The sequence below is a fragment of the Capricornis sumatraensis genome, chromosome 21, assembly GCF_032405125.1.
Source record: "Capricornis sumatraensis isolate serow.1 chromosome 21, serow.2, whole genome shotgun sequence".
NCBI classification, from domain to species: Eukaryota; Metazoa; Chordata; class Mammalia; order Artiodactyla; family Bovidae; genus Capricornis; species Capricornis sumatraensis.
This window is the reverse complement of record NC_091089.1, coordinates 24,616,654-24,890,623: the sequence shown is the minus strand read 5'-3', so window position 1 is coordinate 24,890,623 and position 273,970 is coordinate 24,616,654. Positions and strand designations below refer to the sequence as shown.

General features: G+C 42.5%; 1 protein-coding gene across 3 annotated transcripts; it reads left to right on the top strand.

Moving 5' to 3' along the window:
* Positions 1-67,893: 67,893 nt before the first annotated feature.
* MAPRE2 (microtubule associated protein RP/EB family member 2) lies at positions 67,894-256,405 on the top strand. 3 transcript variants are annotated; one of them, XM_068993538.1, is made up of 8 exons: positions 67,894-67,914; positions 100,702-100,763; positions 174,527-174,654; positions 208,888-209,033; positions 211,743-211,956; positions 237,252-237,391; positions 245,406-245,564; positions 253,506-256,405. In XM_068993538.1, the coding sequence occupies exons 3-8, from the start codon at positions 174,534-174,536 to the stop codon at positions 253,578-253,580; spliced, it is 855 nt and encodes a 284-aa protein (XP_068849639.1). In that variant the 5' UTR covers positions 67,894-67,914; positions 100,702-100,763; positions 174,527-174,533; the 3' UTR covers positions 253,581-256,405. The 3 variants fall into 3 exon arrangements, with proteins under 3 accessions (XP_068849639.1, XP_068849638.1, XP_068849640.1); XM_068993537.1 differs by lacking the exons at positions 67,894-67,914; positions 100,702-100,763 and adding an exon at positions 140,200-140,389; XM_068993539.1 differs by lacking the exons at positions 67,894-67,914; positions 100,702-100,763; positions 174,527-174,654 and adding an exon at positions 140,200-140,389.
* Positions 256,406-273,970: the final 17,565 nt, after the last annotated feature.

The following is a 273,970-nucleotide window of genomic DNA, read 5'->3' as shown; positions in this document are numbered from 1 at the left end:
AATCAGTTGTGGTTGGTCAGGACGGAAGTCGGGGTAAATGTGGTTGGTCAGAGGGAGATGTGCTGGAGATTGTGAAAAATGGATTCTCGAGAGATCTACTATAAGACAGGGAAGGTTCATCTGTAAGTAGCAATGTGAACTGAACTCCATAAGAGTGTGGCCTTTGTTGTGATATACTATGTATTTTCTTATATGCATGAGCCAGACTGTTGCCTCATCATTTAGCACTGATGTCTGCTTTTATTTGGATCATCTTTGTCCACCCTTGTTAGTTCCTGGCTGTTAACTGTAGGTAGGCGTTGTAGATCCCGCAGCCTTTGGTTGCTGCAGTCACCTTGGTTCGATTCCGCACAAACAACTCCATGTCCTCAGAAGAAAGGGCATTTTTACCTTTGAACCAAAAAGAGGGGAAAAAAGAAAATCAGAGGTATCATATCCTGAGGCTAATTAACTCTAAGACATTTTTAATTATGACTACTGTAATTTGACGCCATTTGAAGTAACCAATTCAGAGACACTAACGATTTCACAACATTCATGGGTATGTAACAAAACTACTATTGTATGGGTTTTTTGTATTGCTGTTAAGTATTGTTTTGTGTGTCTGTGTGTGTGTTGGAACCTCCTGGGGACATGTTATATTTTGAAGTGATTAAACTATTTAATTGTGTGTCTATATTTTGGAATGGAATTATTTCTTCATTAAAAAATGTTTTTAAAAACACTATATCTTGTGTATTTTGTTCTTTGAATGTTTCCTAAAACAACATGAGATTAGTCTAAGCAAGATAAGTCAGTGTTTGGAGCGTGAAGCTTGGACTGCTGATTGAGGATCAAGCAATTGAGGTCAAATATTTCACCTTCTCCTGCCTTTGAGGATGCAATTTTTTTAAAAATTAGATACTATTCTGCTGCTCATTGAAAGCCCTGTTATGATTAAGATCAAAAATCCATACTCCCTCTCCTTTTTTCTCTTCCTCTTCTTTCTTTTCTTCCCCAAATTCCAAATGTTGGAAAAAAATAACTAACATTTGTGTAATCCTTTACAACTTTCAAAAGCCCTGTTTCATTTACATTTGATCCTCACATCATCCATTTGAGGAGTACTTCGTCATCCAGATGTGTAACTTACAGTGCTTCCTTTGTTCTGAAAAAATCTGCAGACCAGGCTGAGATGAGAAGTAGACTAGGAGTGCCATCAAACAAGAAACAGAGGGAAAAACACAAGAAATTTCCCACTTCTGAGAAGATGGTGCGCTTTTCGGAGGAGCTTCAGGAACTAGGCTTCTCCCTCTGTCCAGAGCTGTGGAGACTTCGCCTCACTCCCAGTAGATCTTGCATCAGACAAGACCAAGATTCATCCAAGGAGTTGTGCTCTCAATTCCTTGCCGTTGGTTTAATTTCTACTGCTGTCTTCTGGTTGCCCTAGCAACACAAATTAAACTTTCCAAATTATGTGTTCTAAATATTATCTGAACAAGTAAAGAAAAACTGGGAGGCACTGGAAAGATGAAAAAGAGAATTTTCAGGATCAATTTTTTTTTCTAAGATGTCAGATCCTGACGCAAGACTGTGATGTACACCAAGAATCACCATCACCCAAAACATTCCCCTAAGATTTCATTGGCATAGTCAGGAGCAGTGGGGCAGGTCTGGTTGTCAAACACTGGAGAAGCTTGGGGCAAGAACTTTTTTCCTGGTTCATAGCCAACTTGGGAACAATGATCCTCTGAAATATAAAATCCTTTATAGTCTTTTTTTAAAATGCTGCTTTGAGGGGAGGTTAGTATGAGAAAAGAGTAATATTTCCCCCTATTGCAAAGAGATCCAAGATGCTTCTTTGATGAAGAAGGGCTCAAATATTTTAGCAGGATAATAGAAAGAGTATAATTTTAGCAAAATACCTAAACCAAGGCTAAGATACAATACTGAAAAATCTACATAAAATGCAACTTAACTTCCTAGTTCTCAATGTTCAGTACAAATAACCCTACTTGTTCAACAGCAAAGGCATTTTTCAAGCCATTGTGAGGGTCTCTGTACTATGAACATTAGCAGTATAAAGGACAGTCTTCATTTTTTTTTTTTTTTTCTAAAAAACCACAAAGTCAGGAGGTGGAGAAGAGGGAAAGCTTGTACACTGTTGGTGGGAATGTAAATTGGTACAGCGCTATGGGAAACAAGATGGAGTTTCCTTAAAAAACTAAAAATAGAGCTACCATATGACTCACCAATTCCACTCCTGGGCATATTTTTTTTTAATTAATTCAAAAAGATGCATACAGCCCAATGTTCACAGCAGTATTATTTATAACTGCCAAGATATGGAAGCAACCAGAGTGTCTATCAACAGATGAACTGATAAAGAAGATGTGTGAATGGATAAGGAAGTTGTGCTACATATACACGATAGAATATTACTCATTACTCAGCCATTAAAAATAACGCATTCTGAGTCAGTTCTAATGAGGTGCATGAAACTGGAGCCTAGTATACAGAGTGAAGTGAGTCAAAAAGAGAAACACCAATACAGTATATTAACACAGTATATACACAGAACTTCGACAGACGGTAAAAATGATCCTATATACAAGGCAGCAAAAGAGACACAGATGCAAAGAACAGATTCTCGGACTATGTGGGAGAAGGCGAGGTGGGATGATTTAAGAGAACAGCGTTGAAACATGTATATTACCAGACGTAAAACAGATGACCAGTGCAAGTTCGATGCATTAAGGAGGGCACGCAAAGCTGGTGCTCTGGGGCAACCCAGGGGTGATGGGAATGGGGAGGGAGGTGGGAGGGGGGTTTAGGATGGGGGCACACATGTGCACCCATGGCTGATTCTTGTCAATGTATGGCAAAAGCCACCACAGATTGTAAAGTAATTATCCTCCAGTTAAAATAAATTAATTTTTTAAAAAAAGATTTGGTGTGTGCATATACAATGGAATACTACTAAGCCATAAAAAGAATCAAATTTTGCCATTTGCAGCAACATAGATGGAGGGCATTATACTAAGAGAGATAAGTCAAAGACAAATACTCTGCGATATTGCTTACATGTAGAATCTAAAAAGCACAACACACTAGTCTATATAACAAAAAAGAAGCAGCTCACATATATAGAGAACAAACCAGTGGTTACCAGTGGGGAGGAGGGGTTGCAATATGGAGGGGGTGGGGAATGACAGGTACAACCTAGTAGGAGTAAAAGAGGCTACAAGATTGTACTATACAACACAGGGAATATAGCCGATGCTTTGTTATAACTGTAAATGGAGTATAACCTTTAAAAAAATTTAAGCATGCAGTTGTTTTCCATATTACTACTTAGCATAAAGCTAAGTTGCAATCTGTGATGGTGAGAAGTGTAAAACTAACAGAATTTATTCCAACTCTATACCCTCTTCCTAGCCTGGCCTGATGAAAGGATTAAGCTATGTATTGAGTTGGCCGAACAAAAATTTATTATGGAAGAACCGGAACAAACTTTTTGGCCAGTGCCACTTAACTGCTTGTCTGTTCATCTTTCCCAACTCTACACTGGTGGTGAGCAAAGTCTGCACTAGTATGGACCATCACTGAACCCAATGCTGAGCCCTAAGTACAATAGTTGGGCAATAAATACAGAAGGTATTTTAAAATAAGGAAGGCACACCATTCCTCAGGTTACTCTCCTAATTATCCGTAGTCACAGCCAGGACTTTTAATAGATGCGTTGGAAGAGATGAAAATTGATCCGGAATAGACTCTGGTAAAGCACCGGAAGTAGGAGACTGGGGGGGGTCGGGCTTGTGCTCCAAAGCCAGGTGTTTGTGACGCTGGGTTCTGAGACGTGGAGACACTGATTTGTATGCCGACCTCCCACTTTCAAAAAGAACTGATAACAGAGCCAGGACTCCTCTCAGAAAGTGAGTCAGCAGTTTGCCTGAGACTGACCCAGTTTTGCACTGAAAGCCTAGAGTCCTGAGAAACACTTCAGTCCCGGTCAAATGAAGGAACCGGTCTCCCAAGAAAGCAAGTAAAGAGACCACTCATGCATCAGGCTGCAACAAGCCCCCATGAATTCTGCATCATAAAGCAAGTAAGATATTCTCCTACTGTGGGACATTTAGAGAACAAAAAAGGCTTATCTACTATGAATGTACCTTCCTACCATGAATGTACCTTCCTAATCAAAAGTGAAGGTCGCTCAGTCCTGTCCAACACTTTGGGACCCCATGGACTGTGATCTCGCCAGGCCAGAATACTGGAGTGGGTAGCCTTTCCCTTCTCCAGGGGATCTTCCCAACCCAGGGATCAGAACCAGGTCTCCCATATTGCAGGCAGATTCTTTACCAGATGAGCCACAAGGGAAGCCCAAGAACACTGGAGTGGGTAGCCTATCCCTTCTCCAGGGTATCTTCTCAACCCAGGAATCTAACTGGGGTCTCCTACATTGCAGGTGGATTCTTTACCAACTGAGCCATCAGGGAAGCCCCATTCTAATCAAAAGTTTCATGTTTAGGAGGAACCTTCTGATGCCCCACCAGGATAATATTAGCTTCAGAATTCACTACAGTGAGAACACCCATGGGTTTGTTCACCTCGGGGATTTCTGAAATGAAATGACCTATAGATAAGACTTGTTCAAACATCCAGATTGCTAAGCAGAGTCTGCAAAAATCAAGTTGAATTTGAGCATAACTAACCGTGAACTTCTTTTTTTCCTTTTAAGACAGTGATTTGACTCTTTGTTGTTGTTGTTGTGAAGTTGCTAAGTTGTCCAGCTCTTAGCGACCCCATGGGTTTTGACCAGGCCTTTAACTTGACCTCCCGTTTCTTTGAAGAGAGGATATTTTTCAGTTCATCTAAAAGCAGAATCAAATTCTTTAGACATGAGTTCAGAGAGGGGCCTAAGGCAGTCCTGTTTTCACCATTTCTTTGTTCTATCCCTTCTCTCCACTGAGATGTGAGTGTTGGAACAGACTCTGGAAATAAGCATATAAGGTTGGACTGTACAGAGGAAACCTACAATCTGCCTCTTAGAGATTTTTCTATTTATTGAATCAGGTACAAGCTGTAAAAGCTTTTGTTCGCAACTTAAAAAGCACTACATCATACATATAACTGAATCACTTTGCTGTACTCCAGAAGCTAACACAACATTGTAAGTCGACTATATTTCAATTTAAATAATAATAAATAATAAAAGTAACACCTCAATATTTCTAGAATAGCTACGAACATGGAGCAGGAATTATATATCATTACTCATGTTGCCTGCCTGCTAAGTCACTTCAGTCATGGCTGACTCTTTGCAACCCCATGGACTACAGCCCACCAGGCTCCTCTGTCCATGGGATTCTCCAGGCAAGAATACTGGAATGGGTTGCCATGCCCTCCTCCAGAGGATCTTCCCAACCCAGGGATCGAACCTGAGTGTCCTATGTCTCCTTCATTGGCAAGCAGGTTCTTTATCACTAGCACCACCTAGGAAGCTCTGTGTATCATTATAGAATGGTCCTAGCCTACAATTTCTGGAAGAAATTAGTTTTAACATATACTCTTTTTAACTCTCTAAATATATGACGTTTTGAAATATAAAATAAGCAACTTCTGATGACCCAGAAAAACTTGAGAACACACCACAAATTACAAGAAAAACCCCACGACTTCCTGTGTGAGGTGCTTCAGCAGTTACCTCAAATTCACCTCTGATTGAACTTTCATCCTCACTAGTAGTCGATTACTCATTCAGTTCAATAGCAACTGCCAATAAAGAAGTTTTTGGCTGTAGACTTACATAAGTGTAAATCAGTCTTACATCAGTTTTACTCAGCTTTATGTACAAATAGTAAGTATTCCTTGAATGCAAAAAAAATATTAAAAATCTTGATACTTTGTATCAGTGGAGATAGTCTTCTGATACATATATAGACACATTCCCATTCATTATAGCAACCAAAGTGAGAAAGTGTTAGTCCCTCGGTTGTGTCTGACTCTCTGCGACCCCATGGACTGTAGCCCACCAACCTCCTCTGTCCATGGAATTCTCCAGGCAAGAATACTGAAGTGGGTGGTCATTCCTTTTTCCAGGGGATCTTCCCCGCAAGGGATCAAACCCAGGTCTCCTGCATTCCAGGCAGATTCTTTACGGCCTGAGCCACAAGGGAAGCCCCAACGGCCACTGTATAGCAACCAAAGGCCACTGTAATCACAGAACTTACAAGGAACCCACAGTTTTCTTTTTTTGTAAATCAACAGACCTGACCCTTTTGGAGCTTTATGTTTTAATTTCACTCTTTTTGATTGAAAGAGAGCATTTACAATATAAAGAAGAGGGCCTGAAGTTTATATTTCGATGTGGTACTAGCGATTAGAAAATATTACTAAGATCTATAAATCTCCCACAGATTGACATGGGAGCTGTTACATTGGGAAAGGGGGAGAAATATATGACAAGTCCTCCCTTGACTGTAATTGGATGGGAAAGCTTGCATTAAAATATGAGAAATTCTGGGAAAGAGGGAAAAAAAATGCTGGAATAATCATGTTTATTCTCTTTAAAAAACGTACATCCTTTGTGAATTATTTGTAACCACAACCTAAATCCTTGTATTTCCCACAAATCAGCATTTACTGAACAAATTTAAGAGGATAAATGATTACCATTCCCCCTCTAGGAACACCTGCTTCCAAAGGAATTTTGGCAGAGCTTACAAGTGATGTCAGACTGCCAGGCACGAAGATCAAAGTCTGGTTCGTTCTTGCCCTGGTATTCCTACCTCCAGGAGAGCCTGGTCTAAATCCACGAAAGCCAGAGTTTGAAACGGATTACTGTATCTTCTCACTGGAAAACAGACAAAGGTTGGAAGCCGGAAGTGCTCAGAACTCGCCTTTCATTGAGTCTCTTAAATATTTATAGTCAACATCCCACAAAATATCTGTCTGTAAAGATGTTTGGGAAAAGAAAAGAAAATTCCAAAGAGAAACATTTCCAGTCATGCTCTTTACCATCAACAAATATTTACTGAATAACTCCTTGAGGTGTGAGAAGCCACCAGTCTCTTCATCACCCAAAACACATCTATGTTATTCACACAGTAGTTACACTTCAGACACCTCGTTGGCTAACTGAGATTTCATAGGATCCTATTGTTAGTTACTCTGTTCAGCACCCGTCACTGAGTCTTCAGAAATTTGGTGAAAAAAGGATTTTGAGTGAGCTACCTAGGCATTTGCTGCTGCTGCTGCTGCTGCTGTTGCTGCTGCTGCTAAGTCTTTACTTCATGGCAAATAGAAGGGGAAAAAGGTGGAAGCAGTGACAGATTTCCTCTTCTTGGGCTCTAAAAATCACTGCAGATGTTGACTGCAACCTTGAAATCAGAAGAAATCTGATTAAGGAAAATCAACCCTGAATACTCATTGGAAGGACTGATACTGAAGCTGAAACTCCAGTATTTTGGTCATCTGATGTGAACAGCCAGCTCATTGGAAAAGTCCCTGACACTGGGAAAGATTGAGGGCAGAAAGAGAAGAGGGCGTCAGAGGATGAGATGGCTTGATGGCATTACTGATGCAGAGGACATGAACTTGGGCTAACTCCGGGAGATGGTGAGGGACAGGGAGGCCTGGTGTGCTGCAGTCCATGGGGTCGCAGAGAGTCAGACACAATTGGGCAACTCAACAACAACAACCTGGGCTAGGAATTCCAACAACCACTTTTGAATGAGATGAGTCATTACCATGCACATTTTTTAATTAGAACAAAAAGAGATCACATTTGGGTTTGGTTGTCACCTACAAAACAGTGGCTTAAGGAAATGTAGCTCCTTTGAAGTTAGGGTTTGATGGATAAGAGAGACTTTTACTCTACGTTAATTCAAAACAGAATTAAGCAAAGGGCTTGACTGAAGTCCAGTGAAAATCAGTCTTAATAGCCAAAAGCAAAGAGAGAGGAGGGGAAGCATAGAGAGGAATGTAGCCTGTGTCTATTACTGGAACCCACAGGAAGAAGTGATGACACTCCCCAGCATTTGTTCTTTTCCCAGGTCAGAACTGGGTTGAGCTGAACAACCAGCACCTTCGTTAGAGATTTTTCTCAGGATAACATGTAGTCATTTTATTGTATTCCAACTGTTGAATCATTATCTTCTGGCTGGCTGTCAACTTTACATGATGTCGGATGATCCACTGAAAAATAATAAAGTGTCTCTGGGAATCAAGAGACCAGGGTATCCGTCCGGGGTATTTAACTATAGGCAGCTCACGTACCATCTCATTCTGAAACAAATTCTCATTAAGAGTACATATGCCTATTTTCATATCTATATAGATTTACTGTGTGATCAAACAGAGTAATATTATGAAATATAAATATAACCATGCAGTAATTTATAGTAATATGAATAAAAAGTATTATTTAAAAATGTAGTCTACCCTGATAGCTCAGTTGGTAAAGAATTCACCTGCAACGCAGGAGACTCCAGTTCGATTCCTGGGTCAGCAAGATCTGCTGGGGAAGGGAGAGGCTACCCACTTCAGTATTCCTGGGCTTTCCTTGTGGCTCAGCTGGGAAAGAATCCAACTGCAATGTGGGAGACCTGGGTTTGACCCCTGGGTTGGAAAGATCCCCTAGAGAAGGGAAAGGCTATCCACTCCAGTATTCTGGCCTGGAGAATTCCACGGACTGTATAGTCCATGGGGTCACAAAGAGTTGGACATGACTGACTAGAAGGTATTTCTATCACACACCAGTCCCGGCAGTTTATCTGAATTTTTTTTTACATTCAGAGAACTTAACTGTGATCAATTCCCTTCACCTATTCCAAAAAGTCAAGAGCACTGATTCATTTCAACAGACGACAATATTTTTCAACTGATAACCATAGAAAAATGAGGTCTGCTCTACACACACCAATTAACATGTAGTGACCCTTGCCTACGGTCGAGTTACCAGCCCCACCCCGGACTCTCCCTTCCAGTTCTCATTCAGTCAAGCAGTTAGGCTAAAGGTTACAGAATTGTAGCAGTTTCTTCTAACGTTCAAGATTAGGTTAGCTTGGTTTCCCATAAACCAGGGGCCGCATGTCACTGTGAACCAAGAAGCTGAAGTAAACTGCACAATGATTACACTCTCCGATCTCCTGCGATTTGACAGGAACTGCCCAACTAGAAACCTGGAGAAGGGAAAGCCTACCACTCCAGTATTCTTGCCTGGAGAATCGCCATGGACAGCGGAGCTTGGCAGACTTCAGTCCATGGCGTTGCAAAGAGTCAGACACGACTGAGCGACTAAGCACAGCACAGCCCATCTAGAACCACAAAAAAGAAAGCACACAGGAAAATCTGACCCAATGGTAAAGGAATGTTGTCCCCCTCCTCCAAGTAAACACAAATGTGTATCTTGTTGTGAAAGAATTGCCCAGGATGGTGAACAGGTAAAGAGCCTGCTGACCTGTCACTCACCAGTCCCAAAGTTTCAACAGGAACTCAAATGACACAAGAGTAGAAATGATAGAGGGTTTTTCATTTTTGGTTTTTTCAGAGTGAGGTTTTGAAAGCTGGCACCCATTCTGTGGCTATGAGCCTTCCTTTAAACATAAACAGCGACAAGAGCTGAGAATGGCTGCCATACTTGAATGCCAAATAAACACAGAATGACAAGCACAGATTTTTGGCTTTCTACTAAAGCTTGGTTTTTCAACAACCCTTTTTGTTGCCTCTAAAGACAATGGTCTCAGTGTTTCTGAGCCAGATGCTGGGACACTGAGCAGAGCCTTCTCTGCCGCACCCCTACCCAGTTTGCTCCGCGGGCGGGGCCAGTGTCCCCTTTGGGTTTGAGAGCAGGCCATCTTCCCCCTCCTGGGCCACTGCTGCAGAAGGATTTGTTTATTGAAACTAAAGAGGAGTGGTATATGAAACTTGGAATTTGCAGACCAAGCCCCAGGGTAGTTTGATGAGGGAGGTGCTCGGTGGTTTCTACTTGTTTGGGAAACAGTAGCTTAATCGTGAGCTCTTTAAGGGACTCAGCTGGAGAGAGTGGATGATTTATCCACTTCATTAATTCATTGTGTCAGTAGGTTTAACTGTTTTTAAATCAGTGTTTATCATGTTGGCTGTATGTCACTTAATGGTAGCAATAGTTGACTTAAGTAGATGGACTCAGTGGGCCTTTTACTCTTTCCCATCCAGCAGTTAAAACAGCCCTCCACTTCTCTTTCATGACTGAGTAAATGTCTCAGGTATTTACACAGGTATGTGTCTCAGTGCAGTCATGTCAGTCACCCAAATAAGAAGCTGTCAGGTCAGGTATGTCACCTGCTCCCCAAGCATTGCCTATTTGAAGCTCCACATCAAGGTTTCAAAGTTGTGTAGTAGAAGCACATAAATACTGAAGGTACTTATTTCTTACTCTTTCCTTGTAATATCACAAAGGATTCTCTTTGCTAATTTTTAACCTCAAGGGGGAGAATTGGATTCAAAATTTTACACTAATATTTTAGTTATTGTTATCTCTATAACATAATCTTTCATTCTAATTATTTGCTTAGATAAGCTTAGCAAGTTATTAAGAGAAATGAGTTCAGTATAAACACAGTGGCATTTATTATAAAATTTCTATTGCCTCCAAATTTGTAACAATAATAAAATAATAGACGCACAATATAAAACAAGCTTATAGTTACTGAAGTGGGAAGTGGGGACACAGGGATAAGTTATGAGTTTGGGATTAACAGATATACACTAATATATATTAAATGAATAAACAGCAAAGACCTAATATATGGCACAGAGAACTATATTCAATACCTTTAATAACCTATAATGGAAGAGAATCTGAAAAAGAATAAACATATTCTTTAGATATACATGTATATACACATGGAGAAGGCAATGGCATCCCACTCCAGTACTCTTGCCTGGAAAACCCCATGGGTGGAGGAGCCTGGTGGGCTGCAGGCCATGGGGTCGCGAAGAGTCAGACACGACTGAGCGACTTCACTTTCACTTTTCACTTTCATGCACTGGAGAAGGAAATGGCAACCCACTCCAGTACTCTTGCCTGGAAAATCCCATGGATGGAGGAGCCTGGTAGGCTGCAGTCCATGGGGTCTCGAAGAGTCGGACACGACTGAGCGACTTCACTTTCACTTTTCACTTTCATCCATTGGAGAAGGAAATGGCAACCCACTCCAGTGTTCTTGCCTGGAGAATCCCAGGGACGGCGGAGCCTGGTGAGCTGCCGTTATGGGGTCGCACAGAGCCGGACAAGACTGAAGCAACTTAGCAGCAGTACGTACAAATATATATGTATACAATACACCTGAAACTAACAGAACATTGTAAGTCAACTATACTTCAATTAAAAATAAATAAATTAATTAAATAAATTTTAAAATAGAATAAAATAATGGACTTAATACCTACTTAATCTGGCACTTCACATTTTGTCTGTATGAACAAAGTAATATTTACAATACATGACAATTCCTCCTATTTCTATAGTTCTTTGCAGTTCACAGTATACCATAATATACATTAGGCTTAATCATCAAAATCTTCCTTATGGGGATTACTATAATCTCCATTTTACAAATAAGGATACTGAGTCTTAGAAGAATGAAGTGATTTACTACAGCCATGCTAATAATGTGGAGAAACTAATTCAAGCCCAAGTCACCTAATTATGTTCAAGCCAAGTCACCTTACTTTATCTAATGTTCATGGAGGTAGAGCACACTATGTGAATAACAGGAAAAAAGAGATAAAACAGTCTTTACAAACCACTTGGTAGAGCTGAACATAGTATTATCTTACCAAAGCTCAGAAAGAGCACATTTATTCTTCAAGTTCAAACAACTATTTTGTGCCAAACTATAACTCCTTCTCCTTGACATTATGTGAGCTGAGTCATTGTGAGAATTATCTAAAGAGGTCATTCTCAGTGTACACTCTATTTATGTATTCATTCATTCATTTATTCAACTTACTTGCTTTTTTACTTCTCTGTTCACTTATTTGTAATAGGAGTAATTTTTTCTCTCTCTTATTTGCACTGTCAACCTTGGCAAACTTGATAAAACAGGACAACGCTTAAAGTATACAAAACAATAATGCAGCCACTTCTCAAATGTGTTGTGAAGGATAACTAACAAAAATTAACATGACACTTAGCACCCATGATGCAATTTTACTGTCAGCCATAGCTTGTTTCTTTTCTGTTGTTGTTGGTCAGTTGCTAAGTCATGTCTGATTCTTGGCAACCTCATGGACTGTAGCATGCCAGGCTTCCCTGTCCTTCATCTCCTGGAGTTTGCTCAAACTCATGTCCATTGAGTCAATGACACCATCCAATCATCACATCCTCTGTTGTTCCATTCTCATGATCTCAGTCTTTCCCAGAATCAGGATCTTTTCCAACGAGTTGGCTCTTAGCATCAGGTGGCCAAAATATTGGAGCTTCAGCTTCAGTATCAGTCCTTCTAATGAATATTCAGGGTTGATGTCTTTTAGGATTGACTGGCTCGATTTCCTTGCTGTTCAAGGGATTCTCCACAGTCTTCTCCAACATGACAGTTCAAAAGTATCAGTTCTTCGGCACTCAGCCTTCTTTATGGTCCAACTCTCACATTCATACATGACTACTGGAAAAACCATAGCTTTTACTATATGGCCCTTTATCAGCAAAGTGATGTCTCTGCTTTTTAATACATGTCTAGGTTTGTCATAGCTTTTCTTCCAAGGAGAAAGCATTTTTTAAATTTCATGGCTGCAGTCACCATCTTTTCTTTTAATATTTATTTATTCATTTATGGGGCTTCATAGCTGAACAGACTTTCTCTAGTTGTGGTGTTCAGGCTTCTCATTGTGGTAACTTCTCGTGTTGCAAAGAACAGGCTCTAGGGTGAATGGGCTTCAGTTGTTGTGGCTCATGGGAGTAGTTGCTGCAAGGCATGTAGAATCTTCCCAGACAAGGGATCAAACCAGTGTTTCCAGCATTGGCAGTCAGATTCTTAACCTCTGGACCATCAGGAAAGTCCCATAGCTTGTTTCAATGGAATATATTGATATTTGTCCTTCTTATATTAATCTAAACTCAAAAATATTTCACTAGTTCTAAAGAGGCTAAATGCACTTTAAAGAAGGCATTCTTTATAATTCTACCACTTCTTTCAGCATTTGTGGTAGAATCATAATAATTCATTTCACAAATGCAAAGAATGCTATGCATCAAAATTACATTGAAATATTTAAAAAAAAAAAAAAACAACATCTTGCCTAATTAAAACTCAGCTCACTAGATCCTTAAATGAAGGGTTTCATTAGGGAGGTCACTTACTGTTAGAAATTCTTCATATCCATATATTAAGCTCATGAAGATAAAGAGAGAAATTAAAAGCTGCTGTTATTAAAATATGTGCATCCTCTGCCTACACATTCTATACTTTCTGTGTGCAAACCAAAACTAAACTCTGGATCTGATGGAATTAAAGGAAAGCTCTAGTTTCTACATGCATCTAATGAACTGTGGACCAGAGCTTCACTGAAAACCAAATTGCTCTTCTTTGTATAGTTTACAAATACCCTGTTAATTATTTCTGAGACAGTATTTTCTGAACAAAAGAAAGCCCAAGTCCCAAACCATAGCCATGAGCTAGGATTCCTCAATTTTCATTATCTTCAAAGGTCTGAGCAGGAAAAAATGATTACTTGTAGATAAAACTCTAGTTTTCAAAACAAAATGTCAGGAGAGGATGAGAAAACAAAATCTGAATATTTGCTATACTTGTCATCATTGGTAATACAAGTTTAATATGTATTTAGGCCTAGAAAACTTTAATAAGTAAACAAAATTTTCCTTCTGCATGGCCTATAATTAACAGGGTAGGGTAACAACTCAGAACTCCAGTCCTGACATCAACAGTCTAAAGAAGGAAAAAACTGATGAAATCTAAATTTTCTTTTGATTAGAATTCTTTGTTTCCTAAACACTTTCTTTTAGACTCAGCCTATATGACTTTTGCACTTACTGAAGAGAATATAACAGTGCAAACAGAGAATAGAGGATATTTTGAGGAGAAGAGCATTCATTTAGGAATGCAAGAAATATCACTGATGTATCATTTTGAGGTGAAAAAATACCCTCAAAAGTCAACATGTATTTCTTCCAAAATTGTTCCCACAGATCTAATGTGTAAATTCAGTTTGTGTTGTTTGTATGAACAGTGTTCATGCAAAAAGGGAAAATCAGAGCCCTATACAACTAACCTCTTTTTTGTCCCCACACTAACCTAATTTCTGATTAAATTCAACTTGATTTTAAATAGTTTCAAAAATCAAGGGAGAGGAATGTTGGTGATGAACACAAACTTCCCAAGTTCCTGCTGGGCACTTGTATTTGATTCTGTGCTTCCAGCAGTTTCCCATAATCTTTCTTCTTTCTCTTCTTAGAAATTCTCTTTTGAAATCCCTACAGGTTCCATCCTCTTCACACCCCCTTTGTCTATGAACCCAACCCATGGGTACCATCCTTACCATCATCCTTGAAGTGAGCCTTTGCTTTTGCCCTGGGTTGCTCTGTCAGGTACTATTGAATATTTTTTTAGCGAAAAACCTGGGAGAAACAGATAGAGAGTTGGACTTTTTTTTTTTTCCTTTAGTTGAATAAGACAAAATGTTTCTCTCTGGTAGTCATAGAAGAGAGTTAAAATGATTAAGACTATGATCTTTTAATTACATTTCCTTCCCTAAATACCACCCCCAGCAAAGCAATCTCAAATTTTAATCTCAAAATCTCTTGTCTTCCCTAACCTTGGGTTTTGTAGTCTTCTTCCTAGGGGGTAGGTACTTGTCTCATTGCAGAAAGAATTCAGAGACAAGATGAGGAGGTCAAGAAAGTAAAGCCAGGATTCATTTAATCAGTAAGACACTCTCAAGGGAGTTTCCCCAGTGGATCAGACAGTAGAGAATCTGCCTGCAATGCAGGAGACTGGGGTTTGAGCTCTGGGTCGGGAAGATCCTTTGGAGAAGGGAATGGCAACCCATTCTAATATTCTTGCTTGGAGAATTCCATGGACAGAGGAACCCAGCGTGCTATGGTCCACGGGGTCGCAAAGAGTCAGACATGACTGAGCAACTAGCACTCTCACACTCTCAAGGGAAGAGCTGGTGTCTCGGGTGAGTAGCTGCACTGATTTCTTTGGCAAGCCAGTTATGTGGGGTGCAGAAAGGAAGGGGCAGAAAATTCACTGGAAAGGGAAGGTTTAGGGGTCATATTCCCTGATTTTCATATCAGCTCCAACTTCCATAGGCTTTCGTCGTTATTTAGTCTTTATTGGCAGTTCATGGCACAGCTGTATGATGGGAACTTATCTGCTAGGCTAATTTTACTGTGATATGAGCATAATGAGCAAAAGGTTACATTCAGATGCCGGAGATTCCTGCCTTTCTCTTCCTTTCTTTGTCTGTCCCCAGGACACTTATCATCCCAAAATGTGTGATTTCCTGTCTGTCTTAAGGTTCCTGATTTTCTTTTGTCTGCTCAAGGACCCCTGCTGCTTACAAGCTGCATGGTCTCCCATGCCCACCTTTCTCTGCTCATATCTAGCTGTTTTTGTGTATGTGTGTGCTCAGCCATGTTTGACTTTATGCAACCTCATGGACTGTAGCCCATCCAGGCTCCCAAATCCATAGGATTTCCCAGGCAAGAACACTGGAGTCTGTTGTCATTTCCTCCTCTAGGAGATCCTCCTATCCCAGGGATCTAACCCACATCTGCTATCTCTTGCATTGGCAGGCGGCTATTTACCACCAAGCCACCAGGAAAGCCCCTTATCTAGCTACCTGCCTTCTTTAACCATCTCTCTGTTGCAGAGAGATTCCTCCACCTGTTTCCTAGGGCTTCCTCCCCTGCAGAAAGCATTCCTTTGATCAAAATTTGGGTTCAGCTACCAGCTGGATCCACATCCCCAAATCCCTGGTGTTTTGCTTTACAGCTTCCTAAGCTGGTCCCACTGCCTAGAGTAGAAAGAAAGGATGTTAGAGCAAATTCTGGCCCTGTTTGTGGCAAGGAGAGTGTTTTCTGGCATCTCACACTGGAATCCTGAAAGTGTCCCCCATCCACACACACAATAAACTAAGACTAGAAATGAACTGTTTTGTTTTTTTTTTTTTAAGAAATTTTGTTCCCTAAAATAGACACAGTTAAATTCGGGAATCAATCAATGGCTTAGACAATAGTTTACTTTTTTTTTTTTCCAGCTATGCCAGGTCTTAGTTGGGGTACATGGGATCTTCGATCTTCATCGCAGCATGCAGAATCTATAGTTGCAGCAGGTGGAACCTAGTTCCCTGACCAGGGATTGCACTCAGGCCCCCTGCACAGGGAGCACAAAGTCTTAGCCACTGGACCACCAGGGATGTCCAATGGTCTAAATCTTGATCTCACTCTTTTTTCTGTATCTTCCTCTGAGCATTTGCTTTGTACTGTTAACTCCAATGCCCAGCTTTGATCTTAGCTTCATTCTAAGCTTTCTTGGATTCTCTGAGTTGACTTGTCCTTTCAGTCCTAACAAACTCTCCTGCGCTGCATGCTTTCATTTCTAACCTCACAGACATGGACACATGTCAGGATCCAATACAATCTGCCTCGGCCTCCCTCCATCCCCTGGGAGCTGTCATAATATTGCCCATCACTCAGAATCTTTCTGGACACAAGAAGACCTCACCTCATATAACAAAGAGAAGGTGAGTTTTGCACTTAAAAGAACCTATAACCACAGAGGAGTCAGTAGTACAGGAGGAACGGCAAGCATGTCCCTGGATGGGATTTATAAACTTTAAAAAATATTCACAACCTAAAAGTTGAGAGTAATGTTTTATTCGTTGGGAATTTTTAGCACTTATGTCTGGGAGGCAGCATCTCAAATAACCCTGAGAAAACTGCTTTGAGGATACAAGGGGGCAGCCAGGTTATATAGAAGTTTTGCAACAAAGGGCAAGTAGTCAGAATCTCAGGCAATTATTGTAAATTAAAGAAAACCAGATATTCCAAGTTAAAGAATTTAGTGCTTTTCTCTGTATAGGAAGACGCAAGAGTCTGGGCTCACTGAAATCATTCCTTTGATATGCACCTCCACTATCTGGGGCCAGAACCCTGTGTTTTCACATCCTGAATTTCCTCAGGACTCACCATAGAGAGTGGCTGCAGTCTGATGGCTGCTAGGTGGCAGGTATTTTTTCTTTCCTGAGTTCCCTCTGAGTTCACCAGCTCACCATCTGTGGTGGCTGCAACTGCTGTTGACTGTGACATTCTTTGTTTACTAATATGGCAGGAAATATTCCATTTCTCAGACTGAGCAAGAGCATTTCTGAAAGTTGCCCCAGGCACTGCATTGCCTCACCCTGTGCACCCACCCATTCTCTGTGCTACTAAGAACACTCCAAGTTACCACATTTACCCTGCAAAACTGCTGAGAGGTTTTTTCCAAGTTAAAAGGAAAAATTCCAACTTCATTTCCTGGGACTGGATTCAAGATAGGCATGGTTTTGTGCTGTGCACCAGAGAGCTGCAAACTGCCGATACAGACAGAGAACAGTCAACAGGAAAAGTATTTTAAAAAATGACAAGCCTCTTGTGGAAGTTTTGGCATCGTTTCCTCCAATGACTGATAATATTTAGAAGAAAATACTAGAAATAGTACTAACTGAAAGCCCGATAACAATAAATTCTTGATTATTATCCATGAATGGAATCATCAGCCCCTGGATAACGACATCTCATACTTTTGTGAGAACAGGAATTTTTTACACTGCTAATCACACTTTAGTCTAGAATGATTCTAGCCTTACAGTGCAGCTCTCGTCTTAGAGAAAAACACATGAATGTATTGTTATGGAAGGAGAACTTCGACCTGGAGAGGGTATTTAGGCATTCTCCCAGACAAGCTGTTGATTTCCACACAAAAATTGGCAAAAGAGAGACCCATCTGGGACGAAATGTTATCCACATTGTTGGTGTCTCACTGTTAGAAGCGTATTTTAGTTTTCTACCACAAAAAAATATATGATATTATGCAGCTAATAGAAACTATTTCTCGCTAAATCACAGATATGTAAGGAACACAGGGTGGATATATTAGCTTTACCTATTTCAGAAATCTAAAATATTATTTTTTAAATGAGCATATGGTGCAAATATCTGCTTAGCAGCTATTCATCCTCCATGGTGCCTTTGCAATGGAGACCTTCAGAAAACATAACAAGGAGTTAAGAGGTCTGGATTCTAGGGATTTCCCTGGTGGTCCAGTGGCTAAGACCCCAAATTCCCAGTGCAGAGGGCCCGGGTTCAATCCTTGAATGGGAAACTAGATGCCACATGCCACATGCCACATGCCACAAGTGAGTTTGCAAGCTGCAACTAAAAACCTCAAATGCCACAGTGAAGATCGAAGATCCCAAGTGATGCAAATAAGACCCAGCATAGCTAAATAAACAAATAAATAATAAGTTTTTAAAATAAATAAAGCGAGAAATCAGGGTTCTAGTCATCACTCTACCATTAACTTATTATGGGATATTGTGCAAGACAGTTACTATTCCCCAATATATTAGTATGATGACACTAGCTGTGTAACAAACACCAAAATGTCATTGCTGATAACAGATTGTCTCTTGCCTCAAGGATAGTTCTGTGCAGATATTCCTAGTCAGCAGGCAACTTTCCTTCCCATGATGATTCAGGGATCCAGAGTCTTCTTATTTTTTTGCTGTCCTCACTCATGAGGACAGCAAGAGCCTCTGCTTCATGCTAGTCAAAAGGGAATAAGGATATGGAGAAGTCTCACCCTCTTTGTAATAGTCTGGCTTACCAGTGATACATCTCACCTCCCTCAGTTTCCAACAATAAGAACTCATTATTTGCCCACATCTGTCTGCAAGGACAGGAGCTAGACTGAGAAATATGGTGCAGCCAGGGAGAGCATGAATTTCACATCCATAGCTATAAACATTTCTGCTACACCAAACCTCTATTTATTCATCTGTGAAATGATAATAATAATAACTGAGCTTCTACCCTCACAGGAATACGGTAAAGAATACAGTAACAAATGTTAACATGCTTTGAAAATGGCTCAAGAGAAGGAGAACCCCACAAGATATTTTCCCTCCTTTCTACCAACTTACTTGTGCTTCCTATATTGGAATCCATGTTCAATGAATAGAGTTGTAAGAGCACACATCTCTGTCTCTCTGTGTCCACCGTTCTCACCCTCTAGCAGCTTTTGACAAAGCCTTACCCCTGAGCCCATGAAATGATCTTTTTTCTTGGCTTCCACATCGTGGCATTCTCTGGAATTCCCACTTTCTCACTGCCCCTTCTCAGTTCACTTTGCTGAGTTTTCAACCTCTACCCAAACGTTTTTTACTGCAGCACCTTAGGACTCTGTCCTAAACCTTATCTCTCATCATACTCACTCTCTAGACAATTTTATCCTTTCCTGTGGCTGTAGGCTGAGGATCCTAAAACCATATCTGGAGTCCAAGCTGCTCTTCTGAGCTTTATACTCCCACATACCACAAACCTCCTCGACAGTTCCATCTGAAAACTCCATACATAGCTCAGACTTCACATGGTCAAAACAGAACTCCTGATTTTCCCTCCCTACACCTGTTCCTTTGTGAATCTTCCTTTATATAACTTTGTCATCTAAGCAAATGGTATCACTTGCTCAAATTCAGAACTTTAGAATAATTGCTACTCCTTCCTTCCCCTCACTTCATATTGATAAATACTACTGACTTTACCACAGGCTCCCCAGAAAAAGTCTTCTTTCTGTCCACTTCTATCTACTTGCTGTTTCTCTAATGTCAACCACTATCTATCTCACCTGGATTGCTATAGAAATTTCTTAACTACGTTAGCTAATTTCACACTTGTCCCTTACAACCCATTTTCCCTGGAAAGGCAAGACTCATCTTTTTAAGATGTACTATACTTGATCATGGATAGAGGAACCTGCTGCTAAGTCACTTAAGTCATGTCCGACTCTGTGCAACCCCATAGACGGCAGCCCACCAGGCTCCCCTCTCCCTGGGATTCTCCAGGCAAGAACACTGGAGTGGGTTGCCATTTCCTTCTCTAATGCATGAAAGTGAACAGTGAGAGTGAAGTCACTCAGTCATATCTGACTCTTAGCGACCCCATGGACTGCAGCCCACCAGGCTTCTCCATCCATGGGATTTTCCAGGCAAAAGTGCTGGAGTGGGGTGCCTTCTCCAGTAGAGGAGCCTAGTAGGTTGCAATCCATGGGGTTGCAAACAGTTGGACATGACTGAGCAACTAAGTACACCTCAGCAATCAAACGTCTGAAGCCCTCACTTTTTACATACAACTTACATATACAGGGAAAAAAACATACTGCTTGGACTATGACACAATCGGTTTTTATTATACCTGTTGTAAATATAGCTTTATATCAGAGATGTTAACATTTGAAAAAATAATAATAGCAACTGGCTGATTTTTTAATCTACTCACTTACCCTCCACCCTCTGATAAAACATAAAACATAAAACCAACAAAGGAAGCCAATAAAATTATAAATAATTCACTACTTTAATAATACCATGTGGCAGAGAATATCATGGTACTAAAGTTATCTGGTAAGAAATAAACCAAATTTCACCTGAACTCTGTGTACCCAGGGTGCAGGGAATGGGGGAGGGGAGCTTAGTAGACTCCATGAAGACACTGAAGGGGTGCACTAGACTTATAGTATAGATGAAATTATCCCCAGGAAAAGAAAATTCAACAGTAAACACTGACCACAGGTTAGAACTTGGTAGTTTATAGCACCAGCTGCAGGGCTTATAGGTGGCTGGACTAGAAGCAGAAGTCTCTGAGAAATGTTGCTCATGGTAAGAAGGTGATATCCTTGCATATCCTTCTATCTATTTGCAATATTCTTCTATCTACTTGTGATATCCTTCCAAGGATTATATCCTTGGAAATGTAGCAGTGAAGGAAAAGAAGGAAGTGAAAAAGGAAGACTAAATACTTTATATTAAATCAAATAAAATAACCAAGGAAACAACAGAGAAACAATACACAACCATGCTCTTGCCTTTCTGACACTATCAACAGCACTCTAAGAGCAACACTCTTGTAAGAAGAACACTTATTATAACACTTCTTATAAGAAGAGGAGGGTAGAACTATCAGAATAGAGAATTATCAAGCTAGGAGCATGGACCACAAAATGCACAGAAATAGAAAAAGCAGACCACATCCAGGCAAAACTATTATAAAATTTCAGAAAATGTGAACTGAGTCATTTCAGTTGATAAAAATTCCCCCCCAAAATCAACCATAATGCCAAAGAAATTTTAAACAACACTCCAAACTGAGTTAAATATTTTCACATAAACATTTATAACTGTGAAAAAAATATCTTGAATCAGAAATACAAAAACTAAGAACAGAAATGGAAGGAGTGAGGGAATAGTGAATGAGTTGATTGAACTCAAGGGGAAAAAAAAGAAGAAAAAAGATGAAAATCATATCAGAAATGAATATTAAATCACTAGGTACTTAAGAGAAGATTCAAATGCAAATTTAAGAAAAGAAAGAAAACCATCAAGAGGAAAAACTGAGATTAAGAAAGAAGTAAAAATAAGATCTACACGAGATAAACACAAAGACATTGACAGTATAACACACCTTTGTTAAAAGAAAAATACAGAGAGAAAACATTGAAAGCAGAAGAGAAAAATGACTTGTCACATCCAAGGGACCCCAATAAGATTAACAGAAAACTTCTCATTAGAAAAGTAGAAACCAGAAGCAGTAGGATAATCAAAATACTGAAAGAAACTGTCAGTCAAGAGTCTTATATCTAGCAAAACTATCTTTCAAAAATAAAGGTGAAATAAGGATGATCCCAGATAAGCAGAAACTGAGAATTCATTTATCTTTACAAAAGAAATAGAAATAGAATGGCATCAAACATCTCAAAAACAAAATAAGACAATATACCAGCATTTTCAGAATGAAATGATGCCATTTGCAGCAACGTGGATGGACCTAGAGATTATACTGAGCAAAGTAATTCAAAAAGAAAAAGACAAATACCACATGATATAATTTATATGTGGAATCTAAAATATGACACAAGGGAACATATCTACAAAAAAGAAACAGACTCACAGACATAAAGACCAGATCTGTGGTTACCAAGGGGTGAGGACAGAGGGATGGATTGGGAGTTTGGGGTTAACAGATGCAAGCTATTACACATAGAGAATGGATAAACAATACGGTCCTACTGTAATAAACCATAATGGGGAGAAATACAAAAAAGAATGTGGAATTGAATCATTCTGCTGTACAGCAGAAATTAACACAATATTTTAAAATGACTATACTCCAATAAAATAACTTTTTTTAAAAAAAAGAGAGAGAGACATGAAAACTAGATGCAATATCTGATCTCTACTGTGTCCTGGGGAAGAAATCTATAAAGGACATTATTAGGTCAATTGAAAAAGTTGAAATACAGAGGTTAGATGAAGCTTATATTGATATCAAATGTACCTAAGTTGCCAACTGTACCATGTTTTTTATAAGAGAATATTTTTAAGAAATACACATGAATGTTTTTAGAGGTAAAGCACCCCAATATGTGCAACTTGCTCTAAAACAGCTCAGAAATATTATATATACCATATGTTATATATGTAGATATATGTGTGTGTTGTCTAAGTGGCTGAGGGGGAGGAGAGACAGACCCATATAGGAGGCCAAAAAAAAAAAAAAAAAAATGCATACCATACCAAATGTTAACATAGTTGAATCCGCAAACTGGACCCATGGGTCTCCTATGTACTTACTCTTTTTTTCTCTTTATTTTCACAGTTTTATACAGCATAAAAAAATAAAATAATTGATACAGTTTGTGCTATTTTTATTCTTGCAACGTTTTTATAAATTGAAATTATTTCTAATCTAAAAGTGACTTACATACGAAGAAATAGCTTAGAAATTCTGAAATAAGATAAATTATACCACTTCCATTTCAAAACCATGAACAGCTTTCCCAATGCTCTGAGAACGCAAGTCAAGCTGTTCTCCCTAACACCTGGGCGACGCATCCTTAGCTACCGCCCCCGCCCAGTCCTGGTTTCTCCCACTGCCACCCCGGCGTCGGCCACTCTCATCTTCTCTCTTCTCAGGATTCAAGGCTTTTCATGTTTAGAGGTCCGCTGTTTATACTAACCCAGAATGCCCTTCCCCTCGGGTAAACCTCCCCCCGCCATCAGTCCACTGGGTTCAGAGGGATGACTCCAGGCGGGCTGTTAGCGGCCGAGGAGGCGCCTGAGAATGACGTCACACACGGAAAGCAAAGGTGCCAGGTGCAAGCAGGACCAAATCTTGAAGGCATCATTTAAGGCTTTGACTCCAGAGTGCCCTGAAATGAGATCTACTCCTGGACTTCCTGCTCATAGCCAAAAACTCCCTTCTGCTTGCACTAGGTTATGTTTGAGTTCTTGTATGTACTGTTCCCTTCGCCTAGAATGTGTTTCCCCTTTCTCTGCATAAGACTGGCTCCTGTCCCCCTTTTAAATCTCAGTTTAGATGCCACCTCCTCCGAGATTCCATTCCTGAACATCCTACTTGAAGGTAATCACATTCAGATGTGTTTTTTCCATTTCTTAGCCCTCTAGGTTTTTTGTTTCCTCATCACAGGTAACACAACGTGCACCATTTATTTGTATGTTTGCTTCCTTTCAAATGGTTTCTCCCATTTGAAGTGAACTCCGGGAGTTGGTGATGGACAGGGAGGCCTGGCGTGCTGCAATTCATGGGGTCACAAAGAGTCGGACACAACTGAGCAACTGAACTGAACTGAACTGAACTGAGGAGATAAGGTCGTCTCAGGCTGCATTGCACCCATGGGGCCTGGGATGTCATCTGATCATAATAGCCACCCACTGTTTATTAAATAAATGAATGTCTTTTTTTCCCTAGTTACACCGAGTCTTGAATACTGAAATATCTATATTGATTGCTAATGCTAAGTCACTTCAGTCATGTCCGACTCTGTGCGACCCCATAGACGGCAACCCTCCAGGCTCCCCTGTCACTGGAGAGGAAAAACCATGAGCTTACACATGATTTTTAGGCCTAGAAACTATTTTACTAGATTAAAAACTCCTTGAGGGGTGTTTTATTGCATTTTCTGCTCACCCCAAATATCTCACATAGGCCCTTACCTGTAGCTTGTGTACAAGTATGTGATCTTTTTTGCTCCCAATTATAATGCCGATTAAGTCAGCAAAGAAGCCAGCAGTGCTGAACTCCTCCTTTCAACAAGTTACTGTGAGACTCCAATGGGGCCGGGCAGACATCAGGGAGGAAAATTTTCTGGGGAAGTGGATGAGAGCACTGTAAATATTTACTGAATGAATCATATGTTTCTGTAGATAAACAAATTCCCAAAAGGAAGATACAGAGAGAGACAAAGACAGAAAGAGAGAGAGAAATCTGAAACTCAGTCATTAGGCCAGATGAATAGAGCTTATCGACAACCACACCATAAGCTCTGATGTCAGTTCTGTTTCTGACACTTGAAGTTTTGAGGTCCCATCAGTAAACTTTAAATAATCTATGAGAGCGTTTCTTGGCCCCCATCTCCACTTCCTCCTACTCTCCTCCAGATCCTAATGAGGCTGGTCGTGAAGCTGGATCAGTGGGAGGAGGATCAAGTACTGTTAAGCTGGGACCATGAGATCTAAGTCAGAACATAAAATGTGAGTCATCTGTGTCTTGGCCGAGTTATGTAATCTACCAAGAGTCTGTTTCCTCTCATCTGTAAAATAAGAATTAATAATAAGAACACCCACTCAATGTACCTCAGTAACTGTTTCTATACATTGAATAAGTACTTTACACTAGTAAAATTGCTTTGTAGATTATATAAATATTATCAAAATTCAGTTACAAAACATAATCTACTATTTTTATGAGTATTGGTACAAATCAGTTGGTACTCAGAGTTTCAGAGTTTCCTAAATACTTACATTTACCACAAAGATGAAATCTCTATAATGATATAGTTCTTTATGGACTCCTAAGAGCTGTTGAAAAAATATACCTATGACCCACCCACTTGTAGTGAAACACTCTCAGAAGTGAGTTCCAGATATTCCCTAAATCTAAAGAAAACCTTTAGCCACATTTGTTTCTTTGGGTAGTAATAATAAGATATATGGAATCTAGAAAAAATGGTATTGATGAACCTATTTGCAGGACAGGAATAGAAGGACATAGAGAATGGACTTGTGGGCACAGAGGGTGGGGACCAATTGAGAGAGTTGCATTGACATCTATACACTACCATGTGTGAAACAGATAACTAGTGAGGACCTGCTGTATAGCATGGGGAGCTCAGCCTGGTGCTCTGTGATGACCTAGAGGGTGCAATGGTGTTGGTGGGAGGGAGGCTCACACGGGAAGGGATATATGTATACACATTGCTGATTCTCATTGTTAGACAGCAGAAACTAACACAACATTGTAAAACAATTATATTCCAATAAAAAAAAAAAACACTGTATAATAACAATGTAAACTAGTAATCCTAGTGAAGCACCAAGGAGTACTTTTGTTCTGCTGCTAGGTATTAAGTTTCTACATCCTTGCTTTCAAGTTACTTAAGAGATCCAACATCTCCTTCTAATGAAAAATTAGGTCCTTAGACCCTTGCTGAGAGCCATAGGTCATTTTATATCCATGTTCCAAGGGTCTGAAATAGCCCTTTCTAAGCATAAAAGAGAATTCTTCTTAAAAATAAATCTTTCAAAATGCTCATGTCATTCCCCTTTGGGTCACATCTCAGTAGCCAGGCCAAGGAAGACATATGATTAAAGTTGCATTGAAGGCAAAGCCCAGAATTATTTTAATAAAATTTTAGGGTTATCCTAAAGCTGTAAGGTCCGTCTCATCAAGGCTATGGTTTTTCCAGCGGTCATGTATAGATGTGAGAGTTGGACTGTGAAGAAAGGTGAGCGCCAAAGAATTGATGCTTTTGAACTGTGGTGTTGGAGAAGACTCTCGAGAGTTCCTTGGACTGCAAGGAGATCCAACCAGTCCATTCTGAAGGAGATCAGCCCTGGGATTTCTTTGGAAGGAATGATGCTAAAGCTGAAGCTCCAGTACTTTGGCCACCTCATGCGAAGAGTTGACTCATTGGAAAAGACTTTGATGCTGGGAGGGAGTGGGGGCAGGAGGAGAAGGGGAGGACCGAGGATGAGATGACTGGATGGCATCACGGACTCGATGGACGTGAGTCTGAGTGAACTCCGGGAGTTGGTGATGGACAGGGAGGCCTGGCATGCTGCAATTCATGGGGTCGCAAAGAGTCAGACATGACTGAGCGACTGAACTGAACTGAACTGAAAGCTGTAAAAAAAGTTTTATGTTTTAACTGTAAAACAAATTCTCTAGTCTCTTAATTAGCTATTTTCTCTTGATCATAAGAAACAAAAGCCTCATAAAATTCCATTCTGTTATTCATTCATTTGTTCATTTATTTATTCAACCATTCATCATACATTTATTGATGTCACAGACAATGTTTAAGCTTTAGGAACACAAAACTGAACAAGAAACTTCCTTTGCAAAGGATGTTTTGACCCAGACACAACAACAAATAATCGTAATATAATGTTATCAGAGCTTTAATAAAGATATATGTAAAGAAGTAAGGAAGCTCAGAAGAAAGAGTGACAATTTTTTTCTGCAGAAGCTGGGAGAGAGTTCACAAAGTGGTAAAATGAGATTGGTATTCACAGCAATTAGGGATAGGGAGAAAATCATTCATTATAAATTAAATAACTAAATAATGTAATATATAGAAAGGATTTAGAGCACAGATTGGTACAGAGTGCCTTTGAGATATTAGCTGATGTTAGTATTACCTTCACCATCATCATTATCTAGAGAATAAGGGTTGTCAGCTCCAGTTTCTCTTGCATGCATGCTCAGTTGCCTCAGTCATGTCTGGCCTTCCAGGCTCCTCTGTCCATGGGATTCTCCAGGCAAGAATACTGGGTGGGTTGCCATGCCATCCTCCAGAGGATCCTCCCAACCCAGGGATCAAACCCAGTTCTGCCACGTCTCCTGCCTTGCAGGCAGATTCTTTACCAACTGAGCCACATGGGAAGCCCCCAGTTTGTTTTATGTGTGATTATCTGTGCTGACATCACTGTCATCATCAATAGGTTCAAGTTCCAAAGGTTCTATTTAATAAAAATCTAGCAACACCAAAATAGAGCATGAATAATAATCACCTAGCCTACTCCAGTCTCACATGAAGTAGCTTTCTTTATACAGCTAAAAGCACTGGGTCATAAATACAAACTTTGTAATAAAGGAAGGGAAGAGATAGAAGAGATTGCGGTCAAAGCTCTGTATTTAATTTACAAACAATTGGCATTGAAGAAGAGAAGGTATGGGTTAGGGGACTCACATTCCTTTAGAACAAAGGCAATGGGCTTAAGAGTTTCATCCCAGGACATTGACTAGCACCAGCAATGGAATATGAGATATTGGCTATTGATTAGTCAGTATAGAGTAAGCTCTGCTGAAAAACCAACAAGGATGATCTCTCAGTGGGTTAACACCCAGCAAGTCTGCCATGAGTCTAGAGGCTCTTCAGGACAGCTCCCTTCAAGTGGTGCTTTGGGGACCAGTCTAATTCCCCCTTATAGCTCTGCCATCTGGAACACATAGCTCCCAGGTCACCATGATAAGAAACAAAGAACCAGACATTCACACCCCTGTTAATAAATGCTTTGACCTAGAAGTGACTCCCATCAATTCTGCTTCTACTCACAACTCATTCACCATAACTAGTCACATGACTGTATTTAACAATCTGCTGCTGCTGCTGCTGCTGCTAAGTTGCTTCAGTCGTGTCCGACTCTTAGTGACCCCATGGACTGCAGCCTACCAGGCTCCTCCATCCATGGGATTTTCCAGGCAAGAGTACTGGAGTGGGTTGCCATTGCCTTCTCCGTTAAAAATCTGAGTGTTAGAGAATTTGCAGAAGTACATGGGTATTTGGAGAGTGATGTTTCTGTACAGTTGATCACAATGGCTCAGATATCAGTTCAGTTCAGTTCATTTCAGTTGCTCAGTCATGTCCCCATGAACCGCAGCACGCCCTGCCTCCTTGTCCATCACCAACTCCTGGAGTTCACCCAAACCAATGTCCACTGAGTCGGTGATGCCATCCAGCTATCTCATCCTCTGTCTTCCCCTTCTCCTCCTGCCCTCAATCTTTCCCAGCATCAGGGTCTTTTCCAATGAGTCAGCTCTTCATATCAGGTGGCCAAAGTACTGGAGTTTCAGTTTCAACATGAGTCCTTCCAATGAACACCCAGGACTGATCTCCTTTAGGATGGAGTGGTTGGATCTTCTTCCAGTCCAAGGGACTCTCAAGAGTCTTCTCCAGCACCATAGTTCAAAAGCATCAATTCTTCGGTGCTCAGCTTTCTTTATAGTCCAACTCTCATATCCATACATGACCACTGGAAAAACCACAGCCTTGACTAGATGGACCTTTGTTGACAAAGTAATGTCTCTGCTTTTTAATATGCTGTCTAGGTTGGTCATAACTTTCCTTCCAAGGAGTGAGCGTCTTTTAATTTCATGGCTGCAGTCACCATCTGCAGTGATTTTGAAGCCCCAAAATATAAAGTCAGCCACTGTTTCCCCATCTATTTCCTATGAAGTGATGGGACCAGATGCCATAATCTTAGGCTCAGCTATACTATAATGTAATTTTTATTTTTTGCAGAGGTAGTGATTGGGAAGAATGCTGTTGCTATTTTTCCCTGTGTGAATAGTTTTCCACTATTTAAATTCACTCTTCTCAGTAAACTGAAAAAAAAAAAAAAAGATTAAAAAAAAAATTGTGCTCCCTAAGACTTAGTATCACTGCTGACAATAGTAATAAGTATTGAATACATAGATAAATACATAAAAGACTCTTTAGATAAAGCCACTATAGATTATCCATGTTGTTGCCGGAACTGTATCCACAAGTAAGCTGCCAGAGCTTTATTCTGGTGATTAAGTTGATTTCATTATTAGAAACATAGAAAGTCATTTTATTGTTTGAGGAAATACCTGAGGGAACAGTTCAGTTCAGCCCCTCAGTCATGTCCAACTCTTTGTGACCCCATGGACTGCACCACACCAGGCTTCCCTGTCCATCACCAACTCCTGGAGCTTACTCAAACTCATGTCCATCAAGTTGGTGATGCCATCCAACCATCTCATCCTCTATCATCCCCTTCTCCTCCTACCTTCAATCTTTCCCAACATTGGGGTGTTATCAAAAGAGTCAGTTCTTCCCATCAGGTGGCCAAAGTATTGGAATTTCAGCTTCAGCATCAGTCCTTCCAATGAATATTCAGGGCTGATTTCCTTTAGGATGGACTGGTTGGATCTCCTTGCAGTCCAAGGGATTCTCAAGAGTCTTCTCCAACAACACAGTTCAAAAGCATCAATTCTTCGGCACTCAGCTTTCTTTATAGTCTAACTCTTACATCCATACATGACTACTGGAAAAACCATAGCTTTGACTAGATGGACTTTTGTTGACAAAGTAATGTCTCTGCTTTTTAATATGCTATGTAGGTTGGTCATAGCTTTTCCTCCAAGGAGCAAGCATCTTTTAATTTCATGGATGCAGTCACCATCTGCAGTGACTTTGGAGCCCCTCAAAATAAAGTCTGTCACTGTTTCCATTGTTTCCCCATCTATTTGCCATGAAGTAATGGGACCAGAAGCCATGACCTTAGTTTTCTGAATGTTGAGTTTTAAGCCAGCTTTTTCACTCTCCTCTTTCATTTTCATCAAGATGCTCTCCAGTTCCTCTTCACTTTCTTCCATAAGGGTGCTGTCATCTGCACATCTGAGGTTTGATATTTCTCCCAGCAATCTTGATTCCAGCTTGTGCTTCTTCCAGTCTGGCATTTCGAATGATGTACTCTGCATGTAAGTTAAATAAGCAGGGTGACAATATACAAGTACGTATATAAAGGAGCCTTGACGTACTCCTTTCCCAATTTGGAACCAGTCTGTTTTTCCATGTCCAGTTCTAACTGTTGCTTCTTGACCTGAAGGAACAGTAGACAAAGTGACTCAAGTCTTGCACTGTTTACAAAATAAGCCAGCACTACATGTGTCTACAGTACACATTTACCTAACCCATCCCTTGCCATTTTATCTACAGAAAGGCTTTTGTTTCTCTTTCTTAGTATCTCATTAAAGTCTTCCTGCTGCCCTCAAGATGTTTCATAAGGGGAAAAAAAGTGAAGCTTACATTATTTTTTCTATATATTACTCTGCTTGTGTAAAATTTTAATTCATATTAAAGGAAAATATTTAATTCAGCTGTTCTTAAGATAAAAACAGCATTCTTCCACTTCAATTATTTTCTTTGTCAAAATATTCTCTGTATATTTTGTTGTCATATAATTTCTTATCTCTCCACTGGAGAAAAACTTGAGAGCCACTCTTCTCCATGTCTTCACCTTCTCTGTGTTTCAGACCCTATAAATGATCTCACTGCATGTACTTGTGCCTTTACAACCTTTAAAGAGCACGTCACAGAAAAGCAACCTGGTTAATTTTAACAAAAACACATACAACCTGGCCAAGCACACCACCAGGCATATAATATTTATTCAAATATGTCCAAGTTCTAATTCTCCAAATGAGACGGGCTGGGACCTGGGACCCTTTGCTGCAGTGCCGCAATGCCTGCACCTGGAATGAACCCCTCCTCAAGCAACAAAATGTAAAGAAACTATATGGGACTACACATAACTGCACGCATGCACAGTTAGGGCAAAATTATGGACAAAAGATATGAACAGACCAACTGCCACTTTTGAGAAGCCTGGAGCAAAACCAGGGTGTTGAGAGGAGAAGCAGGGTACTGAACACACCCCCTGCACTCAACACCACCAGAGGGGTTGGCACACCCACCTAAGCCACCCCACCCGCCGACCCCTGGACACTTCCTACTCTCACCCCATTTAAGGAACACACTCACCCCACCTCAGGGACTGAGCAAGCAAGGGAATCTGTTGTTTGTTCCCACTCTCCCCCGCTGCAGCAGGGGCCCCAGTAAAGCATTGCCTGAATTTCTTGTCCAGCCTGTGGTCAATTTCTATTAATTGGAGAAGGCCAAGAACCCTGGTCAGTATCACAAGCCCTCCAGAAATGATACCCAGCCAGAGATTCTGAAAAATCATGATTGATGTAAATGAAGTGCATTCATTATTCTTATCCATAATTCATCAATTTTAATGCCCAGATGGGTCACCATCATCTCCATAAAAACGACAATTGATTTGAAGTCCTAATGGAAATACACATACGTATTGATTTCAAAATTCCATCAAAGCATTTCTCTTAGAAACATAATCAATACATGGTGAACAGCTCCCTTCAATAAAATCAGTATGTCACAATTAATTCAGGTCTTGAAATCCTCTTCCCAACAGTAATAGTGGAATCTTGATAATTCATAATTCTCCATAGCCAGTGTCCTCTAGACGAGTAGTCACCAAACATGCTATCAAATAGACTAGTGTACAGTGGTCAAGCTTGAGGCATGCTGTAGTGTGCTTGCTGAAAACAATAAAGTATCAACATTTTAAATTATTTTCTTTTTTAAAATGTGATACAGGGTGAACTCAAGCATATCCTACGTCTTTCTCATTCACTTACTTTGAATATATGAGAACTGTGTATAACCACAACTTACCCTGACTGGCAGTCCACAGTTTACCACAATGTCAGTAAGTGTTAATAGATGTAGCAGTTATACACTATGATGTGTGAAAAAATACTGAGAATTCCTTCAACATCTGGATATTTCCAAGATCTATCACATATGTGAACGTCAAGGATATTTCAACAGAGAAAAGGTTGGGAATGATTGCTCCGGGTGAGCCTTGGTGAACATTCCTGAAACTCATTTTCTTACTACATGTGGTCTAAAGCAAATATAATCTTTCTTTTGGCTGTGATTCTGTGGTATAAACTTTCCATATTCAGACACTCAATTCACATCTAAAATCAAGTTGATAACTCAGTAATGTTTCTCTCTCCTCTACTGAAACCATTTTTTAAATAATTTATTTCACTAAAGAATATCCCACTCTCCCCCTTGAAACTAAGTAACTCTGCTCGCTACCAACAACTCAAACGTTTGCATCCACTTTAAAGAGCAAACAGGAATTGTGCACAAGCTGATCATGTATCCTGTGACCCGTCCCTCACCTGCCTTTTAAAAATGCTTTGCTGAAACCCTTCGGGGAGCTTGAGGCTTTTCAGGGCATGAGCCACCTCATCTCCTTGCGTGGCCCTGCAATAAACCTTTCTCTGCTCCAAAGACAAACAAAACAAACAGAACAGAAAAAGAAACAGCATCTCAGTTCAGATATGCCAATTGAATGACTTTAAGAAATAGTATCCCAATGCTCATTTATCACTGTTACGTCATCCAACTGAAGCCACAGAGACACTGTGAAAATGACTGACATAAATAACACATTTTTTTATGATTATGACATTCTTATGCAGAAGTTCTAGGAATTCAATGAGTTTGTCTTTTTAAAAAATCTCACAAGGAGCGCATCCTTCAACCAACAATAAACTCTCAAAGACAGCTAATATTATGTAAGATCCCTTAGCAAGCTCCTGTAACTGACAAATGTAGTTTGGCCATATACTTAAAATACTGTTTTCTATTTGTTCATAGCAGCGTACTTCCAGTCCACAGTCCAAGAAAATGGATAATTTAATATGAAATATATGACCTGCAACTGATGTACATTTCTCTAAAGAGCTCCAAACTGCTTCCAAACAATGAGTCTGTGTATATTTAGGCAGTTTTAAGCTATCCTCAAGCAAAAAAGGCTCTAGTTGTAAACAAGTATTTTATAGACAGTGTTTAAATAAGTCAGTTGAAGAATAAAAAGAATTTCCATCACATCTGAAACTACTTATATCTCCTATTCAAGAAACAAAAGACACATAAACCAATGTAAAATTTATTTCAGTTGAAATAAAGAACATTTCCAAGGAGGAGTATTCATCCAGAGTGAATATTTATAGAAAAGTTCTATTCCTCAAAAAGTATATGTGTTTATAATGCCAAACTTGGCCAGAATACTTAAGTTGAAGGCTATTTTGTGAAAGTTTTCTAACAACTTTGCTTGGGACAAAAATATTGGCTTACAAAAAAATGCCCAAGGATTATGAAAAATCGCTTTAGAAAAGTTACTAAAGACGTTAAATGAAAACTTTACCCCAGATCCTTTTCCTCTGACAAATTATATTCTTAAATCATCTTTGTGAGTTTTCAACATGTTTTCACAGTAGAAAAATGTCTCTGTTTTCCTGCCCAAAACATCCATAAGTTATAACAGCTTATTTATATTTTCAGTTCAGTTCAGTTCAGTAGCTCAACCATTCAAAACTTAAATAGAATTTAATTGCAATCAAAAGGGAAACAGGTAATAATTTAGAAGAATGAATAACAAATGTAATTTATAGAAGTGTAGACATTAAAATTTTTATTACAACTATGATGATTGTGCCATAAGGCTTCACACAGCCTTGACTGTAAGAGCAACCATACCAAGCACTGGTCTTGAAAATGCAAGACAACATAGGATAGAATAGATATTTTGACATTAATTGGCAAGCAGTTTTATGTAGTCTTTCTCTCTGGGCCTTTGCACCACCTAGAATACCCCTCCCAGTCTGCTCTTTCCAGGAATATTGTGACAGTCAAGTTCTCTTATCCATGTAACCTCCGGAATTGGGTGTGAAACTCCTTATGTGAATCATTGCAGCCCTTATCACGATGAAATGTAATTTCCTCTTCGCTTGTCAGTATATCCCACTAGCTGAAAGGTTCTTGATGTCAATGACTGCATGTTATTGTGGTCAGTTATTATGTATTTAATGGTCCTGTCACCTAAAAAGTGCTCAATAAATAATTGTCAATTACTGCTAAATTGATGATTCGAAAAATACAATATAAGGCATGGTGCTTGAAAATCATATAAGCAATTTGTTTTAGTATCAGGAACCCACACTTTTTACCTGAAAATGATAGTTCTGCCACCACACATCCAATTTAGATGCTGGGCTAAGGGATTGGAGAAAACAATATTACTTTGAGGCTATTCTCCCTTAAACAAGCTGTATAATAGTTCCCATGAAATATTCTTTTAAACCTCATTTTTCTGTGTTGTCTTAGTTGAAAATGATCATAACCTAAAATTCTGGTGCCTGTTCTTCCACTGTAAATTTGTTGTTGTTTAGTTGTTAAGTCATATCCTACACTTTTGCAACCCCATGGACTGTAGCCTGCCAGGCTTCTTTGTCCGTGGGATTTCCCAGGCAAGAATACTGGAGTGGGTTGCCATTTCCTTCTCCAGGATGTCTTCCTGTCCAGGGATCAAACCCACATCTCCTGCTTTGGTAGGCAGATTCTTTACTGCTGAGCCACCAGGTAAGCTCTACTCTTAACATGTGATCTAACAATTGCACTCCTTGGTATTAACTCAGGGAGTTGATAACTTTTGTCCACACACAAACCTGCACACAGATGTTTACAGCAGCTTTATTCATAATTGCCAAAGCTTGGAAACAGCCAAGATGCCCTTCAGTAAGTAAACTGGTACATCCACACAATAGATATGATTCAGTGCTAAAAACAAATGAGCTATCAAGCCATGAAAAGACATAAAGGAAAAGTAAATGCATCTTACTAAGTGAAGGAAGCCAATTGGAAAAGGCTGCATACATATTACATGATGCCCACTATGTGACTGTAGTCCATGAAGTCGCAAAGAGTTGGACACAGCTGAGCAACTAACACTTTGACTCTCATTATATGACATTCTGGAAAAGGCAAACCTCTGGAGACAGTAAAAAGATCAGTGGTTTCGAAGGATTTTGTGAAGCAGGGAGGAGGAAGACGGATATATAGGTGAAGCACAGGGGATTTTTAGAGCAATGAAAATACTCTGTCTTTTGTGCAATACTCTGAATGATGCTATAATAAAGGATACTAGTCATTATATATTATCCACAGAATGTATAACACCAAGAGTGAAGCCTAATGTAAAGTAGGGATTTGGGGTGATTATGATGTGCAGATATAGGTTCATCAACTGTAACACAGTACAAACCTCTAACTGTCCCCGCCCTCTGGTGGGGGATGTTGATAGTAGGGGGAGGCTACACATGCATGGGGGCAGAGGAAATCCCTGTGTGTTCTTAATTTTCTTGTGAGCCTAAAACTGTTCTTAAAAATTGTTTTTATTTTTTCAAATGAGAGAGGGAACTCATAAGGGTTTTTATTTATAAGCATGAAGACAAAAGGTAGCTTAAAGTTCCTAAAGTCCAAACCCTTCATTCTAAAGCCAAGAAAGGGGAGATCCAGGAAGAGTAAGAGGCTTGTCCAAGGTGAGAAAAGATTCCAACATTAGAAAACTTTTCCGAGCAAAGTATTGCTCTTATTTTTCCAAAGGAAAAATTAAAGCATTATCTGTAAAATTATGTGTTCAGGGACAGGCAAAGAAGCCCAGTTTGACATCATTTTGCATAGATATATACAGATTAAGTAACTTTCTGAATATTTTGTAGCAAAAATAAATTTACCCAGAACTGTCTGGGTAACTGGAGACTTGTGATTTTTTTTTTTTCCTGAATCATCTAAATGATTGCCCTCTCTGTTTCACTTTAATACTTGGACACCACTACACAGTATGAATGAAAAATGCTACACCTTTTAGACAGACACCTCCATCTTTAGAACCTAGCTTCCTTGGTGGCTCAGATGGTAAAGAGTCTGCCTACAATGCGGGAGACCTGGGTTCGATCCCCGGGTCAGGAAGATCCCCTGGAGAAGGAAATAGCAACCCACTCCAATACTCTTGCCTGGAAAATCCCATGGACGGAAGAGCCTGGTAGGCTACAGTCCATGGGGTCGCACAGAGTTGAACATGACTGAGCGACTTCACTTCAATGTTCAATATGAAGTCTCCAGAATCTAATCAGGTGGTTGACTAGGGCCAAAAAGGAACATATTCAAATGCAGCAGACCCATCAGCAAACTAAACCCAGAAAACCTATAAAACTTGCGACTTGTCTCTGAAGGGCAGTTCTGACCTGCTGAGCTAATAGCTTGCAGTCAGCTCACTTGCCTGTTCTTATTATCTCAACACATCAGGAAATTTCCCAAAATTCCCATACAGGTCATTTATTCATTCTGTCACATTTACCAAGAAATAGCAAGCCTTTAAAGAGACCAAGAGAAAATCTCGTCCATTTCCCATCCATCATCTCCCCCAACATCCAGAATAGATTACACTCTCTTATTTTTCATGCCGTTTAATAACAGTCCTGGCACATTTTAAATAGTAAAGAGCAGCATTCAGCCATCTGCAGGATGGTGGGAATGCTTTGCCTCTGACCTCTTGGTCAGTCCATTTTAATAATAAAAGTCAAAGATGTTTAGTGTCTCTTAACCCAAAAGTAAATGCCTTGAGGGCTTTTATTCATTTTCATTTTAGTCCTCAAACATTTCAAGCCTGCAGGCCAGAATATCCCTACTACCAAGATTGAACATGTCAGCTTTTATCATATCCACTTCAACTGGTACTCTTATTTTCTCTTCTTCTGCAGAAGCAGACACCATTGTAAATTCTATACAGGACTTCCCTGGTGATCCAGTGGTTAAGAATCTGCCTTCCCAATGCAGGGTACATGGGTTTTATCCCTGGTCTGGGAAGATTCCACATGCTATAGGGCAACTAAGCCCAAAAGTCGCAACTACTGAAACCCACACACCCTGGAACCCATGCTCTGCAACAAGAGAAGCCACCACAATGAGAAGCTTGTGCACCACAACTAGAGACAGCCCCACATGCAGCAACAAATACCCAGAGCAGCCAAAACTAAATACATAATTTAAAAAAAACAATAACTAAAATCTATGCATATCATCCCCATGAATGAGGAGAAGGAGAGGAATTAGAGAGATGAAGCTGGAGAAGAAAAAAAAGGAGGACTAGGAAGAGATGGTAAGAAAAGAAGAAGAAGTGTTTTAATTGTTTCCAGATGTATAATATTACAATGAACATATATTAATTTTGCAACAGGAAAATAATTTTGAAAGGAGAAATTAAAACTACAATATTGTCTTCTTATTTTCAAGAAGTACAGATGAAAATATTCTGGAAAGATCATTTTCTACCACAGTTTGAAAAAGAATATGTGTGCTTTGTGACCTGGTTTCTTCTACCTGAGAGGGACATATACAGAGGCATGACTGCTCCTGCCATCCCTGAACACATGTCATTCCTCCAACGTGGTGGCTGGTAGACCAGCACTCCCTTCCATCCTCTCAATGACCAGGGGAGTGAATTCCTGGCTTCACTCTTATAGAGCACATCATCAACCAGTACTGCCTAGCTAAAATTTGTTACAGGCCACTGTTCCTTTGATTAGGAAAGTAAGAGGCCATTGGCAACAATGGTGAGGGCAGTTTTTATAAATTAGTGGAGAGGAGAGGGAGGAGCATAAAGATGGTGGAGGAATAGGACGGGAAGACCACTTTCTCCCTCACAAATTCCTCAAAAGAACATTTCAACGCCGAGCAAACTCCACAAAACAACTTCTGTAGGCTGGCAGAGGACATCAGGCAACCAGAAAAGCAGACCAGTGTCTTCAAAAACAGGTAGGAAAAAATATAAAAGACGAAAAAGGAGACAAAGGAGGTGGGGAGGGAGCTCCGTCCTGGGCAGGGAAGCCCGTCCCAGGAAGGGAATTTTAAGAAGAGAGGTTTCCAAACACCAGGAAACACTCTCCCTGCCGAGTCTGTGGAGAGCCTTGGAAACACAGAGGGCAACATAACAGGAAGGAAAAATAAAGAAATAATTAAAACCAAGAGATTACAAGCCCAACAGTAACTCCTCCAGCGGAAAAGCAGCACAGATGCCTGCATCCGCCATTGGGAAGTGGGGGCAGGGCAGGGACGCGCGGGAGGCGCGGGCTGCAGTGCTTTGTAAGAATCGGGCAGGAACGCCCCACGCGCAACCAGAACGATCTAACTTGGGCTAGCAAACCAGACTGTGGGATAGCTGCCACGCAAAAAACTCGAACATAAGACACTGCCAGGACCGAGCACAGAACAAAGGACGGAACGGAAAAAGCCAGCTGCAGACCATCCCCCGCCAGGGACAGGCAGCCAGAGCCGTAAGGGCTGGAAAGGGGCAATTGCAGACCCGGAGAGACTTTACTTACCTAACTGCAAGCAGGCTTCTTTGCTAAGACTTCTGGGGGTGCTGGACAGTCACAATCTGCCCCACGGGGGACGCCAGCGGTCCACCCAGAAAGCTGAGCAGCAGCAGCAGGAAAGGTGACAAGCTGCGGCGATCGCGCTCACCAAACTCCTGAGCTACTCGGACCTGGGAAGGGCACAAAGCACAGTCCCAGCCAAATCTGTGCCTCTGAGGGCTGCCTGAGCGCCGAACCTGAGCGGCTTGGACCGGGGAAGTGCACGCAGCCTAGGGCCGGCCCCAGACGGTTCCCGGCTGAGCATCGTAGAGCCGGAGCGGTTTGTGTGCCGCGAGAAGGGACAGGTCAAGCGGGGCGGAGACACTGTGTGCACACGACAGTGCTATTTGTTTGCAGCATCCCCCCTCCCCCCTCCCCACAGCGCGACTGAACTAGTGAGCCTAAAAAACCAGCAAACGGAAGAAGTTAAACAGAGGGAACCACCTTGGAAGTGATCCCACACAGCCCAAAACATCAGAGAAGGGCTAGATATATTTTTACTATTTTTAAAATCATTCCTTTTTTTTTTTCCTTTTTTTTTCTAACTTTTTTTTAATTGTTAAGTCATTTCTCCTCTAATTTTTATTACTATAACCTACTATTACCATTTAAATTTTTTTTTTTAAGGCAAACACAATATATAGCCTTTGGATGGTTGTTGGTGGTTTTTTGTTTTTTGGTTTTGTTTTGTTTTGTTTGTTTGTTTGTTTGTTTTTTAATAATTCTTGTTTTTTTTTCTTTCTTTCTTTCCTCCTTTTTCCTTCTGCTTCTTTTCTTTAATATTGTATTTTTGAAAATCCAACCTCTACTCTAGATTTTTAATCTTTGTTCTTAGGGTTTTTGTTGTCAATTTTGTACATTTAAAAACCCAAACTTCACTACCCAAGTTTACCTGAGAGCGAGATTACTGGCTTGACCACTCTCTTCTCCTTTGGACTCTCCTTTTTCTCCACCAGGTGGCCTCTGTCTCTTTTCTCCCCCATCTCTTCTCTATCCAACTCTGTGAATCTCTGTGTGTTCCAGACGGTGGAGAACACCTAAGGAACTGGTTACTGGCAGGATTTGTCTCTCTCCTTCTCATTCCTCTCTCTTATCCTCCTGGTCACCCCTGTCTACTTCCTCCCTCTCCTCTTCCCCGTATAACTCCGTAAATACCTCTGAGTGGTCCAGACTATAGAGCGCACATTAGGAACTGACTACTGGCTAGCTTGCTCTCTCCTCTTTTGATCTCACCGCATCTCATTCCAGTTACCTCTAACTACCCCCTCCATCTTCTCTTCTCCTTGTAACTCAGTGAACCTCTCTGAGTGTCCCTCAAAGCGGAGAAACTTTTCATCTTTAACCTAGATGTTTTATCATCGGTGCTGTATAGATGGAGAAGTCTAGAGGCTACTGTAAAAATAAAACTGAAAACCAGAAGCAGGAGGCTTAAATCCAAAGCCTGAAAACATTAGAGAACTCTTGAATTCAGGGAACATTAAGCAATAGGAGCTCATCAAATGCCTTCATACCTACACTGAAACCAAACTCCACCCAAGGGCCAACAAGTTCCAAAACAAGACATACCACTCAAATTCTCCAGCAACACAGGAACACTCCCCTGAGCTTCAATATACAGGCAGCTCAAAATTATTCCAAAATCTTTGATGTCTCATAACCCATTACTGGTCACTCCACTGCACTCCAGAGAGAAGAAACACAGCTCCACCCACCAGAACTCCAACACAAGCCTCCCTAACCAGGAAACCTTGACAAGCCACTGATAGAACCCCACCCACAGTGAGGAAGCTCCATAATAAAGGGAACTCCACAAATTACCAGAATATAAAAAGGCCACCCCAAATGCAGCAATATAACCAAGATGAAGAGACAGAGGAATACTCAGCAGGTAAAGGAACAGGAGAGTTGCCCACCAAACCAAACAAAAGAGGAAGAAGTAGGGAATCTACCTCAGAAGGAATTCCGAATATTGATAGTAAAAATGATCCAAAATCTTGAAATCAAAATGGAATCACAGATAAATAGCCTAGAGACAAGGATTGAGAAGATGCAAGAAAGGTTTAACAAGGACCTAGAAGAAATAAAAAAGAGCCAAAATATAATGAATATGCAATAAATGAGATCAGAAACACTCTGGAGGCAACAAATAGTAGAATAACGGAGGCAGAAGATAGGATTAGTGAAATAGAAGATAGAATGGTAGAAATAAATGAATCAGAGAGGAAACAAGAAAAACGAATTAAAAGAAATGAGGACAATCTCAGAGACCTCCAGGACAATATGAAACGCTCCAACATTCGAATTATAGGAGTCCCAGAAGAAGAAGACAGAAAGAAAGATCATGAGAAAATCCTTGAGGAGATAATAGTTGAAAACTTCCCTAAAATGGGGAAGGAAATAATCACCCAAGTCCAAGAAACACAGAGAGTTCCAAATAGGATAAACCCAAGGCGAAACACCCCAAGACACATATTAATCAAATTAACAAAGATCAAACACAAAGAACAAATATTAAAAGCAGCAAGGGAAAAACAACAAATAACACACAAGGGGATTCCCATAAGGATAACAGCTGATCTTTCAATAGAAACTCTTCAGGCCAGGAGGGAATGGCAAGACATACTTAAAGTGATGAAAGACAATAACCTACAGCCCAGATTACTGTACCCAGCAAGGATCTCATTCAAATACGAAGGAGAAATCAAAAGCTTTACAGACAAGCAAAAGCTGAGAGAATTCAGCACCACCAAACCAGCTCTCAACAAATTCTAAAGGATATTCTCTAGACAGGAAACATGAAAAGGATGTATAAACCCAAACCCAAAACAATAAAGTAAATGGTAACTGGATCATACTTATCAATAATTACCTTAAACGTAAATGGGTTGAACGCCCCAACCAAAAGGCAAAGACTGGCCGAATGGATACAAAAACAAGACCCCTATATATGCTGCTTACAAGAGACCCACCTCAAAACAAGGGACACATACAGACTGAAAGTGAAGGGCTGGAAAAAGATATACCACGCAAATAGAGACCAAAAGAAAGCAGGAGTGGCAATACTCATATCCGATAAAATAGACTTTAAAACAAAGGCTGTGAAAAGAGACAAAGAAGGCCACTACATAATGATCAAAGGATCAATCCAAGAAGAAGATATAACAATTATAAATATATATGCACCCAATATAGGAGCACCGCAATATGTAAAACAAACGCTAACAAGTATGAAAGGGGAAATCAACAATAACACAATAATAGTGGGAGACTTTAATACCCCACTCACACCTATGGACAGATCAACTAAACAGAAAATTAACAAAGAAATGCAAACTTTAAATGATACTTTAGATCAGTTAGACCTAATTGATATCTATAGGACATTTCACCCCAAAACAATGAATTTCACCTTTTTTTCAAGTGCTCATGGAACCTTCTCCAGGATAGATCACATCCTGGGCCATAAATCTAAACTTGATAAATTCAAAAAAATCGAAATCACTCCAAGCATCTTTTCTGACCATAATGCATTAAGATTAGATCTCAATTACATGAGAAAAACTACTAAAAATTCCAACATATGGAGGTTGAAAAACACACTTCTGAATAACCAACAAATCACAGAAGAAATCAAAAAAGAAATCAAAATATGCATAGAAACTAATGAAAATGAAAACACAACAACCCAAAACCTATGGGACACTATAAAAGCAGTGCTAAGAGGAAAGTTCATAGCAATACAGGCATACCTCAAGAAACAAGAAAAAAGTCAAATAAATAACCTAACTCTACAACTAAAGCAACTAGAAAAGGAAGAATTGGAGAACCCCAGAGTTAGTAGAAGGAAAGAAATCTTAAAAATTAGGGCAGAAATAAATGCTAAAGAAACAAAAGAGACCATAGCAAAAATGAACAAAGCCAAAAGCTGGTTCTTTGAAAGGATAAATAAAATTGACAAACCACTAGCCAGACTCATCAAGAAGCAAAGAGAGAAAAATCAAATCAATAAAATTAGAAATGAAAATGGAGAGATCACAACAGACAACACAGAAATACAAAGGATCATAAGAGACTACTATCAGCAGTTGTATGCCAATAAAACGGACAACGTGGAAGAAATGGACAAATTCCTAGAAAAGTACAATTTTCCAAAACTGAACCAGGAAGAAATAGAAAATCTTAACAGACCCATCACAAGCATGGAAATTGAAACTGTAATCAGAAATCTTCCAGCAAACAAAAGCCCAGGTCCAGACAGCTTCACAGCTGAATTCTACCAAAAATTTCGAGAAGAGCTAACACCTATCCTACTCAAACTGTTCCAGAAAATTGCAGAGGAAGGTAAACTTCCAAACTCATTCTATGAGGCCACCATCACCCTAATACCAAAACCTGACAAAGATGTCACAAAAAAAGAAAACTACAGGCCAATATCACTGATGAACATAGATGCAAAAATCCTCAACAAAATTCTAGCAATCAGAATCCAACAACACATTAAAAAGATCATACACCATGACCAAGTGGGCTTTATCCCAGGGATGCAAGGATTCTTCAATATCCACAAATTAATCAATGTAATTCACCACATTAACAAATTGAAAAATAAAAACCATATGATTATCTCAATAGATGCAGAGAAGGCCTTTGACAAAATTCAACATCCATTTATGATAAAAACTCTCCAGAAAGCAGGAATAGAAGGAACATACCTCAACATAATAAAAGCTATATATGACAAACCCACAGCAAACATTATCCTCAATGGTGAAAAATTGAAAGCATTTCCCCTAAAGTCAGGAACAAGACAAGGGTGTCCACTTTCACTGCTACTATTCAACATAGCTCTGGAAGTTTTGGCCACAGCAATCAGAGCAGAAAAAGAAATAAAAGGAATCCAAATTGGAAAAGAAGAAGTAAAACTCTCACTGTTTGCAGACAACATGATCCTCTACATGGAAAACCCTAAAGACTCCACCAGAAAATTACTAGAGCTCATCAATGAATATAGTAAAGTTGCAGGATATAAAATCAACACACAGAAATCCCTTGCATTCCTATACACTAATAATGAGAAAGTAGAAAAACAAATTAAGGAAACAATTCCATTCACCATTGCAACAAAAAGAATAAAATACTTAGGAATATATCTACCCAAAGAAACTAAAGACCTATATATAGAAAACTATAAAACACTGATGAAAGAAATCAAAGAGGACACTAATAGATGGAGAAATATACCATGTTCATGGATCGGAAGAATCAATATAGTGAAAATGAGTATACTACCCAAAGCAATTTACAAATTCAATGCAATCCCTATCAAGCTACCAGCCATATTTTTCACAGAACTAGAACAAATAATTTCAAGATTTGTATGGAAATACAAAAAACCTCGAATTGCCAAAGCAATCTTGAGAAATAAGAATGGAACTGGAGGAATCAACTTGCCTGACTTCAGGCTCTACTACAAAGCCACAGTCATCAAAACAGTATGGTACTGGCACAAAGACAGACATATAGATCAATGGAACAAAATAGAAAGCCCAGAGATAAATCCACACACATATGGACACCTTATCTTTGACAAAGGAGGCAAGAATATACAATGGAGTAAAGACAATCTCTTTAACAAGTGGTGCTGGGAAAACTGGTCAACCACTTGTAAAAGAATGAAATTAGATCACTTTCTAACACCGCACACAAAAATAAACTCAAAATGGATTAAAGATCTAAATGTAAGACCAGAAACTATAAAACTCCTAGAGGAGAACACAGGCAAAACACTCTCCGACATAAATCACAGCAGGATCCTCTATGATCCACCTCCCAGAATTCTGGAAATAAAAGCAAAAATAAACAAATGGGATCTAATTAAAATTAAAAGTTTCTGCACAACAAAGGAAACTATAAGCAAGGTGAAAAGACAGCCTTCTGAATGGGAGAAAATAATAGCAAATGAAGCAACTGACAAACAACTAATCTCAAAAATATACAAGCAACTTATGCAGCTCAATTCCAGAAAAATAAATGACCCAATCAAAAAATGGGCCAAAGAACTAAATAGACATTTCTCCAAAGAAGACATACGGATGGCTAACAAACACATGAAAAGATGCTCCACATCACTCATTATCAGAGAAATGCAAATCAAAACCACAATGAGGTACCACTTCACACCAGTCAGAATGGCTGCGATCCAAAAATCTGCAAGCAATAAATGCTGGAGAGGGTGTGGAGAAAAGGGAACCCTCCTACACTGTTGGTGGGAACGCAAACTAGTACAGCCACTATGGAGAACAGTGTGGAGATTCCTTAAAAAATTGCAAATAGAACTACCTTATGACCCAGCAATCCCACTGCTGGGCATACACACCGAGGAAACCAGAATTGAAAGAGACACATGCGCCCCAATGTTCATCGCAGCACTGTTTATAATAGCCAGGACATGGAAGCAACCTAGATGTCCATCAGCAGATGAATGGATAAGAAAGCTGTGGTACATATACACAATGGAGTATTACTCAGCCATTAAAAAGAATTCATTTGAATCAGTTCTGATGAGATGGATGAAACTGGAGCCGATTATCCAGAGTGAAGTAAGCCAGAAAGAAAAACACCAATACAGTATACTAACACATATATATGGAATTTAGAAAGATGGCAATGACGACCCTGTATGCAAGACAGGAAAAAAGACACAGCTGTGTATAACGGACTTTTGGACTCAGAGGGAGAGGGAGAGGGTGGGATGATTTTGGAGAATGGCATTCTATCATGTATACTATCATGTAAGAATTGAATCGCCAGTCCATGTCTGATGCAGGATACAGCATGCTTGGGGTTAGTGCATGGGGATGACCCACTGAGATGTTATGGGGAGGGAGGTGGGAGGGGGGTTCATGTTTGGGAACACATGTAAGAATTAAAGATTTTAAAATTTAAAAAAAATAATAAATTAAAAAAATAAATAAATTAGTGGAGAGGAGAGATGGTCTTGTCAACAGATGGGGTTGGATCAATCAGACACTCATAAGCAAAAATAAGTAAGAAGGACCTTGGCCTCAATTCAAAATAGCTCATAGATCTAAACATGAAATGCAAAATCATAGAACTTTTAGATAAAAACATAAGAGGAAAACTTCATGACATGGAGTTAGGAGGAGAGTTCTTAGGCATGACACTAAGGACGTGATCCCTAAGAAAATAAAATCCACAAATTGAACTTCCTCAAAATTACAATTTTTGCTCTGATGAAAGCACAAGCCGCAAACTGGGAGAGAATACTTGCAAATTACATACCTCACAGTGGACTTGTGTTCAAAATGTATAAAGAAATCTCTAAACTCAACAGTAAATAAACAATCCAATTAGATAATTGACAAAAGATGAACGAATATTTTACCAGGCAGTGTATGAATGGCAAGTAAGGATATGAAAAGATCCTCAATATCTTTAGCCATCAGGGAAATGGAAATTAAAGCTACAGGGAGATACCTCTACTCACCTATTAGAATGACTGAAATAAAAAATATTACTAAGACCAACAACTCTTGCACTATTTTTGCTACATTTTTATTTATTTCTTTATTTATTTTTGACTGTGCTGGGTCTTTGTTCCTGCGCACAGGCTTTCTCTAGTTGCCTCGAGTGGGGGCTACTCTCTAGCAGAAGTACTCAGGCTTCTCATTGCAGTGGGTTCTCTTGTTTCGGAGCATGGGCTCTAGGGCATGCTGGCTCAGTAGTTGTGGCGCACAGGGTCAGTTGCTATGCAGCACGCGGAATCCTCCCAGACAAGGGATCGAACTTGTGTCCCTTGCATGGCAAGGTGGACTCTTAACCCCTGGACTATGAGGGATGCTCCTGTTTTTGTTACTTCTTGTGAGTCTTAAACTCTTTCAAAATACAAAGTTGTTTTTATAAAAAGTGGTGAGACTGCTGAGTTGATCAGGGAAAGAAAGATGAGAAACTGAAGTCAATGAAGAAAGATCATTCTGGAAAATATCTAACCAGCTATCTCCTTGGAAAATAGCCCTGCAGATTGGAATAACAGCAGGCAAACCCAGAGATAGGGGAGCAACAGCCCAAACAGCAGAGTGTTCAAAAACATGAACCCGTCTCCTTCAGGCTGATACTGACTCAAAACCTTAAAAGCTCTATGACCTTAAGAAACAAATACGTACCTCATCTGAAAAGAGGGAAAACCATAGCATTCATTCTGAGAGATCATTTTGCAAATAAAATGGGAAACATTGCACATATAACATGGTAAGTGTTCAATCCATTTTAACTTTTTGTGTCATTATAATTCACCTAAATTTTACCTAAAATGGGCAGTTCTCGAGGCTTCTCAATTCTTTTATCTTCTCCTACTCCTTATTGTCAAAAACGTTCTCTCATTACCTTTCAAGCCCTGTTCCCAACTGCCTTCTCGGTATAGACTGCTCTTCTACATAATTTGCATGTTTTAATCATTTTTATGTTTATTTTTAATTTAAGTATTATTAATTTTTTTCAAATGCAATGATCTAAAATGGATCTTTTAAAAATAAGTGCATTTAGGTACTGATGAACCTACTTGCAGGGTAGGAATAGAGGTTCAGACATAGGGAAATGACTTTAGACGCAGTAGGGTAAGGAGATGGGTGAATGGACTGAAAGAGTAGCATTGACATATATACCCCACCATGTGGAAAGCAGATAGCCAGCAGGAAACTGCTGTTGAGCACAGGAAGCTCAGCTCAGTGCTCTGTGATGACCTAGAAGGGTGGGATCGGGGGGCAGGGGGTGCAGGGGGGAGTGGGAGGGAAGCTCAAGAGGGAGGGGTATAGCTGATTCATGGTGTTGTCCAGCAGAAACTAACACAACATTGTAAAGCAATTATATTCCAATTTAAAAAAATAAGTGCACCTAAAAAATAATTTTAAGCAAATATTACCTTATTATATACCTGTGGATGAGTCCACATAAAACCGTTATATTTAGAAATATCAAACATTATAAATGTAATAAAAGAAGAAATATTTACCTAAGATAATTATCCCATGAGGAAACAGATTTGATAATTGTGTGCTGACTTTTTCCATAGAAGGTGAAATTATTTTCTTGATCCTTCAAGGAATCACTCTTCTTAATAACAAAGAGCCTGCCCTTTTTTTCCCCACAGCCGCACATCCTTAGGAACCGATAAGGATGATTTAAGTTGTCAGCAGACTAACTCAAATTTTTCACCAATAAATTATTCACATTTTTCCTCCACTAATGACTGATGGAATATGTAGGAAGTGTGGACTGTATTCACATTTGATAGTCATTTTTATCAGAACACTGCAAGCACATGTTCTTAAACATTCATCACTGGACTGCATTAAATTGGTAGCAGACAAAAGATACGAGAGGAGAACCATTATCTAAATTCCTGAAGTACAGAATGATGTGACTATGACCTTTAACTAATATAATGCTTCACATACAGGACAGTCTGACATATATGCCTTATGTTTTATAAATGTTTATTTTAAATCAACATTAAAAGCCGTGAGTATGTAAGACATTGAGTCACCCATACATAAACTGTTTGATCTTTCGAGTGGGGAAGACCACGTTCCAAATGCCAGATGCACTGAAATATGCATACACCGTGAACAAACAGCAGTGTGTCGTCACGTTGTACTTTTCCTCATACCTTGTAGACTTTCTCCATTGCCACTTTCTCTGAAGCAGACATAACTAGCTTTTCCAAAACATGGGCTGGTTTTATAAAATGACTCTCGTCTCTTCAAAGAAGATTACCCATGATCTCAACTGACCTCAAAAAGGCTACCACAGAGCCACTGAAGCAGATCAGCTCTAGAGATTACTAAAAGGAGTTTGGATAAAGCCTTTTGTTTTCCTTAAGTGAATTCACTATCCTCCACAGTTTGGAGCTCGGATGAGTAAGTCCAGGGACTGATGCTAGTGCCTGGCAGGGAAACACAGTGTAGTAAACAATGTCTAATGTCTAACTACCAGGCTATCATGCAAATCAGATCACTTTCCAATATAATATGTAATGGTAACGTGTGCATGCCCAATCATGTGCGACTCTTTGCGACCCCATGGACTGTAGCCCACAAGGCTCCTCTGTCCATGGGATTTCCCAGGCAAGAATACTGGAGTGCATTCCCATTTCCTCCTCCAGGGCATCTTCCCAACCCAGGGATTGAACCCACATCTCCTGTGGATCTTGCATTGGCAGGCAGATTCTTTACCACTGCACCGTCTGGGAAGCCTTTGCAATTAAAAAATGTGATATTGAACTTATAGAGCCTCATGTTTAAATAAAATGCTTTTTTCTTACCAAAAAGTTCACTTAAGACAAATTACTTTTAAAATATAAATACTTATTGATTCTCTTTATCAGTGACTATTGTCCTACATTCAGGCTTTTTTTTTTTTTTCATTCCAACCAATTATTCTGAATAAGGGACTCATCAGTTAAATAGTGGGTCTCTCCTGCCCTGACTGTGCTGATTGACCCATTTTATTCTAACTGTTAGTCAAGGCACAAATACACATGATGGTCTGGGTTGTTTTTGCCTTATAAAAATAAAAAATTACATACCCAGCTAGATAACCAGAAGAAATGTTAGCTTTTCCTTCAAATCAGCTTGAGCTTTGTGTATTGCTCTTTTTGAAGGCATATTCAACAGGACTCATTCGCTCCCTAATTTCTAAGCAGTTCTACTGGGGGTGACAACAAGGGTAAGCCTCAGACAGACTGAAGTGATTTAGCATGCACCCACGCATACATGTATATGTATGTGTATATATACACATATATATATGTGATAAATAATAATAATAAATTTTAAAAAGTAAAAATAAAACAGGTATATTAATGCCCAGTAGTGATAATTCCTCTCTAAACAAATCACCGTCTGTCTCTGCACACATGACTCATATTCCTTCCTTCCTCTAGTGATCCAAGAAACGTGTTTATTCTGTTCCTTCACATCTACATCTGAAAGCCTTATTAGCAGAAGTAAAAATAAATTAGCTTAACTAAATATTTCAGTTTAGCAAATCTGTCTTCTCCTGCACATCACACTTTCTACCCAGCCCTCTGGAAATGCCTCATTGTTATTTGAAAAGCTTTGGCAATTCTGGAAATTTAAATTAGTTTTTTTTTAAATCTTTAAATATTCTTATTTTATAAAAATGCTGCTGCTGCTGCTGCTAAGTTGCTTCAGTTGTGTCCGACTCTGTGCGACCCCATAGACGGCAGCCAACCAGGCTCCACCATGAATACCTAATATCAGATTAGAGCAAAAATCTTAAGGAGTGGAAAACAGTGGTGTCAGGGATGCTGGCGAGTGCCTTGTCAATACCGCCTTGAGCTTACCACTTTGGTGCCTGTGGCCAGCACCTGTTCCTTTCCCTATGGGCTTTTTCTAGCCACTATGCAGCGGACTTCACTTCCACTTTTCACTTTCATGCATTGGAGAAGAAAATGGCAACCCACTCCAGTATTCTTGCCTAGAGAATCCCAGGGATGGGGAAGCCTGGTGGGCTGCCGTCTATGGGGTCGATCGACTTAGCAGCAGTAGCAGCAGCATACAGCAGGGAGCAGCAGCCGCATGCAGCAGGTCAACAATACCAAGGAATTAGCAGCCCTCTGCAGGAGCTCTCCACTAATGTGAAAGGGAATTAGTGAACACCCCAAATCCCTTACCCTGGAGGGGAGCAGATAACACTGAAGTGTGAGTTAGAGCTCCCAAAGACCCCCTAGTGGGATTGCACCAGTAGCCCATAGTGGTATCTAGCCAGACAATGTACCTTTTTCTTCTCTCTTTGTCTTACTGCCCAGTTCTCCTACTGAGGTTTACTTCATCTCCCAAATAAACTTTTTGCACTGCAGTCTTTTTCTAAGAATCTACTTCTGTGAAAGCTTAAATTAAGACAGTCAGTGAGATAAGAGGGTCTGAGTAGCAGATCCTCAGGCTGGGATTCTAGAACTGAATGACTCACAGGAAACAGTGAGGGCCTCATTACTGGTGGTGAGTAGAGTCAAAACAATCCCAGATATGCTGTGGCAACCCAATTAAGACACTCACCTAGGATGAACTGGGGCATGATACAGATGGAAGGGGATATATTGGTTGATGCAATTTTCTCCAGCATTTGGAAGATTCAAAGGTAACAGTAATTAAGAACGATGAAATTGGCTTGTTGCTGTTAAAGTGCAATTGCAGCTCTGAAGGAAGAAGATGACAAGCAGGCTCGTGCTCCTACCAACTCAGCAGCTATATTCCTTTGCCTGAGGGCACTCTTGACCACTGAAGCCATTTTGCCCTTGTGTGCAGTAGGCTGAAAGTGCTGGGAATTAATGACCCCCGGGAACAGCATTCAATCCCTGAGCAGCAGAAATCGGTGTACAAACACCCCAGCTCCCTCACCCTTGGAAGATATGACTCTGAGATGCATGTTCTACAGTAGCTCGCAGAGGTTCCTCATTGGCATTAAATTCCGGTGGCTAACAGTGATGACTGGATGAAAATACTCTCCTTGATAGTTAACTTCCTTCCCCGCCTCACTTCCCAGTTTGCTTTACATCCTACTTAAACTCCACTCCTGAGACTTTCCTAGTGGTCCAGTGGTTAAGAATTTGCCTTTCAATGCAAGCAACTCAGGTTTGATCCCTGGTTGGCAAATGAAGATCCCACATGTTACCGGGCAGCTAAGCACCACAACTGCAGAGGAGCCCACGTGCTACAACGAAAGATCCCGTGTACTGCAACTAAGACCCAAACAAGTTAATTAATTAATTAATTAAAGAGAAAACTCTGGTCCTGTCTCAGGCTCTGCTTTGGGGGACACATTCCCCTCAACCCAGGAAAAACTTAGAGGAGAAAAGCAAAAAAGTAAATCAAATATGTAATATTCTTGTGTTTAATGTTAGAAAAAACATACACATAATTGGCATTGAATATAATAATGGAGAATAAAAGATCCATCAGATGAATCTTGTGATTCCTATTTTAAATATGCAATTGGGTAATTCATTTAGACTTGTGATTTTAAATGGAAATATATAAAAGAATTGTGGACTTAATAACATTCAGAATAAGTGGTATATTTAGAATCTTCATGTTTCCAAATAAAATTTAATAGATTATAAAAGTAATTTAAATGCCTGGGAAGGTGTTTGTTCTGATAATATAATTGCTTTTAAAAAATAAAATATGTCAAGTTTATATATCATCCTTAAAATTAATTTTTTAAATAGACTAGATTTATAAACAGAATAATTATAAGTTTAAATTTTTAAATGAAGGAAAGAACTAGAATTTGGATTTGTAACTTTCACAAATTGAATATTAATTTCTAAAAATCAAAAAAAGTATAAATTGTCTTGCTTTCAAGGACAACCAAAAGACTCACCCTTTCAGGAGTGGGATGCAGTGAACTCTTGTTTATAACCACTAAGGACTTTGTATCTTTATGTTAGGACTTTGTATCTTAAAAGGGGTCAGTCTAAAAACCCCAAGTGTCCTTAATTACAAGTTCTTTCTCAATGATTTGCAAGTTTTCAACCCTTTCACTGTCTTGTCTGAATTGCCTCTATCTACTGCCTGACTCTTTTTGGAATTATTTTCATAGTCTTTCTCTCAGGATCACAATCTCAGAGATAGTCAAAGGAACTTCAAGTGAAATCTGCACCTATGATCCACAGTTACAAATAGCCATGCTAATGACATTCTCTGCACCTCAACCATCCATAGTTAAACCATACAGGATCTTTGTATTTTCTTTGCTGCTTTTCCTCCTCCTTAAAATAATCAGAATAATGATCTTGTCTATCTCTGTTGTCCCAATTAACTGAATTTTCAGTACACGAATTGAAAGTATCAGTTCCTTTAAATATATAAAACTGCTTTATATTCAGGATTTGTGGTGTATGGGGGGATTTTTTGGTTTGTTTTCTTTATTTTACTTTAATGCCTACCTAAAACCTTTTCTTACCTTGTTAGATACAATCTTCACTTCAATAAATTTCCTAGAAAGTTTACAGGCCTTCGTCCAGGTCAATAAAACAAGGTACTTCATTGCCCTGTTTTTCTAGGTACTTCTGAATAGTAATGTTTGTATTTGCTTTACATAATTGTCTTCTTTTTAAAAAAAAAAAAAAGTAAAATGCTTAAACTTTTAAAAATATTGGATACTGTTCACTGCTATAAATCAGTTAGAAATTGCTGCTGAACGACCCCAATATCCCAGCTATCTATTTCACTACCACTCTTAGATAAAATGGAAGCAGCCGGCAGTCGAGAATTCCCCATCTGCCTCCCCACAAATCCAAGCCCAAGTCCTGTGGCTGCCAACCTCATCTGGAATCTCCGTGTTGCTTGGAAATCATGTGCCTTAAACTGAGAAATTTTTCTTTCATGCTTTCCAGTTCCCAAATCTGATCCTACTCCTTAAGTCTCAGCACATGAGCCCACTTACTTCACCAAGAAAATAAAGGCCATCCCTGGTGGGCTGCCATCTATGGGGTCGTGCAGAGTTGGACACGACTGAAGCGACTTAGCAGCAGCAGCAGCAGCACGTTTGCTTACACAGACATTCAGCTGACAGGTCTTGAAGTACTAGGCAAGTATGCTAGAAAGAATATACCTGGGAGAAAAGTTAAGATGCAGTATCTGCCTTCCAGAAATGCATTGCCTAGTGAAGAGAAGGATGTGAGAAAAAATAAACTTTAGAAAGGTAGTTAACTATAGCTGAATGAGACGAGACAGTAATTCACAAGACCAACAGTTTTGTAAAAAGCAACTGGAAGTAAAAAATTTAGTTACCAGGGGTTTTTCCCTGAATTCATTCTAACTACCTCCTAATTTCTAATTTAGGATCACTCTCCTATCTTCCTCCTAATCCCATTTAGAAAATGTTAATGTAAGACACATTCCAAATCATAATTCAAATCAGTCTAATAAATTATAACAGTGCTTTGACCATAGTTCCTAGAATAGTTCATTATTGAATTATTTGCAACACAGTGTGAATTAGCACAAAATAAATAGGGCTTTTTAAAATACTAGTGAATCACAATGGCCTTAGGTTACCAGTGACCATTTTTAGTGACAGGAATATATACGTGAACTGAAGATGGTCATGAATTGATAAACGTAACCTTGAGCCAGGGTTCAAAAACTCTAAAATTGTGTTCTATCTTTGCTAATGACACAGACCATAACTTCATGCAATAAAACTTCATTTCCGTTCAGCCCTTTCTTTCTAGTTCAGTGGAAGTCCACTTCTACCACTAACTACCCTGTGACAGCGTGCAAGCCTCTTGAATACTAAAAGGATCACAACACCCTGCCTAACTCATGAAATATTATGGGAATCATATCACATAACAGATTCAGAAACATGTTTGAACGTGTTTTTTAATTCTATATAGAGGAAATGTATTATATTATTATTATTAATACTCATGTGTGCAAGAGCCTAGAATGGTTTGATTAGAGGGGACTGATTTTGAAACCATTTGAAACGAAAATATTTTTTTAAAAAAAGATAGAGCCCAAGAAAAAGAAAAATAGACATTGAAATGTCATCTAATTATTGCTAGGCCATTCCATGCAGTGATCTACAGATTCTTTGAAAGGAAAAGATTTGCTCTCATTTCCAAAATGGGGAACTAAGTGTTCTGAATCAGTCTGGTTTATATTCGTTTTAAGCAATACAACAAAATCAGGCTCTAGTGTTTTATTTCTTCTTGAACCATTCCAAAAATACAGACATCCAGGTCACCATATAGTAATATGAGTATAAGCCATACTCTTCCAACTATCCTAAGCATTTACATTCCATTTTTCTTAAAAATAACTTCCATCAAACATGAAACATCACATTTTTCATCAAGTCTAAATCATTATTGAGTATAAAATACACCATTTTTAATATATACGGCAAAAAATTTTTTACTAAACTATGACCTGCCATAACACCTTCCAATTCCAGAGATTTAAAAAAAAAAAAAAAGTTTGTCTTAGAATCAATGGATATAATCAAGTCTTATTAAAAAAGAAATCCATATTTGTTGAAAAATTGCAAAAGGCTGTGTATTAGCAGACTGTAGTTGCAAGGAACAGAAAAACTAGATTAAATAAGAGTTTGTATGACAGAAAATCCAAAGAAAGGACAGAGGTTAGGGTTGGTTTAACTAGGGTCTGAAGTCTGTCTCAAGGGCAGTTTCTTTCCACCCCTCTGATCTGCCTTCCATAGTGTCATCCTTTCCGAAACAAGCTTCTTGGATGGTATGGGTTTCAGGTGGCTCATCTGCACCCCACTCTACACTGGAGGCAGGGCTTCTATTCTGGCACTCCAAGCAAGAATTCTAAAATTAACCTGGATTGCTGAGACCATCTCAGTCATCTCACCTCCCCTGAGCTGTAACTGTTACTGGGAAAGTGCAAATATACATGAAAAGTACCCAGACAGCATGGGGAAGGGAGAAATACCCAACCAGAAAATCTGCCTATTACCAGGAAAAAAAAAAAAGAAGGAGAAGCAGGGGAATTTCTTGAAAGCTGTAATGGTTAGTTTTATGTGTCAGCTTGGCGCTGATGCCCAGTTGCTTGGCCAAACGCTAGTCTAGATGCTGTTGTGAGGGTATTTTTAAGATGTGACTAAAGTAGATTACCCTCCATAATATGAGTGAGCCTCAGAAATGACTGAGGTTTTCCAAAGGAAAGGAATTTCCAAACATCAACTTTACCTGTGTCTTCAGCCTCCTGGCTTCCCCTACACATTTTGGACTTGCCAGCTCCTACAATTATGCTACAATTATGGGAGCCAATTCCTTAATCTCTCTCTCTGCTCCACCCCACCCCGCCCACGCAGGAATACCATTTTAAAATATTTTCTCCAACTTTATTTTTTACTTTTCCTTGCATAGAAACATATGGAAACATTTTACTCAAACGACATCATACCGGATGTACAAAGTTCCGAGCTTTTGAATCTTGCTTTTGTCACTTTATTTGTCAAAATGGTCATTTTTCCATGTCCTTGAATATGTTACTGTGACTTTTCTTAGCAGTTACCAAATAATCCATCCTGTAACTAAACTATAATCTATTTAACTGTATGATTGTCTCTGGGATTTTGGATGATTTCATTTTATTCTTTAAATACACAGACTTCTCTCCTGATGTGCAAAACCAGCTAGGAGCCACCTCTGGAATCTGAGGCCTTCAGAGGTCAGGAGCAAAAGCGTTACACTTGGCAGGTATACACCTCTCTCCTGACTCATCAAGTTTTGTAAATTAAATATATACAGTTTTTTGTATGTCAGTGAAAAGTGTTTCAATTGGGGCCAGCAAGAGCTTATTATGAATAAAGAGTGTGTTGCCAGTTCAGCCTTTAGCCAGAGTGATTGTGTGTGTGCAGTCACTTCAGACATGCCCGACTCTTTGCAACCCCATGGACTATAGCACATCAGGCTCCTCTACCCATGGAATTCTCCAGGTAAGAATACTGGAGTGGGTTGCCATTCCCTCCTCCAGGGGATCTTCCCAACCAAGGGACTGAACCAGGGATTGAAACCCACGTCTCTTTCATCTGCTACATTGGCAGGTGGGTTTTTTTACCACTAGCGCCACCTGGGAAGCCCAGAGTGATTCCAACCTGGCATCAAAAAAGGCCACTTCCAGAGATTACCAGGAATGTCTGCACCCACCTTGAAGCTCTTAGAGGCAATGATGTGGATCCCTGGTCCCTGCTTCTAAGTCATCATCATGGTTAAGGGCATGCATTTGTTTTCAAGTAACACAGTAATATTTGTGACTTGATTTGTTTCCTCTTGCAAGATCCTCATAAGAATGAAAAAACAACAAAGAAAATCAGGGGAGGAAGAGGAGTTATGAATGGGCCGGTATGGAATCTCAGTAAGAATATATCCTGTATCATATAGTTACTCATTCACACTCCTAATTATGAGGGAAAACTGAAGGTGCGCTCATGAGCGGTGAACAGAATGGACGTTCTTGGAGAACAAAGGAACACATGGCCGCCTGGCAGACAGCGCCAGCATTTCTCTGAAGCACAATTGACTGGGGAGTTTCTGGGCCTGACTCCCCCTCCACCACACGCTTCACTCTCCATCCATTACCCTCCTTGACAGAGGGCCTGTTCCAAGTCCCCAGGGCCAACATACAGCTCCCAGCAGCTGGATTCCTCTGAAACAGTTAAGTGGCATTTTTTTCCAATTACTCTTCTCCAACTTTACATGGAGGGGAAAAAACCGTTTTGTGAAATGGTCAGAGTAATGACAACAATTAATTTGTGGCTGTGGTTAAGTGCAGTTTTAGCAAGGCTTTGAACTGTAGCATATGCTGATAGAGTCTCTTTAAGAAACTGCTTTCTAGCTCTCCTGTCCTATTATTTTAATACATTTTATGAATTTCCTTCTAATTGATTTACTTATGTACTAGAGATAACTATTGTGTTGGTATGGTGGGTTTTACTTTTAAGACTATAATTAACCCTCCCACCTAAATATTGAGCCTGGAGACTCATGTAAAATGTCAGGTCTTTAGTATATCTGTCAGCTGACAGAAGATTCAAAAATACTCTCCTAGATGCTGAAAGATTAAGATTGTTGTATGTATGAAAAGTAATATAAGCTTAAGCTGAGTTTTTAAAAATATAAATGGAGGGCTTCCCTGGTGGCCCAGTGATTAAGAGTCCACGTGCCTATACAGGTAACACCAGTTCGATTCCTGGTCCAGGAAGATTCCACATCCCACAGAGCAAAACCTAGCCCCACATCTACTGAAGCCCAAGAGCTTTAGAGCCTTCGGTCCACAAGAAAAGACACTGCAACAAGAAGCCCACGCACAGCAACAAAGACCCAGCACAGCCAAAAATAAATAAGTAAATATTTTTAAAATAAATAATAAGTGGAGTGGTTACATTACAAATAAGTAATACAGTATGATAAAGAAGATTTAGATTTTTTTAAGGAAGGGAAATAATTCAAATCAACAGATATCTATGAATCTATTCTGTTCCTTTATTTATATGTTCATTCATTCAAAAATATTTATTTATCATCCATCATATCTCAGACACAGTTCAATATGTTGGACATACATAGAACAGTAAACAGACAAAAATTCTCGCCCTCGTGGGGCCTCCATTCTAGTGAAGAGAGACATGTCCCTGGATTAAAATAAATTCCATTTGATGAAGAAGAGAGTACATAAGCACTTGAGATGTTAAATAATGAAAATGCTACAAAACCACAATATAAGAAATTTTGCATTTTAAATAAATGCTCATTTGCCATTATTTAATTACAGAATCTTATTTATGAGGCTGAGAATATAATTGTATGACATTTGAAAATTAAAGTGGTCAATTATCCACAGATTCTTAGTAAGTATAAGGTAAGAACTGGGGGAAATGTCATCGTATGGAAGGTATCCTCATAACCTAGCAAGAACATGCTTTGACAGTTTGATCAATGGCATGAAGATGACAGAAAACATCATGCCAAAGTTTCACAGTGTTCAACATTCCTGAAGAAAGGACGTATACACTGTAGAATCGGATAACATTCACAATTTCTACAGTATAGTAGAAGGAAAGAATCGCTGGCTTGAGCAACAAGGTTTGGGGTCTGAAAAGACAGAATCTGGTACAGACTAAAGGGAAATCAAGATGGTGGAGGAGGAAAGCTGGGGCTCACGTTCCGCCACAAAAATAAAATGAGTGTAAGAGAGAGTGCCTATCTTACAGTAAACTACAGCCTCGATGACACTTCAGAAGCAACAAAATAGTAAAACGAGTAAACACAGAAATTCAGCAAAGGAAGTATACTTTTAAAGAGATTAAGTCGAATGCAGAACTAGCCTAAATGTCAAACTTAAATTCTGAGACTGTCTGCTCAGTGATGACATCTTACCCGTATGCAATGGTATGCTGATTCTTAGTCATTTTTATTTCATTATAAATAATGATGTGTTAAGCTGTTGTGTTACTTTGTCTCTAGGTGAAGGAATGTTTTTAAGACCAGCAGCAATAGCAAGGGCTATAGATTCAGAAATTAAAGGTACTCTAAAATCTATATAAGCTTTCCTGAGCTTCAGAACTATATTTAAAACCCCCACTGGTCATCTTCCAGGAATCCCTTGGGCACCTCTGACTTAATATGTCCTAAACTGAACTCTATATCTTGTTCAATATCGCATTTCTTCATCTCAAGTAACAATTCCATCATCCACTCAGACTAGCAAGTTACAAACGTGGGAATGTCTCTCTCTGTCTCTCACACACACATACACACTTTTACCAAATAGCACATGCTCTGGTGAGCTCTCCATCACCATCATCTTTCTTCTTGATCATCAGTTTTCCTCTGGATCACAGTGCTAGCTTTCTGGTTGATCTTCTGAACACTGGTCTCTCATTCACCATGCCATGCTGTTGCCCAAGTCATTTTCCTAAGAACAAACATGAGCATAGTCATCACTTTTTGTTTGTTTGTTTGTTTAGGTGTTTTTGGCTGTGTCACATATCATGCGGGATCTTAGTTCCCTGTCCAGGGATTGAACCTACACCCCCCTCACCCTGAATTGAAAGTGTGAAGTCTTAACCACTGGGCCACCAGGGAAGTACCCATAGACACCTTTTGCTCTAAAACCTTAATTGTCTGCCCATTCCTACCAGTAAAACATTTCTTATCACACATATTTATTTGTAAGTAATATAGATATACAACAATTCATTTGTATATGTGAAAGTGAAAGTCGTGTCCGACTCTTTGCGGCCTCATGGACTATACAGTCCATGGAATTCTCCAAGCCAGAATACAGGAGTGGGTAGCCTTTCCCTCCTCCAGGGGATCTTCCCAACCCAGGGATCGAACTCAGGTCTCCCCCATTGCAGGAGAATTCTTTACCAGCTGAGCCACAAGGGAAGCCCATTCATGTACATATTCATTTGTAAATAATATAGATATATAACTACTATATTAATATACTGTACACATAAGAAAATATAATATAAAAATTAGAAATTCAGAGGGCAAAAGATGAAATATACATTATTTTATATTCTATTTATTAATAGTAAATAAAATAATTCGCTATCACTAATGTTATTTAATGAGAGTAATGTGGTTGAATATGTTTCATAATTTCTATAATGTTTTATCACTTTGTGATAAAGTGATAAAGCAACTTAAAATCTGGTTTTAAGTGTTTACTTTGATGGCTGTCAGAGCTGCCAAATATCTTTCACAAAGAACCCCATATATAAATGGAGGAAATGTATCATTGGGTGAGCTTCTGAGATTATGATACTCATTTTTCAAAATCATCCACCAATTTGCAAGGACTTCAGTGAGAATTCACTAATGCTTGTGTTACTCATGTTATCTTCAATCTTCTTAAGTCATTTATCCATCCCATGCAGGTAGATTCTTTACCAACTGAGCTACCAGGGAAGCTCACTAGATCAGTTAAGTTAGATAATATACATAAATCCACTTAACCAAGCACACATAAAATGCTAATCAATTGCAGCTGCTTTCAGAGTTAGGAAGACGTGTAGGAACATCCATTTAAGATTGTGCATCTCAACCCTTCACTCAATATTCTTTGCACCTGATAAGTCCCTCTGTCCGTATGACATTACAAACATGCAAGGACACCATGTTAACCCATATATTACTAAGTTCTTTCTCATATTTTCATATAGATACACAAGTTTTCATACTTCCTTCCCACACTTAGGTGTACCAGCTCACATAACCCTCGTGTGTTCTCACCCCACTTTGGAGACAACTGTCCAAAGTATTGATCCAGATATCTCAGCTGGGCACCCCAGGCCTTTCCTAGTCTGCCCCACCAATGTCACCCTTTCACACATCCTGGCCTTCAGCCACATTGAACGATTGAAGCTATCATCATTCTCTGATCGCTCTCTGATCAGATCTTTGCTTTCACATTCCATCTCTGCAATACTCTGTGCACACACTCTGCCTTAACCCCAAGCATCCTCACCTGGTGCTCTCTTCTTCATTTTCTTCAGGACACACCCCACATGTAAGCCCTTCTCTGATATTCCTCCTCACTGTCCAGTGTTCTCTTAGCATTCTATTCATACCTTTAACACTCCTCAACCCAGACTATGCACACTCCATGCTTCCCTAGGCAGCAAGTCCCTTGAGACTTACAGTAGACCATTTGGGTAACCACAGGCACCTAAATCAATGACTGCCCAGTAAAAGGCATCTCAAAACTGTTTGTTGGATAAATTACAACTTAGCGAGATTTAAGCAATTTTAAAATTAGAAAAGCCAAAGAAGAGCAAATCTCTTTTGAAGAATCGAAAACCATAGAAAGAAGATTCTGAGAAGACACGAGGAATCGGTTGCCTATTATTCTCATGCTGGTTGACCAACTCATAGACAGGACATGGGAGAATCAAAATGAAAATACAATCGGCAAGATAGTCTTTAGTAAATCAACACTAAATTTCAAGTCAACAAAAACCAGCTGCATTGTCTTCCAAGGGATCCCAAAGTGATGATTCCACTGGCCCCCAGAAGTTCTATGGAGTAGTCATAGAAAATTAAGCAGATTTCATTTCTTGGCCTCAGACTTTATCCTTTAAGAGATCCTGTGTGTGTATGCACAGTCACTGTGTCGCGTCTGAGTCCGTGGCCCTATGGACCACAGCCCGCCACACTCTTCTGTCCACGGGATGCTCCACGCAAGAATTTTGGAGTGAATTGCCATTCACTAGGTGGTAAAGATCCCACCTAGGGGCTGAACCCACATCTCTTGCGTCTCCTGCATTAGCAGGAGGATTCTTTACCTCTAGCACCACCTGGGAAGCCTTAAAAGATCATCAGCAATCAACAGACTAATTATATCTACTGCTGTCAAACTGTGCTCTGATAAAGTACTAATTACCGTTGATTCTTCTACAGTTGTTCTATATCTGCTCTAATTTGTTCTAAGCAGCATATAGAAATTTATACGTCCAGCTTATTTCTTTGTGTATGAGGTTTTTTCAGTGTGGTAGAAAGAGACACCTCTTTATACCACAATGGCTTTGCACGAGCCAAGGTAACATTTTGTTCCTTTTGACGTACATTAAACATTAAACATTACATTAAACGTACATTAAACACATCTTTATACTCCACAATGGCTTTGAATGAGCCAAGGTAACATTTTGTTCCTTTTGACATACATTAGAAACGCTGAACTGGAAGAAACGCAAGCTGGAATCAAGATTGCCGGGAGAAATATCAACCTCAGATATGCAGATGACACCACCCTTATGGCAGAAAGTGAAGAGGAACTAAAGAGCCTCTTGATGAAAGTGAAAGAGGAGAGTGAAAAAGTTGGCTTAAAGCTCAACATTCAGAAAACGAAGATCATGGCATCCGGTCCCATCACTTCATGGGAAATAGATGGGGAAACAATGGAAACAATGTCAGACTTTATGTTTTTGGGCTCCAAAATCACTGCAGTTGGTGACTGCAGCCATGAAATTAAAAGACGCTTACTCCTTGGAAGAAAAGTTATGACCAACCTAGATAGTATATTCAGAAGCAGAGACATTACTTTGCCGACTAAGGTCTGTCTAGTCAAGGCTATGGTTTTTCCAGTGGTCATGTATGGATGTGAGAGTTGAACTGTGAAGAAAACTGAACGCCAAAGAATTGATGCTTTTGAAGTGTGGTGTTGGAGAAGACTCTTGAGAGTCCCTTGGACTGCAAGGAGATCCAACGAGTCCATTCTGCAGGAGATCAACCCTGGAATTTCTTTGGAAGGAATGATGCTAAAGCTGAAGCTCCAGTACTTTGGCCACCTCATGCGAAGAGTTGACTCATTGGAAAAGACTCTGATGCTGGGAGGGATTGGGGGCAGGAGGAGAAGGGGACGACCGAGGATGAGATGGCTGGATGGCATCACGGCCTCGATGGACGTGAGTCTGAGTGAACTCCGGAAGATGGTGATGGACATGGAGGCCTGGCATGGTGCGATTCATGGGGTCGCAAAGAGTCAGACACAACTGAGCGACTGAACTGAACTGAACTGAACTGAACTGAGGCATTAGTCTAGGGACCTCCCTGGTGGTTCAGGTGTTAAGACTCTGAGCTTCCACTGCAGCGGGCATGGGTTCAATCCCTGGTTGGGGACCTAAGACTCTACATGTTGCATGGTGAAGCCAAAACTAACTAAATAAATAAAAATTTAAGAAACAACATAGCTTATGATGTATACAACTATATATATTATATAATAAGCATATTTTCTCTCTGCCATTCTCTATTGTCTTAAGGAGGCAGCAGGTTTTGCTAGCAGACATAGCTGGAAAATAGGACTTGGGTTAGTCATTCAAGTTCTTTACTTTCATATATAAATAATGACACCTTTTAGCTAACTCACAAACATTTACTCATAAGAGCTCAAACAATGCTTTGAAGGTAATATTGTTTTTTATTTCAACATTTACACTGTATCTAGACACTAGAGTCTTCACAAGGCAGTGATCCCTGTGAAGTGCCGCCTTGTATCACCTTTACTGCTCATCTCGGTAAATGCTTTTATATCTTGGAAATGAACACGTCCATCTCCGTTTTACATGCCGTCGCTGAAACACGTATAACTAGTTTACTGCAGCATATCTCCTGAAGTTATGATATATGCCTAAAGCAGTATACAGCTTAGCGAGGACTCAGCGCTAAAAATAAATAAGATAAAATGAAAAGAATTTGAGAAAACAATTTAAAATATTGATAAACTCTGTCCATTTTAATCTCCCACTTTAGATATTTGTGGAAATGTGTGACTGAAGCTTTCAGAATATAGCTTTAGAAAGATACCAGTATTATATAAAAATATTTATTTGGGAACAGTTTTATGAGAGGTTTAAAAAGGGATATCACTGACGGATGTAGACAGAGATGATATAAAATTGTTGTGATTCAGTGCCCAACAACACATTACAATATCCTACGTCTGTATTGCATTTTAGATCCTACAGCATTCGTCAGTGCTTTATCTTTTTTAAGCACATGACGTGTTGGGAGATGTAGGAGGTAGGTTTAGTTGACAGGATCTCTCCTCTGTAAAGAAAGCTTATCGAAAGCTTTGATTTTATTTTTTCACATTGATGAGTGATTTTTTTTCCCCTGCATATGGACTGATTTTTACCATCAGGGCTACATTTCAACATTCCCTTGAAGATAAAAGCATTCTTTGTCAAGGTCTTAATTGAGTCACTCATAGGAGAAACAAGAGACAATTTGAAACTGCTAAAATATTTCCTTGAGATACATATTCATTGCTCAAGTAGAGAATAACCATTAAAGGCAACACAATTAGCAAATCTGCTTGTGTCAATGTAACCTTACTTTTAATGGCTGGTCTGTTCTCCCATGCATAATCAAGATGCTAGATATTTCCCAGCTCTTACATGACAGAACAGTTTGGATGATCAATGCGTGGAAAGACTGACCTTAACTAAATCATAAGGTGACCCTGGCCAGCCGAAAGAGAGAATTTCTCTACATAATATTACTGTATCGTAACAATAGTGATGTTTCTCCAAAGACTTCACATACAGCTGCCTCACACTGGCGCTCTACGCTTACCCTCTACTATAACTAGACTGTTCAGTTTAATCTTATCCTTAACCCTCCTATGTAGAATGGACCCCTGTGGTCGATGTCATTCATGCACACTAAAATTTCTACTTTCCCATTCCTCCTGAGTACATACTCCCTAGGGTTCTGCTCAGTGGCTTCAGTTGTGCCCGACTCTTTGTGACCCGAGGGACTGTAGCCCCACCCCACCCTCCAGGCTCCTCTGTCCATGGGATTCTCCCGGCAAGAATACTGGAGTGGGTTGCCACGCCCTCCTCCAGGGGATCTTCCCGACCCAGGATTCAAATATCCATCTCCTGCATTGCAGGCAGATTCTTTACCCACTGAGCCACCTGGGAAGCCCACTCACTCCCTGAAAGTTGGGTAATGACCATGCCACTTCCTTTGACTGCACGAAATCACTTAAGGTTTGGTGCAGTTTTCCATATTCTCTTCCCGTGTCGTTGTGCTCATGAAGATGTCACAGGAATGAGGCACATGAATGATGAGTCATCATGAGAGCTGCCCTGGACACTTTGCATTGCGCAGGGAATTAATTTTTGTTGTAGGAAGCCACTGAGACTTTAGTGGTGTTTATTACAGCAGCATAATCTAGCCCACCCTAACAGATGGAGCCTCGGAGCCTCTCAAATCACCCTGATCACCATTTATGTAGCAGCCCACAGCTGCCTATGTGGCTGTCATACCAGTTATTGTTCAGTCACTCAGTCATGCCCGACTCTTTGTGATCCCATGGACTGCAGCATGCCAGGTTTCCTTGTCGTTCACCATCTCTCAGACCTTGCTCAGATTCATGTTCATTGAGTTGGTGATGCTATCTAACCATCTCATCCTCTGCTGCCCTCTTCTCCTTTTGCCTTCGATGTTTCCCAGGCATCAGGGCCTTTTCCAATGAGTCAGCTCTTTGCATCAGGTTGTCAAAGTATTGGAGCTTCTGCATCAGTCCTTCCAATGAATATTCAGGGTTGATTTCCTTTAAGGTTGACTGGTTTGACCTCCTTGCAGTAGTCCAAGGGACTCTCAAGCGTCTTAAGAGTCATATCTGTAAATTGTGTTTATACATGAATTGGTCCCAGTCCTTGTTGAAGGAAAGTCTCACAGAAACATCTGGGAGCAGCCAGAAGGGAGCTGGAACAATCACGCTGTGTGAACCACACCCCAGCCACATCCCTGGATTAGCACTGAGGGCTTTCCAACACAAATAATCATCTTGATTTATTACCAAAGAGGTATCGACTTTATGAGATGAGAGAGGAGTTTAATTTAGAATACACTGAAACTTCTAGGTTAGTGGGAAATTTAGTGGAAATGCCTAGCAAATAATTGGTAATCCAGAAATGGAGCTTGGAAACCGGTCAAGAATGTGGGCATAGATTCAGAAGTAATCTCCACACATTTGGAAGTGGAACATAAGATAGGAATAAAATTTCCAAGGGAAATGGCAGAAAGTGAGAAAAATAAAAAGCCAAGAAGAGAGTCTCAGGAAACAATAATATTGGGAGGGGTGGCAGAGAGAGGAGAGAAGGGAAATATGAGAACTATGATGAAAATACCCATTCATTTTGAGAGCTAAGAATACATATCTTCATTAATAAATTCATTTCCATCTAAATTTCAAGGTTTTTAATGAGGATTAAAAATGTACTACTTTTTAACAATCCATTTACTCTCTTGGATATTAAAATAGATTATCCATCCGACAGGCAACTGGACATTATCTGTAATAAAAAGCAAAATGATTTTTTAATTCAATACCCCAGAACTCATTTATCAAGATTTAAAGTTCTACAGAAGAAACAGAACTTTTAAATGCATATAATTTGCTGTGCATTATAGTTGTTCATTTGTTTAACAACCTATTCTGCACCTCTGGCCCCTGCTAGGTGCTCTGGCCACAGAGCACAGAATTTCAGGCAGGATGCCTTATCCTGAGCCCTTGGCACATGCCGCTCCCCTTGCCAGTACGTTGGACTTTGTGCCAACTTTGCTCCTGCAAGGATCACCCCCAGAGCTGATTAGCTAACATTTGTCAAACCCTAGGTTTGTGTGTGGGGCTTCCCTGGTGGCTCAGCAGTAGAGAATCCACCTGCCTACGCAGGAGACGCAGGTTTGATCCCCGGGTCAGGAAGATCCCCTGGAGGAGGACATGGCCATCCACTCCAGTATTGCCTGGAGAATCCCATGGACAGAGGAGCCTGGATGGCTACAGCCCATGGGGTCACACATTGTCGGACATGACTAAGCATGCACGTACAGGTTTGTGTGGCAGGACTATACTAGTACTTTAAATGGGTTTTCTCATTTAATCTCCAAGATTGATTTGGATCATGGCTCTTTTACAGTTGCGGAGGCTTAAATATATTGAGGAACGTGGCTGAAATCACAAAGCAATGAATTGGTGCAGTTAGGACTGAAAATAGGCTGGTCAATGCCAAAAGGATGCTCTGAGCCTTGCTACTCAAAGTGTGGCCCTTACACCAGCAGCCAAGATGTTATCTGCCTACATGTGCTAAGTTGCTCAGTCATATATGACTCTTTGGGACCCTATGGGCTGTAGCCCACCAGGCTCCTCTGTCCATGGGATTTCCTAGGCAAGAATACTGGTGTGGGTTGCCATGCCCTTCTCCAGGGGATCTTCCTGACCCAGGGATCAAACCCACATCTCTTATGTCTCCTGCATTGGCAGATGGGTTCTTTACCACTGGCACCACTTGGTAAGCCCCTGATGTTACCTAAGAGTTTGCAAAAATACAGGAACCCAGTTCCAACTTCAGACTCATGCAATCAGAATTTGGTTTTAACAAGGCCAGGTGGTGATCCCTCTGCACATCACTTTGGGAAGCACAGTGCAAAGTCTTTGCAGACTTCACTTTAATGGATGCTGGGGATTTGGGGACAGGGTTTCCCATGAGTTGCAATTTGGGGAGAACAAAGGTATATGTGTGTCCTCCAAGGGCAAAAGGAAGGATTCAGACAACAGGTTCCTGCAGTTTCAAGCACTGACCATCAGCAAGGGTGGGGACCACTTCCAAAAGCCGGAGAGACCCAGCTGGGTCTTGAGGCCAAAACATTTTCTCAATTCATTTCATTAAAACTTGGTGCTGTTCCAAATGGATGAGTGCCCACATCAATAATCTGGAGTTTGTGTCCCCAGCCTGGATTCCATTTTCCAGACAGAATCCAAATATTAAGCAGCACCAACAAGCAGCGGATTTGAAACCTCAGTAGAACTTGCTATTATTGATTATACTGTTTATCATATGGTTCAGCTTAGAGTTGCCTAGTTTAATTAATAACGTCCAGGACAAACTAGTTTGCTCTGCAGTATCCATTGTTTGCCAGGTAGGAGTATAAACCTTTGGCGTAAGAAGTAGGTGCAAGGCGGCTGGCAGGCTCCCAGTTACAGGCACAGACTTCGGGGTGCGGCGTCGCCTCTTAAACCGCCCTTCGGAGCTGCGCCGGCCTCCGCCCTCTTGGGTGCGGCCCAAAGCTCTGCGCGTTTCACCCGCTGCCACTTTATTCCTTGTCACCAACTCACCCTGGCCCTAACCCGCGTGCCACCTTCCAACTGACAAACCGGCGGGTGGCCTCCGACCTGCCCGGGGCCTCTCGGGGACGGTGGTCCCCAACTGCACTCCGGGAAAGGGTGGCCCAGGCGGGGTGCCCCGGGTGGCCCCGCAGGCGGCCGCAGTGGCAGACGGCGAGTCACGTGTGGCGGTGGGGGCGGAGCGCGGCCGCCTGGGTGGGTGGAGAAAACAAAGCCCCCAGCTGTCAGTAGAGGAAGGAGGCGACAGCGCCGGAGCAGGTGAGTCAAGTGCATTTAAAGCGGTACCGCCCTGGCGCACCCCGACACCCCCAGTCCTGGCTCAGTCCTTTCCAGGCCGGGTGCTGGCCGCGCATCCTCCCGCCTCCGGGGGGCTGCAGTCCGCCTGTCGCGCAGCCTGCGGGACCCGGGGTCTCTGAGCCCGGCAAGAAGTTGTGCCGGGGTCGGCGTCGCGCCCCCTAAGTGTGCACCCGCTGCTCTCCCGCGGGCCACATCCCTGCTTCGGGGCCCCAGAGCCGCGCACCCCGGGAAAGGGGGGTGAATCAGGGCTGCCACGCTGGCAGAGGCAAAGTGGACCGGCTCGAGGCTGAGGGCCGGGCTGGCTAGGACAGGGACACTTGGCGCTGGTGAAGGAGGGTGTCTTGGGACTGCGTGCCCGGAGCGCGCAGACCTCCAGGAGCCAGAGCTGGGGAGCAGGGACCGAGAACTAGGGGCGCTGGCAGGGACTGCGCGCTACGGGGCAGACCTGGAAGTGGAGCGCGCGGAGTCCCGCCCGCTGGGACCAAACACTGGACCCCCGGCCCAGCTGCCGCCGCCACCCCCACCCCGGGGCTTCTCCCGCGGAGACCAGCCCCATCTCTCTCCACTCCCACTTCGGCTCCCGCTGGGGTTCCCGGGCCCCCAGGATGCGGGAACTGGATGGATGCGAAAGAGAGCGGGCTATTATGATCCCAAGAGGTTTTCTGCAAGGAGCACCCTGAGCGCAAGGCGGGGGCTGCTCAGCGACTTCTCGCTCTGTTTGCTTAAGAAATTCTTCAGTTCACTCTTCGAAGGGCTTGGCCGTGACCAGAAATCCCACAAAGGGCGGGCAGGGTGGGATGGCACAGAAAGACCCTTCCCTCTGAAGCCGGAGCGCTCGGTCACGCAGACTTTCAGACCCCGAAAGGGCCAGTGGACTCGGTCACCCCCTTGAGTCACTTTGCCAGTCCTGTGCCCAAGAGCCGCCCAGTGCAGAGAGAAGGCAGAGCTGTAACCTCGGAGGCAGGGGAGCTGCAGCCGTTTGATCAGGAGGAGTCTTTGTCTTAACCCCCGGTCCCCTTCTGCTAGTCCTTGCCGGGTCAGCAGCGCGTAGAGTAATTAATATTCCGAGCATTAGCCGTCCCTTCACCCGGGCGCCAGCCAACGCTGCTGTCCCCTCCCTGCGGGCTTTCTCCATCACTTGCGCACGTCTTCTCCTTTTCCAAAAACATGGAACGTGGTCCAGACCCGCCAGGCAAGAGGCGGTCACTAAACGCACTATAGCGCAGTCACGTAAGACCAAGGGTTAAGTGTTCAAACCTGCACCCGCCCGCCCGCGAGGAGACGGAAGAACTTTCTTGATTAGCATAGTATCTGCCCTGCGGCCTCACTGCGAGGCGGCCGGTCCCGGCGAGGTGAAGCGTGCAGTCGCGTCTCTATTGAGGTTTGACTCAGCAGTACCAGCTTCTAATCCGAAGGACCCGAGCCTTCCAGCTTTGCCGAACAAGACTCTGTGGAATGAAACAGAACAGAGATCAAAAGGTAACAGAAAGAACAACAGCGTTTGAGATACTTCAGGGAAGCGCCAAATGTAGCTTAAGTTTTTAGCAAGGAAAGGAGCGGGGAGGGGGTCGTCTAGCCAGCGTCCCTTCTGAAAATGCTCCTTGGTTTGCCAGCCTTCTTTGCTGCCAAATTGAGATACCGGTTAGGGGCTGTTAGTAGATCACCAAGATAGGAAGTTGGGGAGCACAGCCGGTGGTTGTTAGGTAAGCCTAACTGACAGGTTTCACTGTCATAGGGAAGAGCAAGGCTCCCAAAATTTGCACTTGAGGAGCTCTGAAAAATCCTCATGTAAGTATCTCATCCTAACCCACTTGAATTAGGCAAGTTTGGAGATGACAGAAAGGCATCGGTTTGGGGTTTGTTGATGTGGAGGGTGTGTGTGTCCGTGTCCACGTGTGTTTATCTCCAAGTGATTCCATTTTGCAGCCAAACCTGAGAACCAGTGAGGCAAGGGCAGAGTTCAGTGACCGGCAGCTGGCAGCTGCCAGACAAGATACCAGTTTAACCACCTGGGTTGGTGGGAGAAACCAAGCTGAAACTAGGGGCTACTGACAAGGAGGAGGGCAGTCTGTCATCGGGCAGCTTGGCTAGCGTTGGTACCTGCCACATCAGTTTTCACCCTTTAGCCCAGAGTCTGGTTCTTACTGGAAAGATTGAAGTTCACTGTCGATGCCTGGTTTGTGCCCGGTTGTTAAGGATACGGTAGAAACTTCATTCCAGCGTGATTCACGTGTAGCAGGCAGTGGGAAAACCCAGCAGAAACCAACTCGGAGCAGCTTCGTGAGTCAGCAGGCTGTACTCCAAGGCGGAGCCCAGAGTAGGAAATAGTTACATCCAGTAGCTTATTGACACCCACTATTCCACTCCTTCGAAATCTTATTTGAATGTCTGAACAGGATCTGTCTGCTTGTACCAGGCTCTCGCTTTTCCACCACCTTATTCCACCTGCTTCCTATAATGCTGTCTTTTGTTAGAAGAGGAAACATATAGCCAACTAGATAGACATCTTGTAATTTCCTTGGTGGGAGGCATAAAAAAAAATTGGCAAAGTGGTTTGGGTTATTTCAATTATGAAAAACAGAGAGGATGAATTTGCAGTACACACATTTTGAATACAAAAAAAATCAAATAACTGATGACACATTCAGGGATAAATTAAAGGGTCTGTTTAAATAGAAATGATTACATCTAACATTTTATGTCATGTTAGATTATGTTAGATTTTATGTTACTATCCAAAAGTTTGTTTTAAAAAAATCATCCTCAAGGCATGATCCTAGTAAGATAGCCTATTTAAAGGTGTACACAGTTTATGAAATACTTATTTTTATTACTATTAACTTCAATTTTTATACCTCTCTTTTCCTCATTATTCTTTATATCATATCATCATAACTCTCTTGCCTAAATGCTTTCTTCCCCATTCTCAGTTTCTTTATGGGGGAACAACCATGTCTAGTATGTAGCAGGCATTCAATATCATCAGCTATTGAACTTTTTTTGACCCTTTGTACCCTGCTTGGTATTCTATTAACTGGAAGGGGCCTTTAATGTCTACAACTCCTATAGCACAGAACACAGACCTTTTGTAAATATTCATACTAAACATTATCAGAATCTGCGGAAGATATTTTTAAGCAAAGCATCCTGAGTACATTCATTTTTATTTTTCTAAGACATATTCTGGATATGTAGGAGCCAAAGTTCTGTTACAGTTCTTAAGAACCATAAGATGGTAGCGCTTTGTTCACTTATATCTTTACATAAAGCAACTTCACATCAGGACTTCCCTAGTGGTCGAGTGGTTAAGACTGTGCTTCCACTACAGGGGCGTGAGTTTGATCCCTGGTCAGGGAACTAAGATCCCTCATGCCCCATGGTGTGGCCAGAAACTGAAAAAAAATTAGCGTCCTGAGTGTAACTAATTGTCCTGTTACTTAACTATACTCTCATGGATTAAAGATTCACTTCACAAAAATTTCACTCTCTACCACTTATTATCAGAAACACACACACAGAGAGACACACACACAGAGAGAGACACACACACACACACATATTTAACCATGTGGATGCCAAAAGGAACTAATTAAGTTAGGAGAGTTATTTCAGAGTAGGATAAATGGTAGGTTAATAGTTAGCTTTAACAAACCCTTCTAGGCTTCCACCTACATTAAAAATAGCACGAAAACATCTATATAGCCAGAATATTTAAAAGTGGAAATTTGGGTGTATTCCTTGCTGGATGCCAGCAAAATAAATGTTAATAAGAATTTCCAAAGGTCAGATGACATAAATACACCCATTCTCATTCCAGTGTAGTGGAGAAAAGTCACTGAGAATACACTTCTGTTATTCCCCCAGCTCCTTTGGGGGAAGCTGTACGATACTGAAAGGCCGAAATACAATCTAGAAAAATGAAACTAATCCAGATTAATCAGAAACTGTTCATCAGAGGATGCTAAAAACCTAGCTCTGTGATAGTCACAATCAGGCCAAAGAGGGTGAGGTGCAAAGAAAGGGTGTCACTTCATCTTTAGAAGCTCTGAAGTTTTTGAGAACAGATGAGAACCACCCAGTCTTATTATCTTCAATATACACACCCCATTGATCTTATTAACCTAAACACATTCGGGTAGATAGTTTTCCCATGTGCCAAATAGCACAGGTTGTTAAATGATCTGGCAAAGTGGGGAGAAACCTGGAATCCTGACTTCTTTCCAAGGGTCTATTCTATCACCCTGCTGTTTCTTGACTAGGGATTTTTGTTTTGTTTTGTTTTAATATTTATTTATTTGGCTGCACCAGGTCTTAGTTGCAGCACACAGGATCTTTAGTTGTGGCTTGCAAACTCTTAATTGAGGCTTGTGGGATCTAGTTCCCTGACCAGGGATTGAACCTGGACACCCCGCATTGGAAGCACAGAGTCTTCCACTGGACCACCGGGAAGTCCCTTGACTAGGTTTTGATGTAATCTTGCCTGGAGGTTCTGGGTAGGCAAGCTCAATTCTAATTATCTCCTTCCTCCTAGAAAAAGGAGAGACTCTCACATATATCATGCTCTCATTTATTCTCAAATTATCCACCTTTGGCCTAGGCCAACCTGAAACAGTTGGAGCCATCGTTAGCTTCTTATCCAGATAAGCAAAGTAAGAATTTTTAACTAGTATGGTGATGGTTGGGCTTCCCTGGTGGCTCAGATGGTAAAGCGTCTGCCTGCAATGCAGGAGACCCAGGTTTGATTCCTGGGTCGGGAAGATTCCCCTGGAGAAGGAAATGGCACCCCACTCCAGCACTCTTGCCTGGAAAATCCCATGGACGGAGGAGCCTGGTAGGTTACAGTCTGTGGGGTCGCAAAGAGTCGGACACGACTGAGCGACTTCACTTTCACTTTCATGGTGATGGTGGTGGTTTAGTTGCTAAATTGTGTCCAGCTCTTTGCCACCCCATGGACTGTAGCCATCCAGGCTCTTCTGTCCGTGGGATTTTCCAGGCAAGAATATGAGTGGGTTGCCATTTCCTTCTCTATTTAACGTGTATAAGGGCCCTTAAATGTTAGTCACATCAAGTGTTAAATGCGCTGGGACTTCCCTGGTGGTCCAGTGGCTCCAAAATCACTGGTGGATGGTGATAACAGCCAGGAAATTAAAAGACACTTGCTCCTTGGAAGGAAAGCTATGACAGACCTAGACAGCATATTGAAAAGCAGAGACATCACTTTGCTGACAAAGGTCCATGTAGTCAAAACTATGATTTTTCCAGTAGTCATGTACAGATGTGAGAGCTAGACCATAAAGAAGGCAGAGTGCCAAAGAACTGATGCTTTTGAATGGTGATGCTGGAGAAGACTCTTGAGAGTTTCTTGGGCTGCCAGGAGATCAAACCAGTCAATCCTAAAGGAAATCAACCCTGAATATTCTTTGGAAGGACTGTTGCTGAAGCTGAAGCTCCAGGTCCAATACTTTAACCACCTGACTTGAAAGCCTTCTCATTGGAAAAGCCCCTGATGCTGGAAAAGATTGAAGGCAAAAGGAGAAGAGGTGAAAAAAGATGAGATGATCAGATGGAATCACCAACTCAATGGACGTGAATTTAAGCAAACTCTGGGAGATAATGGAGGACAGAGGAGGCTAGAAGACAGAGGATCCCATCCATGGGGCCACAAAGAGTCAGACATGACTTACTGACTGACCAACGAACAGTTCCCCTATTGAGAGTATTTTCAGAAGCAGGAAACATTTTAGAAAAGGAATTTTAGTGACGTGGTAAACCATAAAACTTCTGAACCTAAACCGTCCAAACAGTGAAATGCTTATACTGAGCTGTCACTGTTTCCGGAGGTCTAGAAAATGCAGACATACACCCTTGACAGCAAGTCCATGACCACACTTGCTTCAGCTCTCTTTAGCCCCAGAAACTTTGTTATGCCATCCTATGAGGGCATTTCCAGTCTTACTTGTTTTAGCATATGAATGCGTAATTTGAGGATCTATTCAGATTTTGACATTTTTCATTGGCTGTCACGTCACACGCTTAAAGCTTGATGCGGAAACTTGCATCTTTGGGAAATTGCACCACTCTTCTAAAGTATACATTTAAGATATTGATAAATTGCTTGCTACTTACCAAGGCAATGGTCATTAGATAATAAGCCAATATACATATAATCAGGCTTCCCTGGTGGCTCAGACAGTAAAGAATCTGCCAGCAATGCAGGAGACGCGGGTTCGATCCCTGGGTCAGGAAGACCCCCTAGAGAAGAGAACGGCTACTCCCTCCAGTACTCTTGCCTGGAGAATACCAGGGACAGAGAAGCCTGGTGGGCTACAATCCATGAGGTTGCAAAGAGCTGGACATGACTGAGGGACACTTCAGTTCCACTTCATACATATAATCACTTATATCACTTAAGACTGACAGTGTGCTGGGAACAATGTAGTTTGAAATTTCCAAATTGAAAAACAGGTCAGATTAGGATCCAGAAATTCAAATTATATGCCTTCTTCTCAAAGTTGAATAGATTACTCCTGAGTCCAGAAGAATTATTTGAAAGGACAGCTACATTGATAGGAACTTGTTGTAATTTTTTACTGGAAATGTTGCCTCTCATAAAATTTCCTTCAGTTAAGAGAACTTCCTCTTTCTGATGACTTGTTCATCCCACAGACCATTTCCAAGTGAGTTTCACTTACATTACTGGAACAACTTTAAAGGTTATGAATAATAACTCGTGTCCTCTTCATCTCTTCCAGAATCAGTACACCTGAAAGTTAGAAATAAAAAATCAAACACTGCACTATAATGTGTACTTTGAAGTATCTGAAATCAGCTAAATCTTTTCTAAAAACGAAAACAAATTGTAAATGTATTTAATCCCATCCTAGGACTGGGTAGTAATGGCTTGTTGATAACTAACTTCCAAGATAACTTAACCCACCAGTGTTCCTGATGGAATAATTGGGAAAGAGGAGGAGGGGACAATGGAAGATATTAATAGATTGTATAACTCCTATGCTGACTGGATGAAGAACTAGTTCAAGTGAAATTAGCTTTGTACCTTATCATAATTTAGCTTTCACTAATTTTTTTTTACTAAATACATTTTGTTTGATAAATGTCTGCCATACGTATATATATAAGGGCTTCCCAGGTGGCGCTAGCGGTGAAGAACCCACCTGCCAATGCAGGAGACATTGGAGATTCGGGTTCGATCCCTGGGTTGGGAAGATCCCCTGGAGGAGGGCACGGCAACCCACTCAAGTATTCTTGCCTGGAGAATCCTTTGGATAGAGGAGACTGGCAGGCTGCAGTCCATGGGGTCACACAGAGTTGACTACGACTGAAGCGACTTAGCATGCATACATTTATCACTAGTAGTTCTCTCCAAAGTAATTCCTAAAATTAGGAATTAATTGGGTTTACTGTATTTTTACCAGAATAGGGAATTCATAATTGTCAAATGTTTAAGCAGGGACAAAACTGATACCTTGCCAGGGCCCTGTGGGGCTCCTGAGCCCAAGGCCTTTCTGTGTCCCCCATCTCTTTGATTATAGGAAGCAACTTTCATTCAGCTTCCATAACCTTCCCTGAGTTCAATGGGTGAATTCAAGTAGTTGTTAATTAGGGAAGGGAGGGGATGTGAGACCAAGGAGAAATAGTCAAGGGCAGCCTTGGGGCAAGATCCTGTTTCCCCATCAATGGATACACACAATATGTTTGAGCTGTTTTGCAGAGACTGAAACCCCTCCAGGTGAAGAAGTTAACAATTAACGATGGTATGCTGCTCACAGGCTGTAGACCCCAGACCAGTTGGACCTGAAGGTTGCCAACTTACCTCACCACCAACCCATTAGAAGAATGTCTACAAGCTGATCACACCTTCTTTGAGCAATTACTATAAAACCTCCCACTGTCTTACCCAAGTTGGGACACATAGTTTTGAAGACATTAGCTCTCCATGGCCCCCTTTGCCTGACAAAGCAATAGAGCTATTCTTCTCTACTTCACTGAAACCTGTCTCCAAGATTCAATTTGTCACCAGTGTACAGAGAAGCTGAGCTTTCAGCATCAAAACACTCAAAAATATTCTGGTGATGGGCAGACCTTGGTTCTGACTTAGAGTTGATTATAAACATCATGACAGGGATGACTGTTGGTATTTGAAGTCAGTAGAAGGGAAAATAAGCAAGAAAAGGCAACTGGAAAATGAGGCAATTCCTGGATTTTTTGCTAAAATTTTTGAGACTTTTTATTGACTCGCATACATAAAAGTAAAATCAGAAGACTAAATTGCCCTCTTTAAAAGCTAGTCAAGTCAGCTTTCAGCAACCAATAAGCAAGAATGGCGAGAGTGCCTGCAACCACCTTACACCTCCTTCCTTCAAAGATAACCTTAAATCCAATCAACCTGCCAAAATGTGGTGTATTAAGAATCACCTCTCATGAGTCTAAGGAACCACTATTTTCACTTTCCCACTGAACATCTCCAGAAGAAGAAAAGACAGGGAACTAGAAGAAAAACCTTCCTGCTTTGTGCCACCTCGTTCTTCTCCAGAAAGGAAGCTATTGATACGAGACTGCTGTGAGCTTTACTTCCAACTTACCCTATATCATAATTTTTTTTAAAGGGTGGTCTTCGGGGCACAAATCTCCCAAAAGAAGTTTCCATAAATCAAGGCAGTAATAGCCAAGTGCTCCATCTGGTACTGGCAAGTCCAGAAAGCAATTTCCCTGTGCAGCTGGGATGTTTAAACAACACTGTCAGTGGGTCGGTTAATTCTCCACCCTAGCATCTGCTCTCCTAGCACTTACATGTTAAGTTAGAATCTAGGGTATGTTTTTAGCAATGGTTGCCAGAGAAAATACAGGAACCCCAGTTAGGTCTGATTTTCAGATGAACAAGGTTGTTTTTTGTTTTTAACCTAAGTATATATATTGCATGGGATATACTCATACTGAGAACATTAATCTTTTATGTAAAATTCAGATTTAACTGGGTATCCCATCTTTTTGATGGTGGTTGATTGAAGTTTTGTTTCTTTTCTTTTTTTTTTGCTAAATCTTACAATCCTACTTTTATCCCATAATCTCAATATGATTAGCTTTCCTGGTCTGTAAAATATGTGATCTGCAACTCTATTTCTGAGGATAATAAAATATCTGAGTTGCCTTCACCTACTAAAGGGAAAAATCAAGCCACTCTCAGAAGTTTTGTGCACATTTTGCTTACTGAAGAAGGGAAATACAAAGTAAAGCCAGATCTAGAAAAGTGGAAACTTTTTAACAAGTTTATTCATTATTTTAATTTTTGGCTGCGCTGGCTCTTCACTGCAGTGCCCGGGCTTCTCCTTGCGGCGGCTTCCCTTGCGGCAGTGCCCCAGCTCTCGGTGCTTGGGCTTTAGCGGCTGCAGCATGCGGGGTAGAACGCAGGTTCGGTAGTTGTGGCTCCTGGGCTTCGTTGCTCCTGGGCTTGTGGGATCTTCCCAGACCAGGAATCCAACCAGTGTCCCCAGCATTAGTAGGTGGACTCCTATTCACTTTGCCACCAGGAAAGTCAGCAACATTTTTTATTTGTAAAATATCTTACAGTATGTTCTATTCTTTCACAAACCTCTTAATAGGTACTTTAATACGTACATGGGATACCGTGGAAAAAACCCATCAACCATGTCCACAGAACACTGCTGGTCAAAGTTCACCCTCAGGTGATTCCAATGACGCCTTGCTAAAGTGAGGTCCCAGGTCCTACTTCATCAGCATCACCTGGGATATCCTGAAAGGCAGAGTTTTGGGCTCCGCCCCAGACCTTCTCAATCAGAATCTTCACTTTAACAAGAGCCATAAGTGATTCATATACATATTAAAGTTTGAGAAGTCCTGAACTAAAAGATCCACTCTTTCACCATAAATTGGTCTTTATGTTTAATATCATGTTGCAGTAATCCTTAACAAGCTGTCTCTTTTAACACATTAGGAATAGTTTCCTTTGATCCAGTATCTTCAAGATAGGGAACTACTGTATTTCTATTTTATTCATATGAAAATCCTAAATGACCATTTCTAATATTGTTTTATAATAAGCATATGTAACAAAATAAGATAAATGTAAGGCAATGGCAACCCACTCCAGTACTCTTGCCTGGCAGATCCCATGGATGGAGGAGCCTGGTAGGCTGCAATCCATGGGGTCACTAGGAGTCAGACACGACTGAGCGATTTCACTTTCATGCACTGGAGAAGGAAATGGCAACCCACTCCAGTGTTCTTGCCTGGAGAATCCCAGGGATGGCAGAGCCTGGTGGGCTGCCGTCTATGGGGTCACACAGAGTCGGACACAACTGAAGCGACTTAGCAGCAACAGCAAGTTTAAAAAAGTCTCTCACTAAAACTAATTCAACAACCTATTAAAACATTCTGGGTTGTCCTTAAGAACCTACAAATCACCAGCAAATCTTTTTGTGCCTTTTTACTTCATATACTACAACTTACATAAGAATATTTCAGTTCAGTTTGGTGCTCTGTGATGAACTAGGGGGGTGAAATCGGGATAAGGTGGGAGGCAGGCTCGAGAGAGAGGGGATATATGTATACATATTGCTGATTCACTTTCACTTTAGTGAAACTAACAACAGTATAAAACATACTGCAATTAAAAAAAATTTTAAGAATATTTATATGCCAACAGCATACATTCATAGTATTCCTTAGGTTCCTCTAAAACTGAACAAAGGACATGCAGTTTGGGCCTATGGCAAATTCCAACCTACTCTTATGAAAATCTAAGTTTTAAAAAGTAATTTAAAAGGTTTCATAGATCTTAATGCCTCTTGAGTTGAAAAACCTCCCTTTATAGTTGCCTGCTTGTTTTTTAGAAGTTACAGGGTTGTATGCTAGAAAGAATTCTGGAATTGGGGTGAGAACAGCAGAAGGCCTGGTGTGTACAACCAGTTCTGCAGCTGACCCACTAGGTGATTCGGGAGACTTCGTCACCATCCCTGAAATTGAGTTTTTTCAGCTGTCAGATAGAGAGAGTGGAGTCTGAAATTGTCTCACAAGATTCTTATAAGAATCTTGAAAGGTATCTTATTTGTAAGATATCTTAAGATACTTTCTATTCTTTCACAGACCTTTCAATAAAATAGATGCTTTAACAGATAAATTGTTAGCTCAAGTATAGTAACGGGAGAAACCCATCATCCATGCCCACAGGACACTGATGGTTGAAGTTCAGTCTCAGGTGGTTCCAGTGATGCCTTGTTGGTCAAGTGAGGGCCAAGACCTGTAGCATTAGCGTCACCTGGGATGTGTGTTTACCCCAGATAATATGTGGGGGGAGGGTCTCTGTGATGACTGTGTTGCGTACAGCGATGTGGTCTTAAGATTTGTTTTGTGTCCTGCTTCAGCAAGGGCTGGCAGTTGACTGAAGATCACATGATGTGGTTTCCCACAACATGCCTGGTTTGGAATAAAGTGAAAGTTGCTCAGTCATGTCCGACTCTTTGCGACCCCATGGATTATGCAGTATATGGACTTTTCCAGGCCAGCATACTGGAGTGGGTAGCCGTTCTCTTCTCCAGGGGATCTTCCCAACCTAGGGACCAAACCCAGGTCTCCCGCATTGCAGGCAGATTTACCCGCTGAGCCACAAGGGAAGCCCATTTGATTTGGAACAAAGATGAAGGTAATTTTAACAGTGCTGTCTATGGAGCCATTGCACACGCACCTCATAGACATGCACCCTGAGGCTCTGTGACCTCGACAACCATAACTCTGCCCCCTGCATCAGAAACTGAAAGCTTTCTTCCTGACTGGGGTCAGCAATGTGTCCTGGGGGCACCGAACAATGAATTCCTCATCAGGTTACCACTCAACAGCTCTGTGAAATCAAACGATCCGAGGCGTTTTCCTGCCTGAATTCTATACAATTCTCTTGCACTTTTTCCCAGGAAAAATTTATTAATGGGTTATAAAAGACATGCTTTAATATTTTTAGTTTTTTAAATAAAATATTATTCCTTCAAAAACATGTTTTTATGTCACTTTAGCACATCCATTCTATATGTGAAGAAGTGAAGTAGTGAAGTCACTCAGTCATTTCTGGCTTTTTGCGACCCCATGGACTGTAGCCCACCAGGCTCCTCCATCCATGGGATTCTCCAGGCAAGAGTACTGGAGTGGGTTGCCATTTCCTTCTCCAGGGGATCTTCCCGACCCAGGGATCGAACCCAGGTCTCCCTCATTGTAGGCAGACACTTTACCATCTGAGCCACCAGGGAAATCCTTAATTCTATATGTGGTTATCAGTTATTAAGTAGCTTTGTATCTGAAACAATCACATAATCCCAGATAGAAGGAAGCTTCACGGTCATTTTGTTAAGGCACCCCAGGGCAGAGTTCTCCCGTCTACCCAGCCCATGGAGGAGAAATTCAGTTGTTTTGCTGTTTTAATAAATTCATTACTGAGAGTCTGAAAAAGATGAGGGAGGGGCATGAGGGGAAACACTCCTCACCTAACCACCTTTATGCAACTCTTGCAAATCTATTTGTATGTTTGCGTGGAGCTCTTACCGTCTGCATTTGCATTCAACAATATTTCACATAAAAATTTCCCTTAGCATATTGAATGCCACTTCCCATATTCAGCAGTGTTTCTAGCTTCAGTATCTTTGCACTGCCTCCTGACTAGGATGGCAGTTATTTATGCTTAGGCTTTGTCTTAGCTCAGCTGTTAATCCTTTTAGGGCCCCACCCCTGCGAGTGTGCTCCACAGACCAGTGAAACATCTTATAAGTGCCCAAGCTCAGGCTCCACCCCGGACGTTCTCCAGAATCTGTCCTTTAATGAGATCCACAGGTGTCGGTTGTTATGAGTGAGCATTGTTCAGGAAGGCCTTTCCTAATCTCCTAACCACCCCTTCCCACCACCTCCCACTGGCCCACCCATCCAGGATAAGATAGGATAGGTGGATCCTTGTGATTGCCTATTCGTTCCCCCAACACCGCACCCCGTCTCTGGTTGGAGATGGTGGTGGACTTGTAGTCATCTCCAGTCCCTGGGTCCTCAAGCAGCTCTTGATACGTAGGAGCTTTCTATTTGGAATGTTCATCATTTTCCAGCCCCACTACTTTCATAGATGAAGAAATGCAGAACACAAGTTTTCTTCCTGCTGGGAAACGGGGTGCTCAGGTAGGACTCTCTCGTTCATTGGTTCAGGGGTTCCCATTCTGTTCAGTTTTTTGTTTGTTTCTGTTGCAAATTTTTAAGACAGAAAATTCATGGGGCAGGTGATGCTTCTCTGCAAGTACTTTCTAAAAGTCTACTCCTGGAACTTCATTTCTTTGGCCTAAGATATTGACATCTTTTAAACACCAACATCTCTGAGAGGAATCGTGCTTTACACTCGGTGTGAAGGTGGAGCAGCGAGCAGGTTTGGGTCAGTGTTTACTGAGAGACGGGAATGGTGATTATCCGCTGGAAGGAGATACGAAACGCGTGTAGGTGATGTGCTGTGTGTGTGTGTGAGCTAAGTCGCTTCAGTCATGCTTGACTCTGTGTAACCCTGTGGACCATAGCCCACCAGGCTCCTCTGTCCATGGGATTTTCTAGCAAGAATACTAGAGTGAGTTGCCATTTCCTTCTCCGGGGGACCTTCCCAACCCTGGGATCGAACCCGTATCTCTTATGTCTCCTGCATTGGCAAGCATGTTCTTGACCACTAGCGCCATCTGGGAAGCCCGCGGTAGGTGATAGAAAAGACAAATAGTGGAACGCTGCAAAGCTGCTTCTGGTTCTGACTGGTGTTACAATAGTTTTGTCTTGACTCATACCACGGGTCATTTTTCCATTTAAAAAACATTCACATATTTTTTGGACCTGTAAGAATCTCAGGATGGGACGTCCCTGGTGGGCCAGTGGTTAAGACTCTACGTTTCCACTGCAGGGGCGGGGGTTCTATCCCTGGTCAGGGAACTAGTTACGCATATTGCAAGGTGTGGCCAAAAAAAAAACACTCAGGATGGACTTTTCTCCCCAGTCTTGCATCTCATCTGTGACAAATTTCATCCACCTGCTACTGACTTTTCTTTCAAATACGTGTTTTTAAATTGTAAACAAAGTGCAGGTACATCAATACTGATGTTTTTAAACTCACCTTAAAACTAAGCAACATCTGAACCACGGGGAACTTTCACTGTATTCATGAACTACCAAGTCTTTTCACTGTGCAAGGAGTGTTTTGTGAATTTGGGGACAGACAATCTGCTGGAGGGAGGCTGAGCCCTGGAGGCTGCTGTTTTGAAGTCGTGGGAGACTGATTCAGGCTTTGGAATCAGATTGTACCCAGAAACAAGAAACATCTGTCCTGCAGGGCTATTGTTCCTCATATCTGAAAAGAACAAGAGGCTCCTGGTACTGCTTACCAACAGCTCCTACAATTAGCTACACAGATCACAAGAGTATAATTATATTCAAGAGCGTGTGGCTCCCCGGCCCCGGGAGTCTACCGCTATACTTCCCCGTCACCATGGACACCAACTCCAGAGGAATCCTAAGTCTAAGTCAGGTCTATCCCTTCGGGAAGCGTGTACAAGGCTGTCTGTCCTAAACTGCTTATCTGAGTGTCTGTGATACGATTCTTGGTCGTTTGCCCAGACTTTGGACCTTGGGTGGAGTTTGCAAGACATTTGACGCCTTCAGAGTGTACCCTGTTGAGCAACCTGACGCAGGTGAGCCGTGCAGGATGACAAGAACGATTGTGTGTTCTACATGCTGTGACATCAAGCTTAAGTCCATTTGAGTCATACTCTCCCTTGGGGTTGTGGCCCATCCCAGTGAAAGAGATTTTTAACAATATATCCTTGGGAGGCTTAGGGGTGTTCTAAGAGTTGCTCTTAGAATCTGAAAGCATTTTTCTGGTTTGTTTTTCACATTTGGGGTGTTTGTTTTTTTAAAAAAACAAAACCTTGTTACTAGCCTTGGACATTTTTTTTCTACCATATTAATAATTTTGTAGGAATTTGGTTGAGTTTTACGCCTTGATTTCTCCATCGGGAAGAACTACGCAGATGTTTGTTACTAATGCTCATGAGAAGAGGTTCTAGAGACGAAAACGTTAAAACAGTTAATTATTCCAGATGTGAAGAGTTGGAGAGATGATAAAGAGTCTGCAGCAACATCTCCCAAAACATTCAAAAGAAAAGTAAATGAGTTAAGACAAAAAAAAAAAGTGAAAGTGTTAGTTGCTCAGTCATGTCCAACTCTTTGCGACCCCATGGACTGTACCCCACCAGGATCCTCTGTCCATGGGATTCTCCAGGCAAGAATACGGGAGTGGGTAACCATTCCTTTCTCTAGGGTACATTCCTGACTCAGGGATCAAAGTCGGGTCTTATGCATTGCAGGCAGATTCTTTACCATTACACACACACACAAAAATAATAATAATAATAAAGGGTTGTCTCTAATTAGCCTCCTATTCAAATAAGGATCTTCTCTTAAAACTTTGCAAGTTAGGCATAACTTCATCCTTCTTGTTTTTATTAATAAGTCATTTTATTTACTTTTAAATTTTCATTTATTTATCTACTTCTGGGCAAGCATTGGGTGTTCGTTGCTGCGTGCAGACTCTCTAACTTCAGTGAGCAGGAGTTGGAGTTACTCTCTAGTTGGGGCGCTCAGCCTTCTCTTGTTGTGGAGCACGGGCTCTGGGCACATGGGCTTGTTACTGTGGCTCCCGGGCTTAGTTGCCCTGTGGCATCCTCCCAAATCAGAAATCGAACCTGTGTCCCCTACATTAGCAGGCAAACACCCAACTAATGGACCACCAGAGAAGTCCCAATGGTCAGTCATCTGAAATATTATCCAGGGAGCCGGTTCTCATCCCAGTTCTGCTCAAAGAGCGATTGAAATGGTTCCAACTCACCTGTGGCCCCTATTCATCAATAAAGAAGGGATTTTTATTATTAACTTATCCTTTTCCCACAGGACATCCTAGTGTGCTAAAAAGTGGTTGTTAATCCAGCTTTCTCAGAATAAAGTACAATAGAAAATGTACTGAGAACTGTATTTCTCCTCCTCTGGAGAATTCACACATTCTTTAAAACATGAGGAAAATATATAGTTTTGATAACCCACTTGCGCATCAAATTAATTGAGTTAGATTGTAACAGACAGAAGCAGCGGTAAGATTTGCACTTCCACTTAATACGTGGAGAATGCCATTGCAGCTAGTCAAAATGAGAAAGCAGAGGGATTTCTAGCAGAGCAGATTCATTGTATAAAGGGTGCACTCAGAAACCCTTCTCTGCTCACTGTCCCCTGTGCCTGAGGTTGGCGCTGAGTCATCTCGCCACCAATCAGCTTGGGCTGAGATGCAGAGATGTCATATACTGCGTCCTGTTAGACAGAAGTGAAGACACAGGAAAAGCAGAACCTCTGACCCAGTCCAGCAGTGAGCTGTACTGTGCTGCCGACACATACAGTTCAGGCAAGACAAGAAAGCCTGCATCCCATGGTGCAAAGGGCATTCCCTTTTACAAGACTAGCTGAGTGCTAGAAAACGCGAAAAGGCCAAACATCAACACTTGTGACCAGGGCTAAGAATCACTGCCGTTTTTATCATGAGGCCCTGGTACCATCATTAATGCCAGATGGTGCTTCGGTAGGGGCCGTAGTGTCACTGCTTCTGAACTCTGGAGACACGCCCCTGGGATGCCTTCCCGCTCCTGGTGGGAGCAAACACAGTTCAGTTCAGTCGCTCAGTCGTGTCTGACTCTTTGCAACCCCATGAATTGCACCACGCCAGGCCTCCCTGTCCCTCACCATCTCCCGGAGTTCACTCAGACTCACGTCCATCGAGGCCGTGATGCCATCCAGCCATCTCATCCTCGGTCGTCCCTTTTTCCTCCTGCCCTCAATCCCTCCCAGCATCAAAGTCTTTTCCAATGAATCAACTCTTCACATGAGGTGGCCAAAGTACTGGAGCTTCAGCTTTAGCATCATTCCTTCCAAAGAAATCCCAGGGTTGATCTCCTGCAGAATGGACTCGTTGGATCTCCTTGCAGTCCAAGGGACTCTCAAGAGTCTTCTCCAACACCACAGTTCAAAAGCATCAATTCTTCGGCACTCAGCCTTCTTCACAGTCCAGCTCTCACATCCATACATGACCACTGGAAAAACCATAGCCTTGACTAGACGGACCTTAGTCAGCAAAGTAATGTCTCTGCTTTTGAATATGCTATCTAGGTTGGTCATAACTTTTCTTCCAAGGAGTAAGCGTCTTTTAATTTCATGGCTGCAGTCACCATCTGCAGTGATTTTGGAGCCCCCCAAAATAAAGTCTGACACTGTTTCTACTGTTTCCCCATCTATTTCCCATGAAATGATGGGACCGGATGCCATGATCTTCGTTTTCTGAATGTTGAGCTTTAAGCCAACTTTTTCGCTCTCCTCTTTCACTTTCATCAAGAGGCTTTTTAGCTCCTCTTCACTTTCTGCCATAAGGGTGGTGTAATCTGCATATCTGAGGTGACTGATATTTCTCCTGGCAATCTTGATTCCAGCTTGTGTTTCTTCCAGTCCAGTGTTTCTCATAATGTACTCTGCATATAAGTTAAATAAGCAGGGTGACAGTGTACAGCCTTGACGTACTCCTTTTCCTATTTGGAGCCAGTCTGTTGTTCCATGCCCAGTTCTAACTGTTGCTTCCTGACCTGCATACAGATTTCTCAAGAGGCAGATGTAGGGAACAAGGTATAAAGAAGGTTGAGAAGTGCTTGCAAACGAGACTCTCAACCAGGGCTGAACATTCTTGCAAACGAGATGTTCTGCCCAGTGTAGGGAACTAGGTTTAAGGAAGGTTGAGAAGTGCTTGCAAACGAGACTCTCAACCTGAGCTGAACATTCTTGCAAACGTGATGTTCAGCTAAGAATCCTGTTTGTTCCCGTGGGAAAAGAACATTTCTTGCACACAAGGATGTTTCTCTGATTCCTCAAAAGGAACAGACCCTGGGACAAAACGGATTCTAAGCTGATAAGGAAGTTCCCCAAAACAAAGTCTTAGCTGCAGTAAATAAGTCAAGGTAAAGGTTATTTTGCCCTGCGCCTGCACACTGTATAGTCTCTGAATCATAGTGCTTGGCAGCTTGCCCTATAGGTTGTTGTGCAAGGGATATAAAATAAAGCAGCTGTAAGAAGCAAGTGTTAAAATATAAAGATTTAAACCACTCTGCAGTGTTGGTGTTTCATTCCGTCGCCAGCAGGCAGATCAGGTGGTCTGGTATTCCCATCTCTTTCAGAATTTTCCACAGTTTATTGTGATCCACACAGTCAAAGGCTTTGTCATAGTCAATGAAGCAGAAATAGATGTTTTTCTGGAACTCTCTTGCTTTTTGCATGATCCAGCGAATGTTGGCAATTTGATCTCTGGTTCCTCTGCCTTTTCTAAAACCAGCTTGAACATCAGGGAGTTCATGGTTCACATATTACTGAAGCCTGGCTTGGAGAATTTTGAGCATTACTTTACTAGCATGTGAGATGAGTGCAATTGTGTGGTAGTTTGAGCATTCTTTGGCATTGCCTTTCTTTGGGATTGGAATGAAAACTGACCTTTTCCAGTCCTGCGGCCACTGCTGAGTTTTCCAAATTTGCTGGCATATTGAGTGCAGCACTTTCACAGCATCATCTTTCAGGATTTGAAACAGCTCCACTGGAATTCCATCACCTCCACTAGTTTTCTTCGTAGTGATGCTTTCTAAGGCCCACTTGACTTCACATTCCAAGATGTCTGGCTCTAGATTAGTGATCATATCATCATGATTATCTGGGTCATGAAGATCTTTTTTGTAGAGTTCTTCCATGTATTCTTGCCACCTCTTCTTAATATCTTCTGCTTCTGTTAGGTCCAGACCATTTCTGTCCTTTATTGAGCCCATCTTTGCATGAAATGTTCCCTTGGTATCTCTAATTTTCTTGAAGAGATCTCTAGTCTTTCCCATTCTGTTGTTTTCCTCTATCTCTTTGCATTGATCGCTGAAGAAGGCTTTCTTATCTCTTCTTGCTATTCTTTGGAACTCTGCTTTCAGATGCTTATATCTTTCATTTTCTCCTTTGCTATTCACCTCTCTTCTTTTCACAGCTATTTGTAAGGCCTCCCCACCCAGCCATTTTGCTTTTTTGCATTTCTTTTCCATGGGGATGGTCTTGATCCCTGTCTCCTGTACAATGTCACGAACCTCATTCCATAGCTCATCAGGCACTCTGTCTATCAAATCTAGGCCCTTAAATCTATTTCTCACTTCCACTGTATAATCATAAGGGATTTGATTTAGGTCATACCTGAATGGTCTAGTGGTTTTCCCTACTTTTTTCAATTTGGTCTGAATTTGGTAATAAGGAGTTCATGATCTGAGCCACAGTCAGCTCCTGGTCTTGTTTTTGTTGACTGTATAGAGCTTCTCTATCTTTGGCTGCAAAGAATATAATCAATCTGATTTCGGTGTTGACCATCTGGTGATGTCCATGCGTAGAATCTTCTCTTGTGTTGTTGGAAGAGGGTGTTTGCTATGACCAGTGCATTTTCTTGGCAAAACTCTATTATTCTTTGCTCTGCTTCATTCCGCATTCCAGGGCCAAATTTGCCTGTTACTCCAGGTGTTTCTTGACTTCCTACTTTTGCATTCCAGTCTTCTATAATGAAAAGGACATCTTTTTTGGGTCTTAGTTCTAAAAGGTGTGTTCTACACATCTTTCAGTCTGGCGTCATCAGTGTGTTCTAGCAAAGATCGTCTCACAAAATCAGTGCCTGACTTACTGTATGCTTTTCTTTATGCCAAGTAGTATCATGGTGCCATTGATCCTCGATCAATGTAGGTTTGAACTATACGGGCCCACTTGCACTTGCAGATTTTTGAATAGTAAATACTACAGTACCGTATGGACCCTGGTTGGTTGAATCCTTGAATGCAGAAGAACCTTGGATGTGGAGGGCCAACTGTAAATTATACTTGGATTAACCCCCACCTTGTTCAAGGGTCAACTGTGTTTTTAAAGCAGCATGTAGCCTTGGAGGTCATCTCATTGAATCCCATTTTTTCTAGATGAAAAACTGAGGCCTGTAATCTTTTCCTACTAAAAACTTAGTAATTTTAGGGTCCTAAAGTGTTTTTTTTTTTTTCAGCTCATTGTTTGCATTTGGCAGTGCTTGTTGGGTCATCTAAGCAGCCTCCTGGTTTTCAAGCACACGGTGCTCCTCCTGTGTGCTCAGCTGACACCTCAACCTTGGCTGTCCCCTCAAGGAGCAGAAAGGAAGGACTTTGTGGGATGGGGAAGAACAAGAAGGCAGAAAAGCAAGCGTCTCTAGGACTCAAACAACTTGAAAGACTTCAGACTGTTAAACACTGCATTAAATGAAGTGATATCTACAAAGCCTGAACTCCCTCCAGCAGTCCTATGACATGTGAGGGTTCTACTCTAGCTAGCAGGAAAAGTTCTACTTGTGGTCAAAAGATTAAGATTATTTTTTGCATTTTTCCCCTTGGCTGCCAACTTAAGGTGGTGGTCAAAATGTGGGGTTTCTTGAGATTACAGACTACAGCCCCTCCCCTAAAAGGCAGTGAAATAGTTTCAGAAAGGCCACCAAGTGTCCTGCTCAAAGAATTCCTTTGCATCCCTTTCATGGAGACCTCATCGACAAAATCCCTTTCATTCAGTCATGCTCCTCCATTCCATTTAAGCTATTGAGTTTCCCTAGAGTTGATTGTATTTTGATAATTCCTGGCTATCTAATTAATCCTCAGACCTAGTTGATGAGGGATATGTGTTCAAATTCAGTTATTTAATATGATAATGCTAAACATAAGTATTTTCCATTTACCTAGAAATTTACAGTTGGTAAAGAATTTTTACACATAGCAGCCACACTCCAAGTAGCTGCAGTTTACAGAAAACTGTAAAATTAGGGCCCAGAGTTTAAATGGCATGCCCAAAGCCACTCTACCCAGAAAACTTCAAGCTCAGAAGTGGAGAGACCGCCTGCCTTGCAACTCGAAGGGTGGTCCCCGGATTGGCAGCCTCAGCATCACCTGGTGTGTGTGTGTGTGTTTTGGCTGTGCTGGGCCTCCGTTGCTGCCCGTGGGATTTGCTCTAGTTGCAGTGAGTGCGGGCTGTTCTTTGCTGCAGTGCATGGGCTTCTCGTTGCAAGTGGGTTCTCGCTGTGGAGCACGGGCGCTAGGGTGCAGGCTTCAGTAGTAGCAGCACGCCGGCTCAGAAGATGCAGCACCCGGGCTTCGTTGCTCCCCGCCTGTGGACTCTTCCTGGACCTGGGATCGAATCCTGCATTGGCCGGAGGATTCGTATCCACTGAACCACCCGGGAAGACCATCTAGAAGTTTCAGAAAGATAGACTCTCAGACCTTACCCAAGATCTATCAAAGCATAGTCTGAATTTTAACAAGATTCCCAGGTGACTTTGAAAAACTCTTTCAAACTCTGCATAGTATCCAAGAGGACAGCAGTCATAAGATTTTCCCTTTTGCATTCACAGCTCTATGATATAATTAATTTGCGTGTCTGTAAGCAGGGGGCTGTACTGTGTATTAGAGCCCCCCTGATGCCTGGGAATAAATAGATGTACAGTGGCACTCAAGAGGTCCAGCTTTGAAGTCTAAACATCTGAATTTGAACTCCAGCCCTGCCCAAACCTCAGTTCATGTACCTATAAGATAGGAATAAAAATAGCCCTCCTCATTGGGTTATTGGGAGTAAATGACCTGATACATGTAATAAATGTGTCCCAGCACCTGATGCCTTAGCTGCGTATAAGTGGTAGATGTTAGGTGCTCAATAAATGTTGAGCAAATGAATGAATAGAAACTTTAAAAAAAACCTTTTACAAGTGTCAAAACTTGGTGCCCTATTGCTCCAAATATATGAAAATGAATTTTAAAATAATATGCAGAGGAAGCCTGACATAAGAGGAGAAAAAGGTAGAATGGGTCATAATGGATCCACAGGAAAGCATACAACTCAGAATCAGGAGACTAGAGTTTGGATACCAGCTCTGTCCTTTGCTACCTGTGTGTTAGCACAGGAGCCTATAACATACAAGCTCCTAAGCCTCAGTTTCTTCACCTGGAGAATGCGATCAATGATCCTTTTTTTTTCCCCTCAAGTTCTGAAAGAAAAAAAAAAAAAGGTTTTGTAACTGACAGAGTATCCCTACCACTTAGCACAGCCCTGGCACCTAGGAGATACTCCATGATGGATGTTTCCTCAATTGAAGTAGAGTGTGCCATGTCAACAGGATGAAAACTGGATGTTAGAATGGTCTGTGGCCCTCCAAAACACAACCCCAACAAAATCCTGTTCCTTAGTATTTCATTTGGCATCATTTTGCCAATGAAGGTCCGTATAGTCAACGCTATGGTTTTTCCAGTAGTCATGTACGGTTGTGAGAGCTGGACCATAAAGAAGACTGGGCGCCAAGGAATTGACGGTTTTGAATTGTGGTGCTATAGAAGACTCTTGAGAGTCCCTTGGACTTCAAGGAGATCAAACCAGTCAATCCTAAAGGAAATCAACCCTGAATATTCATTGGAAGGACTGATGCTAAAGCTGAAGCTCCAATCCTTTGGCCACCTAATGAGAAGAGCTGATTCATTAGAAAAGACCCTGATCCTGGGAAAGATTGAGGACAGAAGAAGAGGGTGACAGAGGATGAGATGGTTGGATGGCATCATTGACTCAATGGACGTGAGTCTGAGCAAACTCTGGGAGACAGTGAAGGACAGGGAAGCCTGGCGTGCTGCAGTCCATGGGGTTGCAAAGAGTCAGACACGACCTAGTGACTGAACAACAAGTATTTAGTTTCTTGGGGGTAGGAAACGTCTTTCAAAGCTCCCTGTGGGCAGGTGTTGAGGGAGGAAGGTGACCATGAAAAAACTCTGAATTAGAAGTTTGGCTCTGCAACTCAGTACCAGGTGGGAGTACCAGGGAAGGTATAAAGGAGAGAAAGGCAGCTAGCCAACAGGCAAGCAGAGAGAACCTCTAGTTGTAACAGAACTATGATCTAGGTGTGATGTCATATGTGAAAGAACGTTACAAAATTAAGAGCTGTAGACACATATAATTATGGAAAGAAAAAACTCTAAGGAACAGTCCTCTAGATCAAATTCATTCCACAGATCATTGGATCCGTGGATGCCGAACTCTACAATACAGAAGGCTGATTGTGCCATTTTATGAGGGACTTGAGCACCTGTGGATTTTTTGGTACCCATGGATGGTCCTGGAACTGTGTGGTAAATATTTTCAAGCTGGATATTTTACCTGGATTTATTTCCCATAATAGATTTATTAGGGGGAAAAAACAATTATGAAGAAAATTAGCTTCTTCTCTAGAATTTTGCTAGGTTATTTTCCAGGTGAGTGGAATTCAGCATGAATTTCTCCATCAAGGAATCTCTTTACTAATACAACCCTGAAACTTTTTGTAAGTAGACCCCTTGGTAAATCATACCCCACGAGCAGTGTTGGTTGGTGCCACATCACGTTCTAGGGTCCACATGACCCCAACAGAAAACTTACAGGCAGAGGCCATACAAACATACCTGCACTTTTTTTTTTTTTTTCAGAAATCTAGTTTATTTTCCCCACCTCTTTCAGAAATATTCCTCTTACATCAAAAGCAGTGCAGTGATTTAAGAAGTACTCATGGGGTTTGGAGTTAAAGAGAACTACATTCAAATCCTACCTCCCTTACTTATTAACCATGTGACTCAGAGTAACAGTGTTACTGAGTGTCTGTTTTCTCACTTGTAAAATGGGGGTGGGGGTGGGGATCTGATAACAAAACTGGATCGTTGTAAAACTGAAGATAATGCTTACAAGGTGCTTAATCTATTGGCTGGTTCAGTTCAGTTGCTCAGTCGTGTCTGACTCTTTGCAACCCCATGGACTGCAGCACGCCAGACCTCCCTGCCCATACCTTCACATTTTAAAAAGTTCTGTCCACTTACCAACACTTCTAAAGAGTCTGCTGGAAATGTCAGAGTTTGACAAAATTTCCACACAGCGCAAGCTGGACAATGGTTATTCATCTTTTGAGAGAGATCATAGCAACCCTCTTGCTATTGCCAAAGTCTTAGATTTCACATCATCTTTCTTACACTAGTTAATATGTTAGTGGGTTCCTTCTTTGGGTGGTCGAAGGAATGACAAGCTATAGATAGGATACATGTAAAGCAGGGTTCTAGTTTTCACTATGATCTGAGCCATAAACGTGAACCCTGGACTGTAAGTGAACCTGACGCTGTTCTCTGTGCTTTTCTGCTTTGCAAACATTCTGCTACATTTCCTTATCAATCATACTTACAAGCAAAGAAGCTGTTCTATTCCAACCCCTCTATTTAAAGTGGATAAAAGGTTGAGTGAAGAATAATTATTAAGAATATTTCACAGAAATACAGTGAATGTGGTATTTCTCATACTTAGTTTGTCTCATCATTTCTACAGATTTCTTGTATACACTAGTGGTTTAGTCACTAAGTCATATCCAACTCTTGTGACCCCTTGGACAGTAGCCCACCAGGCTCCTCTGTCCATGGGATTTCTTGGGCAAGAATACCGGAGTGGGTAGCCGATCCCTCCTCCAGGGAATCTTCCCAACCCAGGAATTAAACCCAAGTCTCCTGCATTACAGGCAGATTCTTTACAGACTGAGCTACAAGGGAAGCCCCTTTTATATATTGGCACATGAATATTCTACAATAAAAAGGTCAATCTGTCTACTTCTAGGGCTAGTAGCAGATGGATAAAGGAGGATTCTAGAAGAGGGGATCAGCCTCAGTTTGTATAAAAGAACTGAATTTTTTATTTAATTATAAAATGGTCTCTTCAGATTATCTTTTATTTTTACAGCAACCCAGATCACACGACCATAAGAAGTTTATAGCATCATTACCACGCTTAATCCCTCCCACTCAAATCCCTTTATCAACCAGCTACAATTTTTCAAAAGCCTGCTAATATGCAATATGGGATATTTGCGGTCTGCTTTTCTTAAGGAGAAGAATGCATTGTACCATACTCAATACCAAAAATTCAGTGTAATTTGACTCTTTCTTGCCAGATAACCTCATTTGGGTTTGGTTTCCCTGGTGCGAGCTCAGCTCTCTGCTTCCCGGCAGTCATGCCTCTGGTCCCCTGAGAGAGCTGAATTGGGCAGTCTCTGGGCTTCTTTCTGGTGCCCTGGGAGGGCCCTGAGCCCAACCGGAGGCCACTAACTGAGGCAGTGGTCAGTGGAGACACGGCCCTCAGGAAGGCTGACATCAAGGGGGCTCTGAGGATCTGTGACCTTTCACTCATGCTTACAAACTGCATGATTCCTAGAAAGCCATGGGCCTCCCACACTAAAGAGTGTGATCTACAACTGCAGTATCTCCAAGCAGCTTCAGGGAATTTGGAATTCAGGATACAGCTCATTCTGAAGCTGCAGATAGCTGAGTCAAGTCCTCGGAAGAAAACCGAGGTTCAGGTCCCAGCAGTGTTCTCTTCTCGGAAAAGCTGGGAGCAGCTGGGGAGGCAGGAATAACTGCTTATTTGTAGGAGGAGGCTGCTTTAACTTTGCCTTGAGCAGAAGCCTCACCAGCTAGATATGTATTGTGTTTGTGGTCACTTCAGTCATATCTGATTCTGCGACTCTGTGGACTGTAGCCCGCAGACTCCTCTGTCCATGGGATTCTCCAGGCAAGAATACTGGAGTGGGTTGCCATGCCCTCCTCCAAGGAATCTTCCTGACCCAGGGTTTGAACCCAGTCACTTATGTCCCCTGCCTAACCCTAGGGGTTAGGTGGGCAGGTGGGTTCTTTACTGCTGAGCCACCAGGAAAGCCCCCACTGGTATGGGTAGCCATTCCCTTCTCCCAGGATCTTCCCGACTCAGAGATTGGACACATACCTCTGTGTCTCCTGCATTGGTAGGCAGGTTCTTTACCACGAGCACCACCTGAGAAGCCACAGGTATATTGGGTTAGCCAAAAAGTTCATTGGATTTTTCCATAACATCTTATGAAAAACTTGAAGTTTTTGGCCAACCCAATAGCACTGAAAAAAAAACCTCTTCCTTTCAATATGGCACAATTGGCAATATTTTTACAACCCTTTTTTCATTCTGACACATCACTTATGTACCTGTGGTTTTATGGCTAAACAAGGAAGCAGTGTTTTGGACGGATTTGGAACAAGGATGGAAGTTGTGCTGTGCCCTACCCATAAGATGCCAGAATTCCTAGTTTGTTCAAAGAAAGATTTGAAATTTCCAGAGGTTGGGGGAAAACAAAATGTGCTTTGTTAAAAGACTTTGACCGTGTCATGACTCTCTTCCGAACAAAGACATTTGGTCTTTTCAAGTAAAACAAATCCAACAGTCAGACCAGGAGAAAGTAACTGGTTTACGGCCACTCGTTTCTGGGGTGGCGGACTAGTGCTCAAAATGAGAAGAGTCAACAGGGTCTCTCCTAAGGTGAAGAGAAAGCCCACCAGCTCCTCTCTGTGGGGTGATTACATGTGTGTGTGCTAAGTCACTTCAGTCATGTCCTACTGTTTGCGACCCTGTGGACTGTAGCCCTCCAGGCTCCTCTGCCTATGAGATTCTCCAGGCAAGAATACTGGAGTGGGTTGCCATGCCCTCCTCCAAGGGATCTTCCCAACCCAGGGATCGAACCCTCTTCTCTTATATCTCCCGCTTTAGCAGACATGCTCTTTACCACTAGTGCCATCTGGGAAGCCCAGGGTAATTACAGTTAGATCCTTATTTAGTGTGTGGCGCGGGTTAGAATACAGAACACCTGCCTTGTCATCAACAAACCACAAAGGATGAAATTCTATTCCTGTGCAAAGATGTGGGAAGTTTGGAACTTTATGGAAAGCATGAACTCGAAAGTATGAGAGATCATTTCTAAAATGCAGAGTGTATCACACTGCCATTTAGAAGTCATTGGTTTTATACATCAACTTCCCATTAGCTATCTATTTTACATATAGTAATGTATGATGTTTCAATGCTACTCTCCCAACACAGAGGGGTGGGCTGGGGTGGAGGGTGGGAGGGAGGTCAAGAGGGAGGGGACATATGTAAACTTACGGTTGACTCACGTAGTTGTACGGCAGAAATCAGTACATCATAAAGCAATTATCCTCCAATTAAAAATACATTTAAAAAAAGTCATTTCTGGTTTGCGGTGTGTGTATTTGTGTCAGCATTTTGGCTGGGAAGGTAAATGTAAGAGAAAGAGGAGATAACAGCAGAGAAAATTCCAAGACAGGCAAGATTGGACAGCGAATGTTTGGCAGTGGGTTCTGAATGCTAAAACCGTGGGTGAAGATTATTTTTCTTGGATCTGTGCAACATGGAGCAAATTCCTGACCCCATCTGGCCCGCTGCCTCGGGGCTTTTGTTCTCTGAAAAGGTGGGGGGAAAAAAAAGAGCTATCTTGCTCAATTCTAGTTGCTGTCCAAGCTCCTGATTTTTTTTAAGTTAAACTTTATTTTGAGACAATTGTACATTAACATGTAGCTGTAACAATATAGAGAGATCTGCTCAGTTTCCCCGTCAGTGGTAACATCTTGCAGCTCTGTGTACAAGGTTACAACCAGGCTATGGACATTGATACATGTTTAAGGTACATAATATTTCTGTTCCCACAAAGGTACCTAGTTTTGCCCTTTTATAATCATACCCTCTTCCCTCCAGCCCTCACTTTCTCCTCAACCCCTGGCAACGGCTAACCTGTGCTCTTTTTGTAGTCTTCTAATTTTAAAAATGTTAGATAAATGCAATCATCCAGTATCTAACTTATGGATTGACTTCTTTCACTCGGCATAATTCTCTGTAGATCCAACCAGGTTTTGCAGTCTTTTTTTTTTTTCTTGATGTGTAGGAGAAGGCAATGGCAACCCACTCCAGTACTCTTGCCTGGAAAATCCCATGGGCAGAGGAGCCTGGTAGGCTGCTGTCCATTGGGTCGCTAAGAGTCGGACATGACTGAGCGATTTCACTTTCACTTTTCACTTTCATGCATTGGAGAAGGAAATGGCAACCCACTCCAGTGTTCTTGCCTAGAGAATCCCGGGGATGGGGAAGCCTGGTGGGCTGCCGTCTATGGGGTCGCACAGAGTCGGACACGACTGAAGTGACTTAGCAGCAGCAGTATTCTATGGAATGAGTATATCAGTTTATTTAACTGTTAACCTGTCAAAGGACATCTGGGTTGCCTTGATTTTGGCTACTATGAATAAATCCACTAATAAAAAGTTTTAACTTTCCTGGGAAAATGCCAGGAGTACCTTGGGTGGGTTGTGTGATAGCTGCACGTTTCATTTTTGGTTTGGTTTCGTTTCTTATGACAGTCAAATATTTTCTAGAGTAGCGAGCCATTTTACATTCTCACAGGCAATATATGAATGATCTAGTTTCTTCTCATCTTCATCAGAATTTCAGTCATTTCAGTCACTCATTCGTGTCTCTCTGTGACCCCATGGACTGTTCCATGCCAGGTTTCTCTGCTAAGTTGCTTCAATCGTGTCCAACTCTGTGCGACCCCAGAGACTGCAGCCCACCAGGCTCACCTGTCCCTGGGATTCTCCAGGGAAGAACACTGGAGTGGGCTGCCATTTCCTTCTCCAATGCATGAAAGTGAAAAGTGAAAGTGAAGTCGCTCAGTCGTATCCGACTCTTAGCGACCCCGTGGACTGCAGCCTACCAGGCTCCTCCATCCATGGGATTTTCCAGCAAGAGTACTGGAGTGGGTTGCCATTGCCTTCTCCGAAGGTTTCTCTGTCACCAATTCCTGCTCACACTCATGTCCATCGAGTTGGAGATGCCATCCAACCATCTCATCCTCTGTCGTCCCCTTCTCTTCCCACCTTCAATCTTTCCCAGCATCAGGGTCTTTTCCAGTGAGTCAGTTCTTCACGTCAGGTGGCCAAAGTATTGGAGCTTCAGCATCAATTCTTTCTAATGAACTTTCAGGACTGATTTCCTTTAGGATTGACTGGTTTGATCTCCTTGAAGCCCAAGGCAAGTTCAGTTCAGCTCAAGTCACTCAGTCATGTTCAACTCTTTGTGACCCCATGGACTGCAGCATACCAGGCTTCCCTGTCTATCACCAACTCCTGCTGCAGCTGCTAAGTCGCTTCAGTCGTGTCCAACTCTGTGCGACCCCAGAGACGGCAGCCCACCAGGCTCCCCCGTCCCTGGAATTCTCCAGGCAAGAACACTGGAGTGGGTTGCCATTTCCTTCTCCAATGCATGAAAGTGAAAGTGAAGTCACTCAGTCTTCTCCGACTCCTAGTGACCCCATGGGCTGCAGCCCACCAGGCTTCCCTGTCCATCACCAACTCCTGGAGCTTGCTAAAACTCATGTCTGTCAAATCAGTGGTGCCATCCAACCATCTCATCCTCTGTTGTCCCCTTCTCCTCCTGCTTTCAATCTTTCCCTGGGAAATATTGAAGTCAAAGGCAAACCACTTTAGTATTCTTGCCTTGAGAACCCCATGAACAGTATCAGAATTTCAGATTGTTACTATTGCTTATTCTGGTCATTCTGATAAGTGTCTAGTGATATCGAATTACAGTTTGTTTGTTTGTTTGTTTTTTCACTAACCTAGTGGCTAATATGGAGAAGGCAGTGGCAACCCACTCCAGTACTCTTGGCTGGAAAATCCCATGGACAGAGGAGCCTGGTGGGCTGCAGTCCATGGGGTCACTAAGAGTCGGACATGACTGAGTGACTTCACTTTCACTTTTCACTTTCATGCAGTGGAGAAGGAAATGGCAACCCACTCCAGTGTTCTTGCCTGGAGAATCCCAAGAACGGGGGAGCCTGGTGGGCTGCCATCTCTGGAGTCGCACAGAGTTGGACACGACTGAAGCGACTTAGCAGCAGCAGCAGCAGTGGCTAATAATGTTGACTGTCATTTCATGTGCTCATCTGTATATCCTCCTGAGTGAAATGTCTGTCAGTGTCTTTTGCCCTTTTCCCAATTGTTTTCTGAGTCTTGAGAGCTCTTATTCTAGATACATGTCCTCTGTCAGATGTGGGGTCTGCAAATATTTTCTCCTGGTTTATACCTTATATTTGTATCTGCTTCACATGAGCAACAGTTCTTAATTTTGGTGAAGTCCAATTTGTCAGTTTTCCCCTTGTGTGGATCGTGTTTTCCGTTGTCAAAAACATAAAACTCTTTGTCAGGCCCTAGATCCCAAAGCTTGTCTCTTATTTTAGAATTTGTCTGAAAGTTTGATAGTTCTGCATTTCACATTTACACAGTGATCTATTTTGAGATCTTTTTTAAAATGTGAAATCTATAGACAATAACTTGTCTACATGTGCCAGACAGCCCAGAGAAAAACGTTCACCTGACCAGCCACGCCCACTTAGATCTCCACCCTCACAAGGCCATACCTCACTGAGCATCTTCTATATCCCAGGAGTGTACCAGGCACTCTCCAGGAGTTTCAAATCAATGGCAAAGGCTGGCTTTTACAATGATGCCGTGTGGACTTAACAGCAGAGTCTGTCAGACTCAATTAGGACTTGCTTCTCTAGTTGCGTCATACTGAGAGACTGCTCCGCTGCTCCTAGCCTCAGTCTTTTCATTTTAATAAGATGGATTTGAGGTTTGAATGAGATAAAATATGTCAAATGACTTGTGCAGGGGTATTCAAGAAATGGTCTCATTCTTCCCCAAACTGATCCATTGCAGCTGTTGAAAAATTCGCAATAGGCTGTTGTAGTCAAAACAGAAAAAGGCCAATTGTGTACAGCTGACCTTGACTTTTCTAAGGGCTAATTATCTGGTTTATAGAAAAACTAGGAATCTTACACTCTTGCTTCCTAGCTTCATAGCCAGCATTTTGCCTAGTAACATAGCCACTGGTACTAGCTAAATAAAGACAGCAACTGAAAATTTTTTTCTGATTCAGTTAAAATATCTCAAAGATGGGAGGACTTAGGAAAAGGAACTGATGTGGATAGGAACAGATTTTTTTTAAAACCAGACTTTTTTAGCTTTATTAACTCTTGTTAAATTATGGGAAAGATATGAAACACTCATAAAATTAAATTCTGTGAAGTATGTAAGGAATTTCTATTAAGGGGGAAAAAATTAGCTTACCTGATGTCAGTTTTTGAAACCATTCACGTTAAATTTTCTGATTTTTATACAAGCCAAATTATATAAATGACTTTTGAACTCTCTTACTGAGTGGTATAACACTGACAATTCAGCTGTTGCCATTGCTTGTCATCTCAGCACCTACCATTTTGTTGTTTGCTTTATTTTTTTCCTTTACTCTTTCCCTTATTAAAAAAAAAATTGTAAACTGCCAAATGCCTCTCTTTAAAAAAAAATTTTTGATTATTTATTTTTGGCTGTGCTGGGTCTCCATTGCTAGAGATGGACTCTCTCTAGTTACAGTGAGTGTGGGCTACTCTCTAATTCCAGTATGCGGGCTTCTCAGGATGGTGGCTTCTCTTGCTGTAGAGCTCAGGTTCGAAGGTGCACAGGCTTCAGTAGTTGTGGCTCATGGGCTCAGTAGCTGTGGTGCCCAGGCTTAGTTGCTCTGCGGCATGTGGAATCTTCCTGGACCAGAGATCGAACCCATGTCCCTTGCTTCTGCAGGCACATGCCCAACCACTGGCCACCAGGGAAGTCCCTCTTTTCTCTTGCTTAAAATCTTTCTCCCAGGGACATCCGCAGAACTATGTCTGGGATTAATCACACTGTGTTGGATCTGTCATAAATATTTTATTTTTGTACAGTTGATTTTAAACTAAACAAGCACCAAAGGCTTTTCTGAAATGGCCACATACAGAAAACATAGACAAGCAATGTGCGGGGCAAAGGCTTAGGTGGCAGGTGGAGAGGGGTGATTTCTAATTGGGGGTGGTGGGAAGACCCCTGCGGCTCCCACGAATCTGCACCTCGGGTTCTTTTTAGTAGCATCTGCTTAAGCCACAAGCAGCTGCCCCAGGTCTCATTCACCCCCAACCTGGGACCCCCAAAACCCAGAGCTCACAAGCATTTCTCAGCCTCTGGAATCGGATCTATCCTTCATTAGTTTACTTTTTCATTTAGTCAAAGCATGATTTGAATATAAATAGCAAATTCATATAAAAAAAGGTAATTCCTTGGTGGTGTGTATATACATGTGTGTATGTGTATACATATATAAACACACATAGAAGTTTGATCCTGGCATTGTTTATAATGCTTATCCTGTTAAAATTAAACACATCTTTTAACTAGAAGAATAAGCCTATGTTGATACTAGATATAAAGTCTGCAAATTAACCCAACTTTGGGAAAGTCAGTACTTTAATTGATGTTGGCATTTGATACCTCACTGGGGGCCCTGGTTCCCCAGTTATATACTAACACATAATTCCCATCACACCAGGCTATCAGGGTGGGGGAAGGTAAAAAAATTCCCTTTATAGGACTGTTATCATATAAATACTCTCAAACTATAATTGATCAACCCAAGGATTGACAGAATGTAGCTGAGAAACCTAGTGTTTGGCTGACTTTCTCTCATATGATACAATCAGTTGAATGTGGATAGTTTGTGCATTTTTTGATTTTCTCTTCCATTGCTGGCCACATCTAATGAACTAAATTATAACTCTCTGCTCCTATGTTTTCATCACATTAAATGCTTTTTTTTTTTTTTTTTTCATTTGTTCTATGCCAGTATCCCGTTTCTCAGAGGAACATTTCATCTCGACAGCCAGGGAGAGAGCCTGGATGCTCAAGGTAAGATTTAAACATAAATTATGTTGCACGACTCCCTGTTTACAGATTAAACTGGAGTGCGTATTATTGATGCCTTTGTAACAAATTTATTTTCAAAATTCCGTTATACAGTTAAAGCGAGTATTCCAGTAAACATGCTTCACTCGAACATTATTTTTCAAACAACATTCCATTTCCTATGTGTACCAAGAGCTGATTAGCTGTTATCAGCAATTCCTCTAAAAATGCTCAAGCCAGCTAGAGTTTAATTTTGGAGATTTTCCTGATGAGAAGTGAAGTGAGGAAATACCAAGATTCCTCAGGATATTTCTAATTATGAAGAAGGGATTATTTGTTAAAAATCCAGGCCACTGCGCCATTGACTTTAAAGTAGAGATGGGTGTCTTAAAGCAGATGAAAGCTCAGAAAGCATCATTTTTTTTTTTTCCCCCAGTTTGGGATTTGTGTTTGAGACACAGTCATTTGACCTTCTGTTATTTCCCACTAGTGCTCTATCTAATATTCCAGGAGCTCACTAGAACAAAGGAACAATTAACTGAAATTCCACCAGATGGCAATATTTGGAAAGCCATTCTGAGAGATTTCAAAGCTGTTCACACAGGGAATAGTCTCACCAAGTGTAACATCCTGGGTTTCATTCGGGGTGCTCTAAAGATCTTTGGTTTTATTTTTTTTTGCCCATAGCATTGAAACTTTTACAGGGGTAGGGGACAGATGTGTGTGCTTGAGGGTGGGAGGGGTGGAATATGTGCTGTTTTATTTTGTATCATTCTGAAAGGACAAAATTAGTAACTTCATTCTTCAATAATTTTCCAAACAGTATTGGTGAGTATTAAAAGCTCAAATCAATGGGTAATATACCGTCTTTGTCTTGGGATCTCTTTGGGATAAAATGCTATGGTTGATGGTCATTTTAAAATAAATTATTTGATTAGAGGAACTGAAAATTCTTAAGAGTAGAATTTTAAGGAATTGCCTAGATATTAAACCAAGTGATTACAGGTACAAAATTCTTACTTGCAATGATTTGAAATGATTAAGCTTTATTTAAATAGGATGAGTAAATTTGCCCCTTTTACTCTAATGAAAGTAGAGATGCTGTGTGTACCCTGAGTGGTGCCCAAATAGCTAGACTCTTCAAGAACCAGAGCTGAACCTAGGACAGAGCTCTGAGACACAGGGAAGGAAGTAGAAAGGCATCTGAGAGCAACTGAAATAGAAAAACCACTAAGAGGAGCCACCTGTGCTTTCTGTATGCACATAAAGGCAGCCCCTAACACAACCCTTCTCTAGTGTTGGTGGGAATGTAAGTGGCTACACTATGGAAAACAGTAGGAAGGTTCCTCAGAAAACTAAAAATAGAATTACCATATGATCCAGCAATTCCATTTCTGGCATATATCCAGACAAAACTATAATTCAAAAAGATATTTTCACCCCTGTGTTCGTAGCAGCACTGTTGACCATAGCCAAGACATGGAAGCCACCTAAGTGACCATCAGCAGAGAAATGGATAAAGATGATGGGGTAGTCAATGGAATAATACTCAGCCATGAAAAGAATGAAATAATGCCATTCACAGTAACATGGATGCAACTAAAGATTACCAAACTAAGTGAAATAAGTCATAAAGAGAAAGACAAATACCATGTGATATCACTTCTGTGTGGAATCTGAAATATGGCACAAATGAACATATCTGTGAAACGGAAACAGGCTCGTGGATATAGAGAGCAGACCCATGGATGCCAAGGAGGAGGCGGGTGACAAGGACTGGAACGAGAGGCTGAGGTCAGCAGACGGAAGCTATTATACAGAGAATGGAGAAACAAGGTGCTGCTGGCTAGCACAAGGGACTACATCCAATACCCTATGACAAACCATAATTGAGAATAATACTTTTTAAAGAACATATAGATAGGTGGAAAGCTGAATCACTTTGCTGTACAGCATTATAAATCAACTATCAGTTCAATTCAGGCACTCAGTTGTGCCCAACTCTTTGTGACCCCCATGGTCTGTAGCACGCCAGGCTTCCCCGTCCATCATCAACTCCCAGAGCTTGCTCAAACTCATGTCCATCGAATCGGTGATGCCAACCATTTCATCCTCTGTCATCCCCTTCTGCACCTGCCTTCAATCTTTCCCAGCATCAGGGTCATTTCCAGAGTCAGTCCTTCCCATAAGGTGGCCAAAGTACTGGAGTTTCAGCTTTAGCATCAGTCCTTCCAGTGAATATTCAGGGCTGATTTCCTCTAGGATGGACTGGTTGGATCTCCTTGCAGTCCAAGGGACTCTTGAGTCTTCTCCAACTTTACGGTTCAAAAGCACTAGTTCTTCAGCACTCAGCTTTCTTTATGGTCCAGCTCTCACATCCATACATGACTACTGGAAAAACCATAGCTTTGACTAGATGGACTTCTGTTGGCAAAGTAAATGTCTCTGCTTTTTAATATGCTGTCTAGGTGGGTCATAGCTTTTCTTCCAAGGAGCAAGCGTCTTTTTAATTTCATGGGTGCAGTCACCACCTGCAGTGATTTTGGAGCCCCCAAAATAAAGTCTCTCACTGTTGCCATTGTTTCCCCATCTATTTGCCATGAAGTGATGGGACCAGATGCCATGATCTTAGTTTTTTGAATGTTGAGTTTTAAGCCAGCTTTTTCACTCTCCTCTTTCACTTCCATCAAGAGGCTCTTCAGTTCCTCTTCACTTTCTGCCATAAGGGTGGTATCATCTGCATATCTGAGGTTATTGATATTTCTGTCAGCAATCTTGATTCCAGCTTGTGCTTCATCCAGTCTGGCATTTCGCATCATGTACTCCAAATATAAGTTAAGTAAGGGTGACAGTATACAGCCTTGATGTACTCCTTTCCCAGCTTGGAACCAGTCTGTTGTTCCACATCCAGTTCTAACTGTTGTTTCTTGACCTACATACAGATTTCTTAGGAGGCAGGTAAGGTGGTCTGGCTATACTTCATTCAAAAAGAGAAAAGTAGTCTCTGGACAGGCATTGAATACCCTTTGAAACCTGCTCCTGGCTCAGTGGGTAAAGAATCCACCTGCAGTGCAGGAGGCATGGAGACTTGGGTTCAACCCCTGCATCAGGAAGATTCCCTGGAGGAAGAAAATGGCAACTCACTCCAGTACTTTGCTGGGAAAATCCCATGGACAGAGGAACCTGGCAGGCTATAGTCCAAAGTGTCACAAAAGAGTCAGATGACTAAGCACCTAAGCACACACATACACTTAGGCCCCGGGAGGGTGCCCATAGATCTGGTGTCCAGGACTGTCCTAGGTAACTTCTGTTGTCCTGGAATAGTATCTACTTAGCACTCCCTTTCACCCTCAAAATTCTGCTTGGTAAAGAAGGTGATTGTATAATTTATCTTCTATGCTGGCATGTTTGAAGAAAAAAATAATAGAAAAAAATTGACCCTAAACTGGGCATCTGTGTATAAATCTCCTTATATAGCTTATATAACAAATTATTTTTCTGTAAAGAGCTACATTGTAAATACTTTCCTGCTTTGTGGGTTGATCGTACAGTCTCTGTCACAAGTATCCAACTCGTCGTAGAATGAAAACATAATGAACGTAAGTGAATGGACCTGGTTGCTGCTGCTGCTGCTGCTGCTGCTGCTGCTAAATCGCTTCAGTCGTGTCCGACTCTTAGCAGTCCCATGGACTGCAGCCCACCAGGCTCCTCCGTCCTTGGGCTTCTCCAGGCAAGAACACTGGAGTGGGTTGCCATTTCCTTCTTCAATGCATGAAAGTGAAAAGTGAAAGGAAAGTCGCTCAGTCGTGTCCGACTCTTTGCTACCCCATGGACTGCAGCCTACCAGGCTCCTCCGTCCATGGGAGTTTCCAGGCAAGGGTACTGGAGTGGGGTGCCATCGCCTTCTCCGGGACCTAGTTGGGTTCCAATAGAATTTTGTTGGCAAATACAGGCAGCCAGTGGCATTAGGCTGGCAGGTTTACAGCTTTAATGTGAGATAATACATGGTCAAGGGACAGGAGATGGTAGTGATTCAAGCAGACAGCCATCCTTCACTCCTCTGCCTTCTCTTCATACCCCTGGCTGGGCGGCAGCCTCCTCATTTAACCCCATCAAAAACCAGTATGAATAGTTTCCTTCAGTGAGTGATCTCGTTCTCATTTGTGTGGTTGCTGAGATTCCCTTAACGGATCTAATTTCTTGCTTCTCATCCAAACTTGTTTCTGTATCTGCACACCATGCCTGTGCTTTGTATTCATGACACAGAATAGCACCCTTAGTCAGTACCACTTGAGTGCTCGAGTTAAATATGGGAGTGACAGCTATTAGCAGACATTTTAATTTACGCTTTGATGATGTCTGCTCATTCGCTCGGTCACGCTCTAGTCTTTGAGACCCCATGGACTGTAGCCTGCCAGTCTCCACTGTGCATGGAATTCTCCCTGCAATAATACTGGAGTGGCTTGCCACTTTGACCCTCACTAAATAGCTGTCTATGGGAAATAGAGCCACATTAGAGATGGGTTAATGTTGACTCTACCAAATTTTTTTTATTATAAAAACAATAAATTTAAGGGAAACTTTGAGGAAAAAATATATCTACCAACACTATTCTAAGATAATTATTTTTCTTTTTTGTGCATATTTGCTATTCCCATAAGTATTTCTGTTTTTCTAGAGTGGGTAGCAGTGGATGTGAACTCTGTGTTTTATTTAGTGTTAGTCACAAGAATCTTTCATGAGTAATCGGAAAGATCATTGGGACAAAATAGTATTATATTGCTTCAATGTCCCATAATAGTTGCTAATTTTTCACTAAAAAATGCTGTACTAACTTTTTTTTGGTACATTTTGTTATTGTTTTGGTTGGTTTGGTTTGTTTTTTGCCTTAGGACAATATCCCAGAAGTAATATTATCCAAGGATGTGACCAGTTTTATGACTTTTAGTCTAGTTTACCATATCTTTTCTTAAGAGGTTTGGAGTATTCTACAAGTGTTTGCAATTTGAGGATATTAGCCTTACCACAACTTTATAAGAAATAGTACTTAATTTAATAGTAATTAATGTCTTCTATATTTAAAGAACTGGGACAGTTACTTTGTGTATGTGAATGTATGCTTGTATGTATATAGATGACATTCTACTTCCACAAGTATTTATTGAGTGCCTACTATGAACTATCACTGGGAAAGACTTAAGGCAGCTGGATGGCATCACTGATACAATGGACATGAAATTAGGCAAACTCCAGGAGATGGTGAGGGACAGGGAGGCCTGGCATGTGGCAGTCCATGGGGTCGCTAAGAGTCAGACATAACTAGGCAACTGAAGAACAGCAAGTACGAACTATGTATAATAGGGTTTTAATGGTGAGCAGAGGATAGCGTCTGTGTGACTTTGCTCTTACTAGGGAGTTAAGATACACACATAAATAACTGTAATAAAATTTAGATGAGACACATCATGGAAGAAACACAGTAACAATATGATGGGCATTTGGGAGGGATGAGGGGGAATAGAGATGGTGTCTGAGCTGAACTTTGAACATAAGTTGCATTGGGATGCTTGGAGGTGGTAAGATTTGCCTTTCATTCCATAAGCATGTCTTGATTGCCAACTACATGCCAAGTCCCCTGCTACAAGCTAGGAATATAAAGGGGAAAAGACAGAGCTCTTAAAGTTTACTCTCTAGTGGGATAAACAGCCTTTAAAAAAAAAAAAGTTGTATGCTCAGGGGGCATGGAGGGGTGGGATGAATTAGGAGATGGAATTGACATGTATACACTATTGATGCTGTGTATAAAATACATATATATGCGTGTATATATATAAAATAGATGCCTAAGGAGAACCCACTGTGAGCACAGGGAACTCTACTCAGTGCTCTGTGGTGACCTAAATGAGAAGGAAATCCAAAAAAGAGGGCATATATGAAAACATGTAGCCAACTTTGCTGTATAGCAGAAACTAACATAACATTGTAAAGCAAGAATACTTCAATAAAAATGAATAAAAATTACATAAAATTTTCTGTACCCCCCACCCCCAAAGGTATAAGTGTGATCAGTGGGATGGCTCAACTAGAAGAGGGTGCAAGCGGTAGGGATGAAACTAGGGCTTTTTTTGAGCAGGGACTTTTCCCTGGCTCCACTTCTGGCACCGTCTTCATCTGCAGTCATCATGTTAGAATCTGTGGGAGACATGCTTCTGGAAGTCTGAAGTTATTCTGCCTGTACTGACCAACATTCCAGTTGACACCGGCCTCCATTTACAGTTCGTTGCCCCAGGGAGCACATTCACTGGTGCACAAAACCTGGGGCTGGGATCAGGAAGACCTCCATCCAACCCTCGCCAGCTGATGACTGAGGCAAAGCACTAAGAAGCACAGAGTTTCCTGCGTGTTTTGTTTTGTAACAGCTGGAAGGAACCTCAGTAATCATCCGGCTCGTTTGACAGGTGAACGTTGTTGGGTGCAGAGAGCTGGGTGACTAGCCTAGTGTCAGACATTTGGTGACAAAGCCAGGGCACCAGGTCCCTGGCTTCTGATCTCATGTGCTGCTTTTTCTGTATACACCGTTGTCACTTTCTCTGCTTCATCTATACCACGAAGGGGCGTGTATGTGTGTGCTCAGTCACAGCCAACTCTCTGCAACTGCATAAATGGTAGCCTGCCCGGCTCCTCTGTCCAGGGGATTTTCCAGGCAAGAATACTGGAGTAGCTTGCCATTTCCTCCTCCAGGGGATCTTCCTGACCCAGGAATCAAACCTGTGTCTCCTATGTCTCCTGTATGAGGGCAGATACTTTACCACTGAGCCACCTGGGAAGCCCACTATACCACAGGGCTAGAAAGAACTAAAAAGTTAGCCTAGGCATTCCTTGTGCCTGTAGAAGCAAGAATATGTGTTTTAGTCATCTTCAGTTCAGTTCAGTTCCATCACTCAGTCGTGTCCGACTCTTTGCGACCCCATGAATCACAGCACGCCAGGCCTCCCTGTCCATCACCAACTCCTGGAGTTCACTCAGAGTCACATCCATCGAGTCAGTGATGCCATCCAGCCATCTCATCCTCGGTCCTCCCCTTCTCCTCCTGCCCGCAGTCCCTCCCAGCATCAAAGTCTTTTCCAATGAATCAACTCTTCACATGAGATGGCCAAAGTACTGGAGTTTCAGCTTTAGCATCAGTCCTTCCAAAGAAATCCCAGGGTTGATCTCCTGCAGAATGGACTCGTTGGATCTCCTTGCAGTCCAAGGGACTCTCAAGAGTCTTCTCCAACACCCCAGTTCAAAAGCATCAATTCTCCAGTGCTCAGCCTTCTTCACAGTCCAACTCTCACATCCATACATGACTACTGGAAAAACCATAGCCTTGACTAGACGGACCTTAGTCGGCAAAGTAGTGTCTCTGCTTTTCAATATGCTATCTAGGTTGATCATAACTTTTCTTCCGAGGAGTAAGCGTCTTTTAATTTCATGGCTGCAGTCACCATCTGCAGTGATTTTGGAGCCCAAAAAAATAAAGTCTGACACTGTTTCCACCATTTCCCCATCTATTTCCCATGAAGTGATGGGACCGGATGCCATGATCTTTGTTTTCTGAATGTTGAGCTTTAAGCCAACTTTTTCACTCTCCTCTTTCACTTTCATCAAGAGGCTTTTTAGTTCTTCACTTTCTGCCATAAGGGTGGTGTCATCTACATATTGGAGGTTATTGATATTTCTCCTGGCAATCTTGATTCCAGCTTGTGTTTCTTCCAGTCCAGCATTTCTCATGATGTACTCTGCATGGAAGTTAAATAAGCAGGGTGACAATATACAGCCTTGACGTACTCCTTTTCCTATTTGGAACCAGTCTGTTGTTCCATGTCCAGTTCTAACTGTTGCTTCCTCACCTGCATACAGATTTCTCAAGAGGCAGGTCAGGTGGTCTGGTATTCCCATCTCTCTCAGAATTTTCCACAGTTTATTGTGATCCACACAGTCAAAGACTTTGGCATAGTCAATAAAGCAGAAATAGATGTTTTTCTGGAACTCTCTTGCTTTTTAGTCATCTTGGATCACAGCAAAAAAAAATTTATGTTATATATTTTAAATTGTAATTTAAATAGTAATGAATAGTGGTGGAAAGAGAGGGAAACCTGGAACAAATTCCTACATCTGCCATTTTCCTCCCTTAGGTGCTGGGCCAATAACTTGACCTCACTGAGTTTTTACATCTTGAGTTTGTTGTGAGAGTAATTGGCAGTAACGTAAGTGTTGGATACATCATGGGCGCTCAGCAAATGTTTATTTTCTTTCTCCTTACCTCCTAGAGCTACAGGTTCTTGACAAAGCTTCTTTTGTTTATTAATGAGTTGACCTTGTAAGGCTCATGAGAATTAAATGATGGAGTGAGACTACATTTATAAAAGTATCTGATGCACGGCTTAACATTCTCATTTCTGAATTACACTTAACTGCAGTTAGGTAGAGATTTAAAGGTTTCTATTCCAATTTCTTTATCCTTTTCTTCAGTAGTTTATTTTCTATGGTCTGTGGACATGTTGGTAATACTGATGAATTCATTCATTTTCTCTATGATTTACTTAAAAATGATTTGTCAAATAGAGTAAGATGATTAGATGAAGAAAATATGGCTAAATGTTAACCACAGAATATAGCTTATGAATATGCTATATGTTATTGCTGTTATACAGTTTTTTTCTACTTTCCTGGATGCTTGAAATGTCCCAGGCTGAATTATTTTTGCAGGATTGCATGTTAAATATTAAACTTCTACCATGGCCCCATCTCTGTGCAAGGTGCAGAGGGTATGTTTGTAAGAAAGAGTCTCAGCCCTGATGGAGCTATGGCTCACCATAGGGGACACTAATAAAACGGGCAGCTGCTGCTTCGGGGTGCTGAGCACTATGGTAGGGGCCCCCATGGCCTCCTGTGATCCCCCAGCAGTGACAGCAAAGCCACGACTGGGACAGGGAGGTTGGATGAGACTTCCAAGAGGCGGTGACATCTCATCTAAGACCTGAAGGAAAAGGAGGAGCTAGCAGCTGTTGATCAGAGGAGGACTGCAGAGAACGAGGGATTGTTTGGGCAGAAAGAGTAGCATCTTCAAAGACCTGGAAAGAAAATATGAGAAGCATATGGTGTATCAGCGAAATTGAAAGAGGCTCAGTAATGAGCTGCAGCATCAGAGTGATAGTGAGAAGGAGGGCTGGGTGGACAAGCAGATCAGGAAGGGCCTTGGGAGGCCAGTGATGAACTTTGGGTTGTATCTTCAAAGGGATGGTTGAGGTGTTTAAGTAGAGAAGTAGAACTTCTATCATTTTTATCTGAGGATGGTCACTCTGTATGGAAAGTGATCAGGAGAGGATGAGATTAGAAGCAGAGGCACAAAGTGAAAGATGCTGACGAGCGTCTGGATTAGGTGATGGAGACAGTGGGGGGGTTCCCAGGTGGCTCTAGCGGTAAAGAACCCACATGCCAATTCAGGAGACATAAGAGCCAAGGATTCGATCCCCAGGTCAGGAAGATGCCCTGGCAAGAGGGCATGGCAGTCCACTCCAGTATTCTTGCCTGGAGAATCCCCATGGAGAGAGGAGCCTGGGGGTTAGAGTCAGACACCACTGAAGCGACTTAGCACGCAGAGGGTAGAGAGAAGTTTGAGCACAGTTTAGAAAGCAAAATAGACAGGGTTGAGGTCTCATTCATTCATTCAGCACATCTATTGAGTGCTTTCCATGTGGTAACCCTATTTCAGTGTTGAGAAGAGAAAGGTAAGGGCTATAGGGAATACATCTTATATAAGGTGTATCAAGAGGGGATTAATGGAGCAGCATCTTCTGCGGGAGCACAAATTGATCCTTGGGGACCCCTTCAGGGATGCCAAAGTAAAAAGCAGTCATCCAAGAGGATATATGTTCCTATATATGGATCCGAATCCCAAAACAGAAAAACTGAACCACGGTATAGCTTTGGGAGTCACTAGCATGTAAACAATAAGCCATGAATATGGGTTAAACTGCCCAAGGAGGTTACAACCTTGAAGATCACCAATATTTAAGAGGTGGATTAAGGGGGAAAAAAAGAGTACACTCATGTTTATAATAGCATTATTCACAATACCCAAAGGCAACCAAAGTGCCCATCAACAGGTGAATGGATAAACAAAATATGGTATATATATACAATGGAATGTTATTCAGCCTTATATAAGGAAGGTAATTCTATGACTTGCTCCAGTATAGATGAACCTTGAGGATGATAAGTGAATTATCTGTCACAGAAAAGCTCCATTTACATGAGAATACAATTCCACTTACATGAGATACCTAGAGCAGCCGAATTCATAAAGCAGAAGCAAGCATCGTGCTTGCCAAGGTCTGGGGAGGAGGAGAAACTAAGAGTTACTGTTTTTTGTTTTTTGAATGTTTATTGGAGTATAGTTGCTTTACAGTGTTGTGCTAGTTTCTGCTGTACTGCAAAGTGAATCAGGTATACGTATATATGGGCTTCCCTGGTGACTAAGACTCCGCCTGCCAGTGCGGGAGATGTGCGTTCAGTCCCTGGGTTGGGAAGATCCCCTGGAGGAGGGCATGGCAACCCACTCCAGTGTTCTTGCCTGAGATTCCCATGGACAGAAGAGCCTGGCAGGCTATAGTTCGTGGGGTCGCAAAAGAGCTGAACGCAACTTAGCAACTAAACAACAGCAACTCGTATACATATATCCCCTCTTTTTTAGATTTCCTTCCTATTTAGGTCACCACAGAGCATTAAGTAGAGTTCCCTGTGCTATCCAGTAGGTTCTCATTAGTTATCTATTTTATGCATAGTAGTGTATAAATGGCACCCCACTCCAGTACTCTTGCCTGGAAAATCCCATGGACGGAGGAGCCTGGTAGGCTGTGGTCCATGGGGTCGCTAAGAATCAGACTCGACTGAGCAACTTCACTTTCACTTTTCACTTTCATCTATTGGAGAAGGAAATGGCAACCCACTCCAGTATTCTCGCCTGGAGAATCCCAGGGACAGCGGAGCCTGATGGGCTGACGTCTGTGGGGTCACACAGAGTCGGACACGACTGAAGTGACTTAGCAGCAGCAGTGTGTATTTGTCAATCGCAATCTCCCAATTCATTCCACCCACTCTTTCCTCCTTGGTACCCATAAGTTTGTTCTCTACTTCTGTGTATCTATTTCTGCTTTGTAAATAAGTTCATCTGTATAATTTTTCTAGATTCTACATATAAGAAAGTAGAATGTTTGAAAGTTATTTGTTTTTTGAAAGTTTTTTGAAAGTTATTTGTTTTTTGAAAGTTACTGTTTAATGGGCATAGCATTCTGGTTTTGTGAGATGAAAAGTGTTCTCGAGAAGGATGCTGATGATGGCTGCATAGCAGTGTGAATGTACTGCTGACTTAAATGGTTAAAATGGTATGTTCTCTGTGTGTTTCATTACAATGAGAGAGAGAGGTTGATAGTGATTAACCAGAAACATGGGAGAAAGACCAGCTGTGTATGCTCTCATGGAAGCCGGGGGAAAATAACATTTGAGACTGAGCAAGTCTACAGCCACCCCGCCATGAATGTGTGCGGTCTTGTCTGATCTCAGAAGCTAAGCAGGAGGCCTGGTTAGCCCTTGGATGGGAGACTAAGCAAAAAGCCAAGGATTGATAAACCCAAACGCCTCACAGAGGTTAAGGGAGATAATGCCTAAAAAGTGCCTACTGATTCAGCAGCAAAATGGTTGTTAGTAATCTTGATGATTTCAATCTCATGGTGGAAGTGGGATCCAGCATGGAAGTTGAGGAGAGAGGGGGACATGGAGAGGGCAGCTCTAGATAAGCCTTGAGATATTTGGCTCTAAGGATGAGGAGAGAAAGAGGGACCTATAGGGAAGAAGGGTTGATTGAGAGTGACTGCAAGAGACTTGACCACTTCAAATACCTCTGGGAAGGAGTCAGTAGAAAAGGCATGTAAGGAAGGGTCTGGTAGAAGGTTAGAGAGCAGGAGGCAGCTAGCCAGGACATGCCTCTTCATTGCAACAAACAAGAAACAGGATAAGATGGCTGCCTTGCAGGTAAATGTGTAGGTTTGGGGGCAGGAAGTTAAACGCTGGTCTAGTGGCTTCAATTACCCTCTGAAGTTCCAGACAAGACCATCTGCTGAGGGAGGAAAGGTGGAAGGTCAGAGATCTAAAGAAACTGGCAAAGTATTGAGATGACTGGTTCACGAATAATAACAGACCGCCGACTAGGAAGCGGAGGGCGCTCTGGAAGCACTAACATCCACTGGGGTTTGGAGGCCATCAACTTACAGTTGTCTCATCTTCTAGGCAGAGCACCTTCCCCCCCGCTCCCTGCACCCCCAAAAGGGTTCAGAAGTTCAAATGAGGCGTATGTACCTGGGTAGATGAAAACTTCATAAGGGCTCCTTTTGAGGGAAACATGAAATTGATCTCAAGGACAGTAGGGTTACGTTAAAGGGGGCAAATGCTGTATTCTTTTGAAAATGTTGCCGGCGCCTAGTGACTGGGTTAAGAGCTGCAGATACTGTTTGGTTTATGAGTTTGACGTTTGTACAGTGATTATAATTAACTCACAAGGGCCCCCTGTTGACAGAATAGGTTATTGGGGGCCACCCTTAATAGCAATTGATTGATTCAGAATGAAACTTTGGACAGTGTACCAAGTCAGATGGTGTCTCATCTCCCATTCACAAACTTGTGTTGTCTGTCACAGGTACTTGTGCTGGAGGCAAGTGTTGCCTTTGTGTGCCTTAAACAAATTGTATATCCCTATAGATTTCTGCCTTATGCACAGACTACCAGGATCTGGTTAAGAAGTGCTCATTTTTTTCTAGCACAAATGTCACTTAAATTACTGAAGTTGACATATCTTATCACAGTTTTTTTGCAAGTGGCTTGTGGTATGTGGAGAGAATGCTATTGATGTCTCTCATGGGCTTGTGCCTAGAATGCTTGTGTATACTGAGTCCCTCTAATCAAGAAATGTGTTTTTCTTCTACCCTGCTTCACTATCTGAGTTTATCTTCTTGGGCTGAACGTCGTTAAAAAACAAGGTGAAAAAACAACCAATGGGAGAAGATAGTAGCAAATGAAACAACTGACAAAGGATTCATTTCCAAAATATACAAGCCTATGACATTTCTTATTCCCATTGATACCCCCAGAAACCAGAGTGGAGTTGCAATTGTTCGCAGTGATCAAAATGTTCTGTCTATACCAGATAATTTGGTAGCCACTGGCCATATATGCCCATTGATTATTTGAGGTGTGTGATGGAGGAACACTTTTATGCATTTTTAACTTTATTTCATTTTAATTCAGTGTAAGTAGCCACATGCAGCCAGTGGCTACTGTATTGGACAGCTAGTTCTAAAAGGCAGTTTAGGGACTTGCCTGGTGGCCCAGTGGTTAAGGCTGTGTGCTTCCAACACAGAGAACCCAACACAGAGGGTGTGGATTCTATCCCTGGCCAGGAAACTAAGATCCCATATACCACGTGGCAAAACAAATAAATAAATAAAAGCCAGATTAGACAGGACCAAAGTTCTAAATACAGCTTACAAATAGAGCCAACCCAGGAAATTCACTCTGATCTTTAATGTCCAAACAAGTCTGGCCTGATCTCATCCTGCCATCAAGTCGGGATGCTAATGCATGGGAGGGGAAGCATGGGGGAGGGAGCAAGCCTGCAAACAACCTACTGCTAAAGGGGAGTCACCTTCATTTCTGCCTGAATTTTGCCCCTGATACCTGAACACCAGAGTCCTGTGTACAAAGGAAAATAGGGGGGAGCGAACAAACTTAATGCCAAGTGGGTACAAATACTCTGCCAGCAGCTTCACACTCATTACCATCTTATTCATCTTTAGATGTCCACTTTGAAACTTGCTTTTGCTTTTTTAGAAAGGAGGAAATGGAGTCTCAAACTGGTGGCTCGCTTATTCAAGGCACAGAGCTGGTCAGTGGTAGAGGCAAGATAAGAATCCTGACAGGTATGAATCCAAAGTCACTTCCACAAGCAATACTCAGGGCTGGATGCCCATGCTTAGAACTACCCCAGCCGCAGAACACCTCAGGGTGGGATTGGAAGTAGAGTGGAGGCAATAGGAGGCAAATGACTTTAATTGTGTGTGTGCAATCCGATTATCTCAGAAGTTATACCTGTATTCCGCCTCTCTTGCCCACCTTGCACCCTACCACTTCAGTTGTGTTGATTGTAGGTACCTCGCCATGGAAATACAACTATTAGTGTCATAGATGTGCGATCATTTGGATGAAAATGACAAGAAATAAAGACAGGTCCCAGCATCTTGGTCACCATCTTTGCAAAGTCTCAAACTTACTGATACTTGCATAACTTAAGATGTATCTTGGGCTTCCCTGGTGGCTCAGATGGTAAAGAAGCCACCTGCAATGTAGGAGACCTGGGTTCAATCCCTGGTTTGGGAACATCCCCTGGAGAAGGGAATGGCAACCCACTCCAGTATTCTGGCCTGAAGAATTCCATGGACAAGGAGCCTGGCAGGCTACAGTCCATGGTGTTGCAAAGAGTCAGACACAACTGAGTGACTTTCACTTTCTTTCATGATATGTTTTATGAGAGGTATGTTAGATCACTTACTATCATCTAATCAAACATTTCCTGGAGTTCAAATGCTGCCTGCCTGCTAACCTGTCTATTTGTATATTTTCTTCTATAGAATTTCTAAAATTTCCGCTATTGAAATAATAATAATAGTGGATATCTTAAAAAGCAAACACCTGTAATCCTACCCATATCCTACAAATGCCCTCCTTCATGTAATCTGATGTAGTTGTAAGCATACCTTGTGCAGTACTTTTGTTTGTTTCTGTTTAGTCACTAAATCATGTCTGACTCTTTTGAGATCCATGGACTGTAGCCCGCCAGGCTCCTTTATCCATGGGATCCTCCAGGCAAGAATACTGGAGTAGGTTGCCATTTCCTCCTCCAGGGAATCTTCTTGATCCAGGGACCGAACCTGCGTCTCCTGCACTGGTCAGGTGGATTCTTGACGGCTGAGCCTCCAGGGAGCCCCTAGGCATACTTTGGGATGCTGCCTTTTATTTCACTTTGTCATGAGTAGTTTCCATGCTGCCACACATCCTCATGATTGCAGTATTAATATCTGTGCAAGTCTTTAGAGTCAGCTTACCATTATTATTCCAACCCTCTTGTTTGATGTGCGGAGTCTGTTTCAAAACTAACTTTAGAAGGTTTTACACTTGTAGATCATAACTGGTTGGTTGATACCCCTAACTGGAAGTCTCATTCTTCTGTGTTTCCACATCCCTTGTGAATACTAGTTATAATACTATGAAATTTCTGATTGGATAGTATCTTGGATTTTAAATAAATGTTTCATATATGGGCTTCCCTTGTGGCTCAGCTGGTAAAGAATCTGCCTGCAGTGTGGGAGACCTGGGTTTGATCCCTGGTTTGGGAAGATCCCCTGGAGAAGGGCAAGGCTACCCACTCCAGTATTCTGGCCCGGAGAATTCCATGGACTGTATAGTCATTGGGGTCACAGAGAGTCGGACATGACTGAGTGACTTTCACCTCACATATGTAATTTTTAACGTCCAAACATTATATTCTCAAGAGCAATAGACAATGCATTATATCTTAACTACCATCCCCTCCCCCAGACTTTGGGGGCTTCTCAGCTGGTGCAGTGGTAAAGAATCCGCCTGCCAATGCAGGTTTGATCCCTGGGTTGGGAAGATCCCCTGGAGTAGGAAGTGGCAACTTGCTCCAGTATTCTTGCCTGGAAAATTCCATGGATAGAGGAGCCTGGTGGATTAGAGTCCACAAGGTCACAAAGAGTCAAGACATGACTGAGCAGACTCCTAGACATTAGGTACTTAATATATGCTTCTTGTGGAGAAGAGCACAGCAACCCACTCCAGTATTCTTGCCTGGAGAATCCCATGGACAGAGGAGCCTTGCAGGTTACAGTCCATAGGGTCACAAGGAGTTGGATATGACTGAAACGACTTAGCATGCATGCATATACTTCTTGAATTCTGTACAGACTATAAAACTGGCTTGGGATCAGGCTGCCCAGTGACTTGCAGATGACAGATTTTCAGCATCTCTTACTTCAAATATCATTCTGCTTAAAATGCATGCACTGACGTGTTTGTCTCTGTTCTCAAGTTAGTCATGTTTGAGTCTTCAAGAAAGCCATTCAAATGAATCACAGATTATCAGGTTGATGTCAGCCATATTAGGGAACATGAACAGTCAAGGTAGTAATAAGCCTCAGAGTTCCTGCCTAAAGGACTTAACCCTAGGACATGAGGATATTTTATTTTCCAATACTTCATACGGCTGCTTTGGGATATGGTGTCAAGCCTTAACTGAACCATGATGTTTCCAAATACTGACGTGTCATTCTGTTATTTCTCAAGGCAATGACTAGGCTATAGAATATCTGCCTGGTAGAGTTTCTCTCATGGGATCTGGTCGCTAATTTTATTTTCGCTCTTAGGGAGAGAGATCTTTCAGATCTGTGTGAGGTAATGCTACTCACGAAACATTACTTTGGCTTCTAAGTTGGACTGAACCATAAGCACATCTTTTTCCAGTGTCTGGCTTAGAAACTTTGCTTGGTCTGTCAAAAAATATGAATTGAGTACTTGGAACATTGTGCAATGATACTGTTGCCTCCATCCAGGCATAACAATTCTACACAGCTTTCTTGAAATAAGAATGTCTAACCACTCTTGTGTCCTGATCAAGAAAACAATCTATAATGAAAATTGCCTAACTCAGGCAGACTATTTTTTTAAGCTGCATCTCATCAACACTTTGATATGTTTACTGTTTAGTGGGGCTTCCCAGGTGGCACTAGTGGTAAAGAATCTACCTCCCAGTGCAGGAGACTTAAGAGATTACTCTGGTATTGTTGCTTAGAGAATCCCGTGGACAGAGGAGCCTGACAGGCTATGGTCCATAGGGTTGCAGAGGCGGACACAACTGAAGCTGCTTAGCATGCATTGTTTAGTAAGATATCAACACATGAAACATCTGCCTTTAAAAGTTTATCCCATTTGAAAGTAAACATGAAAGTGAAAGTCACTCATTCATGTCCAACTCTTTGCAACCCCATGGAATTCTCCAGGCCAGAATACTTGGTGGGTAGCCTTTCCTTTCTCCAGGGGATCTTCGAAACCCAGGGATCAAACCCAGGTCTCCCACATTGTAGGCAGATTCTTTACCAGCTGAGCCACAAGGGAAGCCCAAGAATATTGGAGTGGGTAGCCTATCCTTTCTCCAGTGGATCTTCCTGACCCAGGAATTGAACTGGGATCTCCTGCTTTGCAGGTGGATTCACTTAGGTAAAATTATTTTTGGTTTCAGAATAAATATGGTAGATAAAATTTTGGTTGAAAAAAACTGACATTGTCAGCTCAAAAAACAATCATTTATACAGAACTCAAATGTTTTTAAGTAATGCAGATTTTTGGCCATCTTAGGATGCTCATAAAGACTTCAGAAAGGTGACTTTGAGCCCAACCTACCTTTGTAAAATGTGAGTAGGTAAAAAAGAAGAAAAAGGACATTACAGGCATGAGTCAGAAGATGCAGGAAAACAGAGCATAACCCTGCTCAGTGGGATAGGGGGATGACTGATTCTTGAACATGATAAATGGAGGATTAAGAAGAAAGACAAGCTGAGATCTAACTGCATCCAGTCCCAAATACCAGACTAAGTTATGTAAGCTTGACATTTTAGATAGTAGGAAATATTGAAGACAATGCAAATACTCTGTAGGAAAGTGAGTTTTTAAGTTGTTTCTCCTCTCTCCACATCTTCAACTGAAATATTAAGTAGGCAAAAAAAGTTTGTTTGGGTTTTTCCATACCATCTTACAGAAAAACCCAAACAAATTTTTGGCAAACTGAATAAAATTTTAAAAGAATAAAGGTATGGCCATTCTGGAAACATGAATGAGGACCAGAAATTGATAAACATCTACAAGATGGAAAGAAATATGATTATATTGCTTACTAATTTTTTAATCTAAATAAAAATGAAAAAAGGATAGGTGAAATGATTCACAGAATTATTGTAATCCAAATAAAATAATTCTGAGAATAGAAGAAGACAATGAAAAAATCTAATTACTCTTAGACAGTATGAAAAGTATTGCATCCATTAAACTTCACTACCCTCTTTTCAAAAGAAGAGCAGCTATGGACACAAAGCAGTTAGAAAACATGAGTTCCTACAAACTGAAAGTCAAGAGAAAGACTTCCTGAATGTAGCTAAAGACTATTCCAGAGTATAGAGCCAAACATGAGAAAATAGAAAAGGTAAAAAAAAGTATTGGTGATATGGAAAGATGATCCTAAAGTTCCACCATTATTTAGAAAGAGTCCCTAAAGGAAAAATAAAGACAATGGAGAGGAAAAAAGACATAACAATTCAGATTAGGAGAGGCCACTGACGGTTGAGTAAAATAAAATTCCCAAATCCACACTGGTGAAATTTCAGGATAAAAGAGACTTAGAGCGTCTGAGTTTAGACCTTGAAAATGTCAGACCTTGAGAGGATTACCCACAGAAGAGTGATCGCCTATATGGCATGAACTTTGGTACATGATACTACAGGTTGGGAGACAGTGGACCCATGCATTCAATGTTCAGAGGGGATTGAGTTGGGAACTATGGTTCTGTACTCAGCCCAACTACGAATAAAGTATGAAAACAAATAGACATTTTCTTACTTTAAAACTTCTCTTAGCCTCTCAACAAAACAACTTGAAGATGTAGTCTAGGAAAATAAAAGAGAATAAAATAAAGGATACATTAACAGCCAAAAAACTATGGAACTAATATTGGAAGAGTCCAGTTACAAGAAATATCAAGATACCAGCAGTAATATCAAAGCAATTGGTACAAATTAGATAGTGGATTCCGTGATGAATGTCTTGCAGAAAAAAAAGGTCATTCTATTATATGTATTTAGGCTTAGAATCTGAGTATTTTTTTTTTATCATAAGATGATATATGTTTCTTCTGCCCCACCAAAATAGTTAAAATCTCTAGGAAAAAAAACTGTATAGGTATAGAAATATAGAGATACAGAGAACATATCTACATATTTAACTCATCTGTTAAAAATTCAATTTCACTCTTAAAATGAGGTGTATTTTGGAATAATAGCCTGTAGAAAAAAAAAAGATTCATTTGATCTTGATATTATATTATTATGTGATTACAAGATATAATGACATTTTATTTCTGTATGAAAGGTAATACCACTTGAGTTTGGAGAGAATAAGAAATTGCATAGTCATAAATGCCATTTCCTAGATTTCAAATTTAAAAGCAATCTATAGTCAAAACAAGGAAGCCTTAACTACAGTCACAGAACATAATGCAAATATAAAGGAGAATAATGGTAAGAAAAAGGAGGATAAAGGAGACATAATGGTAAAACTATGCAGATTAAAGGAGGAAAGTTGAGAAGAAACATAAAATGAAGAGTTAATAGGTGACATTCCTTAGAGAGAGTCAAGAAATTTTAAGACTAGGGCTTGAAGTTATAAAGGTAACCACTGGAATAACTACATATTAACAGTAATGGAGAGGAGAAAATTAATGGAAGTATGTTGAATTTCTTTTATAGTAGAAAATAAATACTATGTTGATATAATTGTGACCTTACAGGAATTAAGCATAGTTTTAAAAAAATTAACTGCATATTTAATATTATATATTCTGTAGTCCTCAGATTCTAAGCATGTATATACTACTTTTATAAACTACAATTACCTACATATATATATATATATATATAGAGAGAGAGAGAGAGAGAGAATGGATTGGAAAGAAAGTGCTTTGCCAGGACGACTCCCAGAAGCTATTGCTTTTCTCTACCTCTCAGGTGATATGAATTTGGTGGAAACAAACAAACAAAAAAATCCCAAACAAACAAACAAAAAGTTGAGAAAATCTGAGAAGAATTGATAGGATTTCATGGTTGGGTAGTTATTTGAACAGGACAGGTTTTTAAAAAGGAGTGAAGCAAAGATATATAATATTTTCACACTTCACAAGGTAATATATACTGAAGCTACTGATAAAATGGTACCCAGGATAATATACTTATTTTAAACTTACTGTTACCTTGCTGTTTCTTACCCAGTTGTATGTCTCCAGGCTAGCTGAAAAGTGAAAATGTAGCATTTTATTTGGTGATATTTATAATATGGTGAAATATTTATCATAAGAATATAACTTAAATATTTTTATTTAATCATAAATGTTAAATATACTAAAGAGCCAATATAAGCTGCAGTAATGAATAAATAATAGCATCACTTTTGGGTCAAAACTTTTCTATGGACAACCATGAATTGATGCGTCAGGTGAACTGTGTGTACTGGCTCTATCACATTTCTTTCAGTGATGTGATTTGTGGCAGAAAGAAAGTGCTCACATTTTGTTACATTAGAAGCTCTCAAAGTCCCAGGACTCAGAATATTTCTTGAGTTTTCAACAAGTTTCTAATCCTGCTCTGCTATCATGAACTGGGATTTTAGCATCTGCCTGGGCTTGGTCCTATTTACTAAAGGTTTTGAAATCCTTACTTAACATGAAGCTGGGAAGGACAGAGATCTTTTCAAACCACTTTGTAAATTATGAACTCTCCAGGTCTCTCTCTCTTCATTCACATTCTGACCTCGCCCCTCACTTGTGGAGTATCCACTGCAATTATTTACTGAAAGCTTTTGACTATAATTGCCACTTTTTTTCAGACTGCAGTGGAACAAAGCATTTTATACAAATAGACATACTTCAGTTCTACTGATAACCATGTAACTTGCTTTTCTTTAGCAAATGGAAACAAAAATCTCGAGATTAATGAAATTTACTAAGTTAAGATCTGTGAGGCAGGATCCAAAAGTTCACTTAACCTCCATTTCCCAATTTGGAGAGAAAGACCCTGATGCTGGGAGGGATTGGGGGCAGGAGGAGAAGGGGAAGACAGAGGATGAGATGGCTGGATGGCATCACTGACTCGATGGGCGTGAGTCTGAGTGAACTCCGGGAGTTGGTGATGGACAGGGAGGCCTGGCGTGCTGCGATTCATGGGGTCTCAAACAGTCGGACACGACTGAGCGACTGAACTGAACTGATAATCATGTGCAAAGTCATGCAGAAAATCTGGCTCTTACATTTGCCTGATTGACACTCGAAAGGAATCTGGAAAAGGTCTCTTCAGTAAATTTCGTATCTTTATATTGTTGTTAGCCGCTAAGTCATATCTGACTCTTTTGCAACCCCATGGACTATAGCCTGTCAGGCTCCTCTGTCCATGGGTTTTCTCAGGCAAGAATACTGGAGTGGGTTGCCATTTCCTTCTCCAGGGAATCTTCCCAACCTAGGGGTCCAACCCGCATCTCTTGCATTGCAGGCAGACTCTTTTCCACTGAGTCACCTGGGAAGGCCAAGGTGGTATATTGCTGTATACCACAGGCAATATTATGGACAACAGCCTCACTTATCACTATCAGGTATTGTATTTTTCCAGATAAAATCAGTGTGAAGAAGATCTGAGAGTTTGGACAGCTTCTTTTTGTTTGGGGTTGCAGCTGGGTTTTTTCCCTCCATCTTGTAAATGGCTAAGGTGATGAATTTAAAGGATGGAAGGAAATGATTCTTTGGCTTGGAGGAGGGGAAATGGAGAAAATAAAAGTAATCCAGATTAATAATACATTTTAGAACCACATAATTAGGAGACATTGGAGGTTATTCTTAAAAGCCTTCTGAGTTGAAATCAAGCATCTCGCTTTAACACTAGCAAAGCCATATTTCTTCTCTTGATCTGAGTGTCCTTAATGTAGTATTTGTACAACGCATGACATAAGCATGGATTTGCAGCTGTTTCATAACCGCTGTGAAGTTTACTGGCTCTGCTCTACAACTCTGTGTCCAAACTTCAGGAACTCTCCCCAAGTATTGCAAACGTTGGAGGAGGCCATTTGTGGAAAGATTTACTTCGCCCCAAGTTGAGTGTTTTGCGTGCAGAATATGAGACTGCTATTCAACAGGTTGTGTCCAAATGTAAGTGACCAGCCAGAGAGACTTTTTTTGGACCTGTCATCTAGCCTCAGAATTTATCCTCCAAGGAACTGAAACTGTTCTCACCAGCGGTAGGAAACAGCAACGCTACGATTCTTTATTTCTTCTCAGCAATAATGGCCACATGAATTTTTTAAGCTGATATTTTGATTTGCTGAAAGCCATGATTTGGATGTTAGTGATGTAATCTGAATAGTCAGAGCAGTTGTGAGGGTGAGATGGCGGTAGCTGAATGTTCCTGGCTCTCTCTCCTTGTCTTGGATGGATAGGGACTCTGCAAGGACAGCTCAGATATGGTTACACTGACATCATAATTCATCTGACCAAGCTTCTCTCCTCTTCTGAGCTCCGTGATGAAGCAAGCTGAATTGTTTTAAAGTGGTAGCTTAAAGGTCTCGCAGTCACACTGAACCTAGTCCAATACGATAATCAGATGGAAAAAATCTGTTTCTATAGGAACATTTGTAAAGGATTCACCATCAGAACATTTACATGCTTCTCTGCTAATTTCATGCAGAGGAAGTCTTATTTCTGCTGATACCAGAAGGCAGAACTAGCATTTCCAGTTAAAGTTAACCAGGTTAAATTCCACTCTCACCGTATGTGGTGGTGGACATATTTCCAAGGGTAACAGTCGGAGCCTTTATTACTTATAAAAGTGAAACGTGGAATTTTCATCCCGAAAGCGGTAAGGAGCCACTGAATGTTTTTGAGAAAGAAGGGCGGAAAGATAGATCTCATGGCGATTTTCAGAAGCACTGAGAGGAGCATCAGGGAGCAAGACGACGCCTACAGAGTCTCTCGAGCCAGGCGTGATGTCTGCAGTAGGGTGTCAGGAGTGGGAGAGGAGAGGGAGGGGCACAGGCAATATGTTGTGAAATGAACAGGTAAATGACTCCATCAGAGAGACGGGGCAAGAAGGTGGGCAGATGCTGAGGACTCAGAACTCAGTGTTAGATTTGGGTCCAGTTCCAGCAGAAGATGTGGAAAGAGGGAGCGCAGTAGGGGAGAATCTTCCTGGTTAAACGCACTGTAAATTGTCCAAACCAATGGCACCAATCTAATTTCTGCTTCTGCCCTCTGGAGTAAGTGAGAGAATGCGGCGAGGACTGTAGACACCACACCACAGTTTTACGAGGTACTTCTGGAAACCTGAGGGGAGATTTGATGTTTTTTTGAGTTGCTCTCATGGCAGCTGTCCTCAGGAAAACTACTGGTCAGTACACAGGCCTGTTCTTTTCTGCTGATCTTTCTGTCCCTACCCGCATGGGGTCAGATATGTACTCCCTCCTTCCCCAAAAATATTTGGCAGCTTTGCAGAAATATTGGTGCCACCCCAAACCCTTCAGCAGCATCTGTCCCCTCTTGTCCCTGTGTTGCAGTGAGTCAGGAACCTCTGTGTGGCTTTGTCATCCCTCAAGCCTCCAGGTGTGAAAAAGGACAGTTTGGGAACTTCCCTGGTGGTACAGTGGTTATAACTCCTCATGTCTGATGCAAGAGGCATGTGTCCAATCCCTGATCAGGGAACTAAGATACCACATGCCTTGTTCAGTTCACCTCAGTTCAGTTGCTCAGTCATGTCTGACTCTTTCTCACCCCATGCACCGCAGCATGCCAGGCCTCCCTATCCATCACCAACTGCCAGAGTCTACCCATACCCATGTCCATTGAGTTGGTGATGCCATCCAACCATCTCATCCTCCGTTGTCCCCTTCTCCTCCTGCCTTCAATCTTTCCCAGCATCAGGGTCTTTTCAAATGAGTCAGTTCTTCGTATCAGGTGGCCAAAGTATTGGAGTTTCAGCTTTACCATCACTCCTTTCAATGAACACCCAGGACTGGTCTCCTTTAGGAGGGACTGGTTGGATCTCCTTGCTGTCCAAGGGACTCTCAAGAGTCTTCTCCAACACCACAGTTCAAAAGCATCAATTCTTCGGTGCTCAGCTTTCTTTATAGTCCAACTTTCACATCCATACATGACCACTGGAAAAACCATAGCCTTGACTAGATGGACCTTTGAGGGCAAAGTAATGTCTCTGCTTTTTAATATGCTGTCTAGGTTGGTCATAATTTTCCTTCCAAGGAGTAAGTGTCTTTTAATTTTATGGCTGCAGTCACCATCTGAAGTGATTTTTGAGCCCCAAAAAATAAAGTCAGCCACTGTTTCCACTGTTTCCTCATCTATTTGCCATGAAGTGATGGGACCAGATGCCATGATCTTCGTTTTCTGAATGTTGAGCTTTAAGCCAATTTTTTCACTCTCCTCTTTCACTTTCATCAAGATGCTCTTTAGTGCTTCTTGACTTTCTACCATAAGGTTGGTGTCATCTGCATATCTGAGGTTATTGATATTTCTCCCAGCAATCTTGATTCCAGCTTCTGTTTCTTCCAGCCCAGTGTTTCTCATGATGTACTCTGCATATAAATTAAATAAGCAGGGTGACAATATACAGCCTTGACGTACTCTTTTCCTATTTGGAACCAGTCTGTTGTTCCATGTCCAGTTCTAACTGTTGCTTCCTGACCTGCATACAGGTGTCTCAAGAGGCAGATGAGGTGGTCTGGTATTCCCATCTCTTTCAGAATTTTCCACAGTTTATTGTGATCCACACAGTCAAAGGCTTTGGCATAGTCAATAAAGCAGAAATAGATGTTTATCCGAAACTCTCATGCCTTGTGGTGTAGCCAAAAAAAAAAATTTTTTTTTAAGGAAAAGGACAATTTCTCTCTATTTGTAAATTCCCAACCTGGCTCGGGGTATGGCTAGGGAAAGGAGAGAGGACTGGATTTCTCTTAGGGATGCTCACCAGCCTCCACCTCGGATGGTTCCAACTAGTCACAGGGTCTGATGGCTGATGGCATGAACTTTAGGCTCTGAGTTATTCAAGGGTCTTGAAATTTTGATTGTTGAAAATCAGACTTTTGAGGTTCATGAACTTCTTCAGTTTGTGTTATCCTGTCTGCCATAGGATTAGAAGTCTATTTTGAAAGTGAATACTTGAGCCCTGATTCTTTTCTTCCATAGAATTTCTGCTGTAACAACCCCATGCTGAAGAAACGGGGGGTAAGAAAACGAAGCAGGGTCTGTGTGGCCAGATGCCTTTTCCAAAGCTGGCTGCCACACTATAGCCACGTGTTTCCCTACATTTCTCCTGTTGAGTATATCAGTGAAGTCAACATCCCTTCCTCTTGAATCTTGATTGATTTAACTGGTTGCATTGACCAGAGAAGTATGACCAAGTTATGATCTGTGACAAGGCTAAAAGCTGCCATCACCTTCTGCCTTTCCACCGTGTTGTGAGGGAGCCCAGCCTACATGAAGAGTCTGTGTGGGTATTCAGCCAGAGCTCCAAAAGAAAGCTCCAGGTGAGGTCCCAACTGAAACATCAGCTTCCAATTTTGAGACCGAGAAAGTATTAAGATGACTTCAGTAGTCAGCCACTTCTAATTACAGCTGTATGAGAGAGACTGAAAACCACCTAGCTGAGCCCAGTCCACCTCCAGAATAACAGGAGATAATAAAATGACTGCTGTTGTTTTAACCCACCGAGTTTTGGGGTGACTGCTTATGCAGAAATAGAGAATCAACAGGATGGTGTTTTCTGTTACTTTGTAACAGACTACCCACAAACTTCATTAACTTAACCATTCTTGTTACAGCTCATGGTTTTATGAATCAGGAATTAATGAAGGTCTTGGGTGGGCAGCTTATCTCTGGTCCGCATAGTGGATCACGCTGAGCTGTGGTGGCTGGATCTGAAGGAGGCATGGGACTCTGCAGATTCTCTGTCACTCCCCTCCCTCTTCCCTTCTCCTCCCCACAGTCTCCTCGTCTGGGGCCTCTCCACAGGGCTTGTCCTTCCCACAGCATGGTAGTCCCAGGGTGGCCGAACTTCCTGTCTGGCTTCCAAGAGACCAAGACAGCAGCTGCCTGTCATTATAAAGTCTAGACTATGAACTGGTTGGCATAATTTTTACCAAAATCTACTGCTCAAAGCCACAGGGTCTGTCCAGATTCAAGGGGAAAAGAAATAGAACCAACCTGTGGAGGGGAAGAGTGTCAAAACTTATGGTCCCAGTGGACAAAGTGGGAACCTTCAGAGCTTTTTATCTCAAAATATTGCTTTGCAAATCTTCGTACCCCAATTTATAGATGAAGAAACTGAGGCTGGGAAAAGTGATTGTTCAAGGCTACTCAACTTGTAACTGGATCAACCTGATCTGATTTCAAATCCAAGTCTATATTAATCCAAACCATGACCACTTTTCACTTCTGTGCAAAATCTAGTAAATGTACAATTTATGCTACACTTTATTTTAAAATTGATATAGTTGACATAACATACTAGTTTCGAGTGTACAACATAGCAGTTCAATATTTGTACATATTATGACATGATTTAGTTAGCATTCATCACCACACAGTTGCAAATTTTTTGTGTGATGAGAACTTTTAAGATCTACTCTCTTAGCAACTTTCAAATATACAATGCAGTATTATTACCTATGTGCATCATCAATACACATAAAATAAGTCCTATATTACATCCCCAGGACTTATTTATTTTGCAACTGAAAGTTTGTGCCTTTTGACACCCTACACCCATTTTACAGACCCCCCTTACCCCCCACCTCTGGAAACCACTAATCTGTTCTTTGTGTCTATGAGTTTGGATTTATGGTTATTACTTTTTGATTCCATAGATAATTGAGATTAAATGGCATTTGTCTTTCTCTGTCTGACTTATTTCACTTAGCATAATGCCCACAAGGTCTATCCATGTTGTAGATGGTAAAGTTTCCTCCTCCTTTGTGGCTGATGTGTGTGTGTGTGTACCAGTTTTCTTTATCCATTCATCTGTTGATGAATACTTAGGTTACTTCCATATTTTGGCAACTGTAAATAATGCTGCAGTAAACATGGAGTTGCACATATCTTTTTGGGTTAGTTTTTTTGTTTCCTTCAGATAAATACCCAGAGTGTAATTGCTAGATCACATGGTGGTTCTGGGGCTTTCCCAGTGGTTCAGCAGTAAAGAATCTGTCTGTGAGGCAGGAGCGGAAAGAGATGTGGGTTCTATCCCTGCTTCAGGAAGATCCCCTGGAGGAGGGCATGGCAAACCACTCCAGTATTCTTACCTGGAGAACCCCATGGACAGAGGATTTCAGTGGGCTATGGTTGAAAGGGTCACAAAGAGGAGGACACAACTGAAGCAACTTAGCATGCACGAAACGTGGTGGTTCTATTTTGAATTTTTTGAGGAAACTCCATACTGTCTGTAATAGTGGCTGCACCAATTCTACTTTTCCCGCAATAGTGCGCATGGGTTCCCGTTTCTCTAAATTCTCACCAACACTTTCTTATTTTTATGATAGCCATTCTAGCAAGAGTGAGGTGATATCTTATTGTGGTTTTGATTTGCACTCCCTAATGATTCGTGATGTTAAGCATTGTGTCGTGAACCTCTTGGCCATCTGTATGTCTTCTTTGGAAAAGTCTTTTCAGATTCTCTGCCCATGTTTTAAACCCATATTGCTTGTTTTTTTCCCTCTTGAGTTGTGTGAGTTCTGTATACGTTTTGGTTATTGATCTATAAGTATTTTCTCCCATTCGGTAGGTTGCCTTTCCATTTTGTTGATGGTTTCGTCTCCTGTGCAGAAGTCTTTTAGGTTGATGCAGTCTCGCTTACTTGTACTTTTGTTGCCATTGTTTTTGGAGTCAAATTCAAAAAATCACCACCAAGAATAATGTCACGGAGCTTACTGCCTACGTTTTCTTCTAAGAGTTTTATAGTTTCAGGCCTTAGGTTCAAGTCTTTAATCCATTTTCATGGATTAATTTTAATATAATTTAAATTAAATTTTAATTTAATATAATTTTAATTTATAGCATAAGATAATGATGTAGTTCCATTCTCTTGCATGTAGCTACTCAGTTTCCCCAAGACTGTGCATTGAAGAGAGTCTGTCTTTCCCTTTTGTGTATTTTTGGCTCCTTTGTGTAAGTTAATTGACTGTATATGTATGTGTTTATTTCTGGGCTGTATGTTCTCTTCCACTGATCTGTGAATCTATTTTTATGCCAATAACTGTACTGTCTTGATTACTATTTGTGCTTGTTGTTCAGGCTCTGTCTGACTCTTGCAACCGCATGGACTGTAGCATGCCATGATTGCTATAGCTTTGGGATATTATTTGAAATTGGGAAGCAGGCCTCCAGCTTTGTTCTTCTTTCTCAAGATTGCTTTGGTTATTTTGGATCTTTTGTGGTTTCATACAAATTTTAGGATTGTTTCTTTCTGTGAAAAATGTCACTGGAATTTTGACAGGGATTGCATTGCATCTGCAGATTGCTTTGGGTAGTATGGACATTTTAATAATATTCTTCCAATCCATGCACCTGGAATATCTTTACATTTACTTGTGTATTCTTTAATTTTTTCCATTTCTTTTATCATACTTTTCGATGTACATATCTTTCACTTCCTTGACTAAATGTATTCCTTTATTTATTATTTTTGATGCAATCATAGTAGGCTTGTATTTTTAACCGTTTGTTATTAATGTATAGAAATGCAACAGGCTTTTGTATATTGATTTTGCATCCTGCAACTTTACTGAATTTATTAGTTCTAACAGTCTTTTGGTGGAGTCAAGTATCATGCCATCATGCAGATAACAATATCATGCTATCTGCAAACAGTGACAATTTTACTTCTTCCCTTCTGATTTGGATGCCTGTTATTTTTATTGCCTAACAATATACTGTATTAATTCTCAAGTGCTCTCTTCAGTAAGAAAGATACCATCTCTTAACTCCTCCTCAAACACATACACATTGCAGCTCTAATTTTTTTTATTTTTTATTTTTTTTTTTTTTTAATTTTAAAATCTTTAATTCTTACATGTGTTCCCAAACATGAGCCCTCCTCCCACCTCCCTCCCCATAACATCTCTGTGGGTCATCCCCATGCACCAGCCCCAAGTCTAATTTTTTTTAAATCCTAGAGTTCTATTCAGTGACCTGGCTTGGGTCACAGACCTAACTCTGAACCAATCTTTAGGTCCAGGAGGATGGAATATTATAATTGGCAAGCTCTACTAGAATCACAAGGTTTGAAGGAGTAGTTCCCAGAAGAAGGAGGGGAAGACAGAAATAATAAAAATGCACTAGACGTGCTTTTTGCACGGCATACCATTATGTCTCATTCACATTGATTCCATTGCCGCCTCTTTGAAGGCTGATACTATCCTCACTGAAGAGACTGGAGATGCAGCTTTGGGGGAGTGTGTGAAAAGTAGGCTATGTGAGCAATTAATCGCAAGAATCGATCTAGCTCTCTCAGCTGACTGTTAACTCATTGTGGCTCCCAGCATGTTAAGAGTAGGACCCATTTGGATTTGCTAAGCGTCTGGGTCCTTCACATAGAATTAAATAGACTCTACTTGAAGGTGATCCTTTATGCTTTCATGTACTATCTTCTGTCGCTGGACCCCTCATGCTCACATCCAATAGTGAGCGTGAATTGAGGATATGAAGATACTTGGCATTATGCGCTCTGGAGTAAACAGAACATAAGTGCTAATTAAAACATTTCTGATGGAAACTTAAATCTTTTTTTCATGATTTCCAGTTGCATTCTCTCTCTCTCTTTTAATGAAGCAAGCTTCTTTAATTTTCTTTTTAAAAATTTTACTTGGATGAGGTCAGAAATGGAATTTCTCTTCCATTACTCACACTGCTTCCCAGCTGTTGGCCTCATGTTCCCTTGACACACTGTTGAGGAGCCACCCGTAAGCCATGGTTCCGCCCCCATGTGCACCCGCCTTGACGGAGAAGCCCCAGACTCAGGAAGACCCTCCCTCCCCATGCCCCTGTCATTGGTGGCCTGGGTCCCGAGTGGCTGTGAAACTCTGGAGGCCAAGGGTTTGAACTCCTGTCTTCCCATCCTTCCAGCTTGGCTTCGTATTTATATTAAGGAGTCTCTTTATTCTGTTGCTGCTTGTTAATATCAAAGTCAGAAATGAAGCCCTGTGGGTCCATTGACTTTTGAGAGCCCTAAGCAAATCATCTCTTGAAAGCTCGCGAGCCTTCTGAAAGACAATTTACTTGCTAAATGATACTTGGCATCTCTGCCTTTCCTTTGCCACTCAACTGAGCCCGAGAAGATTTTTATCCTTTTTCAGTTGTGCTGCCCAGTCAGTTCAACAAGATGTGTTTTGTTCAAACGTGGAAATAAAATAGGGGAAGGAAGTAAAGGAATTGCATGAACTTGAGCATGGACACATTTCAGCGAGAACATTCAAACAGGCTTGTCTAGAGCTGGACCGTTGAATTATCACAGTCTTAGCCTAGTGAAAATGAAAACAGATTTTAGCTTTGGAAACAAAAGGAAAAAATGCCTATGGTCTCCTCTCCCATCCAAAGATATGAGAGAAGTGTATATTGATAGCTGAGGCTTATTCAGATAAAAAAAGTTAGTTGCTATAAAAAAGGGGAAGAAAATTCATTTCCCGTATTAATCACACACACTGTTAACCCCTAATCTTCGGGTCTCTCTCCCTCCCCTTCCCTCTTCCTTTTCCTTAACCATAATTTACAACTGCTGTCCTTCCGCGTGTCTCATCCCATGAATACTGCTCTCCAGTCCTGTCTCTCATCCTGCCCCCACCGCCCGCGCTGATTTTTCTGCCTCTGCACTTTTCCACCATTACCTCCTTGCTCCCTAGACTGAACTGCCTTCAGCGCAACTATCTACCTTCTCTTGCTTCTACGTCCTTCTGCTGCCTCATCCCTAGATTCTGCATTTTTGCACCCAGATTTTATCAAACCCTAGTGGAAGGCAGCCTGAGTTCGTGAATAAGAATGCTGGCTTGGACACCTGGCAGGTGGGTCCACGTCCAGCTTTGCCACTTCCTAGCTGATGATCTGGATAAGTTATTTAACTGGCTGCCTCCTCTGACAAACGAGATGTTAAATTACCCCTTCTTCATAAGTTTCTGTGAGGATTAAAACACCCACCCAATTAAACCATAGCACTTGGTCCTTAAAAAGTACCCGATAAACATTAGATATTACTGTTTTTGTTGTGATTGTTGTTGGAGAGAATTCCAGATCTGTGTCAATAGACATTGTGAACTTTACTACTAAGTAATGGCTTCTAACTTTGGTTTTTAAGCCAAAGTCTTCACAATGGCTGTTCAAAGCTCTGTACATTCTGGTCCCTCTGTGATCTTTCTGACCTCATCTCCTACAGCTACCCTCCCACCCCACAAAATGCACTCAAGTATAAGATTCACGAGGGCAGAGAATTTTGCTAACTTTTGTTAATTTCTGTCTCTCAAGCACCTGTCGTTCCTAGCGCATAGTAGGTTCTCAGTAAATGTGTTAACTGACTGTTTGAGCCCCAATACCAATATCACTACCTTGGTGAAGCTTGCCCTGTCTCTTTAGGCAAGGTTGCTTTCTTTTCTATATTCTGGTGATACTTAATACATTCTTCAATTATAACATTTCTCACATTGTATTTTTATAGAAAACATATTTAAAGCTCGTAAATTTAACCAGATGGTATAATTCAAAAGCACATTTTTACTTAATAGACTGAAACCTCACATTGCACAGATTTGATTGATTGATTACAGAAATCATAATGTTCTGCAAGTTTGTAAATTGAGTTCCCATCATGTTCTATGAGTTATTCCATAAAAATTAAGTCCAACCTTGAGAAAACCCAAGGAAAAGCAAATTAGAAAGCAATTCCACCACATAGAGAAATCTTCTCTTAAGCAGCAGCACCTTCTGTGTTTTGACATTACAGAAACCTCACTATTTTACTAGCAAAGAGGAAAGAGACTTGTAAAATTCTGCCTTAAGAGCATATCGGCATAGCTATCAGTGTGGCTGATAAATAATCTGCAAAGACACGTAACTTCCAAAGTCAGTCCTGGAGGAGCCCACCTGTTCAGGTTTGTTTTGAAGGAGGACTTTCTTCATCTGGGGGAAAAACAGTTACCAAATTTTCTTAAATAAAATGCTATGACTAAAAGTCAGAAGGCATAGGCATATTATAGAATTCTCATCAGATTTAAAGGAAGAATGAATAAAATCTTCCATGCTTCAAGGTTAAAGTAACAAGCAAGAACCACTCTCAAGTACACCTCTATGCCACCAGTGTAATTTCAGAGCCAGCACCACTGGCTAGCCAATCATGTATTTACTCACTGCTGTCATTTGGGTGTGGAATATATTTTAAGTTACCGATTGATAACCTGTCCTTACCATTCCCTACTGGAAAATCCCAAGACATACACATAGGAGAAATTACTTGTCCCAGGGCAGCAGTGACTGCTAAGTGGAATCTTCTGTCTGTATTCAGGGGTGATAACAATCTAAGGAAGCCCCCCCATCGAAGGTGGTGTGACAGCTGTGAATGCCTTTGACAGCAGTGATTATCAGCTTCAGTGAACACATTTTAACTTAGAAAAGGCATTTGTGATGAGTAGGTACTGTGGGGATGGGATTGGGATTCCTGGTTAATGATTTCATATCTTCTCTCCTGTTGGATTTCTCAAAACCAAGGCAATGCAAAGTCCCTGTTTTAGATGAATCTCACATGTTGGAGAAGTAGAGAGACAATGATTTCTGCCAAGATGCAATTATCGGGGCTTGCTGGCCTAACTCTCAAGAGAAATGGGGCTGTGCTATAACCCAGGAGCTCGGAAAATTAAAATCTGGGTCAGTGCCCAGCTCCATCTTCCTTGATTGGGCCTGTGGACTGGGACAGCGGCTGGTTTCCTTTTTTGCTCATTGCTCTGTGTCTGCTGGGTCTGCCTTAGTAATCCTGCTCTCCAAACATGCATCTGAAATATTTGTTTGCCTTTTGGAGGGGAGGGTGGGTCGAGGCAGGATCGGTTCATCTGGTGCCTAACAAGCGCTCATTAAGGAACACATCGGCCCCTCTAATATTGATGAGAGCTTTTTAGTGCAAATACTTGCTGATGCTAGTTAGTTGCTGATATTATGATCCTTAATGTAACATCACCTCATTATCGATCTTGCTAACAATGAAGGTTTCTCTACTTGTTGAAGATTTCTTTATTTTCTTCACTCATCTTTGATGGGTCTGATTTGAAATTCAACCTCTTAAAAAAATTACCTTTGAGAACACCTTATCAGATGCAGTCAACACTTCTCTGCCCTTATCTGATTCAAACTTCCTGTGATGTTTGGCCCTAGAGTCACCTCCTTCCTCTCTGATACCCACTTCTCCCCTGGGCTCAGTGAAACCACTCCCTCTTAGGATTGGCTCCATCAGGCCAAACCCTTTCCCATCTCTTTGCAGGCTGCTTCTTCACCACTCAGCTTTACAAAGTGCCATCCGAGGCCTTGTCTCTCTCCCTGAGTGAAGGGCATCCACATCTTCAGCTTCAGCGATCACCGATAAGATCATTTCCTGCAGATCATCTGTATCTCCAAGTCGAACATGTACATCAAAGACCCACATGTTCCCTTATTCAAGAATATGTAGTGTACCCTGAGGAAACCAGGGTTGAAAAAGACACATGTATCCCATTGTTCATTGTAGCACTATTTACAATAGCTAGAACATGGAAGCAACCTAGATGCCCATCGACAGATGAATCGATAAAGAAGCTGTGGTACATATACACAATGGAATATTACTCAGCCATAAAAAGGAACACATTTGAGTCAGTTCTGATAGGTGGATGAACCTAGAACCTATTATACAGAGTGAAGTGAGTCAGAAAGAGGAAGATAAATATTGTATTATAATGCACATATATGGAATCTAGAAAAATGGTTCTTAAGAAATTATTTACAGGGCAGCAATGGAGAAACAGACATAGAGAATAGACTTACGGACATGGGGAAAGGGGAAGAGAGGGTAAGATGTATTGAAAGAGTAACATGGAAACTTCCATTACCATATGTAAAATAGATAGCCAATGGGCATTTGCTGTATGGCTAAGGAAACTCAAACAGGGGCTCTGTATCAGCCTACAGGGGTGGGATGGGGAGGGAGACGAGAAGGAGGTTCAAAAGGGAGGGGATATATGTATACCTATGGCTGATTCATGTTGAGGTGTGACAGAAAACAACAAAATTCTGTAATGCAATTATCCTTCAATAAGAAAATAAATTAAAAAAAGAATACATAGTGAACACCTGCTGTGTGTGAAGCCAGGTGACTCCTCATTGTCACCACTCAGATGTCCTGTTGGCACTTCTCTAGGTCCAAAACACACTAGGAGACTCTTTCTTCCAGAGGACAGTTCAATCTGTTATTTCCCATCTTGGTGAATGGTAACCATTATCCACTTGGTCACCTAAGCCATAAGCTTAGGATTCACTTGAAAAATCTTTCTCCTTCACAGCCCATTCTTGATGCTCATCAACATCCATGCCCACAATCAGTTAGTCCGGCAAATCATGGCAGTTATTCCCTCTGAATATCTCAAATCTGGGCTTGCTTCTGCAGCCCCTTGGCTCCTAAGTTTAGGCCTTGGTCACTGTTTGATGCATTTTAATCTCCAACGTGTCTTCTGTGCTACTGTAACGTCAGACTTTCTTGATATGCAAATGTCACCATGAAGTTCCTTCCTCAAGCACTTCATGGTTCCAAAACATCTTCAAAGTGAAGGTCAAGCCTCTTAGCTTGGCCACAGCCCCTCCTGCGTCCTACCCCAGCCCCTGCCGCTGTAAACTCTGTTCTCCATCCCCACTAAACAACTTGCTGTCTCCCTGGGACATCACACCCTTTCCTACCTGTGAATCTAAGCATATCTGCTTGAGGAGCCCTTAGTCCCCCCGTCTACACTGCCAGTCCTTTTTTAATTTTTAAAAATTAAAAAAGAAGGGTTTTTTTTGGCTGTGCTGGGTCTTCATTGCAGTGCATGGGCTGTTCTTGTGGCTCATGGGTTTAGTTGCCCCTAGGCATGTGGGATCTTAGTTCCTTGACCAGGGATTGAACCTGCATCCCCCGCATTGGAAGGTGGATTCTTAACCACTGGACCACCAGGGAAATCCTGCCATTCCTGTTTTAAATGACAGTACAGCCTAGTGGAGAAGCATGTCAACTTTGGGGCCAAGATATCCTGGATAAGTTGCATTTACTATTTGAGCCTCAACTTCATCTCTAGGGTTACTGTGAGAATCAAATCAGATGTTTGCTGAATAAATGAATTATGTATTCATGTAGTGGCTACTGCATGCTAGGCCTTATTCTAAGCATTGAAGATATAGTAGTGAACAAAACAGTTGAAGAACCCTCCCTAAGGGATCTTATATTCTGTTTTGGAGAAAGAAATGGCAACCCACTCCAGTATTCTTGCCTGGGAAATCCCATGGACAGAGGAGTCTGGCAGGCTACAGTCCTTGGGGTTGCAAAGAGTTGGACACAACTGAGTACATATACATATTCTGTCTAGCACAGAGAAAGTGAACAAAAAAGGTCATAATTATTACTCATCCAAGGCTTAGGCAATAGCTCCTTGGGGAAACTTTTCAGGCCTATTTCAGTTTCCATTCTGAATGGAATGGAATTCCATTCCCTCATCTTCTGTGGCCCTTTATCAGCCTGTCGGATACCATTATCAGGGCATCATGTTGTATCACAATTGCAAATATTTTTATCTTGCTCACCCACAACTCTCAGTTCCCTGAGTACAGAGCCTAGGACTTTTCTTTTTGTTTTACCAGCTTCCAGTATGCAAGAAATCCAGTTATAAGTGTTAAGTGAATGAACATTTTAGAGTATGCTTAACTTATTGGTTAAAAATAGCATCTACCCCTAAAAAGCATTTGTTACAGGCCCAACACTGTGTCAGTTGCTTCAGATATAATGTATTATGTAATTTAACCTTCACAGCAACACTGTGAAACCAGTATTATTACACCTACTTCACAGATGAGGAAACTAAATCTTAGAGATGCAAAGTAACTTGCTAGTGTCAAATAACCAGGCTGGGGACCCAGGTCTGTCAGAGCCCCAACTTCAATCCACAGGGCTTGGTAAGAGGAGCCATTTCTCCATGGGGTAGCTGGAGATTTAGGTCAGCACATACTTTATTTTTGGTATACCTGTGTACCTAAGATAAAACCTCAACCACAGTCAGATGTACACAGACATTTTAGTTTACTTTTTTCTATAATCTGTATGACTCTCTTTTCCCTGCTAAGGGAGACGGGAGACGAAAGGTTTTACTTAAAATTGCCAGTTCACTTTCCTGCAATGGAGAAGGAAATGGCAACCCACTCCAGTGTTCTTGCTTAGAGAATCCCAGGGACGGGGGAGCCTGGTGGGCTGCCATCTATGGGGTCACACAGAGTCAGACACAACTGAAGTGACTTAGCAGCAGCAGCCAGTTCACAGTATAGCCTCTTCTGATTCAGGCCATCTTTGGAGCACTCCATCTCTTGGGTGGATATTCAGTCTTTTAGATGTCCTCCTCTTCCCTAGGTCCTACCTCACCAAACCAAACCACTGATTTTTCTAGTGTGATGAGGCTGCAGCTTGATTGGGAAGGAAGGTGTTGGGGAGACACTCTTTAAAAGCCATCTCTTCCCAGAGTCCCAAATGGGACATTTGTCTCTTTAGGCGCAAGAAAGTCCCTTAGGCTGAGAACAAACCCGAAAGCACTCCAACGGCTCCCTTCAGGGAGCTGAAAATGGGAGATACTGCTTTTTCTCACTTTCACCTGCTTCTTTTCAGCCTTGGGGTGGGGGTACTCTCCCCTCCCTCTTCCTGCCGAGTCTGTGCTTCCCCTGTATCCTAGCATTCTCCCTCCCAAAGTGGAATGTGCCCTCCCCTTCTTCCTGGGGCTAAACAAGAGAATGGCTGCCAGGTAACCTGATTTATGGGGAGGGGAATGAAAACACATCTGTTCAATATTTTCAAATTATTACCCCTGTTACCCCTGCGTCTTGGAGGGTAATCACAAATCTCTGGGGCCGCTCTGGGGCCCTTTATAGTGCTGTGGTTCAGAGCTGCCCCGTGGAAGATTTACAAGGGTTCTTAGGTACCTCCTCCACCTGCCTCACTCCTCCTCCCCGTTCAGCCCATCCCCCCAAATTCCTGGTCATAGTCCTCTCCTTCAAAAACAGCCTCGGAACAGTGGGAGAGTTCTCTCCATGAAATTACCTGGTGGAATGAGTTATAATACATTCAAATTCTGACAAACATAGTCCCTATGATCATACCAGTTATGTGACCTGTTACTCAAACATGGGATCATAGAAAAGTAAGCTATCCTCTAGAGCCCCAAGTGAGAGGGCTGAAAACATTAAATATTTGATTTGTAGACTCTGCCTTTTAACTTCAGACTGTCCCCAAAGAAAGGGGAAGCTTTTGCAAGGGGGAATTAATTAGTAGGGAAATTGACAGCTGTGGGTCAAGTAACAGAAATAGTAGGAGGAAGTGTTTGTCTTTGTAGCAGTAACTACACTCTCATGCCCTTTTAGTTCACTGTGCAATGTGAGGCTTGCTGTGTATCTCTTGTACTTAGATATTTATCTGATGTACCTTGTTAAGACTTAGGTCAGAACTGGATCCTTCTTATATATTAAAAAAATACTCATGTAAGCTGAGATATGGATGAAGGAATCAGCTTATACACTGTGAATTCACTGGATAAATTAGAAAATAGAATTATTAAAATATAGTTCAAAAGGAGACTATAAAATAGGAAAAAATGCCCCCCTTATTTGAGATTATCCTTACCATCTGTGTTGTAAACCATTTGATTCTAATTCTAGAAGCTTGATGCCAGAAATAACTTATTACCAGGGAAATATGCTAGAGAATTGTCAGGAATGACAGCGTTTTTACTTGTTTTAATATCTGTATCACAAAATAATAAAGCTGGTAAGCTGTACAATGATGTGAAGGCATGAGCCTGCTTTCTGCTACATATATTTATTTTGACTTTTACTCACCCCAGGAAATGTCAAAGACCACTTCTGATAAGCAGAGAACCACTTCTGATAAGAGTTGAAGGCAAACTCTTCTTTCTCTCTGAAGGAAAGCACTAGACACATCTGGAATCTGTTCAGAATTTATAATCTAATCCATAGGCTTTGCACCGTACTAGCAATTCTATTCACAGTTGTCCTTTCACTGTTGAGAGAGTATATAAGGTACTTGATTCTTACCTTGATCTATAACATTTATGAGTTCACATTAAACACACATCACCACTGTCCAATCACATTGAGAAAAAGCATGTCATCTTGAAGTTCCAGCTCACTGCTTCCTGACTGTGTGACCTTGAGCACCGCACCAGTTACATCATCTCACTAGTATACTCATCTCTAAATTAGGGATGGTAATAACAATAGGACCTGTCTCATAGTCAATGTATTTGAAAGATGCATAGCAATAATGCAGAGCAGCTTGATGTTGAGAGTTTCCATCCAAATACTAAATTGGATGTTCACTTGTTTAATTCAAAGAAAATATATGACAAGGATTTAATTATCTGTATCAGGAGGCAGTGTAAGAATTTGAATTGAGAGGTCTTGGGTAACCATGATGTTCTAAAATGGTGGGTCTTTAAAAAAAAAAAGCTCCCTTTGGGGATTCTTTTGTGCAGAAAATCTTCATTTGCAATTCTTGATTTTCTCATTATTAATGCAGAGGTATATTGATTAGAAGGAAATGGAGCTTCCTATTCGTTTTTCAAGTTTGGGGTTGCTTTGGGGGAGGTGGCTGCTGCTGTTTGGAGAATGGGGGAGGAACCTGGAAATTTTAACCCCTTAGTTTGATAAATTTTCTTGAAGCAGGCTACCAGGTCGTCTTATGTATTTCTGAAACCAGACCGAGTTTAATTTTCATGGAACAAGAACTTGGTATGGAAGGAGTTAAAGGGTCTCCCACACCCCTCTGCCTGAATCGTTCTTTTGTGTACACAGCTGCAGTGAGAGCTCTGGCTGGAAAGGAAATGGTTAGAGGAAGAGCTGGTTTTCAGACCCAGGCGAGTCAGTGAGGGGGGCCAGGGGTGGCCTGGGGTTTTACATGCCAGATGTAGGCCGGCCCGGGTGCCTGCCTGGAGCCGCCGTCGTGGTCGCGCAGCGGCCCAGCGCGATTCCAGGCGAGGTGATGAGTTAGCGGGTTGCTATGGGGACAGGCCGGGCCACGTGACCAGGGTGCTGCTGCCGGCGCTTTGACGTCAGCAGCCGGGAGGGCGGGCCGCGAGAGGGCGGGGCGGGAGCCGAGCACGGAGCGGCGAGCGGCGAGCAGGCGGCAGGCGCGGTCTGCGCGAGGAGCGGGCGAGCGGGAAGGCGAGACACAGCCACCTTCCTACCCAGGCAGCCCACAGCGGTTTGTTCCCATCCTCGGGTGTGCGCCAATGCCTGGGCCGACCCAAACCCTGTCCCCAAATGGCGAGAACAACAACGACATCATCCAGGATAACGGGACCATCATTCCTTTCCGGAAGCACACAGTGCGCGGCGAGCGTTCCTACAGGTAATGGGGCTGGCCGGGGAGCGGCGGCGGACGGGCGGGCGCGCGGAAACCCGCCCGTTATATAATGGAGCAGAGGCTGCCCCCGGCCCCGGCTGCAGACGGCCGTTTGTAAAGGCGGTTGTGGTTATTTGCTGTCTGTTTCCATGTGTCATGTTGGGTGTGCACGGAGGCTGCCCGATTGCAGATGGAAAGCATTTTGTGAATAGGTTTGCTGCCTGCAAGGGGTCTCCCTCCATCTCTTTGCTTCCACGTTGATTTCAAAATGCAAGCAAAATTTCCCCTCCTCTGCAAAGGGAGACAAGCCGGAGCACTTCCTTTTTAGATTTTAAAGGAACCATGAGGTAGGCTATGCCTAAAGACCAGGAGGAGGGCGAGGAAAAGGTTTGCGCTTGCCCTGGTGTGTGTGTGTGTGCGTGTGTGTGTGTGCAGGAAAGATGGAATCCTCTAGATTAAGCTGCAGTCTGTGATGTTGAACCGCCAGATTGATGGAGCTTTGTAAGAATTCTGCTCGCTGATTGGTGCAAGGATTGACAGCAGAGGTCACGGTGTCAGACATTCACCAAAATTTTCTCCATAGAACCCAAGGTTTATTAGAAAGAGACTGGACTGCAATGGACCTGAAAGGAACTAGGTGTCCTTATGCATTTTCTTAGGAGTTTATGGCCTCCGCATGGGTGGGGGAGCCCGCCCTTCTTATTTACAGTAGGAAGGTAATTCCTGGTATTTTGCTGAGGTCTGATGTGGGGATGAGACTGATCTTGGTCATTGTATCGTGAGCTTTTTGATTAATGAGTCGGCCTGTACGGTTGGCATCCTTTTTATATTAGCATGTCTGGCAATATGTTCTAGGAGATAAGCTCATTAAAATTGTTTGCATTGTTTGATAAGGATAACAATGTAATGGAGAATGCAGCTCGAGTCTTAGGCAGCTCATGGGCAGACTTGAAGGGAGACTGATAGCTTCGCTCATATTTCCTCTGAAGTTCTTTTGTACTGGAGTAGTTATTTTTAAATGCTACCTTGATAACTGCTAACAATGCTTTTGCTCTGAGGCAGAGCACACATACCCCTAAAACGCATCCTTTCAGCTAGGGAGCAACAGGAAATAACTCTTTTTTTTTTTTTTTTTAATGCCTTCATCTAAACATTCAGATGGTGTTATGGGCAGAATAGTCTATGTATATAAATGTTGCATGTTTAAAAAACAGAGCCGAAAGTGCCCCCACTTCCTCTCTCTTTGACCAAAGAAACACTATTAGCTGGCTCAAAAAAAAAAAAAATTATAAGCAATCTTTGCCCTGTCATCCCTGGCAGTTACATAAATACTGGGAGTTAATTTTGGCTGTGCCCATGAGGTCACTAAAATCTCATGCCTATGCTTCCAAGTAATATGTTGACATGACATCCTCAGAGATTCCAAGTGCTTGTTGTTCTCTTAATATAAACCAAAATTGGTCCACAACCTCTGGGACTCTGTTTTTGGAGACCCATGTGATTGGAACATTGGGTCTCTTCTCTCCCTTCCTCCTTCACCTTTCTCTGTGAACATTCCAAAGCTGAAAATAGAATTTAAAAACAAAAACCCGGACATGTTGCTTTGAAATCTTCACTATTTAAACTGCTCTTATAGGTAATACATTTGAAGCCCTTAGTTATTTTTTTCAGTGATTTCATCTCTGCGACTTAGGTAGCAGTTGCTTTTAAGCAGAGTTTGAATTTTACCACATGGGCAGAAGGCAGTTGCCTGGTTAGGTTTTATTAGTCATGTGAACTAACTTGCAATGGCAATGGAAAGATCAATTGGGGGGAAAGGTTAAATGCTACCTTTTGTTGATGAATTATTGTTTTACAGTAAAAATTTATTCACCTTTTAAATTCAGTCCAGGTTGTTTTTTCCATTTCCTGAACTATTTCCAGTTTGCTGTCCGAGTCGCAGTATGGTACCCGAAATGATGTAAGAAACAAAATTGAATTTGAATAAAGATCTGATGGAGCAAAATCTTAAGTCACTAAGAGCATCGTGGCCTTTGTATTTTATATAATAGGATTATTGGTCCCTATAGTGAGAGATGCCATAGGTTAAATGAGGAAAGAAGACTCCAAAATTGCTTTTGAATTGTGTTATACAAAAGGTGCACAAGGAGACAGACACACTTGTTTTCCTTGGTCTGCTTTTGTTTCAAAGTGGATGACCAGTGTAGTATAACTGCCACTTATTTTTGGGGGGGAAAGGAAGGAAAGGAAAAATGTGACACATTTTTCTATCCAATAAGTGTTCCATAATTATTTTGGCATCCTGAGGCTGGAATAATATTGCCATTTAATTGCTGAGGAAACTTGGAAGGCAGTTTGAAAGCCGGAGTAGAGATTCAACCACATGAGTTTTACTTTGGCTGCAGGTTAAGTCTGGTCCCCATGAATGAGGTGTGTCAGAGAGTTCTGTTGGAGTGCCATGGAGGTGCCTGGGTAAGCCCAGAGCCCTGGGGTGATCTCTTTCTGGGAATTTCCAAGGGAATTCTCTTTCTGGTTCCTTTACTGACTTCTAGGTAGTCCCAGGAGGTCCTTCTGCTTTGGCTTTATTTTCTGCATTTGCCCATTGCATATAGACTCTTTCTTTGCTTTCTTATAAAAAATCTTTGTAAGGCTAACTGAAATATTTAAAACAAAAAGCATCTTCAAAGACGTGTGTAAATATAAGAAGAATGCTATTGTGTACTGAAAGGGGCCTCTTCAGGCACTCCAGGATAAGAACACCCCTCACCTGGCTGGGAGCACAGGTGAGAAGAAAAGAACCCAGAGAACAAGGCCGTTCTTTCTAGCACCGTCAGGGGGCAAGTGGTCACTCTTCCCAGCAGGAGACATTACTGTCATAACATTTGCACCAGATTGTTTATAAATAAGGATCAAATATGGTTCACGATCCAGATATCTTGATCCAGGTATCTCTTGGTATAAACAGAACCTGTTTTTACAGCCTGGACCAGAAGGAGTGGTAAATCATTATTGAAACAGAGTGCCCTTTGATTAGAAGAGCAAGTTTCCTTTAGAAAATTACCCTTCCATTAGCAGTTTCAGTTGAAAAGAGCAAGTGCAAAGATGGCTCAGCAGAGCCGTGTGGATGTGTTTCTGTGGCTCATGTCCACCACTCCTGTGTGATTGCCTTCTCAGCCCCAGCTTCCTCATTGCATTTATGAACACTAGAAATCCATATATTTTAACAGCGGCCTAAAAAATAAATGTGGTGTGGGCCATCTGAGGTGACACTGTTTAATTCACAGAGCGAATAGTCGTGCTCTGCCCTCCCTGGAGAGGCGACTCCCTATAGCGCTGTTTCATGCAGATGCTCATAGATGAGATTTATTAACTGGCCCTCTGCCCACCGCATCGTGTCTTTGTTTGCATACTCCAGGCTTTTAAGAATGAATGTATAAGTCCAGAGGACTAGTTCCACATGGGTATTTGAACGTGCAACTACAGTAGCATATGTTTCTGAATTCTTAAAAAAGAAAAATTACTCGGTGCGAGGCAATGGACTGTAAAGAAAAACAGTGAAAACTTAAGCCTAAGACCTTGACTCTGACATCCAACTTTGCTAGTTTTGAAAAATGAGCTCGTGGCAGGGCACACAAAAAGAAATATATGTGTATGTGCCCACAAACATGTGTGCAAAAGATAGTTGCGAAAGCATGTTCTGTTTAATAGAAGCTATTGTAACATGCCTCACTTTAACCAGAATGTAGATTTCAGATCACATTCCCCAAACAGCGACTGCAGAAGTCTCCTTCGTGTATCTCCATTAGGTATTTGTTAGCACCATCTGGGTTTACTTCTGTCTTAGGAGGTTTTTGAAAATACTGATTTTTGTCCTTAACGTTTTTCTTAGTATTTTTAAAGGGTTACTAGATACCTTGACTGTAGCCCACCAGGCTCCTCTGTCCATGGAATTTCCTAGGCAGGAATACTGGAGTGGTTTGCCATTTCCTTCTCCAGGGATCTTCCCAACCCAGGGACTGAACTCAGGTCTCTTGCTTTGCAGGCAGATTCTTTACTGACTGAGCCCCCAGGGAAACTGCCTTAATTGTTAGGTGCTCAGTGTACTTATTTTCTGTTTGGCTGTGTCGAGTCTTCATTGCTGTGCACGTGCTTTCTCTAGTTGCAGCGAGCGAGGGGCTGTGGGGGGCCTTCTCTTCTAGTGTAGCACCTGGGCTCTCTTTGAGGTGCCTTGTCTTGTTGCGGAGCACGGGCTGTAGGGAACGAACACAGGCTTCAGTGGTTGTGGCACGCACAGACTCAGTTGCTTCGAGGCGTATAGGATCTTCCCAGACCAGGAATCGAACTGGTGTCCCTTGCATTTCAAGGGGGATTCTTAACCCCTGGGCCACCAGGGAAGCTCTAGGCGCCCAATTTTTGAACTTCCTTTCAGGGTCCTTTGTTGGAGAGTCTGTTAAAGGAGATGGTCCTCCGGGTGCCCTGGTCAGAGGCTCACCCCTGCTCAGCAGTGGTTGCCCGTCTTAGTTGGGAGCATCGTCTTAGCAGAACAATGGTTTGAGATGATCCTCTGAATTTAGGCTGTTGATTTCCATATTCAGTATCTTTCCTGTATATACAGAGACCTCTTGAAGCTGCAGTGAATAATCCCTCAGATTAGTGGAGGGGGAAATAGTGGGACTAATCTAAATATTCTGTGTGGTTTGGAGGATTAATTTGATAAATGCTTGAGAATCTCACTCTGGCCACACTCTGCCAGATGCCCCTGGAAGGACCTTGAATTGTAGCAAAGTCAGATGTCTGAGCCGCTCATTCTGTAACAGGTTTACTTTGTTGTGAATATTTGGCTTGGTCTGAGAGCAGAAGTGGTTTGCGCTTTCTGAGCCCACAGTGACTCAAAGTAGAAAAAGATACCCACAAGGCCAGTATGTTGTAGGAAGCTAAAAGACCCTATTGGAGACCAGCTATTCGGGTGAAAGGAGTAGAGGCTGTAGAATCAGAATTTTCATTGGATAGAATTTTCCCTTGGGATAGGAGCATTGGAAGGCAGGCAGGGTGACCGGAACTTGAAAATTGAAAGCATGTTGATTGAAAGACAGCATAATAACGGAAGTGCATGCTGCAATCCAGCTCCTGTTTTGCAGTGAGAGTTGAAGGGAAAATGGAATCCTCCAGTGCCCCACCCTACAATGTCCAGAATTCTTAGGGAACACTTCATTTGCTCTAATAGAGAGACCTCTCTGGCTCTGTTGTAGGGCTCAGGACAAGGGAGGTAGATGTTCCTGGCTCAAGGCATTTTCCCTCAGTAGGAGCAATCAGTGCAACTTCTTCCCATAACAGCGTTGGTACTTAGGTCAGATGGTGGCTTCTTGATATACAGATGCCAGCTTCACAGTTACCAGGCCAAAAGGGTAGCTGCTGTATAGAATTTACACTCTTTCAATCCTCCCAAACTCAGAAGCAGAGTGTCTGGTATTTCACTGTGAAGGATCCTCAGGAGTCATTTAATGCCAGCTGATGACACTGCTCAGAATGCCCCTCAGGGCTCCGGTGCCATTTTTCTTACAGCTGGAAAGTGATCCCTTCGATGGCAGCTTCTGCTGTGGACTGAGAGTTTAACCCAGATAGTGTGGATTGCTTTACTTTCAAACTTTGTCAATTTCACGTTAAAGGAATTGATTTACTCCTCTTCTGTGAACAGTGTCTTTTCCACAATGAAATTTGTTAGGATATGTATGTTAGAATAATTCCATTCTTCTTGACTTCGGGCTGTCTTTCAGATACCATGTGTCATACTCATCTAGTGTCCTTTTTTATTGAAGTGTATTTGCTGTACAATATTATATATGTTACAGGTAGATAACATAGTGATTCACAATTTTTTAAGGTTATACTCCATTTATAGTTATTATAAAACATTGGCTGTATTTCCTGTGTTGTACAATCTATCCTTGAGCATATTTTGTACCTAATAGATTGTGCCTCTCAGCCCCCTGCCCCTATATTGCCCCTCCTCCTCCCCTCTCCCCAGGGGTAACTACTGGTTTGTTTTTGGTATCTATCAATTTGCTTCTTTTTTATATTCACCGGCTTGTTTTTTTAGAGTGCACAGATAAGTGATACCATACAGTATTTTGCACTTAGCATAATACTCTCCAAGGCCATCCATGTTGGTGCAGATGGCAAAATGTCATTCCTTTTCATGACTGAGTAGTGTTCCATTGTATGTGTATACTTCATCTTTATCCATTCCTCTGGCAGTGGAAAGCTGTTTCCAAGTCTTGGCAGTTGTGCATAATGCTGCTGTGAAACTAGGATGCCTATACCTTTTTGAATTAGTGTTCGTTTTTTCCTGATGTGTACCCAGGAGTGTTTATGTCTCTCATCTAGTATCTTAAGCACTCTTCCAGAAACTTTTTGTCTTGGAACACTCCACACACCCCCCCATTGGTCTCACAGGAACCTCATTTCATAGCTCACTTTAAAATTCTGATTGTTCATCTCCTAGTGTTTGACCTTTGGAATTTATATTATGTTGAGAGAATGCAGACTGGAAGCCTATAGTTCACATAGGCAAAAACTGAATTTATGTGCTTTCACCTTATAGCATGTATCAGAGACATGGCTCCTAAACATGTTTTTGTTACATGCATCCCCAAAGATAACTTATTTTAATGGAAATAACTCATAACTGAGGTAAAGATGAAACAGGGTTTTATAGGCCACCAAGAAATAATTTCTTAGTAGGTTACTGAGAAGAAAAAAAAATACTTGTACATTTTCAGTGTCATATCTCCGCAGCCTAATTAGGCTCTTACTCATTTGAACCAGGACGCACTTATTTAAAGCATTATTTTTTTTTTCTAAAGGATCCAAAGGTGGTAATAGGTGCATAGGATGGTCAACCTGATGACTGCTTTTCGTGATAGATGCTTTTGTGTAATTATCTCACAAAGGAAATGTAATGAGAGCTCAGTCTTTCTGAGACCTCATTTGCTTTGAGCAGGTAAATGTGGCAAAGAGCCAGGTTTGTGCCATGACTTGAAAGAGAAGAGGAATAGGGTGAGAGGCTTGCAAATGAAGAGAACGCGTTGTAAATATTTAGTGTACATTGGCAGAAGTCTGTGAAACGTAGGATCTCGCGCAGAGTTGGTCCTGAGGTTTATGGCCAGTGCTTGGTGTTAAGTCATTCTTAAAATGACAATGCTCTTCCTGTGAGGCACACCTTAGGTTTCTGTGATCCATTTTGTTTTTTCCTAGAAGTAGTGTTTGATTTTCTTTTTTAACATTAATTTTTCATTCTTAAGAGTTAGCCTGCCCTGGCAAAGCCCTGAGATAATTTGTCTAAAATCACAGTGGCAATGACATTTCAGGGAGGCGTTCTTAGTGTCACAGTTCTACTCTGATTACAAACAGCAGTATCCCCTCATCCAGGAGCCCTCCAACGTGGTTCCCTGCAAGGTTCAAATTTGGTAGCTCTGCCGGTAAAGAATCTCCCTGCAATGCAAGAGACCCAGGGTCAGGAAGATCCTCTGGAGAAGGGAATGGCAACTCACTCCAGTATTCTTGCCTGGAGAAACCCACGGACACAGGAGCCTGGTGGGCTACAGTCCATGGGGTCACAGAGAGTCACACACAACAGGACTTAGCGACTAACACTTTCACTTTCAAATCAGGAGAAAGTGCAGCCACTCACATGGGCTCCTCTCCCCCTCCCCAGGCTACTTCCTTTTTGTCAGTTTAGAAAGCCAGAGCATGTTTTCAGGTTGCTGATAATAAAATCTTTTAAATTTCCACTCTGTAAATATACAGTTGGAACTTTTTTAAAATTTAAGCCAGAATTCCAGTCATCTAAGAATCTGTTCTTTCAGCAGACTCACCAGCTTCCTTCTATATGTCATACTCTAAGCTGAGCACTTGAATTCAAAAACAAGTCACACAGGGAACACCTGGTGGTCCAGTAGTCAAGACTCTGTGCTTCCAGTGAAGGGGGTGCAGGTTCAATTCCTGGTCAGGGAACTAAGATCCCACGTGGCGTGGCCAAAAATATATATATATAAATAATGCATAGCCCTTTCTTGAAAAAACCTCTATATCTTGGGACAGCAGGCAGGAAGGCAGTGTTTGACTGGAGGAATCTGAGGTGGAGCTGTACCACCGACCCCAGGAAAGTAATTCTGTGACTCTTGTGCTGATAGCAAGGGCAAAATTACCCTTGTAGCTCATTTGGCTAAGAATCTGCCTGTACTGCAGGAGACCTGGGTTTGATTTCTGGGTCAGGAAGATCCTCTGGAGAAGGAAATGGCAACCCACTCCAGTATCCTTGCCTGGAGAATCCCATGGACAGAGGAGCCTGGCAGGCTACAGCCCATGGGGTCCCAAAGAGTCAGACACGACTTAGCAACTAAACCACCACCACAGCTTTCAGGAGCTTTCAGTAATGGCACCTGTAGATAAAAACCATGTTTGAGTGTGTGTGTTCCCTACTATGACTTCTGTGTATAAGTTTTAATACAGCCCCATGGCATAGGTTTGAGCATTGTTGAATGACATACGTTGTGGTAGTGGGGAGGTTACTTCTCTCTTACAGAAAGTCATTTGAGGAAAAATAAAATGCTTATCTCTTTTGATCCTCCAAATTTTATGGTATTTTTATTGAGCATCACTATGTTTACATTAGTGTAGTAGAAAGAAAAGAAAGAAAATGTATATATTCATATTTCCTTAGTGGGCATGGAGAAACTGGAAGAATGTTAACACATGTGGAACTGGACACGCGTCACAACGGGACTGGACAGATGATGGGTCCCTGGGTGCCTTACTATGTTTGAAAAAAAAAATCGGAAAACTATGTAAAATGCACTCCCTAATCAAACAGTGGTGTTTCACTTAACCCCTTAGTGGCAGTTTGAAACTTAAATGAGTTTTGATTTTTCACAGTGAGTTTTACGTGCGGAAAGGTGTTGGGAAGCATCTCAAAATATCCTTGCTGAAATCACATGGATGATGTTGAAGATTTGCCTGACCCAAGTACCGTTCTTACACGCGGCCGCGGCATCCGCCTCTTGAGGTTTCACACGGAGCAAATGCATAGTCCATATTTTGTTTCGTTTTCTCCAGTCCATCAGAGCTGCAGTCGGTGTTGTTTTTTGTGATGCGGCCAGCCTGCTTAGTATGCTCCATGAATCTTGCTTTGACTGCAAAATAATCCTCTGTGAAGATCGTTGTCAGTATCCTCTTTGGATGTTTTCCTCATTTATTGAGCACCTGGTGTGTCTCAGGTATTGTGCAGGGGCCCTAGAGTGTGCAATTGCAAGTTTTGGCCATTTTTTTAGGCATTCTGCTGCTGTCCTCTGCACACTGCCCCCACCCTGCCCCCACTTCTGAGTCTGACTCCCCACCTTATGGAAGTTATTGAGTGATATCTGGCCTTGACGTCCGCCCCCCTCTCCAACCCGCGATGGTGCGTGATGGTGCTAGACGCCAGCCAGGAAGCAGGCCATCTGCATTCACAAGCCCTCCCTGCCCCCTGCCCCTCCCCCTCCCGTCTGGGTGAAGGCTGAGTGGATGCCAGGGAGACTGACCAATTAAGAATAAAACAAAAGGAGAGCTTTGAATACATTATCCCAGCTATCGGGACCTGCGGCAGTAACTGTGAAATAGAAAGCTTGTGGAGCCTGTGCTTTGCTAGAGAAGGAGGAAGCGGAAGAGGGCGCGATTGGTGGGTGCTGGGTGGGTGGAGGAGGGGAGCGCAGGATGAGGGCTTCTTGGAGGGGAACGTGTCGGCCCCTCCCCCGCCCCCGGCTCTTTCTGTTTCTGGGGACCTAGGACATCTGTCCCTCGATCACGTCTTCTCCAGGGAGAAGGAAAGAGAGATGAGCATCATCAGCCACCCAGGCAAGGAGGCTGAGGACAGGAGCAGTCAGCCTTTCCAACATCCCTCAGCGGGGCTGGCAACACAACAATAAATGCAAAAGCAGGTTTGGTGTTTGGAAAGCCGGTATCCCTCTCCCTGGAATTTCCCACAGGCAGATAGCATTGTCGGATCACCGACTGTAAGAGGTCAGCGTGAGTAACAGTTGAACGCACTTGCAGCCTGTGTGATGAGGGTCATGGCCTCCTCACCTCCTGTCCAGAACGTGGTCTACCTCCCATTAGGACCCACTGAGGCACTCAGTCCCAGACTGCTGCTCAGAGAAGCAGGAAGGGGTAGCTTGGGCTCTGGCCTCAGACTTACTCTCTATCCCAGCTCCACCCTTTCCAAACTGTGTCATCCAGGGCAAATTTTTTAGCCTCCCTAAGCCTCATTAATAATAAATAGCATCAAGTTCACAGTTTTTAATGAGGACTTAAATGAGATGCAGAATATAAAGTATACCAAGCAGTTGAATGGTGCAAGTACAACGCCTTTCAGAATATTAGCTAGTATTGTCGCTTGTCATTTCAGTGTACTCTTTTACCCTGTCTTTATAATAAACTATGATCTTTGTGTCCTTACTACCTCTTACAATACCTGACACATAGCAGTTGTTCATTAAAAGTCCAATTTCAGTACGGAAAAAATTCAAACAAATTATACTGTGATCTCCCCACCTTACCAACTTGATTAAGAATTGATTTTACATACAGTGAACTACATCTGTTTAAGGTATAATGATTCAGTGAGTATTGGTGGTATGTATGCCCTTGAATCCATCACTCCCAAAAGATTCCTGGTATCCTTTGCAGTTCATAGCTCCTCTGTCCACAGCACAGGTAACCACTGCTCTGCTGTCACGCTAAATTAGATTACCTTTTATATAAATGGAATCATACGAATTGTACTCTTTAGTGTCCGACTTCTTTTACTTGGCATAATGATTTTGAGATTGACCCAGCATGGATGAATACAACTCGGCCACAAAGCTCATTGCTCTTTGTGGCCGAGTGGTATTCTGTTGGATGGCTTTGTTGTTGTTCAGTTGCTCAGGCATGTCTGACTGCGACCCCATAGACTGCCTCACACCAGGCTTCCCTGTTTTTCACTGTCTCCTGGAGTTTGCTCAAACTCTTGTCCATTGAGTCAGTGATGCCATGCAACCGTCTCATCTTCTGTCGTCCCTTTCTCCTCCTGACTTCAATGTTTCCCAGCATCAGGGTCTTTTCCAACGAGTTGGCTCTTTGCATCAGGTGGCCAGAGTATTGGAGCTTCAGCATCAGTCCTTCCAGTGAATATTCAGGGTTGATATCCTTTAGGGTTGACTGGTTTGATCTTGCTGTCCAAGAAACTTTCAAGAATCTTCTCTAACACCACAGTTCAAAAGAATCAATTCTTTGGCGCTCAGCCTCTTTTATTGTCCAACTCTCATATCTGCACATGACTACTGGAAAAACAATAGCTTTGACTATACAGACCTTTGTAGGCAAAGTAATATGGCTATAACCATATTTTATCAGTTACCAGCTTGTGAACATTTGGGTTAGTTTCAGTTCTTAGCAATTATGGATACAACTTCTATGAATATTCATGTATAAATCTTTGTGGAACAAATGTTTTCATTTTTCTGAAATAAATATCTAGGAGTGGAATGGTTGGGCAATATAATTGCTGTTAAGAGACTTAAGGAATAGTTGTCCAAAGTGGTTGTACCATTTCACATTCCTACCAGAAGTGTAGGAGAGTGCCAGTTGCTTCGCATCCTTGTCAACACTTGGTATTGTTAGTCTTTTAAACTTGGCCATCCTTACAGATGTGGACAAGTATCCTGCTGAGATTTTAATTTATATTTTGATTATTAATGATATTCAGTGTCTTTTATGTGTTTATTGGTCATTTGTGTACATTCTTTAGTGGAGTATGTGTTCAGATCTTTTGCCTATTTTAATAAAAAAGATTAGGTGGTTTATTTTACTATAATATGGTCTTAACTTAGATTTCAGTGAGTTTGAGTTCTGTGTTCTTAACCTGAATCTAAACCTCTTAAGAAAAGGTGAGTCAGTGTTTCTACCTGTTCTTTATCCACAACGCTTTTTCTGGAAATTAGGTCCAGTTTTCAGTAAGTACATACTAAATGATTATATTAAAATAAACTTCAAAATAATAACTGGATCATTATTTTTAACTCAGGGGAAAAGCTACTAAAGCCACTTTAAAAGTGTATATGAAAGAGTTAAATTTTGGAGCTATATTTTCTTTGAGATCTTGAGTATATATGAGATACTCTTTTAATTTGGTGAACACTATAGTTCTGTCGATAGTCTTTTCTTTGTACTTAACACCGTATCAGATTTTACACCATTGAATTTAAAAGGAAAATGTGTGTAGAAGTGTCTTCCTCTTTAAAGGTAGCAAGGAACCATTTCCATATTTCAGAAATTTTGCCCAGGATAATCAAAGTGTTACATGCCGTTCCCTGCCCCCTCTTTTAAATTCTTAGGCTAACATTCCCCCAACTCTTGTTCACTCCTCATTCTATCTCATTTGACATTTTTTGTTCTTGTTGCCCAGACTGGCTCCTGACTTCTTAAAACCCTTAAAGAGAAGTTGCCTCAAGTACCAATAGAATTTAGAAACTAGGAGGTTAAAGCTTAGTAAAGCCATTCAGTCATGTCTGATTCTTTTCGACCCCATAGACTATAGCCCACCAGGTTTCTCTGTCCATGGAATTCTCCAGGTAAGAATACTTGAGTGGATAATCATTCCCTTCTCCAGGGGATCTTCCCAGCTCAGGGATTGAACCAGGGTCTTTTTCATTGCAGGTGGGTTCTTTACCATCTGAGTCACCAGGTAAGCCCCATAAGCTCAGTAAGGTCCTAGATCTACCTGAAAGGATCAGCTGAGGACCCTTGTGATTTTTAAAAGGGAATGCTTGGCTTCCCGAATCTTTGCAGCCAAAAACCAAATTTCTTAACCGCATATGTTTCAAAATCCAAATATACTATGAAATAAAGGTCACTTTATTATTTCACAAATGCCCTAGGTCTTCTAGTAAATTTTGAGTGGAACATCTTTCATCTATCACTTACTCATTTTATTGCAAAACCATGAGGGCAGATTTCACATGAGTTAACAGCTTCCATAATGGCAGTAATCTCTTGGTCATAGATGACTGTTTTCTGTGTTCTGTTTAGGACTGAGCAAGTTACAAGCCACTGGAGTATCAGTTAAGAGTTTGAGAGTTTTCCTTTTTGCTTTCATTGAGGTTGTTCCATGAAAGGAAGCCAAATACCATTCGACAGGACATCCTGTGATTCCCTTAGTTTACGATGGCCAAGGACATGCCTTTTTTTTTTTTTTTAAAGAGATGATTGCTTGCTTCCTTTCCTGTTAACAAGGGAACCCAGAACTGATGCTATCCATTTGGTTTTAAGAACAATAACTAGCAAATAGCTAAAGCTCACTCCAGAATCACCCAAAGAATTTTAGGACGTGGAAGAACTTCCAGGTCTTTTTACATGAGCCAACAATGATTTGATCATGGTTAGCATTTAACTGACCATCAGTTCTGTTGTCTTGAAATAATAATTAATTGAAGGAGAGAGGAAACGACGAAACTAGAAGTTCAATAAATTAAATATATTAACAGAAAATCTGAACTCAGGTATATTATGAGATATCTGAACAATGACATCTAAGTGCGGATGCTACACACAGAGAAGACATGGAAAATGCTCACAGCGTGTTAAGAGAAACAAGCTGATGAGTACAAAAGTGTGTAAGTATTGTGTAGATGTCCTAGGGCTGCCCTAACAAATGGCCGCACACTGGTGGCTTGAAATGCATTCCCTCACAGTTGTGGAGGCTGGAAGTCAGAAATGAAGGTGCTGGCCGAGCTGTGCTCCCTTCCAAAGGCCCTTAGGGGGGATCATTCTTTGCCTCTTCCTGCCGGGTTGCCTTCTGCCTTGTAGCTGCGTGGCTTCAGTTATCACACGACCTCCTTCCCTGTGTGTCTGTGTCTTTCTGTGTCTCCACACAATCTTCTCATAAGAATACAAGTCGTTGCATGCCTTTGAAGGGAGTTCAGGGTCGAGAATGACACACTTTGTACTCCAGGGAAACTGGTGGAACAGGTCTTCAGAAAGTCAGATATTTTCAGGAATTGGTTTCATGTTCCCAAGCCTTGCATCTCCTCATATCTAGAAAAGGACTCATTCCCTTCATGGTGACATCAGCTCCTCTTGACTGGCAGAAAATCTTTTGTAAGATAAGTGATTGATTGCACTGAAGTCCCCCTTCACCAAAGTCACATATATTAACTTTCCTCCCCTACCTCTTTGGAGCAGTTTTTCAGAGCTATCTGAGGTGCTGTCTCCCAGGCTGAAGTCCTCATTCTGCCCCAGATAAAACTTAATTCGCAAAAAAAAAGAAAAAAGCAAGTCATTGAATTTAAGACTCTAACGTTATCTCAGCTAATTAAATCTGCAAACTGTATTTCCTAATAAGATCATGTTCTGAGGTTTCGAGTGGGCATGATTTCTAGGGGAGTGGGTGATGTTACTCACTCCATTGTATGTATGTGCGCTCAGCCACTCAGTCGTGTCTGACTCTTCTCAAGTCTGTGGACTGTAGCCTGCCAGGCTCCTCTGTCCATGGGATTTTCCAGGCAAAAATACTGGAGTAGATTACCATTTCCTCTTCCAGGGGACCTTCCCGACCCAGGGATCAAACCTGAGCCTCATGCATTACAGGTGAATTCTTTACTGCTGAGCATACACACCACACACGTGTGCCTGTGTAATCATTTTTATAAATGTACATGTATAAAATACACACTCACTTTTCTCATATAAAAGATCTTTAATTTTTATCCTAATTTTCTACTTTCTCTCTACTAAAAACATGCTGATTTTCAATATAAAAATATTTTTTAAAATAACACTTTGACATCTACTTTTTAAAAAATAGGTTTTTAAAAAATAAATAAATAAATAAAAATAAATAAATAAAAAATAGGTTTTTTTAAATAAGCATTCTACCTTGAATTTGTTTTCTTTGTTTCATCAAACTATTATGATTTTTTTAAACCTTAATTTAAAATAGGGATTATTCCTTTGTAGTATATATACACACAGAAATATATGGAGTCAATATTTTTATGATATTATGTTTATTGTGCTTGTTACATTATAACAATAGCTGAGACTAAAGTAATGTAAAGTAAACCGGTCTTTGAGACATAGGGTACAACCAGGTCTTTGGTTTAAGTCTGCCCTCTGCCGTGCTCAGGTATGTCTGACTCTTTGGGACCCCATGGACTGTAGCCCACCAGGCTCTTCTGTCCATGGAATTTTCCAGGAAAGAATACTGGAGTGCGTTGCCATTTCCTCCTCCAGGGGATCTTCCTGAGCCTGTGTCTCCTGCATAGGCAGGTGATTTCTTTACCATTGAGTTGCCTGGGGAACCCCCCGCCCCCTTCAGAAGTGATTATACTCAATTGCTGATTCAGATTAATTTTTAAAATATGTTTCAAAGTTTCTAAGTTAAATTAATCTTAGGAACCTAGAAACTAGGGATTGGGACAAAATGGGGAGGCACTTTGCAGATCTCACATTGACTCATATACTGGGTAACTTTTAACACACATTCACTCTAGCACTCATGTCATCAACTTACCGAATGCCTTTAGACTTTCCTGTCTCCAGTAACATCTCTGGTTATTTCGTCAAGTAGTTTATATGGTCAGTAAGTAATTTCCTTTTCCTTAATTATTTCTGAATGCTCATTAATCAGCTGTTACTTTTCCATTTTTATCCCAGGTTTAACAAAACATTCCAAATTCAGCAGAGACCGTAATCCCACACATTTATTAAACTACAACAGTATGTTAAATTTTGTCCTTTGCTCCCATGAGTCCTCATAGCGTAGTACTGCAGAGTCAAAAAAAGAAGCTCCAGTTCAAGAAACTGCTATGCATCCTCTGTTCCCAGACCCAGAGGTCTGACCATGGCTGTCCCTCTGGTATCTCTGTACCTGATTCAGTTTGGACATGGCACACTTCTTAGCCACTTTTTACCCACATGCTCAGTGTTTTGTACTTCCTTTTGAGAATTACAGTGTTTCTGCACTGATGCTGGAAATGTTTTCACCTTCGACCTGGGTCAAGACAGCAGACAGGAAAGCGGAGAGGTGTTGCAAATGAAGTGTGTGTGTGTGTGTGTGTGTGTGTGTGTGTGTGTGTGAACTGATTTTTGTCAGGGGCTTCTGGGTCTTTTGATGCAAGTCTATCAACCCTTTCTTCATTCCCATAAATAAATGGTAAATGATTTTATTGCCTTTAAAAAAAAAAAAACAACCCTCTTTTACTGCAGTACAAGGCAGATGGGATTGGTGTCTTGTTGCCCAGACAAGAGTAAGCAGGAAACTGGGACAGGAGGGGAAGAAGGATGAACTCTGACTCTGGGGTGGAATTGTGGACAGATAAGAGGGAAATCTATTCTCTGGTTTAAATGAGTCATTTCACCTGGGAAGGGAAGTTTCGGGAATGATGGCTTGGGGAACTGGTGATGAAATAGTGTTCCTAGTTTTGATGGTATTTCCCCACCGCTACACCAGTTTGGCTGAACTTTACTAATCTTGGACCAAAATTTCCATTTCCTGTGCTCATGACCTGCAGCCATCTTGGACGTAATTCACAGGGTGTCCTCTGGGATTGTGGAGTGGGTTTGAGATAGAAGCCGATCACACCTTGTCAACCAAAGGTCATGTTTAAGAAACTTAAGGAAAGAATTAAGAGTGGGTGGCATGAAGAAACCTGGGGGTATGTGAGTGTCCATCACCCATTTCAGAATTAAATTCACCAGGACATATTGGAACAGTGGCCTGTACTTCCCTCCTTCTTTTAGGCTTTATGTTATTGGTACTTCACTTCCCATGTCAGAATGTTCTCATGAGTTTAAAAACAAATTTTGCCACAATGTAAGTACAGACCTTTGGATAGGCACCAATCTCTAGGAGTGAGATACCAAGAGCTTTGTCGTTTTTGTTGGTTTTTAAGAGATTTTTCTAAACACGTAGTCAGGACATCCGTCTGAAGTCTTTTATTAGTTGAAAAAAGTTATAAGCAGCAATCATGTATGTGGCTTCTATCCATTTTATCTAAGCTACCACAGAAAGCAAATTGAGAGACCTGAGTCCAAGATGTGCAGTAAGTGGAGATGTAAAAGATGGTGATTCCTCAAGTATTAACATGCCTTCTATGTTACAGCTGGTAGGCTTTTGAGCCAAAAACCATTCCCAGCATTAAACTGAGTGAAGCTAGTTACCAAATCTCGCCATTTCAAGCTCTTCTTTGGGGAAACCTATGTTAAGAAATCATCTTGGTTAAAGGGAAAATGTGGGCCTTGGTAACACTAAAAAAGGAAAAAAATGGTTTTATTCAAGGCCACAGTTGTATCTGGAAAAAAGGTACTGATGAACCTATTCGTAGGGCAGGAACAGAGATGCAGACATAGAGAATGGACTTGTAGACACAGCGCAGGGAAGAAAGGGTGGGATGGCCCGAGAGAGGAGCACTGACTGTGTATGCTGCCGTGTGTAAAGTAGGCAGCTGCGGGGAAGCTGCTGCATAGCGCAGGGAGCTCAGCTCCGCGCCCTGTGGTGACCCAGAGGGTTGGGATGGGGGAGTGGTGAGGGAGAGGCTCCAGAGGGAGGGGATACGTGTCTACTTAACAGCTGATTCACGTTGTTGTAAGCAGAAACCAGCACAACATTGTAAAGCAGTTAACCTCCAATTAAAAATATACATAAAATCAGGAATGGCGGCGGGGAAAGCCCACAATTATGTTCTCATTTGGAGGTCTCGTTTGGAGTTGGGTCTCACCTAACTCCCGTGACATAATGAAACCCGAGAGCAGAAAGGGACTTGGTTGAGGGCAGGAATCCTGGAATCAGCCCTCGGCCCGGATCCCAGCTGGTGCGTTTGATAATTGTGACCAGCGGAGTGACTAACGCTCCCCCCGCCCCGGTCTGTGTACCTTGTCAGCATGGCATCATGGCGTAAGCTCTGTGCCTGTCACACAGCGCTGTTGTGAAGAGTAAATGAGAAGGTGAGTGTTAGCTGTGTGCTCCTGGGAAGGAAAGGTGAGCCAGAGAAGTGAGGCACCTGTGCCCAAGTTCACCTAACTGGTCGGTGGTAGCTCTGGGGTTGGCAGCCGGTGCCCCTGATCAGGGCTGTCATGAAGCTGCAGTATACACACCCGGTGAGTGTGCAGTTCATACTGGAGATGTGACGAATGGCACGTTTCTCTGTTGCCTTCTTTCTTTTAGACATCAGACACCAGAGTCCTTTAATCCCCTCAACCCTGATTTCTCCTCTCCTGACCGTGTCACACAGCACTAGAGACATGTATGAACAGTGGGTTTACCTGGTACGATATCAGGAACCCTGAAACTTTCTCCTCCCTCCCCACGAAATCCTCCTCACGTGCATCCACTCAGGTTTTACTTCCTGTGTGCCCACTATGTGCTTGGCACGCCTCGAGACGTAGGAGACTATGGCTCAGATGGTGAAGAATCTGCCCACAGTGCAGGAGACGCGGGTTCAATCCCTGGGTCGGGAAGATCCCCTGGAGAAGGAAATGGCAACCCACTTCAATATTCTTGCCTGGAGAATCCGATGGACAGAGGAGCCTGGTGGGCTATGGTGCATGGGGTCACAAAGAGTTGGACACAACTGAGTGACAAATGCTTTCACACTTTTCACTATGTGCTGGGCACTCCTCTAGGCATAGAAGGCACGCAGTAACAAAACAGATTCTGTAAAGAACCTGCCTTCAGAGAGGTAACCTTATGGGGGCAGGAGGTAGTGGAGAGACCGTAAGCCAACAAAAGAATCAAGAGATTGTGTTAGTATCATGGAGGAAAGAGCAGTGTGGCGGAAGGGTCCCTGGAGGAGGCCACTTCAGAGGAGATCAGCGAAGGCTCACTGAGGAGGGGACCTTTGAGCTGAACCTGAAGCGTGAGATGCAGCCCAGCATGCCAAGTGCTGGGAATGGCCTCTTCTTTTAAGATCTTGAGCGCAGTTATCCCAAAGCATAAGGAACGATGTGAAGCTGTCGTCCTTCATTTGTTTTTTTGTTTTTTTTCTGTTTCATATGAGAAGACTTAGAGAAGTCAGGCACCAGAGAATGATAAGTACCCGAGGAGGAGCCAGTACCACCAAGAGCACAAAATAGTTCAGAAACCAGGAGGTGGGGGTCAGTTCTAACTAAATTTTCCCCACACCTGACTTTGCTTGGCATTGACGGCGTGTTCATGTGGTCACTGCACATTTTTCTGCTACGTCTTTTTAAAAAAATTTATTTATTTTAATTGGAGACTAATTACAATATTGTAGCAGTGTTTGCCATACATTGACATGAATCAGCCATGGGTGTACATGTGTCCCCCATCCTGAACCCCCCTCCCTCCTCCCTCCCCATCCCATCCCTCAGGGTCATCCCAGTGCACCAGCCCTGAGTGCCCTGCCTCATGCATCGAACCTGGGCTGGCGATCTGTTTCACGTATGATAATATACATGTTTCAGTGCTATTCTCTCAAATCATCCCACCCTCGCCTTCTCCCACAGAGTCCAAAAGTCTGTTCTTTACATCTGTGTCTCTTTGCTGTCTTGCATATAGGGTCATCGTTACCATCTTTCTAAATTTCATATATATGCGTTAATATACTGTATTGGTGGTTTTTTTCTGACTTACTTCACTCTGCTTCTAGGCCTTATGCACCCGGTTTTATGCGGGGGTTGAGGGGGAGTGCTAACAGATGAACGTGACCGCCCCCTCTCGCCTGTGGTGGCAGCAACTCTGAATGGTGGACCCAGGGTTGTGCTGGGTGGGCAGGCTGGGACCTGAGTGGAAATGGTTAGGATCATGGGAGAGAGCTAAGGTCAGGGGGAGAGGGAACAGGGCCAAGCAGGGCTGGGAAAGTAAACAGAAGGCATATGGTCAAGACCGAGTGGATGTACCAAGAGCCAAGTTGAGGGGGAGGCGTTGGCACTGGGCAAAAGTTGGTGCCCTGCAGAGGCCAGCCAAGCCTGTGGCATGGGAATGAGCTGCAGGTCATGGAAGTTATTTTCAGAGCAGGGACCAAGCCACCCACTGTTTGAAACAGATGGACATTTAGGCAAATGTAATCCCTTATAATCAGTTGCATTTCTGACCATATGAAGAAATATATGCTGCGTGTGTGTGTGTGTTTAAGGCCTTAGTCTGTTGCAGTTACGTTTCATTCATGGCCACGAATATTTTTTAAGAATTCCCGAATTTCTTCATTCTTTGGGTAAGAGCCAAGTTTCCAAGTCATTTCAAGGCCATAGCTATTGACTGTTAATTATGAATTTAAAAACCCAAAACATGTATGTGCTTTTTAAAAAAAAAAATCAAAATTTTAGTTAGCGTGCAGTTTTCACACATTGACTGAATAAATGAACACAAATGCTTTCTCTCTTTCATTGTTCAGCCTGACCTCAAAGTCTCCATCAAGCTAAACAATCACTTTCTGGACTTCAGGGGCTGGAGCCAAGGAGAAGTGGGTTTGGGGTTTTTGTTTTAATTATTGAAGTATGGTTGATTTACAGTGATGTGTTAGTTTCAGATACACAGCACAGTGCTTCAGTTATGCAGATATGTATATGCTATTTTGAAAGTTGCATTTCTGTTGCGTTTTTTTACAGTTATTGTGGGGTAGCCAAGCTAGGGACCCACTTACTGAATAGTACCTGACGGGGTTCACCCAGGTAAAGACAAGGCTGTTAAAATGGAGGTTGATTTTCAAGGCTAGTAGAAAATCTCATTTTGCAGATGATTAGAGAAATCTGTGTGTTCCAATCATATCCTAGTTTTTAAAAATTGACCTTGGAATACTTAGTGATATGGCAGGAAGGAGCTTAAATCTCTGTTTTAAAAACAGTTAGCGGTAAATGGGATGGACACCCTGAAAAAAGAGTAGCATTCTCTGTTCCGTTGTTGCTGAGAGAGATGGCAGTTATTAGCTGGAGTAGGACTTCCGATTGTGTGATGACATGGAGCTTTGTGCCCACGTGAAAAGCATCATCAAGCAGTGAATGATAATGAAGGGCACGTTAATAATCGCAATGGTAAGGCGTCTAACAGAGCCTGACATAAAGAGCGGGCTCTTGGGCCTTCCGATAAAACTCATGTTTTTGCCAGTGTTTCTCTAAGCAGCTTAGTATTAAATTCTTTTACACTGGTTTTCTTCACTAGCTCTAAATTGTACTGAAATATACCGATTTTTCCTCAAAATTCGGCTATTCACAATTTAAAAAAAAAAGCTCTAAATTGTGAATAGCCTGATTTTGAGGAAAAATCAGTATATTTCAGTATCTGTGTTTTAATCCAATCTATGCATCATGTAATTGTGGGCATACCTTGATGTTTCTCAGCCATCCTTGTCTGAAGTCAGAATTGCCCTCAGGCTTCTCCCCAGCTCGGAGCTTCCCAGGAGGAGGCTTGGTGCCAGAGGAGTTAGTTTTGCATTCTTTGTCTTATCCCGTAGACAGTCCTGTAAAAATAAAACATTTGCATCCGGCCATGGTGGCTTCAGTGTGTTATTATTACCTGAAGACAATAAAATAAGAAGACAATACACGACCTCTTAAATTCCCCTCCCAGCCCTGGAATCCACGCAGCCATCAATTATTCCACAAATTAAATGGAAGCCTTAATACCCAATCTTCAATGAAACCCAGTATAGTTTCCAGAGTGCCTCTTACCTTGTCAAGGCTTGTCTTTCAGAGACCCTCTGTGACTCCAGCCTCCCTCCATCCTGCTCTCCCTCCCCAGCCAAATACTGCCTCCCTACCTCTGCACACCCGCGATGTTCTGGGTCACAAGTAAAAAGCAAGAGATGAATTGAGAATTATCTGGAGATAGTCTTTCCTTGGTGAAATGTTTAAATCCTACCCCCCCACCCCCCGGCCCCCCGCCGCCCCGCCATGGTATTGAATCTGGAGAATGAATTATGTGCAGCTCAAAGGCTGGGAAGTTTCTGGTTCAGGGGACACATTTACAAGTCACCCCCGATGGACGCCCAGTTCATTGTCTGGGGCAGCCCTGGGTAGGGTGGGGTGGGATGGGGGATTCCACATCAGCCTTTTGTGAGGAGGGAGCCAGAAAGCAGGCACTCAGGCAGAGTCTAGGTCTGTTGTTGCAAGGCTTTTCTGAGGAAAACACATACGTTTAAGTGAATGTCTGCTGCAGGCCCCAAGCTCTTCAGCCCCCCTGAGGTTGATGAACAGCTTTTGGAGTGTCTTGCTTTGTCTCGGTATTTGATCAGTGGATATAAATGTGCACTTCTTCTCTTCAGTGTATGTTTTCCACTTACAGTATGTCCCCTACACATGAAGGAATTCTGAGAGTGCATTTATAAGTTCAGTTTATTTGGAAGTCCAACAGAGTTAGCCCAGGTACCATGATGCAAAGAGCTGACTCATTGGAAAAGACCCCCAAGGCTGGGAAAGATTGAGGGCAAGAGAAGGAAGCGGGCGACAGAGGATGAGATGGTTGGATGGCTTCACCAAATCAGTGGGCATGAGTTTGAGCAAGCTCCGGGAGATGGTGAAGAAGGACAGGGAAGCCTGGTGTGCTGCACCCCATGGGGTGGCAAAGAGTCGGACATGACTGAACAAAATAACAAGTACGACAAAGTTAGCTTAGGTACCCAACTAACACAACTGTCTGTACAGTACTGTACTGTAATAGGTTTATAATACTTCTCACACAAATAATAGCATAAAAAGCAAACCAACACAAAAAGCATTTTTAATCTTACAGTACTTTGGAAATTACAGTCGTACCAGCTATATCGCTGCTGCTTTTACGCTTGCTTCTGGACATCCTGGGCTTGCAATAAAGACACTATACCACCCTACTCTATACCGCACTGTACTGTAAAGTACACAAAAGCACAACCGCTTGTAGAGGATGCCCGTACATGACAGTGTAAGCCAGACACGAGAACTGCCTTACGTGATTGGGCATGCGAATGCGTGTTCGCATCTTTGAAAGTTCGCAACTTGAAGGTGTGTATGTCGGGAACTTACTGTATTTTAGAAACATGGCACTCGTAGGAGAAGGAAATACTCACTTTCATATCAGCAATTGTCTCGATCTGCTTGTGGGTACGTAGAAGTGTTTGCAAAATGGCTGTTTCTGTTAGGATGACGCCAAGAAGATTCTTAGAAAAAAGGCATGATTGATAAGTGTGTTTGAAATAATGCACCTCCGTTTACCTGGTATGTCGGAATAGGCCAACCTTGACCATCCTAAAGCTGTGAACTAGAGAACACCTTGTGGAATGGAAATTCAGGGTGAGATCTGGACCTTGACCAGGGTCTTAAGTCCAGTGATTAGTAAAGGAAATGTTCTTGTGACTCACAGGCACTTCTCCCACCTTGACATATATGGAGATTTCAGAGCCGTTTTTGGTCAGCGTGACGTGGCTTCCTATGAAGCATTGGTACCTTATGACTCGAGAAACTACTTGGGTTGCAGATTACTATATGGACTTCAGAAGTCCTTATGTTCCCAAGATCAAAGAAATATTTCCCAGGTGAAAGGAAAATACCATTATTATTAATTCATGTTTTCCAGTCTGTTCTTTGTCTTGTCAGGCTTCCCTGGTAGCTCAGACTGTAAAGAGTCTGCCTGCAATGCAGGAGACCCAGGTTTGATCTGTGGGTCAGGAAGATCCCCTAGAGAAGGAAATGGCAACCCGCTCTAGTATTCTTGCCTGGAAAATCCCATGGACAGAGAAGCCTGGTTGGCTACAGTTCATAGCGTTGCAAAAAATCAGGCACAACTGAGCGATTAGCACTTTCACTTCCTTTGTTTTGTCGTGGGTGCGTGAAGGGTGGATTGCATGTGTTGGTCTTAGGCTGGTGGAGGTGGATTACTTCCCCCAGTGACAGAGAAGCGTGTTGAAAATACAGATTGTTAGGAGAGTGTGAAGAAAGACGGTCACGAATATGAGTATAGTTTTCAGTGCAAAATTGTGTGAACAGAGTATATTGCCATGGCAACAGGGAGCTTAGTTTACAGAACATGTTATGTTGAACACGAAGTTTCCAGTTGGGTATAGACTCCCTCAGGGAATGAAATAAATAAAATAACTGAAGTCAGGGTGGGAGAGGTGGGTGGCTTTTAAAGTTTCAGCTTCAGAATGCATTTGGGGTAAATCTCGGGGCTTCCCTGATGGTTCAGTTCGTAAAGAAATTGCCTGCAATGCTGGAGACCACAGTTCAATTCCTGGGTCAGGAAGATCTGCTGGTGAAGGGATAGGCTACCCACTGCAGTATTCTTGGGCTTCCCTTGTGGCTCAGCTGGTAAAGAATCTGCCTGCAATGTGGGAGACCTGGGTTTGATCCTTGGGTTGGGAAGATCCCCTGGAGAAGGAAAAGGATACCCACTCCAGTACTCTGGGCTGGAGAAGTCCATGGACTGTATAGTCCATGGGGTCACAAAGAGTTAGATATGACTGAGCGACTTTCACTTTCAAAGCCAAACTGGGCCTTCTTACAGAGCAGCAGACAGAAGTCAACCACTTAAGGAAGGCAGTTCTTCTGCAGATGGTCGTGTCTAAACTTGGGAAGCCTGGCATACTCAGATGGTAGATGTGAAAAAAAAAAAAAATCAAAATAGGTTCCACATGCCTCAATCCCAAAATTAATTTCTCAAGCCTCTCTCCCTATAGCCACACACCCACAGCAGCACTAGAGCCAGAATCTTGAGACACCTGGTCTACTGTGAGCCTTGCTGGAAAAACACCACGTTTTCCTCCAACTGTACACAAGTGGTCTGTTTTGTAAGTGCAGGGTGCAGAGACAGAATGAATTATGTAAGAAATAATTCCAATTTTTGTTAGCTGTGACATTTTATATGTTTGTCATATTTTGAAGAGGCCCTCCTCTGCAGTAATTCACAAACCTTGCCCAGTTTGTTCTTGGACAAAATTGTGAACTACTTTGTCATTGGTCTGGGAGCCGATGACTGGTGAAGGGGTAGAATCCATGTTTTGGTTTCCGTAGTTCAGGGCTTGCCAAATCTTTATCCAGGCTTTGTTCAGTAGGCAAACTCAAGTCCCACTTAGTCACATAAAATTCCTTTTGTTTCAGTAAGCAGACATGCAGTCTCTGATTTGTATGGTTGAGTGACTGCTGCAGAGCATAAAGTTGGCGCCCTTGTCCCACCACCACCCCCAAATGCTGCATACACAGTGCATGCATGCTAAATCGCTTCAGTTGTGACCCACTCTTTGTAACCCTATGGACTATAGCCCACCAGGCTCCTCTGTCCATCGGATTCTCCATCAAGAATACTGGAGTGGGTTGCCATTTCAGTCTCCAGGGGATCTTCTGACTCAGGGATCGAACCCCCATCTCATTATGTGTCCTGCATTGGCAGGCGGGTTTTTTACCACTAGTGCCCCCTGGCAAGCCCATGCATACAGGGTGAAGTGGGGCAAAATCAACATACTGGCCCTCAGGCTAAGGCTGGCCTTTTCCATGTGTCAGTGATCACTATCCACAGACAAGCCAGAAATGTGACTTCACCTGCTGGAAGGGATTTTCATTTTTCTGTGTGTTTTTCTTTCTCTTACTTGCAAAAAAAAAAAAAAATATATATATATGCATATATATGTGTGTGTATATATACATATATAATATGTATATAATATAGTGTGTACACAATATTATATATATAATATAATAGCTATAATATAATATATAACATTATAGATTATATATATACACATATATATATAGTGCCAGTTTCCCAGAAAGGCATTTGGACATTCCCAGAAATAGTATCTAAACTATACACTGTGTATAAACTATGTGGTGATTATTGTTTTGTTTTCAAGAAGGAGCAGTGGATGCAGATTCATTTTTTAAAAGTTTATTTTATTGAGATATTGTTGGTTTACAATGTCGTGTTAATTTCTGCTGTGCAAGTTCATTCTAAAATGAAATGTTAATGCCATATCAAAATGTGTGGCCCAGAGACCGACATGCTAGGAGATCGTCTCTTGCTTACAACTTCAGTGCTGTTGTACTTACCAGGTTTTAAACACACAGTGATCTAGTTAAAGTACCTACTGAAAGCCACAAATTAGAGGACAGGACTTGGACTTCCTTTTTTACGAGGGTGACACAGAGAGAAATGCTTGTCCTAGAGACCAGATGTCAGGTCATCGAAGAATAAACAGTAATTTCTGTGGAACAGGCATGCTGAAGAGCCAAACAGAGTAAACCCTGCACAGTATGATGGTTCTTTATTCTGTAGCACTCAGTGTTATCTTACCTTTCTTAGCCATTTACTTTGCTTGCCTGAGTCTTTGGAAATTACTCAGTAAGATTTTTAAAAATTAATATTTTGAATTGTCCTTCAAAAAGACTAGGAATCCACATTTGTCAGCCAAGAATACAATTCCTGCCCTTCTTCCCTCATAGGATTTATTTTTTCAAGAGTCAAAATGGGAGCAGGGAACCACTTTAACTATAAAATGATAGAAAAATTCCTTTGTGATCTATACATCATATCTGATGAATAAGTAGAGACCAGTACTTTCATCTTAATATTGTAATATGGATTGGCATCTAAGAAATTACAATGAAATCTTCAGATTTTAGTGGATGTTTACCTAAGAGCTAAGACTGTTAAACTCCACCAACCTTGAGTTTAACATTTGGAGAAATATAAATTCTCATTTGTGAATTGTTGCATCAGATGAATAATTTCAGCTTGAGTGTATTGAAGTTGCACCTGTAGAAAGTTGTCTTTTTCTGAAGGAATTAGGGGGAGAAAAGAGTGACTGGCAGAGCAGAAATAGAATTCTTTTTGTACTTCAGCTGCCTTCCCTGCACAGAGGAAATCTGGACCTCAGGCTCTCCCTTGCAAAATCTGAAAGTGTCACACATTTGGATGAGGGACTAATAGAGGAGGTGAAAGATAACCACAAACTGAAATGAATTTAGAAGTACCCCTGTAAAATATGGAGGAAGATAGATTATAAGAATATTCTCATCAGCATGGATAGTAAATAGAAATGAACTATGTTGATTCCATTGGTATTAATTTGAAGTAGGTATATTGTTGTTCAGTTGTTAAAGTTGAGTCTGACTCTTTGCAACCCCATGGACTGCAACCCCTATGTCAGGCTTTCCTGTCCTTCACTATCTCCCTGAGTTTGCTCAAACTCATGTCCATTGAGTTAGTGATGCTATCTAAACATCTCATCCTCTGTTGCCCCTGCCTCCTCCTGCCCTCAGTCTTTCCCAGCATCAGGATCTTTTCCAATGAGTCAGCTCTTTGCATCAGGTGACCAAAGTATTGGAGCCTCAGCTTCAGCATCAGTCCTTCCAGTGAATGTTCAGGATTGGTTGCCTTTAGGATTGACTGGTTTGATCTCCTTGCTGTCCAAGTGACTCTCAAGAGTTTTCTCCAGCACCACAGTTTGAAAGCATCCATTCTTCAGTACTCAGCCTTCTTAATGGTCTAGCTCTCACATCCGTACAAGACCACTGGAAAAACCATAACTTTGACCGTACGGACCTTTGTCGGCAAAGCGATGCATCGTTGTTGTTTTATTTTAGAAAATGTCAGAAAACATTCCTAACCTTGACTGCTCCACCCTTGCTCTGTCCTCTATCTTTGTTTGCCCACAGGCCCCTCAACAATGTACTTACTTTAGGGTTTCTGGGGACTGCGGTTGTGTCCGGTGGAGATGCGGATCTGGTTGAGGTTAGAGTGTGAGTCTAGTAAATAACTAACTGAAGTTTTACTAAAGCAAAAATCAGCTGCTATTCTGTTGTTTACCTGGTCATCTTAATGAGCTCGTTGAAGGCAGATAATGCTTTACTTGCTCTTGTGCACCGACTGTCTCAGTATAAAAGAATTGTTGTCCTTTGGTGAACATTGTCAGTAAAGACACAGAAAAGAGTGTGATTCATTGACACAACCTGCAGCAAATGACTTGCTTCTCTGTTCTTATGGATTTTTTAAAAGCTATCATAACTCTTCAACCTGTCCTTCTGTTCTGCATTTCTTTCTATTACGTAAACACAGACCATCATTACTCACTTACTTGTGGATAATCTTTCTAAAACACAGATCTGATTGTGTCTCCCCTGCTTTGCATTTAATTTTGTGTTTTAATCATCTAGAGCAAAAATTTCATCCGTTTTTGCCCTCTGGCACAATTCCAGGCCTTAGTGCCTCACCCTCCAGTAGTACATTGGCTCTTTTTTTTTTTTTAATTTTTTTTTTAAATTTTAATTTTTACTTTATTTTACTTTACAATACTGTATTGGTTTTGCATTGCCTCTTAAAGCAAAAGCTTCTCCCTACTGCCTGCAGGCAAAGCCATTAGAAAAGAGCATGGACTGCCAAGAATTATGCTGGTGAATGAAAATTATACCAGACACTCCAAAACATTTTAAATTTTGAATTATTTTTACTGAAGTTTTATATAATTTACATAGTTGATTTTTAAAATTAGTAATTAAAAGCAAATGGTTTGTATGCTAAATAATAAAACAATGGAAGTTATTAAGCAAAAAATTAAAAGCATTTTTAGTAATGTTGTGGAAAGGCAGTAACTGTGGTCACATTTGTGGGGTTGCCAGTATCTTAAGATTTTTCACATCTTAAGGGGAAGAAAATTTAGAGATGCGGGTGCTTCTGAGGATGGATATATGTTTATTTTTATACTTAACTATAAATAAATAAAATTGTCACTTAGCACTTTAAGTAGAAAGCTGATTTTTGTTGCTTTAGAATTAATAAGAATTTCAAATACAACTGTTTAATAATAGGTATATTTTTGTGTAAAATCTGTATGTCTATATTTTTCTATTGTATATAGTTGTGCTTAAAAATATTATCTCTAGTATTTGTGACCAAAGGAATTCTTGGAGAAATGACTGGTTTTAAGTCTAAGGCAGCAAATATACAAGTTAAGCCTGAAGCTTTTTCTCATACCAGAAAGCAGGGAAGTTAGCAAAGACTACTAGAACCTTGTCAGAAAAAACTCAAGCCAGTGATTTAAACTGTGTATCAAATGTGTTTAAATCTGTAAGTTCATAATTACACTTCAGAAATAAAAACCTCATTGGTCATGTTTGGAGACTATTAGGAAACTTACCTCTTTGTTGTGAAAATCTGAAGATATAGGGAAAGAATCAGGCATCTATCTTGCCTTTCTTATATGATCAGTATCTCAGAGAGGAAATTTCTCTTTGTAGAATTATTCAGCTAATAAATCAAGATTAAATAGAAGAAAAGGGAGAGAACTCAAATAAACAAAATAAGAAATGAAAGGGAGAAATAACAACCAATACCACAGAAATATAAAAAGCCACAATAGAATACTATGAACAGTTATATGCCAACAAATTGGACAAGCTAGAGGAGATGAACGAGTTTCTAGAAACATGCAGCTCACCAAAACTGAATCAAGAAGAAATAGATAATTTGAATGGATAGAATTCACTAGAAGTGAAATAGAATCTGTAATTACAAAACAAACCTCCCTGCAAACACAAGTCCAGGACTAGGTGTCTTCACTGGGGAATTCTACCAAGCATACAAAGAAGAACTTACACCAGTCCTTGACAAACTCTTCCAAGAGATTGAAGAGGAGGGAACATTCCTAAAGTCATTCTGTGAAGCCACCATCTCCCTGATACCAAAACCAAACAAAGATAGTACCAGAAAGGAAAATTACAGGCCAGTATCGTGGATGAATACAGATGCAAAAGTCCTCAACAAAGGGTCATACACTATGGTCAAGTTGGATTTACCCCAGGGCCATAATAATGGTAAACATATGCAAAACAATCAATGTGATATATCACATCAACAAAAGAAAACACAGAAACCAAATAATCATTTCAGTAGATGCAGAAAAAGTATTTGGGAAAATTCAGCATCCATTCATGATAAATACTTTCACTGAAATGAGTATAAAGAGAACAGATCTCAGCATAATAAAAACTGTCAGAAACCCACAGCCAACATAATACTCAACAGTGAAAAGCTGAAACCTTTCCTGCTGAATTTTAGAACACAACAAGGATGTCCACTCTCACTTCTATTCAACATAGTATGGGAAGCCCTAGCCACAGCAATTGGGTGAGAAAAAGAAATAAAAGATATCCAGGTTAGAAGGGAAGCACTAAAATTGTCATTATGTGCAGATGATGTGATACTCTCTATAGAAAACCCTAATGACGCCACACAAAAACTATTAGAACCAATAAACAAATTCAGCAAGGTACAAGATTAACATACAGAAATCTGTTCCATTTTTTACACTAGCAATAAAATATCAGAAGGGGAAAGTTAAAAAAAAAAAAAAACCTTTTAAAATCACATCAAAGAAAAAACTAAGAAATACACCTGACCAAGGAGGTGAACGAGTTACATGCTAAGAGCTATAAAACACTGATAAAGGAAATGGAAGGTGATTCAAATAAATGGAAAGATATCTCAGGTTCTTGGATTAGAAATATTGATATCATTAAAACGACCATTACAGGTTTAATGCTATCTCTGTCAAATTACCTATGAAATTTTTCACAGAACAAGAATAAATAATCCTAAAACTTACGTGGAACCAGAGAAGACCCAGAATTGCCAAAGCAATCCTGGAAGGGAAAGAGCAAAGCTGGAGACATAACCCTTTCAGACTTCAGACGATACTCCAAAGCTATAGTAATCAAAACAGCATGGCATTGGCACAAACCCAGACATATGGATCAGTTGAACAGAATAGAGAGCCCAGAAGTAAACCGCACACCTGTGGCTAACTAGTCTTCAACAAAGGAGGCAGGAGTACACAATGGGGGAAAGACAGTCTCTTCAGCAAGTGGTGTTGGGAAACCCGAACAGCCACCTGTGAATCAATGAAGTTAGAACACTCTTTACACCATACATGAAAATAAATTCCAAATGGCTTAAAGACTTAAATATAAGACATGACACTTTAAAATTCCTAGAAGAGGGCATAGGCAAAACATTCTCCTAAATAATATTGTAGCAATACTTAGGTTAGTCTCCCATGGTAGTAGAAATACAAGCAAAAATAAACAGGACCTTCTCAAGCTTACAAGCTTTTGTATAGCAAAGGAAACCGTAAACAGTACGACCTACAGAATGGAAGAAAAGATTTGCACACGATGCAACCAACAAGAGCTTAACTTCCTAAATATACAAACAGTTCATACAGCTCAATATCAAAAAATAAACAGCCCAAGCAAAAAATAGGCAGAAAATCTAAATAGACATTTCTCCAGAGAAAATGTATAGCTGACCAGTAGACATATGAAAAGATACTCTACATCATTAATTATTAGAGAAATACAAGTAAAAACTATGATGAGTTATCACTTCATACCAGTCAGAATGGCCATCATCAAAAAATCTACAAATAATAAATGCTGGAGAGGCTGTGGAGAAAAGGGAACTAACTCTCCTATACTGTTGGTGGGAATGTAAATTGGTGTAGTCACTATGGAGAACAGTATGAAGGTTCCTTAAAAAAATAAAATAAGGACTTCTTGGTGGACCTGTGGTTAGGACATGCTTCCATTGCAGGGGGCACAGATTTGGATCCCTGGTTGGGGGACTAAGGTCCCACAAGCCACATGACCCAAAAACCCCCCACTAAACTGAAACTAGCATTACTATGTGATCCAGCAGTACCACTCCAGGGCATATATACAGGAAAGATGAAAACGCTAATTTGATTCAAAAAGGTAACATGCACCTCATTGTTCATAGCAGCATTACTTGCAATAGCCAAGACATGGAAGCAACCTAAGTGTCCATTGACAGATGAATGGGTAAAGAAGATATGGTAGATACATTATCAGCCATAAAAAAAAAAAAAGAAATATTGCCATTTGCAGCAAGGTGGATGAACCTAAAGATTGTCACACTAGGTGAAGTAAGTCAAACAGATAAAGATAAATATTACATAGCATCAGTTACATGTGGAATCTTAAAAAAAAATACAAATGAACTTATTTACCAAACAGAAACAGACTCACAGACATAGAAAACAACTTTATGGTTACCAAAAGAGAAAGTTGAGGGAGGGATAAATCAGAAGTCTGGGATTAATATATACACACTAAAGTATATATAATGAATAAAGACAAGGACCTATTGTATAGCACAGGAAACTATATTCTGTACCTTGCAATAACCTATAATGGAAAACAGTCTGAAAAAGAATATGCATATCTCTGAATCACTTTATACAACATTGTAAATCAACTATACTTGAATTTAAAAAAAGAATAATAGAATATCACTTTGAAGTTTCTGAAGAGTTGGGATTTGTTGTTGTTTACTCACTAAGTCATGTTTGACTCTTTTGTGACCCCCATGGACTACATAGCCCACCAGACTACTCTGTCCATGGGTCCCAGGCAAGAATACTGGAGTGGGTTGCCATTTCCTTCCCCAGTATTCACCTATTAGAATGGCCAAAAGCCAAAATACTGACACCACCAAGTGTTGGTGGGGACATGGAGCAATAGGAAGTTTTATTCATTGCTGTTGGGAATGCAGGATGGTATAGCCCTGTTGTGAGACAGTTTGGCAGTTTCTTATAAAATTGAACACACTCTTACCATATGACCCAGATCAGTCGTGCTCTCTGGTATTTATCCTAATGAGTCAAAACTTACAAAAACCTGCACGTGAATATTGATAGTAGCTTTACTCATATTTGCCAGAACTTTGAGGCCACCAAGATGTCTTTCAGTAGGTGAGTGATACATTCAGACGGTGCAGTATTATTCAGTGCAAAAAAAGAGTGAGCTCACAAGTCATGCAAAGACATGGAAGAACCTTCACTGTGCATTAGTGAAAGAAGCCAGTCTGAAAAGGCTATGTACCGTATGGTTCCAACTGTATGACCTTCTGGGAAAGGTAGAACTCTGGAGACAGTAAGAGGGATCAGTGGTTGCCAGAAATGGTGGGAGGGAAGGACGAATCGACAGAGCAGAGAGGATTTCTTTCTTTTTTTTTTTTTAGGATTCTGTGTGATACTGCAGTGACGGATATATGTCATTGTATATTTGTCACAACCGAGAGAATATTCAACACCAAGTGGGAACCTAATGTAGACTATAGAATTTGGGTGATGAGAGTGCATCAGTGTAGGTTCACTGATCGTTACAAATGTACCAGCTGGTAGGAAGATTGTCGGACGAGGGGGTATATGGGAAAACTCTACTTTCCACTCGGTTTTGCTGTGAACCTAAAACTGCTCTAAAAACATTCTTTATTAATTAAAAAGAGGAAACCAATCTTACCAAACTATAGCTGCTGCTGCTAAGTTGCTTTAGTCGTGTCCGACTCTGTGTGACCCCATAGACGGCAGCCCACCAGGCTCCCCCGTCCCTGGGATTCTCCAGGCAAGAACACGAGTGGGTTGCCATTTCCTCCTCCAATGCATGAAAGTGAAAAGTGAAAGTGAAGTCGCTCAGTCGTGTCCGACTCTTAGCGACCCCATGGACTGCAGCCTACCAGGCTCCTCCATCCATAGGATTTTCCAGGCAAGAGTACTGGAGTGGGGTGCCATTGCCTTCTCCACCAAACTATAGCTATCCAAGCATTTTAAGCAAAACAAACCTTTTCTGTGGCCACTGTGTGCCCCTTCAGAAAAAAGTTAGGTAGTAGGTGTCATGAATGGTCAGAAGAATATTAACAGTCAGAAATGAAGGGAGGACTCATGCAGTCAGTTCCAAATACTTTCTGTATAATTTTTTTTTTATAATTTTTTTTTTTTTTTGCTTTATCCAAAGTTTGTAGGGATAAAGACTATCTGGTGAAGTTTTTTTTTCTAATGAAACGTGTATGTATCCTGTTTCTGAAGGGAATTTCCTTTTCTCTAAAGCTGATTAAAAAAAAAAATTGTTCCTAACTCATCTTCTAAGTGAGACACTGAATTACATGAGACAGTAGGAATCTCAGAGCCGGAGCAACATTTAAATCAAGTTGAAGGAGATATAAAATGATGATGCACGAACCATATATGAGTTTTAACTGTATTAGAGTTCTGCCAGGGTTGGATGGATGTCTGTCATTTCTGAGTTCATTTTTTTCTTGTAGGTAAATAAATGTTGTTTGTTTGTTTTTTCTAGTTGGGGAATGGCGGTCAACGTGTATTCTACCTCGATAACCCAAGAGACTATGAGCAGACATGACATCATCGCTTGGGTTAATGACATAGTATCTTTAAACTACACGAAGGTGGAACAGCTTTGTTCAGGTAAGAGAATTCTTTTAAGTATTTACCTAAACGTTCACTCATGTGGAACGTGATTTTATAAACCACAGATGATGTATTTGGAATAGGAATATGTATATATATATATATATATATATACAGCTTCAATAGATAATTTAAGGAGAAAACCTCAGGTATAATTAAAGAACATATAGGGGAAATGATGATGTTCACCAAAGAGCATTGAGCCTCCCCAAAACGTGTTATGAGTGATCTCGCTGAAGCTCTGTACCTGATCTCCCACCCTTTTCTCTGTCACCCCCCACCACACATCTCTTCCTAAAAATACAGATTGGATCCTGCAAAACCCTTTCTTATAAACATTCCAGGCACCACGTTGTCCTTCCTACAGGATAAAATTCACTGTTTTACGTGACAGATAAGGTCCTTTCCCTCTGGCTGCCGTGCACCCCCTCGGTTTCACGGCCCACACCTCCCTGCCCTGCACCTCGCCCCACGATACTCTTTCTTCCCTAAAGACTCCTTCCCTTTTGCATCACATGGATTTTTTTCATGCTCCCGTTGCCAAGAAGGTCTTTCCCCTTCTCTTCATTTGCAGTAAAATCTCGTTCACACTTTAAAATCCAGCTCCATTGTCATCTCCTCTGAAGGCTTCCCCAGACCTCCCAGGCTTCATGGTGTTCCTGGAGCACCGTGCCCACCACCCTTCCAGAATAATGCTTACCACGCTGTGTTAGAAGGTCCAGCTCTTATTCCCCTGAAGGTACCCAGAGCCCTTGAGGATAGGGCTGTGTCTCATTCTTTGTCAAGTGTCTGAGGCAGCACCCTGCCTACTATGAAGTAGGTGTGTAAGGTGCATATAGAGCTAAATTTTTTTAAAAATTTTGATTTCAGTGATTAAGTGGGGGCTCGTTAAAGAACATGTCACTAGTGAAGTAATTCATTCTTAGGTTAGAGTATTTAGCAGAGACATAGTCTTCCTTTTGGAACAGGAAGTATTTTCTTCTCATGAACTAATAGATGAGAGATTTCCTCTCTGCCTCTGACCCAAAATGGTATTAGGGACTAGAAAATATTCCTGAGATGGATTCGTGTGAAAACTCATGAGACATGATCGATATAGAAGCGTCTTCAGGTGTAGCCGGTGTGGCGATGCCGGGGCCACAGCAGGACATCCTGTGAGTTGTGTGTAGACAGATTTCATGCAGGGCCGTCAGCCCCCACCAGTCCAGGCCCAGCAGAGAGGACACTCTCGCTTCTCCGCATCTAGGCTGGATCAGAACGAACTAGCGGACAAACTTCCCTTCTACTGACACCTCTTCTCCCATCGTCATTTTCTCATGAGCAAGACAGTAGGGTATCCAGAAGCTAGGCCTTCCCTGACCCACCCGCTCTGTGTCCAGGCTTCACAGTCCTCTGATTTGGGAGGTCAGTAGTGGATACAAACCGAGGAGTTCTTTACCCTTTAGTACGATCTAGAGAAAAGCCGACTTAGACCATAATGACGCCCAGGAATAATGTGTTGTTCGCCTATTGAAGTGACTCTAGCAATGACTGTCGGAAATGGCCCCTGTTGCACCCTGCTCAGCTGCAGATCTCCACTCAGGTTTTCTGGTGCTGTTCTTGCTCTGCGTTCTGGAGTGCCCTGCTATTCTATTTTATTTCTGAAAGAAAGTATGTATGTATGTATTTGGTGCGCTGGGTCTTTGCTGCTGTGCGTGGGCTTTCTCTAGTTGCAGGGAGCGGGGATCTACTCTTCGTCATGGTGCATGGGCTTCTCATTGTAGTGGCTTCTCTCGTTGCAGAGCATGGGGTCTAAGTACTTGGACTCAGTAGTTGTGGCGTGGGGCTTAGCTGCCCGGCTGCCTGTGGACTCTTCCCAGACCAGAAATCGAACCTGTGTCCCCTGCATTGGCAGGCAGATTCCTATCCACTGTACCACCAGGGAAGTCTTAATATTTTATTTTTAATTTGCTGGAGAAAAAAAAAACCCAGAGTGTTTTCTGTTATCAGCCATCCCTTTTCTATTAATAACACATACCACTTTACATTGTAATTGTGGGTCCGTTTCTCCATGGGGCCTGACACACATTCTTCCCTCAGAAGTGCTCGTATTAGGATGAATGCAGATCAGTTTGAAACTGCTGTGGGGCAAAGACAAAACTGTGTATCTTTCCCATAAAGTGGCTGTGTGTACTTGTGGATAAGGGCCATGGCGTTGGTTATCCAGAAAAAAAGAGACACAGAGAAGGAAGGAGATAAGAAAAAATAGTCATAGAGAAAATTGCCAGTCATGGGTCTAAAGTGTTGAAGGGGCCCATGAGGAGCTTCCTGTTTAACATATTTGTGGGAGTTTTTGCAGACAAATGAAATGAGAAGCAAATTAGAATTTTTAGATACAGTAGTAGTAAATGCTGGAGTGTCTGTGTGTGTGTATCTGTTCTTTGTATATGTATATATAATTTCTTTGCATGTCTTTTTAATTTCTCATAAGGCAAATTCAGTAAAATTTTAGCAGCATTTGTGAAGGGTTCTTGAATAGTTACCTTAAAGAAAGCATTGGTGTGCATTTTCCAATCATATGGACCTACGTTGCCATCCAGTGTGGTGTGATGAAACCTGTGGAAACCATTTTGATCATGAGAACAGATAATTTTCATTAGGGTAACTCACTGGCTACCAAATATATTGTATTTTTTCCCTCAAAAAGCGAACAAACATGTTAATCCCCATAGTAAAGAAATGGGTGTTTTATTTTAGGTAGTCATTTCATCAAAGTGTAAACTGGGGACTAAGTGCATTTCTAATGTTCTGAGAAGCTGCTTAAGAATGCCAGTTTTGGGGATCCTTGACTTTCTAAATCAGCATCTCTGGATGTGTGAAGACTCAAGTGTGCCAGCCAGCAAGCACCCCAAGTACTTCTGGGCTGCAGCCAAGAGCTTGCTGTGCATTTTAGAGAAACCCCAATCCACCAACAGTAAAAATATCCAGAATTTACCTGGCACAGTTCCCTTATTCATAATTTAGTCTTTGACTTTTGTCTTCTACAGTGGCATTTGGCAAGAAATTCTATCATTTCATTTATTTATGAACTTCTTTATTTATACCCTTCTTTGTTCTGGAAGACTTTGCAGGCAGCGAGGACAGTGCCATTAGGATAAGAACAAAACCAGATATTGGTGACCTTAGTGATTTGTCCTCAGCACATTTAGAATGAGTTGTCCAATTTCTTGGATAATATCTTTTTCTTTTACTTTCTTTTTAATTCCTTTAGTTTACTGTGTATAATTTTATTTTAGTCGTAAGCTGTGGGAAAACACACAAAATACCTTCACATATTTGTGATGTTGTTTCTTGTTCAGTAAAATTGTTCCTTACTCTTTTTCCTAAAGACTTATGTTCCAATACTGTCAGTACCCCTTTGGAATTTTTTCCCCATTTGCATTATTTGTTCCTATTTGTTATTTTATTTCCAGCTAAGAGCTCTCCCTGCAGCTATCATTAAAACTAACATCAGCTTTTCTTTAGCTCATGAATAGCTGAATACTGCTTCACATGTGTGGGTCTTTTTCTGCAGAATTTTCTACCTTTATATCATCTCATTTGTTTCCGTCTAAGCATTTTTAAAGCTTTATAAAGGAGAGATGGTGTGAGGTTTAACATTTTGAAACACAGTTGTAGTAAGTTGCAAAAAGATGACAGTGACTTTTTCTTTTCCTGTTATTTTAACCCAGGGATGTAACCTTATGAAATTGACTTTGAACATGAAATCTGGGTTATGCAGTCATATGCATCTTTAGTTTGGGTCCATGTCTTGTGAGCAACAACCTTTATGTTGCAAGTGAAAAGCTGGACTACATTAATGAAGGCCAGACTGTCAATGGGTGTGAATATTGCCTAGTAATATGACAGTATATGGCTCATCTATGTTTGATTTGAAAACAACTATTTGTGGATTTCCCATGTTGGGATGGGGGATTGAACCACGTGAAATACCAGATTTGTTTGGCCTAAAACTATTTTTTGTTTTAGTTCAACTGCTTTCTAAAATTTCTAGGGCTTTTTGCAGAGTGACACGTTTTGGTTTTACTGTAGTACCAGCTCAAACCAGTTTGATAGAATTTTATAAGGGATTTAAGAGAGAGAATGGGCATATATTTAAGACAGAAAATACATTTTTTTCTTTCAATTAAAAAAGAGAAAGATGGACAGTATGGTGCTTAAGAAGCCATGAAATTCACTTTAGTGACTAGAAATACCATTTTGGAGAGGATGGAGGTAGTGAACTGTCTGGAGCAGAAAAGCAAAGAGAGGTGAGGCAGGGAGGTGGTTGGGAGTGCAAAGAATGTACCTTTCCTTTTCCTCTTCACCCTCCCCATCCTCTGCTCTGATACATGAATTTCCTTTGAGGCTTTTTTCTGACAGCCATCTCTCTGCGCCCCAGTCCTGTCCCCTCAACTGGGATGCAGGCAGCCAAGCCGTTGGGTCCACGACTGAGTCACTGGCAGAGCCTGGCCAGCCAGCAGCTGACCAGCGACACCCCCTCGCCCCAGAGGCTGTTGCAGACGGCCCTCTCTCCCCCATCTCCTGTCTCCTCCCCACTCCCTCCACAGGAGGAGCAAACTGCTGATGCGCAGATGCCACGCCTGTCCCCAGGCTGGTTATAACAGCTCAGTTATTTTCCTGAGCATTTTAGTATTTGAATATAGTTTGAATTAAATCATTTTTTAGAATGAAAAAAATTTTAGGTCTTCTCTTGACTAGCAGTTTTTTTTAAAAAGAGACAGAAAAAATGATCAGGATTTGATTCAGTTTCATTTTGTGCTCTCGCTCTAGATGGTTTCAAGCTTTGTCTTGGATCAAGTGTTTGGTGTTTACTTCTTCCAGGAAAGCTCCCGAGTCCAGCTGGTTGTGTCGTAGTCATACTGACCATTCCGAGCCCTTGATGGCTCCCGGAAAGGACTAGGCCGTACAGCAAGCAGCCCTGCAGGATTTAGAGGGGTGGTTGTCAGCCGTGCCCAGGACCTGTGCGCTTTGTGACCGTTTTTGGCTGCAGTCTGTGCCTCTGAAATAAGTCGATCCCACCCCAGTGTTTCTCCCTCCTGTCCACAGAGACCTCTGTCAGGAGGACAGGTTGCTGATGAAATCAGCTCAGAGTCTAAATTTAGTAGACCTCCTCTCGTTGAACTGAAACCAAGTAAGGATATTTTGTCGGTGTCTGGTAGCTCCAGAGCTTACTTAGCTTTGTAAAATATCATTGCTTGTTACTTGCTTTCAGAAAGTTAAGTCATCTTGGACTGTGTTACTGTTGTTGCAGATGTCATTGTATTACAGTGGAATATTATCCATATTTGTGATGTAATTACATAGAAGTGGGGTTTTAGGAATTTTGCCCATAGTCTTTCTCTGATTTTATTTGGCTGAAGATGGTTTTTAAAATCTATTTACTTGGTCTCAGCAAACTAATTGGAGAGCAGGGGGACAAAAAGTGAGTTGAAAAATCAGGGGAAGGAGATTCAGAGTAGGGTTTAGCTGCTGCAGTGGGTAATACACTCCCGTGTCTCCACTAATGTGCCACTTGAAAGGAGTTTATTTTTTGAGTAGAGTATGGAAAGTAGTATTTTTTCCTTCTAAATGTGTTTGTTTATATATATATTTGATCCTTGGTTACCAAAAATAAACATAAATTGCTGTTTTTGTTGGGCTTTTCTATTCACTGCATTTTGTAATGCTAAACACCATGGTGGGAAAAAGTGTGTATGCACTCACCTTCGTTTATCCAGCAGCCCCATACGTAGATGGAGGATATATTTGTGTTTATGTGTGTACATACATACACACATACATACGTATTGATATTGAAAGCAATCAGCCATCTCTTTGTCTCATTACTGTATTCAGTTCTGACAATCAATTTTTTTCCAACATCTTTTTCTTACAGTTGCTTTACAATGTGTGAGTTTCTGTTCTACAGCAGAATGAATCAGCCATGCATATACATGTATCTCCTCCCTTTTGGACTTCTTTCCCCTCAGGTCACCACAGTGCCTTAAGCAGAGTTCCCTGGGCTATTTGGTGTGATCTCATGGTGTGTGTGCGCGTGCATGCGGTTGCTCAGTCGTGTCCGACTCTTTGTGACCCCACTCCATGGACTGTAGCCTTCCAGGCTCCTCTATCCATGGAATGCCCCAAGCAAGAATACTGGAGTGGGTCACCATTTCCTACTCCAGGGGATCTTCCCGACCCAGGGATCGAACTCGCATCTCTTGTTTCTTCTGCATTGGCAGATGGATTCTTTACCACTGCACCACCTGAGAAGTCCTCATTAGGTATCTATTTTATATATAGTATTGGGCTTCCCTGATAGCTCAGCTGGTAAAGAATCCACCTGTAATGCAGGAGAGCCCGGTTTGATTCCTGGGTTGGGAAGATCCACTGGAGAAGGGATAGGCTACCCACTCCAATATTCTTGGGCTTCCCTTGTGGCTCAGCTGGTAAAGAATCCGCCTGCAATGCGGGAGACCTAGGTTCAATCCATGGGTTGAGAAGACCCCCCCTGGAGAAGGGAAAGGCTACCCCACTCCAGTATTCTGGCCTGGAGAATTTCATGAACTGTATGGTCCATGGGGTCACAAAGAGTAGGACACAACTGAGCGACTTTCACTTTCACTTTTATATATAGTATCAGTAGTGTCTGCGTGTTAATCCCAGTCTCCCAGTTCCTTCCACTCCCCTCTCCCCCTTGGTATCCTTACATTTGTTCTTTACATCTGTCTCCATTTCTGCAAGTAAGATCACCACTACCATTTTTCTAGATTCCATATATGTGTTAATACACGGTATTTGTTTTTCTGTCTCTGAATTACTTCTCTCTGTATGACAGTCTCTAGGTCCACTCACATCTCCACACATGACCCAGTTTCTTTTATTTGACACACACGTTGTGAGCCCTTCTTTGTTCTAGGCCCCGGGGACCTGGATTAATAAGACGGGGTTGTGGTCCGCTAAGAGCTCAGTACAGCAGGGCACAGTCCTGAAAAAACCTAGAGGGCACACACAGTTGTCCTGTTCTGGAAGCACTTTGAGTCTGCCGAGGAAAGGTGGGCCACAGTGAGTCTGTAGAGATGCGCCTTCCTTCAGGTTCTTTGGGAGGAAGTGGGTGCTGCCTGGATGCCTTAGAATGGCCAAACACCTCAGAAATCCTTCTTCTTGAGTCACGTGGAGTGACCAGGACGTATAATGTGTGTTTTATTAGGTCCAGCCCTTAAATACGTGAAGGGTGTTGTTTCTCTAAGAGGAATGTAGAGTTTTTCCTGATGATGTCATATGAGTATGTGAAAGTTGTTTTTACTCTATTTCTTTGAAGAAACTGCGTACATCTGGGATTTTCTCAGGAAACCGTGGAATTGCTCATTTCTTTGGGAGAAATGCAACAAATATTTTCAGTTCCAGGAAGCCAGTGATAACTGCTCGGATCTTTAACTAGAGAGGTGTCAGGCAGCTCCATTAGTATTTTCCAGAGGGTCATAGGTACACATGTGTCCTCTTGGTTCTTATCCCTTTCTACTGGAGTCCCTCCTAGGTAGAGATGAACACTATAAACTAGGGAAGGTAAAACAGGGCAGACAGGTCACCTGGGATGAAGGCTGGCAGTTTATATACTAACCAGAAAAATCAAGGAACATGTAATCACTATGAACTTAATATAGTGCCTTAACCAGAGCAAAGCAAAGTGGTGACATGTTATTAGAAATTTTAGCTAATGATTGCCTTTGAGAATTCTCAATCGCATCACAAAATTTAATAACTGTAGGAATTTGTATAAAGCAGTACCCTTAATTAAACCCTAGACTTTCATCTCTTAACTGTTTTCCCTTATCTGAGAAAATTCCCAGATGTCAATAGATGAATACAGTCTTCTGGGTTCTTAGTAAGTGTATTGCTAATTCGCAGACTCTTTATCATGCATTCTCCCCTTGGGTTCATATCTTTTTCTTTAATCTATTGTAGTTAAAATTCTGCTAGGTTTCACCTGCTCAGAAACCATGAATGGGTTCATAGGTGTGAGTCTAGAGATGAGAATTGTTGTACTGTGGGCAGGTCATCAAGAGAGGTATAGGATGGGTCAGGTGATGAAGGTGATACCGATGAGAGGAGAGTGCTTTGGCTGAGGAATGAACCTCCAAATCCCCAGCACTGACTTCATTAGCTTTAAGCCTGGAGCCCTCAGTATTGAGGCCCCAGAAATCTTGGTGAAGGCTGTGGGACTCAGAGCCCAAGGAGACAGTAAGTTTTTTGATTCATAACTGTGATTTCAGAAACCTTCCAGAGCCCCTTCTCTGATTTTTGTCTTTGCATTACGATAAGATGCTCAGCATAATGATATGTTTATTTTGAAATCATTCACCAAGATCTATAAAACAAGTATCTTAAGGAAAAATGTGTATGTTCTAACATATTATAAGTTATGTTGATTTTTCCTAAAGGTGGTAGTTACTTATATGATAGATGTAGTCTTTATGAAACATTATTTTATATTTATATTGCTTTTTTTTTACCTTTCCCTTTTCTCTTCAGTTTAAATCATCTAAAGACTTAAACAGGAAGAGTAGAAAATTGGGGGAAAATAGTCATTTCCTTTTATAAATGAATTTGTGATTACTTAAGCACCTCATATGTTTATCTGGGGAAAGACTTAAGGACTGGAGAAGCCCTTGAATGTTTTTCAGTAGATAAACTTGAGGATCTTAGGAATGTGTTCATCTCCTTACTTTGCTAGGAGGAAGCCAAGGACCTCATTTTGTTCTTTGGTTCTTTGCCCTTTGAGTCTAAAACATGCATTTTGGAGATTCATATTTCATAGCTGAAACAACTCCATTCCATCCTATTCATTTTTATAGCTCCGATTATTTATAACCAGCCACACAATGCATGGTTTCATACGTTAGGGGCAAAATGATGTCATAAGGCCTCAACTTTTATGTATCATTCTTCAGCATTTTCATTGTGCTTTTATAGGTATTATCTGTTTTAATTCTTGTAACAACTGTGTGTAGAACAATGGGACTTTTTTATTCTTGTTTTATATAAGAGGATAAAAGCCCAAAGAAGCCAAGTGTTTACGGCGGATGCTAGTTGGAACCTCCCTAGCTCACCGGCTTCCTCTCTTCTTGTTCAGGTGTGCGGCCGCTGTAAACGTGAGAGAGGGGCTGTGTGTGTGTCTTATTTTTTTTTACATATCGGCTGCTGTAGACGTGGGAGAGGGTGTGTGTGTCTTATTTATTTTTTACATATCCATTCATCAGATGCCCACTGAATGGCTCTAGGAACAGAGTAGCTAGAAGTCCGTATCCCCACCCTTGCAGTTACTGATTGAGGAAATGAGACACAGCTGGTATTCTGTGGGTATTACACCGTGGCCTGGCATCATTATCAAGAACTTTCTTAGCAAAGGTAGTGAGATGCTAGTAGAAACATAAGCTTTTGCTCTTGATCTTAGAATTTTTAAAAAATGGATTGCTTTTTTTTGTTGTTGTTGTTGTTAATATTTATTTATTTGGCTGCACCTGAGCTTAGTTGTGGCGTATGGGATCTAGTGCCCTGCCAGGGATTGAACCCGGGTCCCCTGCATTGGGAGTGCGGAGTCTTAGCCACTGGACCACCGGGGAAGTCCCTCAAATTCCTTTTACTCTGCCTGCTGAGAGTGGGTGGGAGAGGACCGTGCCCCTTTCCCCTACCTGGTCTCCTTTCTTCTCTCCTTCTCTAAACTCTCTTGCCCTCTAAGCAAGGCTAAAGGGATCTGACATGTTGCCGCCTGCTCTGATTCAGGTCTCTCAGGATAATCCCTGGTCAGTGGAGCAGTAACCAGAGTCTTGGCTCCTTAGAGACACACACATGCACATTTGAAGCCCAGGCATGTAGCCCTTTCCTTATGTTGGACCCAGGCTTGTTTTAATAAACTTGGAGCTGCAAGGACACTTACTAATAACTTCCTCAGTGAGAAAAAGAACATCTTTTAGAATAATGTTGTTATATATATAATGGGTCCCCCAAAGGATGTGTGTGACTCAAGGAATCACTGTTTCCCATGCATTTCATTCTGTTCACTGAGCCTGTATTGCTGTAGCTGTGCTGGGTGCCTCTTTCAGTTCTTCTCCAGCTCCTTTCTTATAAAAAGCTGATGTTTGCTTAGCCCTGTACAAAAGGGACGTGCTGGTGCAACATTTAGGAATAGTTGTCTGAAATTGTGCCATTTGCCGAGATGTAGATAGACCTAGAGACTGTCATCCAGGGTGAAATAAGTCAGAGGAAAGCAAATATATTAATGCATATATGCAGAATCTAGGGAAATAGACCATCCTGTTCACAAAGCAGAAATAGAGACACAGATGTTGAGAGCAAACAGACGGATACCGAGGGGGGTGGGAGGGAGCAGTGAGATGAATTGGAAGATTGGGATCAACACATACACACTAATATGTATAAAAGAAATAACTGATGAGAACCTGCACAGGGAGCTCTAGTCTGTGCTCTGTGGTGACCTAATTGAGAAGGAAATCCGAAAAAGGGGGGATATATAAAAACATACAGCTGATTCACTTCGGTGTACAGCAGAAACTTAATACAACTCTGTAAAGCAACTATACTCCAATAAAAATTAAGAAAAAAAAAAAGACTAGTCATCTGTCTCCACCCAATTCTAGCCTCCTTTCTTATCTGTTTCCCAGTTCCAGCCGGGTTGCAGCCCCTAAACCTCTTCTATAAAGGAAATTCTAGGGCTGCCGGCAGTTTACAGTCACAGCGGACCCTGTGGCAGCACAGTAGAAAGATGAATTGGACCCCAGCCCCCATTTTAAAGAGCTGGTAAAGAGTTACCCAGCAGTTGGCTGGGAGAGATGGCTAATTAAAATGCAAGTCCAACTTACAACTTGGCTTTTGTAGCCATTGTAGTGAAACAGCTAATTCCGTACTGGGAACAGAAAAGCTCCGTAGAGAAGATGATGCTTGGGCTAAACTTAATGAAAGAGGGATTTCTGCTCAAAGGTAAAAGGTGGCAAAAGGATATTTTGGCAGAAAATGTCTGACATGCCTATCTCCTGCCCTCAGTCTTTCCCAGCATTAGGGTCTTTTCTAGTGAGTCGGCTCTTCGCATCAGGTGGCCAGAGTATTGGAGCCCCAGCATCAGCATCCATCCTTTCAGTGAATATTCAGGGTATGTCAGCCTAGAAGAGTTTCTTGAGTCTTTGGCCAAACAACCATGTGGATTTAGTGGGTGACTAATATTTCTGAAATGGAGTTTAATTGAAACACTCTCTAAGCTAGGTTCATGTTGAAAAGAGAAATTTGGGGGTTTTGAGTAAACGTACTATTGCTAATGCTGAAACTGAAGCTCCAGTACTTTGACCACCAGATGTGAAGAGTCAACTCATTGGAAAAGACCGTGATGCTGGGAAAGATTGAGGGCAGGAGGAGAAGGGGGTGACAGAGGATGAGATGGTTGGATGACATCACTGACTTAATGGACAGGCATTTGCACAAACTCTGGAAGATGGTGAAGGACAGGGAAGTGTGACATGCTGCAGTCCATGAGGTCACAAAGGGTCGGACACGACTTAGCGACTGAACAACGATGACTATTTAGCTATTTTTTGATGTTCTAACATATCGCTTTAGGTATTCCTAAAGTCAGCAGGTACATAGTAAGCGCCTATAGTGTGTCAGAAGACAGGCTAGAATCTGGGGATACAGCCAGATACAAAAAGCAGTAGAGGGGCTTACTGTCCTAGTGGTCCAGTGGTTGAGAATCTGCCTTGTAATGCTGGGGATGGGAGGTGGGTTCGATCTCTGGTCTGAGAACTAAGGTCCCATATGCTAAGGAGCACTTAGGCCCATGCGCTACAACTTCTGAATGCGTGTGCCGCAACTAGAGAGTCTGTGCATCACGACGAAAGATCCCACGTGATACAACTAAGACTCAGTGCAACCGAAAAAAGAAAAAAAGGCAATACAGATGATGCCTAGCTTGACACATTTGTATCCAGAGCATTTAAGTTCCTTTTTTCTCAGCTTTTCCTGAGTACAAAGCAAAGGTTAAGCAAAGTCCCTGGGCAGAAGTGGTGGCCTTCCGGCCCTTGTCACCGTTGGACGGCCTTGCAACATGAACGGGCAGTGTGTGCTCTGAATGTCTGAAGCAGGGGTAGACCATCCAGTTTCTCCACAGCTGAGATGATCAAGCTACACATCTTCAAGTTCTACTGTTCTTCAAAGGAAAATATTTTTTCTAACCTAGATTTTCCCTGGATTGTTTTTAAATTTACAGTTTATCAGCCACATAGACACCATTTAAAAAAAAAAAAAGAGGAGTGTCAGAAGTCATCATCAAATGTTTGCGCATGTTGGGCATGTTAGAATGGTATACCTGAAAACAGAAGAATTGCTTGGCAGTTCTTAAAATAACCATCACTCCACAGATTGAGTCAGGAGTTCCTTCTTATCCAAGTAAAACCATCACTGACTGCACACATAGGGTCAGGAGTTTGTTCTTATCCAAGAGTTTGGTCTTATCCTAGACCAGATTATTTAACAATAAGAAGCATATAAATGCAAAACTCGTGATGGTAAAATTTCCTACAGTTTCTCCTAGCATTCTCCAAAGGAAGACCACTTTTTCACTTTGATTTCTTTTAGATTATGTATTTGTTTGACAATTCATAGTGTATGTCAACTTTAAAATTACACTTAATTACAGTTAAGTGTAGCATTTAAAAATTGAATGTTTTTAAAGAAAACTTCTTTCTTGCCTTTTTTGCTTTCTTTTTCAGTTTCTTCTAGGATTGAATATCAGAAGTAAATACTTGTGCATTCCTCATACTAATTTGGGATCCTCATAATACTAGAATTGTGCTTAGAAAAGGGTTCAGTTCAGTCGCTCAATAGTGTCCGACGCTTTCCAGCCCCATGGACTGTAGCACACCAGGCTTCCCTGTCCATCACCAACTCCCAGAGCTTGCTCAAACTCATGTTCATCGAGTCAGTGATGCCATCCAACCATCTCATCCTCTGTCATCCCTTTCTGCTGCCTTCAATCTTTCACAGCATCAGGTCTTTTCCAGTGAGTCAGTTCTTTGCATCATGTAGCCAAAGTATTGGAGTTTCTGCATCGGTCCTTCCAATGAACATTCAGGACTGATTTCCTTTAGGATGGACTTGTTGGATCACCTTGCAGTTCAAGGGACTCTCAATTGTCTTCTCCAACACCCCAGTTCAAAAGCATCAATTCTTCGGTGCTCAGCTTTCTTTATAGTCCAACTCTCACATCCATACTGGAAAAACTATAGCTTTGACTATGTGGACCTTCGTCAGCAAAGTAATGTTTCTGCTTTTCAATATGCTGTCTAGCTGTCTAGGTTGGTCATAGCTTTTCTTCCAAGGAGCAAGCATCTTTTAATTTCATGGCTTCAGTCACCATCTGCAGTGATTTTGGAGCCCAAGAAAATAAAATCTGTCACTGTTTGCATTGTTTCCCCATCTATTTGCCATGAAGTGATGGGACAGGAGGCCATGATCTTAGTTTTCTGAATGTTCAGTTTTAAGCCAACTTTGTCACTCTCCTCTTTCACTTTCATCAAGAGGCTCTTTAGTTTTTCTTTGCTTTCTACCATAAGGGTGATGTCATCTCTATATCTGAGGTTATTGATTATTTCTCCCAGCGATCTTGATTCTAGCTTATGCTTCATCCAGCCCGGCATTTCTACTCTGCATATAAGTTAAATAAGCAGGGTGACAATATACAGCCTTGACATACTCCTTTCCCTGTTTGGAACCAGTCTTTTGTTCCATGTCCGGTTCTACCTGTTGCTTCTTGACCTGCATACAGATTTCTCAGGAGGCAGGTCAAGTGGTCTGGTATTCCCATCTCTTGAAGAATTTTCCACAGTTTGTTGTGATCCACACAAAGGCTTTGGCACAGTCACTAAAGCAGAAGTAGATGTTTTTCTGGAACTCTTGCATTTTCTGTGATCCAACAGATGTTGGCAATTTGATCTCTGGTTCCTCTGCCTAGAAAAGGATTAACCTGGGAAATATGCAGAAAGCAGTGTATTATAGAAAAATACTGTCTTGTGTATCACAGTTGGCATGAATGTGACGTGGTAGTTCCTCTGCAATTGCTGGACGCTTCCTTTGGTACCACCTTGGCCTTTTGGGCTCTCTCTGGCTTCCAAGCCTCTTCTCAGGGAGCTGTGGGGAAGAATGTCATCTCTGGAAAGGAGGGGGCGGTGTTGGTGTTATTGATGCTATCAGTGTTGGTGAGAGCTTGTGGACTGGATGAGGGGCGGGGGGAGCAGTAGGGAAGGAATCCTCAGCTGCACACCTTGGAGAGGAGGTAAAATGGCTTTGATCTGGGAAGAACCTTGCAGGTCCCAGTCCCAGGGACAGTGGCTTTAGCTGTTAAAAAGGCAGCCTTTCTAACATTGATCCAGAGTGCGTGGTCCCTAGGGTAGATATGGACTGTGGGTTTGTGCTGGTCTGTTCACACCTACTAAAAAGCCTCTTCATCAGCTGTGACACCTGGAGGTCACACAATGTCCTACATAGAGTACTGTTGATAGAACAATATGAGGAATAGTCTAATAGAAATTTCCTGAGAAATTGGGATGGTTTATAACCTTTAGGGATTAAAAAAAATTTGTATTGAAGCATAGTTGGTTTACAGTATTGTGTTGATTTCTGCAGTACAGCAGAGTGATTCAGCACATATATATATATTATTTTTTGTATTCTTTTCCATTATGGCTTACCTCAGGATACTGAATATAGTTCTCTGTGCTGTACAGTAGGCTCCACACTCCCTTCCCCTTGGCAGCCACAAATCTGTTCTCTGTGAGTCTGTTTCTGTTTCATAAATAAGTTCATTTCTGTCGTATTTTAGATTCCACAATAAGCGATATCCTATTTATCTTTTTGTCACTTAGTATGATAATTTCATTCTTTTTAATGGCTGCATAATATTCCATTGTATGGATATTGTATATACCACATTTTCTTTATCCATGCATCTGTCGATGGACAGCTTTAGGTCATTTATCCTTAATCTCATTTGCCTCTAAAATAGATACATTCTTAAAATTGAAGCTTAAAAATGGCACAGTTTAAGGGACTTTTCTCTAAAGAAACTTGTGCCTAGAAATATTGGTTCCCTCACTACCTACCAAATTAACTTAAGCTGCTTCTTTTAAAGCCTTGAGTAGTGCGTCTGCAATCCATCTTCCCAGCATCTTTCACCTTTACTTCCCTCCCTGTAGCCTGCATTTGCCCAAACTCAGTTTTCACCAGCTGTTGTAATTCCCTATTTTTGCTTGAAATGCCTCTTTGAGGACCATCCTCAATGCTACCTTCCAGCCTATTCATTCAGCAAAATGTGTGTGTTCCCTCTTAAAGTCTTAAGGTCATTGAGAACCATTAACCTCAATATTGGGGCATCTGTGGTGGCTCAGAGGTTAAAGCATCTGTCTGCAGTGCAGGAGACCTGGGTTCTATCCCTGAGTCGGGAAGATCCCCTGGAGAAGGAAATGGCCACCCACTCCAGTATTCTTGCCTGGAGAATTCCAACCTCAATATTGGAAGTCAAGGTCCTTGACGTCTAGAAATGACTGTGCAAATTTGACTTGACTTTATCTGTTTGATAATATTGATTACTCTTTGGGAGAGTTTATTGAACAGTTTATTTTCTTGGGCTCCAAAATCACTGTAGATGGTGACTGCAGCCATGAAATTAGAAGACGCTCCTTTGAAGAAAAGCTATGACCAACCTAGACAGCAGAGACATTATTACTTTGCCTACAAAGGTCTGTATAATCAAAGCTATGTTTTTTCCACTGGTCATGTATGGGTGTGAGAGTTGGACCATAAAGAAGGCTGAGTGCTGAAGAATTCACGCTTTCGAACTGTGGTGTTGAAGAAGGCTCTTGAGAGTCCCTTGGACTGCAAGGAGATCCAACCAGTCCATCCTAAAGGAGATCAGTCCTGAATATTCATTGGAGGGACTGATGCTGAGGGTAAAGCTCCAGTACTTTGGCCACCTGATGCGAAGAACTGACTCATTGGAAAAAACCCTGATGCTGGGAAGAATTGAAGGGAGGAGAAGGGGATGACAGAGGACAAGATGGTTGGATGGCATCACCTACTCAAAGGACATGAGTTTGAGTCAGCTCTGGAGATGGTGAAGGACAGGGACGCCTGGCGTGCTGCAGTCCATAGGGTTGCAAAGAGTCGAACACGAGTGACTGAACAACATCAACTGGGCAAAAGTTTTCAACTAACTCCTTTAATCCTTGTGTCTCTGTCATGTAGTTTAACTCTTAGAGTTGTTTTGTACTTTTGCTAGAATTTCCATGTATGTTTCTCTGGTCTCTCAAAACTAAATTTCTTGGTCCTTTAAGAGTAAAATCATTTTCCTCAATAAGTATTTGTTGGTTTATTGATTTTTTTCATTGATTAATAAATCAAGTGACATCCGTCTGTACCACCTTCCAGATGGACATTTCTTTATAACCACAAAAACTAGATTAGAAATCCAGCTTTTTAGATTCTTACCTCCTAAAGCTTTTCTTAATTTAAATCTTGCCTTTTGGACTTCCCTGGTGGGTAAGAATCCACCTGCCAGCACACATGGACAGGTTTAATCCCTAGTCCAGGAAGATTCCATATGCTGTGGAGCACCCAAGCCCATGCATGACTGCTCCTGAGCCCGTGTTCCAGAGCCCACGCACTACAGCTATTGCTGCAGCTGCTGATGTCCCTGCTTCTGGAGCATGTGCTCTGCCACATGAGAAGCCACCGCCGTGAGAAGCCTGTGCACCACAACCAGAGAGTGGCCCCCCGCTATCCGCAACTGGAGAAAGACCCAGCACAACCCCCAAGATAAATTAATTAAAATATTCTATTTAAAAAAAAATCTTGCCCTTTTACATAGTCACTCATGTAATTTCAGTACTTAAAAATTTTTTTTTTCCATTAGAGGAGGTAATACAAACAAGTGTGTGAAAATACAGGAGTGCACAATCATAGAGAAACTGTATCTTCTGATATTACAGCTTTACCAAGCTTTCTATTTTGATTACCCTGGTAAGAAAAGTGACCCCTTCAGAATGGGTTTCCCATGTATCTTTCTACCTTGTTTTTCATTTGTAATAAAAGCTTTTCCTGCTGCCTCTCCTCCTCTGTCTGGAAAGCCAGATTCTAACTTCAGCTCTGTTCTCGGACTTCGGCCTTGGGGACGTCTCGCTGCCAGTTTCAGTATCTGGGAGCCAGTGACATTTTGTCCTGCCACCATTCCTGCCTGCGCTCCGAGGGCCTCTCCCATTCCTGCATTCCTGATTCCCATGTAGAGGCCAGAGCTTATGGTATGAAGCTGCTTATGTCAGACAGCTTGTTTTGATAAAATTCAATGAGTGCATTACCCTAAAGGAAGTCACTGGTGTTAGAAACGAGAAGTGAAACCAAGCACCCAGCTCCGGTCTGGGTCGTTGTAAAAAGAAACCTTTCATACCACCACGATGATTCCTGACATGCCATTTCTTTCTTGTGTCAGTCGACTGAATCTTTGTCTGCATCAGTAGGCAGATTTGCAGTTTTGTGTTTTTCCCTAAGGCATTCAAATGCAAGATGGTAAGTTGCAGGGTAATTATGATTTCATTGAACAAAACAACTGGAAATGGTCCAGTTAGACTTTAGCATTCTTTGCATCCAGTTTTCAACTCAGAGTTAATGTCTATGAAAATTATTTTCATGATTTTATTTTACCACTCTTAAAATACCAGCTCTGTTCTGAGTATTACATGTTTTTATCTGTCATAATCTAATTATTTCTCTAAAATATACTTTTAAATACAAATATTGGTACCTAAAGCTTAATCAAAGGCTATTTGGTGTGTAGATTTTTGTGCTGTGGTCAGTGATTCATTCATGCTGACTCCTTGGGACCCCATGGACTGTAGCCCACCAGGCTCCTCTGTCCATGGGATTTTCCAGGCAAGAATACTGGAGTGGGTAGCCATTTCCTACTCTGGGGGATCTTCCCAACCCAGGGATTGAACTCCAGTCTCCTAAATTGGCAGGTGGATTCTTTACCACTAGTGCCACCTGGGAAGCCCAATGTAGATTTTTACTGTATTGAAATTTCCTACTGTAAGAAGAAAATAGTCTTCATTCTCCATGATTTTTTGATGAAGAACCACTTTTAAATCAACTCATTGCATTGATCTTGGGGGGCTTCCCTGGTGGCTCAGATGGTCAGTCTGCCTGCAACACAGGAGACCCAGGTTTGATCCCTGGGTCGGGAAGATCCCCTGGAGAAGGGAACAGCTATCCACTCCAATATCCTTGCCCGGAGAATTCCATGGACAGAGCAGCTTGATGGGTCCATGGGGGTGGCAAAGAGTTGAACAAGACTGAGCAACTAAATACGCACACACACATTGATCTAATATCTGATCGATTATCTCTATGAGAGTGTTGCTTTTAACATTGTTCTGTAAGTTTCTTAATAAAAGTCTGATTTAAAGGCAACTTCACTTTTAAAGGGGCTCAAATGGTAAAGAATTCGCCTGCAATGCAGGAGACCCAGGTTTGATCCCTGGGTCAGCTCCAGCATTCTTGACTGGAGAATCCCATGGTCAGAGGAACCTGGCAGGCTACCATCCATGTGGTCACAAAGAGTTGGACACGACTGAGCGACTAATACAACACTTACTTTGTAAAAAGTACTCCTGGTTTTTGAAGGCAGGTTGTGAACAGAGAGCTTTGGTATCTTTAACTGCAATTTGCTGCAGCTTATAAGATTCTTAAAAAGGTTTTATATCATAGGAATCAGTAAAACTTCAGGACATGTATCAGATGAAAGCCCAATGACATGGTTTGACAAGGATTTTTAATATATCTGATGATACTCTTAAAAATCCATCTGTTGGCATAATGATTGCTGGCTTATTTCTTTTTCTGTAAAAGGAAGATGAAAATATCCTTTGACAGCTTCCTGAGTCGGAGAAGGGCATGGATGGAGAGCTTTTAGCATCCAGTATAAGTCACAGAAGCCTTCCCCATCTATGTCTGCAAGAGTTGAAGTCTTCCTGCTGGTTCCAACTCCTTTTCCTCTTCAAGGAGTCAGTTTGAAAGCTATCTGTCATTGAGACTTCGTTTAAAATATGAATTAAAAGTTTCAGACATAACTCCAAGCAAAAGGAAGAAGCAGGAAGCTCACTTGAGGACCCTGAGAATTCCAGGGAGCAAACTCAGTTGAAACCAAGTTTCTCAATTCCAGATCTCTGTTTGTGAATCTGTGACTCAGGGCAGGTGAAGTAGACAGTGTCCTAAGTTCACTTCACAGAGTTAAATAAGACCGTGTAACTGAAGCTATGAAGCTGCTGCTCATGCCAGGAATGCAAAAGATGCCTATGAAAACAGCACGGGGCTACTACCAATTTCAGCACATTTTTGTTGGATTAGAAAAATGCAGTTGAAATTGGGAGCTTTAAATTCCTTTAAAATGTTCACGTTTCAAAGCTTTGTGTCATAGTTGCCATTAAAGTCTTCAAGCCTTGTGTTTATGTAGGTAGCGTGGTTTCTGCTGATGTGATGGAAATCTGTAACCCTGTGTTTTGAAGCCTCACTTTGCTCATTAGGAAGCCCTGATTTCCCAAAGGGATTACTGCCTCCAGCATGAGGTTTGGGCTTTGGTAACCGATGCAGTTCTGCGGTGAGATCAGTTCAAGGAAAGATGGGCTGAAAGCGAAAACAGAGCGGGAATGATTTCATGATTATTGTGTAAAAACAGTATTCTAATGGGAGAGATACTTAATAGTCAGCTGCAGAAGATGACAGAAAATATGATTATGTTGCTGAGTGTATCGATATCAAGAGCTCAGGGAAGGGTACCTGGATGGGAAGGACATGAGTGGGTGCTCCTGGGAGCATCCTGCAGATGCAGCTACATAATCCTGTCTCCTATAGCAACCGAGCAAAAGATGGCGATGGCTACAAGCAGGCACGCTGGCAAAAGTCTTAGTCATATGATGAAACACACTGTTGTCTCCTAATTAGCAGAAATAGCAAGTGTCCCTTAAAAGACACATTGGTGATGGACTGCGAATTAGAGAATCATCTGATTTTAGGGCTTAGAGATCTGTCCAGACCAGACATTTTACAGCTAGGAATACTGTTGACTTCGAAGGGTGTGATGACATGTCACAGTCCATTCAAGATGATCGAGGCCAGTAGTCTGGATTTCTATCCTTCCCACCCCCTCCTCTGTCTTCACTGATAGTAATTTGAGAAAATAAGCTTTTTTAAAACGTTGTATGATTTCTGTAATTAAAGGTGTATTTGCACAGATGTGTCCATTAAATAGGTGTCATTTTTTTTGCTTCTGACCCTTCATCAGTACCAAGTAAGATTGTGGAAAGTGATAATTGAATACCTCAATGTCATAGACTTTTCTATAGAAGGGTTCCCTGGCCTGGGATAAAATCATATGGGCAATTTGAGTAGCTGTTCATGGCCAAACCAAATATAGCTTGATGTCTTCTCCACAGATTGTGTCCCATTTCTGGGAAAGTACTGTGAAATCTTGACAGCAGTAATGTATTATTTTTTTTCAAAGACTATAGCAATTTATTTATTTTAATTTTTGTTGGAGAATAGTTGACTTACAATGTTGTGTTACAGGTGTGCAGAAAAGTGAACAGTAATATATTATTAGGAGAGGATATGCTTTACATATATATACACACATACATATATATACACGCTATATATGTAAAATAAAGTTATTAGGAGTATGTATACTAAAATATAAAATCACGACTTTGGGGCAGATTAATGAGCTCTCTGTCCAGCCCAATCCTCCAAGATTACGAGGAGCAAACAGCTGACTCCCCTCCTATCAGACTGAAAGGTTCATATGTTCTCTTTCCTTTGTGACTCCTTATAAAATTATAATCTAGCAAGTTTTCTAAGCTCTCTTTGAACCTTTAAATTTTATGAATCTTAGAAGCAGCATAGAGAAGGAGGAAAAAAAAAACCACACTTTTGAATTCCTCTTGTGTTACTTTTGTTAGCAGAAGGACTTTCTGAGCCTGTTCCCAAATCTATAAAATAGGGTGATGATAATTTAAAATACTTACCTCCATGGGATTCAGAAGGTTTCGAATGGATAGGAAAGCTTTACAGATTTTACACAAATGTAGGTGTTTTCCTTTCGTCTATTTCTTGGCATAATACAACCCATAAACTTAGTGAGTAATATTTCCTTTCTCTTTTGTTATCTGCAATTTTCCTTTAAAAAAAAAGTCAGTTTATTCTGATATTCTGCTGGGGTCCTGGGATGGGATCTGGTAAAAATGAGATCATTTGTCTTCTCATGCTCTTCATGATTTCATAGACTTAAATCATACATCCTCAAGTCTTTTGAGGCTGAATATTCATTGTTGAGTTCTGCCTTCATACCGTGCCCCAGCTCTTCATTTTGAATTCCTGTCCTCCAATTTTTCAGCTCCATTATGTCACTTTTGATATATTGCAACTGAAATTATCCTCAGGGCTATAGGGGCAGGCATAGCATGGCACTGTACAAAGGCAGAATATTTTCCTTTTTTCTGCTTATTTCCTGATTATTTCCAGAGTCTCATTGACCTTCATAAAACTGCAGTAGCACCTTGAGCCAATGGGCTTAGAGCATAGCCCATCATAATTAATGTCTTGGTAAGCACAACATCCTACAATTTGTATTGCTTTTACCTTGGTGTGATAGCCAGTATTTAGCCTTTTAAAGCTTGTTTTTCACTTTTCTGAAGACTGATTTCCAGAGTAGCTCTTGTCTTGGTTAGGTTTTTTATTGTCTTTAATGTATTTACCCTATCAATTCTTAAAAAAACAGATAGCAACTCTTTCAGTAATGCCTCTTACCTGGGACTTTGGTGACATTAGAATTTTATTGTTTACCAGCCCTTGTTGTGGTTTAGCTGCCACAACCCATAAAGCTTCATTCATTAACCAGGTGTTTATTGACGCTCACACTGTGCAAGTTACCGCATTAAAGCCTTGGATACAGAGGGGACCCAGCCAGATTAATGTGCAGAATCTCTTGAAACCTGCATCCCACAAGCCAACATATGAGTTAACCATAAAATACCAGACCTAAAACTGAATGAGGTAGTCGAGTAACTCAGGGGTCACTTCAGATGGTGTGGTCAGGGACGGCCTCTGAGGAGGTGACCTCTAAGCCTTGCTATGAGTAGAAGGAACGTGGCATACCAAGGAAGCCAGTGTGAAAGGAGCTTCCGGGGAGTGGTAGACCGAGGCCTGGGCACCGGGCACTGTGGGTCAGGGAAGGAGTTTGGGTTTTGTAATGGTTTCACAGGAACCACTGGTGTATCAACAAAGGGCGGTACATGAGTCAGGCAACCTTGGCATAATTTGATAAAAGTGGGATCTGTGTAAAATGTAGGCCACATTATTGTGGGATGAATGAAATGACCTCCAAATCTCTACACCTGTCAGTGAAGTGAGCAATATCCTAAATTGTGGCTGGCTAGACTTCTTGCCTGGAGAATCCCAGGGATGGGGGAGCCTGGTGGGCTGCCGTCTGTGGGGTCACACAGAGTTGGACATGACTGAAGCGACTTAACAGCAACAGCAGCAGCCTTTTAGGACAATGGGAGTGATTTTCAAGTTAGTTGAATTTTCAAGTTAGTTGGTACCTGTTTTGTCTAATTAAGGAACAAAATACACACTTTTAAGATGGAGGTACTGGTCACCAGAGCCCAATACTAGTCAGAGGTTGAGCTGGATGAAGAAAAAAAGGTGACTGTTAGACTCAGTAACAGAGACGCTATTGATAACCTTGGTAACCTCTATAGTAAGATTGGAAGACAATTGAATTGGTTTGAGTGGTAGAGTAAACATTGAAAATAAAGACAATTTTGTCAAGTTTTGCTGTGTATAGGAGGAAATAAATGGCAGAGTAGTAAGACTGGGACTTCCCTCGTGGCTCAGTGGTAAAGAATCTGCCTGCAATGCAGGAGACACGGGTTTGATCCCTGGGTGGGGAAGATCCCATGGAGGTGGAAATGGCAATACACTTCAGTATTCTTGCCTGGGAAATACCATGGACAGAGGGGCTTGGCAAGCTGCAGTTCATGGGATCGCAAAAGAGGTGGACGCAGCTTAGGGACTAAACAACAAACTAACAGATTATGTGGAGTTAAGGAGGTTTTTAAAATCTTATTTTGTCAAAATCATATGACACCAGAGCATGTTTGCACACGTTAAGAATAGTTAGGGGACTTTGCTGGCGCTCTGGTGGTTAGGACTTCACCTTCCAGTGAAGGAGATGTGAATTCAATCCCTGCTTGGAGAGCTAAGAGCCCAGGTGCCTCCCAGCCAAAAAATCAGCACATACAATGGAAGCAATATTGTAACAAATTCAATAAAGACAGAGCTCAGTTGGTAAAGAATCTGCCTGCAATGCAGGAGACCCGGGTTCGACTCCTGGGTCAGGAAGATGCACTGGAGAAGGGAATGGCAACCTACTCTAGTATTCTTGCCTGGAGAATCCCATGGAGGGAGGAGCCTGGTAGGCTATACAGTCCATAGGGTCAGAAGAGTTGGACATGACTTTAAAATGGTCCACATTAAAAAAAAAAAAACCAAGGCTGTATGGAGAGAAATTGACATTGCAGGAGAGTGAGGAAAGTTGCAGTAGTGACATCCATGAGAAGGTGAGGGGAGATGGGATCCAGAGCACGGATGGAGGGGTGACCTTTGATGGGAATCAGAACATGACAGCCTTGTTTAAGCTATGCCTGAGTGTGGTTTCCTGCCCTACCAGAACCACTGCTGATCTTCTTAGTAGCAACAGTTACTGTCAAAGCATCCTTTTCATGATGTCTCTTTTAAGCACTAGAGATTTGAGGAATGGAAGTTGAAAATATCCAAATGGACATACCCAGAGGCAGTAGCAACAATTCTTTAGGAACATTTTCAAAGTCAGTAAGATATTTTTAAAAAAATTTCAGGGCCTCCTTTGACTCTAGAAAATGACATACAATGTTATACCTAAATGATCATAGAACATTACTTGAACTTACTGCAAATGCTAATGTAATCCACCCTTTAATTCATTGTTTATTGAAGAAATTAGTCAGCTTCTTTGCTGTTCACATGAAATGAGTAGGGAAGGTGTGAAAAGCCCAGGACGTAGCTGTAGCTGATGTGCAGTAAGGATTCTAACCAGATCTTTTTTTTTTTTTTTAACTTTAGTGCTCAAGCTTTTAGACCCTCAGAAATGTGGACAGTTTCCCATAGTTTAAGTTATTTCTTTAAACTTAAAAGAACCATAAGAAAAGAAGACAAAACCACACAAAAAATGTTGTACACAATCTCTTTTAAGAGTTTGTGAATCTAAGCCAGCAGTGTAATGAAAACTTTGTGAACACCACCAAGTAGGACTTAGTTCAGGGAATGCAAAGATGATTCAACATTAGGAAATCAATGATGATGATTGAAGAAATTTAATGTTAATCAAAAGAGGAAAACATTTTTGTTATCTCCATGGTAGTTGAAAAGGTAGTTGGTATATATTCTTTGTATACTTTATGTATATATATACATATACATGGCACAACAAATGCATTATATTATGCATTGATTTCTCCCGATAAAACCACAGAGAACTAACTGAAAATTTATTAGAACTCATGAACAATAACTATAGCAATAAAAGTAAATGTTTAAAATCAGTAATTTTCAATCTAGATAAAATGGACAAATAACCTAAAAAGACATAAACTACTAAAACTTAAAAAATAGAAATTGTGAATAGCCCTGTGTAACATGAGATTGCATTTGCAATTAAAAAAGAAACAATTTCCACAAATAAAAACCCAGACCCAAATAACTTAACATTGAATTCTACCAACATTTAAAGAAAATCTAACACCACTCCTCTAAAAACTCTTCCAAAAAATAAAAGAGAGGGGATGCTTTACAGTTTGTTCTCTGAGATCAGTATCGCCCTGATGCCAAAACCAAAAAAAAAGATATCACACAAAAACATAGATCAGTATCTCTTACAAATATAGACACAAAAATCCTCAACAAATACTAACAGAATAAATCCAGCAACATACAAAAAGGATTATATACTAGGATCAAATGGGGTTAATGCAAAGTTGTCTTAACATATGAAAAGCAATGTTGTACCAGTATTAATAAAGGACAAAAGCCGCATGATAGTCTCAGTGAATATTAAAAAAGGAATTTGACAAAATTTAATACCCTTTCAAGCCACTAAAACTAGGAATAGAAAGGAACTTTTCAATCTGATAATATCATCTATGAAAAACCCATGGTTATTATCATATTTGGGCTTCCCAGGTGGTGCTCGTGGTTAAGAACCTGCCTGCCAATGCAGGAGACACAAGAGATGCAAGTTCAATCCCTGGGTCGGGAAGATTCCCTGGAGGAGGGCATGGCAACCCACTCCAGTATTCTTGCCTGGAATATCCCATAGGCAGGGGAGCCTGGCAGGCTGCAGCCCATACGGTTGCGAAGATTATCCTACTTAGAATGAGTAACTAGATGCTTCCCCACACACACAAAGACCAAGAATAAGACAGGAGGTCCACTCTTAGCACTTTTATCCAACATTTTTCTAGAGCTTCCAGCCAGGCCAGTTGGGAAAGAAAAAGAAATGAGGTATTCAGTTTGGAAAGAAAGAAGTAGAACTAGAGTGATGATCTTGTATGCAGAAAATCCTAAGGAACCAACAAAAAACTATTAAAACTAATAAGCAGGACTGAAGGATACAAGATCAGTATCCCCAAATCAACCTTATTAGTGTTATCTGAAAATAAAATTAAGAGTACAGTTCCATGTAAAATAGCATTAAAGAGAATATAATAGGAAGAAACTTAATGAAGAATTGTAATACACACACTAAAAACTTTGAAGCATCATTGGAGGAACTTAAGTGGAAAGACATCTCCTGTTTGTGGATTGGAAAACCTAATGTTGTTAAGATGGCATTGCTCCCCAAATTAATGTTTAGATTCAGTTAAGTCCCTGTCAAAATCTCAACTACCTTTTTTTTACAGGAATTGAGCTGATTCTAAGATTAATAGGCAAACTCATGGAACCCAGAATAGCTGAAGGAATCTTGAAAAGGAAAAACAAAGTTTGAAGACTTCTACTTTTGATTTGAAAACTGATTACAAACCTGTAGTAATCAGGACAGCGTCACTGGCCCAAGGATAGGTATATAGATGGAATAGAATCGAAAGCTCAGGAATAAACCGTATATATATCATTAATTGATTTCAACAAGAGTGCCAAGATAATTAAATGGTGCTGGGACAGCTGAATGGTCATGTGCAAAATAATGATGTTTGGATCCAAACTGCACAGCGTATAGAAGAAATAATTGAAAATGCATCATTGACCTAAATGTATGAACTAAAACTAAACAACTTTTAGAAGAAAAGTAAGTGAAATCATTAGCATTTGGATTAAGCGATGGTTTCTTAGATATGACAGAAACCAAGTCATTACCAAAAGAAACAGTGGATGAATTGTGCTTCATCAAAGTTAAAAAGATTCTGTGCTTCGAAGGATATCATCAAGAAAAAGACTTGACGGTTCAGTGACGGTTCAGTGACTAAGACTATGCACTCCCAATGCAGGGGCCCCAGGTTCGATCCCTGATCAGGGATCTAGATCCCACATGCCGCAACTAAAGATTCTCCATACCACGACTAAAGATCCTGCATGTTACAACGAGGATGGAAGATCCCACTGGATCCTGTGTGCCACAACTAAGACCTGGTGCAGCCTAAATAAATAAATATTTTTAAAAGAAGAAAAAGACAATCCACAGGAAAAAATATTTGCAAAGCAAATATCTGATAAAAGACTTGTTTCTGAAATGTAGAAAAAAACTCTTAAATTCACCAATAAGAAGACATTTAACCTCATTTAAAAATGAGCGAGGGATTGGCATTGGAGAAGGAAATGGCAACCTACTCCAGTATTCTTGCATGGAAAATTCCATGGGCAGAGGAGTCCAGTGGGCTGCAGTCTCACAGAGACCCATGGGGTCTCAAAGAGTTGGACATGACTGAGCATCTAACCCCACCCCCTGCAAAGGATTTGCATAAGCATTTCTCCAAAGAAGATATACAGATAGTGAAAAAGCATTTGGAAGAGATGTTTAATGTCATTTGTCTTTAAGGAAATCAAAAATTTACATGCATTAGAATGGCTGGAATCAAAAAGACAGTAAATGTTGCTGAAGATCTGGAGAACCTGGAACCCTCATACATTGCTGGTGGGACTGTAAAATGGAGCACCTGCTTTGGAAAACAGTCTGGCTGTCCCTCAAAATGTTAAACACAAAGGTGCCATTTTCCTCTCGTAGGTATATCTCAGGAGAATTGAAAACTTATGTTCATGCAAAATCTTGTACATGAGTGTTTGTAGCAGCCTTGCTCATAATAACACCAGAGTGAAAGCAACTCAAATGTTGATCAGCTGATGATTGAATCAATAAAATATGTTGTATTCATACAGTGGAGTATTATTCAGCCATAAAAAAAGAACATGACATTCTGACACATGCCACAACCTGGATGAACCTGGGAAAGATTTTGCTGAGTGAGTGAAACCAGATGCAAAGGCCACATACTTGGTGATTCCATTCATATGAAATGTCTGGAGTAAGCAAGTCCATAGCAACCGATAACTGATTTAGTGCCTAATTACCATGGCCTTGGGGGAGGAGAGAGTCAGGAGTCTCAGCTAACATGACTGGGGTTTTTTTGGCGGGTGAAAATCTTGAAAATCTTCTGGAATTAGAAAGCGGTGATAGAGGCATGATTCTGTAACTATATTAAAAACCTCTGGATTATAAACTTTAGAAGATTGAACTTCATGGTATATGAATTACATTTCAGTAAAGCTCTGCCATTACATAGTAAATGACTACGTTTAAAAGAAAGTCTATTTTCTTCATGCTGTGAATGACAAATTCAAAATTATTATAGAAAGAATAAATGCACAACAGAATTTGAGAAGTTTTTGAGGAAAGGGAGAGGAGAAATTATGCTGCATGTCGTGATACATGCGATTGTTGTTGCTTAGTCACCAAGTCATGTCTGACTCTCTTGTGACCCCACGGACTGTAACCCCCGGCTCTGTCCATGGGATTTCCCAGACAAGAATCCTGAGAATTTCCTTCTCCAGGGGATCTTCCCGACCCAAGGATCAAACTCAGGTCTCCTGCATTGGCAGGCAGATTGGCAAGACTCTTTACCACTGAGCCACCAGGAAGAGTGTGCAACTATCACAGGGACAGGACCTCCCCCCCCCCCACAAAAAAAAAAAAAAACCTAAGAAGAGACATTAAGAGCATGTATTAGAAAAGTCATAGAGAGTAAAAACAGTTATTCCTTGGTGGGAAGAGTATAGATTATTTATGAAATGATGGTGTTCAGCACCTCCCTAGCTTTATCAATCAGCATTTGGGGTTGGAACATAGCAGAAAATAATTGTGGCAAGTTGAAGCAGAGACAGATTTACAGAAAAGATACTGGGCAGCTCAGAGTCATTGGGGAAGCATGCTCAGAAGATGACAGCCAGCAAAAGATGCTAAGAAACTAGAAAGAGAGCCTCGTTCAAGCCACTGGCTTGGGACGGTCAGGATGATGCTGAGCTGCTCCAGCTTCTGCTAGATCCCACCGTGGCCATCATGACCAAATTCTAATGGTCCCTGCATGTTTACACTCACTCCCTCAGGATTTGGAAACCCAGGCAAGAGCATCCAAAGACAGAGCCTAAGTCACAGGCTGGGTGTGGGGAAAGGACTGTCCGCCCACCTTCGGTGCTGTGGTGGGAGGCAGGGCCCTGTTGCATCAAGTCAGATGGGAAGGTGTCCAATTGCTGGGGAGCCAAAAATGCCGTTTTCACTAACATTTGGAATAACTAAAATTAGAACCATCCTTTACATCATAGACCGAAATAAATTCCACATGGATTCAGAATGTAAATGTAAAAGTTGAGACCATAAAAGTACTTAAAGAAAATACACATGCTTATTTATGTAATATTGGCTTGGGAAAGTTGCTAAGCATGATATAAAAATCAGAAGGCCATTAAAAATGTCAGTAGAGAATATTTAATGATCCGGATAGGGAATCACAGTCTGTTAAATTAAAAAAAAAAAAAAAATAGAATGGCTTGTGCCAGAATATTAACAGTGGTTTTCTCTGGATGATGAGATGGAGATGATTTTTCGTTCCTTGCTTCACACACTGTATGCAAGGTTTTCTTTTTTTCCTCAAACGTTGCTATTACTTTTCAAATTTGGAAAATGAGTGATTTGCTTGGTAGGTTTGTAAGAATGCATAGATACTGGTGTCTCCATAAGTAAACTTTATGCTAAACACTACAGAAGTGAATATAACTCTTTAAATGGCAGGTAATGAGACACTTGTGTTTAGACATCCCCTTTTCTATAAAAATTATGTTGAGTGGCTATTGGTATTGGCTCCATCTGGCGGCACGTCAAAAGGAAGACCCGGATAATGGATGACAGCTGTAAGAACACCCCCCGGGGTCCTGATGCTTATTTCCTCCAGTGTATTTTGTTTTGGTTTGTTTTATGTTGTCTTGTTTTTAAGAGAATCCATCTGCTTGACTACAAAATCCCAGTTTTGTACTCAGGGTATTGGCGTCTAAAGGAGGCATCGCAGATATAAAGATTCTGGAGGTGATAACTTATTGTGGCCTTTATTTTATCACCTTATCAGTTCAGCTCAGTCGCTCAGTCATGTCCGACTCTTCGCGACCCCATGAACTAGGCCTCCCTGTCCATCACCAACTCCCGGATTTTATCCAAACTCATGTCCATTGAATCGGTGATGCCATCCAACCATCTCATCCTCTGTCGTCCCCTTCTCCTCCTGCCCTCAATCTTTCCCAGCATCAGAATCTTTTCAAATGAGTCAGCTCTTCACATGAGGTAGCCAAAGTATTGGAGTTTCAGCTTCAATATCAGTCCTTCCAATGAATATTCAGGACTGATCTCCCTCAGGATGGACTGGTTGGATCTCCTTGTAGTCCATGGGACTCTTAAGAGTCTTCTCCAACAACCACAGTTCAAGAGCATCAATTCTTCAGTGCTCAGCCTTCTTTATAGTCCAACTTTCACATCCATACATGACCACTGGAAAAACCATAGCCTTGACTAGACAGACCTTTGTTGGCAAAGTAATGTCTCTGCTTTTTAATATGCTGTCTAGGTTGGTCATAACTTTCCTTACCAAGGAGTAAGCATCTTTTAATTTCATGGCTGAAGTCACCATCTGCAGTGATTTTGGAGCCCCCAAAAATAAAGTCAGCCACTGTTTCCACCGTTTCCCCATCTATTTGCCATGAAGTGATGGGACCGGATGCCATGATCTTAGTTTTCTGAATGTTGGGCTTTAAGTCAACTTTTTCACTCTCCTTTTTCACTTTCATCAAGAGGCTTTTTAGTTCCTCTTTACTTTCTGCCATAAGAGTGGTGTCATCTGCCTATCTGAGTTAATTGGTTTTTCTCCTGGCAATCTTGATTCCAGCTTGTGCTTCATCCAGCCCAGCATTTCTACTCTACGTATAAGTTAAATAAGCAGAATGACAATATACAGCCTTGACGTACTCCTTTTCCTATTTGGAACTAGTCTGTTCCATGTCCAGTTCTAATTGTTGCTTCCTGACCTGTATACAGGTTTCTCAAGAGGCACGTCAGGTGGTCTGCTATTCACATCTCTTTCAGAATTTTCCACAGTTTATTGTGATCCACACAGTCAAAGGCTTTGGCATAGTCAATAAAGCAGAAATAGATGTTTTTCTGGAACTCCCTTGCTTTTTCCATGATCTAGCAGATGTTGGCAATTTGATCTGCCTTTTCTAAAACCATCTTGAACATCTGGAAGTTCATGGTTCATGTATTGCTGAAGCCTGGCTTGCAGAATTCTGAGCATTACTTTACTAGTGTGTGAGATTAGTGCAATTGTCCGGTAGTTTGAGCATTCTTTGGTGTTGCCTTTCTTTGGGATTGGAATGAAAACTGACCTCTTCCAGTCCTGTGGCCACTGCTGAGTTTTCCAAATTTGCTGACATATTGAGTGCAGCACTTTCACAGCATCATCTTTTAGGGTTTGAAATAGCTCAACTGGAATGCCATCACCTCCACTAGCTTTGTTCCTAGATGCTTCCTAAGGCCCATTTGACTTCACATTCCAGGATGTCTGGCTCTAGGTGAGTGATCACACCATTGTGATTATCTTGGTCGTGAAGATCTTTTTTGTACAGTTCCTCTGTGTATTCTTGCCACCTCTTCTTAATATCTTCTGCTTCTGTTAGGTCACACCATTTCTGTCCTTTTTTGAGCCCATCTTTGCATGAACTGTTCCCTTGGTATCTCTGATTTTCTTGAGGAGATCTCTAGTCTTTCCCATTCTGTTGTTTTCCTCTGTTTCTTTGCATTGATCGCTGAGGAAGGCTTTCTTATCTGTCCTTGCTATTCTTTGGAACTCTGCATTCAGATGCTTATATCTTTCCTTTTCTCCTTTGTTTTTCACTTCTCTTCTTTTCACAGCTATTTGTAAGGCCTCCTCAGACAGCCATTTTCTTTTTTGCATTTCTTTTTCTTGGGGATGGTCTTTCTCCCTGTCTCCTGTATAATGTCATGAGCCTCCATCCATAGTTCATCAGGCACTGTATCTATCAGATCTAGTCCCTTAAATCTATTTCTCAGGTCCACTGTATAATCATAAGGGATTTGATTTAGGTCATACCTGATTGGTCTAGTGGTTTTCCCCACTTTCTTCAATTTAAGTCTGATTTTGGCAATAAGGAGTTTATGATCTGAGCCACAGTCAGCTCCCGGTCTTGTTTTTGCTGATGTAGAGAGCTTCTCCATCTTTGACTGCAAAGAATATAATCAATCTGATTTTGGTGTTGATCATCTGGTGATGTCCATGTGTAGAGTCTTCTCTTGTGTTGTTGGAAGAGGGTGTTTGCTGGGACCAGTACGTTCTGGCAAAACTCTATTAGCCTTTACCCTGCCTCATTCTGTACTCCAAGGCCAAATCTGCCTGTTACTCCAGGTGTTTCTTGACTTCCTACTTTTGCATTCCAGTCCCCTATAATGAAAAGGATATCTTTTTTGGGTGTTAGTTCTAAAAGGTCTTGTAGGTTTTCATAGAACCATTCAACGTTCTTCAGCATTACTGGTCAGGGCATAGACTTGGATTACTGTGATATTGAATGGTTTGCCTTGGAAACGAACAGAGATCATTCTGTCGTTTTTGAGACTGCATCCAAGTACTGCATTTTGGACTCTTTTGTTGACTATGATGGCTACTCTGTAAGGCTTCCCTGGTGGCTCAGAGGTTAAAGTGTCTGCCTCCAATGAGGGAGACCTGGGTTCAATCCCTGGGTCAGGAAGATCCCCTGGAGAAGGAGATGGTAACCCACTCCAGTATTCTTGCTTGGAGAATCCCATGGATGGAGAAGCCTGGTAGGCTACAGTCCATGGGGTCGCAAAGAGTTGGACACGACTGAGCAACTTCACTTTCACTATTCTCTAAGGGATTAGTGCCCACAAGAGTAGATATAATGGTCATCTTAGTTCACTGATTCCTAGAATGTCGATGTTCACTCTTGCCATCTGTTTGACCACTTCCAATTTGCCTTGATTCACTTTATAGTCTTACCTACAAATAATGGGCTGCCTCACCGTTTTGCATTTAGCAGCCCCTACTTCCTTGATAGGGCTTCCCTGGTGGCTCAGACAGTAAAGAATCTGCCTGCAATGCAGGAGACCCAGGTTCGATCCCTGGATTGGGAAGATCCCCGGGAGAAGAGAGTGGCAACCCACTCCAGTATCTGGCCTGGAAAATCCCATGGACAGAGGAGCTTGGTGGGCTAGTCCTTGGGACCACAAAGACCTGGACACAACTAAGCGACTAGCATTTTCTGCTTCCCTCTTTTCTTAGATTCCTATCTCAGTAAAGGATGCTCAGCCTCCATTTGACGTAAGAGACCACGTAGTCTCTTCCTAGGTAAGGGAGAGTTTCTCAAACAGAATGAAAGGCTTCTTACAAAACCGTGATACCAGTGGATGGAGGGGAGCCCTTTATGTTCAAAAAGGCATATTACTGGCATATTATAGAAACAGATGGAGAGATCTGGAGAAGTGCAGAAGCAAAGAGAACTCATAAATGGCCATTTATTCCCATTCTCACCACTCAATTTCTTTTCCTTTTTGTAAAAGAAAGATAATCTTTGTGACTTGGAAATGCCTTTAGCCTTTACTGTCAAGAAGATATGAATTAGTATGTGTGATCTTTCTGCAATTTTCTAGTTGAAATTGTCATGATCTAAGAGTTCTTCATGAAAATGTACATACAGATGTATATGAAAGACTTCCTAATGAACCTATTTTCTGTGACTATTTCCTCAAGGGACTTATCAGACATGTCTGTTATTTTCATTTCTCAGTCATAAACAGCATGACTCTGAATTTCTGCAAGTTTCAGAGTCCCCATGTCTCCATCCTTCACGTTAATATAAGAATCCCATTGCTCTGGACTGGAATTAAATCGGTACACAACTATTTTCGGTATTAGATCGCTTAGTTAAACAGTTTCACCTCAGCCATTTTGCAGGGTGGATATAAAACAGCTTGGGCGTCGTATACATATTCTTTTTCTGAGCTCCATATTTCCTGTAGTTTGCTCATGTAGACATTTTTGGCTGTTTTTCTCTTATATATGTTAATGATTTGGAGCTGGTAGCAGCTCGATGGAAGGAAAAATATGCTCCTTTTTTTCATGAGAGAAGTGAAGAAGAGTCGTTCTCACCCTGATTTCCTTACATGTTAAAGAATGAAGCTCTGTTCATTGTTCATGGAATCCGGTGATGCTGTCGTGAAGAGCGTCTGTACCACAGTGGTTAGGGGTGAGGCGGTGGAGGAGCTGCATCCAGACTCACCCCTGCCCTCCAGCACCCAGCCCTGGTGGACCAGGAGGTGTGGGTGCAGGGAGGAGAGGAGCACACAGCAGGAGGGCTGAGGACGTGGGGCTCCCTCCTGCCCAGCACCGCTCAGTCACACGTGGTACCTTCAGACTCAACCTGTCTGTCCTTGTCTCTTTCCAGGAGCAGCCTACTGCCAGTTCATGGACATGCTCTTCCCAGGCTGCATTAGTTTGAAGAAAGTAAAATTTCAGGCGAAGTTGGAGCATGAATACATTCACAATTTTAAGCTTCTGCAAGCATCATTCAAGCGAATGAATGTTGATAAGGTAGGAGACAGATTTGTACCTCCATAAAAGGCATCGTCTTTGGTTAACCTTCTTTTTGTGCAAAAATCCAAAAACATTTCAAGGGGCTATATCTTGATATCAGTAGGCTGAGTTCTGTATGTACAGCATAAAGCACAACCCTCACTTCTCATACCTGGTTGAGGTTTTTATCTAAGGAGATTCCTAAACTTGTAGCCATTCAACTAAAAACTCTAACAGAAATCGTGAATGCCAAAATGTTGTTATTCTGCATTAGCAATGCAGGTGAGAAATTTTCCTGTTTGCCAGGTGCCACTGTGGCTCTTCGTATGTTTTGTTTCTTTGAAGAAATCACGAAATCCCATAGAAATGGCATGGCTTTTAATCTTGACTTGAGCAAGTTATTTAAATTCTTTGAGTATACCCATCTGTAAAATGGGATTGGAACCCCGGTCCCTGTGGTTATGAAGTTAAAGTGAGGGACTGCCCATCCCAAGTGTCCCGTGTATGTACTCAGATTCTCACTCATTGTCCATAAAATGTTCTCTTACCCCCTTTGAACTTTAAAGTTTTGTCCTGGTGTGATACAAATGAAGTTAGGCTGGAGTCCTTTTTCCTCCCATAAGGACTATTGCTGAAGCCCATTCAGTTCATATACGTATTAAATTCATAGTCTTTATTTAGGATATAGCTCTTGGAGGGAATAAGTTAGAAATGAATTTTAAATAAGGAAAAAAAGCAAGGGAGAAATAGAAAACTTTTCTTTGCATAGTAATAAATAGGCTATGAAAATAAAAAAATTAAATATTGGGTTATAAGAGAGGTTAAAAGAAAACAGAAAAGTTTGCTGGACTGTATATATTTTTAATTTAATGCAGTTAGTGTCTTCAAAGTATATAATTAAAGCATTCTTGTCAAAATATTAAGAAAATTTTGGCTTCTCATTATTTGTATTGCAAAACATATATTGTCTTACACATTTCAACCTCTTGAATCATTTTCAAGTTTATGACCTTTGCTGAGGTTAATTTGCAACTTGGCTCCTTGTGTATTTATTCAAAACTAAAGCGTAGAGTGCACCTAGAACTATCACAACCTTGTTAATCAAGTATAATCCAATATAAAATAGCAAGTTAAATAAAGAGTTGTGCAGGGTCTCCTTCCTCATTAGCATCATTTCTCTGTACCTTTCTGTACTATTTCTGTGTACATGTTTCTAGATCGAAAAGAAAAGAGATACCCATTCGTGGGTTTATTAACGGAACTTGTATGTAACAAAATTGCGGCTTCATATCCGTAGAAGTGTTCACACAGAGAGCGGGTTAGCCATTGGTAAGAATGTTGAAGATTAAAAAGAAAAGAATGTTGAAGATAAAATTCTGGTACTGTCACTGGAGGGACAGTAACCTTGATGACCTTTAAGCCTCTCCAGCTTAATATGTTGTGAGTCTACCCAAAGGTCCTGCTGTAGAGACTGTCCCTGTCCGTGTTGGTTCTAGCTTGTGGCAGCACAGAAGTACCTGTACTGATATTTGCTTGTCACCTCTGATTTTGAACTTATGACCTCGGGACTTTCATTTTGATAGGAAATGCAAAATTAAGTCAACAGAACTAAGTGCCTGCTTTGACTGGCTAATGCAGCAACAGCATCTAAAATTGTTGATATGTGTTCATGTTTGGCAGAAAGCAAAATACTGTAGCATGTTAATGAAAGGCCCTTATGCTCCAAGAAGGCTTTTTCTAAAATAATCACAGTATTAGCATAAACAAAAGTTACAAATGTTTATAAATAGTACAACATTTATTTTTAATAGTGCAATATTATTTTTAATAGAAAATATTTATAAATAGTACCATGAAAAGACCTTTGAAGGTAATACTGATTGGCTTTTTAGGTTACCAGTAGGAAAGTACTCCATGAAAAGCTAGCTTCGTCTCAGAAATTGACATAAATGCTGAGTGTCTCCTCCTCCAGGAGGCCTTCTGTGACTCCCCTCACCTGAATCGTTTCTCTTTCCCTCCGCACCCCCATCCACCCGTGGCACATTAACTGTGTTCCTGTGTAGCCCATGAATTACTGTGCCCTGTGTTGTGATTAGTTGCTTTTATTTTATGCTTGTGTCTCTACATTGTAAATAAGTTCCACCAAAGCTCATTTTGTTTCAGAAGAACCATTAGATTAGTGTGTGTTTTCACTGACTTGAGTTCCTATTCATTGGTACTCTCTAATAGTTACAGTTGGTTTAAGAGCTTATTCCAACACAACTGGACCAGGTGTTACAAAGAAATAAGGAAAACCCGTTGAGCTATGTCTGTTGGAACAGCACAACATCCCAGACGCAGATGTTTTTAGGGGGAGATGCTCTGGCAATAAACATTCTATGAAGAGGCTCCACCCTTCTTGACAGCTCAGGGTATTCCTTATTTTGGAAGGTTTGTTCAGATGTGTTAAATATTCCAGGCAAATTAACTGCAACCTTTTAATGTTCCTTATGGTTTGTTCAGAGGTATTAAACATCCCAGGAGAATCAGCTACAGCATTTTAATTTTTCTTTAGTATAATGAAGATTTCTGTGGATTTGGGGATACCACTGGCTAAGACACTAGGGGAGAGGCCAGGAGGTGTGAATTGCAGACACGGGGAAATAGTTCTGTTTTGGGAACTCTTCAGTTGTGTTAAATACAAACCAGCCTGGGGCTTGTGACTCACCCGGTGCTTTTATGTTGCAGGTAATTCCCGTGGAGAAGCTAGTGAAAGGGCGTTTCCAGGACAACCTGGATTTTATCCAGTGGTTTAAGAAGTTCTACGATGCTAACTACGATGGGAAGGAGTATGACCCGGTAGAGGCACGACAAGGGCAAGACGCAATCCCTCCTCCCGACCCGGGTGAACAGATCTTCAACCTGCCCAAGAAGTCCCACCATGCCAACTCTCCCACAGCAGGTACTGGAACAGCGTCATTCTGGAGTCACTTCCGTGTTGGAAGATGCCTCCAGCCCCCCTGTGCTGTCCTGTATTTGCTTGGTTCTTCCCAGCAGTCAGTATTTTCACACCTCTGGATGATTTTTATTGTTGTCTGTTTGACCACATTTATCTTCCTAGTAGTAAGTCTAACAATCAGGATTTAAACTATTAAAAAGGCAGAACTTGATGTCACTGAAGCAATACAACCAGGGGTAGATTGCATTTTCCTTTTTTTGAGAAATTTCAAGTAATGTGATTAGATTTTGACATATTTTTATTGTTTAATTGCTGCCAGTAGAGTCTAGAATATGAACTTGTTAACACTTTTAAATATGGATCATATTCTATAATCCTTCAGAGGAAATTCATGAAAAATCCATCCTGTCTCCTGTGTGGGCAGTGCCAGTTTTTATGGGACCACGTTCAGCAAGACCTCACTTAGCCAACTTTGTCCAAAAGTGAAGTCACTAATGATAAATACCTGGAACTTTAAAAAATGTTTTAACTTTTCTAGAGAAAAACCTTTGTAAGATATGTTACAAATATTCTTTCCTAAAAAAAAACAAAAAAAAACAGACTTTTTACCAAGCAGAATGTGTTACTGTTAAATGAGGGTCATTATTACAAACACCAGCTGTGGTACTGGACAGTTAAACTATGAAATCCTCAGAAACCATGTGTTTCCATGTGAAAACCAGCATTTACACTTGTTAATTCTGTAACCTTCAGTTTATCAGAATACAAATTCCTTATTTATGCCCAATCTCTAATCAGAATGATTAAAAATGGTTATAAGAAGACTTCCCAGATGGCCCAGTGGTAAAGAATCCGCCTGCCAATTCAGGAGACAGAGGAGACACAGGTTCAACCCCTGGGTCGGGAAGATCTCTTAGAGAAGAAAATAGCAACCCACTCCAATATTCTTGCCTGGAAAATCCCATGGACAGAGGAACCTGGCGGGCTGTAGTCCATGACATCACAAAGAGGTTGACACAACTTACAACTGGGCGTACGTGCGTGCGGTAGTAAACAATGAGTACAGGTATCTGGAACTCAAGGAAGTGTCAGCTAGAGATAAACATTTGGTGAGTCTCCCACATCCAGGTAATTGAGGCTGGAAGTTAGTCCTGAGTGAGAAAGGGGGAGTCCCCGAGGAACTTGAACATTTAATGTTTGGGTAGGAAAGGAGGGACTCACCTGGGAGCAGGGAAGATGCCAGAAAGATGGAAAGAAATGAGGGAATAACATGTCAGGGGGAGCAGAACAGTTATCAGTGTCTAAACCTGCTGAGGAGTCCAGTACACTGAGGACGGGGAGGGTCCGTTGGATGTTTCAACTTGGTGGTCTCTTAGTAGAGTGATGGGTCCAGGAATGGGTTAAAGGAATTGGAGGAAGGAAACTGAGACAGCATAAAAATCCCAACTTTGAAGCCATAGAATTAAATAAGCTTAAAAAAAAGACAAGAGACTTCCCTGGTGGTCCAGTGGTTAAGAATCCACCTGCCAGGGCAGGAGACATGCATTCAATCCCTAGTCCAGGAAGACCCCACATGCCTCCAAGCACCTAAGCCTGAGCTCCACAGCTGCAGAGCCCATAGGCCTGGAGCCTATGGGCTCTGCAGCAAGAGAAAAGTGAAAGTGAAGTCGCTCAGTCGTGGCCGACTCTTTTCGGCCCCGTGGACTGTAGCCTACCACACTCCTCCATCCATGGGATTTTCCAGGCAACAATACTGGAGTGGGTTGCCATTTCCTTCTCCAGAGGATCTTCCTGACCCAGGGATCAAAGCCGGGTCTCCCGCATTGCAGGCAGACGCTTTACTGCCTGAGCCCGCAATGGGAAACCCAGGCACCACAACGAAGAGCAACCCTTGCTCACCACACCAACGAAGACCCAGTGCAGCCGTAAATAAATAAACTAAGCACAGATCTTCGGGAACACATACACTTAAGGGCAAGAGGAAAACCCTTGCTAAACTGAGAAAAGGAGGAACATCAGGGGAAAAAAACAGCTCAATAGCAGAGTAGGACATTTCTAGCAAGAGGGCCCACCAATAGCAGCACCAACTATTAATTGTGGAGAGCTCAAATAGGATGAAGCCTGAAAATAGGCTGAGGATATCTGGCTCCTGGGAGGTGATTAATTGTCCTTGAGCAAAATTGGTCTGTTGAAATGCTGAATCCATCCACCTCGATGGCAGCGGCTTAACAAGGGTGTTATACACAGCTGTGAAAGTGATGTGGGGAGAGGAGATTCTGCCTTCATCAAAAAGTCAGGAAAAAGGTGGAGGAAAATAAAAACATTTTGATGGTATGTTTTCCCATTTTGATGGGGAAGAGCTGACAGATGCTTTAGAAAGTTAGCATCTGGGGGACAGTGGTATTGTCCTGGATTTGATTTTATTTGCTTTTCGGACAAGGCACAAGGAGCTGGTTTGTAAGACGGGAGAAAGATTCTGTGAGAAGGACTATAGCAGGACTCAAGAGGGGAAACTGGTGGAGCGTGACCCTGAGGCTGGAGGGAAAAAACGGGGTCAGAGCCATCAAAAGAGGTTTGGAGAGGAAAGGGAATGTGTTTACCTTTTGGGGGGACAGAGGTGCTAGAAGAGGTTGTGTAAAAATGAAGCCGCAGGGAAACTGGGGAACCAAAATGTACGGCGGTTTAAGTTGGCCTTCAGCTTTGATCAGGAGCTGTCATTCTTTTCGGACCAGAATCGAGAAGGGGAGTGCTGTGCCTCCTCTGGAGCCGAGGGGATACAGGCAGATGGAGGTGGGGGGACAAGGAGGTGCGAAAACCAAGATTGGCTGGTAGCACTGGCCTCTGGACTGCTCATGATGTCCCGATTCATCTTGAATTGCAGCTGCCACTGTTTCAAGTTTTCAGCAGTAGACCTGGACAGGCCTCAGAACATTTTTCTTCTGCACCCATAATGTGTCCTTAAACTGGTACCAACCCCCACACACACAGACACACACACAGACACACACAGACACACACACACACACACACAGACACACACACACACACACACACACACGAACTGTCCTTGTGCCGCCTTGGCCTTGCTTTCCAGGAACTCCCTCATCTGTCTTTCACAAAAGCCACAAAGAACCTTGTGCCATTTTGACAGAAAGAACGTCCATGAACCTGGAAGAGAAATAGTATTGTCTCCAGAGCTTAACTTCTCAGGTGACAAAGCTCGGGAAACAGATGATACATTTGGTTTCTCGCGTTCAGGAAGGCAGTATTCCTGAGGCTTGTGTCCCTGACGCCTTGACCGCGTTCACCTCACTGGTCCTAATCAAGGAGAAAGGATATTTTCCAGGAGTCAGACCAGCCGTCCCCTTTTCTATGAACCATGTCCTGACTCTTGGACATGGTGGGGTAGTAAAACTACACTGAAAAAATGATAGCCCAGGTATGCGCCACATGTATACATCACCAGACAGGTAGAACATTGTTTTAAAAGCTATCATAGGAGAAAGACTCCTATAAATATAGTGAGAACGCACTTTTTCCCCTAGGGGTCATGTATCCAACTCTTGGGAAAGCAGCCAAGAAAATGTAAGCCAGAATATTCCAAAAGTCAGAATAGGTATAGAATCTGTGCTGTCAAATTCATATAAGGGAGAGTTCCTAGAATACTTATCCAGAGCCTATTTGGTCTTTCTTTTACATTTATTTATTTGATTTTTGGTTTTTTTTTTTAATTGACATACAACACTTTATTAGTTTCAGGTGTATAATATAGAGACTTGTCATTGGTATACATTGCAAAGTGATCACCACAGTGATTCTAATTGCCATCTGAACCATACAAAGTTAATATTCATGACTATATTCCTTATGCTGTGTTTTATAACCTCATGCCTTATTTACTTTATAACTGGAAATGTGTGTTTCTTGATCCACTTTATTTGCTCTTTCTTAATTTGGATAGAATTGTAACAAACATGGGGGTATGGTTTCTCAGCATGTACCTTATTAGGGCAAGGGGTACAGTGATAGCAATAGAAAGTATGAGTATCGGTAAAAGAAAAGACAAAAAACCCAAAATGTTATCAGTGGTCCAGCAGCCTGAGGTATTTATTGCTGAATCACAGAGTGCCATGTGTCTCAGTCGTCCTCAGGATCCGCACAATACCAGCATGTACTGGTTGATACACTCAGAGTTCCCTTCTAATTCTTAAGATTTTAATTTTCTCCTGATAATCATCTCTCCCATAAACTGTTTTACAGTCTCTAAACTGGCCTCTCCACCTCTTGCCTAAAACCATTCAAAGCCATGGTGGCCTAGTGGCTGGGATTCTGGGCTTTCACTACCATGGCCCATGTTCAGTCCCTGGTCAGAGAGCTGAGATCCTGAAAGCTGTGCTGCATGGCCAGAAGGAAAAAAAAAAAATTAAGACAAATTAAACTGCTTGGTGAGGTCAGGGCCCCCAGCTGTCTGGGAAGTTCACCTACCTATGTCAGTTATTTCACAGCGATGCCAGGTTAGTAACACTCGGAAGTAATTTGTTTCCACCTCTGCTACTACTACTACTACTACTACTAAGTCCCTTCAGTCGTGTCCAGCTCTGTGCGACCCCATAGATGGCAGCCCACCAGGCTCCCCCGTCCCTGGGATTCTCCAGGCAAGAACACTGGAGTGGGTTGCCATTTCCTTCTCCAATGCATAAAAGTGAAAGTGAAGTCGCTCAGTCGTGTCTGACTCTTAGCGACCCCATGGACTGCAACCCACCAGGCTCCTCCATCCATGGGATTTCCCAGGCAAGAGTACTGGGTTCCACCTCTAAGCCTTGGTCATTTCTTAATTATCTGCATTAGTGAAAAGAAGCAACGTCTGGTACAATTGAAAATAGGAGATGGTCTTTATTTTTTTTTTTTTTCACTTTGAAATATTTGGTCCATTTTGCAGTGGCTTTATCTCTCTCTAAATACTTCCGTAAGCTAACATCAAAGCTAACGTGCAGGTCCTGGCTATCATACCTGAAGAGCACTATGCAGGAGCCACAGTGTGCCTTGTGGCAAAGAGGCCATGTTAGAATTGGGAAAAGAGATCATGGGATGGATTATCCACATTGATAATTAAGAAAGGACTGTCTACATGGGAAGAAAAGAATTGTGTTTTTACATCATACAGAGTACTTACACAGCCATGCACCATAGGTTATTTGCCTGTGTACAAAATAGATGCACTACAGATGCTCGGTGGGTTCTGTCTCTGAGAGAATGTGCCAGATTTTTTGCCATTCCAGTACAGACAACAGGATATTCTGTGGATTCAGAGAAGCGATAGAGCTTGTTGGTGTCTGTGTGTATTTGGGTGACTTAGCTAGGCTATAGAAAGCTTCAGCATGGCACAGGCTTTTGCTAAGGATGAATGGCTGCCTGGCAAAGTCTTATTCTATCTCCATCCTGAGAAATTGCATCTTGAATTGCTTTTGATCTACCAACTAGAAACATGTATTAAAATGCACATTTTCATAATGATAGATATCTATTAAGTGCATATATCATAGTGAGTCATGTTTATAAATTTATTGCTGCCAGCCATATCTGCAACTTGAGATATCTGTCAGAGGGATCAATTTTTATGTGTGCGCATTTACTAAACTTAAAAGGAAATTTGAAGTTGCGGTTCCTATAGCAACCACAGCTTAGACATGTTGCAAATCCACGTATATTAATGTACTTAAATCAAACTCCCATATACAAATATAGTGTGGTGGATTTAGAGTTGCTATGGAAATTGATTCTGAGCTTTCTCTTTTCCTTAGGGACTTTAGCATTCCAGCCTCAAAATAAGATTAAACAGAAATACTAGAAAAATGATTTCAAAAAGGAAGCAACCTAAGACATAGAATAGAATAAAGCATTTGAATGATCATAATTAAATTCCTAAATGGAGATTTAAATAAATCCAAACAGCATTTTTCAGAAACTGTATTGAGTATATGAATACTCTTACTCGCAATTATTTTTAATTTGGGGTTCTTGAAGGCTGTTGATACAACCTTAACAAAGTGATTGTCTTTATTTACCAGTGTTTGCATATTTTTTGAGTACCTACAATCTAAGTAAGCATCACCGATCACCACTGGGAAAGAAGAGTTGCTTTTACTTTCCCACAAAGTTTAATTTGTTTTATGTCTTTTAGGAGGAGCAGTGAAATGTAGCAGTTTACAGTGGTTTTTTAAAATCCTTGTTCTGATCTTGATTTTCTGGCCCAGAATGTGGTCTGTCTTGGTCATTGTCCCTTGAAAAGAATATGCCTGCTGCAGTTGTTGGTTGTATGGTGTTTTAGAAATATCAATATCAAGGTAGTAGATGGTGTTATTCAGATCATCTGTGTTTTTACTGCTTTTTTCTTTTTAGTAGTTACCAAGTTCTAACAGTCGCTGCAGAGAGCATTAACATTAATTATGGAATTGTCGATGTGGAATTATTAATTCTGGGCTTCCCAGGTGGCTCAGTGGTAAAGAATTCAGCTACCAATGCAGGAGACGCAGGTTCAATCCCTGGATTGGAAGATCCCCTGAAAGAGGAAACGGAAAGCCACTCCAGTGTTCTTGCCTGGGAAATCCCATGGACAGAGGAGCCTGGAGGGCTACAGTCCATGGGTTCACAGTTAGACACAACTTAGCTACTAAACAGCAGCAGCTCTTTAATTCTAGCAATTTTTGTTTCCTGTGTTTAGGGCTCTGTGGTTAGGTTCATAGAAAATTTCTGATTGTTGAGTCATCCTGATGAATTGACCTTTCTATTTTAAGAGGTGCCCCTCTTTATCTTTGGTAAAAGGTATCTCTGTCTTAAAGTCTATTTTATCTGATATTAATGTAGCCACTCCAGCTTTCTTATGCTTACTGTTTGCATGGTGTATCTTACTCCATATAGGTAAATTTCCACCTATCTTTGTCTTGCTATTTAAAGTATGTTTCTTATAAACAGCATGTATTTGGGTCTCGCATTTTCTATTCATTCTCGTAGTCTGTGGACACTGGAGTGTCAGTTCATTATTAATTTACTTATTGATTTGGCTGGAGTTAGAGCTACCATATTATCATTTGTTTTCTGCTTGTCCCCTCTGGTTTTTAATATTTCTCTTTTCCTGTTGTCTTCTGAATTAGAAAAATTTTTTTAGTATTTCATCTTATTTTATCTATTGCCTTTTTAACAGTATCTCTTTGCATTAATTTTTTTTTCAGTAGTTGCTTTAAGGATTACCGTATATATTATATTCTTGCCTTTTCACAGGGTACTTTATACCATTTCATATAAAATGTGGAACCCTGACAACCCTTCCCTCCAGTGTTCTTTGTTTTGCCTATCATACGTATTATACTATAAACATACATACATTATAAATGCCACAAGACAATGTTATAACGTTTGTTTTAAATCAGTGCTGTATTATACAGTGGCTTTTGAGCACTTGCAGTGTGCTTATTCCACATTGAAATGTGCTGTATGTATAAAATGCATGCTGAATTTAGAAGACTTGGTATAGGAAAAATATAAAACTAGCTTAATAATTTTTATATTGATTACATGTAGAAATGATAATTTGCATATATTGTGTATATTTGACATGTATTAAAAATTAATTTCAAGATTTTTTTAATGTGGCTACTAGAAGCAGTTTATTTACATGGCTCTTATTCTATTCCTATTAGGCAGTGCTGCTTTAAGTAGTCATATGAATTTTAAAGACATTAAGAGAAAATTTTATTTTTCGTATTTTTCCTATTTCCAGTGTTCTTCATTCACTCCTGAACATCTGAGTTCCCTACTAATTTCATTGCTCTTCAGACCCAATAACTTTAACAGAGAAAAAGAAGTTATCTCTTGTAAAGCAGGTGCAATGACAGCAGATTCTTCTCATTTCGTTTTTCTGTGAATGGCTTTATTTCACCCTCATTCTTGAAGGATATTTGCTAGATAAAGAATTCAGACGGATCTTGTATTCTTCCCTCCCTCCCGTTAGGGCTTCCCCGGTGCCTCAGTAGTAGTCTGCCTGCAGTGCAGGAGATGTGGGTTCAGTCCCTGGGTGGGGAAGACCCCCTGGAGCAGGAAACTGCCACCCACTCCAGTAGTCTTGCCTGGAGAATCCCATGGACAGAGGAGCCTGGAGGGCTTTGGTTTATTGGGTCGCGAAGAGTCGGACACAACTCTATTGACTGCGCAAGCCCTCCCATTAAAGATGTCTTTCCACTTTCTGTGGCCAGAAATGCATGCTCACGCTAATACCTTCCCCTGCAGTCATAGGCTGCTTTCTCTGGATGCAGTCAAGATTTCTTCCTCTGTGGGTTTCAGTAGTGTGACTGTGATGTGCCTAATCAAAGTTCTCTTTAAATTTATCTTATTTTGGAGTTCATTAAACTTCTTAAGTCTCTAAGCAAATGTCTTTTACCATATTGGGGAGATTTTCAGCATTTTTTGAGTATTTTTTCAGCTTCATTCTCTGTAACCTATATTTCTGGAACTTCATTTTTCCATATATCAGAGCTTTAGATATTATCTCTCAGGTCCCTGAGCCTCTGTTCATTTTTTCCCAGTATTCTCTCTATTCTTTAGATGGTTTCTATTAATGTATCTTCAGGTTGACTCTCTTCTTTCTCTGTCATCTCTATCTACTGCTGAGCATTTTTTTATATTTCAACTATTTCTTTCAGTTTTTTTTTTTTTTTTAATTTCCCTGTTGAGAGTGCCTATCTTTCATTTATTATAAGCGTACTTTACTTGACGGGAATGCTCATGATGGCTGCTGTAAAGTTCTTGTCTGCTATATCCACCATTTCTTGACTCTTCATATGCTGAGTAATTTTGGATTTTATCTTAGACATCATGATGTTATGTCATGGAGACTCTGGATTTTGTTTCATTGCTCTGTTGAGTGTTGATGTTTCTTATTTAACAGGCTTTAATTCAAGAGTCCAAGTAAAAAGTACTCAAGAAGCTAAATTCCACTCAGGAGTTCTAACCTTGACCTCAGGGCTGTACGTTTATACAAGACCTTTGTCTTCATTATTGTCACGATGTAAGGCTTCATTTAGCTTTTGAGAAACTCCACTCTTTAAATACAAATGTTGGTCTCAACCTCAAAGTCATCATTTACTCCAAGAAATGCATATTTTTCATATCTTCTCTTTAGACTAAAACAGCCCATAATGACATTTACTCCCGAGAACCCCATTAGGATGAGCACAGGCAGCCATCACCTTTCTTGTCCCTTCATAGTCTCTCCATCAAAAGGAGTCCTGCCTGTTTGTTCTTACAACTTCCCTGCGTGTATCTGCCTGGCACTGCTGTCCCCCAGTCCCCAGTCACTAACCACATACTCTGTTATCCACATACCTACTTCAAGGATCAAATGTTGATTTTAAAAAATCATGCACTATCAACTCATAACAAGGAAGAAATGCATTTTTCTTGCCAGTCCCATAACTAGCAAGACTCCTTTTTAAATGGGTGTTAGCACTTCTCCTTATTATATGAACAATGTATCTTTCACTCCATCCCTGCCCTCCGTCACAGTGGCACACCCTTGGCCTGTTTGTATTGAGGAATCATCCCCTAAGATGCACACCAATGGCTGCTCCTTTAGCTACATTTAGGCCTGGAGAAAATGGGGGTGGATTATAGTGGTCCAATTACTTAGGTTCTTAAAGGAGATTCCCTACTCCTTGGAAGGAGAGTGGGGGTAATGGTGGCTTTGCTCCTCCAGTTACACATCTATCATATGTGAAATATATAAGCTAGATGTCAGGATACTTTTCTTCTCGAAGTATAGTTAAAACTGAGTTCCTCTATCTATAATGATAAAACCACAGCATAAAATATGAGCAGCACTCTGCCTTACAGGATACTGAATATCTGCGAGTCTGGAATATTGGGCACAAAGGAAAACAGAAGAATTGGGGAGCCTCAGAGAGGACTCTTCTGGCAGTGTCTGTGGAAGAGGCCGGGGCTTCTTCCTAGGCAGAGATGTGTATCTTCCATTTCTATCCTGATGTGTTTGTTTCAGGAGACAGCACCTTTGACAGATGACCTACTAATTCAGTTTATAAGTTTTAATTATTTTGGCTTCTTGGAATCAAAGTGTATCACAGGTTGGGGTTTTTGAAATCTATATGAATTTTTCATGGAAGTTAGGGAAAGGGAAAACATGTAAAATTCTGTTGTTGTTAGGTCACCAAGTCTGACTCTTTGTGACCCCATGGACTGCAGCGTACCAGGCTCCCCTGTCCTTCTCTATCTCTCGGAGTTTGCTCAAATTGAGGTCCATTGAGTCAGTCACAGTATCTAACCATCTCACCCTCTGCCTCCCCCTCCCCCTCTTGCCTTCACTCTTTCCCCGCATCAGAGTGTTTTCCAATGAATTGGCTCTTCGCATCAGATATAGAGGGAGTAAGTATTGAATACGTACTGAATGCCCGCTGTTGTTCTAAAGACAACCTGTTTGAGTTCAGTTGAGCTTCACAGCAGTCCTAAATGGTGGACAGTCCCCATCCCACCCCTATTTTAGAGTCGCAGAAACGGAGGCACAGAGATGTTCAATAACTTGTCAGCGTCACACACTGGAAACTGGGAGCCCTGTGGTTCCAGAGTCTGGTGCTCTTTAACTACTGTGTTGTTATATTGCCTCTCAAATATTCTGCTCTGATGGCTCAGATGGTAAAGAATCTGCCTGCAGTGTAGGAGACCCGCGTTCAGTCCTTGGGTTGGGAAGATCCCCTGGAGAAGGGAATGGCTACCCACTCCAATATTCTTAGTGGCTTCCCAGTTGGCGCTAGTGGTAAAGAACCCGCCTGACAATGTAGGAGACATAAGAGATGTGAGTTCGATCCCTGGGTCAGGAAGATCTCCTGGAGAAGGGCATGGCAACCCAATCCAGTATTCTTGCCTGGAGAATCCCATGGACAGAGGAGCCTGGCGGGCTACAGTCCATAAGGTAGCAAAGAGTTGGACACAACTTAGCAACTTAGCATGTATACACTCACCTTGGAGGAGCTTGGCAGGCTGTGGTCCATGGGATCACAAAGAGTTGGACATGACTGAAGTGACTTAGCACATGCACACTCACACAGAGACGGTCTTGTTTTATGTTCTTCTCTTCTTCCCACATGAACTGAACTGCAGTAAAATTTCACAAACCAAATTGAAATTGCATAGTTAGTGAAGGAAATAAAAGGCCCTCCAGTGTTGTAACGGCTTGAAACAGAGCACATGCTGTTCTATTTGAATGGCGTTTATGTTTTTAAACAGCATTTACGTTTATCCTTGGAATAGGCTCTGGGGTGAGAGTCACTATATTTTGTATATGTTTGTAAATGCAGGAAACAAACATTCAGCTACTTGTTCCTCCTGTCAACTCCAAAGCAGAAATGTGTATAAAGTCCAGAAAACCAAGCCCTAGGTTCGTGGGATTACTAATCTCTGATATTTTAATCCTGCAATTGAGATCATTCTCTGAGTAGATGATCTGGGTGATTTCAAAGTGAAGAGTAAGCCCCTTGGACAAAACTGGCACGGATTTCAGCATGCCACATGCTGTGCCCTTACATGGGACTTGGCAGGAGGAGGTGAGGGCCTCCATTGTCGCCCTGTCTTCATCTGGGAAGCAGATCATCCTGTCTTTTTTCTGTTTTTGGCTGTGCAACAAGGCATGTCGGATCTTAGTTCTCCGACCAGGAATCAAACCCACGCCCCCTGCAGTGGAGGCGCAGAGTCTTAACCACTGGACCACCAGGGAGGTCTGTCCTGGCCCCATTTTAAACAGTACTGGGTCTTTTCATCACCAGCATTGGGTCATTCTTACACAGCTGCTCCCTGTATGTGTTGAAATATTCATCAGTTCTGGAACTCAGACCCATGCGTTTCCGTGATGGATCGTCCCTTTTCTCTCCTCAGGTATAATAACTTGGCGCTTGGCCCCTTAGCCTCACAGGAAAGCTTTTAAACCTCAAAAAGCAGTGACTTAGCATTTATTTGTTTCCATGAGCAGACTGTCGCGAGTCACCAGTGAGCCTATTTTTCTTCGTCACTGGTGCCTTTCTTTGTCCTTTGGTACGTTGGGCGGGAACTGAAGACAGTTTTGACCTGAAGAATTCTCTCGATCCCCCTGGAATTGAGTGAACCAAACTGTCAACCAGTTCTGTCTTGTTCAATCATTGTTTCCACGTTTCTTGACACATAGAGGGTTCTCACATAGTATTTGTTGAATTGATTTAAACTGAATCACTGCAGGGTCCCTGTGGATCAAGGAGAATGCAGCATTTACACCAGCACGTGGCTGTTTGGATGTTTTCGCCAATCGTCTCCATCACTTGAGGAGCCCCTGACGCCGTAGCTCAAAAAATGGCATAGTGTACTGCACAGGAGCTCAGAAAATAGTTCTTAAACAACAGTTTCTTTTTGTTGGCTTCCTTGCCCTTTTGTGAAAGCTTTACTTGAGTTCTCGTTCAGTCTTTCAACAGCTGTTTAAGGCACTGTGAGAGGTTCTGGAAATAGACAGGGAATCAGGAAGGTGCAGCCTATGAGGAAGTCTGGCACTAAGTAGACAACAGCATTAAAGTGAGGTGAGTGAAGTGAGGTTGCGTAGGAAGAAGACCACGTGAGCTGACCTAGCGTACTCTAGGAAAGCTTCTTGGACGACATGAGGTTTGACTAAGAGTTAGCGAAGGAGTAGGAGTTAGCCAGGTGAAGGGTTTGGAAAAGAGCCTTGCAAACAGAGTAGAATGTTGCAATCAAAAGAGAGCATGGTCAAACTTCCCTGTTGGCTCAGTGGTTAAGAATCCGCCTGCTAGTGCAGGGGACGTGGGTTCGGTCCCTGATCCAGGAAGATCCCACAGGCTGCAGGGCAGCTAAAGACCCTGTGCCATGACTACTGAGCCAGTGCTCCAGAACCCAGGAGCCACAGCTACTGAGCCTGTGCAGCCTAGAGCTTCCCACCACGAGAAGCCACTGCAGTGAGAAGCTGGAGCACTGCACCTAGAGAAAGCCCACGGGCAGCCAGTACCAAAGACACAGCACAGCCAAAAATAATATATATTTTTTTTTTTTAAGAAAGAACATGCAGTATTCAGTGAAGTGCATGTCGTTCCATATGGACATTGAGGTGTGAGGCTGGCTGCAGAGGTGAGCCAGGGCCCTTGTATCATGTGTGAAGAGGCAGTATTCATGTCCTGTTGCTGCAGAACTACTAGAGACTTAGCAGCCTAAAACAACACTTGTGTGTTGTGTCACAGCCTCTAAAGTCCAGGCACAGCTTCGTTTTGTTCTCTGCCTTCGGTTCTCACCACGCTGCAATCCAGGCATCTGCTGGGGTTGTGGTCTAATCATTGGCTCGACTGGGGAAAACTCCCTTGTGTTGTTGACAGCTTCCTTGAGGCTGCAGGACTGAGGCTTCAGTTCCTTGCTGGCAGCTACTCCTAGTTCCCATAGGCCACCTGCGATCCCTTACTCCAGGGGCTTCTCCAACATGGGTGCTTGCGGTGGAGGTCGACTTCTTCGAGGCCAGGAGGGTGAGTCTCTAGCGTGCCTGCCAGCAAACAGAGTCAGAGAGAGAATCCTACAGGATTCCATGTGATGGGAGTGACATTCCATCACCTTTCCCATATGCTGTTGGTTGGAAGCAAGCCACAGGTCCCACCCATGCTCTCGGGGAGAGTGGGTACGCCAGGAGGTAAAGAGCACAGAGGGGCAGTCGCCTGAAGTTCTGTAGTCACAAATGTTTACAATTTGTCATGAGGATTTTGGGGAGTCGTTGAAAGGTTTTAAGTGCAACAGCCTAGCAGCTGGTGCAGCCTACCATGTAGGAGAGGAGGGTGGCCTGAACAGAAGTCACAGCCATGTGGGTTATAGAGACTTTAAGGGGGTTTTATCAACAAAACTTGATGGTGATACGATATGAGATATAAAGGACAGGGGAAGCCAAGGATATATGATGCACAGGTTTCTGGCTTGGTCATTGGGTGGTGGAAGCAGAAACCTGGTTGTTGTCATTGTTCATTCACGTCCAACTCTTTTCGACCCCATGGACTGCAGCCCACCAGGCTTCCCTGTCCTTCACTGTCTCTTGGAGTTTGCTCAAACTCATGTCCATCGAGTCAGGGATGTCATCCAACCATCTCATCCTCTGTCACCCCCTTCTCCTCTTGCCCTCAATCTTTCCCAGCATCAGGGTCTTTTCCAATGAGTTGGCTCTTCACATCAGGTGGCCAAAGTGTTGGAGCTTCAGCTTCAGCATCAGCCCTGCCGATCAAAATTCAGGCTTGATTTCCTTTAGGATTGACCTGTAGCACGGGAGTCAACTGGAATGGAGGAGAGTGGGTGATTAGAGTGGGGCTCAGCTCTGGTTCTCACCTCCCGGAGCTCCTGCAGCTCTGTGGCTTCAGCCTGTTTCTGTCTTTGCAAGGGAGTCCCAGTAAGATAGTGTTAATGGAGCACAGTGAACTTAACCACCATCATCAAGACAACCTGAAACGCTTGGTCTTGTCAGTGGAGCCAGGAGGTCTCTGACTGGACATCATAAAGGATGAACGTAAGTGTTCCCCAGAATGGCCATCTTAGTCTGTAAGCCTCTGGCTTAAATGATGGCTGTATGCCAGGAGTGCACATGACACTGATGTTGTCATGGTGATGCCCGTGCCTTTACTCTCAGTGGGCTGACTTGGGTTGCTGGGCTCGTTCAGCTACCGGCGTTCCTTATTGCTACAGTAAACAAGCAAGGGAGTGTTCCCCTCAATTATTATCGGAATGCTGGTGCATGTTATTTTCATAGGGGTAAGAGAGCTTCTCTACTTCTAGAGAGAAATTGCTCTGAGAACAATTTCAAAACAAGAATTTGAACTTGTTAGAATAAGATAGTAATTGGTTGACACCTTATGCGTTGCAAAGCACACTTAATTCTCTACCAGGATGTGAGGGATGTGAAAAGTCGGCTTATGAAAAGAAATACATACCATGCTCAGATAACCACGTAAAGTCAGAATCTTTACTATTGAAGCTGTTTCAAGAAGAGGCGTTCCTGCATTTCCCCCCCGCCCCACTCTGAAAATTTCTCCGAAACCGGAGTGACTCAAGCAGAGCCTGGAAAACACTGGAGAGTCACATGATGGCTAAAAATAAGCACATCCTCTCCAGCAGGGACAGTAACCAGGGCAGAAGTAACTCGGTTTGTGAATGCTCACACTGGCTGGACATGCCCAGCCGAGTCAGGCCACTCACCCCTCTTGGTGACCACTGGATGGAGAGGCCTCGGGCATGGGGGCTCAGGCCCGGGCTGTCGGCGTTGTCCCCTGGCACGTTCCCCCAGGGCAGAGGCGGTTAGCACACTGTGGGATGGCTCCAAGCAGCGGGCCGGGAGGAACCCCGGCTGACTCATGGCTCTTGTCACCGCCGCCTCGTCCTTCTACCCTCCCCGTGAAACCCATAGCAGATGCTGTTGATCCCAGAAGACCTTTTAGTTGTTGTTAACGACGAAGGCGGGAGGAGAAGGGGACGACAGAGGATGGGGTGGTTGGATGGCATGACCGACTCAATGGGCGTGCGTTTGAGTAAACTCCAGGAGCGGGTGATGGACAGGGAGGCCTGGCGTGCTGCAGTCCATGGGGTCACAAAGAGTCAGACACGACTGAGCGACTGAACTGAACGACGCAAAACCCAAGTTGTGATCAATGGTCGGATGTTTGGTGCTTTGGGATGTATCATAGGGTTTTCTAAACTGTCGCATTGTGAATGCTTTCCCAAACCCACACTCATCTTGGGCACTCACCGCTCACACCAGGGGTGGCTGCAGTAGCTGCCCAGCTGGCCTCTGCACCCTCAGCGCCGCTAGTCTTGTCCACACGGCAGGCGGAGAGAGCTGCCTGCAACCCACGTCAGGCCCAGGACCCTGCCATGGCTGCCCTTCTCCCTCAGAACAAAAGCCGGACTCCTGCCGGTAACCTCCGAGGTCCATGGCAGCCACCCTCCAGTCCCTCTCGAGCTCCCTCCTCCCACGGCACCCCCAACTCCCTCCATTCCAGGTGAGGCCAGGTCTTTCCTCCGCCTGGAATGTTCTGTTCCTGGCTGTCTGGAAGGCCAACTTCGCCTGTTTCGGGTCTTTGCTCAGCTTGCACTTTCCCAATAGGGCTTTGAAGAAGTCAGGGTGACTCCTGCAAGTGGCATGTCCCTTCCAGGGATCCTGGAAGCTGGAACCAAGGGGCTGTTGCAGACACGTCAGCTTCGGTGAGGAGGGAGGCTTTGAGGCCTGGTGAGCCCCACGCATGCCCAGGGTGGATCCCACCTCGTGGTGTCCCTACTGGGCTGCCACCCAGGGGGCTGGAGTTGTGACCCCTGTCCTTCTGGAGGGACTCAGGGAGGTCCTCTGGGTCTGAGCAAGGACTTGAGACTGGAGGGGACTACACAATGGATAGTCCTGAACTTCAGGCCTTCTCAGAAGTTTCTGTTCAGAACTGCCACACTCCCAGCCCCACCTGGCACTCCCTCCTCTTGCCTGGCCCTGCCTCTGCCGTGGCATTTACTTTCTGGTTTATCATGTCACTTACTAATTTATTAACATTATCATCTGTTATCAAATTCCCCCCGTTAGAACGTGAATTCCACATGGACCGGCATCTTTGTGTTTCATTCCCTGTTTTATCCCAAGTGCCTGTAGCTTGCCAGATATGCAGTCAGGGTTCAGTAAATATTTGTGACAGGAATGCATGAATCGGGGTGATTTCAGAAGGAGCACAGAAACTTGGGCTCTGGTCTACTGATTCTCAAGACAGAGTACCGAATGCGGGAACCTAGGCCTGGGAGCCCATCAGTGGGTTATGGGTTAAACCTGTTTTCATAAAGATTTCCTTTAGATAGAATGAGTCTCATTTCCTTATCGTGTCAGCAGTTTAGTTTTTATCTTGCTGGCATCTAGAAGTGGGAAGCCTGTGTGCTTTCTTGTCATTAGTTGAATCAGGCCTCAATTACTGAGTGATAATAATAACAGGGTGTGCTGATTCACCATGTGCCAGGCTCCTGGGTAGGAACTTTCCACGGCTTAACCCAGGTACTCTTCCCAGCTCTGAGAAGGAGGGGCTGCTACTGACTGTGTGGGACAGAAAGAAGTCCAGGTGGCAGCGAAAGTCCTGCCCGTGAGCTGGCAGCGGGGCCAGGGCTGTTCCGAAGGCTGCAGGGCCCCTGGCCCTGCTCCTCACCACCGCCTCCCTGGGCAAGAGGAAGGACACGGTGTTCCTAGCAGATCTTCCTTCTGCAGGACTGACGTGGTTCAGGCTCAGCTCTGTGGAGCCCCGCCCTGAGCTGCTTAGAGGTGGAGCCACCCAACTTTCAGAAGCTGACACCAAAGTGGCAAAAAGGAAAAGCCCAGTTTTGCCACTGTTTGCCCTGGTGGGACAGAAGCCAGTAAGGCCTCTGAACTCCTCGTTGGAGAGTAACAGAACCAACCTGTCAATGATCTCGTGAATCAGGGCACCCCAGAACCCCTGTTAAGGTTTCATTTGGACAAAATGTTGGCCACTGAGGTGCCTTTTTTTTTTTTTCCACCCTCAGGGCTGAGCAGATTACAGAACATACAAAGTGGAGGTGTAGAGGCATTGTCGAAGGAAAGTGTTAGAGCGTGTGTGTTTGCGGTGGTCAGGCTTGCATGGGAGCTTGTTGTCGTTCCGCAGTGTGACAGCTCTGGTGTCAGTCAGTCACTTGGGAGATCCTCTTCCTGCGGGAATTCTTTCTTTTCAATCAGTTCCACCCCATGCCATCTCCCCCAGCAGTGGCCCGATTATTTATTTTAACCAGGTTCATTATCTCAGTTAAACAATAACACCTGTTTGCCAAAGTTAACAGGGATAAGGAAGTGATGTCAGGTTGATCCACAAACAATTAATCAGCATAGGTACGAGATAGCTTCAGTCATATTTGAGTTGTTCTGTGGGGTTTGGGCTTGTTTTTATTGTGTTATATTTGACATATAACATTTTATTAGTTTTACATGGACATGTGAATGACTCAATATTTGTGTATATTGTGAAATGGTCATCACAGTAGGCCTAGCTAACAACCATCACTGCACAGAGTTACAAGTTGTTTCTCTCTTTAAGTTCGATTCCCTTCTCATCTTTCAAATATGCAATACAGTACTATTAACTGTAGTATTAATAACTGTAGTTAATGCTGTACATTACATCCCGGGGACTTATTTATTTTATAACTGGAACCTTGTACCTTTTGACTCCCTGCACCCATTGCATCCCCACCCCTCCTCTGTGGGCTTTTTAATTAAGTGAGAAGGAAGCGGATGTGTGTGAGTGTGTGTGTGTGTGTGAGTGTGTGTGTGTGTGTGTGTTGGAGGGTGCTCACCAAGTAGGGAAGAAGTTGGGGACAACCAGGAGAGAGGTTGCTTCCTGAGTGACTGTGTGTTTCTTTACTGTCTCTGCGGTTCTTGTCAACAGTATTAATGTCATATTTTTAGCTCCTCTGTTTAGGATTTTGGCAGAAAGAATATGGCAGATTATGTGAGAAGAATTTCTAAATTCCGCCAGAGCCCCGGCCGCAGAGGATAAAGCCAAGTATAAAGAAGGATAAAGTGCTTTTATTTGCTTCTTAGTTATGAATTCATTGGGCCTCATAGGCCTAAAATGGGGGTGCATTTTTCTGTAAACGTTAAGCAAGCTACTAATTACTGACATTTAGCCACAGCAATGCTCTGGCTTCACTAAGACAGTGAATCAGGCCACTCTTTGTTTTTTACAATGATGGTTTAAAATGTCTTAGAATCATATTTATACCCCCGACTCCTGAAGGCATTAATTAAGACACAACTGCTCAAAGGCTAGCATTGTAAATCATGTCCCTATCCAGTGGGTCAAATCAAAGAATTATAGGGACTTGTACAGAATTTATGTCTAGTTTCCTCCACTCTGAAACTCCTTTTTATTTTGAAGGGGGAAGTTAGGGAGGGAGAGGAAAACTTGAGGGCAAAATGATTCTTGTAAGACGGGGCTACTGCTCATTATATTTTCAGGACATCATCAAATGCAGCCTCACAAAAAAATTGAAATGTCTGATAGCTGCAAGAAAAAAAAAAATCTGTATCTGTGTTCTTGCCGAAGTAGCTGTACTCTCTTTAAAAGCTATTATGTAAATGCTTTCCGTAGAAGCATCACTGAGCAGAGAGGGATGGGAAGGTACAGAAGTGAAGTCAGCAGTGGACCTGGGGGCATTTGAGGAAGCATGAAGGCAGCGTTTGAGAACCCCTGTGTCTAAAGCCATGATTGGATGCTATCAAGGACACTTCACAAAAATGGAATACGAATGTTAGCTTACATAAAAGTATTGTATCAGTGTTAAATTTAGTATCAATGATAGCAGTACAGTTTTCTGCTAGCATCCTGATTGCAGCCCAGGAAAAGAATATCTGTCACCCCCCAAGCTGGGTACACCCCAGAAGACGATAGAAGGTAACAAGACTTTAAAACAAACAAAAACCTAGTTCTTAACTGTCTAATGAGTACGATATAACACCGGATATTGTCTACTATTATTCTAAAAAGTTAAACCATGAAAGCATTAAACACAGGAAACACAAGGTTTGGTTTTCATCTTTATAAACTTGAGCATTTTAGCCTTTAGTGTCTCTTGGTGTGTGTGGATCACACGGTAGCCATGAGGGGTCAGTTACGTCCATATCAGATTGCAGCCTGCGAGGATTTAAAGAGCTCAGTTTACATTCTTTTGAAAATGAGCTTTAATTGTGTGGTTTTTTTAAGAAAACTTTTAACCTCTGCAGATACTAAGATCTTCCCGATGTCCTCCCCGTTCTTTCATGTCTTTGCCTTTACTGAATGGAAGGTAGAAATGTACAGTCAACTGGTGCCGACCTCGTGGATGTGTCCTCATCCATCAGACGTTTATTTCTATTAAGTTTCTTTCCAAACAACTTAAATCAGAATTCAAAACCCCTCTAATTTTAAATTTCAGGTATTAATTACTTAATTGAGCTTTTTACATTTTTCGAATTTGTTTTCCCTTCTTTGCTTTGTCCTACCTGTGGAGGCAGAAGTTTTGCTATATACGTGTAGCGCGTATAGCGAGTGGGGCGTGGACCGAGCCCCCTCTTCACCACTGTCCCCTCCCCACCCAGCAGCAGGGGGATGCCAAGTCTGACTCTCACTGCCTTCATCTTTCTCATCTCTGAGACCTCCAGGCTGCATGCATGGTGCCAGTTTATAGGGTCTGTGAATCACAGCTGGCGCTTGAGTGCCAAGACCTGTGAACCACAGTCTAGCTGGACTCTGTCAGCAGTAAGGGATGTGTTTCCTCAGGAAAAAGCTGGAACTGGGACAGTGCCAGTGACGGCAGCCGCTCTGGCCTCTGCCGTGAGCCGCCCGCATCTCCCATGACCCCATTTCCCTCCCAGCCTGCTCCTGCTGCTTATTTTTAGTTTTTCTTCCCTGATAACTTGTTCTTCCCTGATAACTTGGAGCTCTGGCTTACCCTGACGTCTTCTACTTTAACTTCTTATCAGACACTTCAGGTTTTTTTTTTTTTTTTTGCAAGCTGCATTTGATGATGTCCTGAAAATATATTCTTGCTGGGAAATCCCATGAATAGAGGAGCCTGGCCGGCTACAGTCCAGTAGGGTTGCAAAGAGTCAGACATGACTGAGCAACTAAGCACGCAAGCACACACAACCTTGTTTTACAAGCAACCGACTTCTTTTCCTTTCATGCTTTTCTTTTAAAATTTACATGAGGCTGGGTAAGATGGAGTAGAAGAATGTGTGTCCAATGGATCTCACTCGGCTCCTGCAACCAGCCCCATCCCAGGTGCTGACCTGCTGAGGGACGCCTGCCTGGCAGGAAGAGGGTGGGGGGTGGTCAGTTGCCCTCTAGGGAAACCCCTTCCGCAGGGCTGTTCCCTTCAGGAGAGTCACGGACGAGAACAAGGCAGACTTGGACAGCCCAGCACAAACCACCTTGCTCCCCGCTACTCAGAGTTAACTGTTTACCGACTGAGTTTACCCAGGTGAACTGCTGTCCTGATTCCATCTCTAAAGGGCCTAAGTGATGATGGAAGGTGACCTTGAAACCCAGTCAGAGATTCTCTCTCTGGGAGGCTGGTGGGTTTTGTTTGGTTTCCTTCAGATAGTGCCGGCTCTTGCTGTCAGTGATTTTGAAGTTGCCATCAGCTCCTCGAGCTTCCCCTGGGACCTGTCCCCTGGATACCTGCCTCTCCCAGGAGTTCTGTCATGAGTCACAAAAGCGTAACTATCAAGTGTCTCCTCCGGATCAGGCATTGTGGTTGGCCCTGAGAACACAAACCAGATACAACGCCTGCCTTGTTGGAGTTTAAGTCTAATGGGAGTGCTCAGTTGCTTAGTCGTATCCGACTCTTTGCAGCCCCATGGACTGTAGCCCACTGGGCTACTCTGTCCATGAAATTTTCCAGGCAAGAATACCAGAGTGGGGTACCACTTCCTGTTCCTGGGGAATCTTCCCATCCCAGGGATCTCCTGCATAGGCAGGCAGATTCTTTACCACTAGCACCACCTGGGAAGTCCTCTAATGGGAGAAAGAAAGAAGGTCAAGTCGCTCAGTCGTGTCCGACTCTTTGTGACCCTGTGGGCTGTAGCCCACCAGGCTCCTCCGTCCATGGGATTCTCCAGGCAAGAATACTGGAGTGGGTTGCCATTTCCTTCTCCAGGGGATCTTCCCGACCCAGGGATCGAACCCAGGTCTCCCGCGTCGCAGGCAGACGCTTTAATCTCTGAGCCACCAGGGAAGCCCTGGTCTAATGGGAGAAGCAGTCATTAAATAAATCACTCTATACCGCTCCAGTTGATGGGTGCTGTGTGGAGGGTGTTTGGGTCCTGTCGCCTCCCTGCATGGGCACATTTAAGCTGAGACCTGAAGGATGTTAGACTCGGTCACTCAAAGGAGAAGGGGGAGAAGTTTCAGCAGAGGGAGTGCAGCCCAGTCACGCTCTGTGGTCACATCTAGAACACTGCCTTGTTCCTGAGAATGTTGAGAGTGGCCCTGCCTGGGCAGATTTTTGTTTTTTTTTAATACATTTATACAGTCACTTGCTTTACTTTTTAGATTCCACGTGTCAGTGATGACATAGACTATTTGTCTTTCTGCCTGTGAGCATTCTTAAATGATCACTCCCATGCGATCATGAGCTCCTCTAAAGCAGAGACCTCCAATACAGGGCTTATCACTCTCGTGTTCCGTCGCCTAGTCGTGTCTGACTCTTTGTGACCCCATGGACTGTAGCCCGCCAGGCTCCTCTGTTCATGGGATTCTCCAGGCAGGAACACTGGAATGGGTTGCCATTTCCTCCTCCAGGGATCTTCCCGACCCAGGGATCGAACCCGGGTCTCCTGTGTCTTCTGAATTGCAGGTGAATTCTCCACCCACTGAGATTTTGAGGACACACAGGGCTCATGGTAGGCACTTAGTAAGTCTGCATCTAGTAATAAAAAGGGTTGGTCATGGACAGTCTTTGAGCTACGTTCTGTTAGACCTTCTTTATATTAAAATATGACACACAGCTCATGAAAATATCTGCAGTGACTTGATTTGTCGACAGCAGCTTCCCCAGTGAGGCTGGCTGGTGGCCGCCCTTGGAGAAGGCTCTTTGCCAGGCCCACACATCCTTGCCCTGCCTTCCCTGCTGTTCTCTGTGCTGTGCTCCTTACCCTGTTGGCTTGGCCTGGAGTTAGAGAACCTGGTCAGTGGGACATGGAAGCCGTGTCCAGGAGTGTTTTCTCTGGGCTTCTACAAAGATGAAGGCTCCTCGCAACTTCAGTGAATCACAAAACAGGCCATCCACTGTCTATACTTGGGAGGGTCTTGTGCATAAGTGAGGTTTCCAGGTAACTAAAAGTGTGCATACTCAAACTTCTTCAGTCATACCTAATTTAAGCATTCTGATTTTCAGCATATTAGGCATTTCCCTGTATTTCTAGAAGAAAATTCTTTTTTTTCTCCTTTATAATAGGCATGTATATTAAAGGGTATGTTGCCATCAATGCTTCTTGAGGGTGTGTATGACTTGGCACCTCTCGCTGATGACTTCCGGCACCTGAAGACAGACAGATAGAAATTTTATAGTCTTCCCTGTTTGCTACTTTGTAATTAGGAGATTGGTTGAAACTTGTTGCTGTTAGCTTGCCTGTATAACCCCTTGCCTTTTTCTCACCTCTTGGTCCCAATAAACTGTAAAGTTGGAAATAAAATGTAAAGTTGGAAACCACATAACCAGGTTTTATTTACTTGTTCCTGTATTTATTTAAACAGTTGTTCCTTCACCCAGTATATGTTCTGCCAAGTATTGTGCTAAGCGCAAAGCTTACAGAGCAGAGAGTGATGAGTTCTTAACCCCCAAGAGCCAGGGGGTGGGGGGACTGCGGTGGAGAATGGGGCCAGTGGCAGCACCTGCACCAGACTGAGCTGTTCAGAGGAAGAGGGTGTGGCTGGGCCTCAGCAGTGGCTCTGAATTTCTAAACCCGCGAAGTGTGTAAACTTCATTGCTTACGCTTTGTGCCTTCTGTTTTGGCTGCAGAAGCCCTTTTCTATGTCTGTCAAGTTCTAGATAGGGAGAGCCTGTTTTAAGCTGGGCTTCAGGTAGATGAGGTCTTGCCAGACATCTGTGGTCTTTCAGTTTGGCCGGTTTCTGTCATTATTAGCGATGCTGCTGAATAACTTGGTTACTGTCTTAATCCCCAGGCTTCCCTGTTGTAAAGGCATATCTTCTCCCGTTATAAGCAACTTACAGGATAATGACTTGACATGTGCCGCTATCTGCTTCTCCAAAAACCTCTCAATGTCTTAGAGTCATTTGATGAAACTTCCCTGGATCAGTTGAGTGTACTGCAAAACGGTGATTTTTTTCTATAGCATTTCTTTTGCAATTTCCTAGCAGTCAGTGTTCTGTAAAGATCTTTAGATCCTTTCTCTCTGTCCCCCTCATCGTGGACTAGATTTTTGTTTATTCAGTGCATTGTAATACAATTACAGCCATTATTCTTTTTGGTTTGCAAAATGGTCCGAGTGTGGCTAGTTGGGAGCCCCTTCAGTCTGACCCCTGTCTCCTTGACCTTAATTCTTGAGCACATCCTTGCTCTTTGACATTAGATGTTCCAGGCCCACCCCTGGAGTCAGCCATATCTCAAGAAGCCCTTTTATTGCAAAATAACATTTAGAAGCCAGGACTTGGGCACCAGGAGTGCCCATTGCTACAGAGATGTCATGGCTGCAGCTGCTGCTGCTGCTAAGTCGCTTCAGTCATGTCCGACTCTGTGTGACTCCATAGACAGCAGCCCACCGGGCTCCCCCATCCCTGGGATTCTCCAGGCAAGAACACTAGAGTGGGTTGCCATTTCCTTCTCCAGTGAATGAAAGTGAAAAGTGAAAATGAAGTTGCTCAGTCATGTCTGACTCTTAGTGACCCCATGGACTGCAGCCTACCAGGCTCCTCCATCCATGGGATTTTCCAGGCAAGAGTACTGGAGTGGGGTGCCATTGCCTTCTCCGGTCATGGCTGCTAGAGTCTTTTAATGGCTGAAACTAGGGTATACATTAAAAGAAAAAATAGACATTTGCATCGATATTTCTCCTAAAGTATTACTTTGTTATAGGATCGGTATTAGAAATTCAATTATGATGATGCTTGGAGCTTATCAGAGAACCTTTCCTTCTTAAAAAAAAAAAAAAGAGAAACAAGTTAAAATCCCTTTGTGTCTGCTATACTCATCTCTCTGGAGGGAGAAAGGACAACTGCATTAATCTCCTGTCACTTGAGGGAATAACTGCTCAAAGGGTTAGGTTGCCCAGGATTAAGGATTAAGGGTTAAGTTGCTCTCATTTCATCGCGTGCACTCTTCCTCAGTGTGTTTGTGCTACTTCTGTGCTGGGAGGGATTTCCCAGGTGGCACGAGTGGTAAAGAACCCACCTTCCAATGCAGAAGATGTAAGAGTCGAGGGTTCGATCCCTGGGTCAGGAAGATCCCCTGGAGGAGGAAGTGGCAACCCACTCCAGTATTCTTGCCTGGAAAATCCCACGGACAGAGGAGCCTGGGGGGCTACCGTCCATGGGGTCGCACAGAGTCAGACACGACCAGTGCAACTGACTCCACACACGGTGCTGGGAAAGGGTAGCTGGCAGTTACCTCTTACATGTTTTAGTAAATTCCTTTTGTTATCATAGTTTTGTTGTCCACCGAAAAAGCATTTCTCATGTTGCCAGTGCTCGTAATTTATTCTGGTTACTTTCAGGTGCGGCTAAATCAAGTCCAGCATCTAAACCAGGATCCACACCTTCTCGTCCCTCATCAGCCAAAAGGGCTTCGTCCAGCGGCTCAGCATCCAAATCTGATAAAGACTTAGAAACGCAGGTCATACAGCTTAATGAACAGGTAACTCAGCATCCCCTGCCCAGTCTGCGGCAGCAGTGATGGGTGTGAGGGCAAGATGAGCAGACCTGTCTGGGCCTGGGAGAGGGGAGGGGAGGGAACCAGTGGCTTCAGTCGAGTCAGAATGAAAGGAACCAGTGGGGCGGATAAAATCAGTGGCCCATTGTCAATAAAGGTGTTAAGTCACCCATCTCACAGCTGCCTGTTGAGAGAACGGCTTCCCAGGTGGCTCAGTGGTAAAGAATCCACCTGCCAAGCCGGGGATGTGGATTCAATCCTTGGGTCGGGAAGAGTCCCTGAAGAAGGAAATGGCAACCCCCTCCAGTATTCTTGCTTAGGAATTCCTATGGACAGAGGATCCTGGCGGGCTACAGTCTATAGGGTCACAGAGTCAGACACAACTGAGCGACTACCAACACCAGAAATACATTGAGACAGGAGGACAGATGAGGCGGCCTCAGGTAAATGCAAGCGGGCAGGCTAACCACCCCCTCATCTGCACCCCACAAACACACAGCTCGGTGCTCTTAGGAGCTCCAGGCTACACCACGGCCACTTTGAGCCAGTCTAGATTGTGTTACAGGCATCAAGGGTTAGTCTCCCTTCCTTCCTCCTTTCTTTCAGCAACTGTCGGTTAAGCCTGTTGGATGTGACAGACACTGTATTTGATGCTGATCGTATAGTGGCAGCAAGACAGAGAACTTCCCTTCCCTCGCTGAACCTACAGACAGACACACACACACCACCAGCTGTTGCACCAGCAAAAGCCAAACACCGAGCCCTTCCCCAAAGAGTGAAAGTACACAGGAGCACTGAAGCCAGGAGTGGGGGCATCAGAAAGGCCACTGTGAATTAGGACTTTTCTTTTTTATCTAATATCCCTGGGATTGCAGTAATCTATCTCTGCTGTCTTTGAAATATTCAATGTGAAAGCTTACATATGCTTCCTAACCAACAATGGCTAACTTTGCCTAAGTGTATACATAGCTTAAGGGGCTTTCCAGATGGCGCTAGTGGTAAAGAACCCGGCTGCCAACGCAAGAGAGACACTGGTTCAATCCCTCGGTCAGGAAGATCCCATGGAGGAGGGCATGGCAACCCACTCCAGTATTCTTGCCTGGATAATCCCGCAGACAGAGGAGCCTGGCAGGCTTCAGTCCATAGGGTCGCAAGTAGTTGGACATGACTGAAGCGACTTAGCACAGCACAGCATGCATAGCTTAAAAGTTATGACGTACATCAAACTCTCACTGAGGGCACCCAAAACCAGTGCTCTCTAATCGTCTGAAGATGCAGGGTTGGGAGGGACGTGGTGGGGGGAGGGTGGGGACACATGGATGCCTGTGGCTGATTCATGTTGATGTAGGACAAAAATCATCACAGTACTGTAAAGTATATCCTCCAATTTAAAGAAAGAAAGAAAAAAAAGTAGCTTACTCCAATCGCAAACTTCAAAACAAAAAAGTAATATGACAACTGGGAGCTCAGGACCCCGTGTAGAAAACACCCATCCTCGCCCTGAGTTGGGAGGAGAGTCTTTTATCCTGGCTACCCCGACCCCTGGGCTTCCCTGGTTGTTCAGCTGGTAAAGAATCTGCCTGCAATGCTGGAGACCCTGGTTTGATTCCTGGGTGGGGAAGAGCCCCTGGAGAAGGGATAGGCTACCCACTCCAGTATTCTAGCCTGGAGAAGCGCCATGGACAGAGAAGCCTGGTGGGCTACAGTTCATGGGATCGCAAAGAGTTGGACATGACTGAGCGACTAAGCACACAAGCACACCCCCACCGCTGGGACTGGAACCTTTATTCCAGGTCCTCAGGCTGTTCCCAGCCACTCACTGGGCCAATCCCGGTGATTAATCTGATTCTTGATGAGCCAGCAAGAGTCTGGAAACAGTTTTTGAGATAATTGTATATTTGCAAACAAGGATCTGGTTAAACAGCCAGCAGTTGCCTAACAAGGGTGTTTCTTTACAATTCTGAACACTTTAATGAAAAAGGTAAAACCTTAAGTCATCCGGTGGGTAGGACTTTGGTTTCGAAAGTGTGGAAAGTTCTAATTACCTGCTGATTCTCAGTTTGAGCCCTTACACAATGTTTCTAATGAGTTCTTCCAGGATGGGAGGTGGTTAGGCCAGCACTAATTAGCCTGGGGCCACGTGCCTGAGGCTCTACCGAAGAGGGTCAGGCATGGGTCTGTAATACCTTGGGTTTATACCCCTTTCTCCTTCAGTTCAGTTCAGTCACTCAGTTGTGTCCGACTTTCTGCGACCCCATGAATCACAGCACGCCAGGCCTCCCTGTCCATCACCAACTCCAGGAGTTCACTCAAATTCATGTCCATCGAGTTGGTGATGCCATCCAGCCATCTCATCCTCTGTCGTCCCCTTCTCCTCCTGCCCCCAATCCCTCCCAGCATCAGAGTCTTTTCCAATGAGTCAACTCTTCGCATGAGGTGGCCAAAGTACTGGAGTTTCAGCTTTAGCATCATTCCTTCCAAAGAACACCCAGGACTGATCTCCAGAATGGACTGGTTGGATCTCCTTGCAGTCCAAGGGACCCTCAAGAGTCTTCTCCAACACCACAGTTCAAAAGCATCAATTCTTTAGCGCTCAACTTTCTTCACAGTCCAACTCTCACATCCATCCATGACCACTGGAAAAACCGTAGCCTTGACTAGATGGACCTTTGTTGACAAAGTAATGTCTCTGCTTTTGAATATGCTGTCTAGGTTGATCATAACTTTCCTTCCAAGGAGTAAGCGTCTTTTAATTTCATGGCTGCAATCACCATCTGCAGTGATTTTGGAGCCCCAAAAAATAAAGTCAGCCACTGTTTCCCCATCAATTTGCCATGAAGTGATGGGACCGGATGCCATGATCTTCGTTTTCTGAATGTTGAGCTTTAAGCCAACTTTTTTCACTCTCCTCTTTCACTTTCATCAAGAGGCTTTTTAGTTTCTCTTCACTTTCTGCCATAAGGGTGGTGTCATCTGCATATCTGAGGTGATTGATATTTCTCCCGGCAATCTTGATTCCAGCTTGTGCTTCTTCCAAGCCAGCATTTCACATGATGTACTCTGCAGAGAAGTTAAATAAGCAGGGTGACAATATACAGCTTTGATTAACTCCTTTTCCTATTTGGAACCACTCTGTTGTTCCATGTCCAGTTCTAACTGTTGCTTCCTGACCTGCATATAGGTTTCTTAAGAGGTAGGTCAGGTGGTCTGGTATTCCCATCTCTTTCAGAATTTTCCACAGTTTATTGTGATCCACACAGTCAAAGGCTTTGGCATAGTCAATAAAGCAGAAATAGATGTTTTTCTGGAACTCCCTTGCTTTTTCCATGATCCAGCAGATGTTGGCAATTTGATCTCTGGTTCCTCTGCCTTTTCTAAAACCAGCTTGAACATCAGGGAGTTCACGGTTCACGTATTGCTGAAGCCTGGCTTGCAGAATTTTGAGCATTACTTTACTAGCATGTGAGATGAGTGCAATTGTGCGGTAGTTTGAGCATTCTTTGGCATTGCCTTTCTTTGGGATTGGAATGAAAACCGACCTTTTCCAATCCTGTGGCCACTGCTGAGTTTTCCAAATTTGCTGGCATATTGAGTGCAGCACTTTCACAGCATTATCTTTCAGGATTTGAAATAGCTCAACTGGAATTCCATTGCCTCCACTAGCTTTGTTCGTAGTGATGCTTCCTAAGGCCCACTTGACTTCACATTCCAGGATGTCTGGCTCTAGGTGAGTGATCATACCATTGCGATTATCTTGGTCGTGAAGATCTTTTTTGTACAGTTCTTCTGTGTATTCTTGCCACCTCTTCTTAATATCTTCTGCTTCTGTTAGGTCATACCATTTCTGTTCTTTATTGAGCCCATCTTTGCATGAACTGTTCCCTTGGTATCTCTAATTTTCTTGAAGAGATCTCTAGTCTTTCCCATTCTGTTGTTTTCCTCTGTTTCTTTGCATTGATCACTGAGGAAGGCTTTCTGATCTCTCCTTGCTATTCTTTGGAACTCTGCATTCAGACGCTTATATCTTTACTTTTCTCCTTTGTTTTTCACTTCTCTTCTTTTCACAGCTATTTGTAAGGCCTCCCCAGACAGCCATTTTGCTTTTTTGCATTTCTTTTCCATGGGGATGGTCTTCATCCCTGTCTCCTGTACAATGTCACAAACCTCTGTTCATAGTTCATCAGGCACTCTGTCAGATCTAGTCCCTTAAATCTATTTCTCAGGTCCCCTGTATAATCATAAGGGATTTGATTTAGGTCATACCTGAATGGTCTAGTGGTTTTCCCCACTTTCTTCAATTTAAGTCTGAATTTGGCAATAAGGAGTTCATGATCTGAGCCACAGTCAGCTCCCGGTCTTGTTTTTGCTGACTGTATAGAGCTTCTCCATCTTTGACTGCAAAGAATATAATCAGTCTGATTTTGATGTTGACCATCTGGTGATGTCCATGTGTAGAGTCTTCTCTTGTGTTGTTGGAAGATGGTGTTTGCTATGACCAGTGCGTTCTCTTGGCAAAACTCTAGTAGCCTTTACCCTGCTTCATTCCATATTCCAAGGCCAAATTTGCCTGTTACCCCAGGTGTTTCTTCACTTCCTACTTTTGCATTCCAGTCCCCTATAATGAAAAGGATGTTAGTTCTAAAAGGTCTTGTAGGTCTTCATAGAACCGTTCAACCTTTCTCCTTAGAAACTCAGATTCTCTTAATAGCTTTATTATCTCATGGTTCTTCATCATCATCTACCTCTACCACACCTAGGTTCCCAACCCTCTAACCCAAAGTAGAACCGCCTGGAAACCTTGGATCCTACCTGCCCCTCTGGCTGTACAGCCTGCGTCTACCAGCCCCACTTCCTCTCCTGGGCCTGGTTCTAGGCTCCTAAGAGCTCACCCAGAGCCCCAGAGCCCTGAGGGCCCATGCTCTCTGCAATGCTTCAGCTAAACTATGCATGCTCAGTGTCTAAGTCGTGTCTAGCTCTTTTGCAACTCCATAGCCTATAGCCCACCAGCCTCCTCTGTCCATGGGATTTCCCAAGCAAGAATACTGGAATGGGTAGCCATTTCCTACTCTGGGGGATCTTCCTGACCCAGAGATCAAACCCACATCTCCTGTACTGGCAGGTGGATTCTTTACCACTGAGCCACCAGGGAAACTAAACTGTCCTATTCATAAGACTCAAGAAGACGGAACAGAGAGAAGTACGTTTCAGTGGTCTTCCTCCCCCTGGGTGTAATTCCTCCATTCAAAGGCCTCACCCCCGGGCTGCCCCCCGTGCCCACACGTGGAGGAGCATTGTGCCCGTACCTCCATCTGTCCCTGTACCTCCGTCTGTCCCCCGGTGGGAAGGTTGGATACCTCCTACCTTGTGAGCCTTCATTCACCAACTGCTTACTGAGCACCTCCTCCAGCTGTACTTCCAAGGCTGTGGTAGTGCTCCCTCCATTTTCTGTCCCCAAAGCCTACAAGGTGCCCCCGTGAAGCTGGTGGGGAGCCTCACACAGGCATCACTGTGTTGGAACTGAGGACAGGAAGACAAGGAAGGGCCCAGTGACAGTGCCCAAGCCAAAAAGCGAATAGCAGTGGTAATAGACAAGGTGACAAGTGCCTTGGACTTTAAGAATTCTCACATTCTTGGTCTCGTGCCTTGATGCAGGCAGGCTCCCGTGACATGCTCTGCAGGCACCGCTGTGCCAGACAGTGTCAGTGGTAGAAATCAATCAGGGCAGGAAAAGACACGACTGAAATAATCAGGGGCTGCGGGGTGGGGTCCCTGCCATGCCTGGGGGCCGCGGGGCGAGGAGAGTGGGCCTGGTTAGCCCTCGCAGACCCTGTCTGTGGCTCAGACAGGAAGGCTGGGCAGATCTGCAGTGTGTGGACACCAGGGTGGTGGAGAATCGGGAGAAGATAACTTGACTCTCCTCCAGGCTGCACGCCTAGCGTTTGCCCCTGTACCGTTCAGGCTCCTGCTCTGACACGTGGGAGTGGGACTGTGAAAATGGGGTCCCCTTCGCCAACTGATCTTTCACCGGGTAATTTAGCTCCTGTTGTTTTTACCAGGAAATGTTTATAGCTGCACATATTACCTGATGCACCTGGAATAGCCACACAGGCCAACCTGGGCTGGGTTTTCTACTGAGCCTCAGCTCTTGGTTCACTGCACAGACCACACCAGGGAAGAGGCAGACGAGCCTGTGGTTTCCATGGGATAGAGGCATCCAGAGACCTTTCTCGCCTGGTCCAGGGAAGGGGACCTGGCAGTCAGCAGATTCCTGAACTCCACAGACCCATCCACTGACACCAGTGCAGGCTTGAGATGGACCTGTGGTCACGTCTGGGGAGGAGGATGCCAAAGTCAAGAGGGTTTTCTTTTTTTCCCTGGAATTTAGGCAACTGGGTTACCTTCAGTTTTTACGAATGTCCATGGAGAGAGGAGCCTGGCGGGCTACAGTCCATGGGCTCATAAAGAATCGGACGCAACTGAGCATAAGCCACAATGCCATAGTATTATCAGAAAGAAGAGTTATGGTCAGAAGCTGCTGATCCTCCATTGCCTTGTTGTTTTTCGTTATTTATTTATTTGGCTGCACTGGGTGTTCATTGCCGCATGCAGGATCTTTAGTTGCAGCATTTAAACTCTTAGTTGCAGCCTGTGCAATCTAGTTCCCTGACCAGGGATTGAACTCTGGCCCCCTGCATTGGGAGCATGGAGTGTTAGCCACTGGACCCACCAGGGAAGTCCCTCCTCCTCTGCTTTGTGAGCAGCTGCATGAGGGCATCAGTGGGGTTAACTCTGAGGAAGACCCCTACCCTTGAGTCTTGCTGGATAGATTCAGGTTTGCCAAGTGCGTGAGGAGAGGGCCACTGCATGTGCTGAGTATCTGTTTGAATGAATCAGTAACTCCAGACAGCTAAATAGCACATGCAAAGGCCTGGCGTTACTAGAAACAGAGAGAGTTTCCACTCCAAGTATTATCTTTGGAAGCCTGTTAAGGGTGATTTTTCATATACTGAGAGAGAGGTTACACCTGAGGAGGACCGTGAAAGACCTAGTTTACTTCTACAGATGTTCTTTGCACAAATGTATAACTGCTCAAAGGGTTTAAAAAAAAATTGAGGGATTCTCCAAGAATAGGAAGGGGTGATGGTTTGGGCCTGTGTGGGGTTGCTGGCCCTGCAGCCTGGAATTTGAGACCAGGTCTGTCTACACGCCCTTCCAGGTTTCTTAAGCCCAGGTGATGGCTCTGTCGGACTCAGCCTTATAACTTGCCCCCTTCCCTTTGCCACTGTGAGAAGCTGGGAGACCCTTGAACCAGCACCAAGGGAGAAAAAAGGAAATGGGGACTGTTCTGCTGAGGGAATGGGACTTCCGCACTATCACCTTTCCTGTGATGAGCTCAAAGCGAGACCTAGAGGAACTGAGGCAGCTCCACTCAGCCTGCTTTCTCACCCAATTTTCCCTGTGCAGCCAAGCCCCTGGCTCCCCATAGAAGCGTTTGTCCAGTTTGGGTGAGGAACTGGGGCTCCAAAGCTGAGGGCAGCTCTCCATGCAAGTGACGTGAAGAAAGAAAGAAGGGTCCACAGCCACCCTCTGCTGCTGCCCCCTCCCCGTGCCCTCTCATCCCCCTTCCCTGTAGAGGACCAATGAGCTGGGGGGGACAGTGTGCCCCAGCCCATGTCAGTGGGAAAGGAAAGCTGACTCGGAGCCCAGGTGGAACTGTCTCCTGTCGAAGGATCCCCAGGCCTGAGGTTATTATAAATGCTTAGCTGACAGGAGCAACAGACGTGCTGCCGCAGTTGGGCTCCCGGCCCCAGGCTCGGGCTCCGAAAGCAGCCTCGTCTCCCTCCCCGGACTTGCCCACCCGTTATTGTGGCACATCTGTCATTTCTGCACGTCTGTCTGTTCACATCTCGCATCCTTATACGCAGGCAGGCTTGGTCACATATTTCTTAATGCTGTATTTTTTGAGGGTTTTCTTTTCCACCTTCCCCACCCTTGCCAGGTACATTCGTTAAAACTTGCCCTCGAAGGCGTGGAAAAAGAAAGGGATTTCTACTTCGGAAAGTTGAGAGAGATTGAGCTCCTGTGCCAGGAACACGGGCAGGAAAACGACGATCTCGTGCAGCGACTAATGGAAGTCCTCTACGCTTCGGACGAACACGTGAGTGTGAGCAGAACGCGGATGCTCATGGTCTAGAGTGATGCTCTTGGTCACGGTGCAGTGATGGCTGTACCTTCAGAGATTGCCCCGGGGGCTCAGTGAGCTCGGCCGGGGGCCCACGATGTTCCCAGAGGGTTCAGCACGACCCTCACCTGCTGACCCTGCCGAGGGGACTTGCATTCCTAAATCCCGGAAGAGAGGAGTGGACATCACCAGTCGTGGGGGGCAGAGCCGAGGGGCCTTGGGTTGAGAGAAACAGGCTTGTGCAGCCTCAAGTGGTTTTCAGCTCCCCGAGCAAATGAGCAGTAAGTGTGTGGAGATTCTTCTTTATTCATGACGGAGCAGGGCGTGGTGAAAGGAAACAGTAATGTCGATGCTCTTCCCATCCCCGTCAGCCCCACGGCCATCTGGTTTTGCCTTCCTGGCTGGTTGTCTTGGTTACTCATCACCAGCACAGAGTAGCATCGTGGGACGGCCTTCTGTGGGCAGATACTCCCGGATGGCCTCCTTCGCGGGGAGGCCCAGGGTTGTTCCCCATGAGTGAATGTGAGGGGGACCCGCGCGGTGGCTCCATCTGGAGGGATGGGAAGCAGGCGTGTGAAGCACCAGAGGAGCGGGAGTCTTGGGAACAAGGCAGGGAAGGGGCAGGATGAATGGCAGAGCCCAGGGCTGGTCACCCCACGCCCGCCTCCACAGGGTGAGAGAAGCCCCCCAGCAGCAAGACTGGGAGCCCAGTGGGGCTTTGCCTTCTGGAGGGTGGTGCCGTGGACGGGAGGGGAGCCAGGCCCCCTGGGTGTGGTGTGGACGGCAGGGGAGCTGGGCCCCACGGGCACTGTGGACGGCAGGGGAGCCGGGCCCCCTGGGTGCCGTGGACGACAGGGGAGCCAGGCAGGTGGTAGGGGTCCTTCTGCCAGTGTCTCTGCGCCACCCAGAGCAGCGTTTCCATGACGTTCTGAGTGTACAGTCTGCTTTGTCATCTGTCAGGCACTAGATGAATTGTGGTTATTGTCTTCACAAGCTTGTTTGAGGCAGAACCTGATGAGGTCTGTGTGGTTCCGTGAGCCAGAGTGAACCGTGCTGCTGCCATCCAGGGTGGTGCCTGCTCACGGGAGCAGGGCATCTTGCAGGATGGAACCTCCTACCACGCTGCCAGCAGGAGGGAAAGCCTTCTGCTCCTAACCTCCAGCCAGATCTTGTCCCAGGAAGGAGTCCTTGTGTAAGAGCACCAACAAGCAAACTCCAAATGAAGGGTTGGCCGGGCCTCCCGACTTCCTGGCTAATGACGTGAGGGCTGGCCGTGGGCAAGCGCTCTTGGCTCGGGGGAGAGAGTTCAGGGGTGTCTTCCTCCATGACTACACACTCAGCTTCTGTCTGACCGTTTCTACCACCACCCCCCCCACCACCCGCCCAGCACACACACCAGCACCAGCTTGCTGAGGTCTGGCTTCAGCGAGCCATTCTGCAGAGTATAGGCAATGAACACACACCCTGCCTCCCCACAAAGAAGTAATATTTCAGCACATCATCAGTCACTGGGACTAACGGGTTTATTAGCAGGGCCTTTCCACAGACTCTTGGGATGGGATATGAGGGGGAGGAGCCTACATGTGTCAGCTCCTTTAATTCTCCAGAGAATTAAGTAGATGCGGGTGTTATCCCATTTTACAGATGAGAGAAAGTAAGGCGGCAGAGAAATTAAAGAACATGCCCAAGCGAATAAGCATCATCATTTGCTTTTGAACTCGAGCGCTGGGTTCATGCCCTCCCTTCTGCAAGCCTGAGCCACCTTTTAAACAGGGAATATTTTAGATAGGAACGCCTTTTAAATAGGAACAGTTGTGATAGCTGACATTGCACATTTAGCACGTGCTAGATACTACATTCGTGTTCTAAATACACTTCTCACCACGTCCTTTTTCGTCGTGTGAGTACTATTACTTACCTCTGCATCACAGATATAAAATTACTTGTCCAGCGATCCACCCTTAATATGCTCCATCACTACCCAGGTTTCTCTAATTCAAAGCCCCAAAATCTTAAGGATTGTGTTCCCACTTCTCAGTATATTGGGTGCCATGGGCAAGGGCAAAAGTAAAGGCGGCACCACGTAGGGAAACTACAGGAGAGACTTTGTCTAATTGACAGTATTGAGTTGCCCGTGTTCTGTAGCAGGAATTAGTTGGAAGTCCTCCCTGGGTTTTCTCAGACAACTCCCATCATCTCATTTTGTCGTTTGGCACCTTCAAAAGTATCATTCTGGCTGCTGGGCTTCCTGTTAATTCAGCATCCATCGAGAACGTCCGTTTTCTTCCGGCTGGCAGCATCGCCAGACCCACCTTTGTTGTTCTGGCTGAGACGATGCTGATGTCATCAGAGAGAAAGAAACATGGTCGGGAGGAGAGAGAGACGGTGGCCTTGCTGCCGGGTGTGTGCTGGGGAGCATCTGAAGTCCAGGAAGAGATTTAGAGGCAGTAACCAGGCCGCTGGAATCTAGAAGATAGACAACACAAACTCCGTGTGTGGGTGACCAGAGCAAAACCTTCAAACCCAGTTGCTGCCTTCATGTTTCTCATTCCAGGATAACTTCTCATGCAACTCGGGGTCTGGACAGCTCCAAAAGAAACACTTCGGGCTATGCTGAGTTTTCCATAGAGGATCAGCAGCAATATGCCAGGTGTCCTTGTTTAAAATGTGACAGGATCCATTTTTTAAAAAACTTGGTTTCTATATAGAAAGATGGGGGTGACTGCTGTGTGCCCGGACACTGCAGGGTATTTTCCTTACTGCACACACGTATACACATGACACTTCCTAGTAGTGGACGGTGAGGGGCTCAGGAGTGGTCATCCTGCTCTGCCCCCTGCTGGTCTTCCTAGAGGTTCACAGAACCATCCTAGACACCTGAGACCCACCAAGGTTTGCCTCCCTCCCTGAGCATAACGGATCCTGTTTCTGTGGCCGCCTCCCAGCTTATCCAGGCTCTACCATTAAGGGAGTGAGCCTTTAAAAAGCATCCACTTGGGCTTCCCTGGTTGCTCACTGGTAAAGAAATCCACCTGTCAATGCAGTTGACGTGGGTTCGACCCCTGATCTGGGAAGACCCCGCGTGTCTCAGAGCAACTAAGCCTGTGCATTGCAACTGTTGAGCCTATGCTCTAGAGCCCCTGCTCCACAGTGAGAGAAGTCGCCGCTACGAGCAGCCGGTGCACCTCACCTCGGGAGCCTGCACATAGCAGCCAAGTCCCAGTGCAGCCAGAAACAAAATTGAAAAAAAAAAAAAGCTTCCACCCTTGCCCAGGAAAGGTGTCAGTTGGGGAACAATGTGCTCAGCAACTTCAAACGCAGTTGCTGCCTTAATATTTCTCATTCCAGGATAACTTCTCATGCAACTCTGGGTCTGGACAGCTCCAAAAGAAGCATTTCAGGCTATGCTGAGTGTTCTATAGAGGATCCACTGGAATGTGCCAGGTGTCCTTGCTTAGAACGTGACAGTATGCTGCACCACCCCCCCGAAAGCTCCAGAAGCCTCCTTCTCCCCCCTCTGTGCTTCACCCTGACAGTGCGTCCTGTTTTCAGGCCATTCGCACACTTCAGTCCTGGCTGGACATGCAGCCATGATGCATATGGTGTTCGGGAAAAAATGCCAGCACTTCATTCCTGTCGCCGCTGGCCTGACTTGTGTGCACCTCCGAGAGGCGGAGGTTTCTGGTTGCCTCCCTCCTGGAAGTGGGAGAGGTGCTGAGGAATCTGAGGCCGCGCCGAGGGTCTGCTCGGCAGCTAACCACAGACGGACCCTGCGTCGGCACTGCAGATGGAGAGGTCTCCTCCCTCAGTCTTTATTTCACCTTGGCTGGCCTTTGACTCATAGTCAGCCGATCCTAGAATAGCATGTTTGGAAGATGTAGACATGCAGATGAGTTTGGAGTGTAGAAGTCAACAGAGTTCGCTTTGCAGTCGTAGAAACCTCAGGGAAGTTTCCAGAGCAGATGGCCAGCTCACTGTCCAGTTCCTGTCTTGATTCTCATCGTCTTTAATACTTGGCTTGGGGCCACAGGTGTCGGCTTAGGCCTTGGGTAGCTGCTGCCCTGCGCTTCTGTCAGCAGGGTCACCTGCTCGTACAGAGGCGCGTGTTTCCTGCGGTCCTGTCCCGGAAGCCACTTTGGGGGGAACGGCTTAAGTTACCTCCCCAGCTCCACCCACGTCTTTTGGATTCAGCCTGCATTTCTGTCACTGGACGCAGCATTGGGTATATAGAAGGCAGACACCACCCCTGCCTTCGCAGAGCTTGCCGCCCTGGCGAGAGCAAGAGAACACGGACACCACCGACTGGAATATGTCAGGCTGTGATAAATGCGGTAATGGAGACATAAATAAACTTGTGTGGGGCGCACATAAAGACAGCCTGGAGGGACAGGCCGGGACTTCACAGAGAAGATGACATTTGTGTTGGATGTTGAAAGATGACAAGGAATGTGACCAGTTGCAGAGCTCAGGACGGGGGAGTGTTTTTTTCTGCAGAAGAAACAGCACTAACAAAGCAGAGGAAAGAACAGCCGGATGTGCCGGTGTAGCAGTGGCGGATGAGCCTCTATCTAGGAAGGTGGGCGGCGCCCCCGCTCTCCCGCCCGCAGTAGCCCAGAGCCCCCTCCAGGGCTGACTTGCGGCTTGCTTCTCCTTCTGCTGATCATTGAAAGAATAAGGACCTCCAAAGCAGCCACTGACAGCTAATCATTTAGGAAGCAGTGATGGACTGACATGCAACTATTAGGCTTAATTAAGCAGGTGGCACCCCAGTGCTTGAGTCATGTATTTGACCTTGGTTTCGCCTGGCCGCCTCCTCGCCTGTGCGTTTGAGTTCCTCCCTCTTGCGTGGGGCAGAAGAGAAAAATCATCTCTGAGTGTGAGCGCCTCCATGGCACAGCGGGCTGGGAGCTCCCCATGGTGACGGGTGACGGGTGTGTCCTGCCAGGCCTTCAGGGCACCTTCATTTGCACCCCAGGCATTAGCAGTCCTTTGGTAGCACAGGACGTTTGCTCTTTACACCCGCATTACCCAGTAAGAAGAGTGCTCTGGGGTCCGAAGCTCCTACCGATGAGATGTGTGACCTCACAGGGGCACCCCGTGAGTGAGGGGCTGCCCTTGGCCAGCTGGAGACCCGAGGCCTAGGCTGGGACACTGCACCTACCCCCCTTGCTCAGCAAGTGTGGAAAGCAGGCCTGGGGAGGGGCCTAATCCAGTGAGTGGGTTTCTGGGCCCACCACTGGTGTGACAGGCCCACAGTTCCTTGAATCCACCTCTTCTGACTTCCAGTCCGAGATTAAATCCTTCATCCCACAGTTGAGGGATTAAATCTGTCATCCCACACTTGACTCCCAGTCCTGGTGTGAGCAGACAGGATTTTCTGTAAATTGTCAAATAGAGCCTCATTTCTGCGATCTTCCCACCAACTGCCTAACACTCACAAAAACAGTTGTGTAAGAAAGGCACACTTGAAACCAGCTGAAGTCCGGGTGATGTGATGTGGAAGCAGCTAACTCTTTAAAGTTAGGGTGATGAATCAAACAAGATCTCTAACCCCTGGGGGACTCAGAGGCTCAGAGTCCAGCTGGAGACGTCGAGTAGAGTCAGCTTGAGTCTGCAAGTCAGCCTTGTAGCCAGACAGTGGAGCACAGAGATACACACACAGAGACACCCAGAGAGCTCCAGTGTGCACCCGGATGGAAGCATGAGTCATGGATGTGAAGCTCAGAGGAGTGACCCATTCTGGGGTGGAGGCAGTAGGAGAGGCGTGGGGAGGAGTGTGCGGCAGAGCAGACACGGGGCCCCTGGTGCACCACCCCCAGTCAGCTCCCGGGAGCAGGGCTTCCCTTCTTTGCTCCCAGACTGGAGGCGGCCAGTGGCCCCTCCTCCCTGTCTGATCCCAGCAGGGGTGCTCTTCTGCTCCCGGGAGGGTGGGAGGGCGCCTCTATCTGTGAGGCCCTAACTCTGTGCAGAGCAGGGGAGTACAGAGGCATAAGGAGGATGCTTCAGGGCCAGCCTGGGGAGGAACTGGCAGAGCCTGGAGTAAAGGAGGGCTCGGGGCTCTGAGGTCAAAGGACCTGGTGGTTAAGGGATTAAGGAGCGAGGGGTCCCGAAGGACAGCAGATGTGGGCAGAGAGGAGGATTGAGGTCTTCATGCTTTAGAGGTGGAGCCGTGTTGGGTGTGATGATAGGTGTGGTGTAGGGAGACCAAATATTTCATGTGCATCTTGACCCCAGTCCAGCCAGAGATGGTGCTAGATTTGAATCTAAGTCTTCAGTATGGCATCATTTTCTCCTCCTGTTGTAGAAAAGATTACTTTTAAAAAAATCTTTTTTACTTCTAAAATATATTCCAATGAGTTTTCTCCTTCCAAGAAAAAAATAATCACAGCTCACACTTCTGTGCTAAACACTGTTCTAGGCATTTTACCTATGTTCACTCAGAGCCCTCTGTCGAATTCAGTGACTCCATTGATTTACTGATCAATGACACCCATTGAAAACTCTGTTAAATGGGCACTTTGGGTCTGTTGCCCATTTTACACAGGAGAAAACCAAAGCACCCAGCCATTAAGTCACCTGAAGTCACTCAGTTTGTAAATAATGGATCTGGGATATGAACTCCAGGTCCACGCTTATAACCTTGATGTTAATGCTGCCTCTCAGAAAATAAGTGGCACGTGACCTTGGCTGATAGTCTGAGTCATCCGTTGTGGCACCCTATCGGATGTCCTCCTCCTGACACATGTGCACAAGAGTTGTACACACATGTGCGGTCTGACACAGATGGATGAGGCCTTGTCCCAACTTCTGGAGCCTCAGGATCCACAAGGCTCAAGACAAGCAAGATTCCAAATCAGAGTTTTACAACCAAGGCATAAGCAAAATGTTGCAGGAAGAAGGAAGGAGAACCCTGGCTCTGGAGTCTGGGGACATGACCCTGCTGTATTTGAGTTGGATCTTGAGAGAGATGTCCTGGGCTAAAGGGAATAGGGCTAGACAGGAAAGAAGTGTGCAAAGTGTGAGAACACGAGTGTGTCTGTGTCCCAGTGGGTGCTCCTGACTGCATTGCAAGGGGTTGTGCATTCTGGAGGCAGCAGTTGGTCCTGTTGATCAGTAACAAAGAGCTGACTATTATTTGAGAGGTGAAAAAATTAAAAGATTTACAGGTATGATTGACCAAGGTTGCTATTCCCCCGAGTTGGTGTTCACAATGTATTTCCCTGGGTTAAAGGCAAGTAGTAAATAGGTCCTTTGGAACCAAGTAGAGGAACACTTCAGCCATCAAAAGTAAGCAAAAAACGCCTCACGTACCCAAAATAGATAGCCAGAAGGAGCTCAACTCCTGCGCTCCCTTCATGGAGAAACCGCCTGGCTGGGGGCATCCTGGAACCGTGCCTGTCACCCTTTTCTTTACCTAACCACTCTTGACAAGCTGCTTCTCCACATCAGAGGAGTAACAGCTTAAAACAAAGGGTCTGCTTCAAGCAGACACGCTACCAGGTGAGGAGGAGATAGGAAGCCCTCGGTCACCCTCGGGGTCCTGGGGCTCAGTGCCCTGACACAGGAGGCTCACCCCTGGTTATCATAACACTCCTGGGTCCTTTGGTTTACTGTCTTACGGAGGGTGGGAAAGTATGTCATACACTGTGAGGCTGTGCTTCCAAAGTGGATAGAAGGAAAATGTGCCGCACAAAGCCTGCTGGCTGTGTTCTAGAAGGATCCGATCTTTGAAGGGGCGGGGGACGGGAAGGCGTCCCTCTGTGTGCCTCGGCTCCCAGGAACAGGGAGGCTCCGCGTGGCTCGCACCATGGAGACGCCCTGCCGCGCAGTCACTGCGGGGCCGGGGACACGGCGGGGCCGGCCGTGAGCTCCATCAGTTGAAACCTACCCCTGGCCCCTCTCCCCCGCCTCCCACAGGAGGGCCACCCAGAGGAGCCGGAAGCGGAGGAGCAAGTCCACGAACAGCAGCCCCAGCAGCAGGAAGAGTACTGAACCGTCCCGGCAGCTCTCCACACTTCCGTTTTGGTGGGAACTTCTCTTCCAGAGAATTGGAACACGTGTGGCCTCAAGCTCATCAGAAACCAGTTGTTCCCAGTCTGCTGTTACATCATGGCGCCAGCGCCCACGCCAGCACCGCCCTCGGTTCCCATTTCCTTTGCCAAGACACACTAGCAGCGGCCATGGGTGGCCTCCCCAAGACATCCCGGGGGCCACACACCTTCAACTTCCCCACTTGGCTGCTTGAGATTGGTTCTGCTCTTTGCATTTCTTTCCAGAACAACTTCTCCCCAACCCTACCACCACCACCACCATTCCCTTTTTATCCTGGTGTGAAACAATGGTAATTTGATATATGGTATTTATATTGGCATTTCTCAACCCAGTGTCACTAGATGTCACACACATTTGTGGTGCTTTGATGTTTGCAAGTCTAACCTCTGTGAACATAAATTTGGTCAAATAATAAATTGGAACAAAGGGAAAGAGAGAACTTGATATGAAAGCCATATGACAGTGACTTGTTTCATGGGGAAAAACACAGAGTCAGTTTCTCCCTGCACTCACAAACAAAAGGGAAGAAAAAAGGAATCAAAACTAGGACTTCAGGGCCTAGCAGTGTTCATCCATCCGCATGTTAGACAACCACACAGTATGTTGTTAGTTTTGAAAGACATTCACTCAAGGAGAACACCATCTCAACTTGGCCCTCCAACCGCTTGCCCCTCTCCCCTGCCCCCACCCAGGTTCTCATGCTGTTTTCTTTCTCAGGGTCCTCTTTGGTGGGCAGCCACTCTCCCCAAAAGCTGTCATCGGGTGTCTGCAGTCAGAGGGGGTCTGCACAGGCACAGGTCCTTCCTGCCTCTTCGTGTGGGTTTTAGCCCCAACCCTGTCATCCACCCTAGGGGGTTCCTCCTAAAGAATGACTTCAGGGTGTGCAGCCCTGGGCATGCCACACACTTGCTGGAAGGCCTGGAGTGACGACCTTATGATACGAGTGTAAGCCCAAGGGAGAACCCTGCTTCTGAAGTCTGGTGTTGACACTGGAAAGACAGCACAGAAAAATCTGACTCCCAATGCCTTCTGGAATAAGGAATTCCCTCTCTTCAGTACAATGGCCCTCCTCGTCATTGACCTTCACTAAACCATGGCAATTCATAAATAGAGGAAACATGAATGAATTAAAAGCATTCCTTATTTTTTTTAAACTAATATTTGCACATTTTCTTAGTATCTTTCCAAATCTTTGCCTCCCCCCACCCCCCCGAACCACCCCTTTGAAAGATGGTTGGATCATTCATTTCACTTTGTTTCTAACTTTAGATTTTCTTTCACGTGTTATTTGACTTAGCAGGTGCAACGAAAAACAAACAAGTATGCCCCCCCACTTTCCTCTTAACTGAAAAAGCTTCAAATAAATTTCTGAATTATGTCTCATAAAGCTTTGACATTTCTTTATTAACTGATGAAATATGAATTCTAAATTCTAGCCTTGAAGCTTTCCACCAAAAGGAGTCTTCTCAGATCTTTGGTGGCAGAGTGGTATTTATCGAGTTACACGTGAAAAGGATTGCTTGTATTTCTGAGGTTGTTACAGGACACTGCAGAAGTGGACAGCTGTTCCGTGGGGCTTGGTTTCCCTTTCTTCTCTCTCCTGCTTGCTCTGCGCCTCGGCGACAGCTCGTTTCTCCCAGGCTGGAATCCGGCCTGGCTCTCTGCGGTGACGTCCTCCCACACCTGGTCGCAGGGCGTGGTCGTGCTATACGCAGCATCGTGCTTCACGGCGTGTCCCCTCCCAAGCCTGTCGCACTCGCTGAGTGTCCTTCTTTTTAAACAGCTCTGGTGAAGAGGCGCAATAAGTAGTTCCGTGCAGGTGACACTTCAGTGGTTCCCGGCCAGTTCTTTGCTTGCCCTGGACACGTCAGTACACCCAGTGCAAGGCAGGGCAGGACCCACGCTCCCATCATGAGGGTGTGACTACTGGGTAGTGTGCTTAAGCCTCACCAGTGACCCTCAGCCACTCTGTTCCTCCCTAGACCCCCGACTTTCTTGGCTATTAACATACTGGCCAGATACCTGGCAAAGATAACTTTCGCCAGTCATCCTACTCCCGCTTCCTTCCTGGTGTCTTGGGGCAGACTCTTGGTTTATTTAGAGAGGAGCTATATACTTCCCTTTCTGTCTCCATCTGGGGCATCTTCCACCGCACGGGACCTCACTGGTGCCTCGGGGAATCTTTGACAGCTAAGTTTCTCCGTCCTCTTTGGCTGTACCCCAGCCTCTAGTGCAGCTCACCTCTCATTTCCCAGGACTGCTCCTTTCTCGCTGATGACTGTACCCTATCATTCATCTCAGCAGCTAGCGTGGGCTTTCCTCCATGTCCCCCACCCTCGTCATACATCCTCATGCTGGGCTGAGAAGCATCCGCTGGACGTGGGTCTTAGTGTCCCCTTCACACCCACCACAGCTGATTATAGTATGTCCACCGCTCATATCAGGTAGGAAGTGATTGAAGCAGGGGGTAAAGAGAAAACAGCAGAAAAGCAGAAAAAAGACAAAAGACACACCCCGAGAGAAGTAAACTCCAGAAGGGAACCAGGAACTCCTCCCTTCCCTGGTGAGTATTTCCATTATTCCGTTAAGGTTTAATATGCATTCAGATTACTTTTACTAAATAGTACACCATAAAGCTTTTGTTATATATTAAATGTAAACTGAAAGGAATGTAAACAAATGTATTGTTAATTATAAATATAGATAAGTAATGACATAATAGATGAAAAGGTCTTATTCAGATGTATCACATTCATTTTACATTACCCATCTATTGTCGCATGGTAGAATAGTTTTTTGTCTCTGAATATGTGAATAACTTGACTTGCGTTTATCTTTTTACATATTTAATAAAAAAAAAGTATATGTTAAAATCAGCCTGGTTCCATAGAGTCTTAAATTTTTATGCCATAGGTTTCCTTTTGAGTGAGCATGTTTATACTAATAGGTTCTTTATGTAAATGTCACACAAAGTCCACGTGGTTTACATGGGGAGGGGGTGGCTTGTTTTTATCTACGGCAAATGTTTTAGCAGGAATTACAGGTTAATATTTAAATCAAATGTAGCAGTTATACCACCGTTTTAAAATTCTACAATTAAAAAAAAAACAACAGGCTTTTCTGGTGGCTTAGATGGTAAAGAATCTGCCTGCAATGTGGGAGACCTGGGTTCAATCCCTGGGTTGGGAAGATCCCCTGGAGGAGAGCATGGCAACCCACTCCAGTTTGCTTGCTTGGAGAATCCCCATGGACAGAGGAGCCTGGCAGGCTACAGTCCATGGGGTCTCAAAGAGTTGAGACACGACTGAGCGACTTTCACTAAGAATCCCCCTTTAGGAAACGTTCCACTTGCAAGCCAACGAAGTCTTCGCTCCCATCTCGACAACACAGGGGCTGAGCAAAAGCACGTAGATGTTTTGAAGTAAAGCTTTGTGGTAAAATGACCTGCAGTTGGCAAAAGCTATTTGATTGAGTGTATTTCCTCCAGTTTGCTGACTCTCACAGTGATAATTGACAGACATAAATGGAATACACACCTTGCAGGAATAACTGAAGAAATGTGTTTATTCAAACTGGCCAGGTGCCCCCCTGGACACCCTGTAGAACAGCTGACAGTCTGTAGAAGACTTTGCCCAGGAGCCTGCAGATTACTGGAGTTCATCCCAAAGGATGCCAGCCTTCCTGAACCTGCTTTCAAGCACCACCTAGAGGCCAGTTTTGTGTCTGTACTGCCCTTGGCAACTCTTTCCCATTCATTAGCCTTTAGGTCCTTGAAGCAGGCAAATCACCAAGCCATCACCACTGCTCTCCACTCACACATTACTCCACAGGGTACTTCCGTGATGGAAGTCTGAGCCATAGTTACCTGGGTTGGGAAATGGGTTTTTTTGTCTGTGTTCAGTCACTCAGTTGTGTCTAATGCTATGGACAAGTAACCTGCCAGGCTCCTCTGTCCATGGGATTCTTCAGGCAAGAATACTGCAGTGGGTTGCCATTTCCTCCTCCAAGGGATCTTCCTGACCCCAGGAATTGAACCCGTGTCTCATGCCTTGCAGACGGCTTCTTTACCCACAGAGTCAAGCACATGCTTAGAGGACGTGTGAAAAGTGAAAGTGAAAGTCGCTCAGTCGTGTCCAGCTCTGCAACCTCATGGACTATACAGTCCATGGAATTCTCCAGGCCAGGATACTGGAGTGGGTAGCCTTTCCCTTCTCCAGGGAATCTTCCCAACCCAGGGATCCAACCCAGGTCTCCCTCATTGCAGGCAGGATTCTTTACCAGCTGAGCCACCAGGGAATATTTGCTCCATTTTATTAAATCTGAGATCATGGATAAAAATTTGAGGTGTTCCTACTTGGTATGATGGGTAAGCCAGTGAGTCCAGAGGGAAGGGAAAAGAATTAATGCACTCCACTAAGTTCAAGTTACAAGATGCTGGTTCTCTAAAATTAAACACACCTTCACGCCTGGCCTTTCTCATTCTTCCTCTGAATGGCTAGAACAGAGCCACCATGACTGTTGAGGCTGCTGTTACAAGTAAATATTCACTGACCCAACTTCTCAGCACTGACAGTATCACCAAACAGTACCAAGTGTAAGAACACCTTCTCCCTGGATGTCTAACAGCTCCTGTCTGGCTAAACTAGGAACTCATGAGAGACTATTCTCCATTCATTGGAAGAGCTCTGGCTTCACTGCCTAACATGGCAAAGTGTAAAGTCCACTGAACCCCTGGGGACCCTCAGATGACGCCAAGGCTTCTGGTCACGAGACTGCTCAAGGGCAGACCCCTCCCCCAAGCTGTGACCTGGACCCCACAGTGATCAGTGGAGTTCACACGGAAGATGCTTTTGGTAAGGCCTTGTCTTCTGTGTTGGGCTTATGGTTGGAACAAAAATGGAAGGCCCAGCTGGAGCCAATTTGTTGAATGCCTTTTTCTCTTCACTGACAGAAAAAGTTCAACACATTTTTAATTTCTTAAGGAGGTTTCCCTTTGTATTTTGTAACTGTTTTATCAAGACGGGCTGTAAATTGACCTTATAGGGCAATAGCATGTTAATATGTGCTTCCCAGGTGGCACAGCGGTAGAAACTCCGTGTGCCAATGCCGGGTTCGATCCCTGGGTCAGGAAGATCTCCTGGAGGAGGAAATGGCAACCCAGTCCAGTACTCTTGCCTGGAAAATCCCATGGACAGAGGAGCCTGCCAGGCTGTAGTCCTTGGGGTCGCAAAGAGTCGGACATGACAGAGCACGCACATGTACACACAGAATTATTAACGTACCTTTGAATTTATGCTATTCATTAGAATTTAGCTAAATGTATTCTTTTTCAGAAAATAAAAAGGTAGGCGTTTCTTTCCATGTAGCAAGAATCCTTTATGTTTTACACTACAGTATTCCTTTCAGTCTTAAAGGTTACCTGTATGTTATAACTTGTTAAAAATTTTTGTAAGATTATGTTTATGTTATTCACTAAATGTTTTGGTCAGATCTGATCATTTAAATGAACCTTTAGAAACTACAGAAGTAATGAAAAGTTTCCATACCATGTATTCAGAATTTTAACCTAACCCAAGTTCACCGCTTACTACTAGAACACTCTCATCCAATCTGATATATATATGGATGAAATGTGACCTCCTACCAATGGAACATTTTTTTTACCAGCATCAAAGTTATGTCAGAGAAAAACCACAGAAAATGAGTTTCAGTTTTGTCTCTTACAGGCTAAGCTCTCTCAAAGACAGTTCAGGGACCTTCCTGTCCTGTAGACACAGACACCATCAGAAAGCCTTTGGTCATTTGACCTGCTAATGTTGGTCCTCTGGAGAAACCATGCCCTGGAAACCAGAGAAGGAAGTGACTGCTGCTGCACAGAAAGGTTGTTTATTCCTGGTCCCATTTTTTAAATGGAAAGATGTATATGTTCAAAGACTCACTCAGCTGTCTCCTCAGGGGAAGAAAAATTTACCAAACACATCCTCTCTCTAAATGTAAAACATAAATCCAACAAAGCTGCTAATTCTACCTCAGAATTACCCAAAAGAAAATTTTAAGCCAAAAGAAGGCAGTGGGGAGGAACGAGTTTTTCGTTTTCGCCTCCAATTTAATTGTTCGAAAAAACAGCACTAACCATGGGCAAAATGCGGCAGCCAGTAGTGACCTCTTACTACTGCAGCATCGGGCCACTGTCCCTCAGTTACTCTAAAGAGGCATTCTGAATCCACACCTGCCTCAGTCCTAAACAATAAACTGAATCCATTTACATATTTTTAAAAGCAGTATATCACGCCCAAGGAAAGACATCATGGGGAAGGAGAGAACGATGAAGCCAGAAGGATGTCAGTAGCCTCACACATGCCCCAAGGTCTCCTGGACTTTACTAGGGCCAAGGGGGTAAAATACCTCCGATCTTCCTTCTTGCCAACACAGAGAGGAAGTAATCATTACTCAGAAGTATCCATATCACTGCAGGGAAAGGAGCGGGTGGGATGAACCGAGAGAGGAGCATTGACATGTATACACTACCATGCGGAAAACTCACAGTGGAAAGCTGCTGTGTAGCTCAGGGAGCGCAGCTCGGTGCTGACGACCCAGCAGGGCGGGATGGGGGAGGCTCCAGAGGGAGGGGATATATGTGTACATATGGCTGATCCAGGTTGTAAACTAATCCAACATGGTAAAGCAATTACCCTCCAATTAAAAAAAAATTGTCCATAAGCTGAAAACAAATCAGTTGCTTAGGAGGACAGCTATGTAGCCCTGAGAGAAATTTCTCCATAGCTCCTCCTAAGAAATTAACGATGCAGGTAACCTGATCTTCACAGCATCTCCCAGCCAGTACAGTAATGGTCTTACTGGTCTGTCCCTGTCAGTCATCAGGACTATCCCTAATGACATAAAGCTGAGACTCGGTTCAGTAAAAACTAGTTTACCAAGGACCAAAAACTAGTTTACTGTCTGTGTGTGGAAATAGCTCGCGAAGTTTTGGGCTTCATCCCAGGATGCAGCGTATCCAGAGGAACAGGTTGCAGGTGGAGGGTGGAAGGCTACAGGTTCAACTCTTTGCCACGGAGGTTGAGGCAGACACTGCAGGGCAGAGATCATGACCTTGTGTGACTGACCAGCACTAGACAGGTGGACACTATCAGGACCCAGTCCCTTTCCTAACAGGACACTTGGGTGTCACGGTTCCCCCCAGAAGCACTGTGAGATCTGACACGTGAGTTTCTGTTTTTCCGATTATCCTTGACAAATTACTGGCAAGGCAGTTTTCAGTGTAGACTGCAAATATGAAACGGTTGGCTGTCCCACACTCACATAACCCTCAGAATGATCCTGGAGACAGGAAACATACCATCTGTCTGTGGACTAAGTCCAAACATAAGTCTGCAGGGAAAAGGGGGATAACACTTTAATAAAAATCTTAACTGGATCTATAAAACCTTTCACAGGTTGCAAAATAGTTTCACAAATAACCATGTAGAGGAGAAAGAGAACAAGTTTTGAAAATGCTGTGACCTGGAGTCATGTATAAAGTACCTTACACATAGCAGAGTTAATCGATAGTGTTACTGATTTTGGCTTTGATAGTCCTGTAACACAGACCCTGTAGCTGCACTGCCCTGGTTCTAGACATTCCACTACTGCTCGCTGCTCCCAGCACCCATGCAGAGGCAACCCCAGCAGCTGTATGTTAGACCACAGAATCCTGCCCCCTCCCAACCTCAGCTGAGGGTTCCCAGAAGACAGCTAACCCAGGGGCAGTCAGTCTATGGTTGCCAGTGACCCATGGCCTGACTATGAGCTAGACCAATCTGGTTCTTAAAAATTCTGATTCCCGGGACTTCCCAGTGGCTCAGACTCTGCACTCCCAATCCAGGGGGCCTGGGTTCAATCCCTGGTCAAGGAACTAGATCCCATGTGCCATAACTAAGAGTTCACATGCCACAATTAAAGATCCTACATGATGCAACTAAGACCAGGCACAGCCAAATAGATAATGAATATTTTTAAAAATTCTGATTCCCCCCCCCAAAAAAAAATTCTGATTCCCCCAAAATAAGCAAAAATCCATGTCCCTGAAGGGATAGTTCCTGGAGCTAGGTGTATCTTTACTACCTTGGAGGCAAGTGGGGAGAAGTCAAACATGAAATAAAACTCTATTTTTAGAGGCTGCTACCCTCGACTGCTAGTTAGTGTCCAAAATATGTTGCTGGCATTGAAATGTCACTTTCATGCATATTCAGACTTAATTTGCTTTTTTCTCACTTGCTTATTTGCTCTGAAGTCACTTCCTAAGCAACAACATAAGGAAGAATAAAGAGTCAATGCTTTAATAGAGCATATTAAAAAGCAGAGACATCACTTTGCTGACAAAGGTCCATATAGTCAAAGCTATGGTTTTTTCAGTAGCCATTTATGGATGTGAGAGTTGGACCATAAAGAAGGCTGAGTGCTGAAGAATTGATGCTTTTGAACTGTGGTGTTGGAGAAGACTGTTGAGAGTGCCTTGAACTGCAAGGAGATCAAACCAGTCAATCCTAAAGGAAATTAGTCCTAAATATTCATTGGAAGGACTGATACTGAAGCTGAAACTCTAATACTTTGGCCAACTGATGCAAAGAACTGACTCATTAGAAAAGACCCTGATGCTGGGAAAGATTGCAGGCAGGTGGAGAAGGAAGCAATAGAGAATGAGATGGTGAGATGGCATCACCGACTCAATGGACATGAGTTTGAGCAAGCTCTGGGAGGTAGTGAAGGACAGGGAAGCCTGCCGTGCTGCAGTCCATGGGATTGCAGGGAATTGGACATGACTTAGCGACTGAACAACAACAAAATGCATACAGATTCAAAGTGAATTTTCAACACAAGCTAAACAATGATCTCTGTTTCCCTCCTGCACTCTCCTTTATTAGTTTTCCAGCCAATGGGCATGTCTACCCACCCTGCCACCACTTAGGGTCTCCCTCCGAGGGCAAGTGAGCAAGTAGAGGCCATACAACACCCAACTTTCATAAAAACCCCCTCTCAACAATAATGGCATGGCCTCACCACCTCCACCTCACTACTGGCATCTCTTTTCACTCCTAAGAAGAAAGAAATGATCAAATACTCACCCCACCTACTGCAGTGGACATATTCACCACTTTTTGTTTGTTTAATAGGTATTTATTTCTTTGGCTGCGCCTGGTCTTAGTTGAGGCACTCAGGATCTTTGATCTTAGTTGTGGCATGAGGAATCTTTAGTTGTAGCATGCAAACCCTTAGTTGTGGCATGCAGGATCCAGTTCCCTGACTAGGGATCAAACCCAGGCCTCCTGCATTGGGAGTGCAGAGTCTTAGCCCTGGACCCTCAAGGAAGTCCCATGACAGTTTCTGACATCGTGAACAGGACAAGTGTCCAATCCTATGGGCTTTCCGGAAGCCCTGTAATACACAGAGGACCATGGGGTCAGGAGAAAGAGAGCCAGAGGAAGGAGCACTATCACAGTGACATGATGGTCACTCTCCACTGTTGAAATTAACAAATGAGCACGTGTCCAGGTAAGCAGGCAGGCAGCGGTTAAAAGTTACCATTATCTCTAAAAGTTTCCTATTCTTCTTGCGCTGCTCTCTCCCCCAAACTTCCTTTTCCTGAAATTGCCTTCCTTACACTGAGAAAACCTGGGCTATTTCCAAAGGAAGGTTTATGGGAAATGCTTCAGATACAGTTTTAAAAATAGCTCAGAGATAATTTTAAAAACATATCTCACTGGACTCACTTTTGCCTTTCAACATAGAAATCATACTATCTACCCTTCTCCGTGTTCCCAACTTCTGTATGTCCTAGCCTTGCCACGTTCCTCAGGATCTTAGCTTCCAACTGCCTGGTGAGACCCACCAGCACATTCTGCCTTAGCCCCCATGATGACACCATGGCAAAGATGGGGAGCCCGCTGGTGGTCCATTCCCTGACACCCCTACATGTGCTCAGTGCCTCAGCTACCAGTGCAGTGTGCAAGAACTCATCTTTGAAGTCGGGTAAGTTCTCCAGCTATTAATATTTACTGAAACTTACTCAGTTTGCTCAGGGTCTTTTCCAGTGACTCATTGGAAAAGACCCTGATGCTGAGAAAGATTGAAGGCAGGAGGAGAAGGGAACAACAGAGGATGAGATGGTTGGATGGCATCCCCAACTTGATGGACATGAGTTTGAGCAAGCTCCAAGAGTTGGTGATGGATAGGGAAGCCTGGCATACTGCAGTCCATGGGTTCACAAAGAGTTGGACACGGCTGAGTGACTGAACTGTCTCGGTTTGCTCATCTAGAACAGGGATAATGATGGTAGCCCTGTTGTATGCCCACAGCCTAACACACCATAGCTGCTCAATAAATAATAGTTACATATGTAAGCATTCAGCACAGTGTATAACCACCTCTGTATATCTATCAGTGAAATTGTTTGGCTAATTTCTAACCTGTCACTACTAAACTCCATGTACCATGACCGTATAGACTTACATCTGTATGACTCAACATTTCAGCCCTAACATCTAGCCCCCTGAACTATACATAGAAAGTATATAGTACACTTATTAGTGAGGGAAAGTTGCCTCTACAGAGGGTTGTTATAAAGATTTAATAAAATAATGCATGACGATGAGGTACCATGTCACACCAGCCAGAATGGCCATCATTAAAAAGTCTACAGATAATAAATACTGGAGAGGGTACAGAGAAAAGGGAACTCACCTACACTATTGGTGGGAATGTAAGTTGGTGTAGCCACTGTGGAAAATAGCATTGAGGTTCCTCAAAAAACTAAAAATATGATCCAGCAATCCCATTCCTCGGCATATACAAAAATGTAATTAAGAAAAATACACATACCTCTGTGTTCAGAGCGGCACTACTCATAAGTACCAAGTCATGGAAGCAACCTAACTGTCCATTGATTGAATGGATAAAGCAGATATACACAATGATATATACATATATATGTAAACATATAGACAATGGAACATTACTCAACTGTGAAAAAGAATGAAACAATTCCATTTAGAGCAACATAGATGGATCTAGAGATTATCATACAAAGTGAAGTTGGAGAAAGACAAAAACAGTATGATATCACTTATATGTGGGATCTAAAACATGACACAAAAGAACCTATTTACAAAACAGAAACAGACTCACAGGCTCACAGTCTGATCTATATTAGACTTGCGGTTGCAAAGGGGGGTAAGGTGTAGGGGAGGGATGGATTGGGAGTTATGGATTAGCAGATACAGACTGTCATACATAGAGTGGGTAAATGACAAGGTCCTACTGCATAGCACAGGAAACTATATTCAGCATTCTATGATAAATAATAATGGGAAAAAATAACAAAGAATAATGCATACACATAACTGAATCACTTTGCTGTAGAGCAGAAATTAATACAACATTGTATATAAACTATACTTCAATCAGTCACTAAAATAATGCATGCAAATAGCCTAGCATTGTGCCTGCCACATAATCAGTACAGGCCTACCTCATTTTATTGTGCTTCAAGTTATTGCACTTCACAGAGAACTGAGTTTTTAACAAATTGAAGGTTTGTGGCAACCTTGTCAGATGATGGTAAGCATTTTTTACCAATAAAATGTTTGTAATTAAAGCACATACATTATGTAAGACATACTTCTATTGCACACTTAATAGACTACAGTGTTAGTATCAACTTAACTTTACATACATTGAGAAGCCAAAAAATGTGTGTGATTCACCTTATTGCTGTAGCTACTTGATTGTGATGGTCTGGAAGCAAACCCAAAATACATATAAGGTATGCCCATACTCCGTACATTGTTGACTGCTGCAGTCTGTAGTAGTAGTAACAGCCATTGGAGAAGGCAATGGCACCCCACTCCAGTACTCTTGCCTGGAAAATCCCATGGACCGAGGAGCCTGGTGGGCTGTAGTCCATGGGATCGCCAAGAGTCAGACACGACTGGGTGACTTGACTTTCACTTTTCACTTTCATGCATTGGAGAAGGAAATGGCAACCCACTCCAGTGTTCTTGCCTGGAGAATCCCAGGGACGGGGGAGCCTGGTGGGCTGCCGTCTATGGGGTCGCACAGAGTCGGACACGACTGAAGGGACTTAGCAGCAGCAGCAGCAGTAACAGCCATGGTCGGGGGGGGGGGGGGTACTTCTCAATCCACGCCTGAATTGTGGTGTGAAAAGGAGATACTCTCTGTTCTCCCGAGAAGGAGGCAGTCTTCAAGAGACAGTACCTACACTACTGCTTTTTTCCAGATCCCCTTCATCACCATTTTTGCTTCTGGATCTAAATTCCTTCCTCTTCTGTCCACAGTCCCCCCACAACTATATACTGTTCTGGCTTATGTTCAGCCTCCAGAAGAGTAGACGTTTCCACAGTCAGCTGATAGCTGATAAGCTTTCTGCTCAACACCAAACACTGGAAACCTTTGGATCTATGTGCTCCACATGGTCTCTTTTGACAGAAAAGGGACTGGAGATCATTGCTCACCTAGCAATGATGAGCAATGCTCACCTCTCTTAAAAGAAAGACCTCGCTCTGTGTCCCCACAGGTTTCTCTTGAAGGAGTTAGGTCTTTTCTTTTGATACATTACACTGTGATCACTGGTGTTTAAGCTTGTGTTCATGTCATATGTATTCAGGGATGGGACCTTTGTGTCTATAAATTTAATATCCCAGCATCTAACAGTCTGAGCACAGAGCAAAATTCAAGTCATGGCTGGTTACCAAATAAAGAAGGAAAGGTGCAGTAGTACAGTTTAGAGTAATTTCCTATATACCCATTTTGATCTCTGTTAACACAAATAACAAAAACTTAGCTTTATATTAAAATTACAATCCAGGTGGTCGTAAGGACTAGAGAGATGAGAACACAGAATTGGAGAAGACAATGAAATGTGACCTCTTGGTCACGAGCATGGAAATGTAACGTCATGAGTTTTAAAAATCTACCACTTTATAATATAATGTGTTTTCAAGCTTTCAGAGATTGACTTTCTCAATATATATTAGATGCTAGTTATGTGATTGTGTTTGACTTTGAATTTTTTTATATAAACCTCAAAACCAAAATGGAAATGTCATGAAAAGAACAAGAAAATGTTGAGTCAGAAAAAGACTTAACAACCCTCTAGGCCAGTGATTCTCAAAATGTGGTCGTGAGACCCTTGGAGATCCCCAAGACCATTTCAGGGAGTCCTTGAGATCAAAATCATTTCCATCATGAGATTAAGACATTATCTGCCTTTCTCACCCCCATCCTTTCACCAGTCAGTGTACAGCGAGCAGGGTATTACAGAATGTATGATGTCATAGAAGAAGCAGGTTTAACAGTCCAATTGTCTTCTACTAAGTCAGACCTTAAGAAGATTTGGGAAAAAAAAATGTAAAATACCACTTTTCTCACTGTTTTTGTTCTGAAAAAAAAAAGGTGTTTTTTTTTTTAAAGAAAATATTCCACATTCATATGTAATGCTTATTATTGCTTTTTTAAAAGAATTGGGATTTTTAACTTCCCAATTTTAAGTTTCTAATATGATAATTATCGATCACTATGAAATTAAAAGACGCTTACTCCTTGGAAGGAAAGTTATGACCAACCTAGATAGCATATTCAAAAGCAGAGACATTACTTTGCCAACAAAGGTCCGTCTAGTCAAGGCTATGGTTTTTCCAGTGGTCATGTATGGATGTGAGAGTTGGACTGTGAAGAAGGCTGAGCGCCGAAGAATTGATGCTTTTGAACTGTGGTGTTGGAGAAGAGTCTTGAGAGTCCCTTGGACTGCAAGGAGATCCAACCAGTCCATTCTGAAGGAGATCAGCCCTGGGATTTCTTTGGAAGGAATGATGCTAAAGCTGAAACTCCAGTACTTTGGCCACCTCATGCGAAGAGTTGATTCACTGGAAAAGACTCTGATGCTGGGAGGGACTGGGGGCAGGAGGAGAAGGGGACAACAGAGGATGAGGTGGCTGGATGGCATCACCGACTCGATGGACGTGAGTCTGAGTGAATTCTGGGAGTTGGTGATGGACAGGGAGGCCTGGCGTGCTGCGATTCATGGGGTCGCAAAGAGTTGGACACGACTGAGTGACTGAACGGAACTGAACTGATAACCCATATAAATAAAAGTGTTTTGGAGTCTTCAATATTTTTGAGTCTAGTGAGGGTCTGAAACCATTAAGTGTGAGGACCACCGTTCTAGACCCTTGGTTTTCAACCAGGGATTTGTATTTGAATCAGAAAGTCAGGTCTCAGCTTTTCTATGTGGTCACTGATGAAGAGGGAAAGTACTCTAAGCTCCATGGCCTCACCTATAATATTAGAAGGTGACAGTAAAAATAGAACCTGGGATCAGAAACATATTGTTAAGTAGTTAGCAGTGGTAATTCATATGAAACTGAATATAGGAAATGAAAAAGAGTAAAGATTTAAAGGCTTTAGGCTTGGCAACTGGCAGGAGAGTAGTGCCTCTGGTAGTTGAGAATAGCCATGTTGGAACTGGGGGAGAAGGTATGAACCCAGTGTGAGATGGCAGGTCCTGAAAGTGGAGAAGTCTTGCACTGTCTCCATTGCTTTTCGGAAACAGAGAACTGCAGTGGAGGTGAGCAGTCCAAACCAGTGATATGGATTTGAGGGTTAGCGCTCTCTAGTAACAGGTGGCATCCAGAGGGTTAATAAGCCCACCCAGGAAGTGAGTGTGACACCTGGAGCTGTTCACCCAGGAAGTGAATGTGGAACCTGGAGCTGTTCACCCAGGAAGTGAATGTGGCATCCAGAACTGTTCACCCAGGAGATGAGTATGGAACTTGGACCTGTTCAAGGCAGACCCTGGGATGAGGGGCTCCTTTTGGAGCAGGAACTAAAGAAGAGCTTAGGAGATGTTGGGAAAGGCCCAACCAGATATCAGAACAATGCACGACCCTGCATGATCTCTAGGCATGACATAGGTATTGGATGCATAGGAAAATGGAAGGACAAGAAAGAGAAAGGAAAAAAAAAGAAAGAAAACAGCGGACAGCTTCAAGGAGGAATGACTGGTCAACATTATCAAAGCAACTGAAAAGATACATCTAGTAAATTCGGAGAAGCTAATGGATTAGATAAGAATCGGGTCATTGCCTGTTTCAAACAAGATTTTCTAATAGAAAAAATTTAGTGGACTCAAAACAATGAAAACTGAATGGAAAAAAATCTGAAAGCATAAGGAAGGAAATAAAAACGATGGGAGAAAGAAAAGGGAACAAAATCCAGCAAATATTTTTGGTATTTAACCAGGACTACCTGTGTACAGTCATGGTCAGAATACCCAATGGCTTCAGAGCCACTGAAGATGCTAAAAGCAAAGGGAAGAATGGTGGGTCCCACGACTCACAGCCTTTCATAGTCTTCAAAGCACCCTATCCATGGGACTATTTTTTGCTCCATCAGAAGAGAATCCTAAGAAATCCTATAATTCAGAGGTCAAAAGACATTAAGGATAATGATGTGAAGGTTAAAAGATCTATTCTGATTATTTAAAAGAAAATATTTAGATTACACTGCTACAGATCTTGACTTGCTATGAGGTACAAACAATAAAAATCATAATGTCAGTTTCGTATAGAAAAAAGGAATTGCTATGACAACCACAAATTGGCCTTCACAGAAAATATAAATAGGAATCAGATGAAAAAAAGTATAGAGAATTATGACCTTTTCTGATTAGGAAGCCATTTGAACTAGTGGTATTTTTTAATGTTTTGGTCATTTGGCTCTGATATGAGAACATGAAAACATTCCTCTGCTTCAATAGCTCCTTTGTATTACAAATTAAAATGAGCAGACCATCATTTAATGAAATGAGACTGGAAACCAAGACCACCTAGTGACTTATTCCACTAAAATGCCCCTGTCCTCTTCACTGTTAACTTCTAATATTTAGAGGCCCTCACCAAAATTCAAGAGTAGACATGCATTAAATGCATTATATTGCAGGCCAAATAGTAAAAGCAGATAACAGGGAATGTAGATTCAATGCTTCTTTAGCTGCCAGATTGTAAAGCTTCAAACCAGTTGTAAAGAACCAAAGTTTCCTATATCTTTTCCAGCATTTTCCATTAACCATGACAATCCTTGAGACCTGCTATGAGGTATGCTATTTATTTGGGTGGTGAAGGAAGGTAGAGTCGAGAAGGGTCGGATTTTCCCAGCTTCTTTGGGGCTAAGCCAGGGCAACCCACTCCAGTGTTCTTGCCTGGAGAATCCCAGGGACAGGGGAGCCTGGTGGGCTGCCATCTGTGGGGTCGCAGTGTCGGACACAACTGAAGCAACTTAGCAGCAGCAGCAGGTCTTATCACTTTTCAGGGCTCATTCTCCCCAAATCAGAATAGTCAGATCTGGAGCCCAGGGACCCCAAGGATTCGAGGTTAGGGTATCCAGTGATTCAACCTTCTGCACAGCACATTTGCCTTGTTGTTGTTCAGTCGCTAAGTTGTGTCCAACTCCCCACGACCCCATGGACTGCAGCACGCCAGGCTTCCCTGTCCTTCACTGTCTCCCGGAGTTTGCTCAAGCTCATGTCCATTGGGTCAGTGGTACCATCCAAACATCTCATCCTCTGTGCCCCCTTCTCCTCTTGCCCTCTATTTTTCCCAGCATTAGGGTCTTTTCCAGTGAGTTGGCTCTTCATATCAGGTGTCCAAAGGAGTGGAGCTTCAGCTTCAGCATCAGTCCTTCCAATGAATATTCAGGGTTGATTTCTTTTAGGATTGACTGGTTTGATCTCCTTGCAGTCCAAGGGATTCTCAAGAGTCTTCTCCATCACAATTCAAAAGCATCAATTCTCTGGCATTTGCCTTAAGACATGTTCATTGTCAAGAGGGTAAGCTGGCTACACACAGCTGTCCAGTTAGCTCAGTTGTCAGACCCCGACCAGGGTCCTTGTGATCCGTGCTCTGCCTCCTGCCTGCCTTGTATCCCCACTTTTGGGTTCAGTGGCCTCAGGTAGATACCTTGCTGTAGCCGCATGCCCAGTTTTCCTCTCTCTCCTCTGCTTTGCTCCTTCACCTAGTCTGGCACCCCACCTGAACTCTGGTCTAGATGCTGCCCTTCAATTTCCTAAGGCTCTGTGCACTTCAGCCCAAGGGCCAGGCCAGCCCTGCCCTTCCTCTGAATCCACCTCCAGCCCCAGGATCCTTTGGGAGTCTTTGCAACTCCGAGCCACTTGCCCATCAAGTGGAATGGTTTGAATAAAGATCAGTTTTAACCACAGGCCTTCTCTAACAGCACTGAGCTTCCCACTGTGTCACCAAAGAATTCACTAGCTCAGTGTGTCTGACAAAAAACAAGCACATACAAAAGGGTCCTTCTGATGCTGCCAGTAAATTGTATGACTTATGGGCTTCCTTGGTGGCTCAGATGGTAAAGAATCTGCCTGCATTGTAGACGACCTGAGTTCAATCCCTGGGTTGGGAAGATCCCCTGGAGGAGGGCATGGCAACCCACTCCAGTATTCTTGCCTGAAGAATCTCCACGGACAGAGAAGCCTGGCCGGCTATAGTCTGTGGGGTCGCAAAGAGTCAGACACAACTGAGCAACTAACACTTTCACTTTCATATTATACCATGATAAACTAATTATAAATTAGAACAGCAACATCACATGATTCAGAGTATATTTTTCTAGGTCCTCCATAAGTAAACGTACACAACAATTTGTGATCATTAGTAGGGATGAATGTCAAAACATACAAGCCACATGATTTAAAATCAAGCTCCTTGCATCCAGGAGCTTTTGAGAATTTTCTATATACAAATCCATAGCAACTCCAAGTCTTAACCTAGTATTATCAAATATGGGAAGGGCATCCTGAAAAAACTTTGGCCATTCCCAGCACCTGAAGCCTGAAGTTATTTTTTCGAAAGATGGGCAGTTACTAAATGTGCAGTATACATATAACTGACTTGGTCAGAGCAAGCTTGGTTCAAGAACTCATACCTCCACTTTGGAAGAGCCCTTGCAGGGAAACACACTAGTGAGGCCTTGAGATGCTACAGACACAGTGGAGAAGGCAACACCAGATGTGAATGTAAGGAGTCTGGGCTGCCTGGTCAAAATGTCACATGGAGTAAGGCTGCCCTTGGAGTAAGGAAGAAAACTAGGCAGGAGACATCCAAAGGAGCAAAGCTTCAAAAAAAAAAAAAAAAAACTCCTTTCTTAGGGGTTTTCTTGAGATATAAAGAAAAACAAACAAATGTCTATGAGAAAACTTTCTGGTCATCACAAAAATTCTCAGAATTCTAATATGCTTTCATCTTTGCCACACAGAAGTATCTGAGCTAAATACTATTTTTAAAGAATGTTGGGATCTGTGTTGTTGAGCACACCCTGGTTTCTCTTCCACCTTTGATCTCTTACCAAACACTGAACAAGGGACAGGACAATAACACAGATGCCAAAGGATGTGTAGCCTCTCAAAGACTCTGTTGAGCCTTGTTCTCGCTAATGACCCCCAGGCCCAGCTGGGAACATCAGTCCCTCTTATGAAAGATGTCTCTCTGGACGTACATCAAGCAAAATCTCACAAAGCCCAGAGTCTTTTCCTAAATAATCTAAGACGACACTGGAAACTATGTACATAGCTGATGAGTGTCACAGCAGAGTTTCAGACTCAGAACAGTCTGAGTCAACAGTCCTGGACTCTTTTCTCTAGTGCCTTCTAGGTCCCCTTTTAAGGCTTAAATTTACATATAAATGTTATGCAAAGTCTATGAAACGCAAGGAACACATGGCAGGATCAGGAGGAGGCAAAAAATAAAGATGTAATTCCACAATGATAAGGTGTACCAGAGTGACAATAATAAAAATATTGTACTGTCTTATTAGAAGATAATGTAGTTCTTGACCAGATACACCAAACTGCATTCTGCCATGGTAGTGGTACTGCTGACATGACCATTGGTTTTATTATTGTAGTCATATATCGGGTGGGCCCAAAAGTCCACTCGGGTTTGTTTGTTTCCATAACATCTTATGGAAAACCCCAAATGGGGACCTCCCTGGTGGCCCAGTGGTTAAGACTCGGAACTCCAATGCAGGGGGCCCAGGTTGGATCCCTAGTCAGGGAATTAGATCCCACCTGCAGCAACTAAGACCCGGTGCAGTCAAATACATACTTTTTAAAAGAAAGAAAACCCCGAATGAACTTTTTGGCTAACCCAATATTTATAAACTTCTATTACTTTAGAAGTGCCAGCTAACACAGGTTGTTTCAGGACTTTTTCTAAACCAGATGCCCAGCATTTCTAATGAGTGCATGATAGAAAATTTAAATCTCAAAGAAAATGTCAGTGCCAAACCAAAAAGTGATTTTAAATATTCCTCCCACAGAAGACTGATTCTGCACACCAAGCGCACACATGTAACTATTAGCGGGTTCACTGGCTCCTAAAGGGCCAGATGTAAACATGACCCCAAAGTGTTCATTTAATAACCAGATATTGTCAATCCTGAAAGGACTAAATCAAATACACTGATCAAAGCACCCGAGAGTGAGAGGGAACATAGAAGCCATCTAGACCAACTGCTCCTTTAGTCATGAGTCTCTTTCTAAGACCTCTGCCGTGAGGTCACCAGGCTGCATGCCAAAGTCACATCTGTCACCTGGCTACACCAACTGAGAGCTCACTATATCCTAGGAAAGACCACCATTCTGTCTTTGGATAGCTCTGTTTCATGATTCATTGTAACTGTCAGAGTAATAAACCAGCAATTGGTCTGAGGATGTTGGCTACATGCTTATTTTCCTCCGTAACACAAGTCAACAAGAAAGCCTGTAACTGAGTACATCCAAATTGAGTATAAGCATAATTGTGACACGTGTTTAGACTAGATGAGGCAGCTCAGGTCACTGGACCATTGAAGAAATCATTCCTAAACCATATAAATGAGCTCACATTACACATCCACACTACGATGTTTTATTTATTTTTTTCTTCTTAAATACATTTGCCACCCAGAACCCACTTGCCAATGCGGGAGATGCAGGTTTGATCCCTGGGTCAGGAAGACCCCTCTGGAGAAGGAAATGGCAACCCACTCCAGTATTCTTGCCTGGGAAATCTCACGGACAGAGGAGCCTGATGGGCTACAATCCATGGCATCACAAAAGAGCTGGACAGGACTTTGCAACTAAACAACTAAACAATGAAGTGATTTTTCCCTCTTAAATACCTTTGCCACCAACCTGAAAAAAAATTCAGCTTGTTGGATCAGTACTATAGATAAGTGTAGTACTATGGCCAAAGGAACAGGGT

Coding starts and splice junctions, on each gene's coding strand:
- MAPRE2 (XM_068993537.1), top strand. CDS start 140,271: ATGCCTGGGCCGACCCAAACCCTGTCCCCAAATGGCGAGAACAACAAC. Junction 209,034..211,742: donor AGCGAATGAATGTTGATAAG/GTAGGAGACAGA, acceptor TTTATGTTGCAG/GTAATTCCCGTGGAGAAGCT. Junction 245,565..253,505: donor TCTACGCTTCGGACGAACAC/GTGAGTGTGAGC, acceptor CGCCTCCCACAG/GAGGGCCACCCAGAGGAGCC.